This window comes from Arvicola amphibius, chromosome 3 (assembly GCF_903992535.2).
Source record: "Arvicola amphibius chromosome 3, mArvAmp1.2, whole genome shotgun sequence".
Classification (NCBI taxonomy): Eukaryota; Metazoa; Chordata; class Mammalia; order Rodentia; family Cricetidae; genus Arvicola; species Arvicola amphibius.
The window spans coordinates 130,734,604-131,022,374 of record NC_052049.1 but is presented as its reverse complement, the minus strand read 5'-3'; the positions used below and the strand labels follow the sequence as shown (position 1 = coordinate 131,022,374).

The 287,771-nt window shown below is 48.7% G+C and overlaps 4 protein-coding genes and 2 long non-coding RNA genes across 11 annotated transcripts in view; 5 read left to right on the top strand and 1 right to left on the bottom strand.

Moving 5' to 3' along the window:
* LOC119810110 (dual specificity protein kinase CLK2-like) overlaps window positions 1-1,115 on the top strand; it is a 1,464-nt gene extending 349 nt beyond the window's left edge. The window contains 2 exon segments of the mRNA XM_038323440.1: window positions 1-832; window positions 835-1,115. The exon segment at window positions 1-832 is cut by the window's left edge and continues 117 nt beyond it. Coding sequence (XP_038179368.1) covers window positions 1-832; window positions 835-1,115 — 1,113 coding nt within the window.
* A 91,960-nt stretch (window positions 1,116-93,075) lies between these two features.
* Coro2b (coronin 2B) lies at window positions 93,076-200,590 on the top strand. Its single transcript, XM_038322938.1, has 12 exons — window positions 93,076-93,150; window positions 142,044-142,244; window positions 178,823-178,939; window positions 189,405-189,554; window positions 190,551-190,715; window positions 191,598-191,714; window positions 192,754-192,858; window positions 193,717-193,813; window positions 195,044-195,156; window positions 195,439-195,529; window positions 195,724-195,863; window positions 198,709-200,590. The coding sequence occupies exons 1-12, from the start codon at window positions 93,136-93,138 to the stop codon at window positions 198,838-198,840; spliced, it is 1,443 nt and encodes a 480-aa protein (XP_038178866.1). The 5' UTR covers window positions 93,076-93,135; the 3' UTR covers window positions 198,841-200,590.
* A 33,285-nt stretch (window positions 200,591-233,875) lies between these two features.
* Window positions 233,876-235,315, top strand: LOC119808705. Its single transcript, XR_005284549.1, has 2 exons — window positions 233,876-234,766; window positions 235,044-235,315. It is a non-coding gene; the product is annotated as an uncharacterized LOC119808705 (long non-coding RNA).
* A 9,552-nt stretch (window positions 235,316-244,867) lies between these two features.
* On the bottom strand, window positions 244,868-282,904 carry Anp32a (acidic nuclear phosphoprotein 32 family member A). Of its 2 annotated transcripts, none has more exons than XM_038321426.2 (7): window positions 282,691-282,904; window positions 252,436-252,585; window positions 252,106-252,228; window positions 249,829-250,021; window positions 248,723-248,820; window positions 246,297-246,360; window positions 244,868-246,073 (listed from the first exon to the last, which is right to left on the bottom strand). In XM_038321426.2, the coding sequence occupies exons 1-7, from the start codon at window positions 282,742-282,744 to the stop codon at window positions 246,012-246,014; spliced, it is 744 nt and encodes a 247-aa protein (XP_038177354.1). In that variant the 5' UTR covers window positions 282,745-282,904; the 3' UTR covers window positions 244,868-246,011. The 2 variants fall into 2 exon arrangements, with proteins under 2 accessions (XP_038177354.1, XP_038177353.1); XM_038321425.2 differs by lacking the exon at window positions 282,691-282,904 and adding an exon at window positions 281,997-282,121.
* LOC119808894 lies at window positions 259,095-265,558 on the top strand. Of its 5 annotated transcripts, XR_005284577.1 has the most exons (7): window positions 259,095-259,377; window positions 259,490-259,568; window positions 260,073-260,304; window positions 261,736-261,922; window positions 262,699-263,975; window positions 265,094-265,181; window positions 265,330-265,558. It is a non-coding gene; the product is annotated as an uncharacterized LOC119808894 (long non-coding RNA). The 5 variants fall into 5 exon arrangements; XR_005284579.1 differs by having other exon boundaries at window positions 261,736-263,975; window positions 265,334-265,558; XR_005284576.1 differs by having other exon boundaries at window positions 261,736-263,975.
* On the top strand, window positions 279,646-283,211 carry LOC119808892 (circumsporozoite protein-like). The gene is given in 6 exon segments (XM_038321427.1): window positions 279,646-279,942; window positions 279,945-280,003; window positions 280,006-280,083; window positions 280,086-280,281; window positions 282,268-282,346; window positions 282,775-283,211. Coding segments are annotated over 5 exon segments (603 nt in total). The 5' UTR covers window positions 279,646-279,737; the 3' UTR covers window positions 282,333-282,346; window positions 282,775-283,211.
* The last annotated feature ends 4,560 nt before the right edge of the window (window positions 283,212-287,771 follow it).

Genomic DNA, 287,771 nt, shown 5'->3' with positions numbered 1-287,771 from the left:
AGCTGTTCATCTTCACACAGCAGCCGGAGAGCCAAGAGTGTAGAGGACGACGCTGAGGGCCACCTCATCTACCACGTCGGGGACTGGCTACAAGAGCAATATGAAATTGTAAGCACCTTAGGAGAAGGGACCTTTGGCCGCGTCGTGCAGTGTGTGGACCATCGCAGGGGCGGAGCAAGAGTTGCCCTGAAGATCATTAAGAATGTGGAGAAGTACAAGGAAGCAGCCCGACTAGAAATCAACGTGCTAGAGAAAATCAATGAGAAAGACCCCGACAACAAGAACCTCTGTGTCCAGATGTTTGACTGGTTTGACTACCATGGCCACATATGTATCTCCTTTGAGCTTCTGGGCCTTAGCACCTTCGATTTCCTCAAAGACAACAACTACCTGCCCTACCCCATCCACCAAGTGCGCCACATGGCCTTCCAGCTCTGCCAGGCCATCAAGTTCCTCCATGATAACAAGTTGACACACACGGACCTCAAACCTGAAAATATTCTGTTTGTGAATTCAGACTACGAACTCACCTACAACCTAGAGAAGAAGCGAGATGAGCGCAGTGTGAAGAGCACAGCTGTGCGGGTGGTAGACTTCGGCAGTGCCACCTTTGACCATGAGCACCATAGCACCATTGTCTCCACCCACCATTACCGGGCCCCAGAGGTCATCCTTGAGTTGGGCTGGGCACAGCCATGTGATGTGTGGAGCATAGGCTGTATCATCTTTGAGTACTACGTTGGCTTCACCCTCTTCCAGACCCATGACAACAGAGAACATCTAGCCATGATGGAAAGGATCTTGGGTCCTATCCCTTCTCAGATGATCCGAAAGACAGAAAACAGAAATATTTTTATCGGGGTCGCCTGGATTGGGATGAGAACACATCAGCTGGGCGCTACGTGCGTGAGAACTGCAAACCACTGCGGCGCTATTTGACCTCAGAGGCAGAGGAACACCACCAGCTCTTCGATCTGATTGAAAGCATGCTAGAGTATGAACCTGCTAAGTGGCTGACCTTAGGTGAAGCCCTCCAGCACCCTTTCTTCGCCTGCCTTCGGACTGAGCCACCCAACACCAAGTTGTGGGACTCCAGTCGGGATATCAGTCGGTGACAATATCCCTTTGTCTTTGGACCCTCCTGCTGTTTGTGTAGCAGTGGGTGTCCAGTCCAGGATACTGGTGCTTTTTTATACATGAAAACAGAGCCAGAACTCAGCCCTCTCCTGCCCTTGGCTCCTTTATACCTGTAAATATGTGAAATAGTGTATATAATGACAGAACTTGTACTTGTCACTTCAACTCCTGCCTTGTATAGACTGCTCTTTACACTTCCAACCGCATCTGCCTCTCATGTGGAGTTGATGTGGGCAGAGTGAGGTAACCAGGTGGTGTCTACCCCATGTTTTATAAGGGATTTTGTACAGTCTTTGTGAAATAAATGCTTCATCTGACCCCCCCCAAAAATAAAGTAAAATAAAAAATACTCAATAAAATACTAGCAAATTGAATCCAAGAAAACATCAGAACCATCATCCGCCACGATCAAGTCAGCTTCATTCCAGAGATGCAAGGATGGTTTAACATACGAAAACCTGTCAACGTAATCCACCATATAAACAAACTGAAAAATAGAAACCACATGATCATCTCATTAGATGCTGAAAAAGCCTTCGACAAAATATAACATCCCTTCATGATAAAGGTCTTAAAAGAGAGAGCAGAGATACAAGGAACATACCTAAACATAATAAAGGCAATATACAGTAAGCCAACAGCCAACATAAAACTAAATAGAGAGAAATTCACAGAGATCCCACTGAAATCAGGAACAAGACACGGTTGTCCACTCTCTCCATATCTATTCAGTAGAGTTTTTGAGGTCCTAGCTAGAGCAATAAAACACCAAAGAAAGATCAAGAGTATACAAATCAGAAAAGAAGAACTCAAACTCTCACTGTTTGCTGATGATATGATAGTTTACCTAAGTGACTACAAAATTCTACCAAGGAAATTCTACGACTCATAAACACTTTTAGTAATGTAGCAGGATACAAGATTATACCAAAAAAGTCAGTAGCCCTCCTGTACACAGATGATAAGTGGGCTGAGAAAGAAATCAGAGAAACATCACCCTTCACAACAGCCACGAATAGCACAAAATATCTCTGAGTAACTCTAACCAAACAAGTGGAAGATTTGTATGACAAGAGCTTTACATCTTTGAAGAAAGAAATTGAAGAGGACACCAGAAAGTGGAAAGATCTCCCAAGCTCTTGGTTAGGTAGAATTAACATAGTAAAAATGGCAATCTTACCAAAATTACAGATTCAATGCAATGCCCATCAAAATCTCATCAAAATTCTTCACAGAACTCAAAAGAACGGTACTCAGCTTCATAAGAAAAAGCAAAAAACCCAGTATAGCCAAAACAATCCTGGGCAATAAGGCAACTTCTGGAAGCATCACAGTCCCTGACTTCAAGCTCTGCTACGGAGCTACAGTACTGAAAACAGCCTGGTATTGGTATAAAAACCAACAGGAGGACCAATGGAACAGAATCGAGGACCCAGATATTAATCCACACACCTAAAAACACCTGATTTTTGACAAAGAAGCAAAAAAAAATCAAGTGGAAAAAAGAAAGTATATTTAACAATTGGTGCTAGCATAACTGGATATCAACATGTAGAAGAATGAAAATAGTTAGATCCATATCTATTACATGGCACAAAACTCAAGTCCAAATGAATCAAAGACCTCAGCATAAAGCCAGCCACACTGAACCTCATAGAAGAGAAAGTGGGAAGTATACTTGAGCGCATTGGCACAGGAAACCACTTCCTAAATATAACTGAGAGAAACAATTAATAAATGGGACCTCCTGAAACTGAAAAGCTTCTGTAAAGCAAAGGGCATGGTCAACAAGACAAAACAGCAGTATGGGAAAAGATCTTCACTAACCCCACATCAGACAGAGGACTGATCTCCAAAATATACAAAGAACTCAAGAAATTGGTCATCAAAAAAAGGATAATCCAATAAAAAAAATGGAGTACAGACCTAAATAGAGAACTCTCAACAGAGGAATCTAAAGTGGCTGAAAGACAGTTGAGGAAATGCTCAACATCCTTAGCCATCAGAGAAATGCAAATCAAAACAACTCTGAGATTCCATCTTACTCCTGTAACAATGGCCAAGATCAAAAACACTGATGACAACTTATGCTGGAGAGGTTGTGGGGAAAAGGGAACACTTCTGCATTGCTGGTGGGAATGCAAGCTGGTACAACCCCTTTGGATGTCAGTGTGGCGATTTCTCAGAAAATTAGGAAACAACCTTCCTCAAGACCCAGTAATACCACTTTTGGGTATATATCCAAAGGATGCTCAATCGTGCCACAAGGACATGTGCTCAACTATGTTCATAGCATCTTTGTTTGTTATAGCCAGAATGTGAAAAATGCCCTTCGACTAAAGAATGGATAAGGAAAACGTGGTACATTTACACAATGGAGTACTACACAGCACAAAAGAATAACGACATCTTGACATTTGCAGGCAAATGGATGTATCTAGAAAACATCATTTGATTGAGGTAATCCAGACCCAGAAAAATAATTATCATATTACTCACTCATAAGTGGTTTTTAAACATAAAGCAAAGAAAATCAACCTACAAATCACAATTCCAGAGAACCTAGACAACAATGAGGACTCTAAGAGAGACATACATGGATCTAATCTACATGGAAAGTAGAAAAAGACTAGATCTCTTGAGTAAATTGGGAACATGGGGACCTTGGGAGAGGGTTGCAGGGGAGGGGAGAGGCAGGAGGAGAGCAGAGAAAAATGTAGAGCTCAATATATACATATATGTGTATGTATGTATGTATGTGTGTGTATACACATATACATATGAAAACTAGGCATGGTGGCACATGCTTATAATCCCAGTACTAAGGAGACAGAGACAAGCAGATCCTGGGGCTTGATGGTCAGCTAGCCTAGCCTAATGGGCATTCCAAGCCAATAAGAAACCATATCTCAGAATACCAAGGTAGGTTATGTCCTGAGAAAACACATCCACAGTTATCATCTGGCTTACACATACACACTCATATGCTTGTACACACACACACATGCACACAATCATACACTCATACACATATACATTTATGTAATTATACATACAAATACACAGAACATACATACACACATACATACATATAAATTCACATGCATACATACACACATACATACATATAAATTCACATGCATACATACACACATACATACATATAAATACACATGCACACACATATACACATCCACATTCACATGTACACACACAGACGCACAGAGTAACACTGTAATTTGGAAGCTACTGGGAGAAGCAGTAACTTGACTATGTCAGAATTTCTGGATCCAACTAGCTCAAAAGTCAGCTTCTGTGGTGAATGTCCTTTTTAATTTAACTTAATTTGAATAAAGGTTCTTCCACTGGCACCTGAAAAATTAGTGATCTTTATTTCCTGTAACCCCACTGGGTCTGTTTTATGACCTCTATGATGGGTATTGGTAATGCCTTTGGTCATTGGTTGTGCATGGACAGATCACACATACAAATCTTTGTTACTTTTCCAATCTCTGCTGCTCATATATTCATGAGTCGACCTGTTGGGGACCACACCCTTAAGAAAACTTGATTCTCCCTCCTCAGAAGCCATCAACTATCAATATCTTTTTATCTCTTGAGTCTTTCCCTGCTTCACGCTGGGACATGGATTGGCTTGTTCTTGTGTAGGTCTAATAATACAGGCAGCCACAGCTGCTGAGAATCCACGAGGTCAGCTTCCTATCATGTCCAGAAAACACTGTTTCAACCTCGTCCTCCTGGACCCTGGCTCTTACAGTCTCCCGAGCCTGGGGGAGGGGTATGATAGATGCTCCACTCTGGCTGAGCACACCATAGGCTTCCTCTCCAGGCAGTGCTTCATGGGAAGCAGCGTGCATCCGAGCAGCTGGAGAAATGGGCAGGTGGATTGAAGCAGTTCTTCTCAGTGCCACAACCTGGGAATGGTCAAACCATCAACTCAAGGTGAGGATGAGGCACAGTGGCAAGGGATCCCTCAGTGCTTGCAGGGTCCCCTGAAGGGGGTACCAGGTTTGGTCATCTGTTCCTGGGAGGTTGTTCAGGAAAGGCAGCCAGTCTGAACTCCTGGGGATGGCTCATGTGGTGGGCTTCTCCTCACAGGTGCCCCAAATTCAGGTGCATTGAATTATTTAAGGGTGGGCTTCCCGGGCACTCTGCTGAGGGGACTGGGGAAGCAGAGCATGAGGGGTAAGAGGCCATCACAGGTGTCTGTGGATGAAGAGTGTACTCACCCACTGGGGAGCTCAGAAAGCAGGAGCACCTCGGAATTCCTCACACATCAGGCATTGCGTGTGTGGTTGAGGTGAGGGCTCCTCCCCTCTCGCCCCTGGCTCTCCCTGCCCTGAGATTAGTCCAGTATCCAAGGAGGGTGCCCTATAGGTCAAAGATGCTGGCCATTCGCAAAAAAGCTCCTTCCAAGTCAGAGGATAACATTCGGCCCTCGGAGCTGGAATTCAGGTGTCAATCACCACTGTGACCGGTACCTTTCTGAGGAAGGAGGAAGCGGCATGTCAGAGAGGTGGGTGACTGTGACCAGAGCTGACTCTCCTGGGCTCTTAGACTCCAGCAGAGCCCAGATAAACATCCAGAGCCTTTGGAATGTCATCCACCTTCCCACAGCCCTCCCTCCAGCGCACCACACACACGAAGATGGAGTATTTTTAGTCGTACTCATTTGCAGTCTGTTTCTCTAGACAGTTGCATAAGTGGCTTGGCGGGGACGGTAAGCCCTACCAGCGGATGGTAAAACCATTGACTCTGGGGGTGCGGCCAAGGCGGCTTGGTGGAGTTGGCAGGGTCCAGGCCCCTCCGCACATAGAGGGAAAACCTGACACATGCCAGGGAGCTGAGGTGACTTCATCCTGGCTGATTTACGGTGAGCAATAACACAGGAGCTCTCCAGCTGCTCCTGCCTTCTGAGGATTTTGAAATTAGAATCACAGAACAATAAGCTGCGAGAAGGACCCCTGAATGCAGATCCACCGACTGTGCTGGGCAATGTAGGAGTTCAGAACTAATCCTCAGAGTAGGCCAGGGCAGGGCAAGGGCAGAGACTCTGGGAAGCTGACTCCCTTCCATCATGCTGGTTTTTTCCCCTGAATGTGCCATGACAGCCTCCCAACAGCACTTTTGGCTGGAATTGCCAACACTGTTTTTATGAATAGGAATACAAGCCCAGCTCACAGAGCTAGCATGGCTTCACTGAAGTCAAACGGCAGAGCAAAGAGCTGAAAGCAGAACTCAGGTCCACCCACTACCTGGTCAGACTTTTGTTTTTTTCCTTCTTCTGGGAGAACTGGGAACAACTTCCTAATTGGCTACTAAAGGCCTTGCACTTTAACTGGCCAAAGTGCAGAGAAAGAATAACTACAGAGTGGTTATAAATGGGACATCAATATCATGCCCCCCCACTCCCCAGAGGCTCAGAGACCATGTTGAAAGAGAAGGTGGAAAGACAGTAAGTGCCAGAGTTAAGACAGTGTCTTCTGGACAGGATGGGCCATTGTACCCATGAGCTCACTACAGCTGTGCTTGAGTGTACAAGACCTGTTCAAGAATAAGCCAGTCAACATTCCAGCACTGATAGGGGAGGGCTCACAAGCCCCCCACCCCCAGCTGAGGAACCATTGACAGTTGGTGAAGGGAGAGAGGGTTTTCTTTAAGAGTATGTGGCCCCTGATAGGTTGACCATCCAATGGATGGTTCTGCACCCACATGTATATGGGCAACACTATAGGTTATCAAAAAAAAAAAAAATCAAAAAAGGACCTGAAGTTGGGAGGGAGCAAGAGGGATGAGGAGTGGTTCTAGGAGGAGTTGGGGGAAGAAGTGGGAAGTGGGAGAGGTGGCACAGACACATACATATGAATAAATAGTAAAATATGAAATTGCTAAGTAGTACAACCCATCCTTTGCCAACTTGACACACAAACCCATCACTTTAAACCATAACTTTCTGCCTTGTGTCCCCAAAACTCCTTCATTAATATCATGATACTTCAGTTGCCTTGTCAGATATTTTGGCCACAGCAACAAGAAAAAATAACTAATGCAGAATCCTAGGAAAAGAGAAAGAAAAACCACAAAATCAAATCTGTTCCTGTAATAAAAAAATATCCAATAGTTGAGATTTTTAGGAAAGAGGAAAAATGAAGAGTGGGTACATGAGTCACCCTGACTTCTTCCAATTACCAGTGCTTAAGCTCCACAAACAGCTTCCGACCAAGGAACCTTGGATGCCGCCCCTGGTAAGGATGCTGAGCGCCCAGCCTGCCAACTTCACGCCTGCCTCTTTCCTGTGGAAACAGCCACCCTCACTGCCCTGTGCCTCCGCTGGCCCTTGCAGCAAGGAGAATTAGAAAGCCATGCCCCCCCCCCCCAGTCTCTGTTTCCCTCTGCAGAATGGGGACCAGGGAAATGACCAAATGTTCTTGAGGTCCTGTCAGTGTTGACATAGCCTGTCATGCTTTGGTGTGAGGAAGCATCCGTGGTTGCTCTGGAAACCTCCTGGTGCTCAAGCTGTTCTCCGTGTGCCACCTGGAGAATACTGAAGTCTGGCAGACACAAAAGTTCAAAGATGGCATGGAGGTTCTGACTTAGGAAGAGCCAGAGATGGGATCTGAGGGCACAGCTCAGCTGAGGCTTTGTGAGTGTGTATGTGTGTGTGTGGGGGGGGGTGAGTTGTGTGTGTTTTCGAGTATGTGTGTGTATGTGTGCTAGTGTGTGCTGTTACTGTTCTATTGCTGTGAAGAACAATATTATAGAAGCTTATAAAAGAAAGCACTTAATAGGCAGAGGGTTTCTTACAGTTTCAGAGGGTTATGTAATCATGGCAACGAACATGGTACCCAGTAGGTAGGCATACCTTGGAGCAGTAGCTGATAGATTACATCTGATCCACAAGACGGAGGTAGGCAGAGGGACTGAGACTGGATCCGGAGTGGGCTTTTAACACACCTCCCCCCACAAGGCCACATGTCCTAATCCTTCCTAAAAAGTCTGCCAACTGGAAACCAGATAATCAAATATATGAACTTATGTAAACCATTCTTCTTCAAAGCACAACAGTGTGTGTGTGTGTGCATGTGTGTATGCTTTTGCATATATATGAAGGTGTGCATGTATGTGTATCTGTACGTACAGAGGCCAGAGGCTGTGTTGGTGTCCCCTCTACTGCTCTGTACTCCCCTACACTCCCCCTACACATACATTTTATTTTTTGTGAGGTGGCATGAGTGTGCCAGGAGACAACTTGAGGGAGCCAGTTCTCTCCTATGATGTAGGGTCTTGGAACTGAACTCTAGTCATGAGTCTGGACCACGAGGACCTTTGACTACCGAGTGACATAGCAGGCTCTTTATCTTACTTTTTGAGGCAGGATCTTAGTGAACTCAGAGCTCACCAACTGGCTACATTGGTTGATCAGTGAACCCTGGGAATTTGCTCGTCTTTGCTCCGCACACTCCCCCACTCAGGTTACAGATGTGCTCTGCTGTGCTGGGCTTTCACAGAGATGCTGGGGATCTGAACTCAGGCCCTCACGCTTGCACAACCGTCTGCCTCCTTATGGAGCCATTTCCTCATCCCTAGCGGAGGACTTCTTGGGGAAGTGGCTTCAAAGTTAGATACTAGGACAGATGACTACCTGCTTGGGTTGGTTCAGGAGAGGGAGTCCACATGCAGGGAGGTAGGCTAGATGCAGGGAGATGGACCACATGTGTAGGAAATAGACTAGATGATGTCTACAAAACTCTCCATTCATGGCACCACAATCACTTGCTAACAACTTTTCGTTTCTTGTGAGCCACTCGCACCATGCTCCATCAACACTGCCCTTTTGGTGTAGGAGGTTCTTCTGTTTGTGTGTTGCTTTCATTGGTTGAATAAAGAGACTGCCTTGGCCTTTTGATAGGGCAGCCCTTGGGTGGGCAGAGTAGACAGAACAGAATGCTCGGAAGAAGGCTGTGTGGCAGACACCATGGCTCTCCTGTCTGAGACAGATGCTGGTTAGACTCACGCCGGTAAGCCACAGTCACGTGGCGATACACGTTAATGGAGATGGGTTAAACTAATATATGAGAGTTAGCCAATAAGGGGCTGGAGATAATGGACCAGGCAATATTCCAATGAATACAGTTTCTGTGTAATTATTTCAGGTGTAAGCTAGCCCGGCAGCCGGGACAAAAAGTAGGCCCTCTCACACAACACCCTTTCTCCAAAAAACACTGGCTTTCCATATCCAGTGCTGGCACCCACTGTGGGAAGGGTGGCAGCAGTAGGGATGCAGCAGCAGCTGCTTCACTGAGAGCATTCAGTTGGCACAAAGGGCAGGATGAGGGCAGGAACATTCTGACCCCTCTTCCAGGCTCAGGCCTGCAGAATCACCCAGCAAGGCCACTGACTGAACCCAACACACCTGGTATGGAAGGTCACAAGTGCTACACGGATACCAACCTCAGGACCTGGCCCTGCAGGATTCTACTGTGCAGGGGGGATGGTGCACAGGGACCCTGCAGCGTGACACTTGCCAGGGTTTTCTGGCCTTTGTCAAGAAGAGGTGGTGTTATGACTGGCCAGAGCTACACAGCAGGCTGGCCTGCTTCTCTCTAGGTAGTGATAAGTCAGTCCTGAGAGAGACTGGCAAGCTTGCAGAAGGAGCTGTTCTGTAGAGGTGTGTGCAAGGGTAAGGGACCTATAAAGATGGGAAGCCCAGGGACTCTGCCGCAGGGAGAGGGATGGGAAGCTGGCTGGATCCCTGGGAAAAGTCCTAGAGCAGTGGTTCTCAACCTGTGGGTCGCGACCCCGTTCACAGGGATCTCCTAAGACCATCAGAGTACACAGATATTTACCTTAACATTAGCAAAATTGCAGTTATGAGGCAGCAACAAAAATAATTTTATGGTTGGGGGACACCACAACATGAGGAATCGTATTAAAGGGTTGCAGCATGAGGAAGGTTGAGAACCACTGTCCTAGAGGAAGACAGCAAGTTAAACCCAAGATGGCAGGAAGGGAGCTGGGCCAGGGCTGAGACACCCCCCCGCCATGGGCAGCCTTCCAGAGAGTATCCCATGGGCTGAATCCAAGAGGATGTCCAAGGAAGAGGGGACAAGTTAAGACCAAGTGGAGTGGTCAGCAGAGTGGACGAGAGTGGAGAAAGGCAAGGGCTTGTATTTTGGCCTCTGTGTCTCCCTGGTAGCAAAATGGTGATCCCAACAGGATCTTCCCCTGCCAGTAGGCACTCTGGAGGACCTACCCACTGGCACCTGAGGTGAGTGAGTGTCATGGAGAATGGCCGCAGGAGCTTCCTCTGCTGGGCACTCTCATTTTCATAGAAAATGCAGCATTCTAATTCATGTGACCCCAGGCTCTGCTTGTTGTTGAAGTCTCAAGCAAGACTGTCTCGTCATTACTAATATTACTAGTGGGGGAGATATACTGGGGAGCCCAGGCTTTCCACATTCCAGAATGGGCTCCTCAGTATACCCCCCTCAGAAAGCCTGGGCTCCCCAGTATATCTCCCCCCACCAGAAAGCCTGGGCTCCCCAGTATATCTCCCTCCACCAGAAAGCCTGGGCTCCCCAGTATATCGCCCCCCACCAGAAAGCCTGGGCTCCCCAGTATATCTCCCCCTAGAAAGCCTGGGCTCCCCAGTATATCTCTCCCTAGAAAGCCTGGGCTCCCTAGTATATCTCCCTCCAGAAAGCCTGGGCTCCCCAGTATATCTCCCCCCAAAAACCTGGGCTTCCCAGTATATCTCCCCCACTGGTTATATTAGTAATGACTGGAGAGTCACATGGAAACCTCTGACCCTCTGGAGGGGTGAAAGTTCCAGTCTTCAGCCAACTCTGAGGAAACCAGCCCACATTCTGAGCTTGTCTGAGGCTCCTGTGTGAGCCCCTCAGAGCTGGGCAAGGCACCTTCAGTGACCAGATAGGGAGGAATTCCAAAAGGGTTTCCCAGCCTACTTTACCCAACAGGCTGGCTGAGAGTTCAGTCCTCCATGTGACCTCCACCCTCCTCTCTGAAGTACGCACTCAATGGCCAGAGGCTTCCTGGGGCAGATGTCTGACTTCACCAATTGGCTCTGGAGGAGTGGGGCCTTTCAGCCAGAAGGGAGTATGTGACCCACAGCAAGACTGAGCAAGACTCTTCTGGGTGCTGAGGCATCTGCCTTCTTAGCAAAGCCCAGTGGACAAGACCCTGTGTGCTGGGCCACGTGGTCTTAGCAATGTCCTGGAACACGTGGCCTTGTTCCCACCTATGGAAGAGCCTCCAAGGGAAGCTTCAGTTGACCTCAGAATGACCTTCTCTCCACCCTGCAGCCGGAGCCCCTCTGGGCTATGGGTCATCTGCTCAGGACACATGTGAGCCGATTGTTTACACAGTGTTTGCTCGCAATAGCAACAAGAACCCGTCTTCCAAAGCCTGCCTCAGCGAGAAGCTGTCAGATAGGAGGGGCCACAAAGAATGGGCATCTAATAGCCTCCAAAAAGAAAGTTTAAGCTCACGAAAGTGTCTGCAAAGCAAATCCACACTCAAGAAAACATTTAAAAAAAACCTGCTGCCCAAGTTCTTGCCTGAACTAAACTAAACTAGGCCAGGCTCTGAGGCCTCAGGGTTAGTCCCTTAGTCCTCTCTGCCACACTGTGGCTTCATGAGCTTTTGTGACCCTTCTTACACCTTGTCCACCTGGGTGCCCTTGGATGCCCAGGCTGATTGGAAGAGGCAGCAAGGGTTCTAGAAACATAAACAAAAGCTCAGGCTATTTGAAGTTGAGGGTCTCAGAGTTTTGCAAGAATGTGTGGCTTTCTTGAGCTTTTTATCTGATTCCACAAGAGGCCTGGATTAGTCAGGATGGACCAGGCGGTGCTGTGGTAACAAATACTCCCACATTTTCAGTGTCTGAGGTTGATCGGGGACTCGTAGGCTCATAACAGCTGCCCTCAGTTCCCTGTGAGGGAAATCAGGAAACAGGACCTGGTAAAGGAAAGGGATTTACCTACAGTCTGGTCAGAACCAGAGAGAGAAAAGTCTCGATTCTGTCTTTTCTGTCGCTGTATTACAAACACACAGAAATAATGGAAGAAGAGCTGGGATATGTGCACATGGTGACCTGTCTGAGATGTGCGGTCAGAGCTGTATGAGAAACCTCTTCCTGAGGCAGCGTCCTCCTCCTCTGGCACAAGGACTTCAGCCTTTCCTCCACCAATGCCAGCCTTCTGGGGAAGCGTTAGTTCTCTTAGGGTCCACTGTTTTAGGGTCCCTGTTCGACTGCTAATAATGAATATCCAAGAGCCATTGGCTGCAGTCTGTCTCCAGGTCCCTGATCCTCTTCCCTAACAGCCTATAGACCCTTTATTAAAAAATAAGCAATCATCCAGCCAAGGAGTAGTGGCACATGCCTTTAATCCCAGCACTTGGGAGGCAGAGGCAGCTGGATCTCTGTGAGTTCGAGGCCAGCCTGGTCTACAGAGTGAGTTCCAGAACTGGCTCCAAAGCTATTGGAAAACCCTGTTTCCAAAAAGAAAACGAATCCAAAACAACAACAAAGGGGAAACTATCAAATTGCTTTATTAGATTACTTGTGTAGTGGGCACCTAAAACCAGTGTCACATGAATTACAGTTCCATGCACTCTCATGAAACAGAGGGGAAACAGGCCCCCAGGGGTGGCTTGTCTCAAGCTGTCCAACTTGCTGTCCAGTCAGAACTTGGGCTGGGATTTGAACCCATGCATACCTGGCTGGCTAGGAGGACTGAATGCAGCCACTCCTGACCCTCTGTGGGTGTCCTGTTTTAGTGTTTGGTTTGTGCTCTTCTATTTATGCCCTTCTGTTCACTTGGGAAATATTTATCGAGTACTCTCAATAGCCAAGCATTGTTCTAAATGACAGAGAAATTTGACACAGGCCACAGAAGTACACAGCCTGAGGCTGGCAGCAAGAGAGAATTATGGGACAGGGGAGGTGGCTCAGTTTTAAAGTGCTTGCTTACTATGCAAGCATGGAGTCTGACCTGGATTCCCAGAAGCCAAGCAAAAAAAAAAAAAAAAAAAGCTATTCTTGTCATCTCAGTGCTAGGGAAGTAAGAGGCAGGTGGCTCTCTAGGGCTTGTTGGCCCAGCCAGCCCAGCTCATTCAGCAGGTTATCAGTTAAAGATCCTGTCTCCGAAACCAACCAAACAGGTTCTCAGACAGTACCTGAGAAAGAACAGTCAAGTTTGTTCTCTGGCTGCCCCAAGTATGCATATGCTCATATACCCACAAGTACATTTGTACCCGCATGAACATACATGCAAAGTGGGGGTCTGGGGAAATGGGTCTGTGGATAAAGTGTCTGCTCTGCAGGCACAAGGATCAGAATTCAGCTCCCCAGAGCCCATTTCAAAATGGGGCAGGCATGCTAACTGACTGTACTCCCTAGCACTTGGGAGGTAGCCCCAGGGCAAACTGGGTAGCTAGGTTAGCAGGAATTAATAAATTCTGGATTTGGTGAGAGACCCTGCAGGAGACACCTGATGCCAATCTCTGCCTCCACATATACTGTCTCACACATGTATACATACATGCATGCAGAGAAAGATTGACAAACACACACACACACACACACACACCATTGGGCCTGCAACTGAAGAAACACAGTCTTAGCAAAGGGAACAGTGAAGGTCAGCACACAGCCCAGGGCAAGTTAGCTAGAGCTACTCCCAAGCCTTCCTCAGCAAACAAATGCCCTGACTCAGGGCAGCTTGCTGACAGGAATTCCGCAGATGTCACCACATTCTGAGCCTGAGCCACGGTTTTTCTTAAGTGACAAATGTGTGGGATCACAGTCATCACATTTTCTCCAACATGGCAGAATCTAACTCAGACAAGATGTCCCCTAACGTTTAGGAAATGAATAGGCTGAGAAGCGACTGAGCTGAATTGATGGTGGCCAACACCCTACCACTCTTTGGATTGTGGTAGCTTCTGCTCACCAAGATGCTACCTAAGGACCCCTTCCCCAGTACCTGCTGGCTAACATTAGAGTATCATCCTGTGTGACTGGAAACCCATCCTGGCATGTCTGACCAAAAAGGGCCATGTGCCAATCCCTGGGACTGACTTCTGCCTTGTCTGGGTGACTTCACCCTAGAGACAATTGTCACCATATTAGTATGTGTTCAAGGACATTGTGGCTGGCATTCTCGTCAGAGGCAGACCGGGGTGACTCCAGAAGCACACGACGGAAAATGGCTTTTTCCAGACACCTCTCCCCACAACTCGCTGAAATCGCAAGGTTTATGATTTATCCCTGTGACATCAGCTGCATCCCTTCCCCTTCCTCCCTCCCCCCTTGTGTGTGTGTGTGTGTGTGTGTGTGTATGTGTGTGTGTGTTGGGGAATTAGGTGCACTTGTGTGCGGGACCCTCCAGCTCTCTAACAATCTTAGAGGTTATTTTTCAGGTGTCATTCATTTTGTTTGGAGACGGGGGTCTTTCATTGGTCTCAAGCTCACCAATTAGGCTAGGCTGGCCAGCCAATGAAATTCGGGGATTTGCATCTTGTGAAAGCTGATGTCTAGTTGGGAGAAAGACAGGACAGCTGAACAAAGTGGAAGCTAAGTAAAGGCATGAGCAGTAATCCAGGGATGGGGGAGTGGGGCGGCGTGTACAATAACCCAGGAATGGAATGGGGTGGTGTGTACAATAACCCAGGGATGAAGGAATGGGGCGGCGTGTACAATAACCCAGGGATGGGGGGAATGGGGCAGTGTGCACATAAATGATCAGGAAGGGACGGCTGAGACGATTCCCCAGGACAGAATGGATAGAGACAAAGAATTTCAAACCCTGATGAGGACAGAGAACCTCAAGCTAGGATTGTTCCAGAAGATACCTTCATCATGTGGGTGGAGCAGGCAGGAAACAGAAGAGGTTAAAGTAGCGTGGGTTAGGGGCTCAGCTGTGTGGAGCCACTGAGGTTCCTGCAGAGAGAAAGCCCTTGGTGAGGTCTGCTTTAAATGTGTCCGGAGAGGGCTAAGGGGGCGTGGCAACTGCTGTGAAGAGGCATACTGGCCAGGGTAAAATGGTAAATTAGGGGAAAGCTAGGGGCACCTCGGTGGGTAGGTGGTTTCTAATGATGGGCAATGCTGGTTTGTTTCTTGACACAAATGCATCAAATCACATCAGCCACAATGGAAGTGGGGGAAGAGCATACGTGGAACTCTATACTGTCTTATGAAAATTTTCTATAACACTAACATTTCTCAAATAAAAAGCTCATTAAAGGTAGGAAGGATAAACTGGGTATAGGGACACACGCCTTTAATCCCAGCACTCAGGAGGCAGAGGCAGGCGGATCTCTGTGAGTTCAAGGTCAGTCTGGTCTACAAAGTGAGTTCCAGGACAGCCAGAGCTACATAGTGAAACCCTATCTTGGGGGGGGGGGGAGGATAGGAGGGAGGGAGGGAAGGAGGAAAGATTGATCTGGTGAGGAAGGTTGGGACATGGAAGGTGGAACTGCTGCCGTCTAGTGGTAAGAGCCAGGTTCTGCAGGAGCCAGAGGCATCTGAGGGGAGTTTGGGAAGAAGCCCGGCTGGCAGAAGGTGAAACAGAACCTGCAGCTGACCGGAGGTGAGGGACAAAGCTGAAGGTACTAACTAATCAGAAGTGACAGACTACCTTGCTGCAAGCACCCGGTGTGGAGGGAACTTCACCAAAGTGGGGTATTCACAAAGCAACTGCCGGCAGCTTGGGGAGAGACGTACACACAGGCCTGGCACCCTCTGAGCATCCCTGGGAACTGATACAACGTAGATGAATTCTTCCCAACGGTGCTTCCCAAACCATCCGTGGCAAAATGACTGATTTCTGGGGGGGGGGGGGGGGCGGGACTGGGGTGTTTGGTTGGTTGGTTTTAAAGTTCATTTCTAGTCCAGTGAAGATTAATATGTTGTCCGTCATCTATTTAATGCAACATGTCCACTGAGCATGCTCAGATTTTTGAGCGTTTTCAAAGACTCTAAAGGAGCTGAACCCTCATTATCCACACTGCTGTGGTCTCCTTGCTGGCCAGAAACCACTCATTTATGGACTGGCACTGCTCTGCCTTACCCCCCACAATTAGCCTTGTAGAGATTTGGAGTCTCAAGGTACACAGGACAAAACAGTGACATGTGGCTGGGGAGACAAACCTAGTCAATAAAGAGGAGGCATGAGGACTCCAGTTCAGTACTCAGAAACCACACAGAGATCCAGATGTGGTAGCACACGCTGCAGTTCCAGAGCTGGGAAGCTGAGATGGATGGGTTCCTGGAGCTCAGTGGCCAGCCTAACCAGCAAGCTCCAGGCGAACAGAGAGGTTGTCTCAAAAAAAAAAAAAAAAAAAAAATAAAGACATCCAAAGAACTACACCAGAGGCTGACCTCTGACCTCCACAGGCATATACACATTACCTGCACACATAAACACGCATGCATACACACAAACACAAAAGAACAGCAGCAAAAGAAAAAGTGACATGAAGAGGCTTGCAAGCCATCTGAGGTCACACGAAGCTGGAAACTGCAGGGAGCTGGGATTTCAGCTGTGGTTAGTCTGTCTGGAGCGGTGATCCACCCACTTCACGTGGCCCCACTATCTCTCAGGCAGAGTTCTCATCACCTGGCCTCCTTCCTCGGGCCCTTTGGATTGTTCTCGAAGCTCCTCTTCAGGTCTTTCCCCTGGAGGCTGAATCATATGTTGTGTTGGTTGGATGGGAGGAATGCTTGGGAAAGCCTTTGCCAGGCATGACATCACAGCCTGCAGCCTACGGGATCCACGGCTGGGGCAGACAGAGTGCTCGGGGCCGGAGGAGACCTCGACAGGAGGTCAGGACCACTGACCCTGACCCTGGCACCATCCCCAGTTCTCCCCTGCTGATGTACTAACGAGGGAAGAGTGGGGAACCACAAAGTAACACGTCCAAGGATGGCCCTTTGCTGAGCCCAGGCAGCCCCTAGCAACGGCTGCAATCAGCAGTGGAAGCTGGGCATCTGGTCACGGGCAGACACAGAGCAAAGTGGGAATCTTTGGGAATCCTGGAAGGCGCCAGGAGGAGGGGAGTCCTTGGTTGTCATTTTCCCTACCCAAATCTCTCCCACTCTGATGAAGGTGGGCTCTGGCGACCTTGCAGGTGTGGATGCAGGAATGCAAGGGATGACCTTGGAGCCCCCCTCCTTTCAGGCATCTTAGGAGACTCCTGCTTCCAACAGACACAGTGCCCGTAAAGGGGAGTCACGATGGTCAATGAGCGGGGTTCCCCAGTCCTCAAGTAAGGGTCAGAAGTCTGTGGATTTGTGAGACACGGGGAGGCTGAGGTCCACTGCTTGAAGGAAGTTCTCCTAGGGGAACTCCCAATGTCCTAGGAGATCCATCCATTCATTCATTAAGTTGTCATTATGGGTGTCACACAAGGAGACTTTCAGAAAATGACAGCTTATTTCTCACACACTCCATTCCTGGCTATGATCCTTGACCTTGCTCTATCCTCCTTCTTGCCTCTGCTCACCCTTTTCAGTCCCTAACTGAGAGGCAGTTCTTAAAACACAGTGACTCCCCCATGATAAAGTATGTGTGCTTTATCAGAATATGAAAGGCCACTAGAATGGAATAAGCTGTGATATTCCCCACTCATTCTCCATCTACTCCGTGTGTGTGTGTGTGTGTGTGTGTGTGTGTGTAATAATGCTCTTGTACACTGTAAAGATTTGTCGCTCATATTGGTTTAATAAAATGCTGATTGGCCAGTATCCAGGTAGCAAGGATAGGTGGGACAACCAGATTAAGAGAATTCTGGGAGGAGGAAAGGCAGAGACACAGTCGCCATCCAGACATGCTTACTGAGCAAAGGTACCAAGTCATGGGCTAAACATAGATAAGAATTGTGGGTTAATTTAAGTTGATTTTTGAGAACTCTGTGCATAGATTGTTATGATTAGAGGAATAACGAAGGACTTAGAAGTAGGTAAGAGATGAGTCAAGCTGTCTTTCCAGAATAACAGGTCCTGGCATACCTCTACAGTGGAGCAGTGGCAGGGTAGGGCTGTGGGAGAGCGAGCACTCTAGGCTGTTATGGTTCGGGGAAGGTTCTTGAGAATCTGCTCCAGTCTAGCTGCTGCGTCTGACAGTGGTTTGTTTTCATGACCAAAAGCCCAGGGTAGACGATCAAGCCTTGGGTTGGTCATGTTGTGTGGTAGCTGCATCCTAAGCACCAAGGGGAAGAATGCTTGGAAAATCTGAGAGAGAGAGAGAGAGAGAGAGAGAGAGAGAGAGAGAGAGAGAGAGAGAGAGAGAGAGAGAGAGAGAGAGAGAGAGCACGCTGGCTGTTTTTTCCTCTGAGACCCAGACACTCCCTGGTAACTATTGTTCCCAAGTGTGGATTTTCCATACCCTCTTTTCTGCACACTCCACGGGCAGCCCAGACTTAGTCTTCTGTCTAGGAATCTGAGGGGCTGAGAGCAGAGCTAAGGTTTTATAGGAAGCAGCCATCAAAGGCAGCAGACTCTGGCAGAATCCACCCAAGTCTCACATTTTCACACCTTTGGGCTCACACTTCATTAACGCTGCCCAGCCTCACCAAGTCGACTTTAACAAGCTGCCCCCCCCCCCACCGCCCCCGTGCTCTGGGTTTTTGTCAGTGTTTTCCAGGCACACAGCTGTTTGTCCTGTGGCTGGGATAAAATCCTCAGTCGCCCCAAAGCAAGATCCAACACCGTCCCCCACAATCGGAGGTGTCAACACATGTGATCATCCTTCATTTCTTTCCCCCTAGGAGGGGTCACACAGATTCCTCCAGATCAGTGGTTCCCAACCTGTGATTCTCTATCCCTGTGGGGGGTGGAACAACCCTTTCACAGGGGTCACCTAAGACCACTGGAAAACACCACTCTTTACCTTATAATTCTTAACAGTAGAAAATTGCAGTTATGAAGTAGCAATGAAAATAATTTTATGGCTGAGGGTCTCAGCATTAGGAAGGTTGAGAACCATCGCTCTTGTTCTAGAGGAATCTCTAGGCGAGAGCTTTGAAGATCAGAGCATCCTTCCATATGACCTATGTAGTACCAGGGGAGGATGGGAAACAACTGGGAAACTGAGGCTCAGAGGGGGTAAAGCTCTTGGGTACAGTCACACAGCCAGAAAGGGCAGAGTTGAGAATTGAACTTACGTTTTCCAAGTCCGGTTAAGACTTAAAACCTGAAAGTTGCAGTGACCAGCCCTGAGGCAGGAACCCACACACTCAAGCATGGCGGAGCCCCAGGCCAGCTTGCTGGTCTGCTCCTGAGACAGCCCAGGCCTTCATCTCCTGTCACCTTAGCCTCTCAAAAGAGTCTGTGTTTCAGCTGTGACTACCAATTGAACAGAGTCCGAAGTTAACTCACTCTAAGGGCAAACGAATGATACCTAGTCATTATAGGTCAGACAGAAAGATTTTATACCAGGCCCAAGCTCCCACTCTGGCTCCACGGCCCTGGCCTTAGGCACCCTGGGCCTCAATATCTTCTTTGAAGTGAGGACGGCAATTCGGGTCCCTATGGGGTCTCTTGGAAGCTGGGGATGTAGTTAAGTTGGCAGAGCTCCCGCCCAACATGCACAACCCTTTGCAGCGGCTAAATCAGGTATGGGGGTGCGTACCTGTAATTGTGGCTCTGGAGTAATGGAGGCAGGAAGGACAGGAGTTCAAGGTCATTGTTGGTTAAATCAAAAGGTCAAAACCAAAATATAATCTATTTATTTGTTTGTTTATGATAAGAACTTCAGTATGTAGCCCCAAAGAGGCTTTTGATTGATTGACTGATCGATGGTTATTCTTTTGGTCCCCCCCTTTCCACACCCACTCCCAGCGACCTCTGATCTCTCCTCATCATCCTGAATTCTCTCTCTTGCTCTCTTCTCTTCCTGGAGACCACGCATGCTCTCCGCTTCTCCCTTCTCCCTTCTCCCCTCTCCCCTCTCTCCTCTCCCCTCTCCCCTCTCCCCTCTCCCTTCTCCCTTCTCCCTTCTCCCTTCTCCTTCTCCTTCTTCTTCTTCTTCCCCTCTCTCTCTCTCTCTCTCTCTCTCTCTCTCTCTCTCCTTTAATAAAGCTTTATGTCTATTTTCTGTGTCTATATGTCTTTTACCCGCCGCCAGGTTACATTTGCCACTTGGCTTTCCCAGCGGGTGCCCACCTGCTGGTGGGAACCTGCTGCCGTTTGGCTGCCTGCTTGCTACATGGCATGGCGGGGCAGGGGATCTTGCACACCTCTCACTGTGGGAGGGAGGACCCCATTCCTTCTTGCCCTGCCCCACAGTTCCACCCCTTGCTTCCTTCCCTCCCTTCCTTCCCTCTTTCCCCTCCCTTCTCCTTGCCCTCCCCTCCTGTTCTGTACTCACTCTGCTGCTCTTCCTGATTCTTCTTCATGCAACCAGAATTCTCCAAATCTTTCTCCAACGCGCTGCTCTTTCCTGAGTTGACCACATCCTCCAGGCCCCGTTTCTTCTCTTAGACCTGCCTTGAATTTTTTCCCTGCCTTTCCTAGCTTGTAATGTCCACTTGAAATAAGGGTCTCTGGAGACCTTGCCCCTGAACCCCAAGCCCTGTATCTCATCATGGAAATGTCTGCCCCCAGCAGGACCTATGCAAGCGTGGAAGGGGGAGTTTAGGGGAAGGACAAAAGTGTCTCAAATCTTCCCAGACAGTAGGGGGTGGGGTGACTTGAGGTTTGTATTGGCAGCATCCGGAGATGGTGTGGGTCACCCGTCTCTCTCCCCATGTATGGGGAATTCCCAGGCAGCCAAGAACATGGGATAGACTACAGCCTCTGTCTGGATTCAGGCTGAATGGCCCCTGCTTTTTTGGTAAAGAGGGCAGGAGCAGCTGGAAGCTTCCAGAACCTTTCCAGTTGACCTGAATGGGTTTTGAAAGAAGGCCCCTGAACTCCCTCATGCCCTGTCATCAGCCCCAAGGGGATCTGGGAGCCCACAGGTGCCTTCTCTGCTCCAGAATGACAGGGGCACCTGGGCTTGGGAGGCAGAGACTACCCAGGCATACATAGGACCAGAGGCTGCCTCCACCCAGCTCAGCAGCCTGGCCTAGTGCTGTTATATTCTAGGTCCCTGTGGGTCCCCATCCTGGAGGATAGCTGTTTTCAGCTCAGTCTTGCTGCTCTCTAAAGGCTTCTCAATACCCAAAGTACAATGGCCCTGGCTTTCAGTTTTCAAGCTTCTTCCACTGTGGTTTAGGGGGCAAAATACCATCACCTGGACCCTCCCCGAATTCCATATGATCTCCCAACAGGACGAAAAGGGCTCTGCTCTCTGGGAATTCCTCTGTCCCCAGTCATCTGCAGGGGGAAACTGCCTGCACCAGTTCTGTAAATGCTGGCTTTGTTCAGGGAAAAGACCTAGGGAGGCTTCAGGGCTGAGGGTGTGACGGCTTTTCCTCTGGGCTATAAGGGGCAGGAGGCTAATAATGTTGTACCAAGCAGTACAGCCCACCCAGGCAGCGTGGAGAGCCTGTGACCTTGCAGCCTGGAGTACAAAGAGCTGTGGTGAGGGAGCATGCCTAGCTTAGGGCACGCTATTAATATTTACATCCTGCAGGTTGCCAGCCACTCCTTGGAGCTCCTTGCTCTCTGCCCGTGTTTCAGGTCCTTTTCTTTTCCATTGTCTCTTCCTCCTTCCACCTGTTTCTATGTGTTCTCTGGCCAAATGGACCCACATCCCTTACCTCCTTGCCCCTGCATAAAGTGTCTACACCCCATATACCCAAGATCCAAGCCAGAAGCTGCCTCTTCCTTGAAGCCTATCCTGAATTCCAGGCAGAACTGAGTGCTTTCCCCATGTGTCTCTGACAACGAATCTGTAAATTTTGTCAGAATGAATGGGCTGCCTGGCTCTGGAATTTACTGTATCTATTATGCTTGGGTGTCTCCCCTCCTTCCCATACCGCAGCAAAATCCAGGCACACTCAATGTCTTAGAAGTTTTATATCCATGTAACACTATTAACTAACTGAAAGCTAGCATTTATTGAGTGTTTACTATGTGCCTAGTCAAACCTAGAATTTGTTATTAACTTGTATAATCCCCCCAACTCCCCTCAGGTAAAACAGGGAAGGCCTGGAACTTTCCATACACTTCCCACCCTCCTCACTAAGACTTCAAGAGCTGTCTCTTTGACCCAGAAAACTAGACAGAAGGTCCTAGCCCAACCCTTGCCCTTGGCTGCCTCAGAATTCCAACATAATAAGAGACAGGATACCTCCCCACAACCCTATGTAGCAGGCACTAAGGAAACCAAGACACAGAGATGTTAGGTAACCTGCTTGGAGTCACAAAGCAAGTTGCAAAATATGAAGTCAGCCATAGACGGCTTGGGTCCTCCGTCTGTGCCTCCCCCCTCCCCCCATCTCAGTGTGCTTGTGAAGATAGGGGTCTGCCGTCTGGGATTAGGCTTTAATCCCTGACTGCATAGATTTGTTAGGGCCGCCCTAATGTTCAGTGCCTGAGGTTCCTCCTGTGTGAAACTGGTAACCATGGTTACACACACTTCAGCCTTGCAAGAGATTTCATTGATGGTGTGTGCAAAAGAAGTCATAGCTCAGAGAGCCAAATTGTGGAAGGAGATGGCCATACCTCAGTCTAACTGGGTGTCCTCCAAGGATACTTGGCCCACCGTAGCCTGGTGGGACACCGCTCTTTGAACTGCACGATGCCCCTTGCCACCTGGTTTTCCCAAACACATTTTGGTTCTGCGCCTTCCCAGCAGGGACTGTTTATTCTGCATGGATGCTAAGATCTGTGTGAAGCTCTGGGGTCTGTCCAGCCCTCAGCAGTGGCAGTCCCACACCACCTCCTTGCACACTCGCCTCTCCCCTCCCACTCGTCTCCTGCTACCCCACATCTGGCCTGCTTCTGCTGGAAATCTCATCCCCAGGGGAGCAGGGCAAATTCCTGAAGTGTGAGCAGGTTGGTTTGCATCAAAAGATTTGAAAGTTTGGAATGGCCAGACATTTCTCTTTAGGGTAATGACGTTTGCAGGCTCCAGAGCCTGGCTCCCAACTCCTGTGCCCTGTAGTCTTTGCCTTCGAAAGAAGCCCCGAATCCCTGAGCTAGGTAGGCTCCAGAAGACCTCCTCCCTCCCAGACTTTGCTTGGGATATGATCCCAATTCTTATATGCTAAGCATTCTAAGATGGGATGTATCTCCAATGGTCAATGTAGCTCTTCTCCATTGGTAGAGTGCTTGCCTAGCATGCACGAAGCCCTGGGTTCAGTCCCCAGTACTGCATAAACTGGGCGTGGTGAAACTCCCCTGTAGTGAAATTTCAATTGTATTTTAATAAATAAAGACTGCCTGGAAATCTGAGAGTAAAACAGTCCCACTGGTCAGCTTTACAGACAAGATTATGGTAACACACACCTTTAATCCCAGTAGCTACACTAGTTGCTATAGAAATCAGGTGGTGCACGCCTTTAATCCCAGCCCTGGAAAGTAATATAAGACGGGGGGAGACATCTCTCACACACAGTCTCATTCTGAGATTCCTGGAGGCAGGATCGCCATTTTGGGCTGAGGTCGAGGTAAGAGCCAGTGGCTGGCTGTTTTGCTTTTCAGATCTTCAGTTTGAACCCCAGTTTCTGATCCCGAGTTTTTATTTATCATGTGCCACTCACCTGTAATCTCAACACTTAGGGGATGGAAGCAGAAGGGTCAGAAATCCAAGGTCATAGTGGGCTACATATCAAGTTCAAGACCAGCCTGCAAGAGCCCCTGTTTGAAGCAATACCATTAAAAACAACTAACATCCTAACCAGGGGCTGTAGGGGACCCAACACTGCAGGTAATGCCAGCAACCCTCCAGCTGCTGGTCTCTATGACAATGCACCCACAGAGCCTCTCCTGCCAAGCTGCTTAGTGACTGTCAATCTGGCAGGATCTAGAATCACTTGGAGACAGGGCTTTGGGCGCATGGGTGAGGAAGCTTCCGGATCAAGTTAACGGAAGATTTACCCTGTGACAACCACCATTTCGCAGGCTGGAGTGCCAGACTGAATAAAAGGAGGAGGCGGGCTGAGCACCAGTGTGCTTCTCTGCTGGGGATGCAATGTGGCCCGTTGTCTGGAGCTCCTGCCTCCATGATGGACTGTAAGAAAACTCAGACACCTCCCCAGTGTGGCCAACATCTTCTATCCCAGGAGCAGAGGGGTAGAAGGCGGCCGGCTGTCTTGGTTAGGATTCTTTAGCTGTGATGAAACACCAGGACCAAAAGCAACTTGGGGAGGAAGGGGTTTAGCTGGCTTACGCTTCACAACACTGTTTGTCATTGCTCTAGAGGGTGTGGAACCTGGGAGAGTGGAGCAGATCAACGAGGTGGACTAAAGCCTCATGAAAGAGCCAATGTTATTCAGAGCACCAGATGGCTTACGCTCTGGGGTTAAGAAGACTCGCGTGAGTGAAGCATACAGTCCTTGCCCACGGTGGACAAACCACACACGGAAGGAACATGGTCTTCATAGAGGGATGTAAACAAGTAACAGTAACCAGCTGCACATGCTGAATAATCCGAAGTAAACTCTCTCCTACCCGCTACACCTGGGAGAAGCACAGAAGCACATTCCAAGAACACATAGGTGTTTTCAAAGGAACTGACGTCACAAGACTCTTGTCTTGGTTTCTTAAGATTTTTCTCACAAGCACTCAGAAATCTCCTCACGCGATTCCAGTCTTGGACTGTGTTCCAACAACTGTTCATCACTGAAGGAAACCAGGACAGACAAACAGGGCAGGAACCTGGAGGCTGGAACTGATGCAGAGATCATGGAGGGGTGCTCACTCCCCAGGGTTTGCTCAGCCTGCTTTCTTACAGAACCCAAGGACCAGCAACCCAGGGATGGTGCCATCCTCAATGGGCTTGGCCCTCCCTGCATTGATCACTAATTAAGAAAATACCTGTCAGGGCTACCTACAACCTGATCTTACAGAGACATTTTCTGAATTGAGGTTCCCTCCTCTCAGATGACTTTAGCCTGTGTCAAATTGACATAAAAGTGTCCAGCACAATTGACTCATTGTCAATTTGACGCACGAATCCATCACTGCTAAGCTACAACCTTTCCTTTCTCGTTCACCCCTAAGATCTCACTTTAAAACTACAAATTACTTTAACCACCCCACCCCAGTATTTAAAAATTCAAACACATTAAAAAATCTAGTCTCTTTAAATAGCCAATATTTTCTAAAATCCGAAAGTCTTTTAAATTCAAAATTCTCCCAACTGTGGACTCCTGTAAGAATCAAAATTAAATTAAACACTTTCTTGTTTCAAAAGGGAAGAGCCAGGACACAGTTACAATCAAATCAAATCAAAACAAAACCTCCAAAGTATAAATAACTCGATGTCCAGTGTCTAGGATTCACTCATGATATTTTGGGCTCCTCTAACGGGCTTGGGTCACTTCTCTGGCTCCACCCCGTGCAGCACACATGGCTTGTCCTCTAGGCTCTGGGTGGCTCCACCCCTCTACTGCTGCTGTGTTTGGTGGTCATCCCATAGTACTGGTGTCTCCAAAATGTTGGGGGCCCTTGTAACTGGGCTGCACTTGCACCAATAGCTTCTCCTGTGCTCTCTTCAGGGCCTCCTGTCCTGGCATACAGTGCCAAGCCTCAGCTGTTCTCCATGACCCCTTCATGAGTTTGAAACCAGTACCACCTGGGTGACTCTTACGCTACCAAGTTCAGCTGCTCACGCAAGGCACAACCATGGCCGCCTCTGAACCACGGCTTCTGTGTGCTGACTCTCAGGAGACACTTCCCAGAAGATTTCACCTCAGGGATGCTGGTCTCTTCTTAGTCACCGCTAACTTCTCAGCGCCAGCCAGCCAGCACCGAGGATCCCAGCAAAGCCAAGTGTCACTCCAGCAGTTCTGATGTCTTGCTAATCGCATCTGATTCTTCAGCCCCAGTTATCCAGAACCACAGACTCATAATTCAAAACAAATAGCACCGATAGGGTCTTTAAACTTCCCTCTGAACCGTCACAAGCCAGGCCTCCGTCATCTGTACCACCCTCAACATTCTTTTTTTTTCCCTTAAAAAGAGTTACTTATTTTGAATATTAAAGATATTAACAGTAGTCTCATTCTTCTTACATTCATACAAACAATGAACTACTGAGAAAGTTGCAAACCGATGCACCTAACTATCCCTAACTGTCACTAAGAGACTTACAGACTGGGAGCAGTGGCTCAGGCCATCGTCTCTGCACTTAGGAAGGTGATCCAGCAGGATTGCTGAGTTCCAGGCCAGCCTGGGCTACACAGTGAATCCTAGGCCAGCCTGGGCTACACAGTGAATCCCAGGCCAGCCTGGGCTACACAGTGGATTCCAGGTCAACCAAAGTAAAAAAAAAAAATCTCTTTATATATGACATAATAATACATGTTGTATGTATGTATAGAAAGGATCAGAAAATTCCAATCTAGATAGAAAGTAGCCTTTTCCCTGCCCTCTCCCCATTTTTCCCCAAGAGAAAGCCTCACTATGTAGTCCAAGTAGCTTTAAACTTATAATCCTCCTGCCTCAACCTCTCAGCTACTGGAATGCAGTACAGACCCTTGGGCTGGGAAACTCAGAAAAACCCAGACCTTGTGTATGGAAACCCATATTCTGGTATCCAAAAAAGTTCTGCTTCCATCCTGCTTGTCATGAAGACGTTGTCCACCCTGTGGCAGGCAGAACTGTCCCCGTAAGATGTCTGTGTGTTTGTCTTTTCGGAATGTCACCTCTCTTGCCTATGTGGTTGAGATTAGGATAGATTACCAGACCAATGCCATAGCCAGAGTCTGTTCAAGGGAGGCTGAGGAGACAGCTATCACACAAGCACAGGGCGTGAGTTTGATCCCCAGAATCCACACTAAAAATAAAACAAACAAAGAATCCTGGGCATAGTGACATGTGCTTGTACAGCATGAGGGAAGCAGGGACAGCCAGATCCCCGGACTCCCTGGCTGGCCAGCACAGCCTATCTGCAAGTTCCAGGCCAGTGAGAGACCTAATCTCAAACTACAATAAAGAGGCAGGCTGTGCCTGAGAAATAACACCTGATGTTTTCAGACCTCCAAATACTTGCACACATGAATGTACATGCACCCATGCAAACATAGGCACACACACATATACACATGCACAAAAACTAATTAATTAATTTAAATACATGCAAAGACTGTGCATTTGCTTGTTGCATTGCTGGCTTCAGTGGTGGAAGAATGTCAAGGAATGTTGGTAGCCTCTATAAGAAAAGACTCAGGCACGAAACAAAACCTTAGCTTTATCCCAGGGGGTTGATCTTGGTTCTGGCCTCCAGCACTAGAAATTAATAAAATTCTATTGCTTGAAGCTAGTAAGCTTGTAGAAGTTTATGAGATCAATTGCAAACCGATAGAGCCTCTCCAGTGTGTCTCATAGCTTGCTTTTGTCCTCCGAAGACTTTAGATCCCTTGTGTCCACATCAGGCTCTATTCTGATGACTGTATATGGTCATTGATATAATAATAATAGTTAATATCTCCAGACCTGTGTGTAGTGATGTTGGGAATCATCCTCAACCACTCTTATGCCTGTTATGTCCAGTCTGTGGGGATCCCAAAAGACTCATCACCAGGGAGACCAACTCATTGAAATGTAAAAATCAAGGTTTATTGGGTACCCAATTACAAGCCGGCAGGAACCTCGACAGTGCAGCAGCAAGAGGAGGTACTCCATCCTTCTAGAGGGCACTATTTAAAGTAAAAAAACCAGAAAAGCTACATTAGCAGGGTGTGGGGTGATGGGTTCAATACTGATTGGCTGACATTTGTCTAGGGGTGTCCTGGTGAAAAGTCATGGGTGTGTGCCGGCAGGTGATCCTATCTACAATGGTTGGAACGTTAGGAATTTCCTTTGGATGGTCTGTTCCCAGGTGGTGCCTGGGTGGTCTCAGTTTATGGTCTTTCTCGGAACCAGGTATTGCTTAGGGTAAACTGCTGAGACTCCAGCCTCTACTGAGCTTGTCATGACTGGGTCCTCCACTACCTTATCCATCATAGGCAGGGTCTCTCAGTCAAGCCCAGAGCTCACTGATATGGCTAGCCTTGCTACCATCATGCTCTGGGAATCATCTTTCTCTGTTTTTTTGAGGCTGGAATCACATGTGGGCTGCCACACCTACCCGCATTTACATGAGTGTCTGGGGATCTGAACTCTGGTCCTTATGCTTGTGCGGCAAGCTTGTTAACTGCTGAACCATCTCCCAGGCCCCTGGGCATATGACTTTAAGTTAATAAATATTATTACACTTTAACTCTCATGCTTGCTTTCTCTCAAAAGTGTTTTTTTAATCTACTACTATTGAATCTGTGTGATATACAAGACTCCACCTGCACATCAGCCACCCTTGAATTTAATAACTAAACTCTCTGTCTATAGCCTGTCACCACCAGCACTTCTGGGGTGAACATCCTCATCCAGTTACTTCAGGGATCTGTGAAAGAGTTTCTCTGGTTTGGGACCCATGGGTGAATCTGTGACCATTGAGCACAACACAAAAATTGCCAGGGTGGTGGTGGCGCACGCCTTTAATCCCAGCACTCAGGAGGCAGAAGCAGGCAGATCTCAGTAAATTCAAGGCCATCCTGGTCTGCAAAAGCTAGTTCCAGGACAGGCACCAAAGTTACAAAGAAACTCTGTCTCGAAAAGCAAAAAACAAAACTCACTCTCCAAGGACCAGCTCAGTAGGTAAAGGCACTTGCTGTCAAGCCTAAGCATTTGAGTTTAATTCTCAAGACCCACGTGACAGAAGGAGGAAACCAACCCCTACAAGCTGGCCTCTGACCTACACACACACACACACACACACACACACACACACACACACACACACGAACATACATACACACATACATACACACACACATGAACATACATACACACACATACACACACATACACACATACACACACATGAACATACACACACTTACACACATGAACATACACACACACATACACACATGAACACACACACATACATACACATACACACACACTTACACACATGAACATACACACATACACACATGCATACACATACACACATACACACACATGAACATACATACACACATACATACACACATACATACACACACTTACACAAATGAACATACATACACACATGCACACACATACATACACACACACTTACACACATGAGCGTACATACACACATACATACACATACACACATACACACATGAACATACATACACACATACATACACACACATACATACACACACCCTCTCCTCCACACATTTCATAAATGTGATTTTTTAAATATTTATTTATTTATTTACTTACTTATTTATTATGTATACAATATTCTGTCTGTGTGTATGCCTGCAGGCCAGAAGAGGGCACCAGACCCCATTACAGATGGTTGTGAGCCACCATGTGGTTGCTGGGAATTAAACTCAGGACCTTTGGAATAGGAGGGAATGCTCTTAACCTCTGAGCCATCTCTCCAGCCCCCATAAATGTGATTTTTAAATTTTTAAAAATGTATTCACAAGCCAATACCAGGTCAGTCTTCAGATTAAAGGCACCCCTCTTACAAACCCTCCAGCCACGCAGTGGCTCCCCACTTCTTCAACCATGTTTGCCACCTAACTACCCAGTGTTGGCGAGGAGGCACATGCTGCTTGCCGAGTTTGCCCCTTCTGGAGGTTCTTCTTAACCATTTGACACTTTTCCTCTGCCACCATGTATTCATCTCCTTTGCTGATGAGTTAACAGTCGTGGGTCTCAACTTGCTGAGTCAGGTGACTGCCATTTGTCTCTGTATCTGGTGTTTTAGTCGTAGAAACTATTTTCTTCAGAGGATACCGTTTAGCTCTGCACGTTGTGCTATTATTGAACAAACCTGTTAATTTCGACAGCCACAAGCCACCACTTTTCTCTTTTAAGGTTGACACCCGTGGAGACTCTGATATAAAGCCATTCCCTGCTCCCAGCCAGATAACCCTAGACTGACTGTCTTGCTAGACTTAGTCATCTTTTGTGAGGTTTCTAGAGCTGTGTTTGTGACCAGCTGGTGTTTATCATCATTACGAAGATTCACAACTTGATCCGTAAACACTTTATTAATTTAACACTTTCCTGGGTGATTTGTAAACATGTTGTTACTGTGAGTTGATGCTTATTTCCAGCTCTGTTTCTTGGGATATTACTTATTCTACATACATACTAATGAATTTTATTGATAGACTTTGCATCCCCCTTAAACTGTTTATTGTAGTTCTATTAGTTTGTATTTGTCGTATTTTCCACAATTTATATTTCCATCCTTTCCTTCGGTACTTAGAATCTTCATTTCTTATTCTTGTTTTATTACTTTGGCATGTCCTCTAGTACTAAGTTGAATGGCTGTGACAGTCAGTGTTCCACTGCTAAAACAAAATTCCAGAGGCCAGTAGCTATAAAGAAAAGAGATTTACTTAGCTCACAGCGTTAGGCACTGAAAGTTCAAGCAGCAAGGCCCTTACTCTTCAAGGGACCGCACCATGGTGATGTCAACATAAAGAGAGCACATGCGCAAGGGAAAGACTGTGGGGCAAGACAGGGGAGGAAGCATCAGGTTTGCTCCTTCATGGCAGTTTCCTCTCTAGAGAACTGACTCAGAGTCCCGAGAGAACCACCTTACTCCCTAATGCTATAACTCAATCTCATTAGACCCACCTCTTAAAGGTCCCAGCACCTCTCCATACTGCCATGCTGGGGATCAAGCTTCCAGTGCATAGGCCTTAGAAGTCACAGCAATCGAACTACACCCAAATCACACCACCCGTCAGGTTGTCTCCTAGCAGGCTGAAAATAGATCTAAAGCTTAAACCACTTGCTTGCTTGTCAAGAGTATTTGTTGTAGGCTTTTAGGATGGAGCCATTCTCAAATTGAAGATGCCTCCTTCCCGTTGGGTGTCTAAAGATCTTTATGGTAAAGAGATGTCAAACTTTCTAAATACGATTTTTTGTACCTATTGAGATACATGATTTTTCACGAAGCAGGAAATTTCAAAGACAGTTCCATCTATATTGTCCGTTTGTCAGTCACTTTCTTCCGTGTCCTGCAGAATGTCCGGCAGACTTTTTCATGAAGAAAGAACTCCGAAGGACCGTCTCACCTTTAGACAAGTTCAGCAGTCATTTCTCTGTGGGTCCTCTTCATATAGCATAAAATCAAGCAGCCCAGGAAAGAGCAGATTCTTGACCAAATGACTAATAAGCTCTGTAAGGAACCTCTTTGTTGCTCAGCATAGTCTTGAAGTAGATTGGTGCTGCGAGGAGCATATGTGTCTCATGTCATGAAAAGTCCTAAGTTCTTTTTTTCTTTTCTTTTTTCTTGATTCTTCCTGAGCTCTACATTTTTCTCTGCTCCCCTCACTGCCTCTCCCCTACCCCTTCAACCCTCCCCAAAGGTCCCCATGTTCCCAATTTACTCAGAAGATCTTGTCTTTTTCTATTTCCTATGTAGATTAGATCTATGTAAGTCTCTCTTAGTTATGTAAGTCCTCATTGTTATCTAAGTTCTCTAGGATTGTAGACTGTTTTTTTTGTTTGTTTGTTTGTTTTTTTGCTTTATGTTTAAAAACCACCTATGAGTGAGTACATGTGATAATTGTCTTTCTGTGTCTGGGTTACCTAATTGAAAATAATGTTTTCTAGCTCCATCCATTTTCCTGCAAAATTCAAGATGTCGCTATTTTTTTTCTGCTGTGTAGTACTCCATTGTGTAAATGTACCACATTTTCCTTATCCATTCTTTGGTGTAGGGGCATTTAGATTGTTTCCAGGTTCTGGCTATGACTAACAAAGCTGCTATGAACATAGTTGAGCACATGTCCTTGTGGCACTATTGAGTATCCTTTGGGTATATACCCAAAAGTAGTATTACTGGGTCTTGATGAAGGTTGTTTCCTAATTTTCTGAGAAATCGCCACACTGACATCCAAAGGGGCTGTACCAGCTTGTATTCCCACCAACAATGCAGAAGTGTTCCCTTTTCCCCACAACCTCTCCAGCATAAATTGACATCAGTGTTTTTGATCTTGGCCATTGTTACAGGTGTAAGATGGAATCTCAGAGTTGTTTTGATTTGCATTTCTCTGATGACTAAGGATGTTGAACATTTCCTTAAGTGTCTTTCAGCCACTTTAGATTCTTCTGTTGAAAGTTCTCTGTTTAGGTCTGTACTCCATTTTTAAAATTGGATTATGTGTTCTTTTGGTGACCAATTTCTTGAGTTCTTTGTATATTTTGGAGATCAGTCCTCTGTCTGATGTGGGATTAGTGACAGCCCATTCTGTAGGCTGTCATTTTGTCATTTTAAATGTCATATTCTGTAGGTCTTTGAAAGGTTTGATGATTATCTCTTTAGCTGAAATATATCTCTATACATCTAGAGAAACCTAACTAACATGACTACAAACTTGACTATTATAGATGATTGTTTATTAACCTGTATTTCTTAACTATACATTACATTTTTAAATGAGCTGCACAAACACAATACCTTAATCAAGAGCAGAAATATATAAGATTGACATAAATTTGTATCACTAGACCAAGATCCATACCAATGCAAATCTCTATAGTATATCCCCATTTAAATGTAAACAAACATTTATGAACAATATTTGGGAATTTGGATGTAGTTCTCTCCTAACTGCTTCCTGCTTTTTCTTGGGTGATGTATTTTGGGGGGTATTTATGGCAACCTTTCATTGGTCTTGGTCCATCAAACAACATTAGTCTGGAAGCAATCTATAGGTTCTCATCCTCTCTGAAAACAAAAGTAGAACCTCTTTTCCAAAGCAACATATTCTTAGACTCAAATTTTGAAATCAAGATACCTTTAAAGTATGTATGTTGGTTTATCTTAGCAGCCGATACAATGAAATGTTTCTCTGTACTTAGTTCCTTCACAGTCAAAAATTGAAAGAAAAAAAATCCAGATTCTCTATGTATTGTCCTTCTTTATATGGCTTATTTTTCTTACTCTGTTACTTTTTCTACAAGTTTACTGTCTCTTTAAAGACTTTGTTGTTTTATTTTTTTGATGATTTACTTTTTTATAACTCTCTATACTCTTTTTCTTCTCTCTCACAAGCCTCCATACATTTTTCCAACACTGTGACCTATTTAGAGGCCTTTTTAAAAATCTGAATCTGTCTTTATTGCATATTTGTAATTATTTTCTGACCAGAAGCAGCCCCCCTTTTTTAAATGCTAAGTGGGCATAGCTAGGGTTAAGGCTGCTTTGCCTTTCGGCTCTGCCCAGTCCAACATGGTAGAGGTCCATTCACTCACTGCCTCTGAGACTGCTGGGTGGGAGCCACACTACCCACCTTAATTCTGGTAACCAGTTGGTCCACGCTGCCACCAAGTAACTTGCAGCACACTGCCCACAAACCCCATTCAAGTGCTCGGCCTCCTGAAAGAGCCAGAGTTCATGCTGGCAGCACAAACCAGAAAGCCGCCATCTCAAAACCACATGGTTTTTTTCCTGCTACCACTAAATCAGGAACACCTCTTTTAAAGGAGCACGCCACCAGCAAACAGAGCAAGAAGCTGCATTAATCTCTCTCTCTCTCTCTCTCTCTCTCTCTCTCTCTCTCTCTGTGTGTGTGTGTGTGTGTGTGTGTGTGTGTGTGTGTGTGTGTGTGTGTAGAATTCCTTTCCGAACTCTTTCGGGTTTTAAGTGGATTTAGTTGGCCATGTTGGCCCCAATTTGCTTGTTCGTTCCTGACTGCCCAAACCACAAAATAGTCACTCAGAAACTATATTATTTAAATCACTGCTTGGCTAATCACTTAAGTGTATTGTTAGCTAGCTCTTATATCTTTAGTTAACCCATTTCTATTATTTTATATTTTACCACTAGGCTTGTGGCCTACTGGCAAGGTTCCAGTTGGCGGCTTGTATCTTTCTCCTCTGGTGACTCCATCACACCAGATCATCATAGAACATTGTCTATAATTTTTTTATTGTGTCATTTTTGCAGAGTTTCCTAAGGTGTCCAGCAGACCAGGCATAGTGGTGCATGCATGTCTTTAAACCCAACACTTGGGAGTTCAAGGCCAACCTTGGCTACATAACAAGACCATGTCTTAAAACAAACAGAAACAGGAATGTCTGGATCCTTCTGTGAGAATTTTTATCAGGTCAACACTGTGCTGCCCAACTTGGCATATCCCCTCTCTGGTGCATGGTGTCTAAAAGTCATGAAGACTGTTAAAGATGACTTGAGGTCCTTACTAGCTATGAGTTGTCACTAGTTAGACGGATTGGTCACTTGGGCAAAGACAGAAAGAGACAGCAAAGTTCAAAAGAAGCCTCTTTTAAATCATCATGATAAAATGTAGTGGCTAAATGTGGGCATCATTGACAGCATGCTTCCTGCAAAATCAGTGAGCATCCTACAGACCCACATGCCAGCCAGTCCTGTGACACACGCGTCGGTCAGAGTGCTTTCATCTATTCTGGGAGATGTGGTGATTTCTTCCACTTCACGGGCTTTGCTTAGCATGAGATAGACTAAGAGTCAATCACACAACTGGGTGACTGAGCGCCAGCCAGCCTGACAGCACACGGCATCATTTTTCCTGGATCTGTAAAGAATTTGTTCGTTACCGTAAAAAGAAAAGAGGGAAATGTGGTCATCCTTTCCCCCGTTGCCATCTGCTACCCTGTCGCCAGGCCACTATGTACCACCACCCCTTGGTTCCAGCACCAGATCACAATTGTTTTTGCTTGAAAAGATACTTTAGGAAGGTCAGGACTCTCTTAGAGAGGGTGTGTCTCAGCTGGCAGAGTGTTCAAAGCCCTGGATTCTATCCTCGACACAGAGGAAGCTGTGGGTGATGCATACATAGGTATTATAGAATCTCAACACTCAGGGAGGTGGAGGGTGGAGGGCTGGAATCTCAAGGTCATCTATGGGTACCTAGTGCATCTGAGGCTAGCCTGAGCTACATGCAATCCTGACTTAAAAAAAAAAAAAGCCAAACACTTTTGACAGTAACTAAGCTATTCTAATACACGTGTTGCTGACACTGCAGTTGATGTGACAATGGCAAAAACGTCCCGATCAGATCCTGAATGGAGAAGTCTCTAGGAGCCAGACAGAAATTCATGATGCTTCACTGATCTCAAGCACGTTCTGACTCAGAGACCTGATGAAGGAATGAAGAAGGTGCCAGTATTTCTAAGACAGGAATGGCATGCTGAACTGGGCTGGGAGGGCTACAGCTGTGTTACCAAGGCGACTCGGAGCCCCTCCCCACTCTTGAGCCTCCACGTCTCCTACCATGAAGAGGTACTGGGTGAACCACCTGTCCCCTGCTGTCTGAACAGCAGCACTTAGAGTCGGGATGGCTGGGGTGCAGCTCTGTCTCCAGACTGGGGGTGAAGGCCAGTCACAGCAGGAAGTTCCTGGCAGGCAGGGGCAGCCATTTGTTTGTTTGTTTGTTTGTTTTACTCTTTTCTCTTTTGGGGGCCCAGAACCCAGTTCCCAAATAGTCACATGGAGACTTATTCTCAATCTTAGCTTGGCTTATTTCCAGTCAGCTTTTCTAAAATTAAAATTTACCTTTTGCCTTTAAGCTCTTACCTTTCTCTATTTCTGTGTATCTTTTCTTTCCTTCTTATTCTGTGCCTGGCTGGGTGGCTGAGCAACTGACTCCCAGCATCCTCCTCTCCTCCTTTTCTTGCTCCTTCCTCTTCTTTTCTGTCTCATTTATTCTCTCTGCCCATCAGCCCTGCCTATCCCTCTCTCCTACCTTGCTATTAGCATTTCAGCTCTTTATTAAGCCAATCAGGTGTTTTAGTTGGGCACAATAGCTCTGCTTTACAGGGTCAAACAAATGCAACATAAAAAAATGCACAACATCTTTGCATCATTCAACAGATATTCCACAGCATAAGCAAACGTAACACATCTTAAACTAATATTCCACAACAGCAGCCACCAAGGCCTGGAGTCCATATTCAGGATGCTTCCTGCCCTTAGTCATTCTTCTATTGAATAAGAGCCTGTCTTAATCGCTGTTCCATTGCTGTGAAGAAGCGCCAGGGCCATGACAACTTTTATAAAAGAAAACACTTAATTGGAGGCTGTGTAAAGTTTCAGAGGTTTAGTCTATGGTCATCACAGCAGAGAGCATGGTGGCAGACAGGTGTGATGCTGGAGAAGAAATTGAGAGATACAACCTGGTCCATGAGAAGAGAGAGAGAGAGAGAGAGAGAGAGAGAGAGAGAGAGAGAGAGAGAGAGAGAGAGAGAGAGAGAGGGAGGGATGAAGGATTCTTTTTGGCACCCCAGGGCCATTACACAGCTCGATGCTGACTGTGTTGGAGCTCTGGGACATTTCACTACTTGGATCCAGCCCAGCAAGTAGCCCAGCCTGGGGTAATCACTGGCCACCTCCCTGGGGGAGAAGACAGGATTGTCTCTAGGCAAACATAGCTAAGCAGCAGGAGCTTTCTGGCAGCATGATATTAGCATGATAATAGCAGTGGCACTGCTATTTGGAGAGGAGGGCCCCGGGTTTAAGTTTGCTTCTTTCACCGTGAGTCAACAATCTCCACTAAATTATCTTGTTAATAAGCATTTCTGTGAGAAGGAAATAGAACAAAGTGTTTCCAATCACCATGGAAACCATAAAGGAATACTAAAATAGGTCCTAGCTGCTTTTCTGTTGCTGTTATAAAGCACCGTGACCCAAAGCAACTTATGGAAGGAAGCTTGTTTTGGATTATGATTCCAGAGGGATAAGAGTCCCTCGTGGTGGGGAAGTGTGGCGGCAAGCATCGGGCATGGTGGCAGGAACTGGAAGCTGAGAGATCAGCTAGATTTTCCCAAACAATGCCATAACTGAGGACCAAGTGTTCAAATGCCTGAGCCCATGGGGACATTCAAACCACCACAGGGAAGAGGAAGGGGAAGGCTGTTGATGAAGGGTGTGCTTATTACTTAGCCTTCAATCTTAGAAGTCCAGAAATGTAGCTCACTGCAAACAGAGGGGTAAAGGTATGGAGAGCTCAAGGGCTTGTCCCTACTGCAGAAGGCACTATTACCTCATGTAGCAGATGGAAATATGGAGGCTTGAAGACCTCAGAGCTTCATTGGGTCATGGGTGCCATGATACCTGTTGGGTTTGTGAGGGAAATTTCTGATGGTTCTTTCCTCCTTCCCTTCTCTAAAAACTCTCTGCTTTTGTACCCAGATCAGCATGGTGGAAAGAGAAGCAACTGGTGAGTGCTTGCTGTGGCCCATGGGCTTACTTCTTTAGCCACATAGTTTCCCTTCATCCTCAGGGCAACCATTCAAGATGGGGTGTATGTTGGCAGAAAGCTCTAGAAACTGTTACAGATGAAGAAACCACACTGAGTGTGGGGGATGGGTTGCCAGTAAGAAGCTGACCCAAGACTTATGTGTGTGTCCATATGTGCATGAGGATGTATATTCTTGTCCCGTGTGTGGGGGTGCACATGTGTGTGCATGCCTGTAAAGCTGTTCCTCGGTTGCTGTCTCCCTTGTTCTTTGAGTCAGGGTCTCTCTTGGGGACATGAGGCTCTCCCATTTGGCTAAGCTGGCTGGCCCACAAGCCTCAAGTATCTCCCTGTCTCCGCCTCCAGTGCTGGGATTACAAGCATGGGCCACCATTCTCAGCTATTTCATGGGTTTAGAGGATTAAATTCGGGTCCTCATGCTTCAATGGTAAGTACTTGATTATACCATCCCAGCTATCTCCCCAGCCAATGCTAGCTCCAAAGCTTACTCTCTTACCCTGGTGTCATCCAGAAACTAAAGCAGATGGAAGTCAGACCCTGGCCTCCGACCCTTGCCCAGCCTGCCTACATCTGAATATAACTTTGACCTTGCCTTAGCATGCTCATTCTTAGAAAAATGAGCTTACCCACTAACACTTAGCTCTTGGGGGCAACCAAAGATCGAGTGAATGGTTATTTAAAGGATCCATTTGTGGCATAAATGGAGGTGGTTTGTTTTTTTTTTTTTTTTTTTTTTTTTTTGGTTTTTCGAGACAGGGTTTCTCTGTAGCTTTGGAGCCTGTCCTGGAACTAGCTCTTGTAGACCAGGCTGGTCTCGAACTCACAGAGATCCGCCTGCCTCTGCCTCCCGAGTGCTGGGATTAAAGGCGTGCGCCACCACTGCCCGGCTGGAGGTGGTTTGTTATGTACTCTTAACTCTCTGCCTCTAATTTCCTTCTTCCCAGTTTCCTCATATATCAGAGTCTGTTCAAAAGTGACAGTTTTTCTGAGAGGCACAAGCAGAAGCTGACCTTCAGGAAGGCAGCCCCTCCCCGCCTCCTGGGAATGCCCCTCATTTTCAGGCTGCTGCAAGGCCCCAAGAAACCTCCCTTGGTTTCCAGCTATGGAAATAATCAGCACTGTTCTTCCTACTGGATATCAAGCCTCATTGGCCTCTGTGCTGGCTGGTTTTATGTCAGCTAGACACAGGCTAACGTCATTTGAGAGGAGAGAACCTTAATTGAGAAGCCTCCATAAGATGGGGCTGTGGGCAAGCCTATAGAGCACTTTCTTAATTAGTGATTGATGGCAGGGGGCTCAGCCCATTATGGGTGGTGCCATCCCTGGGCTGGTGGTCCTGGGTGCTCTAAGAAAGCAGGCTGAGCAAGTCATAAGGAACAAGCCCCTAAGCAGCATCTCCATGGTCTCTGCATCGACTCCCGCCTCCAGAATCCTGCCCTCAGTGCTTTGATGATGAACTGTTCTATGGAACCGTGAGAGAAATAATCCCTTTCCCCCCCTACCTTGCTTTTGTTTAAGCGCAGCAATAGAAACCCTAACTAACCATCTCTTAAATACCACCTTTCCTTGCTGTATTTCAAATCCTCACCTGTTCTATTTTTGCTTCCCTTGCTGGTTGAGCTCTGCAGCAGGTGATTCCGGCACAAAGGGTCCTAATTAATTTCCCCTGCCTTTAAATATATATTTTTCAATGTATGCCTTTGAAAAGGACATTTAAAAAAAAATCTCAAGACTCCCAAGGTGGATTCCAACATACCTCTTGCTGTTCTCCACTTGGAATGCAGCCTGCTTCTCAGAGCCTGCTGGGTGACCTGGCTCTGACCTGATGTTTGCAGCTGGGTAGAGCTCACGCCTCCTCCAGAATGGACAGCCTCCTCCATCCATCTCCTGGCCACACACTGCCCTGCATGAAAGAGTCTGAGGGCCCAGGGAGAAGAGGCCTGGCAGAGTGAGGAGGAAAGAGGGGGCTTTGAGAGCCACATCTTGAAAGCAGACCATGGGCCATTGGAAAAACCATTATGGTGGATTCCTTTGCCCTGAGTCTTTGCTGCAGAGTCAAACAAACCGTGTGTGGTGACTTATCCTCATTCTGGCTGGGTGACTTTGCAGTGATCTTCCTTGGAGTGCCTGTGTCCTTGCAAGGTCACCGGGAGTCTGAGTCAAGAACCTGGTTTAATGGCGATGCTTCTGTGATCTAGCATATGGGGTTGGTCTTTACCTGTGGGGACGATTCTGCCTTTGAGCTTCTAGCTGAAGAGAAGTGGTTCTGAATAGCAGATGTTTTTGGAAAAACACATACAAAAAAGTTCTTTTCTTTCCACTTTGCCCGGGCGCAGGCTCCAGTCCCTGGAATCTACCTACAGCGAAGTTGGGAAGGGTTCCAATACATGAAATCAGCCTCCTGGATACAGAGCCCCAGACCTGGAACCCCACCGTTAACTCTTGCCGCTGTAAGATGTGGATGCTACCCCGGTGAGAAGCAGGCCACTGTTAGTGAGGTTGCCGGTCGCAGTGACCAGGAGCCATCTCCTCTCTTCTTCTCTCTCCTATGCCTTCTCTACTTCCCTCTGCTCTTTCCTCCCCTGTCCTGCCTGGCTCCCTCCTCATCCCACACCTCAGCTGTTCTATCCCTCCTCAGGTCTCTCCTCTCCTCCCATCTTGTTCTCCCTGGCTTCCAGGAGCAGCACCCAGCCTCTTTCCTCAGGACAATGCTCCCAGCTGCACTGCAGGCCCGCTTGCTAGAATTTTCTGAACTGTCTGGGCATGCTCTTCAGCTGCGCCTAGAGAGCAAGTGTTATTTTGATCTCTGCCCTGGGACTGGGTGTCCTGCTCATCCTGGGAGGAGCCCTATTCTGGGCTGGCCTTGAATTTAGAGATCTGCCTGACTCTGTCTCCAGAGAGCTGGAATTAAAGGCGTGTGCCACCACACCAGGCTGTGTTTTCTTTTTATATAGGCAGACATTGAGGATGACAGAGGATGGCAGCTGTTTGGTCCTCCAGACCAGGGCCTCCAGAACCCTGCTTCAGCACCAAGTACACCAGTTACTTTATAGTTCTTGTTACCATAGCAGAACACCGGACTCAAGGAAAGACAGGTTTGTTTCCAGAGGGCTTCAGTCCATTAGGTCAGGGAAGGCAGGGAAGGCAGGGAAGGCAGGGAAGGCAGGGAAGGCAGGGAAGGCAGGGAAGGCAGGGAAGGCAGGGAAGGCAGGGAAGGCAGCTTCATTCATGGTGGCCAGAGCAAGTGGCTGAGAGTGCTCATGTCACGGTAGACCAGGAAGCAGAGGGAAGGAGTAACAGAGAGAGAACATCCAGGGGACATGCGTAACATTTAAAGACTCATCTCCAGGCAATCACCTCACTAACTAGGCCACCCCAAAGTTTCCAGAACATCCCAAACTGTCCCCAAGCAGTCGGAGACCAAGCACTCAAGATGTGAACCTACGGGGGACATTTCAGATTCAGATCACAGCACCTGAAATGACCTCCAGTCTAGGAGAGTGGGCTAGAGATGAGAAGAAGAAGAAGAAAGACAGAAGAGATGAGGAGAGAGTAGAGGAGAGGCAGAGGAGGGGTGGGGAGAGCAGAGAGGAGGCAGAGGAGGGGAGAGAGGAGCAGGAGGGAGGCAGGGGAGAGGTAGGGAAAGCAGAAGGAAGACAGAGGAGGGGAGAGAGGAACAGGAGGGAGGCAGGGGAGGGTCATGAAGAGTAAGAGAGAAACAGGAGGGGAGAAAGGAGAGAGAAACAGGAAGAGGGAGGCTGTTCCTGGTCACTGCCCCTGTACCCTCACAAGCTGGCTAACAATGATTCACATTTGGCCAGGGCTAGCACCTACGTAGGAGAGGTTAAAGTCAGCTTGCAGATCACATACCCTAATGCCCCAGCTCCAGGCTCTATGTTCAAAGCTGCATATCTAGAAAGGAAGGCAGAGAAGGGGGGCGTAGGGGAGCGGGGTGGTGGTGGTGAGGGGTTGGACAGCTCCTCACACTGGAGGGCACTTGTGAGCTGCACCCCAGAACAGAAGTGTCCTACAGGGCATTTCAGGGGCACCCAACCCCAGTAGCCTGCAGAGAGGACAGCCCAGATGGGTAAGGGGCAAGGAGACAAGCGCATCTCAGAGCGCGTGCAGGTGCATAGCAATGCATCCATGCATGTGCACTGTTGCAGCTCAGAAGCAGCAAAACCAGCAAAGACTCTCTGAAAAGAAGGTGGCCAAGAATTTACCCAAAACTTAAGGTAATTTGATTCTTGTTAATTCTGCATTAAACCCAGAATGTAGGCAGTATGACACATTTATTAAAATACATTTATCTTTTCATTAATAATATTGATATTTACCTTTTCTAGAGGTTCATAAATTTCATCCATCTTTCTTTTTTAATTTAAAAAATTCCATTTTCTAGTGTGTTTGTCTGTGTTTACATTCATGTATGTGTATGGTTGCATAATATCTGTATGCATGTGAGACAGATTTTATATATATATATATATATATATATATATATATATATATATATATATAGAGAGAGAGAGAGAGAGAGAGAGAACAAATTTCAAGAATCCTCTCATTTATCATGTGGGTTCAGGATTTAATTCGATTTTTCATGCTTGGTTGCAAACACCTTTATCAGCTGAACCACCTTGCTGGTGCATTTTCATTAATCTTTTAACATTTATTTATTTAATGTATATGAGTGACCTGTCTTCACACACACCAGAAGAGGGCACGAGACCTCATTACAAATGATTGTGAGCCACCATGTGGTTGCTGGGAATTGAACTCAGGACCTCTGGAAGAGCAGCCAGTGCCCTTAACTACTGAGCCATTTCTTCAGCCCTCATTAATCTTTTAAACAACCAAGTTTTGATATTAAATTTTCTTTATTATTTATATGTGTCTGCTCTTATTTCTATTATTTCTTTCCTCTATTTTTTAAGGATTAAAATTTGCTGGGTTTTTTTAGTTTCTTGAGATGAATATAACTGAGATTTTTTTTATTTTTTCTAATATACAAATTTAAGGTTGCATGCATGTCTCTAAATAAGGCTTTAGTTTTCTCTGGAGATGCACATTAGATAGATGACTTTGGACTTGTCTTGTCTTGTCTTGTATAATGCTTGACCAGGACCTTCTGGCTTTCATAGTTTCCATTAAGAAGTCAGGTATAAGTCTGATAGGTCTGCCTTTATATGTTACTTGGCCTTTTTCCTTTGCAGGTCTTAATATTCTTTATTTTATATGTTTAGTGTTTTGATTATTATGTGGCAAGGGGACTTTTTTTTTATCCAGTCTATTTGGTGTTCTTTAAGCTTCTTGTATCTTCATAGAAATATCTTTCTTTAGGTTGGAAAATTTTTGTTAAATATATTTTTTATGCTTTTGAGTTGAACTTCTCCTTCTTCTATACCTATCATTCTTAGGTTTGGTCTTTTCATGGTGTCCCATATTTCCTGGATATTTTGTATTAAGCTTTTGTTAGATTTAAGGTATTTTTTGACTCGTGAGTCTATTTCCTCTATTGTATCTTAAGTGCTTGAGATTCTCTCTTCCATCTCTTGTATTCTGCTGCTTATGCTTGCATTTGTGGGATGCTGATCATTTTTTCATGATTTCTGTTTCTATAATTCCCTTGGCTTGTGTTTTCTTTATTGTCTCTATTTCAGTTTTCAAGTCTTGAATGATTTCTTTCATATGTTTGATTGCTTTTTTCTTTGTTTTCTTTAAGGGCTTTGTTGATTTCTTCCAATTTTTTGTTTGTCTTTTCCTCCATTTCTCTGAGGGAAATTTTCATTTCCTCATTAAGGGCCTCACACATTCTCTTAAAGTTATTTTTAGGTCATTTTTGTCTGCTTCATCTATATTTGGTTGTTCAAGTCTTGCTGTTGTAGGACCACTAGTTTTTACTGGTGTCATGTTGGTCTTTGTAGTATTCCGTCTGTTCTTACCTTGTCTACCCATCTTTTCCTCTGATTGGTGTAGTTGGGGCTGTCTGTGACTCTGGTGATCAATCTTCCAGGTGCCAGTGGATCCAAAGCTCAGACGATTGCTCCTCGTGGTGCAGTCAGGGCCACAGTTTCAGTCACCCTGTTTGTCACTCTGTGTTCCTGGAGGTCTCTGGGTGCTTCTGGGGTTTGCTCTGCAATACCAGGGGTCATTTGAACCTGGTCCACAGAGATTGCTTACTTGGAGCTCTTTCTGTTGAGGTTGCTACCTTGGGCCTGCTCTGGCAGAGGTTGCTGGCTCAGGCCTGTTTCCATAGATGTCTCCAGACTGCACCCACTCCTCCCACAGAGGTTCCTAGCTTGGACCCAGTCCTGTAAAGGTCTCTGTCTCTGGCCTACTCCCTCACGGTTGTTCCCTTGTATCTGCTCCTGTGTAGTTCACTGCCTCTTAATGGCTTTTTTTGTATTTTATGTTCATTGGTGTTTTACCTGCTTGTATGTCTATATGAGGGTATCAGATCCCCTGGAAGTGGAGTTATAGACAGTTTTGAGCTAGCATGTGGGTACTTGGAATTGAACCCTGGTCTTTTGGAAGAGCAGCCTATATCACAATTAATAAAAACCCAGAGACACATAAAGGTCAGAAAACAAAAAAATCAACCACTGGCTCTTACCTCTATCTCATTCCAAAATTGTGATCCTGCCTCTAGAAATCTCAGAATGAAACTGTGCCTGAGAGCTGTTTCCTCCCGTTTTGTATTCCTCTCTAGGGCTGGGATTAAAGGCGTGCACCACTACCGCACGGTTTGTGTGTCACCACTGCCTGGTCTGTAAGGCCGACCAGTGGGGCTGTTTTACTCTCTGATCTTCAGGCAAGCTTTGTTTATTAAAATACAAATGAAATGCCACTATAGCAGCCAGTGCTCCTAACCAACACCCCTGCTTCAAACTCCCAAGTGGGTTACAGACACACATAACCACACCCTGTTTACTGTTGGAACTTTGTTGGGATGCGCCTTGCGAGTTGGCCTGTGGTCAGTGCTGATGTGGAGCGTGCCTTTCCCATCCCTTTACATGGAGATCCTCTGGGCCCTGGCTTTAGGCTGGCTCATCCAAAGCTGTGATTTTTATAAGTTAAAAAAAAAAAAAGATTGTAGTCTAGAAAGACGGCTCAGCAGCTAAGAACATTCACTGTTCTTGCAGAGAACCTGAGTCGGTTCCCAGCGGGTGGCTCACAACTCTCAGGACTGGAATTCCAGGCATATGATATCCTCTTCTGGCCTCCATGGACACCTGCCCACCTGTACACACACACACACACACTCACACACACACATGCATACATGCACACACACACACACATGCACACATGCACACACACACATACACCCCTAATTAAAAATTAAACGAATATTTAAAAAGGTTGAGTATTGGCATTTTCTTTTTTTGTGTGTGTTTTATTGAAAACAGCTTCTCTCATACAGTGCATCTTGATGACAGTTTCCCCTCCCTCCACTCCACCCAGCTCCCCCACCCCTCCCCTCTCCCAGGTACACTCCCCATTCCATCTCCCTTCAGAAAGGAGCAGACCTCCAAGAGACAACGCCCAAACACAACAAAACAAACATACTAAGACAAGGCAAAAGCCTCCTCGTATGGAGTCTGGACAAGGCAACCCAACAGGAGGAAGCACATCCAAGATCAGGCCAGAGAGCCAGAGAAACACCCGCTCCCACAGTTAGGAGTCCCACAAAAACACCAAGCTGGCAGCTACAACATGTACTCGAGGCCCTGGTGCAGACCCTTGTAGGCCTGTGCTTGCCATTCTAGTCTCCGTGAGCCTATATGCATCCTGCGTATAGTCATAAAGTCATGGGCTATGTGTTCCCGGTGCCCTCCATCCCCTCTGACTCCTACAATTTCTCTTTCTTGGACTCCCTAAGCTCCAAGGGGAGGGACCAATGGAGACCTCCCACTTAGATTCTTTCTGAATAATGTCTGACTGTGGGTCTCTGCATCTGCCCCCATCTGTCGCCATAGGAAGCCTCTCAGATGCCAACTGGACGAAGCACTGATCTACGAGTACAGCAGAATGTCTTTAGCAATCACTTCATTGATTTGTTTTTTTAGACCAGTATTGTTGGGTTCTACCCTAGGTCTCTGAGCTATCTATTCATTCTCCAGTTCCTGGTCTTCCGAACAGAGTCTGGACACGGGCTCTCTCTCCAGGTGAGGGCCTAGAGTTAAATCAGAAATGGGTCGGCCACTTCCACAAGTTCTGTTCCACCGCATCCAGCACATCTTGCAGGCAGGACAGATTGGAGGTCAAAGGTTTTGTGACTAGGTTGGTGTCCCTATTTTTCTTTTAATAGCCTCTAGAGCACCTCCTGCACCAAAGAGACTAGAGCCTAGGGCTGAAGGCTCCATGCAGGAACCAGCTCAACCTCTCTATATCCAATGAGTTGTGTGGATGGCACTGTCCTCAACGATGGGGCCCCAATGTGCTGGCATTTCCATACCAGTTCAATTTAACATTTAAAGTCAGTCCTTACCAGCAACATAGTTGTAAAATCATCTATTTTGAAAACCCTTATCTTTTAAATTGAATATTTGACTCACCTACACCTAGAGTATTTCTCTGACTTGTTTGGTCTTATATTTATTATTTTTACTAATCTTTTTTTTTACTTTTCCCACATATTTTATTGCCCTTCTTTTTGCCTTTTTAAAAAATTAATATTTGTTTTCATTATTCCATCTCCTCCCTTAGCATATCAGGCTTTTAAAAATCTTTTATTGCTTGACAATCTCACACATTTCTATAATGAATCATAGCAGATTCCTGCCTCTCTTGGGACCACCCTAGATTACATGTTGTAAGTTCTTAGACAATACAGATATTGTGGAACTTTTTTGCTCCAATTATTCCTCATCCTCTTGTGTTATTAGTACCATCCAGTTTAGTCTTACATATATTTTCAGCTTTACATTACATTAATGACTTATAAAGCTGATATATTTGTTTATACTTACACATTTAACCCTCTGATGTTCATTTCTACCTACATTTCCTTCTTTCTCCATCTCATATAATTTTACTTTTACTAAAGAACTCATTTTAGTGTTTGTACAAAGGCAGATTTGCAGTTGTAGAATTCTCTTGGTTCTTTTCTGTCTGAAAGTGATTTCATTTTAGTCAAATTCTCAGATGTTTTTGCTTGCTATAGAATTCTACTTGTCAAGAATTTTTGTTTCAGAAGCTTGCAGATGCTATCTTATTGTTTTCTAGCTTTCTTTTTTCCTTGTGCTTCTGAAGAAATATATATTTCAACACCAGAGTCTAGAATATTCACTTTGTCTTTGGTTACACAGATTTACTGTGGTGTTTCTGGGTGGAACTCACTTTCTGTTAAACACACTTGGACTTTATAACATCTTTAGCTTGATGCAGTGTAGTTGGTGGGAAATTCTTATTCATTATTTTTGTATCTCTGAAGATATCACTTCCCCATTTTTTTTCTTGTTCCAAGATTCCAATTTCATGCATATTTGGACTTTTCACCATTGCCATATGTTTCTCATTCTTTTTAAAAAAGTACAATGTAACGAGCCTTATTCAGTTGTACCAACCTGCTGTTGAGTTGTTTGTTAATTTTGTGAATGACAATTTCAGCTATTTGAGGTCTATTTGTTTTTTATAGAGTGAGTTCTTATGTAAAACCATATGCTTTGCTTTATCTATGAGAATATTAATTGCAATGACTTTAAAGTCATTATCCCATGACCCTAACATCTAAGTCACCTGTGTCTTTGGTCCTCCTGCAGTTTTTCCAGGAACCTGTAACTTGATATGCCTAGCCCTTTTTGTTTTATTTTGTTTTTTAATTGAATCATGAAGAGCACATATTAAATTTGGGAGAGGTCTTGGAAGATGTCATTGTCTTCATAAGATCCACCCTGCTTGCCGGAAGTAAATAGTGTAATTCTGCCCATTTCCCCACCCACTGACAGGAAGCTGATTCCAAACTCTTCTGAGACCCTCCTTGCTCTCTGAGCAATCACCCCTCCCACAGGGTAGCCCTCCTGAGGTTCCAATTGTAGGGAGTATCTCCTGGATCCATCATGCTTTGAAAATTCTAAATTAAAATTGTGTCTCTCAAGGGCCACGGGCAATTTGGGAGATACCTTTATTTAGCTTCTTAGCCTCTCACCCACATGGCTAAGAACTGGAAATGTCTCCAGGAGAAGATGGCCATGGGTCACACTCCCTTCTCCCTTCTGTCATTCTGTTGACTCTTGCCCCCTCCAACTGCCTTAGAAGCCTAAAACTGTCTGTCTTTACTCTGTGTGGCAGCCTCTGGCTCCTCCGCATCTTTGTGGTGACCTATGCCTGCATCCTGCACAAAGTGTCTCGGAGGAAAGTGATGGCCAAGATTAGGGACCTTTCAAAGAGCTTTTCTCCCCTTCCCTAATCTTGGCCCTTTGAACAGTGGCTACCTTGGCAACCCTACAAGTCATGAGTGAGAACGTTAAAAATAAGTTGGGCATTGTGCTGCACGTCCTTAATCCCAGCACTCAGGGGGCAGAGGCAGGCAGATCTCTGTGAGTTTGAGGCCAGCCTGGTCTACAGAACAAGTTCCTGGACAACCAGAACTACACAGGGAAATTCTGTATTAAAAAATAAAAAAGGAAACTAAAATTCACCATGCAGCCTTTGAAGCAGATCTCTCAGGTCTGACATCCGCCACCTCCTCTTAGCCTCATGCAGAATCATAACTCTTGCCCATTTAAGATGGTATTTTAAGAATTTTTAAAGTAATATAACCTATTATTTCCCCTAATCCCTTTAGTGGGTCTGTGAAGGATGAATAGTTAAATCCCAAATGGTTTTGTGCTTTTTGCTGAGCGGTCTTGAGCCTGTATCCCAATGGTTATTTAACAAACGAGCAAAATCTATATGTGCATCTCCTTCTCTTCCTATGTGTTCGCATGTATGTGCATATGTGGGTGAGCACGTTTGTTTTGGTTTATAGAGACAGGGTCCCACTGTGTAGACCAGGCTGGCCGAGAACTCACGGAGAGCTACTTGCCTCTGCCTCCCGAGTCAGTATTAAAGGCGTGCGCCACCACACCCGGTTCACAGTGGTAATTTTTAAAACAGCAGTTCTAAGCATTATCTTTTCTGAATCGCATCCAATAGGGATTAGTTTTTCTCTTTTACATATTAAAATTTACTCAACCAAGAAATGAAATAGATTGTTCTTTACTTGCTAACTAGTGACATTTTAATTCTTCTAGCTTGAATTCTAATCACCGTGAATGCTTCTTCTTTTCTTATTTGTGTGTTCATGTGTGTGCATCTGTGGGTTGATATGTACATGTGTGCACATGTAAGGTGGCAGAGTTGATATTAGGTGCTTCGATTGCCTTAGACTGTACCTGTACGTGGGTTGCTGTTGTTTGTTTTCTTGCTTGCTTTTTGAAAAATTATTAAGCTAGAGTGACCAAGCAAACTCCAGGAATCCTGCCATCTCTGCCTTCCTGGCTCTGAGGTCACAAATGCCCATCATCACAGCCAGCTACTTTTACATGGGTGCTGGGAATCTGAACTCAGGTCCCAGGCTTGCCTAGCAAGCTCTTTGCTGGTAGACTGAGCCATTACCCCAACCCCACATACTCCTTTTTTTTTTTTAAATCATTATCTTTCAAAGCCAGAGTTTCTTCCTGAATTTTCCACAGGACTCCCCTAAGGTCTGCATATGCGGTGGGTACTCTAAGGCAGCCTGCTGAGTTGATTTATGTCACGTTACAGTTGTTCATAGGCAGGGGCTCCCAGCCTGACCCTGGCTCTCAACTGTTGCATCAGACTTTATTTTAAAAAGGAAATGAAAATAATAAATCAAATTCTAGTGCCAAAAGGAACCCACTGGAATGGACGAGGAATGCAACAGGAATTCAGCAAAACTCTTACTCAGTATTTATTCAGCTCTGTCTTATAGTTAGACCCATTTGGGTGTCAGTAAGATCAGATAAATAACTACCCATTGTTATCCCACTAACCACGCCCCCAAACAGAACTAAAGCAGAGTGGCATCCTGTGACAGCTGATGTTCTGAAATGACAGGCGTGTAAACCGAAGTCATAGAAGAAACTGATGAGGATTCCAGAGGTGGTGGCGGGGAACTCCGCTTGCACTCTTGGTCATAGAGCCAACCTTAAAATATCTCTAAGCCAGGCAGGAAGAATTACAGATGTTTTGGAGCAAATTACTGGTGAGCTTGTCAAAATCCAGAGAAGGATGGCTTCCTCCTGCATCACGGGAGGCCACAACACCAAGCAGAGCGCAGTGCAGCCCTCGCCTGGGAACACCCAGCAGAACCCCATGCATCTCTTGCCTGGGCCTTTCAGAGTTTGGAGACTGTAATTTTAAGTCATTTAAAAGGTCTAACTACAACTTCTGATACTTGTCGACTCAGTAAAGATCGCCAAGCTTCTGTTTCAAGTGCACGTCTGTTCCCAACTCGGAACTGGGAATCCAGGGTGGGGTCAAAGTTGTCAACGCTGTTTACAGAATAGGTTGCTAAGGAGATACTCAGATGGTAAAATGCTTGCGTTGCACAAGGGCCTGGACTAGAACCCATGCATAAGCAGTCAGGTATGATGATGTATGTCTGTGATTCCAGCACTGGGGAGGCAGAGACAAGGTAAATCCCTGGGCCTCACTGGCCAGTTAGCCAAACCAGGCAGCGAGGGACCCTGTCTCATGCATTTGCACACTCAAAGTTTAACTTAATTTTATCTTTCCTGAGATTTGTGTGTACATGAATACATACATATAGCAAAATGCATTCCTCTAAACTGACCGTGCAGGAGTTTTAACAAATACACACTTACAAAAAATATGAACAATTCTTTTTTAAATGTAAACTTTTCTTTATCTTTTACTTGTATGGTAGGGAGCAGGCATGCATGCAGCAGAACCCAGGTGCAGAGGCCAGAGCAGGATGTCGGATGTCTTCCTCTATTACACTCCCCCTCAGGGCCTTCAGGAAGGGTCCGCCACTGTTTAGCTCGGCTGGGTGGCCTGAACTCTGGGGACCTGTCTGCCTCTGTTCTCCAATGTTTGATTACAGGCACACACAACCACACTTGGCTTTTTACATGGCTGCTTGGGATTCAAACCCAGGTCCTTAGGCTTGCAGAGCAGGAGCGCTTACCCACTGACCCAGAGCAGTTCTTTACCGTCCTTGCTTACGCTGAGCTCTGACCTGTCAGTCCTGAAGCCCACCGTGGCCTGCATGGCCTGCGTGTGGAGGTCAGAAGATAATTCTCAGGAGTCAGTTCTTTGCTCTTACTGTGTGGGTTCTGGGGGTTGGATTGAGGTTGCAGGACTTCACAGCAGTGCCTTTACCCACTGCCCCCCTCACCAGTCCAAGATCATTGTTTAATTGTCATGTATCTTTCGTGAATACCGTTTGGAATCCACTAGTGATTTTTTTGGTGGAAACTTAAATCATGAATCCACTTTTTAAATATGAACGTGTTATATTTGAGTTTCTAATTTCGGTTTCAATTTCTATTTTGCTCAAATTTCACAAAACTCTCAAGAGAAAGAACAAAATAACAGAACCATGGATGACATTATTCCTTCATAAACTCATGCAATTACATCCTTTAAAAGCTAAGTAGCTAGGTGTGGTAGGGCACGCTTGCAATCCCAGCACTTGGGTAGTGAAGAAGGAGTTCAAGGTTAGCCCTGGCTACATACTGAGAGTTCTAGGCTAGCCTGGTTACAGGAGACACCATCACAAATCCAACAAAGCCCGTGGCCAGGGCCCACGCGGTGGCTCAGCAGAAAAACGCACTTTCTGTGAAAGCCTGGAAATCTGAGTTAATCCCTGGAGCCCACAGTGGAAAGAGATACATGGGTCCCAAAGGTTGTGCTTTGACCTCCACATAAACTCTGTAACTGGAGGTTTCTCTCCTGCCCATCAATTCCCAAATAACTACTCTGAGACTTAATATTAATTACAAATTGTTTGGTGATGGCTCGGGCTTCTTCTGGCTAGCTTTGCATATAAATAACCCATTTCTAATCATCTGTGTATAGCCACGTGCCCCGTGGCTTACCAGTAATGCTCTGGCATCTCACGCCTCCAGCGGCTGCTGGTGTCTCCTGACTCTGCCTTCTTTCCCCATCTCTCTGCTTGGATTTCCTGCCTAGCTACATCCTCTCTGGCTATTGGCCAGATCGGCTTCTTTATTAACCAATGATAACAAGACATATTCACAGCATACAGAGGGCATCCCACATCAGGCTCCCACTGATCTCCACCCTTAGCAGCTGACTGTTGAATATAACACAACACTGCATTCTCGGGATAAACTCTGCTTTTATCTGGTGTCTTAGCCCTTAAAACATTGTTAGTTATGCTTTTTATATTTTGCAAGGATTGTTGAGTATGCATTCTCATTCATACATGTCCTACAACACAATATAATAATAATAATAATACATTCTTAAAACTTTTAAAAGCTACTATCTAAAGCAAACTTAAAAAGCAGAATCAGTGTAGATTGCCTGAAACCCCAAGCTCATCCGTTGTTTTTCTCTGTCTTAGCCCCTCTGAGATACTCTCTGACCTCTGGAATTTTAATCTTTTATGATTTATTCTTTGAGTCAAGCATTGTTTTAAAGAGTATTATTTCATTTCCATATATTGTAGGGGACTATGTTTCTGTTGTTGATTTGTGGCTTAATTTTGTTTTGATCAGAAAAAAGGTACTTTGGGTTCAATTCTTTACAATATATTCTCTCTCTCTCTCTCTCTCTCTCTCTCTCTCTCTCTCTGTGTGTGTGTGTGTGTGTGTGTGTGTGTGTGTGTGTAAATAGTGTGCTCTTGCTGAGAAAGGAAGCTTAACAAATGTCAATAAACCGAAGTGGCCACACGGGGTCAGTCAGTCTTTATTCTTACTGAGGTATTGATTCCTTACTCCAGCCATAGTTGAGAGGATTATTGGAATCTCAGAAGTAACTGTGGACCTGTTTGTATCCTTGGAGCTTTACCATTTTCCTTTGTGACTCTTGAAGCTATTGTTAGGAATAATATATATTTAGAAAAAATATTTTGAAACAGGATCTCATTTATAGCCCTGGCTAGCCTAGAACTCTCTATGCAGACCAGGCTGCCCTCAGACTCACAGAGCCCCACCTGCCTCTGCCTCTGCCTCCTGAGTGCTGAGATTGAAAGTGTTTGCCCCTAAGCCTGGCCCATATTTAGAACTTTAACATTTTCTTGATGAACCATATGCTTAATTATCATTAAACATTCATTTTTATTTCCTCTTTCTCTAGATCTTTTTCATACTTATACTATCTCACCAATTCTCTTATGGTTATTTTTACATTTCTTACCTACTTCCACCTTCGTGTTTGCAAACTGCATGTGTCTTGTCTTTATAGGTTTCTTGTGAGCAGTAGGCAGTTGGGTCTGCCTTTTCATTTCATCTGACAATCTCTGGTTTTTAAGTTGGTAATTAGGCCATTCATAATTAATGTAATCAGAGTCATGACTCTTCTATCTTGCTGTTGGTTTCCTGTCTGCACTGTCTACTTGTTGAACCTGCCATTGTCACTGTTTCAGTGCTGGGTGATCATAAACACTGAGCTTTTGTTCCCCTTGCCATTCTGGAGCATTGCTGGATACTGATCCAATTATTTTCTAAGTATCTGACAAAATTTAAAAATAGGTTTTCTGACATATTTACCATTTTTCAGTGCTCTTTATTCTTTTTGAAAGGTCCAAGTTTTCATCTAGTGTTATTTTATTTCTGCCAGGATCATTTCCTTTACTTTTTCTTATAGTGTAGCTCTGCCAAGATTGAATTCTGTCAGCTGTGTTTGTCTGCAAGAGTCTTTATTTTGCCTTTGTTTGTGGTGGACATTCCACTGAATATAGAATTCTAGTTTGACAGGATTTTTTTTCCTTTTACCATTCTGAAAAAGTTTTTCATTCATTCCTAATATACACGACTATGACCAAAGTCTATGGTTTTATTATTTTTTCCTCTTTTTTTTCATAACATTAGAATAGAATGCCTATCTAAATTTATTGTTTTCTTCTTGGGGTTCATTGAAGTTCTTGGATCTGTGGGTTTATTTTTCATTAGCTTTGGAGATGTTCTCCTACACATTTTTCTCTACACATATAATATTTCTCTACACATTTGTCTGCTCTCCTCTGAAACAGTAGCTTCATGTGTGTCAGTCAGCAAAATGCTATCCCATAAGTTAAAGTGGCTGTGTTTACTTGTTGTTCAGGCTTCCCATGCATTTCAGTTCAGAAAGGGCCTACTGCTGTATCTTCAAGATTGCTGCGTTCTCTCAACTTTCTGCTAACTCCATCAGGATTTTTAAGTGTCACATACTGCATTTTTACGTGTAGAAATCCATGTGACTTTCTAAAAATGTTTTGCATCTTCTCCGTGTTCACATTTCCCTTTAAGTCCTTGAACATATTAAACGTATTTATAAAAGTCATCTAATTTTATTTTAAAATATGTCTTTATTCTTCTGTATGTATTTATATGATGTGTTGTGTAAATGATGTGATGTGTCTGTGTACATGGTTTTGTGTGAGGTAGCACATGGGCCATGACATGCCCTCTCATGAACTCTATGCCCTCATGTACACAACCCTCCACACATACATGTCAGGGACCATTTTCCTAAGGATAGATTTGACAGGGACCATCATCCTTACAGGGATAGCAGAGGTCATTGCCCTAAGGATGTTTACGGAGATTCCACCCCTCATCCCAAACTATCTTGAGAGCTATCCGCTAACGGAACTCACCCCTTACTCCAATGCTAATGGATCACATCTGTTAATGGAACCCACCCCTTACTCCAATGTTAATGAATCACATGCTTCGGCTTATACCAGGTGCTGGCTGATGACCTTCAGTTACCCCGGCAGAGTTCCTGCCTACCCCTACCTCCACCCCATTCAAGGGTATATAAGCTGTAATGTTCACCCCAATAAATGGAGACCTTGACAATAGAATCTTGCTTGGTCTCCATTCCTCTTCTTCAGCCCATGTCTTGCAGGTTAGCGCCCCTTCAGAGGACCCTGAATAGCTGACCCTGCCGGCGGGGTTACACATACACATGCATGTATATAAGTAAAACTTTTTTAAATATTAAAGAATGCAACACTATTGTTTGCCTTGTATTGTGATGTTTTAGCCTGCACATATGTACTGATTGATCTCACTGCTGACTTAGCTAGATTTAGAATCATCATGAAAACATGCCAATGGGTGTGTCTATGAGGGTGTTTCCAGAAAGTTCTAGAGACAAGGGAAGACTCAGCCCAAGTGTGAGCAGCACTGTGCTGTGGGCTGCAGCTCTAGACTCAGCCTGAGTGTGAGCAGCACCGGGCCATGGGCTACAGTTCTAGACTAAATAAGGAAAGAGGACCCGGGAAAAGCACCAAGATCTTCTTTTTATGTTTTGTGACAGTGTGTGCAATTTGATAGATACCTCCTGCTTCCACTGCCTTGCCTTGCTCACCATGGTGGACTGTATCCCCATAAACTGTGAGCAAAGAGAAACTTTTTTTAAAAGGCATTTCATCAGAGGAATGAGAAAAGTAACTAATACAATATGGATTGTGTCTCAGCTAAGGTGTCTATACTATGATAAAACACCATGACCAGAGCAACCTGCAGAATGTCTTAGTTACTCTTCTGCTGCTGTGAACACCATGAACAAAGTGGTTTGTAGAAGAAAGCATTTAATTGTGGGCTTGCTTACACTTTCAGAGAGTTGGTCCATGACCGTTGTGGTGGCCAACTGGTCAGGGGCAGACCTGATCCACAGACAAGAGGCAGGGAGAAAGACTGGGCCTAACATGGGCTTTTAAAACCTCAAAGCCCACCTGCAATGACACACTTCTTCCACAAGGCCACTCCTCCTAATCCTTTCCAAACAGCCCACCAACTAGGAACATAACATTCAAATAAACATATGAGTCTATGGGGGTTATTCTCATTCAAACCACCGCAAGGAGGAAAGAGTTTATTTCACCTCACAACTCATGGTCCATCACTGAGGCAAGCCAGGACAGGAACTAGAGCAGAAGCCATGGAGCAACGCTGCTTACTGACTGACTCACTCCTGGCTTGCTCCGCCTGCTTTTTTATAGCACCCAGGACCACCATCCCGGGAGCCTCCCACGCCAATCATCAATCAAGGAAACACACCACAGGCTTGCCCACAGGCCAATCTGCTGGGGGCATTTTCTCAGTTGAGGGTCCCTCTTCGAAAAGGACTCCAGCTTGCTCAGGTTGACATAAATCTAGCCAACATACATGACTTCTAATTCAGCACAAATCCGAACGGTATCTTATCTTGATTCGCATCTTTTCAAATTCCCTTCATTTGTCACATTTGGCACATGGCTAGGAGCAGCCATTTCCACAGCTGACTTCTCAGGTTAGTTCCAAACAGATTACCTTTCCTGTGTCTGCCCCACTGCTGGGGCATCTCCCCAGAACCCTGAAGTCAACAACCAGGTGTATTTCTGAGGCTGGATTTTCCAACTGTAAAATGAAATTTTCTATAGTAATTATTAATGTTATTAATTAAAGTGATAACCTAACCATAAATTTGCTGGGAAATTAAATGTCAATACATTAATAGGAAGCACACTGTGGGCAGCTAAAATGCTCCAAATATTTATATGTATTATTAATATTTCACACACTAAAAAACTGCTCTCTCTGTTCTTGCCATTCACAAATGTGTGAACACTTGTGGATGTGTTAGCAGGTAAGGGAGGGAGGGTCTGCTTTGGCATTAGAGGGGTATTTTTAAAATTTAATTTAATTTTTATGGTGTAGAAGTTTTGCCTATATGTATGTTTGTGCATCACATGCATGCCAAGTGCCCAGGGAGACCAGAAATGAACATTGGATTCCTTAGGATTAGAGTTACAAACCACTGTGAGCCTTCGTGCGGGTGCTGGGAATCAAAGCTAGGGCCTCTGGAAGAGCAGCCATTGCTTTCAGCTGCTGAGAAATCCTTCCAGCCCAGAGGATGATGGAAATGCTTTGCATGTTATGCACAGTTAATTTCCACTGCCAGCCCAGCTGCAGGACATGGGAACTAGAGGCCAGGAGTGTCACCTCCGGAGTTCAGAGCTCAGGTAGCGAGGCTGCTGCAGGAGTCTGAAACCTGTCCCCAACACTGGGCTCTAAGAACACTGGTGAGCCCAGGGTCAATGTTTTGAAAGGATTTTGGAAGATTCTGGAGCACTGGCCTGTAAAGTTCTGTGACATTTGATTTGGGGTTTAGCAATCCTGTACCATTTTATACCCACTGTATTCTGAGAGCTGGACTTGTCATGTGTGATACTGAAAACCCAGCCCCAAAGAAATCCATCTGGTTGCAGTCCTTTGGCTGCCAGGACGAGGCTCTAGTGACATTGCATAATTTCAGAAATTTGTTCTAGAAGAATTTTGTATGAGTCTGAAAGCTAATTATGTGAAATGTGTATTGTAATTCTCTGTACACCTTGACCTCTAGACTCTTGTATGCAAGAGTCTCAGAGATCATTCTTTATAGTCTTATGTATTTCTGATCGTTTGATCAAAAGAATATGTGCTGAAGAAGGTTGGATTTTATGCTTCCACATCTTGGCTGAGAAGACTCTTATGTGATCTGGAACGTGGCAGGAGGACTGTTATCTAAGTCCAGAATGCTGGCCCATGAGCCTCTTGTGTGACTCAGATCCCTTGACCTACATGAACTCAGGGCTTAGCCCTGTAGCCAGCATGACCATGACCCAGGTCTGGAACACTGCCCGCAACAACGTGGGGTGCTTTCCATCCAGACTGCCAGCCAGCCTCAGCACACCAGTGGCCAAGGGGTGACTTTTCACGCCTGCTCTTTCTTGAACTCTTGATTACAGATTACTTGTTGGTGGCTGTGCCCTCAACGGCCAGAAATAAAAACCAAATTTCTCAACCATTTCTTTCAACCGTGTCTGTGCTTGTTGGAAAGTCCTGGCCACACACCAGGTTATCGGGCAGCGGAACGTTCGTGGCATAATCTTGTTTGCTGTTTGGTTTTGTTTTCTAAGTAGCCAGGCTGGGTAGCCTGGAATGCTCTCAAACTCCCAGTTTTCCTTCCTCACCCTCCCGAGTGCTGCAGTTACAGGCACGTGCCACCCGTCACTCCTGGCTCTCACTGTATTCTTATTGGCCCAATGTCTGAATGTTGGGAATTTCGCAACACAAGATTCTCTTTAGCAAGGCTCTAGCGTTAGATAATGTTCCTCCAGGCCAAGATTCATAAATGATTTTCACAAGACAGGATTCCAAACTATAAACACCAATAAACCAAGGGCATGTAAGCAAAGGTGACGGGTCATCTTCCATAAAATATCCACCTAGAGCAGTGGTTCTTGGCCCTCCTCATGCGGCGACCCTTTCCTAGAGTTCCTCATGCTGTGGTGACCCCCAACCATAAAGTTACCTCCGCTGCTATTCCATAACTGTAATCTTGCTTCTGTTGTGAATTATAATGTCAATATCTGAGTTTTCTGATGTTTACCAATGGTCTTAGGTAACCCCTGTAAAAGGATTGCTCAACCCCTAAGGGGGTCATGACCCATAGGTTGAGAACCACTTATCTAGAGGAATTGTATCTTTCTGTCCATTTTCCTTGTGTGGTGATCTAAATAAGAATGGCCCCCATAAGCTCATATATTTTAATGCTTAGTCACCAGAGAATAGCACTATTTGAAAGAATTAGGATTAAGATGTGTGGCCTTGTTAAAGAAAATGTGTCACTAGGGGTGGGCTTTGAAGTTTCAAAAGCCCAATCAAGTCTACAGTAGCTCTCTCTCTCTCTCTCTCTCTCTCTCTCTCTCCTCTCTCTCTCTCTCTCTCTCTCTCTCTCTCTCTGTGTGTGTGTGTGTGTGTGTGTGCTATTCACCAGGATGTAGCTCTCAGCTACTGTTCCAGCACCTTCCTGCATGCTGTCCCCTGCCATGATGATAGTGCACTAAACCTCTGAAACTGTAAGCCAGGCCCCAGTTACACACTTTCTCTTACAATAATTCCCTTGGTCATGGTGTCTCTTCACAGCAACAGAATGGTAACTAAGACACCTTGTTGCCCGTAATGTGTAGTCACTGAACCAGCACATGGCATAAGCAGAGAAGACATGGATGGAGGAAGATCAAAAATAAGAAGTCTGAGCTTCTGACTCTGTGAAATGTCAACCCCTAATCCACGCGATATGAGAAACTTGAGTAGCCTCAGTCAAGGTCTTTCAGGGTGGACCTCAGTGCATGTTGCTCACAGGCAAACCTAATCTATTTTTTAAATCCAAGAACAGAGAACAGTTCTGAAGACTTGGCCCCAGCTATCCGGGCATCATAGCTGATGAATCTTAGGTGATCCACATGTGTTAGTGCACAAGAGTATATGGAGTCAACCTAGGACAGCTTCTCCCTGCAAAGAGAAGAAACCAAGAACTACATTTCCCATAATTCTCTCAGTGTAGCTCTAAATTCACTTTGCGCAGAAGGGACACTACATGCGAGGTTGAGGGTGCTGTGGGTTCCCTTATCCTTAAGCAACACAGCAGACACTGACTATTATGCCTTTGACATAGGTTGATCAATTCTAGCCTACAGACATACCACTTGTCTGTACAAATCAAGTTTTATTGGAACACAGCTAAGTTTATATAATACCCCATACCTTTTAAACATTAACAGTGAAGTTAAGTAGCTGCTAGTGATCCTATGTAGGTTGCAAAGCCTAAAATATTTATACTATCCTTTTTTCCTGAAAGAAAAGTCTGCTGGCCCCAGCAGTTTGGGCCCTGCTGTAGAGCAGACATTTGGAACTTAGTATTGGGTATCTGCTGTCTGGTGTGGGGAGAAGAGAGTCTGGTACATAGGGTAGGTGCCATGTGGCAGGACAAGGAAGTTTATCTAAGTAGGAAGTCACACACTTGCTTACACTGCCCTCGTATAGCCGGAGAAATGCTTAAGTTTACTTTTTTCTCTAGTATTAATTTGATCTCTTCAAACACTATGCAGTGGCTAACAAAAGCAAGAAATCACAGTTTAATCTCTCTGTGTCCTGACTTTCTGCCTGTCTCTGTCTGTCTGTCTCTCTGTCTCTCTCTCCTCTTTGCATTTTAACTGTATAAAATAGCTTATCTTCTTGTGGGCCCAACATCACTCAGCTGTGAAAGGGTGAGGGCTCATGGCCTGACTCCTCATGGAAGATCTATCAGTAGTTCGTGGTGACTGAGCAGGGAAAGGCATTTTCTCCAGCAGTGTAGCCACTGGTAAGTTGTCCGTGCTCCTGAAAACAAACAAAAAAAAAATCCAATTAACTCTCTGGGTCAAGGAGAGAGATGGAGAGATGAGAGGAGAGAGGGGGGGACAGCTGGGAACACAGAGGTCATCAGGATGGAGGGGGACAATAAAGAATAATGGGGATGAAAGGATCAAAATACATTATCTGCGTGTATGAAAATGTCACAATGAAGCCCATTATTATGTATAAGTAACACTGCCAGTTTTTGTAGTTTGCAATAAATAAGTCATAATTTATTTTCTTCAAGCTATGTTTGATTTCGTTAGATAAAAATATGTAGGCATATGTAGCAGGGCAGGGAGTGTGAAGGCTCCCTCGACAGGTGACTAGCGGAAGTCCTGGGTATTCTCTTGGAGTCCACTAACATCTGGGGCTCTTCCTTTTCATTTGCAAAGGCTCCACGTTGTCCCAACTGATTTGCCCAGCCCAGGATCCTTGATGAAGCCTAGCCTTTGGCCTCCTTTAGATGATGGAGAGAAAACTCTTGGGTTCATGAATATCCTAGAAAGTCAGCTCTTTCTTCATGCTCTGGACAGGGCTCCAAGTCCCCTCATGAGGGATGAGCTATCATTCCAAGGGCCTGAAGGCTCTCCCAGACTGGGTCTTGCTTTCTTGGGCGAAGAAGGAAGAGCAGCCAGGGCTCCTCGTTACTCCTAGGGCAACAGGCTTACAGCTTGATGAGGCTGGCAACGTTATCTCACGCAAAGGCTGAATATATGGAACGTCTCCAGTCATTTACTGTATCCAGAAATTGCCAGCAACTGTTGAGTGTGGGGGCTTCCCTGTTTGCCCACAACTGACTGGGGGCTGTAGAGAGCTGCTGCTGGCCAGCAGGACACAAGAGCCTCACACTGGACATCCCTAGCCCAAGGGAAGACCAAAATTCAAAGCTTGAAGCAGTTTCTACTGTGCCACATTCAGTTAAACTATCAAATCCAGTTCACCATGAGTAGATGACGCACTGTAACTTACTGTTAGTGATTATTATTTTATGTGCATGAATGTTTCACCTGCATGTACCTATGTGTGCATATGTGTACCATGTGTGTGTGTAGAACCCACAGAGTAAAGAAGAGGATGTCAGATCTCTGAAACTGAAATTATAGGCTGGGAATCTGTGGTAGTTTGAACGTACTAACCCCCACCATCCCATAGAGAGTGACGCTATTAGGAGGTGTGACTTTGCTGAAGTGGCCATGGCCTTGTTGGAGGAAGGGTGTCACCGAGGGGGCGGGCTTTGAGGTTTCCTATGTTCAGAAAACTGCCCAGTGTCTCGGTTGACTTCCTGTTGCTTGCAAGACGTAGGACTCTCAACTATTTGTTCAGCACCACGTCTACCCGCACACGGCCATGCTACCCACCTGATGATAAAGGAATGGACTTCCGAAACTGTAAGTGAGCCACCACAATTCGATGTTTCCACTTATGAGTTGCTGAGGTCACGGTGTTCCTTCATAGCAATAAAAACCCTAGCTAAGACAGAACTGAACCTGGGTCCTCGGAATGAGAAGCCAGGGCCCTTAACTGTTGCGCCATCTCTCAGTAACATTTTTTTTTATAAGAACAATTGAGTTTACCAAAAGAACTAAAGTTGTTGAAAATACTACCAGTCTTTTGTAGTTTTGGAAACTATTTGAAATGTGTCTTTTAATAGTAGAGAACTAAACCCTCCTGCCTGCTTTGGAAGTTAATCTATTGTGAAGTGCTGGTTGTATTATATTGAGAAACTCGGGCTTCCATAGATAGTAATCAGGAAGGGGGAGTTTTGTTGAGCTTTTTGCTTTTAGGAAGCTGGTGATTGGACCCAGGGCAATGTGTACATCAAACACATATTCTTCCACTAAGCTCCATTCCTGACCCCAGGAAGATTATTTTAGAGGTTGTTTTGTTTTATTTTGAGATAGCATTTTTCTATGTAGCCCTGGCTGTCCTGGAACTCACTCTGTAAACCAAGCTTTCCTGGAACTCACTCTGTAAACCAAGCTTTCCTGGAACTCACAGAGATCCGCCTATCTCTGCCTCCCAAGTGCTGGGATTAAAGGTGTGTGCCATCACTGACCATTGTGAAGATTTTATTTTTTTTTAATTAGCGTGTGTGTGTGCATGCATGCTCGTGTGGTGCACACATGTGGGTGCAGATGCGTTTACCCATGCGTGTGTGCATTTGCCCACATGAAGAGGACAGAAGTCAATGTTGAGTGGTTTTGTTTTGCTTTGTTTTGTTTTAACGATTTCTCTTAATCTCTATTTTGTTGAGATAGGCTCTCTCACTGAACCTGGAGCTCACCATTTTCACTTGGCCAGCCTAATCTATCCACTTGTCTCCATCACCCAACATAGAAGTTCCATAGGGACTAGAGATTTGAACTTGGGTCCTCATGATTGCATGGTAAGCACTTTCCCCATTGAGCCATGTCTCCGGCCCTGCTCTAGAAGTCTTTAAAGATGACTGTGGATACTCTGTGTGTGCCAAAGCTCAATAGTGACTGGATCTTAGACATTAGCTGTAACATAAAGTCTGGGAGGATGTGCTTTCCAAACAGCTACAGTAAGATCTGTTTGTCAACCTCACACTTTACATGGATCTCTGCCTGCTTGTGATTTCTAAACTTCACATATTGATCATTTAGAAAATATTGGTTCACTGAGTCTTGTAGACCTTCCAAATGTTGACATGCTTCATTACAGAATTTTTTTTAAATTCCTTGACATCACAACCCATCACAAAGTATTGGGAAGCTGTTGGTCTCATAGCAGCAAATATAAAGTTTTTCCAGATCCTAATTTGCCCTTGAAATACTGCATTTTGTAGTTGGCAAAAATGTTGTCAGTTATTTTCTTTGGAGTGTGGGCTCATTGAATTTATTTTCAAGACAGTATCTGCCAAAATACCCAACTCAGAATAACTATACTTTGCCTTCCCAGTAAAACATTGATTCCATAAAAGAACAGAATGTCTAACTTGTCTCCCCAATCAAACAGTCCATATGAGGCCCTCCTTCTCCAGAAGACAACTCTGGTAGTTTTGCATGCAGCAGAACATAGCTTTGCGTGTGGGTCGGGGACATAACTTGGCTGGCAGAACACAGTCCGCCAGGCATGAAGCCCTGGGTTTGTTTCTCAGCGTTTCATAAACCAGGTGTTAGGTTTTCCACAGCTGTTGACAAAGCACCATGACCAAGATCCCTTATAAATGAAGGCATTTAATCGGGTTTACAATTTCAGAGGGCAGGTGTCTGTGATGACAGAGTAAAGGCAACAGGAACAGCTGAGAGCTCACATCTGGTCAGTAAATAAGAACTAGAGGAAGCGTTGGGGAATGGTATGGGCTTTCAAACTCCAAAGCCCACCCTCGTGACACACCCTCCAGCAAAGGCCACACCTCCAAATCCTTCCCCCACAGTTCCACCAACAGGGGACCAAGTAGTCAAACATATAAATTTATGGGGGGTGATTCTCATTCAAACCATTCCACAGAGCATGTAATCTCAGCACTCAAGAGGTGGAGGCAGGAGGATGAAAAGTTCCAGGTCATCCTTGGTTAATAGGAAGTCTGAAGACAGCCTGGACTACTTGATATTCTCTCTCTCTCTCTCTCTCTCTCTCTCTCTCTCACACACACACACACACACACACACACACCACTACACCATACACACATACCACACACACGTAAAATGAATTGTTGATGTGTTTCTGCCAGGTTGTCACAATGGGTCAAAATATTTAACAACCATTTAATTGATGGTCAATTTTGGGGGGTTGGGAGGATTTGAGACAGAGTCTCTCTACACAGCCCTGGCTGTCCTGAAACTCACTCTGTTATCAGGCTGGCCTGAAACTAACAGAGATCCTCCTACCTCTGGCTCTTGAGTGCTGGGATTAAAGGCATGCTTCATTCTGCCCAGCGATGGTCAATTTTTTAATTAAGTTATTTTTACTGCTTCTGTGGGGCATTTTTAAGTAAAACTGGGTGGTTGCATGTGACAGCAGTAGAAACCCTATCAATACTGCCAGCCAGCACTTCTGGTGGCACTGCCCTTTTCACGCTAAGTCTCCAGCTGTGTTCCTGACCTTTGCATCTTCACATAGTAAAAGGGGGAGAATAATGTCTTTGGTGTTTTACAAAAATACCCATGACTTTTTAGGTACCCTGGAAAACCTCGGTAACCCCCAACATTCAGTAGCCAGCTGTTTGAAAATCATTGATATGTTTACACTTTTAAACTAAGTCCCATTTCATGATTTAGGGTTCCCTTTCTACCTTCAACAAAGGATCTTGCCTTGTCAATATGGGTATGCATTTATTTTTTTAAATTGCATTCATTTGTTTATTTTATGTGTGTGTGTGTTTGGGCACACATGTGCTATATATCACATGTGTGGAGGTCAGAGGACAACTTGTGGGAAGTAAGTTCTCTCCTTCCACTGTGTGGGTCCAAAGGGTTGAACTTTGCTTGTCAGACATGGCAGCAAGTGACCTTTATCCACAGAGCCCTTTCCCTGGCCCATGAGGTCACTTCCTGGCACTGAGTAGAAGATCTCAGATGATAAAATCTCACCCTCCCACATCAAGCTGACCTACCTTTGGCCCCTTCATTTCCAAGCTCCAGCGGCCCCCACTGCCTCTGAACTGCCTTCAGATCCCTTCACTACCCTCTGCACCAAGGAATTCTGGAGGATCATTGTTATGTGTGCATCTCCACTCCACTCCCGATCATCATTCCAGTCTCAGCTTTCTCACAGACATCATGGACCCTCCAAGGGGAAGCCACATCTTTCAAGACTTCTGTAACATTCAGAGTCCCATGCCAGAGAGCATTTAGGCCAAGCTGTGCTACCAGCTCCACACTGCTAGACTCCTTCTGTCCCGCACCGCCCGTCCACTCCATCCACAGGGACAGACGCTTGTTTGACCCCCAGCCATTTGAGGCTCCCTCTCAGTAGCAGGCTTCACAGATGCAAACTGGATAGCCATAGAAACTGGTCATTGCCTCTTAAAGCTGCTGTCCCAAAGGGTCAATGGCCACCTCTGGTCACATTTCGTAGGTCAATACAGATCCTATGAGCAGAGATGTGCTTTGCTACCAAGGGCCAAAGAGGAAGAAAAGGTTTTTTCAGGGCATTATGGTGTGTGTTGGGGTTGGAGGCATTTGCAGAGTGTGGCCTGCATGTGGTCAGAGGACAATTTAAAGGAGTCAGTTCTTCCTTCCACCATGCGGGTTCTGGGGCTTAAAGCCGGGTCATCAAGCTTGGCAGCAAGCACTTCCAGCTGATGAGCCATCCCTGAAGCCCAATTACTACTGGGACAAAGTACACGGCAAAAGCAGCTTCAGGAAGGAAGGGCTTATTTTGGCTCACAGTTCCCAGGAACGTAGTCCATCATGGCGAGGACAGGATTCAAGGCTGCTGGTCACACACTTGGAAAACAGGATAATGAATATGGGTGCTCGGTTCACTCTCTCCTCTATATTCAGCCCACGAAATGATACTGCCCACATTTGGGATGGGTTTCCCTCCTTGATTAGACCAATTTAGATAATCCGTCTCACGTATGCCCAGAGACTTGTTTCTGTGGCTATTCTAAATGTCATCAAGTTGACGATCAAGACGAACCGTGACAAGCAGGACCTTATTTAGCTCAGGCTGTGTTGAACTCACTCTGGAGGTGTCTGTATTTGCTTTCTATTGCTGTGATAAAACACCATGACCTAAAGCAACCTGAGGAGGAAAGGGATTATTTCTCCTTACAACTCTCACCTCACACTCCACCACAGGGGGAAGTCTGGGCAGGAGGTGGAGGCGGGAACTGAAGCCAAAGCCTTGGAGGAATGACATTTACTGACTTGTTCTCCAAGACTCACTCAGCTTGCTTTCTCATAGAACCCAGGACCACCTCCCCAGAGGTGGCACTGCAAGAAGAAAATGCCCCACAGACATGCCCACCAGCCAACCCGATGGAGGCCATTCCTCACATGTCAAATCGACAAAACAACAACAACAACAAAAGAAACAAAAACAAACAAACAAACAAAACACCTAACCAGCACAGTGGCCAAGGATGACTGTCTTAGTTGGGGTTTCTATTACAACAATAAACCACTGTGAACAAAGCAACCTGGGGAGGAAAGGGTTCAGCTTACACTCCCACAGCACTGTGCATCGTCAAAGGAAGTCAGGACAGGAACTCAAACAGGGCAGGAACCCAGAGGCGGGAGCTGATGCAGAGGTCATAGAGGGGTGCTGCTTGCTGGCTTGCTCCTCATGTCTTGCTCAGTCTGTTTTCTTATAGAACCCAGCACCACCAGCTCAGGGATAGATCCAAACAATGAGCTGGGCCCTCTCACATCAATCACTCATAAAGAAAGTGCCTTACAATCTTGCCTACAGCCTGATTTTACAAAAGCATTTCTTTCTTTTTTTTCTTTTTTTCTTTTTTTCTTTTTTTTCCAAAATAGGGTTTCTCTCTGTAGCCTTGGCTGTCCTGGAACTCACTCTCTAGACCAGGCTGGCCTTGAACTCACAGAGATCCTCCTGCCTCTACCTCCTGAGTGCAGGGATTAAAGGCATGAGCCACCATCACCTGGCTGGCATTTCTCAATTAAGTTTCCCTCCTCTCAGATGGCTTTGGCTTGTGTCAAATTGGCACAAAACTGTCCAGCACAATGACCTTGATTTTCTTATTCTCCTGCCTCCACCTTGGAGTGCTGGGAGTATGAATGTGGAGCATCATATCTGGGCTTCATGTATGCTAGGTCAAACATACTATCAACTGTATCAAGCAAACCAATCAGTCAGACACAGATACTAGCACACACGCATGCACAAACACAACTCAGCTTACATACTCTGCTCCTGCTCCCCAAGCAGGAATCTTTTCTACTGATTCTAACACCCTTCCAAAGGCTTTGAATATTTTCTTCATTATCTCTGCTCCCTTGTGATAGTCACTGACAACATGTGACCATTGAGTGGTGCTCAGCAAACGAGGCATTAAATAAGATTCTCCTGGGCCAGCTCTCTGCTGGGGAGTCAGAGTCCATGGCAGACAAGTAAACACTGACTGTCAAAGTGATTCAGATACATACAGTGTGAGGAAGGTCAGTGGAGACAGCCCCAAAAGATTCCAGAAGCCAAAAATCCCCCACGCAGCAGCACCCAGCCAGCTTCGTCAGGCGCTGTGCACTCCCAACACTGAATCCCACTCATTGGCTCTGTGACCTTGGACAAGTCCTGTCCCCAGCGTGGCCTTCAGCATGTTCACTTGCAAAGATGGATGATGTGAGTGGAAATTTCCCGAACAGTGGTTGGCTGGGCAGTGTCTTTGGGCAGTGTCTCTGCATCCTGGACCAGAGCCTGGGGCTGACTCACAGCATCCTTCTTGACTGCACAGGGTCAAAGCATTGTTTGTCTTAGTGTCTGAGCTCATTCCTGACATCGCAGACACAGACTGCCATGGGCCAAGGGCTGGTGCTTCCCCTGCCCTATATTTCCTGTCCTTCCTCCCCTCACCCCAGGGGCTTGTGGGAATGACTTTAAAACACAAGTTGAAGGCCAGTGAGGGCAATTTCCCAAGGCAGAGTCCAGGGTTCCCATGAAGCCCCTCCTGCTCCCTTCCCAGGGACCATCTCATGTCATGGCTCAAACTAAGCACTCCCTTGTGGACCCCGGGAGCTCCATCAGAGGAAGGCAGACATTTCCCACCTGCTCTTCTTGCCCTGGTCTCTCTCTGCACTTCTTACCCATCTGACATCTGGTGTTTCACCCATCCTGTCCCAGCTTACTCTAACCTATTCTTACCACAGAATGCTCTCCCCTGAGTGTGCTCTCCTGTGCGAAATATTCTCCTCTCTTCCTCTGTCTGTCTAAGGGCATCTCAGGCACCACCAGGCCACCTCACGCCTTTCCTCAGGCACTGCAGCCACACAATCAGAATACACACAGTGGTAAGAAGGAGTGCTGATCACCCCTGTGGAATTCACATCCCCTGTTCCCAAAAGTCTCTCTCTCTCTCTCTCTCTCTCTCTCTCTCTCTCTCTCTCTCTCTCTCTCTCTCTCTCTCTCTCTCTCTCTCTCTCTCCCCCGCCTGTGTGTATGTGTGTGAGTGTGTGTGTGTGTCTGTGTGAGTAAGCACATGTACGCCATGCATGCCTGTGGAGGCCAGCAGATAACCTTGGGTGTCAATCCTCAGTTCTACTTTGCTTGATACAGACAGTCTTGTTCACTGCCGGGTACATCAGGTAAGCTAGCTGGCCAATGACTTCTTCTTTCTGGGAATTCTCCTGTCTCCACCTCCCATCTTGCAGTGCTGGGATCTAAAAGGTATTTTTTTTTTCACCATGCCCGGATGTATATGGGCCCTTGGGTGCTCACACTTCAAGCGACAAGAACTTTGCTCACTGAGCCATCTCCAGAGCCCACACATGGCTTTGGTCACAGTGACTTGATTTCCCCATCTGTGGGAGAATGCTGACAATCACTGAGCGGAGTGACTGAGAGATAAGATACAACAATACACAGCATGTGTGTGTGTGTGGGGGGGGTGTATGTGTGGGTGTGTGGGTGTGTGTGCGAGAGAGAGAGAGAGAGGGAGAGAGAGAGAGAGAGAGAGAGATATTTGGGGAATTTCTCCACTGAATCCTCTATGGACCCCTCCAGCAGGTGTGAATGTACTGAGCCTCCCGGGCTCTGAGGGAACAATGAAACACAGAGCCTAGAACTCCATCCGTGCCTCAAGGAGCCCTCTTTCAGTAAAGGAGAGAAAAGGACAAGGCGATGTTTAGACGCTATGGGACGTGAACACACAGAGCTGTGTCTACGTAGCATGAACGAGGGCACCACACAAACCCAGTCCTAAACTCTGGGAGGATAGGGACCTCCCTGGATGGTGGCACCAGCTGAGGACCAGTTGCTCAAACACTCAAGATTCAGGGGGATTTAACATTCAAACCATAACAGTGCCATACCTGGGCCTGCTACGGGATCTTCTCCATCCTGGGTCTTGCTCCATGCTGTCTTCTCAGCTACCCAGGGTGTGGGAGGGGCCGTGAGCCTGGCTGTGAACTATGCTGCCTCCAGGGTGCCCAGAGGCCTCCTAAGGTCTAGCTTCCTGCGCAGGACACTGTGCCAGGGGCAGCAGCCTGTCTTTTATTTTGGAGGGGATATCTCAGCACACCTCCTCAGTGCCAAACCTTCCAGGCTTCACTGAGTGTCTGGTCCCTGAACTTGGTAGTTCCCAGGATGCGCACGACTCACTGAAGCCTCTGGTCCTCCTGCCTCTGACCTCCCCTGCCCAATCAGCCTGGTGCTGCCCATGGACTGGAGCCACATGCAATGACTGCCGCATGGTCACCTGCTGGCTGCATGATGGTGGCGGAAGAGAGCGTTGCAGTCCTGGGCAGCATCGCGATACATTCTGTCTGGCCACCTCTATAGGAGTTATTGGTCCACAGCTTCATCTTCATGTGACTGAGATAGAAAAAGAACTCATTCACTAATTAGTGTCTGGTACTTGAACCTGAGTTTTATTAGTCTTCTCTAACAGTGACCCTGAAAGGCTTGTGGGATCGGGGAAGTGGTGATTTGAGAATGATAATGAGATACATCACTGGGGAGTGGTGAACTTATTAGAAAAGTTACTAACACTGTAGACAGACAGACAGACAGACAGACAGACAGACAGACAGAGAGTTCAGGCCCCGGTACTAGAGCCAGGCATTGCGATGGGATCTCTGAAGAGATGAATAGGAGCCCCTGTGGCAGGATGGGGGATGTTCCACAGAAATATCCAGACCCTCTGATTTCCAGGCCAGAGGCAGGGAAGTGGGTGGGGAGCAGGATGTGTGGCCAATCTGTCCTTTGATGCAAGCTCACTTCCCAGGTGAGAGATGAGGACCCTAGGATGCTGTTTACTGGGCACTGCTCAGTAGGGTGCCTCTGTGTTCTATGAAAAGGAGGCTACTTTCTGGACTGGGACATTGCTTTCTTACAGACGGCACACTGGGTCCATACTTTGGTGGGTTACTACTCTGTCCTTGGAAGTTTGCAAGGCCCAGTCTCCTGCCCCAAGGTAGGACCCAGGGCCCTCAGGCTCACACTCTGTGACTGGAGTTGTTAGGGTCAGAGCCCTGGTAACAATTAAGGCTCAGCCATCGGACCCCAACACGGTTCAAGAGCTAAGTACTAGAAACGGGCAGAAAAGGAGATTAACTCCACCTGCCTGTGGTGGTTTGGATAGGTATGGTCCCCAAAGACTTATGTGTTTGAATGCTTGGCCCAGAGGGAGTGGCACTATTAGGATGGTGGCCTTGTTGGAGTGGGTGTGGCTTTGTTGGAGGAAATATGTCATTGTGGGGGTGGGCTTTGAGGTGATATATGCTCAAGCTATACCCAGTGGGACACAGTCTCCTTCTGTTGCCTGCGGATCAAGATATACAACTCTCAGCTCCTTCTCCAGCATCATGTCTACCTGCGTGCGTGCGTGCGTGCGTGCCACCCTGTGTGTATGCGTGTGTGCATGTATGCCACCCTGTGTATGTGCGTGTGTGCCACTATGTCCCACCATGAGGACAGTGGACTAAACCTCTGAATCTGTAAGCCAGCCCCAATTAAATGTTTCCCTTATAAGAGTTGCTGTGGTTGTTATGATTTATGGCATGGGTGACTCTGGAAGTTCCCGCAGCAGGAGGGAGAGGGACAGATACGCCATGCAGAGAGAGCCTGGGTATGGAGAGTTTATCTAGTGGGTATTGGGAGGGTATAAGGGTAGGGGGCATGGGGGGAAAGAGAAAGAGAAAGAGAGACAGAGACAGAGGGGGGAAGAAGAGGGGGAAGGGAGGCAGAGGCTGCCTCTTCAGAACAAGAGAGAGGGGGGGGGGACAGGCTTGCCTGGGTGCGAAGGGGGAGATTGGGAGTAGGCAGAGCTTGTCTCTTAAAGGGACAGGGTATCCAGGTGACAGGGCAGGCCATCATAATTATAATTATAACAGTGGTCATGGTGTCTCTTCACAGCATATGTTACATTGTAACAACCATCTTACTCCTAGGCGGTCTGGAGCTTCTCCTGCTAAAGGATGTCATACCCAGAAAGGCCAGCGGGTGGTGCTGTCTCAGAACAAATCTTTCCACTTGTTTCTCTGCACAGGTTTTCCTAGGGGTGGATTTGTGGTGAATTTGGGAGGAAGGGAAGCACAGCGGGCAGACAGAAGTTCTAGGGAGCATAGGCCCCCTCCTTTTTCAGAGGGAGTTACTGAGATCAAGAAGTGCACACTTCTTCCTACCAGCAGTGACAGCCAGGGCTCAAACCCAGCAAAATGCTCCTTCCAGATGCTGTCCATACTCCTAGTCTTCCTTCAGGCTTCCCAGGTGTGGAAAGGTGTGGAATACACAGATGAACAGGGCTGCCCATTTGGAATAATCTGCTTCCCAGAGCAACCGAACTGGGCCTGGATGGAGAATCAATTTTCAGACTCCCGTGTAGAGGGGCTCAGACTGCCTGCCCCTTGGTGACTATTTTAGTCAGGGTTACTATTGCTCTGATGAAACACCACGATCAGAAGCAATCTGGGGAGGAAAGGGTTTATTTTGCCCACAGTTCTCTGTAACAGTTCATCATCAAAAGCAGTGAGGGCAGGAGCTCAAACAGGGCAGGAACCTGGAGACAGGAGCTGATGCAGAGACCATGAAGGGGTGCTGCTTACTGGCTTGTTCCCCATGGCTTGCTCAGCCTGCTTTCTTACAGAGCTCAGGACCACCAGCCAAGGACGGCACCACTCAGTGGGCTGAGCCCTCCCACATTGATCACTAATTAAGTAAATGCCTTACGGGCATGCCTGCTGCCCGGTCTTAGGGAGGTTGGCTAAAGTCCAAAGGGACCTTAGTCATCAGCTTGACCTAGCTCTCTTCTCACAGATGGGGTCCTGGGGTCTCAGGGACGTCATTTGATCAACCACTGCAGAAACCAGAGGCTGCTCCAGCGATGGGCCAAGGTCTTCTGCCTCCTAGATTAATGTCCTCCCAGCTTCTTTTGGTTCAAATGGGAAAGATAAAAGTACCCAGGAGCCGGGCAGTGGCAGCACACACCTTTGATCCCAGCATTTGGGAGGCAGAGGCAGGTAGATCTCTATGTTAGAGGCCAGCCTGATCTACAGAGCAAGTTCCAGGACAGCCAGGGCTACATAGAAAAACCCTGTCTCAAAAAAAAAAAAAATTTTTTTTTAAAAAGTACCCAGGAAAAAGTTTGGCCCAGATGTCTTCCTGCTCTGTTCTCCCCACCTAGGCCACCCTTGCTCTCTTTTGTTCTGATGCTTAACCCATGACCCTGACCACAACAGTCACACAAAACAAACTTTTCATCTCCTGCTGTTGGAATTTGGACAGAAGACATCCATTTGCGTTAAACATGGACACAATCTAGAAAGGGTACAGAGCTCTCAGGACAGAAATGGCCATAGGAGGGATGGGGGGCAGGGCACTGTTGCTGAGCAACCAACTTCTTCTGTTGCCTCAGTGACAGCCACATGCAAAGTGTGCCTATGAGCTCCAGTCTTGGCAGCACCAGCTGGCTGGGTCCCCCTCCCCCATTTCACATGGCCTCTTACACATATGGGAAGCCCCCAAGCAAGGCTAAGACCCTTTCCCACCTCACCTCCTGCCTTCTGCACGGAATCACTCGCTTTGGCTGTCCAGGTGGTCAGCTTGCCTCCAGACTCCTGTTCAAGCACTCACTCACTCAACAAACATGCAGCCTATGGTGCTTCCACGGTGAGCACTCTGCCAGGCCCCAGGACACAGGACAAGCAAGTAGGGCCACACAGTCCCAAGCAGTGAGGAACAGGGGAGTCAGACATGTAACCGGATCACGAATATGTCTGATCAGTAGTAATGCCAGAGAACCATGGAGACACAGAACGGTACCGCCTCCATATCTGAGGGCGGAAAGGGGGAAGGGGTGGGCTGAGTAATGAACTCCCAAGATGCCATGCTCTCCTCTCCAGAACTTGAGCAGTACCCGTGAAGGCAAAGGAACAGTACAGCTATGACTACGTTAGGGACCGTATGACGGGGAGTTATCAGAGCCTCTTGGTGGCCCTGAATGTAACCATGGGTCTTCTAAGAAAGAGAGAGAAGAAAGAGGGGGGGGGGTCGATGGCAGAAGCCAGAGGTAGGGGACCTGTGAGGCGGGCCACAAAGCGAGGCGTGGGTGCGGTCCCCGCTCCATACCATTCATTTTGGACTTCTGACCTCCACAGCTGTGAAGGAACACATTGGTCTCGTTTCAAACAATCAAATTTGTGGTCAGAGTGGCCACAGGAGCCTAATGGGGGTTGGGAGGTTTCCTGGAGGAGGCGATGTCCAGCAGAACTCTAACGAATTAAGAATGAGTCCCTCAAAGGACAGAGGAACCCACTCGGACAAAGGCGAGAGTGCCCTGGTCCGGGTCCCGCTGTGCTTTAGCGAGTGGTGAGGGAGAGGCAGCGAGGGGAGGGAGAAGCTGATGACGATGAGGAAGGAGTCAGCGGCCTCATCACACCTGGGATCCCCGGGAAGTAACAGGGAGCCACTGAAGCTCATAGGGAGGAGGCCGAGTCACACTGCACTACCTGGGAGGTCACGGGCTTCGGCAGAAAGGAGTGTGGAAGCAGTATAGTCCAGGTGGGAGATGAATGAGAGCAGCAGTGACGGGAAGGAGGGGTGGAGGAGCTCAGGGGTGGGCAAGTCTGGGGTGAACTCAGGTTTAGCACCATCCTACTGTGAGAAAGACAAAGAGCAGGAAATTGGTGGGTTGCTCTTGCCAGTAGATGGCGCCATTGGTCTATGTGGGGAGCTGAGGGGGCGGTAGGGCGCCGGAAATCTGAGACAACTGTAGGAAGGAACCCAGTGTTCTGAGTAAAACCTCCTAGGAGGTGAGAAATAGTTACCCGGAGATAAAGGATGCTCCCCCAGAGAGCCTGGGGCTGCCAGGGTCCGGCTTAGTGTCCTCAGGAACACACCAGCCCAGTCCCCCATTCCTGCAGTCCCAGCCAGAAGAAGGAAGCAGATACCCACAGAAGCCTCATCTCTGAAGCTTGGGCACTGGGCCAGGCCCTAGCAACAGCTGTGTTCTTAATTCCTCAATTCCATTTTTTAAAAACATAGGCAGGATCCACTCTGCCCTGGGGGCAAGGAAGCTGTAGATCTGTTGTCTCTCCCATCTTCCAGTTGCCCCAGTATCCAGAAGAGCTGGCAGCGACTGTGCGGCCCGAAAACAACCAAAATACAGGTGGAGAAAAAGTCAAAGAAAGAAATGACAATTACCTGCAAGCACCCCCACATCCAACTATGGGGGTACACTTGTGAAATGCTGGGGTGTGGACTGGCAAACGGGAGAGTAACTTTAATATCACCCTAAAAAAATACTCCTCTCGGGTATGGAGGCACACACACCTGTAAGTCTAGCACAGTGGGAGGCAGGGGCCAGCCTGGTCTACGAAGTGAATTCTAGGCTATCCAGAGTATATAGTAAGACCCTGTCCCAAATATATTAAGTAAATAAATAAAATGTACTCCTTTTACTCGGCCATTTCAGTTTTTAAGACATAACCTAAAGAAATAGCGGAAGTGTGAACTGAGGTGTCAGTGTGAACTGAGGTATCAGTGTGAACTGAGGTGTCAGCGTGGGGAGATGTGTTTGGTGGCAGAGTTCGTAGTCGCCCACACGGAAACAACCTATTTAATAACAGGGTGATAATGGGGGTGATTATAGCTGCTTAGAGAAAAGACTATCAAGAGCCCCAGAAAGAGATGTTTAGGTGGGCATGGCGGTGCCCAGCTGGAATCCCAGCACTTAGGAAGCAGAGGCAGGAGGATTGAGTGTTGGAAGTTATCCTTACCTAAAGAGCGAATGTGAAAGCAGCCGAGACTATATGTGACCTTATTTCAACAAACGGGATATATCTGGGGAACCCCTCGTATATACACGAGGATATAGTCACAATCTTACATGCTTACATCCCACAAAGTTGTTTGTGAGGTGCAATTCAACTCTGATAAATGTAACAAAAACAAGAGAAACAAATGGGGTGTCTAGATGGTTCCCCAGATAAGTGCACTTCCAGGCCGGCCTGAGGACCTGAGCTCTGGGTAAGGAGAACGCCCACTAAAGCACGTTGACCTTTGACCTCCAAAATGTGTGATGTGAGCCAGGACCCCAATAAATAAATATAAAACATTACAAAGAAACAAAGTCAAGACACAAAAAGAAAGCTCAGTTGGCTACCATTTCAGGGCTTTGGTGTCCTTGGTTTTGGTTTTTTTTTATTGTTGTTGTTCTTGTTGCTGCTTTTGTTCCTTTATAGTTTTCTGAATTTTACCACATTTTGTACACCAAGCAGACACTACTTCAACATATAGTAAAAAAAATTTGGCTAACCAAAATATCCATTTTGAAGTCAGACACCGCCCAGTAAAAGGCAGCACTAGGACCTGACGCCAGGCCTAACTCCAAAATGCAGCACGCAGCCCGAGAGAGGACCCCCCAGTGACAGGACTGGGTTGTCCAATGGGGACCTCCCAGGACCTCCCTGGTGGTGGACAGAGACCTGAGGGGTGGGCAGCATTCTCCACACTGTCTCCACACTGTCCAGTCTAGAGCAGACGCAGCTCTTTCCCTTTTGCTGCGAGGGAGTCTGACCTCTCCACGGGCTTGAGGCCCAGTCTCACCATCTCTGAAGACCGTCTCCAGAGGGTCTCCAATGACACCGTGTTGAGGGCACCAGGGCAGAGAGGCGCAGCTGTGCCAGGGGAGCTCAGGGGCCCTCCTTTGGGGGGTTACAGGCCATGCCCCTTGGCCAATCACCCTGGGCCATCTGCCTGATTCTCAAGCCTTGGTCCATGTCAGTGACAGAGAGGTCTGTGGCCACCCAGCTTAGTCGTCAGAACACCCTGAGAACGCTGTGGGGCAGAAAGTTACCTTCAGAACAGACCCTCAGCCCTGCGGGTGGGACCTGTCTCTCAGACACAGGTAGACTCCATCAGGTGACTCTCACACTGGTCACTTCAGCCCTGCCATCTCCTCCCCTGGACTCCGGGGGAGGGGATGTGATCAAACTCTCTGCCCCACACAGCTGAGCAGTAGGACTGCTGATGGGGGCAGCCTGTCCCTGGACCTCTGTCCCTGAGATGATCCGTGAGGACACGGCCCCTGCTGCCACTTACTTCCTCTCCCCTTATCTCTCGCCTTCAGTTTTGCTAGATAAACACCACCTCAGCACGGGTTTTGTCCAGAGGGTCCCCTCAAGGAAAAAAATCTCCCTGCAGCAGATTTGCCCAGGGCAGGAAGAGCCGCAGCCTGGTTCCAGAATTAGAAACCAACCCTGAAGGCTTTTGCTTTGAAAATCCTAGAGATTTCTCGCAGTGCCATTAGAGACCCCGGCAGCGTCTGGGTGATTTGGAGTGCATCAGCAGATTCCAAGACCAGCCCCTGGCCTACCATATACCCACATACTCCTGTGGGTAAAGACACGGGGGTCAGGATCTGCAACACCAGCCAAGACACACTAGAGGAGCTGAAGGGACATAAGAGAAATCCTTGGTTACAAGCGGTAGGATGCTCCCAAGGTCATTTATGTCTAATTCCTTTCCTCAGTTTCCAGTTCCTGCAGTGACCTTTCAGGGTCTCATAGGGAACAGCAATTTGGGGACAGCTCTCCACCCGCTTCACAAGACCTGCGACTCTGGAGTTGCAATTCCAAGAAGAGGCCACCAGAGGGCGCGCCGACCATATTCTTCTAGATTCGGCGTCATCTGTCCAGCACTAGAACCCACACATGCCCAGGGGACTGTGGATTTCCCGTCTGGAAGTGAGGGTACCAACTGAGATGCTGAGTCAGGGTTTGGAATGCAAAAGGCTTATGATCGGCCCCACTCAGAAAACTGAAGCCTCAGCTATTTGCCAGCCTTCCAAACCACCTGGAGACTCCGGAGTCGGGGTGTGAAAGGCAAGAGATAGGGGCCCCTATAGGCCTCTGTAACAACCCCAAGTCCTCTTTAGATGGGAGATAGCAAGGTGTGGAAGAAAGATCCTCTGCAAGATCATTGTCCTCCTCTCTTGCTGGCTTATTGTAACCTCTCGGAGGATCAGTTCAAGACCTGCAGGGCAGGGTGGCCCTGGGAATCCTGTGGGGGAGCTCAGGAGCCACTTAGTAAGAAGATATGGGATCTTCTGGTTCCCAGTGGCACCATGGGGCATAACTCCTCACCAGCCCTCAGGAATGGTGTCCATGACAGGACCACAGAGGAGCATTTACCGAAGGGAACCCCGAAGTCCTGTGGTTTAGTTCCTCTCACAGCCCTCAGCAGAGACCTTCCTCTCAGTGCTAGCTGGGTCTCAGGAAAGGCAACTGGAGAGCCCTACTTCAGAGCTACCATCTGAGAGAATCCTGGGAGATAAGGCGGGGTAGGCGGGGCAGAACTTGGAAGTGAAAGGGAGCAGGGTGAGAGCCACGTATGCCACATGCTCGGTCCTCTCTCCCCATTCTTCTCAGGCACCGTGATGCCCATCTGCCGTTCTGGAATACACGGGCAGTGCCTACAGTCTCCCAAGCCCAGATGGCCGCCTTCTGTAGGCATGTGCGAGGGGCCATGTGTCTGAGTGGAGCGTTCTTCTGTGGGTTTGAGGGCGTGAAACAGGCCCTAGCCACCAGTGCATTGGATGGGCCTGTTTGTACCTGGGAATGTCTGTCTAGAAAGATGTGCAGGCGTGAACATATGTGTGTGCATGTGCACATGAATGTGGGTGGCTGGGGAGCTTGTGGTTGTATTGCCTCACAGGCCTGTGCCCCCTCCTCAACCACAAAGGCAGCACTAACTAACTAGGTGCCCAGGCTCAGGGCCCAGGAGAAAGGCCCAACTGTTTCTCCTGCCTACCCTTTTCCATGCCCCGCGTCTATCAGGACGATCTGAGAAAAACTGGCAAGTTGATACCCAGGACTATGCAAAGGGGGGGGGGCTTCAGATGTTGGGCACTAAGTGGATTATGGAGTGGGGGTGGGGGCACAGGCACCTAATGGACCCAGAAAGGAAAAGGAGCCCAGGGTGCAAAGGCTGACTAGCTCCATTAACTTCTACGACAAGGCTGATCTGCCCTTTCCCGACCCTTCTGCAGAGTCTGGGGTTCCCAGGGCAAGGATTTGAACCCCTTGAATGAGTTTCTATCCCCTTAAAGAATGCAGTGCCAGCCGGGCAGTGGTGGCGCACGCCTTTAATCCCAGCACTTGGGAGGCAGAGGCAGGTGGATCTCAGTGAGTTCCCAGGGCAGCTAGGAGAACTGTTACACAGAGAAACGCTGTGTGGAAAAAACAAAAACAGAACAAAACAAACAACAAACAAACAAAGAGAATGCAGTGCCTAGAGAAAGAAGGCTCAGACTGAGAGCACTCTCCTCTCTTCCTAAGAACCCGAGTTTGGGTCCCAGAACCCATGCCGGGTTGCTCACAACCACGTCTCACTAGCGCCAATGGATTCCAGCGCCCTCTTCTGGCCTCTGAGTATACTGCATGTCTATAGTAAAGGCATTCACACACACACACTAAACATAAAAATAAATAAATTGACTCGATATTTTTATGGGTATAGGTTCCCAGATAAAAAAATTTGGATTTCGGATTGTAAGAATTCTAACATAAATGAACGCCATGTGTTTTACAGAAAGTACTTGTATGAAGTATTTTGTCACTGTTCCTTGAAAGTCAAGTATAACTAAGCAGACTACATTTTTTATTTGCTAAATCTGGTAAGCGTCTACTGAAGCCCGCCACAAACACAAATAGGATAACACGAAAAGATAGGGAAAATATTCCTCAGGCTAGAGAGATGGCTCAGCGGTTAAAAGCACTGGCTACTCTCCCAAGATCCTGAGTTCAATTCCCAGCAACCACATGGTGGCTCACAACCATCTATAATGAGAGCTGGTGCCCTCTTCCCGCCTACAGGTACACATGTAGGCAGAACACTGTATACATAATAAATAAATAAATCTTAAGAAATACGTATTCCTCTTAAATAACAACCAATATTTTAAAGACATTGAATTAACAATTGTTACAGAGACAAAAAGAGTATTATGTATTGATAAAAAGGTCAATATATCCAGATATAATAACTGTGAATATACAAATGCCTAATAACAGAGCCCCCAAAATATATAAAGCAAATATTGACAAAGCCTAAGGCAATTCCACAATAGTTAGAAATATTGATGTCTCGTCTTCAATACTGCAAAGACTAGCTAGATGGAAGGTCAGAACAGAGATAGGGGACCCAAACAACACCCACAAAACAAGCAGACTGGCTGTGGTATGAGCATTCCAATCCGTGTTCACTGAAACTTAATCTCCATTGTGAGATACCAATTAAGAGGGGAGAGCCCCAATTCCTCTGTGATTTTTGGAGGTGAGACCTGTAGGGATGATAAGGATGATAATGGAGCCCTACAGCAAGAGCATCTGTCCAAGGGGAACATGGCCATATAAAAAAGGACATTCAGCTCCTCTCAGTGGGTGGCATCCCACAGTGCTTTGTGACTGGCAGGGCCCTCACCAGATACCGCCGTTCTAAGGCATGAACCCGATAAGCCTCTTCTGTTCATAAACTGCCCAGTTTGTAGTATTCAGTTACAGCAATAGCAAACAGACTGTTACAGACACGGGTAGAAAGCACCACCCAGCACCAGCAGAATCCAGCTTTCCTCCACTACACATGAGCAGTCTCCAGAGTCATTAGACAACAAGACAAAGCTTGGTACATTTTAAAGACTGAAATCATAGCCGGGTGGTGGGGGTGCACGCCTTTAATACCAGCACTCAGGAGGCAGATGCAGGTGGATCTCTGTGAGTTCAAGGCCAACCTGGTCCTCAGAGCAAGTTCCAGAACAGGCTCCAGAACTACAGAGAAACTCTGCCTTGAATAAAAAGAAAATTGAAATCACCCCAAAGCACATTCTCTCTACAGTAGACTACAACTAGGAACAACAATAGAAAAAAAAAACTGGATAATTCACAAATATGTGGAAATTTTAAAAACGCATTCCCCAATGTGTTAATGAAAAAAAATCACCAGAAAAATGGGAGGGGGGTTAAAATGCTTGGAGAGAAAGCAAAACCACAGCATATTAAAATTTCTAGGATCCGACAGGAACTGTCTCCTTAGAGGGGCATTGGTAACGTCCCAAGCCAGCACTGGGTGAGACTCACGCCTCTCTCTACTCCCTACGGTACTGAAAAGTGAGGCACAGACTGACCTCAGAGCAAGAGGGCAGGAAGGACACAAATTAGAACGGAGGTGAACAAAACAGACAGAAAAAAGCAGCAGAGAAAGCCAAGAAGCCCAAAGACTGGTTCTTTGAGAGCCACAGAACTGGCAAACGCGTAGCGAGATTGACCAAAAATAAAACCTACGCACACACGTGCTCTCCCTGAACACAGGGCTGAGGGTGCAGCTTGCTCCTGTCTCCGGCTCCAGCGCACTAGAAACAGAGGCCATTCAGCTCCCACTCAGCTCTTACACCGGTGCTGGGGAACCGAACTCTGGCCAGTGCTTCACCCCCTGGCCCTATCCCCAGCCCTCTTTCTGAACTCTTACGTTTAAATTTTATAGTTTGTTTTGGGCTTATTTGTTTGTTTGGTTGTTGTTGTTTGGGACAGGGTCTCTTTATTTAGTCCTAGCATCTCTGGAACTTGCTTGACATATAAACCAGGCCGTCCTCGACCTCAGAGATCCTCTCACCTAGTGTTGGGATTAAAGACGCGCATGCCTCGCCGCTGTTTCTGTCAGCCAGGGCCATGAGTGATTGCGTTAGCAGTGTGGGGGACCAGGAACCATACTCCAGAATACTTTGTGTGGACGGGGCTCAACTCAGTATCGGATGGATGCCGTCTTCAGACCACTGATTCAGAAAGCAGCTTAGGAGCCCCGAGAAACCCGACCCGGCAGATGCCATGTGTCTATTCTCACTTTCTGGATCCTTCTAGCCATGTTAGCAGCAAATGCTTGGACCCTGCTGGGACACAGCCTCGGCTGCCGTTCCCCAGGTCCTGTCTCCTCTGGGTCCAGCCCAACCCCCCAACACCCCCTATCCCCCCACCTTCCACCCCCCCATCCCCCCACGCCCGCCAGCAGGGAGTCAGCTGGAGGGATGAGCGGGGAGGAAGCCTCCCTGTGTTAATTGGTGCTAACGAATTCTTGCAGTCCTTTCTACATCTTCCTCCGCGGCTGCGGGAAGCTGCTGACGACAGCAACAGCGCCTTGGCACTGAGCTCTGCACACTAAGACCAAGCAGTGCTCTTAGCCACCTGAGGTGCCCTGCTGGGTGAGAAGAGGGGGAGATCTAGGATGTGAGTGGGGTTTAAAACAGAGTCAGCGCCCCCTGAAGTGCCTTCAAAATGTCTTACTCGTGTCTCCATCAGTACATGGGAAGTACAATTAAAATGCCTATTGTATGTATTTATGTATCCATGTATTTTCATGTGTGTGTGTGTGTTAGCCAAAGGCCAAACTCAGTGTCATCCTTCAGACTCCAGCCAACTCCGGGTTTTTTTGAGATAGGGTCTCTCACTGGCCTAGAGCTCACCAGGTAGGCCGGGCTCTCTGCCTGGCAAGCCCCAAGGATCCACTGGTCTCTGTCCCCTCAGAACTGGAATTAGAGGCATGCGCTACTAGTCTTAGTTAGGGTTTCGTTGCTGTGTAGAGACATGACCATGGCAACTCTTATAAAGGAAAATTTTTAATTGGGGCTGGCTCACAGTTTCAGAGCCTCAGTCCACCATCATCCTAGTGGGAAACATAGCGGCATGCAGACAGACCCGGTGCTGGAGAAGGAGCTGAGAGCTCTGTGTCTTCATCCATAGGCAGCAGGAGATACTGTGTGCCACAGTGGGCAGCTTGAGCATATGAGACCTCAAAGCCTGCCCCCACAGTGACACACTTCCTCCAACAAGGCCACACCTCCTAATAGTGCCGCTCCCTATGGGCCAAGCATTAAAACATTTGAGTCTATGGGGACCATTGCTATTCAAACTGCCACAACTACCATGCCAGCTTTTTAAAAACCTGGGTTCTGGGCATCTAACGCAGGTCCTCACTTGCACTCACCAAGCAGTTTACTGGTGGCTGTTTCCTTGGTCCTAGAACCCTCACCTCACATGTGAGACACAGCTACTATATTGTGAACCCTTGCTCTGGACGTCCCTGCACCAGGCTATGGACAGACTTATACCCACGAGGTGGATGCTGTCATTATCCACTTCTGACCCCAGGACGTCATGCATTCAAGGCAAGCACCCTGTCATTGAGCCAAACCCCCAGTCTTTCTTAGTTGCCACCCAAAATCTCTTCTCTGGGGAGATCCTTTGTTAATTTCAGGTCATTTGAGCCTTCTGGGCACTGAAGGGGAGGGGTCTACAGGCACCCCAGACTCCAGTTCCCTCTGCAACCTCCACACCCTGCGGTCCCAGATGCTCTTGCAGTGGGACCCTCTCCTCTGACAGCATAGGCCTCCTCTGTGTCAACTGGGATGGGGCAGGTGCCCTGGGTGTACTTAACATGAGGCATGCAGGCAAAATCCCAGCACACATAAAATAACAAGAGGAGGGATGGAGGGATGGGTCAGTGGTTTAAGAGCACTGGCTGCTCTTCTAGAGGTCCTGAGTTCAATTCCCAGCAACCACATGGTGGCTCACAGCCATCTGTAATGAGATCTGGTGCCCTCTTCTGGCCTGCAGATGTACATGCAGGCAGAACACTGTATACATAATAAATAAATAAATAAATCTTAAAAATAATAACAAGAGGAAAGAGCAGGAAAAAAAAGGAAGGTGCCTGGGGAACAATGCCTAATGTTACCCTCCAGCATACGTACACATGTGAGATCTCTCTCCCCCCCCCCCTCTCTCTGTCCCCACACACACCCTCGTTGACGTTGTTTTGGTTTTTTGAAACAGGATCTCACTATTTGGCCCAGGTTGATATAGAATTCATCATGTAGTCCAGGTGAGTCTTGAACTTGTGATCTTCAAACCCAAATGCTGGGATTAAAAGTGTGAGCGATCATACCTGGCCCTTGAATTCCAAAAACCGAGAGAAAAGCTCCTCTATGTGATTAAGATGCTAACTATGCTAAATCATCTTTACAAAACCCAGAACATCTGGTGACCTTCACTTACCATTGAAATCCTTGTTCTTTAATCATGAGCATCAACTAACACATTTATATCACTTGAAGGTAAGCGATACATCTGCTGAAAGGGAACAGAGGAGCTAACCCCAGCGCTCAAGGCTGATTACAGTAGTTCAGCTAGAGAGAAAGGGAGGCACATGTTTGAGGCTATGAATTAAATTGACATGAGATAGATGAACGGGAGCAAAGCCATATTTAATTATGTTGGTGTGTTGGGGAGTCCCACGGGAGACCCAAAGCTGGGTCAGATAATTGTCGCTTACACAGTGTCCTGAAATACAGAATGGAATCGTGGGGACTTGGGGCTTCTGAGAGCGTTAGAGGCTAGTCATTGGGAGGTGTTAGGGGTAATGATAGGCTTGTTACGGATAACATCTCCTAGCTGATAGAGGCTGCTGGGAGCAGCCATCATTCTGATATAATTTACCAATGTGGATGTCAATTTCCCCCATAGAAGTACAGCTTTTCAGCATCCCTGTGCCTTGGGTTCCTCAGAATAGCTGCCTCAAAATACACCAAGGAAGTGTATTTTGAGGTGGCATATTCTGGTCTCCTAAAGTCATATTTTTGGGTGGTATGATGAGTCCCAAAAAGTAAAAGCAGAGGCAAGGAGGATCATCTGGCTTCAGCACAATCAGGTCCCCCGAGTGCGGTGCTGTGAATAACAATGGCATCTTTACCTTCTCTTTGCGGTGGGGATAAGAAATTAATCAGGAAGGGCGTATTGACAATAAAGAACACAGAGACGTGGTGTCTGGATCTGAACAAAAGATGGTTCTTGGACTTGCAAAAATCCGTATTTGAAAAAGTCCCCTGTGTTATTTATTTACCGTGTGTGTGTGTGTGTGTGTGTGTGTGTGTGTGTGTGTGTGTGTGTGTGTGGGTGTGTGTGGAAGTGTGCACATGCCACGGTACACACCTGGAAGTCAGAGGACTCATGAGAGCCCATTCTCTCTTTCTGCCGTGTGGGCTCTGGGGATGAAAGCCAGGTCGCCAAGCTTGAGGCTTCACCTTGAGGAGGTGCCAAGTCTGAGGAGTTCAGGGGTGAGAGAGGGCAGCGCTGCTGGGGTGGGGGGAGGAGGTTCCTTCTAATGCGAGCACCCTCCACTGAGACAGGGAGCCAGGTGCAGAGGGGCAGAAGTGAGCGGACCTGGAGTCACTGTTCTAGAAGAGGAGACATCTGCGAAGAGGCTTCCGGCCTACACATTGAACTCGGGGTTCTTCCTCCCTGTCTCTGAGGCCACATTCTTGTTACCAAATAGAGGAGGCCTCTCCTATGAGGCAATTTGGGATACTTGCTCTTATATAGAAAGGTGCCTGGAGCTTCCACGGCTGCACACAAGAACCGTCAAAGCTCGGGTCTCTCAGCCTCCTGACCCTCACGTTACCTCTGCTCTCGTCATCCTCCTGCGCCTCTCATCTTCAGTACAGGCTGTGAAAAGCCTCTGACTCAGGTATTGAAGTTGAGGCTGAAGTTCACCTGTGTGACTGAGGAGGCAGAGATAAAGTGGCTTCTGCGTGCTTTGTCTAACAGGGCACCTCACAAAAATGAATAGTTGTTTGCAGCCAGAGGTGGATGCGGGAAGGCTCTGGAGTCCACGCCACTCCCCAGGCGGTGGATGAGGGAAGGACCTGGAGCCCACGCCACTTCCCCAGGAGTTTCTAATCTGGTGCAGTGGAGAATCTGTGTTTCTAACAAGTTCCAGGGGGGCACTCATACTCTGAGAATATTCCAGGTGGTGCAAAGTTTTGGTCCCAAAGGTGCCACAGGCTAGGAATTTGCTTTTCAACCGAGTTTACACTGGGCTTCACTGGTGCCCTCAGTTGGCGACTGGCAGGGCTGCAGGCTTTTCTCTCCAATGAGCTAATAGAATAGTGGGAAGGATCCACCCTAAAGGGAGCCCCCTGCTGATCCCCCTAGGACAGCACTCTGGGAAGAGGGAATGTTGCAGAGGCTGAAGAGTGGGCAGGATCAAGAGCCTAGATAGAGGAGCTGGAGAGATGGATGGCTCAGTGTTTAAGAGCACTGGCTGCTCTTCCAAAGGACTGGGGTTCAATTCCCAGTACCCACATGGCAGCACTGTCTGTAACTCCAGTTCCAGGATCCAGCATCTTCATACAGACATGTGTGCAGGCAAAACACCAACACACATAAAATAAATTAATAAAATGAAAGAATTTTTTTAAAAAAAGTAAAATTAAAAAAAAAAAGGCCAGGTAGTAGTGGCAAACACCTTTGATCCCAGCACTTGGGAGGCAGAGACAGAGGCAGGTGGATCTACTTCAAGGCCAGCATGGTCTACAGTGTGAGTTCCTGGACATCCAAGATTACTTAGAGAAACTGTCTCGAAAAAACTAAAAGAGAAGAAAGGAAGGAAGGAAGGAAGGAAGGAAGGAAGGAAGGAAGGAAGGAAGGAAAAGAAACTAGACAGACTAGACCACCCTGAATGCTTTCCTTGGGAATGTTTTCTAATGGTCATTTAGGGACATTGCAGAACACCAGAATGACTCAGAAAAGCTGTCCTTCTGTAAAAAGAAATCTAGAGATGGGGGTGGGATCAGGCGGTGATGCGCTTGCTGAATAAGCCTGAGGACCCGAGTTCCTATCCTGAGCACTCGCGTGAAAAGCTGAATGTAGCGTGCCCATCATGTGTGTCCCCCCATGGGGACAGCCGAGTCGCCATGGCTTTGCTGGCCAGCCAGTCTAGACAAACCCAGGAGCTCTGGGTTGGAGAGACTGTGTCTCAAAAGATAACAGCACAGACAGCTCTTCCTGCAGGGGTAGCGCTCGCTCCACGGGAGCCACCTCCCTCTGTCACCGGGCCTTCAGGTTCACAGACACCTCGTGTGTGGTGATGAATCTGTCGCTGTCTTCTGTTAGTTTTCCGTTGACTTCATAGCCCTGTTATGGAGCCGGGACAGCTCTCTTCTCCCTGGAGTAGTTAAGATGGGTGTGGGCTTCTGATGCCAGCCCGTGGACAGAAGCTGAGGCTGGGTGGACTGTGGGGGTTCTGTAAGCACCACGCTCATAGACCTGGGACTGGGGCCCTTGAGTCTTTCCCCTTTGCCCTTGGTTCTAGTTCTGTGTCTGCAGGAAGCAAAGCGTGGGGGAAATGGGAGTCTCAACAGCAGGATACCTGCTTAGACTGCATGTCCTTGGCTCCGAGTCTGCTGCTGGTGCCGTGGGCCGAGGCACGCCCACAGGTGGCCTCAGTGCCTCCATGGTATTTGCGACAGTAGCTGTCTCTTTGGCCCTCACTTCCAGATGGCCTAGCAGGAGCTTCCTGAGGCCGTGCAGTGTGCAGCAGCAGTCGGGGTGGTTCCAGAGCCCCCAGCTTTCTCTCGTGGGGTAGCCAAGAGTCTTTTTATGTTTATCTCTTTGTTTCCCGGTGGGGCATGTGTGTGCTACAGCATACATGTAGAGGTCGGAGGACAGCTTACTGGAGTCGTGTCTCTCCTTCTGTCACGTGGGTTCTGGGGACTGAACTCTGGCCATCATTCTTGGTGGCAGACACCTTTACCTGCTGATCCCCAGCAGTAGATCTCCAAGACCAATCCTATAGCCATTGTTCGGTGTGCTGGAGAGGAGCCTGACGTGCAGGAGGTCAAACATGTGACTCCCCACACTGTGCAGCTGAGATGCGGGAGAGGAGGCAGAATTCGAACTCGAGCCTCTGGAGCCAGGCTTCTAACCGCTGGAATGTATGAATACGGAGCAGGATTTTGGATGCCATCGGCTCCTGGCTGCCCATACAGTGCTAGGAGGAGCCCTCTGGGGCCAGCCATCTGTTTTCCCACGCTGACCATGCGTGTTTACTATTGGGGCCCCCGGGAACAGCTTGGGAGAACAAAGCTCTGGGAGGAACTAGCCACAGAGGACCTTTAATGACCCTGGTTCTGTTGCTCCTCCTTCCCCCAACTACCCAGCACCACACACCACACACATATGCATGTATACACACACACACACACACAGAGAGAGAGAGAGAGAGAGAGAGAGAGAGAGAGAGAGAGAGAGAGAGAGAGAGAGAGAGAGAGAGAGAGAGAGAGAGAGAGAAGTAGCCCTGGTCTAGGATGCTGCCCTAAGGACCCAGGACTGCCTGCTCTCAGGTAGCCCAGCATGTTCACCCTGCAGATATGGAGTGGAAGAAAGGTTCCCAGCATCCCTATCACTAAAGTCAGTACCGTGAGCAGCCACAGAGGGACTCTGAGAGGAGTGAGGGAGATGAGGCCCAAGGGGCTAGAGAGATGGCTCAGTGGGTAAGCACCTGCACTGCTCCTTCAAGGGTCCCAGTTCCATTCCCAGCTCCCTCACTGGGTGACTCACAGTTGCCTGTAGCTTCAACTCCAGAAGGACAGGTCACCTCTGGCCTCTGCAGGCCCCTGCTCCCATGTGCACACACCTCTCCACTACAACCATGTAATTAAAACAATAAAAACAAATCTAAAAAACAAAACAAACAAAGAACAAAATTTGAGGAACATGGAGATCATCACAAGGTGACAGAGGCAGGTGCAGGGGCAAGAGGAACAAGGTATCATAAGCTGAGACGGCAGGGCACAGTGCTGGAGATGGGACAGGAAGGAGAGCAAGAGGGGAGGTCCAGGTGGAGAGTGGGGAGCCCATGGCGGCAGGTGAACCCCAGGTGGGATGCTCAGTGGGAAAGGCTCGGTGCTGGGAGATCAAAATCGCAGGAAGGGGAGTGTGGCCGAGCTGCAGGGCCGGGCAGGAGCAGTGGAGGGAGAGGCTGCAAGACAAAGAGATGGGGAAGGAAAATGCAGCCCTGAGAATCACAGACAGGAGGCGGGGCAGCAGCTGACAGAGCAGAGCAGCTGGCCATGTCCAGGCCTTGCCAGGCAGAAGAGCCAACCCCTGTCAGCCTACCACAGGCTCATTTGTTCTCCCAGGAAGTGAGACACAACACACACACACACACACACACACACAAGACATACACACACACAATACATACACATACACACATACAAGACATACACACACATATACACACAAGACACACACGAGAGAGAGAGAGAGAGAGAGAGAGAGAGAGAGAGAGAGAGAGAGAGAGAGAGAGAGAAAGAGAGAATGAAATCCTGATCAAGCACACAGAGTGGGTTCAAAGTAGCATTGAGGCTAGGGATTTGAAACCTCCTTGGATATATCCAGGAGGGCTTCCTGGAGGAGGCAGAGCTGAAGGAAAAGATGAAGAAGTAGAAGCAGCTAGAACTTCAGTCCAGGGAAAGGCAAGCATTAGGCAAGACCACAGACCTCAAGGGACAAGGGGCAGAGGCAAGTCCCATGTCCAGAGGGCTCTGTTCAGGCCTCACACTGAGGATGACTGGGAGCCTCTGAAAGGTTTTCCAAACAGACCCATGTGTGTGAGCAGAAGTGCAGGAACTTCTAGCTGGAGGACAGATGGTGAGTGCAGGAGGCAGGAAGCCAAGGCCAAGTGAAGCAAAAGAAAATGCTGAGCTCCAGGGAAGATGGGGAGGAGGGGGGAGCTGGGCTGCTGCCATGGGGCCAGCAAGACCGGCAGAGTCGGGAGGCTGTGTAGCCAAGGGAGGCTAGAACGTGGCATGATAGGGGGTAGGGGAACTCCTCCCTCTCTCTAGCTTCTTCACTGGGGGGGGGGTCTCTCCCTCTCCATCTCTCTCTCTGCACCCCCACCGGCTCCTTGCTATTGGACAACTCCCGTCTTTAGTACCCAGAGGGTATCCATTTCTGTGGGTTTTCCTGGGAAACTGGAGCCTCCTTCAGGCCAGGAACAAACCTCCCTCCCTTTGTTTGGAGGCAGCCAATACAGGGCTGGGCCAAGGCAAGTGAGTATCTAAGGCCAGAGAAGCCCAAGGTCTACAGAATGATGCCTTACTGTGTGGAGCAGGGTCCTGAGTTGGATGGCTACTGAAGTAGGTGCTAATGATGCCCACTGAAGCCTTCTTGGGTGGCTAGGAGCCACCCAGAACCTCCTCGGTGTCTCTGTGGGAAAGAGAAAGGAAAGCAGAGAAGGGGCCAGCAGCCACAGGTCATAAAGAGGGACAAGTAAACAGGTTCCAATAGAAGCTGTGCAGTGTGAATCAGGTGCACCAGGAGATCCGCACAGAGACGCCATCTGAGCTGGGCTTTGGGGGACGAATATATGAGTTTTGTTGTGCTAAAAACAAGGCATAAAGGTGCTGGAGGGTGAGGGAAGAGTGTGGGAAAGCACTGGGGCATGAATGCCTCTAAACGACTGGAGCTGATGCTGCTGGGAACTCTCTCTACCCTATGATCTGTGACATACAACATGGGCTAGCCTGTGCTTGATTTGACATACAGCTCAATACATGATCCCAGGAGCTCAGACTGGAGCCATGTGGATACCACATAAGTGGGAGCTAGGGACTCCCCCAATTCTGACTAGGGAATGCCCCAAAATGGAGGGCCCTGGACTCCCAGTTGGACTCTCAGCACAGTGCTGAGGAAGAGTGTGGCTGAGCACTGCATCCTCCCTGACTGACAGCAGCCAGGTTACTCCATAGGCACCCTCCTCTGACAGGATCCAACAAGTTCCCTTGGAAACACATTTAACCAACCTCAGGGGCCTCTGGATCTCCTCCTCCACTCCTGGGTTCTCCTTCCAGTTGAACCCTGAATCCATCTGTGTTCTCAAGCTTGGTTCCAAGTGGACCAAACCAAGACGGGCACTGTGACTGGGGACAGGCCTGGTGGTGCAGGCAGCACATGGTAAGAATACTCGCAGCTCTGGGTCCTTCAGACTGGTCCTATGCCTGGCGCCAGGGGACTGGACTTCTTGGTGGGGTATTCTGTCTATCCAGACCCGTTCTCTTTCTAAGGAGATAGACCTATGACAGAAGGGGTGAGTCAGCAGCGTGTGAGGGTCCAGACTGTCTCCTCTCTGCCTTCAGAGCCTGTCACGTGGGTCCTGGGGAATTGCAGATTGATGCTCCTAATTACTTTTGGCTCAGGATGACATTAAGCATTTGTCTTATTCCCAGAGCCCACAACAGCAGACAGCGGAGAAAGTGCCAAGAGGCACGCTGGGTAGCTGAGGATGACAATCTGGGATCGGAAGTGAGACAGTGACGGGTGTTGGTTGCTGGTGTTCTTGGCTTGTCCATCAATGGTTCCTAGTACCTGGAGTACCTGGCAAGGATGAATCCATCTTCCTGCCTTAAGGCTTGCCTACTCAAGACTACCTGTCCCAACATGGAATCTGAATCCTTCTGATAGTGGCCAGCTGGCTGCTGGAAAATGTTTTCATGGGTCTAGTTTACATTTCTTCCACTGGTAGAACATTTATTTTGTTCGAATTGTGTGTGTGTGTGTGTGTGTGTGTGTGTGTGTATGCATGTGTTGCTAGTAATGAAACCTGGAGCCCTAGGTGAGTATTCTATCACTGAGATGCACCCTGTCTTTGTGTATGTATGTATGTATGCATGTGTTCGGGATAGCCCGAAGTCAACACTGGGTGTCTTTCTCACTCATTCTCTGCCTTTATTAGTGTTGGTACTGAGACAGGTCTCTCATTGAGCCCAGGGCTCATTGGCTAGCTAGACTGGCTGGGCTGCAAGCTCTTGGGATCCTCTTATTTTCAACTGCCCCACACAGGGGTTACAGGTGTGCACTGCCATTCCCAGCTGGGGATTTGAACTCAGATCCTCATGCTCACATGGCAAGCACTTTACCAACCAAGGCACTCTCCCCAGCTCCTATACAACAACATCCATGATTTGTACCTGGTGACATTAAATATCCTGGCGCTTTATGCATACTCAGCAAGCATTCTATCATTGAGATACACCTCTCTCTCTCTCTCCCCTCTCTCTCTCTCTCTCTCTCTCTCTCTCTCTCTCTCTCTCTCTCTCTCTCTCTCTCTTGTGTATGTGTGTGTGTGCATGTGTGTGCATGTTTGTGATGGCCAGAACTCAACATTGTGTAACTTTCTGTTATGTTTCTTTGTTTGTTTCTTTTCTTTTCTTTTGTTTTTCAAGACAGTGTTTCTTTGTGTAGCTTTGCCTATCTTGGAACTAGCTCTGTAGACCAGGCTTGTCTTGAACTCACAGAGATACGTAGACCAGGCTTGTCTTGAACTCACAGAGATACGTCTGCCTTTACCTCCCAAGTCCTGGGATTAAAGGAATGCTCCACCACTACCCAGTTAATATTTGGGCACTTTTATTTTTGTTATTGTTGAGACAGGGTCTCTACTGTGTGCCCCAGCACACACAGGAAGAGAAGGTACAGCCACAACACATGGAAGAAACTCAGACTCTCTGAACTAAGTGTATTAGCGCACAGATCTACGGTTGGAGCGTCAGGTAAGGGGGGGGCAGAGATGGGATGCAGTCGGACAGGCATAGAGGATGAGGTGGGCATTCCTGGGGCAGGGGTGAGGCAGAAAAGACTTGAGGTCTCACATGACCACACCTAGGAGTGGTCTGGCCCAGAGCCAATGCCTGAGGCTGGAGGCTGTGTCTACTTTCCCTAGAGACCTAGGAAGTAGCTGCAAGAGCCCTGGAGACTGGACGGGAGTTCATATCCCTCCCAAGACACATAAGAGGTTTGAAGATGGCAACAGCTATGGAGCCTGTCATTCACAGGCCCAAGTCCTTCTGTCACTGTGTGATCCCGGGTAAGTTGCTCCCAAATCGGTGTAGCCTTTAACAAAACGGTTGGGTTTAGGCTGAGAGAGAGAAAGAGAGAGAGAGAGAGAGAGAGAGGGAGAGGGAGAGGGAGAGGGAGAGGGAGAGGGAGGGAGGGAGGGAGGGAGGGAGGGAGGGAGGGAGGGAGGGAGGGAGGGAGGGAGGGAGAGAAATGCCAACAAAACAAAAAACCCTAAAGCTGTAAATAAAAACATCAGGATCTATGGCAAAACACTTCACTGATGTTGGTCACTATGTAACTATAGTACTGGTCTAGAAGCGCAGCTGGGGGCTGGGGGCAAGCATCCCACTTCCCTGTTCTTGTACCTCCAGGGCAGGTGGTGGCTCACAGGTGGCCTGAGTCAGGTTGTTCCGGTGCAGAGAAAAAACTCTGGGAGCAGGTGGCACACTTCAGAACGCCGAGAGAAGTGCCCCCAAAACTTGCTTCCTCCTCCCTCTTCTATGGTTGCAGCACCTTCTTATCTGTTTAAACCGGTTCTGCCTAGCTAGTTGCGTGGCCATATTGAGGCAACTGTACTTCGAATTCCTGCAGCGCTCGCAGAGTGCAGGTGACCGGGCCCGGATTCGCGCAGCACAGCGGCACCTGTCGTCTCCCCAAACAGTGTTGTGGACACTTCTGAGGAGGGTCGGCCCTGTCCCTCCTGTAGAGGGCTCCCTGGGTGTCCCTAACTGTAGAACACAGGGTCTGCAAAGGGGGCTTCTAAGAAGCTTGCCAGCAAGTGGAGAGCCGCAGGCGAGTCTGGTGGACCAGCCTGGCCCAGCGCCCCTGTCCAAGTCACTTTCCACTCAGGTCCTGTCTCTTCCTATGTAACGTGGACCACGTTGGCCTTGGGGCGAGCTCATCCCTGAGGACTTAGATCCAAAGGAGTGCTTCCACGAACCATCCTAGCAACCCTGAACTGGTGTGGCAGCGGGTGGACTTTCGGAACCTCCAGGGGGCGACCCGACCTGGGAAGGCATCTCAGCCGTGCGCCTCTCCCGTCCAGCGTGTGACTTCACCCAGCGTCCGGAGCCAACGCGGCACAGAGGGCCGGGTTGCCGCCCACGCCCACCCGGCTGCAGGTGCCAGGAGTCCAAGGAGGCCGCGCCTGGACGCACGGAGCTGGGGACCGCCAGGCGTCCGGACTGCACTCCCGCCTCTGCCTCCGCCTTCTCTTTGTAGCGAGTCCCCGGTCGGTCCTCCCCGCCCCCCGCGCGGCCCGCCGCCCGCCTTTCTTCCTGCCTCGCCTTCCTGCGGCGCGGCGGCCTCATCTATTATAGATGCTCGGCCGCGGCTGACATCAGCCAGCGGCCTCCCGAGCCCGCGGTCCCCAGCTCGGCCCAGCCGCCCGCCACCGCCCGCGCCCGGCCCCGCCGCCCGCTTTCTGCATGACTGTCACAAAGGTAAGCAGCGCAGATCGTCGCCGCTCTGTGGACCCGCGGACGCTGCAGCCCCCGTGGCCCGGGCTGAGGGGCGCAGGAAGGGATCCCGCGCACGCTCTGGCTCCCAGGAGTCGCTCGGTCCCCGGGGGACTGCAGGATGCTGGGAGGGGATGCTCCTTCGCCGATGCCCTGGGCGGTGTGGACCACATCCCTGCGAGCCCAGGGACTGCATTTTTAACCCTTGTGGAAGATGCTGCAGTTTTAACCCCTGGAGAACTGCTTCGGGCTGGCGGGCGCACTGGATGTCTGTCCCTCAGTGTCACGCGTGAGGACTGAGGGCCAGCATGCTGATGATGTAGAGATAGGCTGGCCATCCTGGCCAGGCTTGCAAGGGGAGCTGCACCCCACCTGCCCTCATCTGCTGTGTACCCCAGGAGCCCGTGCCCCACTCCAAAGCTACCCCGTGGAGGCGCTGCAAGATCCCAGGGTAGCTGCCAGAGATAGGGAACGTTTTGCTGCATCTGGGCGGGAGGGCAGGAGTGTATCAGGGAAGAGAAGGTAGGCATTCTGGCCGGCCCCATATTGAAGGAAGTTCTGGAGCTCGTCACGGGAAGTAGGGTTTGTTAAAGAACTTTGTGGAATAAGTCTTCCCTGTCATAGGAAGGATAGAGTTAAGAGGAAAGGCGGTTGGGTCAGTGGGATGAGCCCAGAGTCTAAGCAGACTTGACCTCATCTCTACAGAAGAGGGTTAGGCCTTTTCTGGGCTTCGGTTTCCTCTTGTGCGAACGGAGAGTGGTAAGATGGGCCTTGGTGATGGACAAACTAGTGAAGACAATGAACTGTACTCTTCCCAGGCTCCGTCCGTCCAAGTCCAGACCTCACATCCTGGCGGTGGGCTTGCCCTTGGCTTTGGCCTTGCACTTAACCATCCATACACCTCAGGCCATACTCCACCTTCTGTCCAGCTGGAGAGGAGGAAGCCAAGCAAGACCGGCTGCCTGCTATGGTCAGAGTCAGATGTGGGGTGTCCATTCTAGATCCTTCTAAGAAGCCCCATGCCCTAGTGACACGTTCACCCCGGCTCGGACCCTACATCAGATCTAGTCACCCCCCTCAGTGCTGGGACTTGGGAGCATTATGAGAGCATGAGTCTGAGGACTGGGGGTGCCTCTGTCAAGCTTCTGTATCAAGTGGTAGGATGCTTGACATTTAAAAATTAATACAATTGCCGTGAGGCCAAGGGGTTGTTATTGAGGTTGTGGATGCCAAAGTGGCAGGCAGGTGGGGGCTGAAGAGTAATACACGGGCCTGGGTTGGGGCATAAGCGCTGGGCTGGTAGCTATAGCACCGAGGATTGACTCAGCAGCCTCTCCTGTCTATGTACACAGTTCAGACAACTTTACCCCCTTGTGTCTAAAACTCTACTTAACCAAGGAAGAAGCAGAGGCTCAGAGAGGTGAGGTGGCTCACCTAAGGTCACAGAGCAAATATATTGCCCTCAAGTCTGTCTGAGTCTCCAAGTTGGAGAGCTTCCTATTGCTCTGTACTATTGAGCCTCTTGGGACTACTAGACTTTCATGGCAGAGGGACACTGTCAGGGTGCCTGCACCCTGGGCAGGAACAGAACAGGGAGATGATAACGTGGGGACCTCTCAGCCCACTGTCAGATCTTGCCTTTAGGTGCACAAGGATTATTATTCTCTAATACTCGACACCTCCCTGCCCAGCCCCCAGCAAGTCCTTCTGTGTGTCTCTTGTCTCCTGCTCAAACCAGTGTGGCTTTGGCTTAAGCCAGATCAGAGGATTAAATAAAATCCCCACTTTAACCCCATCTTCTCTCTGCCCCAGCCCTGCACAGCTCAGCAAGGCCTGCTGGACATGGCCCTGAGAGTTAGAAGGCACAGCCTCTAGTCCTAGGTTGGCCACTCACTGATGATGTGACCTTGCAGTCCTTTCTCTTCTCAGGCCTCTGGCAAGAGCTGGTTCCAGTGAGCCACATCTTCTCTGCTGGAAAGGAACTCTTGGGATTCTGTCATCTGGGGGTGGTCCAGTTACTCACAGACTGAAGAGAATCCAGCAGGGAATGTGGGAGATGGGATCACTGTAGGGAGAGAGCGACTAGAGACGATCCCTGGTTATCCTGATCCAGGTAGAGTCACAGTGTTCCTCTATGTCCCTGTCAGAGTCCTCTGGGCCAGTGCTTGGTGGAGGTCACATGTTCTGAGCTCTCAGAAGGACTTGGCAAGTAGAGAGGACAAAAGCAGGCAGTAAGCCGCTAGACTGTCAGTGGTACTTCCTGACTGGAGCTGAGCCTCAGTTTCCCACTTACTACTCTGTCTTTCCAATGTTTCCCAACCCCTTCCTCGTGGGGAGCCACTGTATCAGAAGCCTGGGGAGCTGTGGCGGGATACCTGCCATAATTGACACCTGTGCCAACAGTGACACAGCCATGCTGTGACCTTCTAGGCTGGTGGCATGTTAGAACATCTTTGTTAAGATGTTCGGCTCTACTGAGTGTGTTTTAGCAAACTACCCTGATTTCTTTATGGAATGGGAGGGGGGCAAAGAAGAAATGTAGTAGAGGGAAGGACCAGGTGCAGCTTCCCAGCCTGTAAACACCTGGTCAAGGCCCCGCCTCTGCTTGTGCCTCTAAAACACCAAGCCCTTGGGGGACAGCGCAGAGGCCGTTTCCTGGTGACTGGAGCTCCAGTCCACAATCACGCTCAGGTTTTCATGCCTGCCCTTCCCAGTGTTCTATCTCCATCCAGTCCTTCACACGTGCTCTGCCGGTATTGCTCCCCCACCTTGCAACATCTGAACTGCTGACAGAGGGAAGATCAGAGCATAGGAAGCAGAACCGTGTGCAAAGTACAAGTTCCTGGGCTGGTAGAAAAGTCTGTGCACTGCATGTAGGCGTTTCACTGATCAGTCCCTCTGGCCTGATCCCTTACCTGGCTCTTGACTGAAGTAAGACGGGAGGTGGGTTTGTAGGTCTATGAAGGGTCCCTTCCACCGGCTGGTCTTGTCTATTCTCCTGTATGCCGTGTGGAGTTAGAGGCTTGTGAGCTTGTGAGCTAACTTGGAGATCACAATGTACCTCATGTGGCAGGAACCAGCTGTCCATGAGCAGGACCTAGAGGTGAGCGTGTGAGCAGAGGTGACCCTCTGCGACATCCACCTCCCATCTGAACGGGGATTCCAGGAAAGGGGGTGGTGTTGTCACCCCATCCGTGCCCTTCTTTGTGGGCCGGCCTTCTCCCTCCTGCCTGAATCGCCTCAGCCTGTTTACAGGAGCCCCCGGCTTCTGCTGAAAGTGAAGGGGCCAAGGATGGCGTGGCCCTGCCCAGGAAACAGAGTTTGGCAAACATCAGATGCCTCCTGCACATCTGTGGAATCACCAGAGGAGAACAAAATGTTGGAGACGTCAAACATCCTACGCTTTTCCTTGAAAAATTAGGGGCCCAAGATCCTGGGAGCACAGGTCATGACCTGCTCCAGCCATGGGCAGCCCAGGGCTAGAGGGCTGAAAGCTGGTCTTTCAGATCCTGAACGGCCTCTCTCCTTGTGGAGTTACCCTGCAAAGGAGACCGCAGGCAGCCTGAATGGAAGTGTTGAGCTGGATTCTAGGCGCCCTCCACACTCAGCATTCCATGTTTGTGCTGCTGGGATCTGGATCTCTCTCTGCTGGACCACCTCCTCTTCCTACAGTGTGTGGGAGTGCATGCATGCATGTGTGATAAGGTGGTGATGGAGTCTCACTGTCAGGATGGGTCCCAACAACCCATCCCTACTTCCTGTCTTTTGCCCACTTCTAACTAGGACAGCGGTGTGAGCTGCAGGTCACAAGCCTAGTCCAATGGCCCTGAAGTGCTAGGGAAGACCCAGCTCCTCACCCTACAGGCCCTCCTGCCTTCTCTTGCCTCCTGTCCTGATTCCAGGTATCTGGTACTCCGGTCCAGGAAGGTGTGTGGCTCAACCATTCAGCATGCACTCAGCCCTCATGCTCAGAATACCTGCCTGGACCGACCAGGCCATGGCTAGTTACCAGGGACACAGAAAACACCCGTCATAGCCCCTACCCTCAGAAGAACAGAGTTGGAAGAAGGGATGTAACAGAGTCTCAAGTTAGATCTGGAGCCTGCGTGGGTAGCAGTCAGGAGCAGTCAATCCTGCCTGCATGCTATAAGCACTCAATAAATGCAGGCTCCTTCCTTCTCTCTCTCTCTCTCTCTCTCTCTCTCTCTCTCTCTCTCTCTCTCTCCTTCCCTCCCTCCCTCCCTCTCTCCCTCCCTCCCTCCCTCTCTCCTTCCTTCCTTTCTTCTACCTTCCCATCTCTGCCTCAGGGTGGTAAATCCCATTCTCTAAAAAACCCGTTGTTTTCTTTGTTCACACTAGGTCCAGAGGCCCTGTGTTCTCGAATGGGAGACCTCACCCTTAGCACCTGTGGTCACTCTTAGAGACAGAGACGTTAGGGAAGGGCTGTGAAGTCAGTGCAGACCTGAGCTTTGCCAGTTAGGAGCATGGCTGCTGGCAGGGCCCCTGGCCTGGCAGCGTCAGGACTGGAGTCTCAGGGATGGAGTGAGTTTTTCCACTGCTCTTGGGCAGTTCAGCAAACCCGAGCAGACACAGCCCCAGCCAGCACCGCTGCAGCCACCTCTGCCAGCAGCAGAGTCTCGGCTCCTGGCACCAGGGCAGCTAGTGACGGATTTGCATCTGCCTGGCCCACAGAGCTCGTTGGGCTGTCCAGAAGATGAGGGAATGTACAGGCTCCTGTGTGTCCAGCCCTGCTCCTTCCCCCTTCTGAGAGTAGCTATACTGACTGCCCTGAGCTTACTAGGTGGCCTCTGGGGACCCAGGCCCCAGCTCCAGAGCAGCCTGGAGCCAGGGCAGCTGGGAGCGGCTGGCACAGGACAGGCAGGCCTTGCCAGGACAGGACAGATGCAAAGCCAGTGGCTGCCACATGAGAAGGAGCTGTTTAGAATGAGCCTCCTTTTGTGGATCTGGAGTGGCACCAGCTGCTGGGGGGGGGGGGGCAAGAGTGGGGGAGGGGGAGCTGCCACTAGCCCTTCCCTCTTTCTCTCACCCCTGTAGAGGCCCCTGGAGGGACTTGGTAATCAGTTTTTGGCCTGATCCTTCGTTCTAATTAATTAAGGAAGCTGTGGGGTTTGCTGGGGACTCAGTTTACAGAGTGTTCGCATGAGCTACAGCCCTGAATCTTTAGGCCTTCTGCACTGGAGAGTCGCCTGGGTTTAAGGATGAGTAAACAGAGCCTTGAGGGTGGAGAGGTCACCACACCCTAGTTGCAGAGCTGATGTGGGTCAGAGGCAACCACAAGCCCAGACCTGGCTTGCAAGCTCAGCCTTTCCAATCTCATCTTCATAGTTATCATCCTTCAACATTAACCATCATCCTGGTGGTACCAAGTGTGTGGCCTGGGCACATGTGAACGTATAGACCGTGTGGACCTGGGAGGTGAGTGTACTGTCTGTTCTAAGGACAGAGGGCATCTCGTCAGCACATGGTGTCTGACTCGAAGCTACTTGGACTCTGCTGCCTGCCTGTCATAACAGCCAGTGTCATCTGCACATTCATCTCCCTTCCCCTGACACTGAGACTGAAGACTTTGGTCCAGGCCTGAGCCCCATCCAGAGGTGGCCTGCCCTTCCAGACGGTTCTTGCAGATGAGGGGTGCCGGTGGCATGGAGGAGAATGCAGGCTCTGAGGCCAGAGAGATGGTCTGTTTCCTTTCCTTGCTCTGTGTTCTTGGGCAAGCTACCTTAGCTCTTGGAACATGCTTCCCCTCTAGTAGTCGAGACTGGTAACAGGAACGATTATTACTAACCTGAGGAAGCCTGTCCTTGTGAAGTACTTACCACACACCTGGCAGTGAGCGTTAGTACAGCAGGAAGGAAGAAAATTTACTACCGTCCCAGGGGCTGTGAAATCAGCAGCTTCGGGGGACCCTGGAGCAGCCTCCATTCTGCCCTGCTCCCTCTAGGAGGGGTCAGGAAGTGGCATGAGCTGTGTTAAGAATGAAGAGAAGGTAGCAGGTGAAATGAGGGTCACCTAGGGGTGGGCGAGAGGCACAAGGGTCAGGATGGGCAGATGTCTGGATCTGGACTCTTAATATCGCTGGTGACTTTGACCGTGCACGGTAGGGAGGAGTATGGAATATGGAAGCCATGCAGCAAGATGCTTTTCTTCTCCCCACTTTCCAGATGACAAATCCGGCCCTCAAAGTGGTCTGCAGTCAGGCAGAGTGGAGGATGGCCCAGATGTGGGCCTTCTATCCATGGCTTCCTTCCCTTCCTGGCCCAAGAGTCGACACTGGGAGCATGGCCCCAGGCTGACCAGGGGATGTGGACCATGGCATGGTCAGTCACACTGGCTCTGTCCCTAGAGCCTTCCTGGACTCCAAGGAGGGCAGTGGTCACGCTGGCCCCAGGCTGCAAAGTGAGATCATCTGTTTCCAGATGAGTTCTGGAAAAAGGCGAGTTGGCTTTGGCAGAGAACTCCCTGCCTTCCATCTCCAGGGAGCTCAGTCATGACAGTTTGTGTCCGTTCAGCTTTTCTTATTATCCAGATCGGGCCTTGGACTTTCAAGTGGGCCTATAGGGAAACGTCTGCAGGTGTTTGAAGGCCACCGCTCTGCAGCTAAGCATTCCCACAGCTGGAGAATCAGGAAGGTAGGAGTTAAACACAGAACACACACCACAGGCTTAACCGCACTGGGACCTGTGAGGACGAGGGCTCACACCCAGGGGGGCTCTGGCCACACAGAGACAAAGGCAAAAGAAAATTCCCACTGAGGAAGGTTCCAAGAGACCCCAGGTTCAGAGTTAACTCCCCGGAAGCCTATAGTCATAGGATCATGCTCCCTGAACCTGTGGACCCCACAGAAACGTTGGAGCTTTAGGAACGGTCCTGTCTGTCCCTTCCATTTGCTCGTGAGTGCTGCTGTGTTAGGAAGCAGCTCTCAGCTTTTCTCTGGGTGTAGATTCTGGTTTTCAAGTGACTCACAGATGGAGCAACAGTAAGAGAGGTAGCTAACACTCTCAAAGTGCCTAGGAAATGTCTAGTGCATGTATGTGTGTGTGTGTGTGTGTGTGTGTGAGAGAGAGAGAGAGAGAGAGAGAGAGAGAGAGAGAGAGAGAGAGAGAGAGAGAAAGAACATGCACATGGTGTACTGGCCTGGAGCTCACTGATTTGCATGTAGCTGGCCAGCAAGGCCCAGTGACCCTTCCATCTCTGCCTTCCTAGCAGAGGGATTAAATTAAAACAGTGTGCCACCACACTGGGATCCAACCCAAGCCTTCATGTTTGCAAGGCAAGCTTCTTACAGACTGAGTTGTCACCCTCGCCCACACTAAAAGTATTTTAAGAGGGGCCAAGGGTATAGCTCACTGATGGAGCACTTGCCCAGCAATGACAGGAACTGATATCAGTTTTCATTCTTAGTTTATTAATCTTTATGGAAACCTTTGAGATCTGTGCTGTTATTAATCCTCTTCTTAGAGTTGTGGAAACTGAGGCCAGTGAAGAGAGAGCCATAGCTAAGGACACACAGCAGGTCCTTGGCTCAGCCCGACTCCAGGGCATTTAGTCTCACTACTGTCGAGAAGAGAGCGCGAGACAGAAGACCCAGGTCTTGTCTTTGTTTCTGTTCTTTACTGTGAGGTGTTGGGCTAAGTCCTCCATCTCTGAGTACCCATTCTCTTTGAGTATCCACTCTCTCTGTAACACGTAAGTTACATGCTCTGCAGATGTCATAGAAGGAGATGATCTATCATGTTGTTTTCTTTGTGCCCCCTCCCTGCATGCCAGTATCTCACAGTCTGCAGAGCTAAGCACTCTCATGCCACAGCTAACTCTCTGCTCCCCTACTGCAGTCCTGACCAGAATTGATTCATAATCTGTGGGCGGAAAGGAAGCTCTTCCAAACAATCCCTGTTCCTGCTCCATGCAGACGAGAAGTTGCTGTTCTTTCTCCCTGTTTGGTGGATTCAATATGCTTCAATATGCTTGGGGCATGCAGAATGCCTGTAAGACAACTGTGTTATGGGTCTGTGAAGAGATGGCTTGGTCAGTGGAGTGTTTGCATAAGCGTGAGGACCTGAGTTGGGATCCCCAGCACGCACATAAAAAGCCAGGCATGGCTACATGTGCTGTAACTCCAGGGCTGGGCAGACAGAGTGAGAAAGCAAGATCGGGGGCGTGTTGGCCAGCCAGTCTAGCCTAATTGGTGCTTCAGGTTTGGTTGACACACACACCACACACACACACACACACACACACACGCTCGCACACATGCACACACAATGGTATGCTGCTTTAATTTAAAAAAAAAAAAACTTAACCAGATAAAGCATTGAGACCCTGATGCAGCATCTCACTTCCAGGAACTTGAGCTCCCCACAGAAGGGGAAGGTCCCAGATGGTCCCAGTGCCTGATCCTGCCCATCCCTGCAGGTCACCATAGATGAACAGGGTCCTTGCTGCAGATCCACCCTAACTGCTGGAGGGCTGGGCTGCTTCGCCTTAAGGTTCCTGAGAAGGAAAATGCTTGCTAGCTTGAGACCACAGCACCAAGGCACTGAAATGCCTGGCTTTCATTTCTGAACTCACGGCTTTGGGATCTGGAAGCTGCTGGGATTGCTGGGACATGGGAAAGCTACTGGGAAGGAAGGGGACAGAAGGACCTTGCTCCTGAGTCTTCTGCTTGTGTTGCTCTGCTGACCACATGAAAGTCCCCTTTGCAGACTCCCTGGTGAAAGTCAGGCTTGTGGAGAAGGGACTTTATTGTCGTCTTCCAAAGATCCTGTCTTCCTTCCTGTTATAACAGTCTCAGGGAACAAACCCAAGTTAGTATGGGTTGAGATTACTTTGGGGCCTGAGCTAGCCCTTTCTTTCAGAATCCTGGAGTACATGAATTTCTCAGCCCTTGGAGCTCTAAGATGCCTAGAGTCCAGTATCCCAGCCAGGAGGTAGAGCCCCACACATGGTGTGTGCTGCTAATTTCCCCTTTTCTTTTCTTTCTTTCTTTAATTTTTTAAGACATGATTTCAGGGTTAGCCTCAAACTCACTGTGTAGCTAGGGATGACTTTGAACTCTTGATTCCACCTCTGCCTCTTGACTGTTAGGATTAATGGCATCCACTCCCACACCTGGTTTACACAGTGCTAGGAATTGAAACCAAATCTTCGTGAATGCTAGGCAAGTACCCTACACATTGGACTATACCCCCAGCAGCATGCTGACTCCTGAGCATTCGCTCTGGCTCCCTGTCTTAACTGTGAGCCTGCTGAGGTTCCAGGCTTGTCCCTCTCGGCACCTCTTACAGCATCTGTCCAAGGGTCATGCACTTTAGCAAGGGTGTGTGACGTCCCTGGAACAAGACCCGAGCAAACCCAAGACACTGACCAACTGCTGCTGTCAGGGCTCAGCTCTCATGGCTGGAGAGCCAGGGTCTGCTGGAGCACTGAAGATGGATGGATAGGGATGTTCCCCACCCCTACCACCCAGAAGCTTTGCTTGAGGGGCCCTGGGGGAAAATATAGCTCTGGGGATGAGGGTCCCTGTCCTCCGATTAGTAAGCTTCAGTTAAGCAGGAGTTTCTCAGCTTCTTGTGCTTGCCTGATGCTAACAGTTCAAGGACTGATTGAGTGTGGAAAGTTCCAGAATCTTGAGACTTAGAGAACTCGGCCTGAATTGGAAGGGGCCCCCTGAGTGGAGAGGCTTGATTCCCCAGGGGACTAGTCAAGAGTGCTCTGTCGTGAGGCCTGGTTCTGGCGGTGGCAGAGCTAGGAGGAGCTCTTCTCTACCAACAACCTGGAATTATGGAGGCCTGGTAGCTGCCAGCTCTACATGCCAGGCTGTCCCTGTGGCCTCTGCTGTCCCTGTTGGAAGCCTCTTCCTGGTGCACTGAGCTCTGGCCAGCTCTCTCTCCTTTTATCATTGAGGCCCTGGGTTGGGAGCCTGGGTTGCTAAGAGCTTTCTTCTGGCCAGCCCCTATCACCAGCCTGAGGAGATTCTCAGCCAAGTTATAGCTGAAACTCTGCTTTGAGCGAGAGAAAGAGAAGATGGGGGAGGGGAAGGAATGGGTACTCAAGAGCAGGGAACAAAGCTACCCCTGTGGGGCCAAGGAGGACCATCTTGCTGGAGCTGCCTGGAACTGGGACTGTGTGGGGTTTGGTTTAGGTAAAAGAGTGGGAAGAAGTGGTCCCCCAGGCCTGCCCCTTTGCTGTGCACTTTGGGGCCACTACCTCATGCACCCCACAACTCTGCACAGTTTTCAGTTGGGGCAGCTGAGTCTCCAGGAAGGGGCATAAAACTGTGAACACCTTGGCTCACTTGGTAGGGACGGGTAGAAGGAATGACGCTGCAATGCTGGCTGCATAGCCTCAGGCATCTACAGAAGCATCAAGGACCACGGCCTGGCTGTGGATGGTAGATAATGGATGGTACTCTGGCCTTTCTTTTCTGGATGTGCCTTCTCCAGCCTCCAACTTTAGAGTTCAGTCCGTTTGGGACTTTTAGTTTTTGTTGTTGATTTAAGACAGGGTTTCATGAAGCCCAAGTTAGCCTTGAATTTACTATACATCCCTAGGATAACCTTGAACTCCTAACCCTCCTGTCTTCACCTCCCCAGCACTGGGATTATAGGTATGCACCACCATGCTGTGCTTTTATTTTTTTTTAATTTTATTTATTTATTATGTACACAGTACTCTGCCTGCCTGTATCCCTGCAGGCCAGAAGAGGGCACCAGATCTCATTACAGATGGTTGTGAGCCACCATGTGGTTGCTGGGAATTGAACTCAGGACCTTTGGAAGAGCAGGCAATGCTCTTAACTGCTGAGCCGTCTCTCCAGCCCTGTGCTTTTATCTTGTTGTTGTTATTTAAATGCATCTTTGGGGATCAAGCCCAGAGCCTTGCTCATGCCAGGCAGGCACTCTGTCAACTGAGCTACATCTCTGGACCCCTTTGGGCCTTTAGATGTTGTAAGTCCCTTGGAAGGTAACTTTTCAACCGCTGTCATTTTCTAGGCCTGGCCTTCAGAACAGGGGCCTGAAGTATGGAAAAGTCAGCAGAGATCCTTGAGGGAAGAGCTAGGCAGGGTAAGCACCAGTGTCCATGAATGAGCCAGTTCTGAAGGGAAGGGGAGGGGAGGAGAGGGCAAAAGCACAGCCAGCTTCTCCAGCCAGCTTTGACCTGGTCATCTTCCTATCCCCTGCAAACACAGAGAGGCCCTGGGGTCACTTAGAACACATTTGCAAAGATTTGCAAACTAGGCTGCCCTGGAAATACCTACAGGGTTGAAACTAAGCTCTGTGTCTCTGTAGGGAGACCAGGCCACTCAGAAGAACGCATGGCTTCAGGGGTGCTGGGAAGAGGATGTCAGGCAAGGCATAGAGAACAGAGATAGAGAGATCTGCCCAGAATTACGGTGCTCTTAGGAGCGGGCTGGAAAGGTGGAACAGTGTCTGGAAGAGGAAGCCTGGCTCTGCCTTCAAGGATGCTCAAGGCGAAGACAGGTGAGGGGCAAGAAGACATTCCAGAGGGAGGTGTGAGCAGCAGTGTGGGAGGGGAACAAACTTAGTTCACTGTGGGTCAGACCAGAGCTGGGAGCTACTGGGTGGGAGGATGAGCAGAGAGGTTGAACCATGGCAGGGAGGCAAGGAGGAGCTGGGGCCGTGGGACTCTGGATTCCCAGTCTTACAGTAGACCGTGACCCTGGTTGCACTTCTGGAGGGCGTGCCTCTTCCTGTGTTACCCTGGAGACAGAAAATAAGCAGACACTCCCAGCACCTGCCCCCTTTCCTGAGGATAGCTCTGAGCAGGCCACTCTGTGACACTGTCCTCCATCCTAGACCTTAGGATGGTAGATGCAGAGGAAGCCGGGTAAGGCCCGTCTCCTTCCAGGAAGACATAGCCAGAGCCACCATGACAAGGCCATGTGGGGTACAGGGGCTCCTTCCTGAATCCTGCCCTCACTCCCTGCGTGACCTTGGGCTGGCTCCTCCTGCCAAGACTCAGTTTCTTCAGCTGTCCCAGGGTAGTGTCACCCAGTGAGGCTGGGTTCAGGAGTGACTTGACACACAGTGTCCCACTGTGGTTCTCGCCTACCCTCCTCTCCTCCCCAAGCTCCCAGACCCTGAAGGCTGCCTCTCTTTCTGAGCATGTCCTCCAACAGGCACATGCCTTATCCTTCCTCATTCTGGGAGGACTGCAGGAGGCTTCAGGCAGAGAGGCAAAGTTCAAGTCCTGCCACCCACTGCCCTGTGCCTGAGAAAAGGTATTCCTCTCTTGAGTACCGGGCTTACTGCTGTATGGTAGGTACCCATGTTCCTATGACACACGGGGAGGGGTCTTCCCAGCCAGGGCCTTGCCTGGGTGGGCTCCTCTGCCTCCGTCATTCGGCAACAGGGCTTTTCTCTGATGCGATTCTAACCCACTTTCGATGGTGCCCGGGAGTGTGAGGTCATACACAGAATCTTCTGGATCGATAGTGGTGACATGAGTGTACATGTGTACAAAACTGTTCCATCCCTCTGTACATCTAGGGTTTGTGCGCTAGGGCATGCTACATATATGTTACTTATAAAATGTGGAAAAGCATAGGCAGAAGAAACCAACCCACTCTAGGACACTGCTTTGTGTTCCAGAGAACCCAAATCTGGGGTGTGGGGGAGCAGGTCTGGGGTCTGCACTGAGACCTTAGAAGTGCAGGACCAGCAGTGACTCCCTGTCATCACTGGCAGTGATTTCAGCCCCAGCTGGTGCTCACTTGGCTGGGTCTGACCCCTGCCTCTGGGGCTGCCTTGTGGGCCTGCTCCCGGATGCTGCTTGATTCTCTCTTGGTTCTCCGGTGACCAGCTCGAAGTTGTTTAGAGTTTTGCAAACTGTTTAGTCATTGATCCTTCCTGTCCCCTGGCATCTCAGGGATCTCAGGGAGGTGACCTGGGTGGCAGTGTGCTTCCTAGAGATGCCTTCCAGGCCTAGCGGTGGCCCTTAGACAGCTGGTGACACAGGAGCTGCAGATGGCTCTCTAGGGACAATGTGATGAAGGAGAATGCCATAGGAGAAGTTCCTGGATGGTGTGGCTGAGAGCTACAAGGAGGAGAGGAACAAGGCACTGCTGGTGATCAAGTAAGGTTTGCTGGAGGTGACAGTGGCACAGGTCAGTGGACATAGAAAACATACACACATACACACACACACATACACAAACACACATACACACACACACACACACACACACACACACACACACGCACAAAGGTTCTTCCAGAAGTCTGTTGGAATGGAAAGGACTGGTTTGAATGAGGGGGAAGCTATGGAAGGAGGATACTGGCTTCCAGGGAGAGTGGAGCAGACAGCCCTGATCTTGGGATGCAGGGTGGGGCTGCATAGGAGCACAGGAAATAACCATCTGAAAATCAGAATCGCATTGGCAACAGGAGTCGCCGAGTATTCCAGATCCAAGAATAATGTGCCCCACAAAAGCTGGGATAAATAAACAAAAGGAGCTGGTGCAGGGTACCCTTGGAGAGTTTGAGCTTCTGCATAGTTCTCCTGTGGGTGGTGCCTTTCTGTGGGGGAATCTGGCATCCCTGCAGGGGTGACTGAAGTGTCCCCAAGAACAGCAGACATGGCAGACTCTGTCCTCCTGTCGTACCGTGGGGAGGGGTGCTTCTGACAGGGATTGAACTCTGGACTCCAGCACACTGTGGATCACACCCCCACGAGCAGGTTCAGCAGGAAGGGCCCGTTTCCTGCCGTCCCCTGTCCCACAGGACCCTGGGGGCTCTGCAGTGCTGGGGGTGGGGACTCCTGCATGGGAGAGACACACTGTTTCTGAGTTAGCCGCAGTAGATCAAAAGCAGGTCTGTTTGTTTGTGTTGCCTGAATGTTTACAGGAAGATGAGAAAGTAGCTATGTTTATTGAACATATCCTCCAGGGCAGAAGCCACAGGGAAAGGCGGCTTCCGGTGTCTTGGCAAGCAATGGTATGATTGGTCTGGGTTTCAAGCCAAGCAGAGGCTGAGATTTTGGAGGAAGGAGTTAGAATTCTGAAGAGGCCATAGCATCCTCTCGTCCTTCTAGGCTCCAGAAAGCCTTTCCTGGTGACTTCAAACAGTAACTGGAATCTCAGCCTGACTTCTATTCTGAACTCTACCTCTATTATGTTGAGTGACCATGGGCAATTTACTTAACCTCTCTGGGCCTTTGTTTCCAATTTTGAAAGGGGGGAGTTCCCAATTCAGTTCTCTCTGCTCCTTATGAGTGTTTGTAGGGTCAGAAGGATTCTGGTGTGGCCAGGCACACGGAAGATTTATTGCACTGTGACAAGTACCATTTATGTAAGGTTTAAAGCTAGGGAAAGACTGAAGGAAGTCCAGAGCCCAGGTGAGCCCATGGGGTCAGGGCAGAGGGTGTGCCCCCTTGACACAGGCACTACCCTGCCTCAGCGGCTGTGACAAAGGGCCTCTTCCTTCTTTAGCTAGACTTCCACATCCCTTGTCCCTGAGAATGCTGGCAGGATTTCCTCCCAGGAAGGGGATCTGTTGTCCGGTTTACATCCCCCAGGGAGTTGCAGAAACCAAGGAGTAAGGTAGCAATTCCTCCTGACAGTGGGCTGGGCTGGTCCTCAGATGGGAAATCCTGGGGCTCCAGGCCAGGCTGTGTGACAGAGTCAACTCAGCTGCCACTCACAAGAGGGGCCCAGAGCTATCTGTCTGCCTTGGGGTGCTGCATCAGGTGTCTCTGGGACACTCCCGGGCTGAAGCTCAGTCTCATGAGCAGCCTGCCGCCCCTGCTCCCGGGGTGGGTTGTGTACCCAGTATAGTTCATCACAGCTGCCTTCCTCAGAGCAATCAAGGCTACACACAAACCTGCACCCAGTGAGCACCTGCTGTGTGCCAGCCTTCGCTCTGCCTCAGAGGGGACAGAGGGGACAGGCCCATCCAGCTTTTAAGGAAACAGAACTCTTGTTCGGGAAGTGGGCAGGCAAACAGACATGAGGATATATGTGAGCGGTCACTGAGTGGGAGCCCTGAGGACTGAGGGGACCCGAAGAGCCTGCTCAGGCCCTGGGAGAGGGGAGGCACCGAGGAGCCCTGGGGGCCAGGAAGATGGAAGGCTGATGGTGGCTGGGTGGGCGGTAGTGGAGGCCTGTCTAGAAAAGGAAACGACGCGATCAAGCTTGGAGCCGGCAGCGTTCCTCACTAAGGGTGTGTTGGACTAGCAAATGTTCTAGAAAATGAGACGCGTCTGTCTACCCTGTGATCAAAACAGAAAAGGTCCCTGCCCTCAAGGACAGGCTCAGGAGGGTGGGAAGGCTGTACTGAGCACAAATAACATCCCATTCGTTGGAAGTAAATGATATTAAGAAAAATGTGGCCAGGCAAGGGCCAGAGTGACAGAGCAGCCTTGGTGAGAGTGGAAGAAAGAGAGAAGGGTGGAGCATGGGAAATCTGAAGACTCTCCGACTGAGAGTGGCCAGCTGGAAGGCTGGGAAGGGCCTGCCTGCCTGCCACAGACGGAACACGGCCCCTGGGGGTAATACCAGAAGCCTGGGTCAGAAAAGAGGCTGAGGAGGAAGTGCTCTCTCCTCTGGCTACTGATTAAGAGCTGTGGGAGGACTGGTGTGGGGTGGGGGAGATGAGGCTGCAGCTCACCATGTTTACCCAGCAGCCATGGTGAGCCATGAGGGTACAAGTCAGGCCACAGCTGTGGAAAGAGATGCAATCAGGAGATAACATGCATGCTGGGGACTAAGTGGGACTAAGAACACTGCCAGGTGACATCCAGGGTATCCCCAAACATTGGGGATCCTGCCATCACTTGCCCAGACTTGCTGACCTGTGACCCATGGATCCAGTCAGTAGCTTTGCCTGTCACCTCTCCTGTCCTGAGCATTCTTCAAACTGGGCCATGTGTTCCTGCTGGGCCAGATGTGCTCAAGATGTCCTCAGGGTCGCCTTCTCTTGTCTCCCAGCCTCTGCTCATTAGTATTTTTGGACAGAAGCAGCTCTCTCTCTCTCTCTTTCTTCCCTGTGGGGAATTGGCGCTCTGGTTGGTTCAAATTGAGTAACGCAAAGAGCAATTAAGTCACAAACTTCTCGGTCAAGGAGATGAGACAGGAAGAAAGAGTTTGTTGCTTGCTAGGCCTCTGGGCACAGCCTTTCTGGGCTGGCCTGGTTTGGGGACTCAGGTGGTGGAGATACTGTGCAATTTAAATCTGTCAGGAGAGCCGGGAGTGGGGGTAGGTGGAGCGAGAAGCAAGAGGTTTCCCCATTTTTCCCCCTGCCACAGCCTGCGTGGAGCCCTCCGCCTGAGTCCCCTAGCATCCTGCCCACAGCCTGTAAACACAACCTATCGTGTGAAGGGGCACACTGAGGCTCAGGCTAGGTAAAACAGCCGAGGTCACATAGCAGACAGAGATGGCTCCAGATTCTGTCACACGTCTTATGACATTTGCCTTTAGCCAATAACATCTCCAGATTGCTGCTTCCCTCCCATCTCCGAAGGAAAGAAAAGGAAAAGCCCTCACAAACAAACCATCCTGTTGCCATGGAGCTAAGCAGTGTCACCAGAGTGGCTGTGGTAAAGCTGGGCAGAGAGAAAATGGCTCAGGAAAACCTCCAGCGATGCTTCTGTTCCCATCCCTGCTCCCCATTCCCAGTCAGCACGGCGTGTCCACGGCTCTTGGAGGCAGCTGGCCAGTTTCAGAGCCATTGTGGTAGGCCCCACACCAGGTGCAAGCCGGCCAGGTGGGAGGCGTGAGGGCTGGAAGTCTGCCGGATTGGCACACGGGCCTACCCCTCTGCACGATCCAGAGGCTGTGCTCTGGAAAGTTCCACCTTCCAGAAGCTAACCGGTTAGTTCCCTAGAGAGGTGGGCACCTGGTGACTCGCACACTTCCTGTTCTGGAGCCTCCCACCCCTCCCCCCCCCCCCCCCCGGTCCTCCCATTTGACAAGGGCTGACATTTCTGTTCTTTCTCCCCTCTCTGTGGGCTCATTGTTGGGTGCTCCTGAGGGGACACGCAGGTCTGTGTAGAGACGAGTGAGGCCCAAGAGGAGCTTTTGCCGAAGGAAGCGAGTTCCGAGGAGGGTTGCTGGGACCTGAAGGGAGGATTTCCTTCTAGGGAAGCTGGTGGGGACTGAAGTTAGGGTAGCCATGTCATGGGTCCACCAGGGAGGGCCTGACTGGATTAGAGGAGCAGGAAGAAGAGCAGGGATGTGCCACCAGCATCCTTCTCCACAAACCACTCCCCTGGACATTGGATACCTTCTGTCTCTGGCCATGCCACTCCTTAACTTCTGTTCCTGCTGGCCTCAAACTCAGTCTGGACCGGCTCTGCTCCCTTTCTCCTGGAGATTCTGCCTAATCTCGTCTTTTATGACCTGCTCCAAAGGAGCCTTCTGCTTGCTTCTTCTCTGAACTCTGGCCTCACGCCACTGTCGGGGTGAGATAGTTGTATTAGAATGTGTCTCACCTTTACTGTTATAGCGTGAGCCCTGAGGCCTGCAGCAGAGAGTAAGGGATGCACAGGCTGTGCTCTCTCTATGCCTGGCCGTGCGATGTCCAATTAGAGCAGCGGTTCTCAGCCTTCCTGTGCTGCGACCCTTTAGGACAGGCCTCACGCTGTGATGACTCTCGACTTAAGGTTATTTTCATTGCTATTTCATAACTGTAATTTTGCTACTGTTATGAATCGTAATGTAAATATCTGCTATACAAGGTATCTTATATGCACCTCCTGTGAAGGAGTTGCACAACGCCCCCAGAGGGGTCACCACCGGTTGAGAACCACTGCTCTAGAGGGCACAGAATACAGCCCCTACCCAGGAAAGGAAGCATCTAGGATCAATAGGGGCCTTATTCTTTACTCTCCTCTTGCCCAGACTGAGGCAGGGCTGCTCTGGAACAATTCTGAAGGAGAAGTGTTTCCCGGGGCAGCTCAGTTCTCTGGTCCTAGAGAGGCAGGCCCTGGTAACCCTGTGACAACAGTATGCACTCTTAGGCTCTGCCCTCCCATGGGAGACTGCCGTATGCCTTCCGGACATCCGGGTCTCATTATGCCACAACTCAAAAATCCATCTTGTCTAATTGTGCTCCAGGCCTGAGTGAATTCAGAGACTATTAGCCAGGCTCTGGGGGGCCCCAGGTCTCCATGGCAACAGAGGATGCGTCCTAATGAACTAGGTCCTTGGAGACTAGCTGGGGGTTGGGGGTCCCTTGCCTGTCTCTTTGTGTGAATTGCTTTTGCTGTCTCTGCTTCCGAGACAGACCCCCATGAGAAGGAACACAGGGCTAGGGCGAGGACACCGAGACAAACCACGAATGGCCCACAACAGTATGTCCCTGTACCGCACAGAAGGAAGAATCTTCTAGCTGATCCCATGGCTGCTGCCAAAGATTTCTTCAACCTACAAACAGTCCTTCATCTAAAGTGCAAATGCACATGTATATACAGACACACAACACACATGCACAAATGTATGCATACACATTTGCACACATATGTAATGTATCCCCATACATATACATGTGCATACCCATATGCATGCTTGCATGTACATACACATGCATGTGTCCATATGCATACATACACACACACAACACTCCAAACTCTAAGAGCTTACGTACCACTTTTTCTGCAGCTCCTTTCCTAACATGAGTGTTGTTCCTTGACTCTAGGCTACTTCCGCCAGGTAGCTCCCGTGGAGTGACTGTCTCTCCTACTTCTAGGATGACCCTTGGCTAACTCATGCCCCAGGGCCCCCTTGCAGCCCAGTTCCAGGCCTGCACCTCAGAAAGGACACACTGTTTCTTTGCCATGGGGTGACAGCTCCTCCAATATGGGTCTTTCTCTCTCCCTGAGGGCTCGTTCAGCTGGTAAAAGGGTTTGTCAGTGTCCCCCTTCTCCTGAGCCTGGAGCGTGACTGTTGACACAGTTCCTAGGGACTCTACAGACACTGCTGTCTCTCATGGCAGTCATGACAGTCCCCAGAGGAAGAAGGTGACCTAAAATCAGGACCCTGGAGAAGGAGGGGACATTAAAGGGAGCCCCAATGACCTCCATTTTGCAGGGTTCTCAGGCCCATAGCCCTTGAGCTCCCCAGCCTGGTGGCAGCAGGGTGTATGGGAGGAGGGCGGGAGAGAGAGATGCAGATCCAGCAATTTCTCCACTGCCCCACCCCCTCCCTCTCAGGGCCCTGCTGATCGTGGGTTTTTAGAAAGAGAGAGAGAGGAATGAGTAGGGAGAGTGCAGGCTGGCTGATTTTTAATTAAAAGGGACTGGACACCTCCCAGCTACCCTTTGGGGCAGTAGCATTCCTGGAGTGTATGTCAACATCAGGAGGAACAAGGTGGCATGCAGGTGTGGGGGAGAACAGAGGTTTTTCCGGATCTGCACCCCCACTGCCCTAGGGCTCGAGCACTCCTGAGCATCCACCCTCCACCTGCCCTGAGCCTTCATCATCCCTGGCTGCGTTGAAGGAGATGCTGCTGCCCGGGCCTTAGGGCTGTGGGAAAGTGGGCTGACGTGTGGTGGGGGCTCACAGATCGCCTGTCCCGAACCCCATCCTTCCAGTATTACCCCCAAACATTGTCTTTTGTAAGTCACTGGAATTAAAACATAAATGTGGTCAACAAGGTCACAGTCAAGGGCAGTATGGGAGTGAGGCTGCTGGGATGACCAGGCAACTGCCAGACACCAGACACCAGACACCGCAATGAGGAATGCTGGGAGGAAGGGGAGGTAAACAGAGCAGGGCAGGGGCAGAAACAGAGAGGAAGTCGGCTCCAGGTAGTGATGCTGACGGGAAGATGAGTGACCAGTTGATAGAGGAGACAGCACCATGTGCATAGGCCCTGGGGAGAGGAGAAGGTTCCCAAGCAAACAGAAAAGCTGAGAACAGCCAGCGCCTTGCTGTGTTTTGTCGGGGCTCAGGCCTGGAGGACCCTTATAATCCCATTTGTAGGGACCGTGCACTTAACCCTAGGGACAGGGACTGGGGGACTGCTTAGTAGCCCTATGCAGGGAGTCCTGCCAGATTTGGCAGCTGGCTTTTGTTTGTTTTTTTAAGACAGAGTCTCACTAATATAGCGCAACTGATCTGGAACTCGCAATCCCCCTGCCTCAGCCTACCAGGTGCTAGAACTACAGGGGTGTGTGTATGTGTGTGTGTGTGTGTGTGTGTGTGTGTGTGTGTGTGCGCGCGCGTGCCATGCCTGACTCCAGATTTAGGTTTCAAAAGATCCTCCCTAAACTGTAACTATTTTCATGAAAACATAGAATCAACCTGACATGGTGTGGCAGGCCTGTAGTCCCAGCATTTGGGAGCCTGAGGCAGGAAGGTCTCGAGTTGTAGGCTAGCCTGAACCGTGTAACGTGACTCTGATAAAACAAAACAAACAAAACAAAAAAGCATGTCTAAGCTTTCTTGTCTACTCTGCGCTGTGGGAGGAATGCAGGATAATGCAGGATATTGTGTTCCTAGACAGTATAGGTGGTCCCAGAGCTAGGATCTGCTTGGCTGATGGGAGCCCCTTTGGCTCTCCCTGCTGTGGGGTCACCCCTTCTTTCCTGACTCCCTTAAGATAGGCATGGTAGGTAGAGGGTATGACCAGGCAGGGTAGGGGCCTCCATGAACTGAATGACGTCTATACCATAGGTCCCCTGCGATAGAACACGGAGAGGCACTGTCTGTCTGTTACCTACTGGCCACATGTCCCAGAAGCATGCCTGTTTCTTAGGCTCTGGGGACCATCTGTGCTGAGTGTCACCAGCACACACTAAGTGTGTCTCTTCTTGGCACCTGTGTGCTTTTATCTTCTGGGTGATTTGTATCCTTTGCCTAAAAACAGTGGCCCCTTGAATCTACAATTCTGCCCCCACTCTGAGCAAGAAAGTGTCTGAGAGCCCAGGGTTGGGGAGTGAGGGATTGGGGGAGACAACCCTGAGTGGTCAGGGAGTGTCTGAGGTGGGCGGGCTTGGGGGAGCACCCTGCAGGGCTGAGAGGGAAGGTGTTCACTAGACAGCTGCTGGGCTGACCAAACGAATGGGTAAAGGGTGAGCATGCGTAAAAGTGGCTTGGAACAGTGATCTAGTGAGAAAGAAAGGCATGTTTGTGGACAGCACTGAGGCGAGCCCCATGGTAGGACAGCCTTTAAAATAATGGTGTGGGGTGTGTATCCGTGTGTGAATGGGGGTGCGCGGGAGGTGGCATATGCTCACCTGTGTGTGCGTTCATGTGGAGGCCAGAGGACGATCTCAGGTCTCGTCCTTGGGAACAGAACCTCCCATGGGCCTGGCGTTCAGGTAAGGCCGACTGTCCAGCAAGCCCCAGGGGTATCTCTGCCTCCCTCCTGCTGGCATTATAGCCTTCTGTCATCATACATGGCATTTTTATGTGCGTCCTAGAGATTTGACTCAGGTTCTTGTGCTTGTAAGGCAGGCACTCTGCAGACTGAGCCATTCTCACAGCCTGTGTCGGTGTGAGGTCACGTGACGATGGCAGGGTGGGTAGGTTTGTAGGAGACAGAGTTAGGGTACTGTTGACCAAACGGGACAGAATAAGTGGGTCGGTGTGTTCCTGGGCTCTGATATTGAAGCTCTAACCCCCGTTGCATTTGGAGATGGTGTGTCTGATGAAGTAATGAAGGCTGAAAGATGGAGGAGGAGGGGACCCAACCCATAAAGTGCAGACCTGGCCCAACGGAACTGGTGTCCTCCCACCCGGTACCAATAAGGCCTGCCCCTGGTCGCTTCTGAGATCAGATGAGGTTGAGAGCATTCAGGGAGTTAAGGCTTTAGGCAGGACCGGTGTCATAAGTAGGGTGCAGGGGTCACAGAAGAGAGGAAAGGTCACGTGAGGATGTAACAAGAAAGTGACAGTCTGCGAGCCAGGATGAGAAGCATCACCAGAAACCATCCTTCCTGGGCCTTGTTCTTGAAATTCTGGCCTCCAGAATTCTGAGAAAAGACACGTCTGTTGCTTAAGCCGTCAAGCCTATGGTATCCAGTTGCACAGCTTCTGTAGACGGAGATGTGTGGATGCTATCCTGGGGAGGGAGGTCAAGGCAGAAAGAATAATGAGGCAGCAGGCCTGCTGTACCAGAATTCAGGGTAGCTGGTCTTACCCAAGATTCAGAGTGAGAGCCAGGCTGTAGGGTTCCAATCCTGAGGTTCTGAACGAGCTTTGAACCCCCAGTTTCCACATCAGGACGGGGGGAGAACATAAGCAGAAGTGTGTGAACGCTCAGTGTGTTTTACGTGTGCAAAGCACCTGGTACAGAGTGTGTCAGGTGAATACTCTGCAGACCCGAGCCGTCCCTTCTCACCCTTACTATGTCTGCTCAAGGCTGTCACTGAGGACCCCCAGCATTGCTCAGAATGTCTTGGTATCTCTGTTCAGCACTAGCCTCTAAGGTTAGGAAATAGGCCTGGCTCTTCATGGCCTGCCCAGTCCCAAACCATCTCTCCATTGTGAATGGACCAAGCATGTGTCTGAGTCTGCATCATGCTGGTGAAGGCAAAGATGTCTGCTCAGAAGATATCCCTGCCAGAGTCTTGCCAATCCTCAATGGGATTTCATACTATTAAAGGAAGGAGATGTGGAATCCACGTGGCTAGACTGTGCAGGCCTTCCCAGGGACACTGGCAGGATCAGGTCCTCCCTGTGTGTAAGCTGTGATTAAAACCGACCTTCTTACTTCCTGGTAAGTTCAGTCCCAAATTTCAGCCTAGCATTCCAACACCGGAAATCTCCCCCTTCTAAGACTCCAAGGAGAGAAAGAAGGGCCCACGGTGCTTTTGTTCTGTCTGGCTACTGCCGCTCTGACCACCATTCTCTACCATGCATGTATTATCTTGATAGTCAGGAGACTACTAAGCAACTTTAAAGACGTTTCTCAAAAGAGAGAAAAAGTCCAAAGTCCCAGCTGCCCAGTATCATTCTGGGTCCTGGGGCAACGTGGTCCAAAACTGTATAAACCATTATCAAAGACGCACAAACTAAAGAGGTGTCTGCCTTTTGGAGAACAATTTGGCAACATGTATCACAAGCCATAAAAATGTCCACATCCTGTGACCTAGTAATCCCACTTCTGGGAATGTGTCCAAAGGAAGTAATCCAACACAGAGAAAGGCTCTGAGCATCAAGATGCTCAACACAGACCTATTTATACAGCCCCAAAGTGGAAGCAGAAAAGGGGCCTAACAGTAGGAGGCTGGCTAAGTGCATTAAGTAGTATATATCCGTGGAACATTCTGCAGCTGTTAAAACTTATAATACCAAGGGCTGAGGAGACGGCTTAGCTGGTAAAGTTTATGCCACACAACCACCAGGGCCTGAGTTCTGATTCTCACATCCATTCTCTCGCCAGACACGCATGCATGCACGCATGCACACCAGACACGATGGTGCTTTGTAGTCAAAGGCCTGGGAAAAAGAAACAGAAGGATCCCTGAGGTTCCTTGGCCAGCCTGGCCTACTTGGCAAGGTCCATGTGAGAGGCCCAATCTCAAAAAAACAAAGTGGACAGTGTCTGAGGAATGGCAGCTCTGGCCTCCACAGACGCATACACACATATATGCACACATGCCTGTGCACACACATGCACGCGTGCGCGCGCACGCACACACACACACACACTGATGACTGTTATGACAGTGTGGGAAATGGTCATGCTAAGCAGAAGCAATGGTAGGGACCGGTGAAACGGTTCAGCGGGTAAAGGCACCTGCCATGTGCCTACCTAAATGAGACAACTGTGCCTCATGTGAAGGTGAAAGGAGAGAACCAACCCTGCTGTCCTCTGATCTCCATATGTGTGCTGTGGTGTGTGTGCCCACACATACGCCATGCATACACACAACCATAAACAATGTTTAAGTCTAAATGTTAAGTGAACACGGTGGGGTATGGGGTTTACATGGGTCAGGAGGACAGCCATGTCTTCAGGATCACAGGCACACTGAAGCTGAAATGCAAAGGGACAGTGGACTGGATCTAGAGGTGGGTAGAAGGTGACTTCCCATGTCCCGGGGGGTCTCAGTGACAGGTCAAGTAGATTGAGGGCTCCATAATTCTGGTTCAGGATGTTAGATTAAAATACCTGCAAGAAGCTGGGAGTGGTGGCACACACCTTTAAATCTAGCACTCAGAAGGCAGACAGGCAAATCTCTGCGGCTTTGAGGTCAACCTGGTCTAGGTATATAGTTTCAGCTCAGCCAAGACTAAGATATGTCTCCCATATATATGTACACACACACACACACACACACACACACACACACCCCACCCCACATGGTTCAATGAGAGACCCCAACTCAAAAAAACAAGGTGAGGTGATAGAAGATACCAAGAGTCAACTTCTGGCCTCCACATATGCACACACACACCCCACGAATGTGTGCACACACATAAAACATTTCCCAAAAGGGGGTGGGGTGGAAAGGCAATTAGCAATGGTGTTTAAGGCAGAACCTATGGAAGTAGTCAGGATTGGTTGCCGTCATTAGAGCGGAGCTCCTGAGGTGCTCTCCAGCACAAAGTTCAGTGTTAGATGAATCCCCGACTGTGGGCTTCCAAACCTCCTTTCTTTATAAAAATTGCCAACCTGAGGTATTATATCATAACAATGAAAAACCGATGAACGTACCAGTCCTATGTCTGCTTCCTAGTCCTGAGTTGCTGTTATTTCCCGGTCTCTCAGGGAGTTAACATGTTTATTTCACTTATCAAAATGACTTGTCACCTTGCCGAGTAAAATACTCTGAGGACCCGCTGAGGAATTTTAGATTCGGTGAGGTGTAGGCTTGGGGGATGGGTCAACACAGCATGGGGGCAAACAATGTCAGAGTAGAAAAGAAGCAGAGGCCCCGCCTGCTCTTAGCCCTGACTTCAGGAGACACTAACAGCCAGTGGTGACAGGTGGCACCTTCCCTTTCACACCCCAGAAAAGAACCCAAGGGGGAAGAAAAGAAGCACTTGGGACAATGCTGTGTTTGTCTTCACAAGAGACTGGGAAACGGTCCATATTCTGGACGACTCAGCTGTGCAGGCACTGGGCCCTGCCACTGAGCATGGCGTGTGGGAACAGCTCTCAGCACACATGCATCTATGATAATGGGGACAAATCTTTACAGTATACATGAGCATTATCCAACAGCATTTCCCATTTTTTTTTTTTTATTTTCAAAGCAAGAACTCTGAATCTAATCTCTTTTGTTTAGGTTTTTTTCCTGGCCATTATCATCAACTTGTAACCAACACTCTAAATAAAGACAAACATCCATAATCCACTTTGGGGGGATATGGGTATAGTTTTTTACGCTACTCCCTGCTGATCAGGGCACTGATAATCTTATGCGGACCTAAAGAAAATTTAGGATTATGGTCAAGTCCTGACTGGGGTATTCTGTGAGGCTGGATTATCTCAGTCAGCAGTTTTGACGCTGTTCAAACTCTGTAGAACTCAGAGGAAACTGCAACAGAGGTGTTCTGAAATATTGGATCACCTGCGCCATCTTTTCCCATGGGAGATTTTTCAGTGGTCTTCCTTGATCAAACCCTATTTTTCTTAGTCCAGAATGAATCCACAGCTTCTCATTTACTGTGGAAACAAAAGCAAAACCTCTTCTCCAAAGTAACATATCTTTTGACTTAAGTTTTGAAGTCGAGGCATTTTCAAAATATATAGGTTTATAATCAAATGCCTTTTAACAGCTATTGCTCCTTCCTCAGCAGTCAAACAATTCAAAGACAACACAATAACATACAGTGTCCAGACTCTCTGTGTATTTGCCTTCTTTTTGCACACTATTTCTTTTATTTTTATTTTTAATTTATTTTTATTTATTTTTTTTGAGGCAAGGTTTCTCTGTTTATCTTTGGCTGTCCCAGAACTCACTCTGTAGACCAGGCTGGCCTCAAACAAATAGAGATCCACATGCCTCTGCCTCTCAAGTGCTGAAATTAAAGGCTTGCACCACCACACCTGGCTACTCTATTTCTTTTTAAGAACTTTTTAAAAGGACTTTTTCTATCCTTTTTCTTTTCTCTCCCAAGTCTATACATATTTTTAAACACACTGTAAACTGTTTGGAGGTTTTTTTCATCTAAATCTGTCTTTAGTGTATATCTCTATTTTTTTCTGACCACGTGCATCTTTAATCTGCTAAATGGCGTGTCTAGGATTAAAGCTCTGGCTTTGGTGCCTGGCTCCACCCAATTCCTTAGCTTCCTGTGAGTCTAACCTCATGACAGAGGAACTGGTGGAAGCCAGATTTATTGTCACAACTCCAGTTTCTGGTCCATGCCACCACGAAGCAGCCTGATTTTGACTGCTTATAAACACCATTTGAGTGTTTGGTGGCAGAACCTCTTAAAATAGCTGTGAGGTTTCTGCTGCTAATGCTGAGTCAGGAAGCCTCTCTTAAAGAGCCACGCCTCTGCTGACGTCAGCAAACCTAGCCTACAGGAATAAAGATGGTTACCAAGAATCTGTGTTTGACTCTGTTCTTGTCTGTCTAGAATCCTTTCTTAAAAATAAAAATCTCAGGTTCATGTGGAAATTCTTGCCAAACATTTGGGTGCCATTTGTAAACCATTGGATTACATGAGGCTCAAACCCACAGCCCTGAGATTAAGAGTTTCATGCTCTACCAGGCATGCTCTAGAAAGGAATATAAGGCAGGAGGAGACAGCTCTTAATCTCAGTCTCATTCTGAGATTCATGGAGGCAGGATCACTGCTTTGAACTGAGGCAGAGGTAAGAGCCAGTGGCAGACTGTTTTACTTTTCTAACCTTCAGGATGAACCCCAATGTCATCTGTCTCTGGGTTGTTATTAATTGTGCTACATTGGATGATGTCTGCCTCCTTCCAGCTCTGCACTTGGCATTCCCAACATGGCTTCTAACTGACCCCAGCCGATCTGCTTTGTTGTTCATTTGTTTCTCTCTGCCTGAATCCCTTACCCTGCTCCAGAATGTCAGGGCCACTCCCAGGGTTGTAGATGGAAGTTTCTGTCCTGTCTGGTCCCTCAGTAGTTCAGTACCCAAGTAACACACAGAGGCTTATATAAATTATAAACTGTTGGGCCTATTAGCTCAGGCGTATTATTAACTAGCTCTTGCAACTTAAATTAACCTATAATTCTTACCTATGTTTAGCCACATGGCTTGGCACCTTACTCGGTGCAGCGTTCTCATCTTGATTCCTCTGCATCTGGATGTCAGCTGCAGACTGAGCCTTTCCTCTTCCCAGAATTTTCCTAGTCTGGTCGCCCTACCTATACTTCCTGCCTGGCTGCTGGCCAATCAGCATTTTTATTGAACCAATACGAGTGAAAAATCTTTACTAGCTAAAAGAGCATTATCTCACAGCACTGGACTGAAGAGAGAAAGCTACAGTGAGGTCCCCCAGAGATTCCTGCAGCTAGGTAGGAGAGAGCAAGAGGTGGAGGCCTTGAGTTGCAGCTGTATGCTTTCTACCTAAGCTGGCACTCTCAAAACCAGGTCATCCACACCATGCACCCATGCAGTGTCATGAAAGTTTGGAGGAGTTAGACACAATGCTTAGGGCAAAGGCATGATTCGGGATGCTCTAATAGAGACTCAAAGTAACATGACCAAAACAGAAGTCTGGTTACCTGTCATATCACAATCTAGAAATAAGTGTGCTGGCCATTCAGATGACTCCCCTTTTCTAAGCTGTAGGGGCCCAGGTTCCTTCTCTCTCATTGCTCAGTCATCTAAAATGACTCCCTTTCTCCATGTGAAGTGAAGATAGCAGAAGTAACTTACTCCCCTTCCTCCACATATTACCAGGTGCTGTTAGTGGTAATTACCAAATTGACCAGACTTTGTCATGAGACCACATGCTAAATTGCAAAGGTTCTTGGGAAATGTAGTCCTTTCATCCCCAGTTAAAAACTAAAGCTGTAATTAGGTGAGACCAGGACAGATATTGAAGGGAAATGAGCCATCTCAGCAAAAAAAAAAAATAAATAAATAAACAAACAAACAAAAACACTGCAAACTCGGTGCTTCTGGGCTTCAAACATCTGTGTGGTGATAGCAGTCGCTCATTAGCATGACATGTGTCAGAATAAATCAAACATGAGACCTCCCCCCTCCCATCTTAGACCTCTCAGCTGTCTTTCATAACCTTGAAGGACCGATCTTTCATCCACTGGCAGATAGCAAGGCTCTTTATTTGTTTATTTGTCTTCTCTTTAGTGGCAGGTTCTCCCGTAGCCCAGGCTGGTCTCTTAACTCTCTGTGTAGCCTAAGATGCCCTGGGCCTTTTGATCTTCCTGCCTTCACCTCCTGTGAGTGATTTGATTACAGACACGTGCCATCATGCCTGGTTCTGTGGTACCTAGAACCCAGAGCTTTGTACATGCTAGGCAAACGTCCTACAAAATCCCACCCCTAACTTCGTTGGCTTCTTCAAGACTGACAACACATTTCATACATTTCTGCTTTATTGTGCAACTAAAGCTTACTTTCAGACGTGTTCCTGACTTCAACAGGGGTTATCAGACCATGCATTTAGAAACCTAGATTAGAAGCCGGGTAGTGGTGGTATACGCCTTTAATCCCAGCACGCAGGAGGCAGAAGCAGGCAGATCTCTGAGTTTGAGGCCAGCCTGGTCTACAACAGCTTGTTCCAGGACAGGCTCCAAAGCTACAGAGAAACCTTGTCTTGAAAAACCAAAAAAAAAAAAAAAAAAAAAAAGGAAGGAAGGAAGAAAGAAAGAAATAAACCTAGATTAGAATAATCCTAGAGGTTATTGGGTCTGAGACCTGACATCTACTAAGATGCCTGCCTCGGTCCTACCCCCGGCCAAGATCCTGTGTATATGCCTGTGTTGATGGCTATAGCTGCAGAGGGTCTCAGTGAAGACTCTTTGCCCCAGTACCATCTTAAGGTGGCCCCAGAGTCTAATTACCACTATTCCTGCTTTTCAACCCCAGGGTGCTGTGTGTTTAGCTTCATCTTTCTAGATTTGGTTCTGGTAGCTTGTTTAGTTACCCTCCAATGGATGGTCCCTGTTTGAAACCTGCGTCATTTCCTTATTAACGTCTGTGTCCTAAATGTGTGGTCCTAAACTACGTGGATTGGGTTCTTTTGGGTGCTTGTTAAAGTGTGGATCTCAGGCTCTTGTCCTGACCTCCTGAGTCACAGACTCTAGCTAGTTGGCCCTGGAGTAAGGGTCTGCACCTGGGAGAACCCTTGAGCTCATCTTTAATGTATTGGCAGAAGGATTCGAAAGCAAGTGCCAAAAGACCCCTCCTGCTAACAGCAGCTGAGTGTGCAACACCCACGCCACCCGTGGAGGGACAGACTGTGTGCAGCTTCATGCTACTCAAATATCTGTCGACAGAAAGGCTGTCACCATGCAAAACTGTGAACAGCTTCTTAAAAATTTTTTGGAAGCATGTAGCGGCTGATTCGTGACATTGTTCTTGTTTCTTGTCCCTGTATGGTTTCCCCACGCATGTGTGGGCACAGGTAGAGGAGAGGAGCCTGAGGAACCTGTGAGCCAAACAAGATCAGGAACCATGACGTAAGACTGAAAGGAGCATCCCAGAGCCTCATGAGACAGGAAGAGTGCCTATCACCCCCACAGGCAGTGAGAGCAGCTAAGCCTGGAGGTCAAGGATGTAGACAGAGGGTCACTGGGGAGATTTCAGGACTCTGCAGAGTCCTTGGGAGAATGGCCATTTTTCCATTTCTATCCTGTGCCCTGGGGGAGGGGCCCTTTGTCCAGTCTTCAGCCGTGACTAGAAATCATTGTGTCCTGACTATGCCCCTCACAGCCTCTTAGTGACAGGCCTGTTGTCCGAGATGCGCCCGAGGCTGGTCCAGGCCTGCGCCCATGTATTACACAGTAATAACTGGAACAAAGCTGCAGTGTGTGGGAGCTGGCTGGGGTGGAGGCAGTTTCCCCCAAGCAGACCTGTTTACTAGGCACTGGGAGGCAAGAGGGGGGCATGGAGTACTGAGTGTTAAAAACAGGCTTCTCAGAGGGGGTCCCTGAGAGGAGAGGGGCGTGGATGTAGATCTTGCTGGTTGACCAAATAGGAAAGAAATTGTCCCTCTGCTTCCTGGAACACCCACACTTTCTCGGCCATTGACAGGGCCTCTGCTACTGACTGACCCTAGCCAGCCAGTCATTCCCTGGGATGCCTACAGTGTGTCCTGAGGGTCTTGGACACCCAAGAGAGAAGATTTGAGGTGATCCCCTGATCAGAGCAAACCTAATCATTCCCCAAGGTCAAGGAACTTCTTGAGTGGATAGTCAGGTCTTGCTTCTCTCTAAACACCCTAATCCAGAGCCTGGTACGGGGCGTCTCCATGGTGAGTGTGGAATGCGAAAGAGTTACTGTTCCACTGCTGTTTGCCTGCAGCTTGGACAAGCAGATGCGATGCTCTCTGGGCGTTTACATCCTCCCCGGACCATTACTGCTGCTGTTGCAGTGTAGTACTGGGAACTGAACTCGGAGTCTTGTGCATGCTGAGAAAATGCTCTGCCACTTGAGCTCCTTCTCCAGTCCTTTTTCTGAAATGGGATCATTGTAAGTTACCCAGGCTGCCCCTGAACTCACAGATAGCCCAGGCCGGACTTAAACTTGCAGTCCTCCTCCCTCAGTTTTTTTAAGTAGCTGTGATGACAGGTTTATTCTGCCGCGCCTGTCTCCCTAAATTTCTTATGATGAGGTTTTCATTCCCCAAGTGGTGATATTAGGAGGTGGGGATTTTAGGCGGTGATTTTTACATCACAAGGGCAGAACCTTTCATGAATGGTTGGCTGAGTGCTTGTCTAGCATGCATGAGGCCCTGGGTTCAATATCCAGCACTAAATAAGTAATGTAGGGAGGTACACACATGTAATCCCAGCAGTTAGGAAGTAGAATCAGGAAGATCAAAAGTTCAAGGCCACCCTTGACCACATATAGAGTTTAAGGGCAACTGGAGACATATTAGAGTCTCAAATTTTAATTAAATAAAGACTGCAAGGCCTTTACCCCTTCCACCGTGTGAGAACACAACTAGAAGTTTCCATCCTTGTGCCAGAGAGTGGGCATTCACCAGATACCGAAACTGTTGGCACCTGGGCCTGAGAGTTCCCATTGTGTATAAGCCACTCAGTCTAGAACAATCAGGATGGGCTGAGCCAAGAGAGACTCTGCAGCCCCACTGCCTGATGTCGACTGCTGATGAGCGATGCAATGATTCTCCAAACAGGAGAGCGGAGAGAGTAGTCATGGGAGAGAGCCGGCCCTGGGAGATGGGATGCAGGACAGTTTGGAATGGGATGCAGGACAGTTTGGAATGGGATGCAGGACAGTTTGGAATGGGATGCAGGACAGTTTGGGATGGGATGAAGGGCAGTTTGGAATGGGATGCAGGACAGTTTGGCATGGGATGCAGGGCAGTTTGTTAACAATGGCTCCTCCCTCCTCAAGTGGCCCTGTCTACTTGAGGTCTCCTGTCCTTGGAAAAAAACCTGCCCTGATAGAGAAATCCTTGCTTAGTTTGGTTAGATGAATTCCCAAGGCCTGGTCTATAGCTGTGCTAAGAACAGCATAATGAGAGGCATAAGTAGGTCACAGCTGGGGACCTCTGATCAAACGACCTCAGATTCCTGTGTAAACCAGGGCCTTTGCCCCTTCTCTACCTACAAGTTACCATATTTAATGCGGCAGGGAGAGTTAAGCATCTCAGGGGCTGGGTATCACTGTGTAAAGGAAGTATCTTGCAAGTGGGGGGTCCTGGGTTCAACTGTCAGCACACACACACAAAAAAACCTCAGGCAGGATGAGCATTGCTTGAAAAAGCTCCCCTTGCCCTAGTTTTCTTTTCAGAGAGAGAGTTAGCTTTTTAAAAGTCATATTTATAGACTTCAGAATTTTACCGTGACTCCCGCCGAAGAGAAAGGCCTCAGTCAAGGTCATCCAGCCCGTCCCTCGATGCCTGGCCTGCCTGTCTTGGTCTTATAACGTTCCCTCAGTTGTCTAACGGACCTAGATTTAAAAATTCTCCTTGATACTGTGGGCCATTTTAAGAATCTTCTAGGTGGGCTGGAGAGATGGCTCAGTGGTTAAGAGCATTGCCTGCTCTTCCAAAGGTCCCAAGTTCAATTCCTGGCAACCACATGGTGGCTCACAACCATCTGTAAAAGAGGTCTGGTGCCCTCTTCTGGCCTGGAGACATGCACACAGACAGAATATTGTATACAAAATAAATAAATAAATAAATAAATAAATAAATAAATATTTAAAAAAAAAAGAAAAGAAAAGAATCTTCTAGGTAAGGTCCTCCATTTGATAGGCAATGAGTGTGTCATGCCAGCTTGTGGAACACAACATGCTTGGCCGATTCTGGCCAAAGCCTTCCACAGCGCATGCACATGAAGGTCTGGTTTACTGAGAGCTGAGAGCTGGCTCTTGTGTGTGGAGCACAGGTCTGTGGGGAGACAGGCAAGAACTGGTATGCTGTGTACAGAACTCACACAGCCAGACACTTCCAACTGTGCAGAGCTGGGAGCGGATTTGGAGCTGGGGGTTTACAAGGAGGATGTGTGGAAGCCATGGCTGAAGAGAGAGCATGAATGTTCATATGTGTCCATACACACATGCCCTCAGTCAACTGGAATCTGAGGGGACAGGGACTTAGATGGACAAAAAGCTTACTGAAAAGAATATCATCCAACTTACAAAAACTTGGGGGAGTTTGGACACTGAGAAGAAGATATGGACCGAGGGGTTCTATTTTTTAATCTGGGAGAAATCGCTGAGGTGGAAGGAAAGGATTTGTGGGAAGGTGGAGGAGAGAAGGAAGGGCACACATCATGAGCACTTCCTAGGTGTTCATCTTGCCTCATTCAGTCCTCCCAGTCAAAGGCAAGAAGAGGGATGTTATAATTAGCTGCCAAAAGGGCCACCAGAGTCGGAGAGGTTCAAAATCATCGAGGGATTGTCAGGGCACAGATGCAGCCGAGGCCTGCCAGTCTCTCAGTCCTCACCTGCCATTGCATGGCGGGACTGGAGAGTTGCAGCTAGGGACCCTGGAACCCAGAGATAGAACAAGGTATAGGTGTGCTGGCCACTGCCCTCCCCTGCATATCTGCAAACCCTGGAGCTGGCCACTGGCTCCAGTCTCCTCCTCAGAGGGTCTGACCTGCTTCCAGACAGTCTCTGTTTATGATCTATCTCAGCTTACTCAGAAAGTCTGTTCCAGGCCTCAGTTCCATGCTGGGCCTCTGCATTCCCACCAGGAGATGAGAAATGGGCCGGCATGTAAGCACAAGTGTGTGTCAAGAGAACGTGTGAGTGTGTGGGTTTACTGTCAGCAAACTCAGTGAGGAGAGCTGCATCAGATGGACACTGGCTCTTCTCCTCACTCTTCCCCACCCCGTCGCTCCCCCTTTTTAAGCTTCACAGTGAGCCTTAGGCAAGCAGGGACTAAGGTACTTTCTCTTGTTCACATCTAGTAGCCTCAATCTCAAGGCTCCATTGAAGGCTTGCCATCCCGCTATGTCTAGAGGGTCCCTGGGAAGTTGTGGTAGAATGCAAGGTTGACCTCTGAGCAGGCACCCACACTTTGCTCATGAGCATTGTCCTCTGATTTCCAAACTTCTTGGCTCACTTGAAGAAGCACTAATTGAGCAGCTAATGTGTCAAGATCTGCATTAAACAGTGGCGACAGAGGTGACCCAGGGTAAGTCCTCACCCTCCAGGAACCCAGGCTGAGTGCTGTGGCATTCAGACTTGTAGGGCTACAAGACCCAGGAAGAAAATTACTTCATAGACTGGGTGTGGAGGTCAGTTGGTACAGCAATTTCCTAGCACAGTCTAGGCTGTGGGCTCGATAGTGGCATCACACAAAAAAGAAAGAAGGAAGGAAAGCAGAAGGGATGAAGGGTAAATATACTGTATGTTATATATACAAAAACTAAATCAAAAGTGGTGTCATGCACACCATGCACACTATGCTTCTACTCTGCTTCACTAAAGAAGAAAAAAGAAAACCACCCTGGGGTGTCAAGATGGCCCATCAAGTAAAGGTACTGGCCTCTAAACCCGACAGCTCACGTGAGTCCTGGGCATCAGATCTGAGAGAACCGATTTTCACAAGTTGTTCTCTGACCTCCATAAGCACACCATGGTAGATGCAAAACACCAGCTCATGTGTGTGTGTGTGTGTGTGTGTGTGTGTACATGCGTGCACATAAAATAAATAAAATTGTAATTAAAAATTTCTAGATGTGCTTTTAGAAAAATTACTGATCAAAAAGCATCTTTCTAACTGGATAAGCTTCTAGTAGGAGGCAGGCCTCCAGCGTGAGACACCAGCCATTATTTCCTGTGTTGGTGGACTGTATCGTATTTAATTCTATGCTGTGGGAAAAGAGAGCAAGGAATGGGTTGTTTTGATTGAGAAATCAGAGGCTATCCCCAGTTCAAGTGGCCCTTGAACCTGATCCAGAAGTGTGCTGGGAATTCAGTAGACAGAAAGGGAGGCTGCGGCCAGCCGGAAGCTCCCGCAGGAACATAGGCTGCAGGATCAAGGAGGCGCCAGATGCGCCTCACGCGGGCACCAGCTTCTAGTCATTAGACTCGGTGCGCTGTCATCCTGGGCATGGACACGAGGCCTCTTTGCGTCTTTATGAAATGAAATAAGGCTGTGGAGACTCAGAGCGGCTGCGTGTCCTGCCCAGGGGCATGGTAGGAGAGCCGAATTTGGATTCGGGCATTTACTTTTGGGCTTAATTCAAAGAAGTGCTGGAACGCAAGCTGCGATTTTTTTCAATATCATTCTGTAGGTAAGAGGAGGACATCCTATTTTTTTGAGAAAGAGAAATAACCTGATGAATTTTTTTTCAGGAGAATCACAAATGTACAGTAGGAGATGGGCTTTCTTCGGGGGAGTCACATATGTATAATAGAGATGGGCTTTCTTCGGGGGAGTCACATATGTATAATAGAGACGGGCTTTCTTTTGGGGAGTCACATATGTATAATAGAGATGGGCTTTCTTTTGGGGAGTCACATATGTATAATAGAGACGGGCTTTCTTCGGGGGAGTCACATATGTATAGGTGATGGAGACCAGGGCAGCTATCATTTTGCTGCCAGGTCAGCAGCCTCCGAGACCGACAACCATCTTTACTTTGCGGTGGTTCTCAACCTTCCTAAGGCTGCGACCCTTTAATACAGTCCCTCATGTGGTGGGGACGACCCCCCTCAACCATAAAATTATTTCATCACTACTTTTATAACTGTAATTCTGCTACAGTTACAAATTGTAATGTAAATATCTGATATACAGGATAGCTTATACGTGAACACACACACCCACCCCAAAAAAGAAAGGGATGGCAGCCTACTGGCTGAGCCCTGCTGCTTTAGGGACATGGGTGACGACATTGCTCCACGTCACGTGCTGGTGAGGACAAAAGGAAAGTAATCCATGTTTCCTTTTGTGCTTTGACTGCTGGGAGGCTCGGAACCCCGGCTATGGCACTGCTGGTTCCAGGGAGCCCTGGAGAGCTGTAGCCCCTCTGTGGACTCATTTTGCTTTGCCTTGGTTCTCATCGTCCTTTCGCCTCAATTTCACCATCTCCCTTCCCGTGCTCTGTAAGATGTCATTTTAGTGCAATGTCTTAAGAGTAGACTTTACCTAAACCTGGCGATGGTGGTGGTGCACACCTTTAATCCCAGCACTCGGGAGGCACAGTAGGTAGATCTCTGTGAGTTCAAGGCCAGCCTGCCTACAGAGCGAGTTCCAGGACAGCCAGGGCTACACAGAGAAATCCTGCCTCAACCTCCCCTACACACAAGAAGAGTGAGCTTTATCTAAACCACATGGAAGTAACAGGAGTTTGTTTCTTCTCAGGAGAAATTAGGAGGAGGGCGGGCTTCTGGGCATCCATCCAAGTGCCAGGTGATTGACAGATGTGGTCCTTATCTTGAAGGGTCCTCCTTCTCCTTGCTTCTTGAGGAATGACCAGGGACCGCCAGCACATCCCAGCATTGCAGAAAAACAAACAAAAAGCCGAAACAAACATGACTTGGGGGCTGGGACAGTAGCCAGACAGGCACTTACCATGCAAACATGGTTCAAGACCAGAACCCAAGATGTTGTGGCACGCTCTTGTAATCCCAGCACTGGAGAGTTGGAAACAGGAGGATCCCTGGGACTCACTGGTCCAGCCAAACTTCATTAGAGACTAAAGTAGCTCACCCAGGGAGCTTCAGGAGAGCCACCCCACGTCCGTTCACTCGTGGGCATGTTGGGGGTGCCTCCATAGGCAAGCTGCCCAAAGTCTAGGGTGCTACAGAGGAAAGAGCAGGCACGAGCTCTATCCTTGAGGAGTTTCATTTATATGCTGCCATACCTGGTTTTTACGTGGGTGCTGGGGGTCTGAACTCAGATATGTGCATACAAGTACATTGCCAATGGCACCATCACCATCTCCTCAGCTCCGCCACTTTATTAACTCAGTTTGTGCAGTCTTACTGTGTGGCCTAGGCCGACCACACACGCACTATTCTCCTGCCTTAGCTTCCCCATATCTGGGATTGTAGGAATAGGCCACTGTGTCCAGTTTTCACTGTCTGTTTTTCAGATGAAGAAGGAGGCTCAAAGTGGCACCTGCTTGGGGCAGCACTGCAAGGAAGCAGCCCCCATCTCTTACACATCCCTCCCTATACTCAGGAAACCTAGACTCGCTAAGGCAGCCAAGCAGAAGCCAAGCCTGCTACCAGTGCAGGTCCTGTGTCCTTTCTCACCCTTTCCTCCCCAGCAGAGGTCATGCTGGAATCCTAACAGCGGGCACATGTGAGAAAACTTGACATGTGTGACCTCCAGTCCACCCCGCCCACAGCCGTGCTCCATCCACCTCCTGACCCCACCCAACACATCCCAGGGAGAGCAGTGAGTGAGGTCAGCCCTCCCACCCACCATGTGAGCTAAGGCCAATCATGAAGACTGGGAAGCAGCTCGGGCCAGTGGTGTGGATTCTTGGGAGAAGCCCAGGGAAGTCTTCTGTCTGTCCAGAAACCCTACTGGGAGCTTCATCGTGGTGTCCTGGGCCTGTTCGCCTGGGAATGACGGTGGTGAGAAAGCTGACTGTGGGCTTGGGGGCAGGGCACACTGCATGCTAAATCCCAGGTCCCAGAAAGCCTGTGTGATAGTTACTACTGTCAACTTGACAGGGTCCAGAAACACCCAGGAGACACATCTCTGGGCACATCTATGAGGGAGTTTCTAGATTGGGTTCACTGAGGTGAGGAGACCACACTGATGCTGTAGACCTTGAACTAAATAAAAAGGAGAAAGCAAGCTGAACTCCAGCCTGCACCTCCCTCTGCTTCCTGGCAGGGTGGGTTTACCAGCTGCCTCATGTTCCTGCTACTGTGACTTCCCCGTGAACCTATGCTGGCTGGTTTTGTGTGTCAGCTTGACACAAGCTAGAGGCGTCAGAGAGGAAGGAGCCTCAGGTGAGGCGATGCCCCTGTGAGATCCAGCTGTAAGGCGCTTTCTCAACTAGTGACTGTGGTGGTGTGAAAGAAAATGGCCCCCAAAGGGAGTGGCACTATTAGGAAGTGTGGCCTCGTTGGAGGAAGTGTGTCACTGTGGAGGCGAGCTTGGAGGTCTTATATATGCTCAAGCTACACCCAGTAAGACAGACTACTTCCTGTTGCCTGTGAGTCAACTGTCATCTGCTTCTCCAGCCCATGTCTGCCTGTATGCTGCCATGTCCCACCATGATGATAATGGACTGAACTGTAAGGGAGCCACCCCATTAAATGTATTTCTTTATGAGTTGCCATGGTCATCGTGTCTCTTCTCAACAAGAGAAACCCTAACTAAGACAGTGACCAATGGGGAGGGTTCAGCCCATAGTGGGCGGTGCTATCCCTAGGCTGGTGGTCCTGGACTATATAAGAAAGCAGGCTGAGTAAGCCCATAAGCAGACCCCTCCATGGCCTCTGCATCAGCCCCCACCTCCAGGTTCCTGCCTGCTTATGTTCCTTCTTGTTCTGACTTCCTTAAGTGATGAACAACAAGGTGGAAGCATAAGCCAAAGAAGCCTTTGCCTCCCCACCTTGCTTTTTGGTTATGGTGTTTTGTTGCAGCTATAGAAACCCTAAGACAGAACCCAAATATCCCTTGTGTGCCTTAGGTTGATTTTTGTCAGGTATTTTGTTATAGCAACAAGAAAAGTCAGGATGAGGTGGGAGGTGGGCGTGTTTGAGCCCCTACAGTCCTAGGTATTCAACCCAGGGCTTTGCACATGCAAGGCCAGTCCTCTCCTACTGTCCACATGCATAACTCAGGAAGTTTTTTTTAAAGTCATCTTTACTGGGATCTAATTTGCATGAAATTAAAACTATCCCATTTTGGGGTCCCCATCTTCTCGGGATCCTATACTATGCATGTCACAAATACATGAAAGTATGAAACCGTCTTTCTTGGGATAAGAAGCGTCCCCTATTGAATTATTAGGAGAGGTGCCCACCTGTCCTATGGTCAGCTGTCCTCCATCCTAGACCTGACACAGCTCACCTGTGCTGTCTTTATATCCAGGCTTTGCCAGAATAACCCAGAAATGGAATTGTTCAGCTTGTAACTCTTGGTTCTGCTTACCTGCTTCAGCCAAGTGTGGTTGAGACTCACCCAGGAGCAGGTGGGGATTGGCGACTTGGGCCTTGTATTTCCCAGCCATGCTTCAGCGTAAGCCCCAGATTATCTTTCCAAGGTCAGCTTTCATCCAAACAACACCTTGTAGCCAGACATACGGTTTGTTTGACTCGCACATAGATTCTTCCACATTGGCTTCTTCAAAAGCCAAAAGGCAGGTCTGGGGAGATTGCTCAGTGGTTAAAAGCACTGGCTGCTCTTGCAGAGGACCTGGGTTTGATTCCCAGCAACCAAGTGGCAGCTCATAACTATCTGTAACTCCAGCTCCAGGGACAATGACACCCTCAAACAGACAGACATACAGGCAAAACACCAATGCATGTTTAAAAAAAGAAGAAGAAAAGGGAAGAAGAAAAGAAAAAAGACAAAAGGCTCAATCTTCAACAATTTAAAAAACAAACAAAAAATAAAAGCAAGAGCTGGAGAGATGGCGTGGCAGTAGAGCACTGACTCCTCTTCCAGAGGTCCTGAGTTCAATTCCCAGCAACCACATGGTGGCTCACAACCATCTATAATGGGATCTAATGCCCTCTTCTGGCCTGCAGGCATGCAGCAGATAGAGCACTCATACACATAAAATTAATAATATATAGTAATAAAAAAGCAAAATGATATAAAAACCCCAAACCAGGGATTGCTCTTGGGTTCACAGGCTTGGCAACAGCACCGTCCTCTACTGAGCCATGTCACGAGCTCCCCATGAAACTTCTGCAGGGGGTGAAGTCCCTCTTAGCAGCACCAATAACCTATAGATCAATGCTAGAGGAAGGAGAGAGAGAAAGGCAGGCTTCGTTCTCTGTAGGGTGATCTGGTGTATATGGACATTTGTAGTAACACCCACACACCCAAGGGCCCTTTCTGCAGAGCACCCAGCCCATCAGTGGAGCAAGTGCTTTCATGCCAATAGCTAGTAAGTGACAGACAGGGTTGTCTCCCTGGCCTGTGTCCACTGCCATGGATGGCACTTCTCCACTCTTGGGATCTCTCTGCCATTCCTGTCTTGTCTGGAGGTTATTGCTCCCAGGAAGACCCTGTTTCCTGTGGGGTGTGGAGATGGGACTTCAGAAACGGCAGAGCAGAAGAGGGAGGGGGAGGAGCATCATGCTACACAGAGCACGGAGGAATGGTGAGGATTGGTCAGGGTCAGTGGAGAAGCCCCTGGGTGATGAGGCCACTGAGAAGATGCCAGGGAGCTCCAGAGTGCATGCAGGAGCTGGGTAGGGCAGCCCTGAGCTGGTCACAGAGCTCCACAACGGGCACTCTTAATGCCTGAGAATGGCAATAAGGTTGGGAGCTCAAGGAGGGGTTGGGAAGCTCCTCATTGGTCTACCCTGTACAACTGTGGGCTCTACCCAGCAGCAAAGCACCTGGCAGGAACTCCAACCCAGACTCCAGACTGTGGGCTGTAAACTGTCACCACCACTGTCACAGGGAGACACACACTTCCTTGTTCCCTGGGAGTTGGGGTCCCAGTGCATGTACCCGGTCAGTACAGATTTTAGTGGCAGAAGCCAGTCTGTAGAGTGTCAACAGCGTGGCTCTCAAGTGACCACACCTTGGATTTGAGATTATCAGAGAGAATAGCCTGGGGCCAGGACAGGGAGGAGAAGGCAGGTGTCTTTGGGGAGGGAGGTATAGAGTTTATTTAGTGAGTATAGGAAATGATATAAGAGTAAGGGGTTATGGGGGGAGGGGAGAAGAGGAGAGAGAGAAGGGGGAACAGAGAAAGGAGAGAGAAGAAAGATGAGGGTAAGGGAAGGAGGAAGAGAGGCAGTAGTTACCTCTTCAGAAGAGGGATGGGCAGAGATAGAGCGAAGGCATGTGTCTTAACTGCCTTTGTTTTTGTCTGGGCTCTCAGTTCCAGAGGGTTAGAGTCCATGACCATCATGGGGGGATCATGACAGGGGGCAGGCAGGCATGGCACTGGAGCAGTGCTGAACATTCTCATCATGATCCACAAACAGAAGGCAGAGAGAGAGAGAGAGAGAGAGAGAGAGAGAGAGAGAGAGAGAGAGAGAAACTGGCAATGGGAATGACATGGGCTTCTGAAATCTCAAAGCCTGCCCCATCCTCCAACACATCTCCTCCAACAAGGCCACACCTCCTAATCCTTCCCAAACTGCTCCAACAACTGTGGACCAAGCATTCAAATATATTAGCCTATGGGGACCGTTCTCATTCAAAACAACACAAAGTATGTAGAATGATCCCTGGGGATTCCTAGTGCTTACAGAAGGGTCGAGGAGCCCAGGATAGGGTCAGGTCAGGAGTGTCTGGAAGAAGCAAACTGAGAATTCTAACCCCATAAACATGACCCCACCTCACATAGGAAAGATATTGGGCATGCTCATAGGTGGTAGCACTGCGTCTGGCCTGTGTGTCTAACCTGCAGGTCACAGATCTCATGAGACCCAGAGCAGCCACGAATGCAACCCAATACAAATCCTAAGCTTGCCTAAAACATCATGAGCTATTCTATGATTTTTTTTCTTTTTTTTAACTTTGTAAATGGCAGTCTCTCAGGGCAGTGACGGAAAGTCAGACAGACCCGGAGGGAAAAGAGGAGATATCAAAAAGCCTGGAGGAGCCAATGCAGAGGCAGCAGCCCCATCAGGGTTAGAAGTGCCCGTGGGCAGGCATGCCGGTCTTCAGTTTTGCTCTTAGGTGTCAGCTTTCACTGTGTTCCGTCTTGCCTTTCCTCCTCCAGGCTTCCGTAGTTAGTGTCAGGAGGAAGAAGAAGAGAGGGCAATTGCTTTGCAAGGCTCAGCATGGACACTGGTCCAAGCGGAGGCTCTGTGGGCAAGGAGGAGGAAGGGGAAGGTCATCTATTGTTTTCCCCACCATCCTGGTTCTGACCCCTTTGCTATGTAACGTGTGTGCCAGGCACAGGCTGTTGCATTAGCTCAGAGGGCCTCTTCAGAGGGGTGGGAGGAACGTGGGGAAGCCCTTGGTTTCCTGTGCCCCTAGCAGGGGAAGCACCTGTTGGCTTGGGTGAGGCTTTTTTTTTTAAAATCCTTTTGGTCTGCCTTATCCTTGTGCTTGCTTTTTTGGGATTATGCTTATTACCTCCTGGCCTCAAGATGGCTGCTCTGTCTCCAGACTTTACATTGTCAGATGCAAACAAAGACAGGAAGCCGTGCCTTAGATAACGTGCTGAGAAAACTTTCCTTGTTTGTCTCTTTTCTATTGTTAATTAAAAAAATAAGATCTTTCCCACCCTCTCCCCAGCAGATTTCCTGTGTGCATGTGTGTGTGTGTTCATGTGTTCATGCATATATGCATATATGAGCTATGTGTGTGCAAGTGTGTGTGCATGAGTATATGTACATGTATACATGTGTGTGCAAGTATGTGCAGATGTGTATGCATGTGTGTACATGTGTATGCGCAAGTGTGTGTATGCAGGTGAGTGCATGCAGTGCACTCAGGTGTTACCCAGCAGGAGCTGTCTGCCTTGTCATTTGAGACAAGCTCTCTCGCTAGAACTTGGGGATCACCAATCAGGCTGGCCTCCAAACCCCATAAATCCGCTTGTCTCCACTCACTAGCACTAGAATTAGAAGCACATACCACCGCACCCACAGTTGGGTCATGCATTTTGTTTTGTTTTGTTTTTGTTTTTTACAATGGTCCTAGAGGTTGAACATAGAGCCTCATACTTGTCCGGCAAGCATTTCCACAGATGAGAACACAACCCCACAAGCAAATGAACAAGGGCAAGGTTTACAGGCAGTGCTGGGGTTTGGAGCAGCTTTGTCTGGCTTTAGCATCCCTGTGTACCCTCAATGCTAACAGGTGACAACTGACGGTTTATAGAGAAGTTAAGTTCTACCAACCTCAGAGCATTGCTAAACCTCATGACATATACGGAGTGCCAGACAGGTGGCGGTCCAGATGCCCTGCAGGTGCTGGGTGGCAAAGCCCCAGTGGGACCAGTTTACAAAGCTCTAACCTTAAGAAATCCCAACATCCCTGGGAGGGAGAGGTCTCCCAGGAGTTTCCAGGAATGAGCTGCCTCTTTTGGCCTAATGAGGGCAGGCCGCTGGACCGGTTGGGTGTGACCAGGGTTACAGTGGCCATCCCTCAGGATCTCTACAGTCTGCTGGGAACACACTGTGCCCATCTTCAGTTAGGAGTAATGAGAGTAGCTGGCAGCCACCCTCCTGCCCCTGAGAGCTGGGCCCTCTGCTGCAGAGCCAACAGTTGCTGAGAACTTCCCAGAAGTCTTATCTGCTAAGCTGAACCTCTGGGGTAACCATGCTGGCCCCGCCCTGGCCTCCAGTGCCTGGGGCCTCTTTTGCATGACCATTCACACTGTCCCTTTAGCAGGGTGCAGCCTTCATGCCCCATATGATCCCTCCCAATTCCAGTGTGCAGAGATACAGATGAGCTCCGCCTGCAGATGCCCAGGATAAATGCGTTTGTCTTGTGTGGAGCCAGCCTGAGTCCACATCGTCATGTGAAGACTCCGGGCTCTTTGGGGTGATTTGACTTTCGCCTGAAAAGGGCAGGGGAACAATGGCACCTGGCTATCCCATCCTTAGCATGTCCTGGCAGGCGGCCACTGAAGTAACCATTCTGTCCTATCCTGGGTGTTCTTGGGCAGCTGCAGTTGGCTAACTCCTGTTTCATTTTCCTCCTGGTTCTGTTAGCAAGAGTCATTTCTCGACAAACCCGTTGCTGGCCTTGCTGAGCCCTAGTCTCAATGACCCTCTTGCCCAGGCCCAGGCTGGCTCTTCACGCCCTCTGATGCTAGTGACTTGTCCCCTCACTTGGCATCTTCCTGGAGGCCTGTGACTCTCAGACCTCCACACCCATCAGAGGTATAGAGTGAGGGGTACATGCTAGGCTGCCCTGGCTGTGTCCCGCCCCCAGCCATCCTGATCCACCTAAGTCATCTTTTACTCAGCCAGCTGTTCCCAAGTGTTCTCTTTCCTTCCAGATCCCAACCCAGAAGTCCCGAGTCTCCTGTGCCCTCCCACCACCTCCAACCCACACAGCACAATAAGCTGTGAGACAGTGGCCCAGTGTGCCAGCAATCACACATGCGCCCAGCCCGTATTCCTTCTTACCCATGAGACTGAAGGCATCTAGAGATGGCTTCACTCCTCTGGGTGTATCAGGACGCATCTAGGTTAGGGTGGCTTCCCTGTTGCCCTCATGAAGAGGCCAAGCTAGCCAGGCCCTCTTGCACTAAAATCTTGTTGCCTCTGGGCTGTTGCATTGCTGCACACCCCCAGTTGGGGCGTCAGAGCTGGAAGTGCTTGAACATTGTTTTAACAGCCCTGCCCTTCCCAGGGTAAGGGGTGACTAGTTCTCAGAAGGGCGGTGCTCCAGTTCCATTCTGTTGCATGACAAGCACTGTGACTAGAAGCAGCTTAGAGGAGAGAAGGGTTTCCCTCAGCTTCTGGGTTACAGTCCATTGGGAAGGAAGGCAGGCAGAGCAGGAGCCTGAAGCCAGGCCTGCTTGCTATTCCACATACATTACCCCCGACAAAGGAACTTGATTCACACAGAGAAGTACGGCAGAAGGAGGACACCGCTCTCTGGCCCATTCCACTCACTCTTGCTTAGTTAGCTTTCGTACACAGCCCAGGTCCACTTGCTCAGGGAACAGTGCAGCCATCAGTGCGAATGTGTGCAGGCCAGAGTTTGCATTCCTGGCACCTATGTAAATACCAGGTGGATGGGGGGGGGGCTCCTGTAATTCTAGATTTGGAAGGCAGAAACAGAGGATCCCCAGAGGAAGCTGGCTAGGGAAGCAAGCCATATTGGTGTGAGCTATGAGTTTGGATATAGAGATCCTGTCTCATTAAATAAGGTGAAAGAGCCATGAAGGATGATTTTACCTTGGGCCTCTACAGGTGTGTATATATATATATATATATATATATATATGTATATATGTATATATGTATATATGTATATATATATATACACACACACCATGAAAATGGGAATATAAATATATGTATTTATATTATGTGTGTGTGTATTAAAGCAAGGTGAATGACTCCTGAGCAATGATACCAGAGGCTAACACACCCATATATGCACTCACACAAACAAGAAAGCATGAAGACACAAAGTTCCCCTTCATAGTCCCTTCCCCTCTCTCCTCCACCCTCTTCCCTCAGCTGCATCTCCTGCCTTTGCTGCCAGCCCTGACTCAATGTGCCCTTCAAGGGGAGCTGCTGACCAGCCTGCTATTCCCAGAGTAAGTCACTCTTTCCAAGTAGCACTCTGAACTGAATGGCTGTCTGGATCACACCACAGTCACCTAGGATGAGGCTGTGCCCCTTGTGAGTTGGGAGAGCAGAGGCTCTTACCCAGAAATTGCTGGCCAAGGATCATAAAGATGGCCCCCTTCCTTGCTAACTCAGAGTCTCCCTGCAAGGCAGTGAGTGCCAAGCAGGGAACACCGAGGGTTACCAGAGGGGTGTTCACACAAAGCCCTTTTCTTTTCTCAGCAACTTGAAGTTCAATCAGAAAGTTGCTGCTCCAGTTTCAAAGCCTTCAGCTGGGGAGGCCCCTTGAAGGATTTCTAAGGCTCAGGAGGAGATGTGACTCACATGAGCATGTGCACATGCACACACACACACACACAAACACACACAGAGACAGGCACACACTGCGTGTGCGCGCATGCATGCATATGCATGCAGGAACATGCTCTGGGCACGTGGCTTGGCGCCTGTTTCTCTGTGGGCAGGGTGATGCAATGCCTACTTTCCTCCTTATGATTGACAGTACTAAAGCGTTCTCATTATCTAGAGTGCTGAGGTATGCTTCCTCTCTCTTTCTGCAGAGATGTCACAGCTCCCACCAGCAAGCCTCCCCACCCCCTCTTAGTGGTGATCCAAAGAGGTCATCTCCTGGGGAGGGGAAGGGGCAGCGAAGCCCTGTCAGTCATTTCCCCAGGGACACCTTATCAGCTCCCCTCCTTTTCTTTCTACTACCAAGTGACAGGGAGCCAAGCCCTTCATTGTTGGGGCAGCAGCTTGAAGCCCCACTGGCCCTAGGGCCCAAAGGATAGACTGTAGTGTGAGACCATAAGGCCAGAGAGAGATAACATTGTTCCCTCTGTCCCCTGGGCAGCACAGATGTCCCTCCCCTGCATGCACATATGGCACCGCCCTGCCTAGGTCTGCATGACATAACCAGATAGCCTCGCTGTGCCCCCTGACTCGGAGACTCCCAGAGATTATCAGCCTTCAAGAGGAAGGACCCCCTACCCTGGAGGATGTCTGAACACAGAAGTCCCAAACCCTGCAGAGAGCAAGAACCACATTTTAGATCTGCCTAGCTCAGCTTTAAGCCTCAGCTGTGAACTAGCCTTGTTTATAAAGTGACTCTGGCCAAACATGGAGAATTCAAGACCAGCCAAAGCTACATAGAGAGTCCATATCAGAAAATGAAGAAATGCAAAGGTAGAGGTTCGGATTGTAGCTCAGGTGGTAGAGTGCTTGCCTAGCATGCATGAAGCTTGAGATTTGATCCCCAGCACTGCAGAAATTGGGGGTGGTATCCCACACTTGAAATCCCAGCACTTAGGAGATATAGGCAGGAGGACCAGACATTCAATGTCATCTTGAGGTACATATCAAATTGAGGCCAGCCTGGGCTACATGTTCTAGAAAGAAGAGAAAGAGGCAGCATGGTAGCATGCCTATCAAGAATCAGTCACATAGACTTCTTATCTATCACTGCACCTGAGAGCTGGGAGCTGGAGCAGTAGAGAGAGGGAAAGGACAGAGAGTGGGAGAGAACGGGGGAGGGGGAATGAGAGGAAGTGGGGAGGCGTCCGGTGGAGGTGATGTCAGCTGAGATGATGCTGCTGAGGGCTCCCCTGGAGTCGCTGGGGTAAATTTAGATGTGGGAGACTCAGGAGAGTCTGAGGTGCGCATGCCCTGTGTTGGGCATGAGCTGTGCAGCTCTGCGCTGACTGCCTATGTCCTTGGAGGTGAAGGACTATTAGCCTCCCTTCTGTAAGAGCAAATGGGGGGGGGGCACAGAAATTCAGAGTCTTGTTCAAGTCACAGCTGATCTGCAGAAGGATGGGACTGGAACCTAGGTCTGTGTAGCTTCCAGCCCAGGCTTGTAGCCCTTCCCTTGAAGCCCTAGGTGGTCCTCACTGGAAATGAACAGGTCTCAGGACCCAGCCACAGGAGGCACTGGAGATGGAGGTTTTCTGAGTTCTCTCACTTGTTCTGGGTTGGGTGCCCTTGAGGATGTGGAAGGGGCTGGGCCTCCATCATCCCAGAAACCTGACAGGGCTTCCTGAGTGTGGAACCCTGCTGGGCGGGCCAGGAAGAACTGTTGGAACTCAGCTCTGATCAGAAGGCCCTGGTCCCTCTTCCTGCTATTCCCCAAGAGGAATCTGGCCCCCTGGGCTGAGGGCTATATCAGCAGCAAGAAGAGGTCTGAGGTCAGCTATGAGGCTGGCCCTGAGGTTGAACTGTGGCTGGGCAGAAAAAAAGAGCATGCCCAACCAGAATGGCACTGGAAGAAGCTAGACTAGGCAAACACAGCACCTCCCTATGGAACTGTGGAACCTAGAATGTTCTACCTGGCAGAGACAGTGTGACTTCTATAATTTCCCACTCAGGTAGCTAAGCAGGTGACAGACCCATAGTATATTTTTCACACCATGTTTATTTTTTAACTGATCTTTCTTTTCTTCTTTCAGCCTCATTAGCACTCATTCACAAAAGTATCAGTGACATCAAGAGTCTGGAATATATGTTATATTTTTTCTAATGTAAATTAAAATAAACATACAACAGTTAAATTTAAAAACTTAATCTCCTAGTCGAGTGTGGTGGCACACACTTAATCCCAGCATTCGGGAGGCAGAGGCAGGCAGATCTCTGTGAGTTCAAGGACTACAGACTGAGTTCCAGGACAGCGAGAGGTACACGTTAAGATCCTGTCCAATAAACAACCTTTTGTCTCCTAACTGGGTGTGTTGTAGTGCTTACCTGTAATCACAACACTCAAGAGGGGGAGGCAGGAAATCAAGAGTTTAAGGTTATCCTAGACTACAGGCTAACCTGGGCTATATGAGACCCTGTTTAAAAAAAAGTATAAAGATTCTTTCTTGACATTTTGGCTAAGGTAAAGTACAGAGTTTGTGAGCCAGGTCTGTGGTCACTGCACAGGACCATTGCTGAGTGCTTGCCGTGTGTGCCCTGGCTGGGCTCTTGCCTACATTGGTAGGGCTTCCCTGCAAGTGGCACCATCCCATAGATGCCATGGTTCCTCCACTCACCCTCAACAGTAGAGTCTGCTGACTAATCAAAGGCTAGAACGTGGACAGTGGTCAGGGTGGGCTGAGGAGAGCCTACTAGAACAAGACTCTCAAGCTTCAGGGAGCTTCTGTGTCGTTTACGGGTGGGCAGGGAAACTGGGTCAGTATACTGAGTGTTGTACCCAACTCATAAAATACTGCACTGGATTGCTAGACCCAGCCTGGGACCCGATAACTGCATCTTCAGGAAATGATGCAGGAATTCAGAGGCCGCCCCCACCTTCAGTGATTCCAATATAGGTGATCTTTGGGTCACACGTTGAGGACTTCATTCCGGGCTCAAAAGGCTCAGTGTTCAGTGCCTTCCCATATACATACTCGGTTGTGTGGCCTTGTGCCAGTCATTTAACCTCTCTGTGGATGGTAACAATGCTGGTGGTGATGGTGGTGATGAGGAAATGTAGTGACTTCCTTCCTTGAGCATAAGGTGGCGCCCCCACCCCTGCCACTGGCATTGTCCTCTGTCTTTGTGGACACCCAGTCTACTTGACATCCAGGGCTGAGTGAAATGAGTTTGGCCAGTCAGGACACCATCACATGTGCGTGGCTGGCTCACTGTGTCACATGTCATTGTCACTGGTAGTGAGAGGTCCCAGTACTCTTTCCAGAATAGTGTTGGGCACGTGGACAATAAACAGGAAAGTTGTGAACATCCTCCTGCTGGGCTCTGTGTCAGAGAGACCCTCTCAGCAAGCAGCCAGCACACTGTAGGCCCCACGCTCCTGGCGGCTCCATCACCTCTCATGCCCTGTGAAGGTGAGCCTGAGGGACCACTTGCTCACTGCATCTCTGACTCTCCAGTGCCCTGCCCAGCTGCTTCATGAATAGTCAGCCTAAACTTGCCTCTGTCGGTCCCTTGCAGATGTCCTGGCGACCGCAGTACCGCAGTTCCAAGTTCCGGAACGTGTACGGGAAGGTGGCCAACCGGGAGCACTGCTTTGATGGGATCCCCATCACCAAGAATGTACATGACAACCACTTCTGCGCAGTCAATGCCCGCTTCCTGGCCATAGTCACCGAGAGTGCAGGAGGTGGCTCCTTTCTTGTCATCCCCCTGGAGCAGGTAGGTGGCCCTGGTTTCCCTGAGACTCTGAAGGGGGGCAGGCCTGGACCTGGGAGTCCTGAGATCGGCATCTAGATGGGCCTGGAGGACTGGAACACACCTGTCTCTAGGACCAGCCTGACTTCTGCTGTTCAGTCTCAGTGTCCTTTTGGTATAGATCGGGAGGAAAGCTGAAACAGCTATGGGTACTTTGGGATTTGCAACAAAATATTGTACACTTAGGAACCACCCTCTGCTGGGAGGCTGGCCGCCATCTGCTGGGTCCTGATGCCCACTCCCTGCCTGGAGGCTTTCACCACGGGGGCTGCTTATGTGACTGCAGCAGGTTAAAACCCACAAAGCTTACTGCTGAGATTTTGACGCTGTAGCCATTCAGGCACAGTCCCAGGAGGCCTGTGGGAGGTCACGCGCCCCAGGCAAAGTGCTTGCTGTCAGTTTCACTTGTTTATGCCTGAGCTCCCTTTCCCGGCCTGACTCATCCCGGCCCCAGGAGGAGGTGCTCATAGAAGCAGCACTGGTTCGAGAAATGCAGTCGGCTGTTAGGGGGGACAATTTCCAGGCCTTCCTCCCACAGAAGGGGCACAGCTTTGGGGACTGCATAGGACACATCCTCTTTCCCACCATAGGGTCAGCTACAGTGGTTCTGAGGACAGCGCTAGACCTCAGAAGGGTCTAAGGAGCCGTGATGTAGAGGCTGGAGGTGCGGGCTTTCACATCTGCCAGCCAGGAGGCCTTCCTTACTTGTGTCTCTCTTGCTTCCCTGCATTGCTAAAGCAGGGTTGTAACTCCTCCCCCTGCACTGGCCACATGGGCCTCAAGTGGCAACAGACTTGAGTGCTGCCCAGGAACTGCCCTGCAGGGGTGTCTTGGTGACAGTCATTGGTGAGCCACGCATTAGGGATGGGTTGTTGTTTCCTTGGTGAAGTTGGCAGCTTTGCTTATGGACCTCTGAAACACAGCTTGCCTTTCTTTCCAAACCAGATGGCCTCAGTTCTCTGCCACGGGAGCTAGCTCAGCTCCGGGCAGCTGTGCAGGCTTTTGGGCCCCTGGGACGGGTGGAACAAGCCCATTGATGTGCCACGTCATGTTCTACTTCATGACTTACAAAAGTCAATACTTGCTGCCTTCTTGTACAGCAGAAGTTCTAGATGGGATCAAGATATAAATGTTTAAATGGGGCAGAGGCAAGGAGAAAGCAGAGAGGGAGAGAGAGGGGAGAGAGCCTGGTAGGAGGTGCACATCCTTAATCCCAGCTCTCGGGAGATGGGAGCAGGTACAGGAGTGAGATTTTTATCAAAGGAAGGAAAAAAGAGACGGAGTGAAAGAAGTGTGCCGGGTAGCAGGAAAGAATGGAAGGCATTTTAAAAGGTTTTTATAGTAATTTTAAAATTATATTTATTTATTTTTTGTGTGTGCATGTATGTGTAATATATATGTATATGTGTGTGCTCTATGTGTAGTGTGTGTATATGTGTAAGTGGTATATATAGGTATATGTGTGAGTGGTGTGTGTATGTGTTACATGTGTTGTGTGTGTGTGGTGCATGTGTATGTATGTATTGTGATGTGCTAGTTTTGTATGTATAGGTGTGCGTGTGGTGTGTATGTGTGTGATGTGTGCATGTGTGTGTGGTGTGTGTGTAGTGTTTGGTTGTGTATGTGGTATATGCATATGTGTGTTGTATATGTGTGTGTGGTGTGTGTAGTGGTTGGTGTGTGTATGTATGTATGCATGTGGTCTGTGGTATGTGTGTATGTGTTGTGTGTATGGTGTGTGTATGTTGTATATATATATGTGTGTGTGTGTGTGTGTGTGTGTGTGTGTGTGTGTGTGTGATGGGGCTGGAGAGATGGCTCAGAGGTTAAGAGCATTGCCTGCTCTTCCAAAGGTCCTGAGTTCAATTCCCAGCAACCACATGGTGGCTCACAACCATCTGTAATGGGGTCTGGTGCCCTCTTCTGGCCTGCAGGCATACACACAGACAGAATATTGTATACATAATAAATAAATAAATATTAAAATATATATGTGTGTGTGAGAGAGATGTGTGAGTGGTGTTAAGGGTGTGTGTGTGGTGTGTGTATATGATGTATATGTGATGTATGTCGTGTGTGTAGAGTTTGGCATGTGTATATATGTGGTATATGTGTATTGTGTGGTTTTGTGTATATGTGTGTGTGGTGAATATGTATAAGTGTATATGGTGTATGTGTATGTGTGTGCGAATGGTGTGTATATGTATGAGTGTATGTGTTATGTGTATATGTGTGTGGTTTATGTGTATGTGTGTGTGTTGTATTGTGTGGTGTGTGTATGTGTGTGGGGTATGTATGTAGTGTTTGGTGTGTGTGTATGTGTGTGGTATATGAGTGTGTGGTAAATGAGTATGTGGTGTGAGTATGTGTGTTTGTAGTATGTGAGTAATGTTTGGTGTGTGTAGTATGTGTATGTATGTGGTGTGTATGTAAGTATGATGTGTGTGTAGTGTGTGTGGTATGTGTGTATGTATGTGGTATATGTAGTGTGTTTGTGTATGTAAATGGTATATGTGTATATGTGTATTCATGTGGTATGTGTATGCAGTGTGTATGTAGTATGTGTAGTATTTGGTGTGTTGTGGTGTGTGTGTAGTGTTTGGTGTATGGTGTATGTGTGTATGTATGTGGTGTATGTGGTATATGAATGTGATGTGTACACTGTGTGCATGTGGTATATGCAGTATGTGTGTATACATGTGTATGTATGTGTTGTGCATGTATATGTGTAATGTGTGTATGGTATGTTTATATGCGTGTGTTTGTATGCGTACATATGTGTATGGTGGGGGGGTAGGATATTGCCGTGGTGCATACAGAGGGTTAAAAGACAGCTTTCAGAAGTCAGTCCCTTCCCTCTGCCATTTGGGTCCCAGGAATGGAACTCGGGTTGTCCCAGCACCTTTATCCACTGCGCCATCTTGCTGGCACCAGGAGAACACCGTGCTGTGTGGAAAGGCATGATATGTCAAAGCGTCTCCCAAACCAACCAGGAAATGATTGCTACAATAGAATATATTTCCAAACAACTAAACTCCTGAACTGCAATGAGATGCCTGAACAAAATAAAAAGGAGACCACGTGTTTGAGCAGAACATTTCAGTACATAACAAATGAGAGGTGTGTGCTCTGGAACATAGGAATCCCAGAAAGCACAGTACAGAAGAAAAGTGTACAAAAGACGTGCACAAGCAATTCACAGGGGATACACGTTTAACAGAGATTGCCTGGGACTGCGGGATGTGGGGAACGGGTGTGCAGGGCTCTTGGCGAGATAGAGTGAGTGAGGTAGCTGGGAGATGCCTGTTCACCTCTGAGGACAGCTGCCAGCGTTCCACCTCAGGATGCTGTTCGGCCAAATTGTCTTCAGGTGTATTTAAAATGTTAGCAGATGGTATGGTGGCAGAAGCCTATGATCTCAGCTCTGAGGAAGCAGAGTTATCCCATGATTGCCTTTGGGTTATGTATCAAGTTCCAGCCAGCCAGGACTATGACAAGACCCTGTCTTTTAAAAAAAAAGAAAGAAAGAAAGAAAATATCAGATATGGTGGCACATATCTGGAATCCAAGTACTAGGTGGTAGAGGCATGAGGATCACGTGTCCAAGGCCTACCTGAGCTACACCAGGACCCTGTCTCTCGCAGATGCACACACTCAAATGTTTGCAGCTTTAAAAAAAAATTTTTTTTTGAAAGAGGTCTCACTACATATAGCTATGGCTGGGCAGGACCGTGCTACGGGGACCAGGCTGACCTTGAATTCACATTGATCCGCCTGTCTCTGCCTTCTGAGCACTGGGATTAAAGGGGTACGCCCCTGTTCCCAGCCTGTCTGCAGCATTTTTAACCTCCAGTTTATTGTTGTTTCTATTTTCATCAGTAGAAAAAAAATTTTCTCTGGAAAGTTGTGTCTTAGTCGCTGTCCTATTGCCGTGAACACAGGCCAACCCCTATAAACGAAAGTATGATTGGGGCCTTGCTGATCGTTCCAGAGGCTTAGTTCGTGGTCATCATGGCAGGGAGCGTGACTGGTAGACAGCATGGTGCTGGAGCAGAGCGGAGAGCTCCATCCTGATCCACAAGTGAAGTGAGAGAACTGGACTTAGTATGAGCTTTTGAAACCTCAAAAAACACCTCCACTGACACACTTCCTCCAGTCTGGCTACACCTAATCCTTCTAATCCTACCAGAGAGTTCCACCCCAATATATGAGTTTATGGTGGTCATTCTTATTCCAGTGATCGCAAATTGCTTAAAAGCTTCTAAATTCTGTGCTCTATTTAGAGAAGTAGCCCTCCCTGGAAGCAGTGGCACGTGCACACACGCGCGCGCACACACACACGCACACACACACACACGCACACCCTCGCAACCTCATTTGTTCATATTCCTGAGGCTCCACCATGCAGTGGGTACCCTGATTCACAGGTGTGCTGTAATAGTGAAAATGTGCCTAAGCCCTGCAGGCCCGTCATGGAGGAAGCAGGTGGCACCGCTACCTTCTCGTGGGTTCTGTGGTCATGCAGACAGGCCCTGTTCCGCAGTCTCCATGTCGTTTTCCACACCTCTCGGTGGTGAGGAATCCTGAAGGGTTTTCGTTTACTTGGGTTACATCCATCATCACGGTGTGTACATCACAAACATGACGTCATCTTGAACTGGGGACGCAGCTCACTTGGTAGGGTGCTTGCCTAGCATGCACGAAGCCTTGGTCTCAAGATCCAGTGCTGCGTAGACCAAACATGGTAGCTCAGGCTAGTAATTCTCCCAGTTCTCAGGAAGAGGAGGAGGAGGCAGGAGGCAGGAGGATCAGAAGAGCAAGGTTATTATTCCCTGCTACATAGTGAGTTTGAGGCTATCCTGGGCTATAGGAGACCCTGTCTTTAAAAATAAAATCTTTAAAATATGTATCAGTGAGCTAAAGTAATAGGAAACTCATTTCACATACCCCTGGAAAACATAGGTATTTTTATTAAAAGTAATATTTTAGTGAAAAATAGTATTTTCTAGAGCCCCAAAAGTTAATGAGGGTTTAAGGACAGGTCTGGGTGGTAGAGTGTCCACCTAGCATGGGTGGCTCTTGGTTAGGTTCACAGCACTGAAAAAAAATGAATGAGAAAGGGGCTGGAGAGATGGCTCAGCGGTTAAGAGCATTGCCTGCTCTCCAAAGGTCCTGAGTTCAATTCCCAGCAACCACATGGTGGCTCACAACCATCTGTAATGAGGTCTGGTGCCCTCTTCTGGCCTTCAGGCATACACGCAGACAGAATATTGTATACATAATAAATAAATTTTAAAAAATGAATGAAACAGCACTGTTTTCTACTTTTCAAAATCCCTTTTAATATTCCTCTGGCCTGACGGAGGGGCTAGATTTTCACATCTGCTTCTGTATTCAGCCTGTGGCAGTATCGCAAGAGAAGTTTCTTTAAAAATCCTATATACAAGTAGAAAAAAGACAAGATCTCCTGAGTAAATTGGGAGCATGGGGACCATTGGAGAGGGTTGAAGGGGAGGGGAGAGGAAGATAGGGGAGCAGAGAAAAATGTAGAGCTCAATAAAATCAATTTAAAAATTACTAATATCTTCCAAAAAATAAAAATAAAATCCCATATACTCATGAGACTGGACAAGCAGGATGGAATGTAGGTGCTGTGCCCAAAGTGGTTTTGACTTGACCCCGTGGGTTCCCCGAAAAGGTCTTGTGTTTTACTTAACGTTTTATTTATTTATGGAAGGTGTCTTAGGTAGGATTTCTATTGCTGTGAAGAGACATTACGACATCACGACCACAGCAACTTTTATAAAAGAAAAACCTTTAATTGGTCTAGTATCGTCATGGTGGGACATGGCAGCATGCAGGCAGCCGTGATGCTGGAGAAGGAGCTGAGAGTTCTATATATTAATCCACAGCAGAAGGAGACTGCCACATTGAACATGACTTGAGCCTATATGAGACCTCAAAGCCCACTTCCACAGTGACACACTTCCTTACACAAGGACACACCTACCCCAACAAGGCCACACATCCTAATAGTGCCACTCCCTATGAACCAAGCATTCACACACATGAGTCCATGAGGGCCATGCCTATTCAGACGACCATAAGAGGTGCCAGCAAGTGCCATGGCATGCATGTGGAGGTCAGAGGACAACCTACCACAGTTGGTTCTCTCCTGACACCATGTGGGCACAGGTATCAAACTGGGGATATCAGGTTTGACAGCCAGTGCCCTAACCAGCTCAGACATCTGATTGGTCCCTGGAAAGGTCTTGAAGAGCCCCCAAAGACCCCAGGTCACGTTTTAGAAATCACGCATGCAGAAGAACATTAATGAGAGAAAACTATGTGTAATGAGCTATTTTGAAAGGAAATGCATACTTGGTCTCATTTACAACCCTTATGTATCTAGAAAAGGCCAAAGGAACATTAGTCAGTGTTAAAGGTGATTAGTTCTACATTTTAAATTTCTTCTTTCTCCGTGATTTTGTTTTATAATGAGGACTAAAGCATTCTGTGTAGAAAAAGCATGGGGGGGGGGGGGGAACAACATGGAGGGTGGAGAATACAAATCAGCTGGGAGAGTGTTTGCTTACAAGAGAGTGTTTGTTTACAAGAGGCCCTGGTCCATCCCTGGGTGTGCATGTCTCTAATCCTAGCACTTGGGAGGTGGAGAAGTTCAAGGTCATCCTTGGCTACGGCAGGTTTGAGGCCAACGTGGATTACAGGAGACCTTAACAGAGAACAAAGATAGGCCCTGCACAAAATCTGCAGACAGCTGTAATGGCAGGACTGAACTCAATCTTACTTAATAGTTCGAGATTCGGGGAGTCACCTCCATCTTCCATGTGGGGAAACTGAGGCTGCAGAGACCACAGGAGGTAGGCCTGAGGTCAGCTTCCAGGCCAGGGCAGAAGTTGACTAAAGCCAGCTCTCCCAGTTCTGTATCCACGCCCGGCAGTGCTGTGATACTGATGTCCAGGTCCTTTTGGCTCTGGGTGGGTTTGGAGGAGTGGCCAGTCTTCCTGGGTTCTTGTTCAGCCTCTGCTGTGGTGGCCAGCGCCTGATGTTTTCCTAGTTAACATGCAGCTACCAGCTCCCGCCTCTCAGGAGCGGAATGTTAAGTTGCACATGGGCAAGCAGTCAGCGCCCTGATTGCCTGGCACAGCTGGCGTGGCCTTATGAATATTGCAGAACCTAGGCACTGTGCCCAGAACCTCATTAGCCATCCGGCCACCCAGTGCCCTTCCCCTTTCTTGCTGCACTCCCCAGGGCTGAACCAAACTCAGAGAAGACCAGGGCTGGAAGCACAGGTCCTTGCCAGCCACTACGTGGTTCCTATCCCGGATGTCAAGTGTCTAGCTCCTTCCCATGGCCAAGAGGGAACTGTGCAGTCATCACCTGGGAACTTTTTGAGAGTGTAACACCCTGGGAAAATGCAATTGTTTCCCCATTTTACAGAGAAAGAGACAGAAGTACAAAGGGATCCGTTTCCCTGAGGCTGCAGCTCACAAGTAGCACAGCTAGAAGCTAAAGCCCTAGCTCTCCCGAGTGCATGGCTGGGTACTTCACAGAGGGTCAGAAAGGGACACTTCTGCAGGCGCATCTGTTCCTGTGATTGGAATACAGAGCTCACGCTGCCTAACTCTACAGAAACCACTGATCAGAAACAGGAAGTGACTCTTTAAACTGCGCCGCTGTCTATCCTGAGAGCCAGCAGTTGGGGAAGCCAGATGACTCTGGTTCCCAAATCTCAATACACCTTTCCATGACATCGCCAGTTTGTATATTCTACACCAGAACAGAGGCCACTGAGTCGCATTTCTCCTGAGCTTTCACAATGTGTGTGTGCAGGTTCCTTCTCGCAATATGATGTACAGATGTGATTTGTAATACAGAATATAAATGTCCCTGTCACTCTTACTCTGGGGAGACATTTACCATGTCCTGGCCAGAGGTGAGGAGACCAGGTGGAGGCATGACGCGATGGTGCCACTTGTCAAAGAGAGATAGGGAAGGGGTCCTGGAGAGGAAGCCAGACAAGTTAACTTCATTCCTTTAGCCATAGTGCAAGGCCCGGGACCTCAATACCATGCTGGGGATCTTGGATCCAAGTGCCACCAGGTCTGATCTTCGAAAGGCCCCATGGGTATCCCACAGGTGGATCTAGGGGGTAGGTATTACCGTGTGGGTCATGCATCTGGCTCAGCATCACCTCTTATCAGGTGGATGAGCATTTGAGTTCAAGTATCTAGTGCTCCCACTAGTGGGTGAAAACGATGAGGTGTGATTGCACCCTCCGTACACTGGCGCCTCCGGCTGCTGTATTCTCAGCTGCTATTCATCCCTGGGTGGGGTCAGACTCACAGCTTCCCTGCCTCCTGCCCATGGTGCCACGGCTCAGCCTGCAGAGAAGCTGCTTCCTCTGGTCTTGGGTATCAGGGAAACACATCCCACGACCTGTGACCTGGGTCTCACTAGCCAGAGTTGGGTTAGAGCCAGCTTCTGTAACCTGATACTCCTATCTCTCTCTACCTCCCAAGTGCTGAGATTACAGACATAGCACACTGTGCCTGGCTCCATGGCCACCTCTTGCCTTTTGCTTGTCTCTGATCTCTGAAGGAAGCACAAATCTACCAGGCAGTCTGAGAACAGCAGAGCTCTGGAGAAGTTGTTTGGGATGGTGACTGGGACCATCTCGGACATGCTATTCAGTTGCTGTGTGATCTCTGGAGTCACTTACCTTTCTGACGCCCTGGGTTTTCTATCCACAAACGGATCAGGATGGACTCCATGGTCTATAGAATTCTCTGTAGCTCTCACCTTCTGTCCCCTGCTAACAAACACCGTTCTATTCAAACTTGTCCTCACCAGTGTTCCAAGTCAGTGCTGGACAGCAGACAAAGACAGCTGCTCCCTTTTAAGACCCATCTCAAATGCCAACTCTTGCGAGACCTTTGCCAGCCCAAAACCTAGCTACAGATAGTCTATGTCTCCCCTCCTAGAGCACTTGCCTGCTTCTCCATTCGTCATATGGTTATACCATCTATCCATTCACCCACCCACCCATCCATCCACCCATCTATCCACCTACCAAACCATCAATCCACCCATCTATCCACCCACCCATCCATCCACCCATCTACCCAGCCACCCATCCATCCACCCACCCACCCATCCATCCACCCACCCATCTATCGACACGCTCATTCATCCCTCCATCTAAAAGCCACCAACAAATGCTGATGCGGCATCCACTATCTTTCTGTCACAGCTCCTGCCCAGGGCATGGCAGTGCAGGATTTTAATCCCAGCACTTAAGGCAGGCAGATCTCTGTAAGTCTGGGGCCAACCTGGTCTACAAAGTGAGCTCCAGACCAGCCAAGTCTACATAGTAAGACCCTGCCAAAAACAAAGAAAAAACTAATTCCTACACCAGGGATGGAAGTAAACAAGACCAAGCCCTTACCCTCATGAGTTCACAGTCTAGTTGGCTGCCTTGGTGGTGAGGGTATGTCTAGTTTGCACAGTGGCAAGAGACCAGCTCTGGATGGGTTCACACCTGGCACCTTGGGCTGACCTGAGACTTGTCCTAGAGGCATGGTCCCTCTCTCCCCTTACAGAGAAGCCTGCTGACCTAACAGCAGCCTTTACTATGGCGTTCGGTCCAAAAGTTACTGAGCCAGGCAGCTTCACGGCTCACAGCATTCTGGGACGGCCAGCCTAGAGGACTACAGTGAGATCAGCCTTCCTGCTGCTCCCCTGAAATCAGCGCTGAACTCCTTCCCAATTAGACATCTCTCTTCTCCCCCCCCCCTCCTCCTCCTTCTCCTAGGGAATTCAGAGAGCTTTTCCAAATCTATTTTTCCCGTCTTTCCTCAGTCATCTTTGTTCTGCAAACCGCCTTCCACTTGGTGCAATTTGCATCTCAAAGCCTGTGACAGACTGAGTACAGTAGATGACTTTGGGAAAGGGGAGTCTTGGGGAGAGAGAGAGAGAGAGAGAGAGAGAGAGAGAGAGAGAGAGAGAGAGAGAGAGAGAGAGAGAGAGAGAGAACATGCACCAGAAGTCCCAACTTCATTCCATTTGTCTGAGACCTGAGATTGACAGTCTTGCTTTGTGGTTTTTCCTTTTTTGGAAGAATATATGCTTATTTTTGAAAAAAAAAAAAAGGTGAAGAAGATAAGCCCTTGCTCAGAAATGGAAATGTCTCCAATTCATTTTCTTTCAAAGTTATGAAATGTGGTACTCTCTGGATTTGGGGGTCTCTAAGCCAGGGATGCAACACAGCTGGTGGATTTTCAGGGGAGTCCAAGAATTCATCTACAGAGCTGGCCCCTGGTCCAATAGGGGCTTCCGTTCCCCCACAAAGCCAGCATCTAGAAATGATAGCACTGGGTTTCCTGGGCCGTGAACCTGCTGTACCAAATCAGGCTGTGAATGGGTGTGCTCCCTCTGCCCAGGCCTCAGGTCTGCACTCTTTGTTAGTCTGATCTGCTCCCCGCTTTCTGGGGCATTTGGGGATCATAGTCCCAACCTCTAGTTGTACAACCCTAGCCATTTTACCTCAGTTTCCCTGTGTGTGAAACTCTAATGGTCCTTGTCTCTCAGGGTGTTGTAATGACTGAATAAGGTGCTACATAAAATGCCTGGCACATAGTCTTCCACACAGCATGCACTCAATGGCCAGGAGCTACAGCTATATAAAGGGCTTCTGCTGACTGCCCCCCACCCCACCTCAGCAATGGCCACTAAAGCCTGCAGCCAGCAAAGGGGAGGCCTGTCTTCCTGAGACAGTTCCCTAAGACCCCTGTCTGAGCACTCACTTGTCCAGAGGAGAAGCACACACACAAGTCTAAAGGGGAATTGCAGGGAGGGTCTGACGGCCTCAAGGTCATGGCTGCTGTGGCTGGGTGCCGAAGATGGAGGCTCTGGGGGGCCTGGTGGTACCCCTGCCTGCAGGGTGAGCCTGCCAACTGCCTGGATACGTGGGATAAGGCACAGAAGTGCTAGCTTTAATTTTACCACAGCCTCTGGATGCGCAGTTGTCAGGCCAGAGCTTCAGTTGTATTGTAAGATAAACCCCAGGTGGGTGGGAGAAAAAGGATGGGGCCAGGGCCCCTCAGAGCCTAGCTGGTGCAGATGGAGACCAACCCTTCCTGAAACTGACCTGAGTTGGAGATTCTGGGTTCTGAGCTGGCCTGATACCACAGGGTCCTCCCCGTGCACCTCAGAGTCTCAATCCTAGGTTGAGACAGATATAAAAGTCAGAGGGGTACCTGATGGTCATCTGTCTAGGGCCCTCACAACTGGGAAAAATTCTGATCCCTAAGAGATGGGTTGTGACCAAATGTTCATGGTGTGCCTGGACACCCTCTGGCCCCTTTCCAGGAATTCTGCCCTTGGTCACTTCTCAAGAGATCTTAGAACGAAGGCGTCAGAGATGACAACAGCTTCTTCCCCTGGGAACTGTGCACTGGGTCAAGGTCAAGAGCCCCAAAGGAGCTGCTGATGAAATTCCTGATGGCAGTGAAATGTGCCATGTGGGGTAGCCATTCCAAGCCCCCTGGGAGAGGAAGCCCAAGAACCTGAATGCACACACAGTTCCCTCCACCTGAGCCTCTGCATTTTCAGTTCCGCCTCCCAGAAGGGAACAAAAGCGACTTAGGATGTGTAAGAGTAGGGAGGGGAGGGGACTAAACATCTTCTCAGGGTCCAGTGGGATCCAGAGGCCTCAGCAAGACACTGTTCCTTCTCTGTCAGTGAACAATGGCTGCCTGTATGCCTCTCCTGAGAATCCCTGGGGCCTGAGCTAGCCCTGGGGCACTTTCCATTTCTGGATGTCCCTCCTCATCCCTGCGCCCATTTCCATCCCAAGGCTTTTAAAGTTATCTTGACTTGTAGGGGAGAAGAATGGGTCACTGCGTCCACAGTCTCAGAATAAATGCTGGCTCTTGCGGCGGCATCAGCTCCCAGAGGGTTCCTGCTTCTTCTCCCACCCCCCAACTCCCACCCAAGTTGTACATATCAAGACCTTGATTTTAGTTGCTAAGCAACCTGTGCCTAAATTTCCAAGTAGGTCTTCAGGTGAACACAGGAAGAGAAAGATGGGAGCACAGGGGAGGAGGGTGTGTTTAAAACTGCAGTCTATGTGTGGAAACACCAAGGGGCCTGAGAGGGTGAGAGACTTGGTAGAGGTTGTGCATGTGCACACGTGTGTACATACACACACGTGTACATGTATGTCAGAGGTTGATATCTGGTATTTTACTCAACTATTTTACATCCATTTTTTTGAGACAGAATCTTACTTTGATGCTCAGGCTCAGCTGTCTATGTCGCAAGACACAGGGAGTCTCCTATTTCTGCCTCTCCAGCCCTGGGATCATAGAATCACAGCACCACACCTAGTGGTCATGTGGGGTCATGTGGGCAATGGGGCTTGAACTCAAGTCCTAATGCTTTATGAACTCATTCATGTCCCCAGCCCCTGACCTTTACTAAGAGAGGCACCAAGGTGACATGAGCATTCCAGGGATCTGCCGTATGAGGTGCCATCCTCTTCCTGTGGGAATCAGGCATAGACCCTCGGGCGTTCTCAGAAAGTTACAGATCCCTCCAGAGAGCAAAGTTGACAAGGGCATAAACCAGATAAAGAGAAGAAATGGGTTCCGTTACAGCAGCCGTTACATGTGCACCCGCCCTGGGAACAGGCAGGGTGCAGCTTTAACTGTACTGCCTCAAACTGGGGGCTGAAGAGATGGCCCAGAGGTTAAGAGCACTCAGTACCTTCTTTTCCAGAGGTCCTAAGTTCAATTCCCAGCATCCACATTTGGCTCACAACCATCTATAGTGAGATCTGGTGCCCTCTTCTGGAGTGCAGGCAAACATGCAGGCAGAACATAATAAATAAATCTTTAAAAAAAAAGAGGCAGGGGCATAGCTCAGTGGTAAAGTGTTTGCCTAGTGTTTGTGAGTCCAATCCCTACTGCTGCTAGCAAGAGGGAGGAAGGAAGGAAGGAAGGAAGGAAGGAAGGAAGGAAGGAAGGAAGGAAGGAAGGAAGGAAGAAAGGAAGGAAGAAAGGAAGGATAACAGCAGGTAGCATAAACAGTATTTTGAGGCCGTAGCACAATATGACCTGGATATCTCATGCTGTCTACTAAAGGAAGCATTACTGGCTCTGCCAATCCCATGGGGGCTTGTTCCTTATATTTATAAACAAAGAATTGTGAGATTTAAGGTCCAGGTTTAAGAAAATATAGCTTCAGTTTTCCTCAGAAATCTCAAGGGCTTCCGTGAGGAGTGTGTGGACCCACCTGGGTTAAAGGCCCCCGAAACAGAATCTCAGATAGGACATCATTCAATAACCCAAGGATGAGCAGAACTGCCCTAGATGAAGTCTTGTGGAAGGGCAGCGTGGCGGGCAAGGGCCCCACACCCTGGCAGTGTCCCAAGATCCAGAGCTTGAGTGGCAATCAGGAAGCTTGCCTCCTCTGTCAGGTTCTTTGGAGCCTTGGTCAAGTCCTTTGTCCCTTCTGGGCTTCAGGACCCCTCATCTGTAGAGTGAGCTGTTGAGTGGTTGTCCTCCAAGGTCTTGTAGTCTCTGACATCCAGGAATCTGTGTTCCTCCTCCTGAGAGAGACAAAGCCCCAGAAGTATGGGTGTGTGGGCACCCTGGACCGCTGAGTAAGAACAGCTGGGGCCAGGCTGGCTGGTTCCCAATTGTTCAAGGGAGTGGAGGAGGGTTGGATAGGGGCCTCTCCAAAGCGACAGCTGGTTAAGTCTGGCTAGGGGCCTGGGCCACGCCTGCCATCTGGGCCTCCTTCCTGCCTTCCCTCAGGGCAGTGGGGGTGTGGACCAAGCCAGGGCTAGACTCCAGCCTGGAGGAGGGGAGTGCCAGTCTGCTGGCTCCTGCGCGTTAGTTAGCTCTATCCCCTGCCCTTTCTCATCCAGGTCTCATACAAGAGAGGAAGGGACCCACAGTCCCGGGTCCAGTTAGCCCACTTGGTCAGAGGGCAACTTGCAGGAATTGGTTCTCTCCTTCCATTGCGTGGGTACCAGGAACCTAACTCAAATCTGCAGGCTCAGCTGCAGGCACTTCTTGTGCCCGCTCTGGATCTTCCCTCTCTTTGCACTGTCTTCCCCATGAGGATCCACCTTCAGGAGTTCCACCACCCAGATCCCTGTCTGCTCACATACAAGCCCTGGTCTCCAAACACTGATCCTTCTTGCAGCTGAACCCCAAAAGCAAAGCTACTCAAGTCTTCCATGGGGCAACTGGCATGATCAGTGTCTTCCCCAAGATTCACACACACACACACACACACACACACACACACACAAGAAAGAGAGTCACATAGAAGGACACAGACACGTGCAGAGTTTTCTACTTATAGAAACTCAACTCAAGTTTGTTCATGTATGGGCTGGCAAGGTGGCTCAGCAGGTAAAGGGGTTTTTCTCCCAAACCTGAAAACTTGAATTCAACCCCTGGAACCCAGATGGTAGAAGGAGAGAAATGTGATTCCTGGGAGCTGTCCTTTGCCCTCACACCATGGCATGGATGCCCATACCACTCCAAGTAAACAAATAAAAAAGTTGGGGGGGTGAGGTTTTTTTTTAACTTCATGTGTTCAATGTGAATTCTAGTTCATGTCTGGAATTTTGTTCACAGTTGCACACAGAACTCCCTGGTGAAGCAGGTCAACAGCTGTAGCAGCCTGCACCATGTGACCACCAAGGAGACGGAAGTGTAGCATGCAGCAGAGCATATTACATGTACTGCTTATGTTGGGTTTATTAGGATATGCGGCTGCCTGGTGTGAAGGAGCTCCTGCACGTGGATGCCCTCTTTACATAGACATCTTGTCCTCTCTGCATCTTGCCTACTTTCTAGATTGTATACCTTGGACATCACCAAATAGCAATAGCTTCCCTTCTGTTTCCTCCTGAGTGGGAGACTCCCTTGCCTACATGTATGTCATGTGCCAGCCACACTGGCATACTGATGGGTGATTAGACTACTTGCCAGTCTTTGCCATCATGGTGTGGCAGAGAATTGTTGTGGGCATGCTCCTTTTGCAGGTATAGAGGAGATGGATGTGGAAACTAGATCTTTTTCCTCTTTTTAGATTTATTTATTGCATGTGTGTCTGTGCACCACGGATGTGCGTGGTGCCTGCAGAGGTCAAAAGAAGGCTCTGGATACTTTGGGACTTGAGACAGTTGTAAGCTGCCATGTGAGTGCTGGGAACTGAACCCAGGTCCTCTGTAAGTGCAAGGACTCTTAACAGCTGAGACATCTCTCCAGCCAGAGACTAAATCTTTAATGCTGTATTGATAATGCCAGGAATATGTGCTTTCTCCCAGGAAACACACAGAGAACAATGTGTTTCTAACACTGTAGTAAGCAAAGAAAGATTATATATATATAAATCAGGCAGGGTCTCTCTATGTAGTCCTCGCTGTCCTGAAGCAGGTTGGCCTGGAACTCATAGGGATCCACCTGCCTCTGCCTCCCAAGTGCTGGGATTAAAGACGTGTGCCACCACTACCTGGCTCCTTTTATTCTCTTGAGATAGGGTCTCTCAGTAAATATGGAACTTGCATGTGGCCATATCTGGCTTTTTTCATGGGTTCTGGGGATTTGAGCCATCCCCAGCCCCATGTAAGTCTTACATATTCCTTGTAGCCTGCATTTGCCATGTTGCTGTCTTTCATTAGCATATCTACTCACTGATGACTGCGTCCTCGAAAGCCACGGGTAGAAATACACTAACGTTATCATGTCACCGGATTTACCAATTGTTTATAATGATTTTCTGTGGTTTCCTTTGAGTTTTCAGGGGATACAGGCATTTGCAGGTAGGGACAGCTCTGCTTCTCATAATTTTTATTATGTTCTTCTTTTCTAATTGCACTGGCCAGCACCTCCAGAAAAAATCTTGCACTATGGGTGATGACCTGTTCTCAACTTTGATCGCAATACTTTATCTACCCTTTAGGCAGTTGGGTGAGAAAAATTGATTTGCATCCCAACATTCTACCACTGACATTTCAAGCACACTGCAGTATCTGAGTGGTTTTATAGTAAGCACCACCTATATTCGACCATGAACAACTTTCTGTGCTTGACAGTGCTAAACAGCCATGTGTTCAAAGTGAGGCAGAGTCTTTTTGCAATTATTATTATTACAGGTGTTTATTTACTTGCATGAGTTTGTGTGACTGTGTGTGTGTGTGTCACTGTATGCATGAAGAGGTCAGAGGACAGCGCGTGGGAGCCAGTTCTCTCCATCCCCTACATGGATGAACCTTGATCCATGTCATCTCACCTTCCCAGAGGGAGGGTCTTCAAGACAGAATGTCTCCTTGAGGACATTTCCTATGGTTGCCACGAGACCTGGCCCACTGTGAGTCATCAGGCTATGGTGTCAGAAGTAGAGGAGAGCCTCCATTTAGGACAAGATGGGGTGACAGGAGATGAAGGAGCTATCCCACTCCCTGAAGTTTTCTAAGCTTCTGCACAGCTTGAGGGGGAGGGGAGGGGAGGAGGCAGGAGGATATTCCAGAAGATCAGCTCTCTCCTGGCAACTGGTGGGAACTTCCTTTGCTTCGTTCGCATCCCTTCCTCAGTCCCTCCCCAGTGGATTCTCTTGGCAGAATTCCAAAGGCAGGGAGTGGCCTGAGAAAGTCCGTCTAGCTTCCCTGAGTGAACTCCTGACAGCTTGTGAGGAAAGGAGGAGGTGCAGGAATGGAGGGAGGGTGCAGGCATGGAGGGGTGTGCAGGCATGGAGGGAGGGTGCAGGCCTGGAGGGAGGGTGCTGGTGCTGGAGGATGAGGGAGGGTGCAGGCATGGAGGGAGGGTGCTGGTGCTGGAGGATGAGGGAGGGTGCAGGCATGGAGGGAGGGTGCAGGCATGGAGGGAGGGTGCAGGCATGGAGGGAGGGTGCTAGTGCTGGAGGATGAGGGAGGGTGCAGGCATGGAGGAAGGGTGCTGGTGTTAGAGGATGAGGGGGACACAGACAAGCTCTGTGCCTCTCCCAGCCCTGTGATGGACAAGGGCCTCACAGTTGTTCCCACCTCTTGACACTGAGACTCAATTTGGTCATCTAAAAAAGTGCACGTTTAAGTGTTGCTCAGTTGAGTTGCATAAAAATTAAATCACGAAGGATACCTTCATAATGTTTTGTCTGCATTCAAAGTCATTCTTGGCTTCCTGGAGCTCCAGTTTGGACATACCTGATAGACCACTGCAATCATCCTGAGTAAAATTACTCAGAACAGTTAGTAAAGAAAGCACAGTGCTGGGGAGATGGCTCTGTGGGTAAAAGGTTTGGGGTGCAAGCATTGGGACCTGGGTTTGAATCACCAGCACCTGCATAAAAAAGCCAGGTATAGCCATCGTCACCTATAACCCTGGTACTTGCACTTTGAGGGCTGGAGACAGGATTGCTAGGACTTGCTGCCTGCCAACCTAGATCCAAGTTCAGTGAGAGACCCTGACTCATGGGGATAAATGGAGAGTGATAGAGGAGGATACCCAACATCCCCTTCTGGCCTCCATGTGTGCATCATCACATGCGTGTGCACATGTAACACACACATCCACTAAATACACTCACATACACACATGCACACAATATACGTAGGTAGATGGATGGATGAATGGATAAGAACACACATGGATTTTAGTCAGGATGTGGGTTTGGTGACCATGCTGCTAGAAACTACAGCATCACTATGGCTAAACTGATGACTCTCAGCCCTTGCTCCCCAGAGGAAAATGATGGGTCTCTGGTAGGGCAAACACTGCCCTTGCTGGGGGAGTCTTGCTTGGCTCCCTGTCCCCAGCATAGCCTACACTTCAAGGCTCCCTACTTCTAGACCAAGCCCCTCTTGGCTTCAACTCCTGCCTCTCCTGTCCTGGGCTCCAGCCCAGAGACTGAGCTCTCCTGGGCTTCCCCACTTCCATGTCCTCCCCTGCCTTTTCCAGGCCAACTTGCTGTTAGGTATAATCTTAAAAGGAGCCTCTCTGCCGACGCAAAATAACTTTAATCAGACCAGATCAGACCAAATCAAAGATGCCCATGTTTAATAAATACAGCACTCCCAGGTGATTGGGAGCATGGCGGGGGATGGGGGAGGAGGACAGAGAGGGAGAGACCACATAAAACCTGCGACCACACGACCAGTTCCTTTTTCCTGCCTGAGCCTAAATAGCCTAAATAGCCTGTAGGAGTGGTCCTGACCCTCCCTGGGGAGGGGTTAGCATTTGATGGCCTTGCCCAGAGGTGGAGTCTGGAACAAGGCAACTCCCAGAGGAGGGGGCTTGAAATGGAGTGGTCAGCTCCATTGACGCTCCATTGGCCCGGGAACTGGGGTGATGCTTCCAATCATCCCAGACTCCTTAGATATAGGGGTGTTAGAGGGCTGGGGTCTCACTTTTGATGAAACCTCCAGGAAAGACCGCCAAACACTGGCCCCTCCCACAGGCTATTTAGGCTCTCTACAGAAAAAGAAACACGTGGTCGTGGGTTTTACGTGGTCTCTCCCTCGCCATGCTCCCAACCACCTGGGAGCACTGCGTTTATTAAATGTGGGCATCTTTGATTTGGTCTAATCTGGTCTGACTGAAATTATTCGCATAGGTGGAGAAGCTTCTCTTAAGAATTATTTCTAACACTTGCTTCTTCTCATTGTGTCCCCTTCACGTCAGGAATGTCGAGCTCCACCTACCCCCACCCTTGTCCTGCTATGCTCAGTCCCACTGAGCCGGAGGTTCTAATTCTTTGAGGCTGGCACAACACCAAGCCATCCTTCCTCCCCACTAGCCAGGCTGGGCTGGGATCCCAGGCAGAGTCCTGTGGAAGGAGACCTTTAGAGGCTTAGTGTGCTGAGGACTCCTGGCTGTGGTCTAGGTCTGCCTGGTGGTAGGGGTTTAGACTTCAGACCCCAGGTCAGTGAGGAGATCAGCAAGCTTTGGGAGCGGGGTGGAGTTTCCTGCAGATCCCATTCCACACACAAGGACTCCTCATAGACAAACAGCCTCTTTGGGGGTCGGCAACTTGAAGTCTGGAAGCCGGGTTTGCACTGGGCTTGCCTCCTTGCTCCCTCTCAGCCTCATTGTGCCTCATCTGTGGCATGGGAACATGCACTGGAGATGGTTGGTAAAAACACAGGAGCTGGTTTGGGGCTGTGCAGAAAGATGAAGCTGTCAGAATGGGAGCGAGGGACGACAGAGCAGTAAATAGCATGTGTGGCCATAAAGGACATTAGTGGAGGATCTTAGAATGCTGACTCAGCCACTTCCTAGCCCAGTTAGAACCAAAGCCTTAGCTTCCCTTGTATGTGTGTACATGTATACATATGTACATGTGTGTGTGCAAGTGTATATATGTCTATGTGTATGTGCATGTGTGCATGCATGTGTGTCTAAGTGTGTGTGTGCCATAAATTGACATCTAGCATGTCCCCCTTTATTTACTAAATGAATATGGGGCTCCCCAGTTCAGGTAAACTGGCTAGACATTAGACTCTGGGGATCCACCTGTCTCCACCTCCAAGAGCTAGGATTACAGACAGGTAGGTTCTGCCTGGATTTTTTGTGGGTTTTGGGGGCATTGAATTCAGGTCATAATGCTTGGATAGCAAGCACATTACTGACTGAGCCCTCTCTTCAATCCCGTCTCTCCTCTTCTGTCTGTCTGTGTAGCTACTGCCTGACTTTAAGTGTACTGGTTTTCCTGCCTCTGCCTCCGAGTGCCAGGGTACAGACATACACCACCAGGAGTGGCTAGCTTGTCTTCTTATTTACAAGCCAGAAGCCACTAAATCCTTCCTTGCAGCGCTTTGGGGGATGACCAGCATGCACCTGTTGAGGATTCTCATGGGCTTGGGGCTGTGAAGTCTGGATGACTCTTCCCCAGATATCCACAGTGACCCTAACAAGGGCTCCTATTTCACAGGTGAGAAAACCCAGACACTGAGACTTGGGCCACTTATCCAAAGTCCCCCAGCCAGAAAGTGACAAGACCAGAATAGAATGGGAAACGTGAGCCAGCTAGCGTACATAGTACCTGGCACTCAGTGTGCTCCCATCTGAGAGATGGCCTGGGCCATCTGCCACTTCCAGTGTCCATCTGCAGACACGGGTCTGGCGGTGGGGAGAGGCCAGGGAACTCTAAGAGATCAGAACCTTCTGGATCTTAGCAAGTCAGTCAAGAGATAAACAAGGAAGAAAACATATGCTATGACTGTTTCCAACTATAATGAGATGGTAGAAACTGGGGGAGGTAGGGGAGGGGCTAGGAGGCGAGTGGATCAGGGAGGCCTCCAGATACTTGCGATGCAAAGGTGCTGGGCATGCAGCAGAACGAGCAAGAGTGTCTTAGGAAGAGAGACAAGAACCGAGGCAGGAACTGGGCAAGTGCCTTAGAATTGGAGCCCCAAGGGTGAGCATACGCAGTGCACGGGGCAGGCAGCAGCTAAAGAGTTGCAAAGGCTTTGGGTTTTCTTTTAGGAGCTATGAGAAGTCACTGGAGGGTTTCAAGTTCAAGTCGGCTTCTTTTTTTTTTTTTTAAATTTATTTATTAATTATGTATACAGTTTTCCCTGCATGTATGCTGCAGGCCAGAAGAGGGCACCAGATATCATTACAGATGGTTGTGAGCCACCATATGGTTGCTGGGAATTGAACTCAGGACCTCTGGAAGAACAGTCAGTGCTCTTAACCTCTGAGCCATCTCTCCAGCCCCTCAAGTCGGCTTCTTATTTGAGCTAAACAATTAAAACCATGTAATAAATAAAACATCTCTCGGGTCTTGAGGTGGGACTGCCTGTTCCTTCATGGACCCTCAGCTGAGGTGATAGTCCAAGGCCTTTGTCTCCCGGGTCTTACCTGCATAGGGTTTTGTTGTTGAAAATGAGTCTCATATAGTCCAGCCTGGCCTTGAACTCCTATACAGCCAAGGATGACCTTAAACATCTAATCCTCTTGCCTCGACCTCCCTAGTGCTGGGATTATAAGCATGTATCACTACACCCAGGGCTTCACGAGTGCAAAAGAGTTATGCCACACCTTAGTGTTTAAATCGACAGGGGCCTCTTTGCTTCCCTGAAAACGGTCAAGTTCCTAATGAGGAACCACATGCACCCCCTCTGGCCCAGGCAGGTTCAGAAATAGGTAGGAGGCTGGAGTGTGGTGGATCTGTTGAAGCGGTCAGACACAGGGCTATCCCCTCTGAGAGAAATGCAGTACTTTGCATAAACACACACTAGGCTACAGTCACCAACAAGAGGATTCCATCTCTGTGGCTGACTTGACCCTGGCCCTAGTTTCTTGAAGAGCAGTGTGCTGCCTCTGGGTTAGCTGTGATGTGTGCCTCTGAACCTGAAGAAACCTGAGTTTCCTGGAGAGAGCATTCTTAGGGCAGGTTTGGGCTCATCTAGTTCAGCAGGTAAAGGCTGCCTCCCTGCCACCAAGCCTGACAAGCTTGAGTTTGATCCCTGGGACTCACAAAGTAGAAGGAAAGACCCCACTCTGAAAAATTTCTTTAGAGCCTCTATCTTGGAAAGGGTTGAGTGGCCGGCCCGCCTGTCTGAAACTTAGAGCCATGCAGCTGTCGCCCTCTGCTGGTGAAGTTGCAATAGTACAGCAGCATCCTTGTTAGAACTGTGCCCCTCCCTGGTAAGGACCCCTATGTGTCACCTGTAATGGGCGAATAACACCAGTACTTGCCTCTAGGTATTGAATGGGTGCCCTCTGTCAATCAGGGGGCTACCTTGCCCCTCCTGTGACCAGCTGCTGCAGGCTATCGGTCCTGCTAGTACCCACCTGGGAAGTAATAGCAGCATGTAGAAGGCAGAGACAGGAGAATCTCATATTCAAGACCAGCCTGGGAGAGAGGGACTGAGGAGATAGTTCAGGAGATGAATTATTTGCTGTACAACTACAAGGATCTGAGTTTGGTTCCACAGCATTCATGTGTAAAACTAGAGGTGACAACATATCTGTAATCCCAGTGCCCCTACAGCAGGCAGGAGAATCCCTAGACACCTGCAGGGTGGGCTAGCCTGGACACCTGCAGGTGAGTTAGCCTGAACACCTGCAGATGGGCTAGCCTGGACACCTGCAGGTGAGCTAGCCTGGACACCTGGAGGGGGCTAGCCTGGACACCTGCAGGTGGGCTAGCCTGACTTTCACACTGAAGAAGAAGAAGGGGCTAGAAAGATGCCTCAGCGGGAAAGATGGACAGTTGGCCCCAATGGTTGAGAGCACCTGCTGCTTCTGTGAAGGACCTAATTTTGGTTCCTGACACCCAGGTCAGGCAAACCACAACCACTCTTATCTCCAACTCCTGGGCATCTCACACCCTCTTCTGGCCTCCACAAGCACACACAGACGCATACATAAAAATAAATCTTAACAAAAGCACTAGGTATTGTGGCATGCACTCTTAAAGCAAGCATGTCTGCATGAGTTCCAGGCCAGCCCAAGTTATGTAGCGTCGTGGTTTGAATAAGATGACCCTAAAAAGTCTTGAGCATTTAAACCATTTGGTCTCCAGTTGGTGGTTGTTTCGGGAGGATTAGGAGGATTTACTAGAGGAAGGATGTCACAGAGGGCAGGCATTGAAGTTTTAAAGGACTCTTGGCCTTTGCCATTCCGTGTTCGTTCTCTCTGAACCCTGCTTTCAGAAGATGTGGGCTCTCTCAACTGTTCCAGCCACCAGGCTTGGCTCCACCCCCATGGAATCTAATTCTGAAGTTATAAGCCCAATTAAATGCTTTGTTTTTTAAGTTGCCTTGGTCATGGTGCTTTATCACAGCAATAGAAACGAACCTAATGTACATAAACAGTAAGACTTTGTCTCAAAAACAACAACAAACAACCAAAAAAAAAGATCCCCTGCACCTCACCCCAACTCCTCCCACACCCATCCCAAATAACAAGGAAGGTGAAGACCTCTGACCTCCACACGAGCACTCTGGCACGTAGGCGCTGTCACTCAAGATGGCTCCTCCCATTGTGCCGCCTTAGCAACCACTAAGTGTGGAGCAGCAAGACCGAGCACTAAAGAATGCGCTAAAAGAAATGAATCTGCTCTCGGCCGACTGGAGTCCCTTTTACAAAGCAGAGGGGTTAGGAACAGAGGCGATCTCGCCCCTCCCATTTATTCTAGCCTGCCCCGGGGTGGAGTGCAGCGACTCTCAGCTCTCTGAGCCGTGCGGTAATTGGGAAATAGAGCAGAAGGTTCTGTAGAGAAGGCAGCCATCCTGGCGGAATGCTGCTAATCCAGCAGGGCCTGAGGAATTTGTAGCCCTCCCCGTGCAGTGTACTCTGAAGACCCCTTCTAGTCACTCCTCCTAGATTGTCAGCCAATCTTGGACCTTTGTGACTTGAACAAACCTGTGCCCCCTCCCCCTTCCTTGGGTAGGTCACCAGATCTCCTTCACTTCCTCAAGCTCCTCCCCGACAGCACTGGGTATCCTGAGATCAGAAAGTACTGGGGACTAAGAGGAAGTGAAGTCGTCATGGGTTCTAGTTTTAGCTCTGTCATTTACTTACAGGGTGGCCTTGAGCAGGTCCCCTCACCCTTTGGAGCCTCAGGTCCCCTATCCCTAAAGTTAGGGAGATGACTCCTCGCCCAAGGGTATGAGACGTCAATAAGATGTGTTTACACAAGCTTGTCTGTAAATCTTAAATGCAAGATGGCTAGTGTACATACAGAATTCTAACCCCCAACATCTGGACTTTGAGTTCTGCCTCTCTCCTGTCACCTTGGACCAGTCGCATATAAAACAGATAAGAGGCTAGAGAAACAGCTTGGCACCTCACAGTGCGGAGCTGCTGCAGGGGATGGAGTTTACTTTCCAGCACCCACATCAGGTGACTCCCAGTGGCCTGTGACTCCAGCTCCAGGGAATCTGATGCCCTCTTCTGGCCTCTGTGGGCACCTGCACTAATGACACTGATCTCTCTCTCTCTGTCTGTCTGTCTCTGTCTCTCTCTCTGTCTCTGTCTGTCTGTCACACACACACACAAATAGAAATAAAATAAAGTTAAATAAATAAAATAGGGATAGTAACGGATTAAGGCTTGGAGAGCCCTAACATATATTAGATGCTCTGGGAATACCGGCTGGTATGGCTTATCCTGGAAGAGAGAACTTCCTCCAGTATGCGCCCTGCTGTGTACGGGGCTCCATGCGAAGTGCTGGGGACCCTGCAGTGACAAAAATAGGGTGGAGGGAAGAAAGAAAGAAAGGAAGAAAGGAAGGAAGGAAGGAAGGAAGGAAGAAAGAAACAAAGAAAGGAACAAAGAAAGAAAAGAGAAGAAAATTTCTGGGGCCTACATCTGAACAAGTTGCGGGGGAGGGGACATATAATAAAGTAAGGCACTCACAGAGCCTAAGAGAAGAGAAATAAGGCTAGGAGGAGAAATAATTAGGGACCAGCACAAGGGTGTGGGAGGGGATTAAAACTTTGAATAGGATGAAGGGAACCTGATTGGCTCAGTTTAAATTAAATATTCATCCTGATCCAGTCAGCTGTGTGCATGGGTGAGAGAGTAGGAGACAAGAGATCAAGAAATATGATTGGCTCAGCTTTAATTAGATGCTCTCTCTGGTCCAATTTGCTTGGTGCGTACGTGTGTGAGCATGCTGAGGGTGGTCCAGACTTACAGGCTGAGCACAGCTGCTGGTCTCAGCATCTAGCATGGGGAGCAAAGCTGGGGCTGAACCAGTGCTCTCCCCCGCCCACCCCTCCCTCCTCCTCCTCTGCTCCCTTTCCACCTTCACCTGCAGTCCCCAGGGCACAGACTAAAGGCAGCTCTGAGGTAGGAGAGTAAGGGCTAGCTCCAGTAGCTGGGATAGCCTTCATCCAGGACCTGCAGTGCGGCTGCCTCCAGTCTGCCCAATTCTAGCTGACTCCGCTGTTACTGGCTGTTACCCATCAGAGACAGGGCTGGAATCTATCACCCCAGTGCCTGCGGCTGGCTCTGAGTAGGTCAATACATAGGAACCCTGGAGATGGGTTTCAGTTGCTCCTGCCCTGAGACCCACAGTCAGTAGGCATGGAGGTGGCCCAGGATGCTTTATATATCTGTATCGGCAGGACCATGACTTGGCAGGCCTTCTGTCTGTCATCACATCCTCTCTCCCTGGACTGGTATTGCATATCTTACCTTCCTTACCTTTTCTGAAGGCACAGCTCCCCTCACTCCCAGGAGCCCCTCAAGGTGCCCTCAACCCTGTGAGCCTGAACAGAGATCATAGCTGAGAATGACAACCTCAGAAGTCACCCAGCACCCAGCCTTTCTTCAGACAGTGCAGAGGCAGTTCAGGCCTCAGCAGGAGCAGAGGCCCCGGGGCGCCAGGAAAGCTGCAAAGGCCAGATTCCAGAGCTCCAGGGATTTGCCTGGAGAGCCAAAACTTGTTTGGGAGATAGAGACATAGCTCAGCCGATAGAAAAACTGCTTTGCAAGCACAAAGCCCTGGGATCAATGCCCAGCACCACATAAACACTGGGTGTGGTGGTGCACACCTGTATAGAACCCCCAAGGTGGCCACTGGCGCTTGGGGCAGGGGTTAATGCAGCTGAAGAATGAAAGTATCCTCTAAATCAGGAAGTGGGGGATTCCTGACTCCCCACGTGTCATAAAGGTGGCCATGTAGTCCACAGATGTTGCTGGGTACAGTGCATGGGGAAAGTCATAATTACAGCAGGACCCACATAGGGTCCATGCAGACTAGTTTAGAAGCCAGCGGGAATGCTGAAGAGGGTGAGTGAGAGCTTGCTGCCAAGTCTGAAGACCTGAGTTCGAGCCCTGGAACAAACTTGATGGAAGGAAAAAACCGACTCCTGAAAGTTGTCTTTTGATGTCTACATGTGCACCCTATCTGTGCTCACTACATAAAATATTTATATGTGTATATGTTATATGCATATTAATAAAATATTTATATGCATACACACACATATATGTCAACTAAAGTTCTCTTGAGGGTGGGGTAGCCCTGGAAGGAAGGAAGGAAAGAAGGAAGGAAGGAAGGAAGGAAGGAAGGAAGGAAGGAAGGAAGGGAAAGACTGATGTTCAGCCTTGGTGGGGATTAACTCAACAAGGCTCTGGGGAGGAATAGGCCTCTATGTGACTTAGTGATTGCTCAGAAGCTAACGGCTGTCAGAGCTCTATGGACCCCATGTTGCCAGGCTGACTGAAACTCCATCTCATATACCCACTTAGGTCTCCTGCCCATGACTCTCTGAATATTAGGTTTGGACAGGACTTCATGAATGGCTAGGAATGCCTGCCAGGGAGGCAGGAGGACCAGGGTGGCAATTTCACCCAGTCCAACTGCCCTTTCTCAGAACTTTCACTGTTTACTCTGAGACCAAAAAGGCAAAAATTCAAGCAGTGATAACAGCCATGGAGTCGCAGGGGTGAGATGAAGGGTCCTTGTCACCTACTGCTGTTGTCCAAACTGTGACTGTGGCTTGGTAATGCTCGTGAGTGTCAAGGGGGTTACCCAACAACTCCACTAGAAGAGCCGATGGGTGTGACAGGAAGGGCTTCCGGCCACCAATGCCTCTTCTCTGCTTTTCCTGGCTCTGATGAGCTGTGGAAGAAGAGATCTCTAGTCAGGCAATAACACAGGCCTGGTAGGCCCTCTAAGATGCGATCTGAGATGCCTCTGATACCTAGATACCAGACCTCACCTAAGACTGATCTAGGGTGTGGCCCTCTGGTTCTCCTGTGTGGGGCCATCTGTGCGGCATCTCTGTCTAGGCCTCTCCCGGGGAAGGCTTCCTCTGGAGCAGGCATGGTGTCCAGGCAAAAGCTGGATGACTAAGGCCTGTGCCTCTTTGTGAGCTTCTGTTGGTGTGATAGAAACACCATGACCAAGAGCAGCCTGGAAAGGAAAGGGTTATTTCATCTTACAACCCTCAAGTAATGTCACTGAGGGAAGGCAGGGCAGGAACTGAAGCAGAGGCCATGGAGGAATGCTGCTCTTGGCCTGCTTCCCCTAACTTACTCAGTCTGCATTCTTATTCACCCAGAACCACCTGCCCGAGAGTGGCACCACCCCCAGTTCTGGGCCCTCCCACATCCGTCACTAATTAAGAAAATGCCCCATAGGCCAGTCTGGAGAAGGCATTTTCTCAGTTGAGGTTCCCTTTTCCCAGATGACAGTCTGTGCAGGGCAAGAATCAAGAAGTCGCTGAGCTCATACCACGGTGGTCTGGGCCCTGTCTCCAGCTTCCATGCCTTCCTGTGGAGCACGGGTCTGCAGGTCTACGGCTGGTGATGACAGCCCAGGGCTGGGGCCCCGGTAACCTTCTCTGTCTCTTGCCTAAACCAGAAAGTACCTTTCTCCTCACTGCAGCTCAAGCAATACAAAGGCTTCGCCACCAGGCCTGCGAGCTTCCAGATGTTTGCAGCTACTTCTTAAATATTCCCAACAGCTAGAGTGTTCTGAGTGCCACAGTCCACTCCATGTTAGAGACTTGGTGCTGCGGTTAGAATGTTGGCGTCTTGCCTTCCTCCCCTGGCTTCCCACCCCCATCACACATAAGGCATTGAATGCCAGAAGAGTATGGTTTCATCAGCTCAGGGCACAAGGCTCTTCACAGACAGCTTATTCCCCTGAGAGCAAGTCCCAGGCGGGGTCTGACAGTGCTGCCCCGCTCTGTGGTATTGTATAACCTTGAATAAGGTGCTTGGTTGTTGGCTCTGAGCCTCTGGTTTCTCTCATCTGTTACACTGAGAGGTGTGCCCACACGCCTCAGCTGCCCACGTATCCTGCTGGAGAACCAGGTACAGAGGACCCTTCCTGGAGATTAGCTCAGCTCCGCCAGGTGCATGGAGGGGCCTCCAGGTAGGCTGGCTGTTGCAGACCTTAGCTGCCTGTCTGCCTACTCCTGGAGAAGAACATCTTGGAAATGGCTAGCTGAAGGGGTGGAGAGGGAACCTCAATGGCAAAGGATGTGAAGGTGTTGATGTCAGGCAAGGCCTGCTCATGGGGTTAATGTCTGCTGCCCTCCCTTAGATCCCTGGGCTCTCCAAGAATACTGGTAACATAGAATGCTTCTGGGCCCTCCACCAGGGCATTCCTCCTGCATAGGATGACCTATGGCACCCGCTGCTTGTAAAGCCCAGACTGCTTCACAGGGCCGAAGTCCCTCAGCCGTCTGAGCCAGGCCTTCCTCTCTGGTCTGGTCCTTCTCAAAATTTTCAGCTCTTCAAAGCAGATCCAGACATCTGCAGGTATGGGGCCTCCTGCAGCTTAGGTATCCCCCTGCCTCCCTCTTTAGATCTCGCTGTCCTCAGACTCCCTGCTCCCCGCCCTATACACAAACCCTTCTCTCAGCAACACAGTCCCCTGTGCCACACTCTGGCTCTTTTGCCTTCCTCACCTGAGAGGCAGAAAACAGCCAGGGGAAGGGACTCAGACCCCTTGCCAGGTTGTCCCCAAAAGCATGCTCTCCTCTTCTCCACAGGTCTGCCAGGCTCGGCGGTGAAGGGAGATCCTATGTCTTTGGGTTTTAGCACAGGGTTCATGAAAAGGGCCGGTAACCAGAACACAGCAAAGACAAGCACGGGCTCTGAGACTTGCAAAGGCAGGAATCCCCAGCCCTGAGAGCCAGCCTCCTCCCCATACACACTCATATACACACTGCTACTCGGCACCTTCCAGTCTCGGGGACCTGCGTGCCCACTCCAAAGACTATGACCAGTCACTTCCCAGAACCAAGGACAGAGAGGTCCCCAGTACCTCTCCTCTCTGGAGCCAGGAGAAGAGGATATGTCCTCGGGAGCTAATGCTGGGCCAACTGGGAAGGGCCTGTAACAGGCTCCTTGGATGAAGGGTCCCTGTGTGAGGGAACATGACGTGCCCTCCCACTCCACAGTGTTGTTTACTGCCCTTAACCTGTACAAACCTGTCACTGTCAGGTGGCCTAGGGACGAGTGTCCTCACCTCTCAAATCACCTTGTCTAGGTGAAATTCATAGAAATGAGTGTGTGGAGGATGTAGGAACCCAAATTGGGGCAAAGATGCCAAAGAGCTCAGGGCCTAAGGCCCAGGGCACCTGACCTTTCCTGCAGGCTTTAGGGAAAGGGATGGCAGCCCACAGGTGATAACAGCCTCGTTAATACTAGCTTCCCTCCAGAGGAGAAGGAAGAATACGAACAGTTCATCCAAGGCCCTGGGAAAGGCCTTGCTTACAGCCATCACTCAAAATGAGCCTTAGGACTCACAGGGGACAGCCCTTCCTTATGTGGCCCATCACCAACATGGGCTTGGTCTGTCCATGTGTGGTATTGAATTTCAGGTATGCTGATGTTCCAATCATGCTTTCGGGTTGCATGCCACCACCTCCTACCTCCTCCCTCACCCCGCTCCTCCCCCATGGAGAAGGCTGTCTGCAGTATCCTCCCTGTCTATCTGTAGGAAAGTCTCAGACGAATCCAGGGCATCACAGTAGTGGTTTCCAAACATGGCCACCCATGGGAATAACGGGAATCTTTGGAAAGACACACCGAAGTCCAGCCTCCCTCTTGGACATAGGGATAGCACATGCTAAGCTCTGGAGCTGGGGTATGAGGATCTTGGAAATTTCCAGGTGATTCTAAAGTGTAGAAAGGGTTCAGAAGCACAAGGTGGGGGGCACAAGGTAAGAAGGGGAAAGGATGGAAGTTCTACTGTTCGTCTGTTCGGTACCTTTTGCTGATGCCGCACCTCCAGCCATAGCAGCAGGGGTGCCTATGAGCGAACAGCCAGGTGCAAGCTGCGCTCCTGCCTCCCATCTGCCTCACCTGGGCAAGGCTTTCTAGAGTTCAATTCTCATCCATAGAACAGGCTGTGGGGCTGGTGAGATGGCTCAGCCGTTAAAAGCAAGCACCTGCTATTATGCAGGCCTGACGACCTTGACCTGAGTTCAATCCCCGGGGTCCGCATAACAGTGGAAGGCGAGAACTGGCTCCAGAGGTGTCCTCTGACCACCACACATTTACATTATATACTACTACTATTAGTGATGATGATGATGATGATGATGATGATGATGATGATTAAACCAGGGGTCTGGCGAAATGGTTGAGCAGGTAACAGCACCTACAACCAAGCCCAATGACCTAAGTTCCATCTCCAGGCCCCACATGGTAGAAGGAGACAACTGACTTCTCCTGCAAGTTGTCATGTGACCTCTACCTGTGAGCCATGAGACATAAGGAGTCCCCCACGCAAATAAATTAAGAAAGGAAGGAAGCAAGCAAGCATCTGATTCTCTGGAACCAGAGCTACAGGTTGTTGTGAGCTGCCATATGGGTGCTGGAAATCAAACAAGTGTCCTCTGGAAGAACCTCTGAGTTACCTACCTTTCAGCCCTAGCTGTTTATTTTTTAGTACAATATCTATGGAGCTAGGGATGTGCTTTAGCTTGCTTGGCATACACCAGGTCCTGGATTCAATCCCTGATACCACATAAAAAAATGTTTTAAAATTGAAAGGTCTATCTTTATCATTTGAATTTAAATGTTAAATATTAGAGTCAAGGGTGTACCTCATCTCAACAAGATAGCACTTGCCTAGCATACCCATATCTTTGACCAAAATGAAAAACAATATTTTTTAAGATTTTAATTTTAAGGTAGGAGCTAGAAAAATGGCTCAGTGGCTAAAAGAGATTACTTCTCTTCCCAAGGATCCACCCAGTTTGGCTCCTAGAGCCCAGCTAGGTGGCTCACAATCTATTACTTCTGCTCCAGAGGATCCAAGACCCTCTTCTGGCCTTTGCAAGTGAGCACACACATGTGGCAGACACACGGACAGCCAGAGGCACATAAATAAAAATAATTGTTTTGTTTTTTGAGACAGGATTTATCTGTGTATCCTTGGCTGTCCTGTAACTCAATCTGTAGACAAGCTGGCCTTGAACTCACAGAGATCTGCCTACCTCTGTCTTACAAGTGCTGGGATTAAAGACATGCACTGCCACCACCCGGCTTAAAAATAAATCTTTTTAAAGAGTTTTAAAATTAAATGTTTGTTATTGTCTTATTTGGGGTTATTATTGCTGTTGTGAAGCACCATGACCAAAACCAACTTGGGGAGAAAAGCGTTTATTTCACTCACAGTCCCATATAACAACCCATCATCAAAAGCAGTGAGGGCAGAAACTCAAGCAGGGCAGGAACCTGAAGGCAGGAGCTGAGCATGCAGAAGCCACAGAGGGGTGCTGCTTACTGGCTTGCTTCCTATGGCTTATTAGGCCTGTTTCCTTATAGAATCACCAGACTGGGGTAGCACCACCAGCATCAGTCGCTAATTAAGAAAATGCCCTACAGGCTTGCCTACAGCCCCATCTTATGGAGGCATCTTCTCATTTGAGGCTCCCTCCTCTCAGATGACTCTGGCTTGTATCAAGTTGGAAAAAAAACCCACCTAGCTAGCACAATTAGAAAAGAATCAGAAGTCATTATTAATATTCAACTAGCTAGGAATACTCACAATGAATGTTATAGTATGTTTTCTTACAGATTGTGTGGTTTCTAGTAATGATGATCATTTCGTGTATAGAACATAATTCTGATTTACTAAATATTAGATCTTTAGCTATTTGTGTTGATAAGCGTTCCTCAAATACGGTGCTGTTAAACTGACATGCTTCAACTCCTCTCTGCAGGGCTTCTGCAGGGGGGCACTAACTCAGCCAGGATGTCTGGGTGTGCTCCCCTGGAGTAAATTCTCAAAGTGGACCTGTTACCAAAGGCCACGAGCCTGTTAAAAGTGCGGCAGAGAGTTTGGGACACTGTGGTCCAGTGTTGTCCTACATGCACAAAACCCCTGTCTCCAGCCCTAGAAACTAGGTGTAGTGGCTCGTGCCTGGAGTCCCAGAACTCAGGATTTGGAGGCAGGAAGATAAGTTCAGGGTTGGCTACAAAATGAGTTAGAGGCTGACCTGGTAGGTTGCATGAGGTGCAGTCTGGAAAATAAATACAGAACCGGTGAGATGGTTGGGTCAGTGGGAAGAGGCACTTGCCACCAAGCCTGGGCTCCTGAGATGATCCAGGACCCATGTAATGGAAGGAGAGAACTGGCCGTCAAACGTTTTCCCATGACCTCCACATGGACACCACAACGTGCTTACTCTCGTGCATGTGTGCATATGTGTGCCCTTCCTCACACACCAAATAAATAAATAAAAGTACTTTTAAAATTTAGCAAAATAAAAGTATTGGAATGATATTGCCCAGGGGCCTCCAGGAAAGCCACTGCCCAATCTTGGAATATTGACAGGTAGAATGGATTCCCATGTAACTTAATCCTCATCTATATTCCTTCCTTACCATGATCCCCTCCATCCATCCTACGCTAAGTCCCTGCCTGGCTCTGTGGAAGGTAAAGCCCTCAGAGGCTCAGGGACCAGATGGCATCTTACACTCCAACCCCCAAGGAACCTACCATAGGAACAGCACGGACCGTCTGTCAAGGCTGTCCAACCTTTTGACACTACAATATAACATTGTATCTACAAATACGTTGGGACCCATTCATAGCTCTTCTGGGATACTGGCAGCCCACAGGCCACAGCAAATACAAACCTGCAAGTAATTCCGATGTATCACACTGGAAGGCCCTGAGCACACTCCGAAGGAATCCAAACTTGTTTTCTCGGCTGTAAAATGGAACTGTCATGAGGTCTGAATCTGACCGTATTTGGTAAGATATATTAATAACAGCAGTCTGTGTTAGAGTCAGCAGCAATATTGGTGGGAAGCGTGTATTAAGTATGAGAAGATGGCATTGGCCAGCAGCCTGGAGCTGCTTTGAAAACTGACAGGTGAGGGGGCGCTCTGTTCACAGACCTTACAGAGACTGGGCTAGTCACTCTTTCCTTTGAGTGTGTGTGTGTGTGTGTGTGTGTGTGTGTCTGTCTGTCTGTCTGTCTGTCTGTCTATGTGTCTGTGTGTGTGTGTATGTGTCTGTGTGGTGTGTGTGTCTGTGTGTCTGTCTGTCTGTGAGTCTGTGTATGCATGTGTCTGTGTGTCTGTGTTTGTGTGTATGTGTCTGTGTGGTGTGTGTGTATGTCTGTGTGTCTGTGTTTGTGTGTATGTGTTAGTGTGGTGTGCGTGTCTGTGTGCATACGTGTGTGTTGTGTGTCTGTGTTGTGTGTGTATATTATATGTGTGTGTGGTGTGTGTGTGTGTAGAGGCCAGAGGTCAGTATTGAAGGTCTTCCTCAGCCCTTCTTCACCTTCAGTTTTTGAGAGGAGACCCCTCACTGAACTTGGAACTTGCCAATTCAGGAGGACTAGCTGTCCAGCAAACCCCAGGGATCTGCCTGTCTCTGTACCCCAATATAGATGAATGCCACTGTAGCTAGCTTTTACCCAGTGCCACAGATCCAGGCTCAGGTCCTCAGGTCTACAAGCACTGTACCAGCTAAGCTATCTCTCTAACCCCAGATTTGATTTTACTAATATATATTAATAGTATCTGTCCACACTGGTGTCAGAGTGAGCGTTAGTGGGGGCTGGCATTAAGTATTGGAAGCCAGGATCAGATAGCAGCTTGCAGCCAGGCTTGGAGACAGACGGATGAAGGTCTACTTTATTCACAGCCCCTAAGGGGAATGGATTAGCTACTTTATTTATTTGTTTGTGATTTCATTTATTTATTTATGAGGCAGTCTGTCTAGCCCAGTCTAGTTTTAAATTCAGATCCTCCTGTTGCTGATATACATACAGAGTATCATATATATGTATATGTATATAGATGTGTATCTATATGGATATATATGTAATTTTGGAATGTCTGGCAAGGCATTTGACTTGTTATTTCATCTTTATGTCAACGTAGCAACCGTGCAGAAATCCTAGCAGGAGGAGGAGTGTTGTGTTGTGTCAGTGTCTGTCATCTTGCCAGGGCCTACGGCTAAGTTTCTAGAAATTTTTTAAAGCCGATTGTTAAGTATGGCCTTTATTAAACATTAAATTACATTAACTTACAATTAAGTAAATTATAATAAAAGCCGAAGCACAGAGTATTAAAAATTCATCACATCTTAACTGTTTCACTGTGTTCACGAGGCTTTTCGCGGCTATTACATCGGCCCAAAGAGTCTTTGGGCCTGAGGATGTGGTTCAGTTGGTAGGGCGTTTGCCTAGTCCCGGCACAAAGCCCCAGGTGCTGGTCCTGTCTTCAGCACGGCCGAAATCTGCAAGTGGTGGTGCACACCTGCAATCCTGGCACTCAGGAGCTGGAAGCACAAGGAACAGAAGCTCAAGGTTAACCATGGGTATCGAGTTCAAAGCCAGCCTGGGCTTTAAGACAAATAAGTCTTTAAAAAAAGGAAAAATGTCTCAGGTAAAGGTGCTTGCACACAGCACAAGTCTGATGGCCTGACATCTAGTCCCAGAATTCATGTAAAGGTAAAAATCCACATAGCTGTCCTCTGACCTCCACACGCCTTCTGGGGTGCACACCCAAACACACACACACACACACACACACATTTGAAAAATAAGTAAAGTTGTTCCATTCCTAGAGCATGGCTCCCGTCTGTCTCTTCTCGCAGGGTCCGGGAACGTGGCAGACCTGTCTCTCCACTGCCAGCGCATCCCCATGGCTCCTAGATCAGTGCTCCTGTTGGCCAGCTATTGACTGACTGACGGCCCTGGTGCCTCTCAGAGTGGCCTGGGCTGGGCTGGGTGCCAGGAGCTTGCTGCAAACAGCTTTGCTCAGCAGACCCTCAAGTGCAGCTGTGAGATGAGCCAAAGGCGTGGCTGTGGGAGAGAGTGGGGCCCTAGCAAGACTGGCTGCCACGCTGAGGGCACTGGGAGGGGGCACTGGCTAAGAGCGACAAGGTTCAAAGGGCGTGCCCTGCGGAATCATACTGTTTGGAAATCCCAGCCTCAGTTTCAGCTGCTTGATCTGGGGGCCTTAATTAGCCTTTCTGGGCCTTCATTTCCTCACCTCTAATTCACAGGTTTGCTGCTAGAGTTAAAGACAACGCCTTAGTAGACCCTGGAGTCACATATGGCTCAGCCTCAGCTTAAGTCTTGTCACACAAAAAAAAATATAGTCTAGGGCTGAGGGTGTGGATTGGTTGGTAGAGTGTTTGTCAGGGTTGGATAAAGCACTGGGGTCCCAACCTCACCTAACAAGCCGGATATGGTGGTGTATGCCTGTAACCCCAGCCCTTGAAAGGCTGTTAGAAGGAGAGCCAGGAATTCTGGCCAGCTGGGACTACAGACTGAGTTCTGTCAAGTTAAGAGCGAGAACTTGCCTCAATAAAACAAGAAATGTCGTTGGAGGGATGGCTCAGTGGTTAAGAGCACTGGCTGCTCTTCCAAAGGACTCGGGTTTGACTCCCAGAACCTATATGGTGGTTCACTGCTGTCTCTAAACCTAGTTCTCGGGAATCTGGCACACTCTTCTGGCCTCTGAGGGTTCACATGTGGTACACAGACATCCATATAAAACAAAAGATGACATTAATGGGACCACTGAGATGGCTCAATTCGCTAAAAAAGTGTTCCTTGTGCTAGCATGGGAATCTGAGTTTAATCCCCAGAGCCCACATCAAAGATGGGGGTCCAGTAGCACGTGCTGACAACCCCAGTGATTGGGGAAACCGATATCACAGGATCCCTGGCGCTGGCTGGCCGGCAGTCTAGTTCATTTGTGAGCTCCATGTCACAGTGAGAGACCCTGTCTCTAAAAATCAGGTGGATGGCTTCTGAGGAACCCCAGAGGTTGGCCTCTGACCTCCAGCCTACACACATACTCTCTCTCTCTCTCTCTCTCTCTCTCTCTCTCTGTCTCTCGCACACACACAAACACACACACACACAGACATACAGACACACACACACACTGAGAGACACTCGTACACACACACACACACATGCACGCAATACATACTCTGAAAAAATAGCTTAATTCTCACAAGAGAGCATCCCCAAGGTTTCCCCCAGACACCCAAGATTCTAAGGAAGAAACACTGCAAATGGCAGGGTTCAGGTTGACTTCCTGAGGGCTGTAGCTGGCCTTGAAGTGCCCCCTCCCCGCCCCCACCAGTGAAGGGGCTGGATGGAGTTTATGTGAGGGTTTAAGGAATTTGGGCTCCAGAATGGAGGAGGCAGGGTTTCTTACCCCCCTATTTTGGGAAATAGCCTTGACACCTTTATCAGAGCCTAGGAATGTTCAAGGCCCTGGCTGAGGCTCTAGCCTGCTGCAAGAAACCAGCAGCTGGCTGGGTCACAGAGGTCAAAGCAGCCTATGATTTTCCACCAGGACACCGAGAGTAAAGGGGCTGAGGAGCCCTCCCCAGTGAAGGAACCCACCCCACTAAGGGGGCCACCCCAGCAGAGGAGCCCACCCCAGCAAGGAGCCCACCCCAGCAGAGGAACCCACCCCAGCAAGGATCCCAGCCCAGCAGGGGAGCCCACCCCAGAGCCCAGGCAAAGATCTTTCCTTTCTGAGCCACTTTGAATAGGGGCACAAAACTAATGCTTTCTCTCTCCCTTGCAGACAGGCAGAATCGAGCCAAACTACCCCAAGGTGTGCGGGCATCAAGGCAATGTGCTGGACATTAAATGGAACCCCTTTATTGACAACATCATCGCCTCCTGCTCCGAGGACACTTCGGTGAGCTGAGCAGTGGACGGTCCCCAGGAATGACCTTGAGCTCACACCTCCCTGCCCCCCCCAGAACCTCTGTCCATACATAACCCGCTTTCTCCTCCTAGCCCTGTCCCTCCTTCAGCCAGTCCCAGGATAGGGAGGATAGGGGTCAGGGAGGGGCCGAGGGAGAGGATCTTTGCTGGGCACACCCGTGCTTCAGTGGCTGACTGCGTGTGGAAGTGCTGCTTTGTAGGTGAGAATTAGAACCCAAAAATGAGGTGCGATTCAGCCTCTCCCTGTGCTCTATGATGCAGGGCAGGAGGGAGAGGGAAGTGCAGAGGAGAAGGGAGGGGTGAGGCAAAGGGAAGAGGGCTCCTGAGCTTTGCAGGCTCACGTGGGTTAAACGTCCCACAGTTTGTCCTCCGGAGCTGTGGCTTCAAGGACAGTGCTGGTGGAGGATCGTCCTAAGGGCATAGTATTCCAGCTTTCTACACCCTACCCCTTGAGGAAAGATAAATAGGAGAGCAGAGGAGGCAGGATGGGTAGAGATAGGATGGGTGGAGAAAGGAGGAGAGGGATGGGTGGAGAGCAGATGGAGACAGGATGGGTGGAGAGCAGGTGGCCATACCAAGGGGAGGGAAGAAGAGGAGCTGGAGACACTGCTCCAGGTGGTCAAGTGCTTGTTGTGCAAGCATGAGTTCGGTCCCCGGACATGGAGGTGGGAAGGGGGCTGGGAAATCCAGGGACGCTGGCATCAACACAGCTTTGTACCCTCTCCATCTCAGGTGTGGGCTGTCTCAGAGGGGCAGTGGAACAGAAAAGGATTCAAAGTGTTAGCCAAGCTGGTACAGGGGTCCCTTTGTTCCCAAGTGAAGGTGATTGACTCTACTTTTCAGCCAGGCTGCTGGGGCTACCTAGTGTGCGCTGGCATAGTCTGAGGACAGGCCATGGGCCCAGGATACTGAAACTGGAAATAGTTTCAGAGCTATGTCCCTATCTTCCCAGGCTGGACTATGAACTCCAGAGGGAAGAGAATATGACCTATTTGGCTCTGCATCCCTGGCGTCTAACACAGGACCTCATATCTACAAAAATACCTGCCATGGATTGAATGAACAGTTAAATGCACCAATGGAAGAACTTGTACATAGATGTATGCATGGATAGATGTACATAGGATACACACATGGATGGATGGTTGGAAGTCTGTGTGCATGGACTGGCAGAGATGGTAGGATGGATGGATATATGGTTGGATGATAGATAGATAGATAGATAGATAGATAGATAGATAGATAGATAGATGGATGGATGGATGGATGGATGCTGCTCAGCCTTCTCTTCCATCTGCTGCAGCTTCATCCTGAATGCAGCCAATGCATAAGACATCCACCATGTGTGGCCAGATCAGCTCAGGGCTCATCCCTGAGCTGGGAACCAAAAAGTTGGTACCCACTGATTGACAAACTGGACCTGATGGGCTCCTGAGGTCCAAAGAGAACTCAACAGCAGAATCTGGAGGCCTCAGGAGGAGACCTCAGGGCCACTGCTTAGCAGGGTGCCTAAGGGCATATGGCTTCACCTCTCTGGGCCCTGGCTGGGCTCGCTCCTGTCAGAGGCAATAATCACAGTACTCTTGTCAGCATCGGTGAAGGGGTGTGAGGAAACCCATGCCTAGTCCTGTGCCTGGCACCTCACAGACGCCTACCGTTTCAGTCCAGCTCTGCAAACAGCCTCAGCAAGGAGGCAGGCCCACCAGCTATATAGAAGACACAGTGCAGATGAGTCAGAGCTACTCTGGAGTCACACAAACTGAGGGCACAAAGAAGAGAGAGGGACTCATGATGACCCAGATACAGAAAGAGAGGACTTGGGAGGGCTGGACCTGGAAGACTCAGGATTTGTTTGTTAGGGCCAGAGCCTGGGCCACCCATCCACAATAGGCCAATTCAACAAAGTAATAGTGAAACACAGAGAAATGAGATTTATTTGGTCAATTATTTATTCAGTAAGCACTCCTGGTGAGGTACGGTCTTGCCCGTCACTGACCCATCAGTGATGGGCTCCAGTCTCTTCAAAATGGCCAACAAGCTTTTCAGACTGTATGAAATCTCTTTTCCTTGTGATAAGTTTTGCCTCTGGCTGGTAGCAGGATTCAGTCTTTTGTCTCTCCCAGCATGAGATTCCTGTGGAAATTCCAATTTATTGGAGGCCATTGTCTCAACAATCTAATAAGAAAGAGGAGGGTATAAGTTTCTTTAGGGTATCTTCATTCCTGCCAGTATGATTACACTTTGACCTGAAGAGAAAGGGTTAAAGGGGCCCCAAGAAGAGCCCTGGCCCAGGCCAAAGCCTGGAGGAAGAGCATATATGTCTAAGGAAAGGTAAGTCCTCTGGCATGGCTGCAACTGTGGGCGATGTCACTAGGGGAGTGAGCACGAGAGAAGGCTGCAAAGGGACGATTAGGATAGACAAGGCATGAAGGCAGGGTGAGAAGCTGAGACCCCTGAGCTTCCCAAGACATCTGAGCATCCTCTGGGATCCAGGCGGGTGGGGGTGAGAAACCTGAAGGGGTCATAGCCACGTTTTTGGAGGATATGAGACTCCAGCCAGCACACAGCATGGATGAGCAGGGAGAAGGGACAGGCAGACAGACAGACAGACAGACAGACACACACACACACACACACACACACAGAGAGAGAGAGAGAGAGAGATACACACAGAGACAGAGAGAGAGAGAGAGAGAGAGAGAGAGAGAGAGAGAGAGAGAGAGAGAGAAGCCCTGAGGTAGAAGGAGGGGAGGGAAAAGGCAAGCTAGGCACTGCAGAGAATGGGAACAGCCTCCTGTGGCCCTACACCCACTCCCCACCCCTACCCCAGGCTGCTGATCTAGACAGGTGATTAAGGCTGACATCAGGGAGGAGCTAAGCTTTTGGCAGCTGCCAGGCCAGCTGCTCCAGAAGCCAGGCTCAGAGCTCCACCTTAGCCCTCAGGTTTCTGCCCACACCTGTCCAGTGCTTAGGACCTTAGCCTTCGTGCCCACGGACCCTAGGGTGAAGCTCACCTGCTCCGGGAGAACTGAACCCTGAAGCCAAGGTTTCATGGGGAGTCTGAGCTCGAGCAGCTCCCCCAGACTCCTGCCCTGCTACCTTGCCAAGGTTCTGTTTCCACTGGAGAGGAAACTGAGCTCAGAACCATGCCAGGCTGACAGTCTGGAGCCATTGCACACGCCATCTTTGTGTCCTCTCTCTGTGTCCCAAGCTGGGTGTTGAACACTCATACGAGAGAACCCTCTCCCCCTGGGCCTGAAACCAGATGTTGAGGAGTCTCTGACAGGCCTTCCTGCTCTCAGATCTCCTGGACTTCCTCCGACAACCCATTCCAGCCTGACGGGCATCTTAATGTGCATCATACTGCAGAGGTGGGTCTGGGAGGACCACAGGCATGCCAGACACAGAAGCCCCTAGCAGGACTCGGAGCACCATCCTGAAGGACCCCACAAAGAAGCCTTTGCTGCAGTCTGGCTGGCCCTTTTCCCTGGAAGTATGCGCCCATCCCTCACCGAGCCCATTGTTCTCTGGTCCCAAAACATTCAGAGGATGCTGAAGGGAGACAGGGAGACTCCAGCAGCTCCTCCCCATCCCTTGCCCTAGGGACATCTTCAGCACAGGCAAGATTGCTGTGTCCCTAGGGATCAATTCCCCTCCTCCAAGGCTTGAGAGTCTTTTGTAGTCTATCCGCCTACATCCCTGCAGGATTCAGAGAGCCTGCCCAAGCTTCTTCCCCAGAGGCCTCATCCTGGGGGAGGGAAGGGACCATAACTCTGCCTGGCATCTGGCAGAGAATCCAGTTTTTTTTTTCACCAGCCTGCTGGGTGATGTCACCTATTGTTGAAGGGCTGTGCTTTTTATAGCTTCTGCTGCAGCTAGGGAGGGCAGCTGGCTGGCAGGCAGGGAAGGGCAGCTTTCTTTCTAAGGCTCAAGCTCCCAGACCTTCACAGGGTAGCCCCCTACTCAGAGGGAGATGGTAGAGTATGAGAGAGAGAGAGAGAGAGAGAGAAAGAGAGAGAGAGAGAGAGAGAGAGATTGTGTTCAAGGAGTGGGGAGAAGAAGATTGCCAAGGGAAAAGAGGGACAGTGAGCGAGGTCCCTCTTGCTGGTGGGCCAAGCTCAGCATCTTTTCTTTTACCTTCTATTCAAGCTCCTCCATTGCATCTGCTGTCTGCAACCCAAAGCTAATGCCCTATCTGAGGGGCTCAGTGGTAGATTCAGTTCCCTGCATACAAGGAAGGAAGGAAGGAAAATATATCCTGGGTGCCCATTCTGTGCCAGGCAGTGATCCCCCTCCTGGGGAGGCAGGGAGAGTGGCCTGCACAATGGAGCTGGCTGTAAGTGGGTGGTCTCCGTACCCCCAAAAAAGGAGAGTACATAGTGGCATATCCATTAAGCATGGACAATGCAGCTTACGTGCCCACAGGAACTTGCTGTGGCCTGGTGGCTCTGTAACTGCCATAATGCCACAGGACAGTGCATGTTGATGCTGATGTCGACAGACTTGCTATACTGCCTTTCCTGTGAAGAAGAGCAAGTACAAAACCCAGCATGGCCTTTAAGCCCAACACTTGGGAGGCAGAGGCAGGCAGATCTCTATGAGTTTGAGGCCAGCCTGGTCTACAAAGTAAGTTCCAGGACAGCCACGACTGTTACACAGAGAAATTCTATCTCAAAAAACAAGATGGATGGATGGATGGATGGATGGATGGATGGATGGATGGATGGATGGACAGATGGATGGACAGACAGACAGATAGATGAGGGTAACCAGGAGATGTGTCACTGGGCAGTAACGCTAACTGTGCAAGCATGAGGACCTGAGTGCCAATCCTTAGGGTCCACTAAAAACCGCACACACACACACACACATGTACACAGACATACATGAAACAAAATCAACTTTAAAAATGAAAACACAGCACATAATGACATCAGCACGTGACACTTGGCAGTGACAGTAAACCACCTTGTTCCTGATCTGTGTGCTTGTGCATAATTTTAGTTGTTATTTTAGAGTGTACCCCTACTTTTAAAAATCAAAGTTAACTGTGGAACAGCCTCAGGCAGGCTTTCAGGAGAGAGGCGCTATCGTGATAGGAAGCCATGGCTGCATGTGTTACTTTTCTCAAGACCTAGACACTGCAGGGACAAAAGATGCAGAGGCCAAAGACAGAGGTAACGATAATCCTGACCCTGTAGGCATAGGCTTGTGTGGGAATTGTGCCTTAGTTTTGACAATAAAATAAAAAGACAGGAATAGCAGATCATACCTATAATCCCAGCATTGAGAAGTAAAAGGAGAACAGGGTTCAGGGTCATCCCCAGGAACATGGTGAGTTCAAGGGAAGCCTGGGCCATATGAGACCCTGTCTCAAAACACCAATTCAAAATGAGAGAGAGAGAGAGGGAGAGGGAGAGGGAGAGGGAGAGGGAGAGGGAGAGGGAGAAGCATTGGAGAGATGGCCCAATGACTAAGATTGCTGTTGCTCTTGCACCCTGCACCCTTGTCAGGTGACTCACAATTGCCTGTAAGTCCAGTTCCAGGGATCCAACACTCTCTTCTGCCTCTACATGCATCTGTATCCACAGACACACACGTACAGATACAATCGCGCATACACACACACACACACACACACATAATGTAATTATTTAAAAAAATAAAAAGGAGGGCTGGAGAGATGGCTCAGCATTTAAGAGCACTGACTATTCTTCCAAAGGTCCTGAGTTCAATTCCTACCAACCACATGGTGGCTCACAACCATCCTTAATGAAATCTGATACCCTCTTCTGACCTGTAGGCATATATGCAGGCAGAACATTGTATACATAATTAATGAATAAATAAAGCTTAAAAAATAAAAGAAAGAAAAAAAAGAGTCACATCTAAAGTTTGATCTATAGAGAAGTTGTCTATAGGGGACTGGAGAGATGACTCAGGGGTTAGGAGCACTGGCTATTCTTCCAGAGGTCGCAGGTTCAACTCTCAGCACCTACATAGCAGCTCACACCTGTCTGTAACTCCAGTTCCAGGGAGTCTACACCCTCATACAGACATCTATGCAAGCAAACACACCAATGCACATAAAATAAAAATAAATCATTAGAATAGTTGTCTATGATTTTTAATTTTACATAAGCATTACTTAAGTATGCATTATAAACCCATGGTCATTGGCTTAGTTAGGGTTTTTCTTGCTGTAATAAAACACTGTTACTGAAAGAAGTTTGGAGAAGAAAGGATTTATTTCTATTACACTTCACGCCACAGCCCATCATCCACGGCAGTCAGGACAGGAACTCAGGGCAGGACCCTGGAGGCAGGGACTGGCTCAGATGCCGTGGAGAAGTGCTGTTTTTCCCCAAGGCATGCCCAGCCTGCCTTCCTATAGCACCCAAGACCACCAGCCCAGAGGAGGTACCACCCACAGCGGGCCCTCTCACATCAAACATCAATCAAGAAAATGCACCATGGGCCGATCAGATGGAGGCGCTTTCTCAGCAGCAGTGCCCTCTTCCAAAATGAGCCTGGCTTGTGTCAAGCTGACATAAAATTAGCCTGTAGTCATCTTCCTGGGGGAGGGGTACATATAGAGTTTTTCTTCAGTTTTCGTGGCCATTGTGTGGATGAGAAACGTAGATGAGAAGCAGGTAGAGCTACCCTTTAGCTGGGAAAAGGTGCTCAGAAGATCTAAGAAACCTGGCCACAGGCACCATGGCTGAGGTCAGAGCCTGAATTTGCAGGGAGCTTTGCGAGCTCACGGCCCAGCTTTGTTAGCTAGCTGTCCTGTCCATCCATGCACACACTCGTTTTGAGGCTTTCTCTACTGTCCGTAGTGCACCATCTTGCACTCACTTGTCTGCGCGTGTCTGTGCTCCTGGAAGCCGCCCCCTACACCTTAGCTAATGGATTAAGTGTGACTGAGTGTGGCTAGGTTCTGGCTCTGGACTGGAAGGGGACTGTCGGGACAGCTGGCTTGCTGGAGAAGCCACTCTCCACACTTCTCTCCACCCCTTCCTTCCCCAAATCCTGTTTGGCAGACTCTTGTTTCCTGTTTTATTGAAGTAAGCTCTCAGCACACCCTCTCCGCAGAACCACAGTGTTCCTCCTGTGTCCCAGATACACTTTGTTTCCAGCAAATTCCATGCATTCTAAGGGACTAGAGTCCCCTTCTGGGTGTTTTAAGCCCACCGTGTACAGCAGCTCCTCTTCAGCTTTTTAAAGTATCTGGCGCCAACTTTTTGCTGTGGGTCAAGCTGAGTGGTTCCTTCCCTCAGGCATTCACTCAGCGATATCAGATACACCTAGGAGATCAACTAACTCAGCTTAATGTGTAGAAGTGTGTGCACAGATTCCCAGGCCTGTCTCCCCATAGACGAGAAAACTGGGCTCAGGGAGAAAATTGCCAGGTATCAAATAAAATTTGACACCTCTCATTGGGGTATTGATTCTCCCTGGTCCCAAAACCCTGCTTGGGATCCTACATTTAACAATCACTGGCATCCACCTATAGCTCTGTCTGTCTGTCTGTGTCTGTCTGTCCCTCTCCCTCTCCCTCTCCCTCTCCTTTTCCCTCTCTCTCAGAGGCTTAAATCCTTCCCAAGGGGCTGGAGCTGGGGTCCCACCTCCCTTACATTACCTGGGCACAGCCCAGCTGCCACGCTAACAGATCAGTTCACATGACTCTGAACCCACAAGCCCCTGCAAGGCACCTGACTTTATTTTCTAGACTAAGTGTCAGAACCTCTGAGGGGTTAATGGCTCATCCAGTGTCACTCAGCTAGTAAGCGGGGTTGGACCCTAGCTAGAGGCCATGGGTCAACTTTCTGCCTCATTACACATGAACATACACAAAAGAACATGTATATACATATGTATTCACATTACACACACAAACATATAAATATATATGATATATATGCTGATACATGTACATGTATAATCTGTGTGTACAAAAATACTACCTGAAGTCACATGAAAAAAATAAGTTGATGAATATGTAGTATGAATATAGTATGAATAATAGTAGCCTTTGGGGACTAAAGAAGAGTGTGTGTGTGTGTGTGTGTGTGTGTGTGTATGTGTGTGTGTGTGTGTGTGTGTGTATTACACATGTCTTCCAAGCATTAGTCTTCTCAACTCCAGAATCGCCTTCTTGTAATACATTTTGGGGAGCAAAGGAATGTGTGCCTTCCTGGTCATCACCCTGACTCCACTGTCCCCATTATTTCTAAACTAGCCCCTATTCCAAAGTCTTTACACAGACCTGTTGGAAGAGAGTCAGTCATGATGCCAAGTTTCTTTTCAGCCACTCCTGCACACTGGCAGGTGGTGGTGGGCACTGGGCTTTAGGAAGAGCCACCAAGGGGTGCCCATGGGGAACCTTGTTCTCAGAACTGAGGACGGTGTTCTCAAGTCCTCCCTGGGAAAGCTTGCTTTCTTACCAACTTGATAGATAGGTGCTTTAAGGAAAGGGCCTTGTTTCCATAGTCTGAAGAAGCTCAGGAAACTTGACAAAGGAGTTCCCGTCAAGAGCCTCAATTCCAGCCTTGCTCCTGGAACTGGGGTCTGCCTGCGGTTCCCTTTAAGATGCTTTCTGTGGTTGACATGACATATTGACATCACATTGCCCCACCAATGTTAGTCACTGTGTTCTGTCTAGGAGACGTCACAGGGAATATCTGCATGCCTTCCTAGGTCTACTAGTTACTTTTCTGTCACCACAACTAAAACAACTTAGAGAAGAGTTTATTTGGGCTTAGGAGTCCAGAGGACCCAGAGTCCATCATAGTGAGGAGGCATAGCCGTGGCAGCAGGAAGCTGAGGGCTCATGTCCTTTACCACAAGCATGAAGCAGAGAGTCAGCTGAAAAAAAAAGAGTCTTTAGACACTCAAAACCCTCTTCTAATAACATACGTCCCCCAATAAGGCCACACCTCCTAAAATTCCCCAAATGGCATCACCAGCTGGAGATGGAGTGTTCACAGAGCCTATGGGGGACATTCTCATTCAAACCAACTCACTAGATTACAGAGTATCACAAGGGACTGGAGAAATGACTCAATGGTTAATTAAGTGTGCCTACTTCTCTTCCAGAGGATCCAAGTTTGGTTCCTAGTACCCATATCAGGTGCTGCAAGTTCAGCTCCAGGTGATCCAACACCCTCTTTTGGCCTTCTTGAGCACTGCACTCAAGTGTACCTACCTACACTGACACAGATATACATACACAGACACACATTCACAGACAGACAGGCAGACAATTTAAAATAAAATAAATATATTTTTAAAATAAAATATTTATTCTCATACTGGGTGGACTTGTCCAGCCTTAATACATGGGGAGGTGCTTAGTCTTACTGCAACTTGATATGCCATGTTTTGTTTATACTCATGGGAGACCTGCCCTTTCCTAAACAGAAATGGAGGAGGAGTAGATTGGGGATGGGAACAGTGGATGGTGTGGGGAAGGGACTGGGAGGAGAGGAGGAAGGGGAAACTGCAGCTGGAATATAAAAATAATAGCAAAAATTGAGAAGCATGCTTGGACGAAGCCACCGAAGTCCCTTGGAGTGAATATCAGCAACCAAGGTCTGTCTATAGCCCCTCTCTGGAACTGTGTGTGCTCTTCTCTGTAGCTCTCCACCTGGACCATTCTTGGCCCATCCTTCTCTCCACAGACCATCCTTTTCAGCCTCTTCGCATCCACAAGACACAAATAGCAGCTCCACCATCCAGGCTCAGGCCGCACCTCTAGACAGATACTCTGCCCTTGATTGTCTCCTAGCACAGACCAGAGCCTCCCTCTGCACAGATGTCCATCCAGGGTCAGGGACAGAGTAGGGGACCCACCATGGAGATGCTGGGGCAGAAGATTTTCTTAAGAGGTTGCTAGAGTGGGGAGGAACAAAGGCAGATTTTTTAACTTGGTATTTGCTAAAAGCTGCTGTGACATTCTGAGCTTGGCAGGAAGAGAACAGCATGCTGTCCGGGACTGGAGATGTGGCTCGATTGCTAGAGTATTTGTCTGGCATACATGAAACCTTGAGTTCAATCCCCAGCAGCCCATAAAATAGATGTGGTAAAAGTAGGCATGGTAGCATGTTCCTGTAATCTCAGTACTCTGGAGGTAGTGGCAGGATCCGAAGTTTCAGGTCATTTTGAGTTACATAGTGAGACCAGCCTGAGCTACATTAGATCCGAAAAGAGGGAAAAAAAATGAAGACAAGGTTTATTGTCTGAGAACCCCTGAGGTCAAAGATGAGGTCAACCAGGGATGCTCTTCACTGTCTCTAGTGCTATGGCCTCCCTCAAGGTCTCTGTCTACCACTCTAAGCCGGCAGGTACTTCTCTCAGCGTGACCTAGGAACAGGGCCCTCTGTGGCACTCCTTGTCTCTGCTCATTCAACCAATGCCCAGACTCTCTTCTGCAGGTTCGGATCTGGGAGATCCCTGAGGGCGGGCTGAAACGGAACATGACTGAGGCGCTCTTGGAGCTCCATGGACACAGCCGGCGTGTGGGGCTGGTTGAGTGGCACCCCACGACCAACAACATTCTCTTCAGCGCTGGCTATGACTACAAGGTGTGGGGCCCGGGTGTGGGGCAGCCCGGCTAGCTCTGGCTCAGTGAGGAGGGATGTGGTGGGGGTGGGGGGGGAGGATGATAGCCTAAGCTTGTTGACTGGCGTGGTCCATTTGCTCAGTCATTCATCCAATCGCTCGTTCACTCTGCATGAGACTGAGCATCTCCTGTGCACACTTCTCCCCCCCCCCCCCCCCCGGGGACCTGGGGCCTTAAGGCATCTTTCCTATCTTCTCTGGAGTTTTGCGGACTAGAAGAGAATGCTCATATCCTTTGCCTGGTAACTTCCTAACCAAGAGATAGCCACACATCCTGGTAGGAAAAGTAAGCAACCCAAGCTGCAGGGGTACAGGGCAAGTTGCAGCCCCAAACCCTATCATGCCCACCATCTGGGTCCAGTCCTGGGATGTCTCTCTCTGTTTCTTGAAGGAACCAAGTCAAGAATGGTCCTGGGACCTGTTGGGGAAGCTCAGTGGATATATGCTGGTTACTTTTCTGTCTGTTCTGACCAAATACCCAACAAGAAACAATTTCAGGAAGGCATTGTTTTGGCTCACAGTTGGAGGGTATATCCTTCCATGATGGCAGGAGCATGAGGTAGCTGGTCACACCGCGTCTGCTAGGAAGCAGAGAGGCATGCTGGTGCTTAGCGGGCTTTCTTCTTTTCATTCAACTGCAGCCCACGGAGCAGAACTGTCGACACAAGGTAGATCTTCCCACCTCAGCTAACCCGGTCCGAAAACTACCTCACAGATATGCTCAGAGCATTGTCTTCTAGGCAGTCTTCAGATCCTGTCAGGGTGATGATCATAAACATTGGAGTGTAGTTGAGATGCATCTGCCTCTCTATACAGAACCCTCGGCAGTATGCCTGTATCCCACCACAGCCCAGGCCTTGTGCGGGCAGCTCCTGCCAGGTCTGTTGGTGTGGATGGAGGGCAGGCACCCAGGGCCACGGCAGCTGCTAACGTTACCTCCTGCATATCTGCCTTCACAGGTCCTCATCTGGAACCTGGACATAGGCGAGCCAGTGAAGATGATTGACTGCCACACAGACGTGATCCTCTGCATGTCCTTCAACACAGATGGCAGCCTGCTCACCACCACGTGCAAGGACAAGAAGCTTCGAGTGATTGAACCCCGCTCAGGCCGTGTGCTGCAGGTGGAGCATTTTGTTGACGGGGAGGAGGTGTTAAGAGGCTGTAGAGGAGAAGGGGGTTGTGCCCGGCCCCATTTGCGCTCCTCTCCCACACCTGCTGCTCAGCCTGTTGGCTTAGGGCCGTTCTCAGCCTGTAGGAATGCTGACTTGTTCTGAGCAGGAAGGAACCAGAGGACTAGAAGACTCTTTCCTGTCATAGTGACATCTCCTCTAAATGGGGTTCTTCAGCCTCTGGCAGTAGACCTGAGTCCCTGGCAGTAGACCTGAGTCCCAAGGGTTAACCAAGTCCCATCACCGGTAAAGAGGGAGGGGACTTTGAATTCACCACCCAGCCACCTGCACAGGATGATCCTGGGGCAAATGATACGTGACTCCAGCTCCACAGATGGCTCCACACGGGGAGCCTGGTGGTGAGGTTATTCCCTGAGTCTCAGATTAAGAGGTCTGAGTGCTATTTGGGAATTACCAAGGATGGTTTCTTGAGTTCTTACCACATGGCAACCATACAGCTCCAGAGGATGTAAAATATGGATGGGCAGGACAGGGGATGGGGAGTGCTTGGTTAAGAAGAAGAGGTTGATAGGTTTGTGCCTACCATGCACAAAGCCCTGGCTTTGATCCCAACACTGTCTGAAACTGTATGTGTGGTCCATGCCTGGGATCCCAGCACTTGAAGACAGAGGCAGGAAGATGGGGAATAATTCTTTCCAGGAAATGTGTGGATTAATAAATTAAACTCACCTTCCCTATTTCTGCTGCTCTGGGTAATGCAGGGCTCTTGCTTCCTGATTCCAGGGGGTTCTTGGGGAACTGCCATTCCTTTCAACTCTGTACAGAACCACATGTTGAGGGTCCTGGCTCACCTATAGTCTCTGTCCCCACCAGGAGGCAAACTGCAAAAACCACAGAGTGAATCGGGTAGTGTTCCTGGGCAACATGAAGCGGCTCCTCACGACAGGGGTCTCCAGGTGGAACACGAGACAGATCGCCCTCTGGGACCAGGTCAGCCACAGGGATGCCAGCAGGAGGGCAAGGAGAGGCAGGCAGCCTAGATCTGAGCAGAGCGAGGTCTGTGGTCTGGGTGCCTGGGGCCTCCATGCTGGTGGAGGAAAAACACACCAGAAAAGAAAAGGGCTGGAATGAGGCCTGTGTGGAAGAGGGACCAAGAAGCGGTGCTTCCAAAGGTCTTATCATCAGTCCATCCTGTGCGGAGAGTGGCCAGGACAGGGCTGCCTCAGGTGGAGCTTAGATGGTACTCACAAACCCACCTGGACATGGGCGTACATCTGGGGCCCCCAGGGGCCCCAAGCCACTGAGTCGTTTTTACATTACCAACAGGAGCTCGGCTTGGCTTCACTGCCCCAGCTCCATGCCCATTGGCATTTCTGTGCCACCCTCCAGCAGGCCTGGCTGGTCTCCTGGGTTTGTAGGGTGGTGGCCACCCTTCTGCCGTCTTCTTCCCTGTCCTCTCACCCACCTCCCCTCCCCCAACCAGAGCGGTATAATGGGCTAGTGACCAGGCCTGGAGGTCAGCAGTGATGGCCAAGTGAATGCCAAACCCCTTGTGTGGCTTGAAGACAGGCCCATTTTCTGTTCTCAGCTAACACAGAGGACAAAAAGCCTTTCCTCAGGTCCATCCGGTTTCATGCTGGCTGTGTTCTGAAGAGAGCTCCCCATGGCCCAGACAGGTAGAACTGGGAGTGGGCTAGAAGGCCATGTGGTGAGAAGCAGGAGTGGCCATCTGGGTTTGGGTTAAAGGAGGCACTTCCTGGGAAAGCCAGGTCCCTGCTGGCACAGCCTCTGATGGCATCACCAGCAAGGACCAGACAGAGACCTCAGGAGATGGATCCTGGGACCAGAAAGGCTTCCAGACCATGCCTAGCCCACCTGCGAGATGCTTGCAGCCTTTCTTCCAACCCATGTCATTCCAGCATCCTGGGGAGTCTTCAGAGAAGGGGCCAGTAGCTCTGGTGGCTGTGCTGGGAAGTGGGAGGGGGCGTGCTCTCCTAAATGCGAACTGACCCACACCCCTTCCCTACAGGAGGATCTGTCCATGCCAATGATTGAGGAAGAAATTGATGGACTCTCAGGCCTCCTGTTCCCATTCTATGATGCGGACACCCACATGCTCTACCTGGCTGGAAAGGTAGTGGGGTGAGGGAAGACAATCAATTAATGGGAGACTTCAGTCCCATTAGATCTTCATTCTTGCCTTGCCCCTCAGAAAACCAACCTAATCTTTGTGGCTACCCACAAGAGTCCAGCCCCTGGCTGTCACCACTTCCAGCTACACCTCTCTCGTTTAGCGTCAGTCACTGAGAACTCCTTACAGGACAAGCTGGGGCGGAGGAATAAAGATCTAACCCTGACGTGTAGACAGTGACGAATGGCAGAAGAGGAAACACCCGACAAGAGATCTTTGAATATGGACACTTCAGAAAGTCTCTGCCTACATGATAAAAACCAACTACACCACATATAACACAATGCACACCACACTGCACATATACATTCCATACAGACTGACTGCACTATACATACATACCACAATATATGCTACGCAGCATGTCACACAGACTATACATACATACATGTCACATAATGCACACAAGCCACACACCACACCATACATATACACACACCAAACCATACATACTTGCCGTATCACACGCATCCCATACATCACACCATATACATCACAGCATATACACACCATACAAATATACCATGTTACACACAGGTCACATACAAACACACAGCACACATATCATCCAGATATCACACATCATACAGATACATACTGTGAGCACACATACATACATATCACATGTATACCATCCTATCTCCACCCCTGCCTCCAGTAGAGCTACCAAGGTCTAAACTACAGGTCTCCTTGGTCTCCTGGCCACTTCCGAAGCCCAAAAGCAGCTCTCTTCTATAGCCCCCTGGGGCTGGGTTTGCTGGACCCTGCCCTCCATCCTCACTGCCTTTCTGCTACCCTCAGGGGGATGGCAACATCCGGTACTATGAGATCAGCACAGAGAAGCCCTACCTGAGCTACCTCATGGAGTTCCGCTCTCCAGCCCCACAGAAAGGCCTAGGTAAGGACCTGGCGATCCCTGGGATCTCAGCATTCTGCGAATGAGATGGCGTTGGCATATACCTCACTCCCCTTGACACAGTAGTCAGACTCCAAGGCCACACTCAATGGGCTGGTGGGAATGGGACCCACAGGTGCTATTTTAGCCAGCAGCTGCCCCTAGAACCAGGGCATCACTCATGGCACTGCTTGGCCATCTCTGTCCAGCAGCAGCCTGCAGGGCATGGCCTCTGTGTCTTCTTCTCCATCTCTGTAGATGGGGACACTCACTCCAGAGTGGGTCTTACATGGTATGAGGTTGCTTAGTGGCTCTGAAGTCAGGACTCCAGCCCCAAACTGCAGCCCTGGCCTGTCCAACAGAGCAGGCAGAAGTTCCACCATTATCCTAAGAGTCCAGCTTCCAAAGAGGGAAACAGAAGATTGTGAGTTCAAGATCAGACCGGGGGCTGTGAAGTGAGACCCTGTGGCAGTGAAGAAAAAGAGAGGAGGAGAGCTAGTTGGAAGAGAGGGCATTCTAGAATTCTGTTTGGAAGAGCAGCGTCCATTCTGGTGGGAAACATCAAGAGCCCTCACTCACACCCACATTAAGAGAGAGACCTGCCTGCACTTGCTGCCAGTCAGGTGTCTTTGTGCTTCATTCTCCAGTGGCCTCACCACACGGGGCCATTTCTGCCCAAACAACCAAAAGTTCAGAGTTAGTGATTCCCCCGAGGACTTCTGTGTGGAAAAAGACAGAGTCCCAGTTCCAACTCAGTTTGTGGAACCGCAGGCTGAGCTCTGAGTACCCTGCCTCCTTGGAGAAGCCATTCTACTAGGGGCATCATGGCTAATGAAACACAGACAAGACACACATGTACTGTTGGTTCTAGAAGATAAACAATGGAAGCCCTCTCTTGGGCTGTATTGAAGCCGCTGAATGAGTGGGGGATGGGCTTTGCCCTCCAATTTCTTCAGACTGAGATTCAGAGCTTAGAGAAGGACAGTCATCCCAGAAGGTGCTGGGCCCTGCAGCCTTGCTATAACTTTACATGTTGCCTTTGAGGCCAGCCTGAAATATGTAACCTTGCCTCTGCCCTCCCCACTCAAGGAAGTGACCATCTAGAGTCAGAGACTGACTCAAGACATCATGGTCACCCTCAGTCCTCTGGATGGATTGCTGCCCCCAGATAAGAACATTAGGCAGTGAGCAGGAACAGAGAGATTCCCCATAAAGCCATGCCTCTCTTCGTAGGTGTCATGCCCAAGCATGGGTTGGATGTGTCTGCCTGTGAAGTGTTCCGCTTCTACAAGCTGGTGACACTCAAGGGCCTGATTGAACCTATCTCCATGATTGTGCCCCGGAGGGTGAGTGGGGCTGGGCTGCAAAGGGTCCCATGCTGAACTGTACAAACCAGAAGCCAAGAAAGAGCCAGATAAAAGGTGTCATGGACTAGAATATTCAGGCTCTACCTGGGGCAGAGGGTGGAGGACACTCTCGGGTGCCGGATGGTTGATTTGCATAAAAGGGGAAAGTTCTAGAAGGGAGGCACGGGGAGGGCAATGACAATGCAGGAATGTGCCTGGCTGGATGGCCAAGGCTGTCTCCGCAGTCCCCAGAGATCCTTCTCTTCTCCCTCCTTCATGCAGTCAGATTCCTACCAAGAAGACATTTATCCCATGACACCAGGCACGGAGCCGGCTCTAACCCCAGATGAATGGCTGGGAGGCATCAACCGAGGTACCTCAGCAGGCAGGCTCCACAGAACGGCCCAAGAGGCTACAGGCTCTGCCTGTCCCTAGTTCACCCTGCTTCCTCTGCATGATCCCCTGTCCAGATGTCGCTTCCTTCCCACACAGCCAGCTCGGTGCAATGAGGCCCCCTCACTCTACGGTCCTCCCTGTTAGATGACACTGTTTCCTTTGCCTTTTTAGATCCTGTGCTGATGTCTTTGAAGGAAGGCTATAAGAAGTCTTCAAAAGTGGTGTTTAAAGCCCCCATCCGAGAAAAGAAGACCGTTGTCGTGAACGGCATAGATCTGTTAGAAAATGTCCCACCCAGGACAGAGAACGAGGTAAGGTGCAGGGTCTCTCCCACGGCTCGGGAAGAGCCAGACCTTTATGTAGCTACTATGAGCTTCGGGCTTAGAGGCCAGCTCTATTCTGGGACATTTTTCTTTCAGTGACAAATTCTGGAAGTAGCATGTGGTTGGCTTCCTTTGCCTCTGACCTCAATGACTAGAAGCTGGGAAGTCAGAAAGATCTGCCCCCTCCAACCTCAGATTCACTGACACAGTGAATTCATTGAGCATCTCCTCATGAATCCACCACGGAATGTTACTGTCAGGTGTTGCCATGGGGATTATAAATTACCAATGAACAGGATCCAGCCAAGCCTCATCATCAGAGCCCACTAGCCTTCCTGTCTGTCACGTTTGCTGCCTCGGTGCAAGAGGATGAATGTCTTTGAAAGGCTTTTTGTACCACCTAGAAGGGGTGCAAGCCCATTGTGGGAGAGCTAGAGCGGAGCCATTCTTGACCATGCCCTCTGAAGTCATCTCCATTCAGTTTGTACAGCCAGGCCCACATGCCAACACAGCTCAGCTCAGCTCAGCTGGCGGCTTCAGATTGCCTACTCTGTGCCAGGCCCTTGGCCTGATGCAGCTGGAAGAGTGATTGGCTGAATGAGCCCATCTGTGTGTGGATACTGGCTCTGCCATTTCCTGGCTGGGACAGAGTGAGTTTCCTGACTTTTCCAACTGCTGTGACATTTAAGAGACAGGGCATGAATACCCAGTAGTCTTTGCAGCTCATGCTAAGTGCTCAGAGAGGCCAGCTGTGCTAGCTCTGTATTGCTGTGTGATAAAGTCCCCCAGAGAATATTAACTTCACTCCAAGTATTAGCCACTTGTCTCATTGTTGTGACCAAAATACCTGAAGGAGCCAGCAGAGAGTGTTTATTTGGGCTTACAGTTCGAGGGGATATGGTCCATTATGGTAGGGAAATCATGTCAGCATTAGTAGGAGACATCTGGTCACATCACCTCCCCAGTCAGGAAGCAGAGAGTGAACAGGAAATGCAGCAGTTATAAAACTTCTGCTGTCACCCTAGTGACCTACTTCATCTGGGGCGACATTGCCTCCTAAAGACTCCACAACTTCCCTAAATAGCACCACCCATTGGAAACCAAGTATGAAACACATGAGCCTCTGGGGTGCATTCAACACTCACTTAAAGCACAATACCTCACAAAGGTTCGTCAGCTCATGGAGTCTATGGGTGCCTGTGGTTCAAGTCTCTCATGAAGCTGCAGTTATGTTAGCTAGGGCTGCAATAACATCCCAGACCCTAGGTAAGGAAGGACCCGCTTGGATACTCATTCACATGGCTGCTGTCACATTGAGGGCCTCAGTCCTCACTGTCCTTGCCATATGGATTTCACTACATGCTAGCTTTAACCTTGGTAGCCAGCTTCCAATAGAGCAAGAGAGGAGCCCAAGGTGGAGCCAAAGTAGTTCTGTAATCTAATCTGGGGAAGACACATCATTGTTCCTGTCATACCCGATTAGTAAACACAAGCTCTTAGGTCCAGTTCAATCTCAAAGGGGGAGAATAACACAGTGCCATCTTAGACTAGGCTGCTGGTCCACAAATGTAGGCTCTCGCCATCATTAATAAAAACCAGACTGCATTCGACCTCAGGGATCGCCTTAAAAGAGAACTTCACAGGCAACTTGATCACTGGCATGAAATGTGTGTATGTGGGCTGAGGATGTGGCTCAGTGGGTAAAATCCTTGTCTAGCATGCTCAAGGACCTGGGTTCAATACCCAGTACCATATAAACCGGGCATGGTGATAGACACCTGTAATCCCAGCTCTTTTGAGATAGAATAGCCTGAGTTAGAGACCTGGGAGAAGGAGGGGGAGAGGAAGAGAAAGAGATGTGGGGTTATGTAGATGTAGAATATTTCTAGAATGGATGAAGTCTTGTGATAAACAGGATTCTTTTCAAAATAGCCAGGAGGAGGGTAGCACAGGGTAGTGGTGGAAGAATCGGAGTAGGGGTGAATGCAGGCACTATGGAGTTTCTGGTACTGTTTCCTAGTTTTGTTTATACTTAATATTCAGTCTTTAACACATTTTAAAGTACTCTGCCTTTTGAATGTAGAAATGTGGGTTGTTGAGATTGCCCAGGTGAGAAATAGCAAGGGTTGGAACTCTGTCTCAGTCCTGAGGGTGGAGAGGAAGGGCTGGAGGGGATTAAGTGGAGTGACATCTGGCTACTGAGATGTCCATCTGGATGGACCTATGGATGGGAACATTCACAGGTTCTGTCTTGAAGAGCAAAACAAGCAAAAGTTATTAGGAGCTGGGCAGGGTGGTATATACCTCTCTGTACCCCAGCACTCACACTCGGGAGACAGAAGCAGGAGCAGATGACATTCAAGCTATCCTCTACCTCATAACTTGAACCATAAGAAAGAAGAAAGCGAAGGCAAGGAGGGAGAGAGGGAAAAGAGAGAAGAAAGAAAAGAAGTAGAGGCAGGAGAATCATGGGTTCAAAGCCAGACTCAGCTATATGACAGAGTGGGCTATGCAGTGAGATCCTATCTCAAACAAAGGCTGTAGGTTCAGACCTAAGAAGGGGAAAGCTTGAGATGCTAGAACCTGGGCTCTCTCGGGCAGGTCAGCTTGGCCAGAAGGCTTTCTGTTCTCTCCTCAAGGGTAGCTGGGAGCCCTGGAGGGATGAGCCTGGAGAATAATTGCAGGGAGCTCTGGGTTGGCTGTCCCAGGGTGGCAGGAGGCATGGGAAGGTAAAGAGGCAGGGCAGGCCTGGGTGGGGTGGGATGTCTGAGAGCCCTGGTCCTCCAGAGTCCTCCTCACCAGCTTTCTCCCTGCACCCCTTGCTGCACCCCAGCTCCTCAGGATGTTCTTCAGGCAGCAGGATGAGATCCGGAGGCTGAAAGAGGAGCTGACACAGAAGGACATACGGCTCCGTCAGCTCCAGCTGGAACTGAAAAACCTGCGCAACAACCCCAAGAACTGTTAGCCCCTCCGCGGGCTGTTTTCCAAGCCAATCTCTCCGTTGTTTCTACTGGTCCCTAAACTGCCCCTTATCTATGGAGCCCAGAGACAGGGCCTGAACTGGAGCTGGGGACCAGCCGGTAGACCCCGTCTACCACCTCAAGAACTGGAAGCTGACCTTTGACCTCCTGACTTCATGCTAATACCAGTCCCCTTGCCTCTCCTGGAGAGCCCACCCCTGACTGGCAGCCCCTTTCCCTGCAACCCCATGAGCCAGGTTTCCCCTTGGCTCCCTGCAGGATGCCCTCCAAGGGATGGAGAGAGCAGGATTACATCCCGATTTAGAACTTGAATCTGTCCCCTGCAGAGGGGCTCCCAGGACCTGTCTACACAGGGATTAGTTGCTCCCGGTTCCCAGCGTCACATCTGAAGCACAGTGAGGTCTGGGTTGAGGGTGGAGTGCTCTGCCCACCTCCCGCCTCATTCTGCTCCCAGCTGCCCTGCAAGCTCAGTTTGTCTCAGCCAGTGGCGAGCACCTGGCAGCCTGCCCTTTTCTTTCTGAACTCTCCCCCACCCGCTTGTCTTCAGGGAACGAAGAGGACACTCTCCAAGGCCATAATGACCCCTTGCCTTTCCCCCGTGATTCTCTTCAAAGCTCTTACGCCCCTTTTCCATTGACTTTGTGATCCAGGCAGGGTAGGGATTAGTGGCCCCATTTGTCAAATGACAGAACTGAGGGTTGCAATCAGGTTTCAACTTAGGAAATCATCCAAAGGGGCAGCAGCAGACAAAGTACCCTTGGCATCCAGGCCCCCTGGCCAGGGCCTTTCCCAGTGTATTGAGATGCCAATCCCTTTGTGGACTTCCCTAGAATGAGGCCTGGAAGCCGCTTCTATCTACTGTCTGCCCAACACCAGTAGTGCCAACATGCCATACTGCCCGGTTGAGGCCCCTCACACTCAGTGCCCCTGGGTTCTCCTGACCTGTTCTCTTTGCCCTCATCGCCCCCCAGGGGGCTCCATCTGAGATGAGGCCTCTTCCTGGAAGCTGAGGCTGAGAAGGGCAGAGCTTGGCCCTAGGGCAGGCAGAGCAAGGGTCTGGTAGCTTCCAGGGATGTTCTGCCTGTGTCTCCGCTGCCTTCCCCTTCCCACTTTCAGCCTTACACACGCAGGATGACCACAGCCACTCCATCCGCACTGCACTTTGAAGTCTCCCAGATTTGTGACACATAGATCTCACTGACTCTCACATCTGCCCTACTTTACAGTGACGGAAACAGGGACATGGCCCTCGGGTGCACAGCTCTGAGATGCTACGTCTCCTTTGGTCTGCTACAGGCTTGCTTTATTCCCTTTTCCCATTCCCCGCCTACCACACGGAACTCAAAAGCACGATGGCAGTCACCGCCATCTGGGCAGAGGAGATGTGGGTATCTCTATTATTGCCTGGGATCTGCTACACACAGACGCTCCTTGCCTGCCCTTCCTGAGGCCACCCTGCAAAACTTCCCAACCACAGTGGCCCTGCTGGGGAGCTGGGAAATGAGATTCCCCAGTCTTGGGGGCTCTCCTCTTCAACCAATGATGTTTCTGGCTCCCAGCCTGCTGAAGTAGCTTCTCCTCCGGCACCACCACAGCTAGACTTCCCGCTTTCATCGCCTCCTCCACACTTCTGGAACTTTCTTTCTTTCCATCGACCTTTGTGGTCTTCTGTGATTATTTATGCTGCCTCCCAAGGATAGAATTGAAATAAAATGTTTTCACTTATTAAGCTAAGGCATGGCCATGTCATTTAGCCCCAGGGAGATCCTACTTTGGTCACCACACTATCCCTATGGTTAGCCTCACACTCACGGCTTCTTCGTCTTTCTGAAATGACAGCTACCGGACAGCTCTCCCGTCACATCTGTACAGCTCTCCCGCCACATCTGTACAGCTCTCCCATCACATCTGTACAGCTCTCCCATCACATCCTGTACAGCTCTCCCATCACATCCTGTACAGCTCTCCCACCATATCTGTACAGCTCTCCCACCATATCTGTACAGCTCTCCCACCACATCTGTACAGCTCTCCCATCTTATCTGTACAGCTCTCCCACCATATCTGTACAGCTCTCCCATCACATCCTGTACAGCTCTCCCATCACATCCTGTACAGCTCTCCCACCATATCTGTACAGCTCTCCCACCACATCTGTACAGCTCTCCCACCATATCTGTACAGCTCTCCCACCATATCTGTACAGCTCTCCCACCACATCTGTACAGCTCTCCCACCACATCTGTACAGCTCTCCCATCATATCTGTATAGCTCTCCCATCATATCTGTACAGCTCTCCCACCATATCTGTACAGCTCTCCCATCATATCTGTATAGCTCTCTCACCACATCTGTACAGCTCTCCCACCACATCTGTACAGCTCTCCACCACATTCTGTTCATCTGGCACACTTGTTATCGTGGGACCAACAGTGCTTTGCTGTGGGGCCTGCCCTGTACACTGTATGAGTGCTGGTCAGTGTCCCTGACCTAATACATTAGATGTCATAGCAATCTCACATAGTACCTCTGTGGATATCAGAATCACCCCAATTCAAAACTACTGTTCTGGGGTTGGTGAGATGGCACAACAGGAAAAGGGACCTGCCACCAAACCTGACAACCTGAGTTGTAGGAGGAGAGAACTGGCTCCCTATAATTGTCTTCTGACCACCACACTTTTGACACGGCACTCTTGTGCACTTGTGCACAAATGAATACACACACACACAAATATTACAATTTTTAATGGGCTACTTCCTACAGTTACTCAAAAGGTATTTTCTATATAGGGACTCATACCTATGATTCTACCACTCAGAGGCTGAGGCAAGAGGATTATCAAGAGTTCCAGTCCAAACTGAGATACACAGCAAGATCCTATCTGAGAAGAGGTCTACTCTAGGGAGTAGTTAGGTTGGTAGGGTGTTTACCCAAAATACATGAAGCCCTGGATGTGGTCATACTACATAAACTGGGGACGGTAGCACATATGTGTAATAATAGCCCTTGGGAGGTGGAAGAAGATCAGAAGTTCAAAGGTAACCTTGGCTACAAAGGGAATTCAAGGCCAGTTTGGGCTATATAAGACCATGTCTGCTCAGCTTCAAATCCTGTATTGGGGGCTGGGAAAACTAGTGTCTTACATTGGAATGACACTTCACAGTGCAAGATACTAGTCCATGTGTTTGACTCTCTAGGTTCTCTACTGTGCTGGTGGCACAGTGATGTGCCCAAGGTCACTGAGCCAGTGTTGTAGGAAAACCGAAAGGTGGGGATTTTCTGGATCTATGGACAGGGGAGCTGAGTGGAGTCTGCTCTAGGAGGATGCTGGGGTCCATCATGACATCAGAGATGGTGGACATCAGTACTCCCTCACCAAGCCTGTCTCTCTGAGATGAGGGGTGTCAGTTTGCCAAGGGGATGCCACAGGTAACTCAGGGAGCCAGAGGAACTAACACAGCAGGGAACATCGGAGGAATGTAGGGGAACTGTGCACAGGACACTGAGCAGATGAGGGTTTAGATCCCATTCTGAGCCCATGGTGGGAAATCCTGCACACCACTTTTCTGCACTGGGCCATATTTTCCTTATCAGTACAATAAAGAGTGGGAGCAATTCCCAGGGTCACCTCCTGATGGAACACCTGGAGGTTTCCATGATGCCAGAGAGGGTGGACAAATTCCCAAGACCACCCAATGCCTGGCACAAGTGATAGAAACAAGCTCGCCGGGGAAAGGGGAAGCAGTAGGGGCTCCTGGAAGGGCCGAAGGCAGCATTGCAAAACATGAGTTTGAGCAAAGATACACCTGGAGTTTCTGCTTCTAGATCAATTCTCCAAGCCTAGGTTTTAAGAAACCCTGAGTCCATTCAGAGTATGGGCCTCATAATCTCCTCATCCGATGTCAGGAAAGGAAGACAGAGCTGTCACCCGGTTGGGCCCTGCTCGGTAAGTGAGTGAAAGGGTGGTCTGTTTGTTCCTCCGGCTCACCCATTCTGAGCACAGCAGAACTCTTTAATCACTGCTTATAATGGTAAATTAGCTAAGGTCAGTATCACCTGTGCCTCCTCCGCCTCAGCGGCCCATTTTCCTAACTCTGTTTGTTGTATAATTAGCTTTCCATTCATTCCCATGCATCCTTTAATTCTTCATGTGCTGTGCCAGGGCTGTAGCTCAGCAGAGTACTTGCTTAGAATGCCGAAAACCCTGAGTTTGGTCCCCATCACTGCATAAATCAGGCACGATAGCATATCCCTGTAATCTCAGCACTTGGGAGGTAGAGGCATGAGGTCCAAAACAAAAAGTTTGAAAACATTTTATACTATATAGTGAGTTTGAGGCCAGCCTGAGTTACATGAGACCTTGTCTAAAAAAAAAAAAAAAAAAAAAAAAAAAAAAAAAAAAAAAAAAAAAAAAAAAAAAAAAAAAAAAAATCTGTAATGGTATCTTCTACACCTAGTCTGTATTGCTGGTCTCTCTGCCAATGATGACTCAACCCATCACACAGCTTTAATTACTTAAAGATGGGGAGGGGAGGGGGCCCTTCATGGCTCTTTGCACCATCTCCATCGACATGCTTCTCACCAGATGCTACTCCTGTTTTTCCCCCAGGTAAGGATGTGCTGGGCTAAATTCCAGGTCCTTCTCGTCTTTGAATAGGACTTTATGTCTCTACAGGTGAGATAGCTCTCTTAGGCATGACTAGAACCCTTGCCCTTCCCTGAAACCTGACTGGATTTCCAACTCGGTTTAGCACACACCAACGGAGCTGGATAACTGGGTACTGGGCACTGAGCCTCAGGGATGCCTGCCATATCTGTCTATGGCATCTAACCACCAACGGGACACAGCACTGGACATGGAGGGCATCCCTCTGGGGTGGGTTCAAGATGGCATGGTCATCAGTCTGGGGTGGTGGCTGGCTTCTACGCTGCCTTCCAGCCAGTCTCCTGAGACCTCAAGATGGGTTCAGGCATTTTTAGACTCCTAGCACTGGGCAGCCATCCAAGACTGTCAGAGGACCCGTGCAGAACCTGACTGCTTCTTCACTGTGGGAAACGATTTCATACTGAAAACATCCCCAAGCCCTGCCCTGCCTAGATGCCATAACAGGGGCTGCACACAGCAATGGCAGACACTTAACCTTGGCCACAGGAAGAATTACTAGAAGCCCTGGAGCCTGTGGGCCTGTGGTGAAGAGAGAGGAAGGAAGACACACACACACACACACACACACACACACACACACACACACACACCACTGGCGAGGGAGGGAGGGAGAGAGGGAGGGAGGGAGGGAGGGAGGGAGGGAGGGAGGGAGGGAGAGAGGAAGAGAGGGAGGAAGGGGGAGGGAGGGAGAATCCAGGCTCCTGCTGGGACAACAGAAGCTCCCAATTCTGAGGAATGTTTTTTATTTTGAAATAAACTTCAGGTTATTTCAACCTGAAGTTTTCTATTTCAATTCAGTAACAAGGACGGTGTTAGCTTTATTCTGACCCCCTCCCTGACACCTGAGTCCCTAGGGGTTCACTGTCCGGCAGTTCCATCCCTTAAGGTTAGCCATTGACTTCCTAGAGCACAGCACCCACACACACACATACACACACCCTACCATACTACACACGCTGGTATGAACAGGTTAAACGATGGGACCTAAATGAGGAAGAAAAGGGGACTAAGAACTGAGGGTACAGATCTTAGGTTTCAAGGTCATAGTGCTCACCCAGCAAGAGTCAAAGACCAGGAAGAACTTGCTAGAAACTTGAACCTAGACAGCAGGTGGCAGATTACAGCTTTTCTATGAGTCTGTTCTGAACTGGGTGCCTTCTGTCATCTCTCTCATCCCACTTCCGAATGAATGACCCAAGCATAGACCACCGGTCCTCCTGGCGAAGCAGGTATTCAGATCTGAACCAACCACGCGTGAGGAAGGGAGGCTTTCTAGGGATCCGCAGGCTCCTAAACCCAGGAAGACGGCGTAAAGAAAGCGGCCAGAGGAGGGCGCTCGCTTCCCCTTCCGCAGATTCCGCTGTCACAGCGCGCTGGGCGCCTACTTGCCTGGGAGCTGGAAGGAGGCTTCCAGTCCCAGCGCGGGTCTGACCTGTTCGGTGACCTTGAGCAAGGTTCCCACAGTGACAATAACTGGGAGGGGCCCTTTCTGCCCAGAGACTCCGCTGCTGTTTACGAGAGGTTTAGGGCAGAACGGGGAAAATAGAAAAGGAGGGCTGAAAGGAGCTTGGGGGAGGAGACAGCGGTCCAGGGCAGACCCTGGCAGCCGAGGGTCACTACCCAGCCCAGTCCTGAGGCAGGCCAGTTCCAACGTACACAATCTCCAGGAAGCTGCTGGTGAGAGAAACAGAAGCTGTTCTCCCCAGCTCTTGCCTTCCGCCCTGGAAAACAAAAAATGTCCGGGACCAGAGATGAGGTGGAGCCAGCCAGATATCTGGCTGCACCCCTCTCTCGGGTGAGAAGCAGAGGAAGGGCCCGGAGTGAGATGATACTAGTCCTGCTGCTTCGACCGGAAGGGATTAAAGGGCAACAGTGAAGCAGCAGCGACAGCAGGTGGGGGGGGAGAGGGGGAGGGCTAGTGGCCTGGGTAAGGGTGAAAGCTATGGCACTGACCTTGATTGAGGGAGACAAGAGGGCACAGGGACACATTAGGAGAATGCTTGGGAGTGGAACTAGAGATGAAATGAGGATGACCCCTGCTATGAAAGGGGACACAGCATGGAGCTTAGCAAATGTCCCTAGTGATACACAAAGGAGAAAGAGAGAGTCTTAGAAAATATGCAGACTGCTTCTCTCTCTGCTTTTTAGATCAGATGTAAAATATTTGCCAAGTACTTTTTTTTCTTGAGAGACGGGGGCTGGGTCTTGGAGGGTCAGAGTGCCCTTGAACTCAAAAGGTAGCTGAAGATCACTTAGATGACTTCGAACTACTGATCCCTCGACTTCCACCTTCCTAGTGCTGAGATCATTGGCTTGAGCAACCGCACCTGACCTATGGAGCAGGAGAGCTACCCCAGGGTTTCTTGTATTCTAGACAAGCACCCTACCAACCAAGCTACATTCTAACCCTGCTGGCAACTTTTATCACTGAATGACTGGGGCTACCCTCTGGGGCTTCCTAGCGATAAGATTAGAAAGTCCCCTCATACCTCATGGGTCTCCTTCCCTAACATCATCTCCCATCGACTTCTTGCCTGAAATTCACATTTCCCCACAAATCATTTGCAAAAAAAGTTCTCCCCCCCCCTTTTGTGCCCTCTGGATTTTGGATAATTCTCATTAAAAATAATTTTTTTTAGTCAGATGCTTCCTCCTCGAATGTCCCTCTGTACCCTAAACTCTCCTGGATGCTGAAACTAAGGAATTAGGAAGACTCCATTGTTGGTCTCAGAGAGAGTGCACTGAAGTGTGTAATTCAGACAGAGATGCCGTCTGGCAGATAACTTAAGTGCATATGCAGAACATGTGTGCAAGGACTAAGATAGCAGGGGATATCTCAACACGAGGGCGAACAGATTGAGCCCAGAAGGCTGAAGAGATGGCTCAGAGGCTAATGTTCTTGGGAAGGATTCCAGTTCCCTTGTAGCATCCCTGTCCCCTGGCTATAACTCCAGCACCAAGGAATCTGATGCTCTCTTCTGGACCCAGAGGGCACATGCACACACATACACACATACTTTTTTTAAACAAAAATCTACATTTTTCTACAGCTCACAACTGTTTTCCAGAGGAGATGGGTTTTGATTGGTTTTGCTGTTGAGACAGTGTCTCGTGTAGCCCAGATTGACCTTGAATTTGCAGTATAGCCTGGGCTCTTCTTGATCCTCCTGCCACCACCTGCCAGGCCTAACTCTCAGTCCTTGGATTTTTGAGACAAGATCTTACTAAGTAGCCCAGGCTAGTCCCAAACTCATGGTCCTCCATCCTCAGCCTCCTTTGTCAGACCCCAAGTGTTGGATTCACAGGTATGTGCCACCACATCTGGGGTTACCTGGATTGTTTTTTAATGAGTGTTTGCCTGGATGCAAGCCTATGCACCACAAGCCTACAGTGCCTAAGGAGGCCAGAAGATAGTGTCAGACCCTCTGGAACTGGGGTTACAGATAGTTGTGAGCCATCCAGTGTGATGTGGGAGTCCCCTCTGTGTGCTGTCATTACCATTAGTGAGTAAAGAAACTGCAGTGGCCTGTTGATAGAGCAGAACTTAGGTAGGCAGGGGTGGGGGTGGGGGAAGGAACTGGACTGAATGCTGGGAGGAAGAGGGGCAGAGTCATAGAGATGCCATGGATCCGCCAGAGACAGACGCTGGGAATTTTACCTGGTAAGCCACTGCTACGTGGAAATACACAGATTAATAGAAATGGGTTAAATTAACATGTAAGAATTAGCCAATAAGAAACTAGAGCTAATGGGCCAAGCAGTGATTTAATTAATACAGTTTCTGTGTGGTTATTTTGGAGCTAAGCTAGCCAGGCATCCGGGATGAACAAGCGGGCCCTCCTGCAACACAAGTGGATACTGGGAACTAAACCCAAGTCCTCTGAAAGAGCAGGCATTCTCCAACCCCTCCCTGGGTCTTCTTAGTGTATATTTGCTTGATGGTCTCAGCCTGTTCTGCCCACTGTTCCTTTCTCCCTCTTGCCTTTAGAGGATGGAGCACTGACTGCATCCACCCACTCCCTAGCCTACTGTGTGTGGCATAAAACCCTATGACCTCCTTTCCCTGGCAATGGGCCCTTTTCTTCAAGTCAATGGCCTTGTCTTCCAGTCTGTTGCATAATGTCCCAGCCGTGACCTTTGCTTTTGTTTTCTCTTTGGAGAGTATCTCCAGCTAGCCTCAAATTCACTGCAGAGCCAAAGATGAAACTCCTGGCCCTTTTGCCTCCACCTTTTTATAGGTTTGTTTTGTTTTTAAAGACAGGGTTTCTCTGTGTAGCCCTGGAACTCATTCTATAGACCAGTCTGGCCTTGAACTCAGAGATCTGCCTGCCTTGGCCCCCGGAGTGCTGGTAGTAAAGGCAAAGGAAATGCTACCACCAACAACTGCCTCTCCCTTTTGAGTGAGTGCTAAGGCCAAGCTTGTTCCCATCCCCAACTGTCAGCCATGAACTTCTGAAATCTGTTCAGAAACTAAAGGTTGAATATTGTCTATGCCTTCCAACTACCAAAAATGTGATTATCAGGCTTGGTGGGGTGTAGTTCAGCAGGTAGAGTGCTTTCTGTTATTCTTTTGGTCCATGCCCCTTTCCACGCCCACTCCCAGTGACCTCTGGTCTCTCGGAGTCATCCTGAATCTTTTCTCTTCCCTCTCTCTCTTCTCACTGTCCTCTTTTGCGTGTGCACACACGCCTCCGTCTCTCCCCCTTCTCTGTTTCTCTCTCTCTCTCTCCCCTCCCTCCCTCCCTCTCTCTCTCCCTCTCCCTCTCCTCTTTAATAAAGCTTTATGCCTATTTTCTGTGTCTGTGCCGTTAAGCTAACCTGCTGCCGTTTGCTGCTACCTGTTCACGTGTGCTCACCCGCCGCCTTGGTCACATGTGTTCTGTGAGTCTCTGCGAGCAGCTACGCCAACCCGCTGGGCTGGCAGCTGCATCAGCTAACAGTTTTTAAGAACAAAACTTCCCCAGGAGCATAAGGGCCTGGGTTCGATCCCCAGCACTGCATAAGCTGGACAGTAATGCTCGCCTGTCTTTAAAAAAGAAAAGAAAGAAGAGGGACAGGGGGAGGTGGGAAGGCTTGCTGACTTCACTGAGAGGAGGGTGCCTCAGGAACATAGAATCAACAGTTGTGATCATTTCCAAAGCTACCTTTAGAAATAATTCACTACCTCCTCCCACCATACATATACAACTGGATCATTAAAATGGCCAAAGAGATTACAATCATATAAAATGCAGGGGGTTGTTGTTAATTAATAATGTGGCGGTTTGAATAAAATGGCTCCCATAGGCTTATGGGGAGTAGCATTATTTGAAAGGATTAGGACATAAGGTCTTGCTGGAAAAGGTGCAGCCTTATTGGAGGAAGTGTGTCCCTGAGGGTGGGTTTTGAGGTTTCAGAAACCCAAGCCAGGCCCGGTGACTTGCTCTCTCTTCCCACTGTCTGATGGTCTGGATGCGCATGCCACCATGCTTCCCACGGTGACATCAATGGACTAAACCTCTGAACGGTAAGACAGTCCCAGCTAAATGTTTTCCTATATAAGATTTGCTGTGATCAAACTGGGCAGTGGTGGCGCATGCCTTTAATCCCAGCACTCAAGAGGCAGAGGCAGGGGGGATCTCTGTGAGTGCGAGGTCAGCCCTGCACAGCTAGAGCTAATCAGTAAAACCCTGTCTCAAAAAAAAAAAACCAACAAAACAAACAAACAAACAAAAAGATTTGCTCTGGTCGTGGTGTCTCTTCACAACAATAGAAGAAACCCAAAGTAAAACAAATGATAAATACAAAACTAGAGAGCGTTTTTTTTTTTTTTTTTTTTTTTTCTGTTCTGGGGTAGGTACCCATGAGGGAGATCAGACTGAAAAGCCAGGCTTAGTGCGGCAGGCATGTATGCGTCAACAGATTAAGGCTGCCCTCAGCTACTTAGTGGCTTTGAGACCAACCTGGGATACATGAGATCCTATCCCAAGTGGGGAACAGAAGACACTGAGACACATCACTTGTTTAGTGAGAGATGCAGGTATGGGTTTCAGGAAGTACATTTGGTTCATTGAGTAGGCACCAGAGCAGCCACATTGCAGAGGGCAGAGGAAAGCGATGCCCCAGAGAGAGAGAGGCCTTGGAGAAACGGGAAGGATAGCCGCTGGCACCAAGTGAGCCTGGGATGGTCAAAGACAAGGGGAAGTCTGGCAAGCGCTTAGAAGCTAGTCTTCAGGCCTGGAGAACCTTCAGTAGTTTTGCTCCAGGCTTGCTGTCTGGAAAGCTTCCAGGATTCTCCTGTTCAGGCCCAACCCAGCCAAAGTCCTGTAGGGATTACAGACACTTGCCACTGTGACCAGTTCTTTTTCTTTTTAAGATTTATTTATTTATTATTATGAATACAATACTCTGCCTGCATGTGTACCTGCACCCCTGAAGAGGGCACCAGATCTCATTATAGATGGTTGTGAGCCACCATGTGGTTGCTGGGAATTGAACTCAGGACCTCTGGAAGAAGAGTTAGTCCTCTTAACCGCTGAGCCATCTCTCCAGCCCTGTGACCAGTTCTTACATGGCTTCCATGGATCCAGACTCAGGTCCTCAGGCTCAACCCACCCACAAGCACTTCCACTCACTGAACCATCCTTCGGGTCCACCCCTGGGAGGTTTCCAGGCGTCCACATGAGCAAATGAGATCAGAACACTTTATAGTGTGTATCTTCAGATAGAGCGGGAGGAAAGTGAAGATGCATTTCACAAGCTCACCTAGAAGAGGCTAGTAGTGCCGAGCAGGGAGGAATGGCCATCAAGGTTCCCAGGAGAATGCCACCATGCCCAACATCAGGGATGACTTCTGAGGGAATAGTTGCTAATAGGAACTAAGCCTTGAAGAGGCTCAGCTGTGGATGGAGCTCATTGAGAAGCAAGACAGGGAAGGAAATCTGAAAAGAAGTCTTGGGAGCCACTGGCGCTGGTTCCAGGACTGGGGTGTCCAGGGTCCCTCTCCAGCCAGTGTAGTTAGATTTTCCTTCGGGCCCCCAGCTCACAAATAACACAGAGACATATTATTAATTATGAAAGCTTGGCCTTAGCTTGTTCCTAACTAGTTCTTATAACTTAAATTAACCCATATCCCTTAACCTATGTTCTTTTACGGGGCTCAGTTACCTTTACTCTGCACTGCCCATCCTGCTTCCTCAGTGCCCAGATGGCAGCTCTGCCTTTCTTCTTCCCAGAGTCCTCTCCTCCGCCCAAAAGTCCTGCCTATCTCTCCTGTCTAGATATTGGCTGTTTGGCTTTTTATTACACCAATCCCAGCAATGCATCCTCACACAGTATGCAAATACCCCACAACAAACCATCCCTTCCTCGCAGCCCAAGATGGCTAATTTAGGGAAATGACATTCCAAACTTTGTGACAAAAAGAAGCAGGCTCTGCTGACAGCCCTGTCTTTTCCTTGTGCGTTTCCCTACCACCTGTCTACCAAATAGCTCCTCTTTTCCTGGACCTTCCTCACAGGAACAGATGGCAAGTTTACCCTCAAAAGCTACTCGCTTGACTAGCAAGGAATACTTTCCATTTTCCTAGAAACTCTCCAAGTGAACCAACTGAATAGGTTTAGGCTCTAGCTCTTCCTTCATAAAATGGGCTACAGTGTTGCATAACTAGACTTGGTGGCTCAGCACTCTGGTCCCAGCACTTGGGAGGCAGAGGTGGGAAGATTAGGAATTCAAGGTCAGTCTCAGCAACAGATTGAGTTTGAAGCTTATTTGAGCTACTTGAGATCCTATCTCAAAAACAAAAGAAAAGAAGAAAGAAAGGAAGGGATGAAGGGAAATAGAGAAGGGAGGGGAAGGAAAGAAGAGAAACGAAAGTAAAAAGGAAAGGAAGGAAGGAGGAGTGAGGGAGGGAAGGAAGGAAGGACAGACAACAACAACAACAACAACAACAAGAGTGATGGGTCCTGAAATTGCAGCATTGAGGAGGCCAAGGCAAGTGTATTACCATGAATGCAAGTCCAGCCAGGAGACTAAAAAATAAATGATAAAACAAAATGTGTTAACTGGAGCTACCCAGCCTTCTCAGATAGGAGAGGTCCACTGAGATGGTGGCTTTTGAACAAAGCCACCAGGAGTGTCGTACTAACCATTGGCCAGAAGTCCCAGGAAAGCCAGAGGCCAAAGAGTAATTACATCAATTACAACTTGGCAATCTTGTAGCAGATGGGAGAGATTAGTTACTACTTTATCAGCTGACACCAGAGCTCCTTTAAGGGAAGGAAGTCTCTTTGTTTAGGAAAAATGCCGTGATGGGTAAGGATGAGGACGGGTTGGGAGGAAAAACAGCAAAGAGCCGAAGACTCTCCTGTCTGTGGAGTGAGCAGGAATCTGGGATGAGGAAGAACAAAGGAGAAGGAGCCTGAAGCTAAAGTCCACTAAGGCAGACACTATGGCTTCAGCGCTGAGAGGCTGGGGCAGGAGGATTGGCAGTTAGGGGCCAGTCTGGGCTATACAGTAAGTGAAAAGTTTCTGCACCCCATAAGCCTCTCCACCAACACAATAATCTGAATCAGACCAGATCAAACCAAATTAGAAAAATCAGGTTTAATGGATACCAACGCTCCGGGATGACTTTCCAGCTCCCCAGAGTGGAGACAGAAAAGGAAGACCAGAAAAATAATGTGTTTGTTCTCTGGAGGGGCAGTTTAAATACCCTGTGGGAGTGGTCTTGAGCATCTCTGGAAAGGGTTCATCACTTAGTGGGCTTTCTTGGGGGTAGAGTCTGGACTGAAGCAACTCCCAAGGGAGGGGGCTTGGGATGGAACATTCCAGACTCTTTGGGTATATGGATACCCGGGGCTGGGGTGAGGCTTCCACCCAAACAGTAAGAATTAAATTCAAAAAACAAAACAACAACAGCAAACTCACTGGGCGCTGGAGGGGTGGCTCAGTGGTTTAGGTCCTTGCAGCTCTTACAGAGGACCCAGCACCCACACAGTAGCTCAGAACCACTTGTGACTTTAAATCCAGGGAGTCTGAGGCCCCTCTTCTGACTTCCTGAACACTACACACATGAAGTACACATAAGTTTGTGTAAGCAAATACACATGCATATAAACTGATAAGTTAAAAAATACTAGTTAAAAAAGCCTTGTGGAAGCTTTCTACATTGTGGAAGCTCTTTTTTATTTGTTTAAGAATTGTTTATTTTGGGGGCTGGAGAGATGGCTCAGAGGTTAAGAGCACTGGCTGCTCTTCCAGAGGTCCTGAGTTCAATTCCCAGCAACCACATGGGGGCTCACAACCATCTGTACTGAGATCTGGTGCCCTTCTCTGGTGTGCGGGCATACATCGAGGCAGAATGTTGTATACATAATAAGTAAATAAGTCTTTTTAAAAAAAGATTTGTTTATTTCATGTGTATGAGTATTTTGCCTGGATGTATGTACCGTATGTGTACCTGGCTCCCACAGAGGCCAGAAGAGGGCTTTGCATCACCTGGAACTGTAGTTAAGCCATGGTGGTAAACCACCTTGTATATGCTAGGACCCCCACCCAGGCCTCTGGAAGAGCAACAAGTGCTCTTAACCACTGAACCACCTCTCCAGCCAGGGACACTCTTTAAGAACAGTAGTAAGAGTTAATCTAACCTTTTTCTCCAATATTAATACACATCTTCAAATTGCCAATAAATGCTATGCCAACACTCCCACCCCAGCAGCAAATGAGTGGGGATTAAGAGGTCTGTGTTCACTGTGGGGGCAATTCTGGGGTACAGATGAATGTGTGCCCATAGGACAGCTAAGAAGAAACTTTAGAAACCTGAGCTGGGGAATTCTCAGAGCTGGTGGGAGTATGTGACACTTTGCCTAGTTTGTGGCTTGGAACTTGCATGGTCCCCTGTAGTCACTGTGTTAAGATCAGCCCAGGAGACGGCTGGAGAAAGTGTCGGGGCCACAGTTCTTGTCTGCTGTCAGGGTAAACATTTTCTCTAGGCTTCACTGGGCTGAGGTCAGTTCTGTTGACTGTTCTGGCTGAACTTCAGCCCTGTCTTTGGAATCAACCAGATAAGAGACAACATTAGCTTCTGGCTTCCCTTTTCTGACTGCCTGGGGCTGCTATAGGCTCTGGGCAAAGCTTATCTGATGCAGCTGCACCAAGAGCCTTAGTGATAACAATCTACCGTACCTGTTAGCGGGTGAAGCCTCCTTACCTCTTATCTAGCTGAATCCTGGACAGTCAGAAGCCCGGAAGAGCAGAAAGGCAATGAGGAGAGCGGATTGCAAAGGCTCCAAACTCCACTGTGGATTAGGCCTGAGATGCAAACTCTGAAGAGACAAAACAAAAAGGCTCTTACCATTAAAGAAATACAAAAATATGTAGCTAGGCTTGGAGGCACGTGTCCATAATCCCAGAAATCTAGATGTAGCTGTGGAGGATCATGAGTTCAAGGCCATTCTCAGACACCTAGTGAATTTGGAAGTCAACCTGGGCTACCTGAAACCCTGTCTTTAAAAAAAAAATTCCAAGGCCTGTGAAATGGTTTAAGTGGGTCAGACGCTTGCTGGATAAACCCTGGTAATCTGAGTATGAACCTTGGAGCCCACAGTGGAAGGAAAACTGATTGCTTTGGTGGGGGGTAGTTAGAGATAGGGTTTCACTGTGTCACCCCAACTGGCCTGGAACTCACTCTGTAGACCAGGCTGGCCTCAAATTCACAGAGATCCTCCTGCCTCTGCCTTTTGAAGGCTGGAATTAAAAGTGTGCGCCACCACTGCTGATTCTTGTTTTAAAAAATATTTTATTTATTTATTATGGATACAATATTCTGTGTGTATATATGCCTGCAGGCCAGAAGAGGGCACCAGACCTCATTACAGATGGTTGTGAGCCACCATGTGGTTGCTGGGAATTGAACTCAGGACCTTTAGGAAGAGCAGGCAATGCTCTTAACCTCTGAGCCATCTCTCCAGCCCAGTCACTGCTGATTCTTGAAAGTTGTCCTCAGACTTCCACAGGTGACTATGGCATAGGTACACCTGCTTCCCCTTACCCATGTGTGTGTGTGTGTGTGTGTGTGTAACATACCAAACATACAATTATGTAAATAAAAAGCAAATAAGACATTGTTAAGTCTGGGGATATAACGAAGTCAGCAGAGTGCTCACTTACATGAACAAAGCCCTGGGTTCAACCTGTAGCACTGTATAAAGCCAGAATGGTAGTTTCTGTAACTGGTTTCTCAGGGATGAGTAAGGGGAAGTCAGAGGTTTGAGCATGGGTGGGGTTCAGCTCACTGCTCTGGCATAGATGAGGGCATGAAAAGGTGAGAAAGAAGTAGAGAGGCTAAGAACAAAGACAAAGAATGCCAAGATTGGCAGTCTGCGGACACCCAAGCCGCCAAATTCTGCTAGCACCCCAAGGGAGTTTGTGAGTGGGTTCTCCCCAAGAGCCTCTGGACAAGAGCCCAGAGCTGCTGAACTTTTGATTCCAGCCTCCTAAGGACCCAGTTGAAACTGGTTTTCTCCTCCACAGGACTGTAAGATGAGAAGCTTAGCAGGGTGACATGCACCCACAATCCCAGCACTGGGCGGGGGGGGGGGGGGGGGATGGGGGAAGAAGCAGGAAGGTCTCTGCAAGTTGGGGGCCAGCCTGAGCTTACTAGTTCCAGGCCAGCCAGGAAAACATGGCAAGACTCTGTTTCAGCAGGAAAAAAATAATTTTTAAAAATGTGTGTTGTAGGGGTTGGTGAGATAGCTCAGCATTTAAAAACACTGGATGTTCTTCCAGAGGGCCCAGGTTCAGCTCCCAGCACCCACACGGCTGCTCACAACTGTCTGTAACTCCAGTTCCAGGGGATCTGACACCCTTACACAGACAAACATGCAGGCAAAGAACACCAATGTATATAGAATAAAAATAAAATAATTTTTTAAAAATGTGTGTTGGGCTGAAGAGATGGTTCAATGGCTCTTCTTCCAGAGGACCTGGGTTTGATTCCTAGTACCCACAAGGCAGCTCACAACCATCTACAACTTTAGTTCCAAAGGAACTGATGCCTTCTACAGGCATGCATGGTGCATAAATACACAGACAGACAAAATACCCATGCACATAAAATAGATAAATTATTCTTTAATGTATGTTGCCTAGCATGCCCTGGGTTCAACCCCAGCATAAATAAGTAAGTAAATAAATAAATAAATATTTTTTAATGGGTAGGCATAAGAGGCTGGGAATGTAGCCCAGCTGATGGAATGCTTGCTTAACATGCAGAAAGCCCTGGGTTCAGTCTTCAGCATTGTACAAACTTAGCATGGTGGTATATCCCTTTCATGCCAGCCTGGCCTACAGAGTGAGTTTCAGGAGAACCAAGGCTACACAGAGAAACCCTACCTTAAAAAGCCAGAGCGAGAAAGTGAGGAGAGAGAGAGAGAGAGAGAGAGAGAGAGAGAGAGAATGCTTGGGTGCTATTGGCAGAGCACCTGCCTAGCATTCAACCCCCAGCATCCATCCCATAACCCTACCAGGGAAGTATACCCTCAGAAACTCGAGCCCCAGAAGATAGAGACAGGGGGATCAGAAGCTTAAGGTCGTCCTTGGCTACATAGCAAGTTTGAAGCTAGCCTGGCACACGTGAGACTGTCTCTAAAACAAAAGAGCAGAGCCTCTCCCAGAAGAAAGCCCTATCCCACAGTGTGGTGTGAGGACCCATGTGGATCAGGAAACAGGCCGGGTGTCCAGCGTTGGTGGAGGGCACACAGAGAACACGAAGTGCCTTACGGGAGGGCCTTATGGCTGGTGTCTCTAGACCTACAGGAGGACCAGTAAGGGATGGAGAGCCTCAGCTTCCTGCGGTTCTGTGGGAGAGGACGAGCCACAGAAACATACGTTTATTCAGTGATGTAATCATATCCAGCCCCATTAGGGTGGCTGGAGAAACAGGCCCCCAGGCTGTTACTCTGGGGCAGCTTAGAAGGTTTCAAAGGGTCAGGAAAGAGGAACTGGTACGGCGGCGAGAAGGGAAACAGAAAGAGATGGCACTGTGCCTGCCACAGCAGGATGTCAGTCCTTCCCCCTCAGTGGGTTGCACAAGTTACTTTACTCTTCTGAGCCTTCGTTTCCAGACTGAAAGAGAGAAGAAGAAAATTCGATCTGTATTGCAAAGAGCTACAGGGATGCAGTGAGCTACGTCACAGCACACGGGCGAAAAAAATGTGTCTGATACTCGCACTGATCCCAGGAGCTTCATTTCTTCAGTTTTTCCCCCGTGAGGGCAGGGGTGCAGTTTCATGTATCCAAAGCTGGCCTCAAACTCATTATGTAGCTGAAGATAACCTTGACCTTCTGATTCTCCTGCCTGCACCTCTTCAGTGCTGGGATTACATGTGTGTCCCCTACACCCGGTTAGCACAGTACTGGAGATGGGATCCAGGGCTTCCTCCATGTTAGACGAACCTCATGTAATTGTGTCCCAACCCTCATGTCCTTTCTTTGACACCACCCTCGCAGCTAGGCAGCACCTTTGAGGGCATTCACTTCAGTGCCAGCCAAGAGTTACAAGTGACCTTGTAAGGATGATGCTCCCCCAGCTTCTTGTTGACAGAGCACAGCTCCGTGTCCAGAAACATGGCTGCTACTGATGTGGAACCACATCAACACGGAAGAAGAACCAGACTGCAAGACGGGGAAGTCTTGGGGATGCTATCACCAACCAATTTGGCTAATATTTTTCTTTTTGAGAGAGGTGTATGGTAAAAGAAAAACAGTCTATGTAAATCAGTTTGAAAGAGCTTTCAATCAACACAAAACTGAGAGAAAGTTCTAAGTGTGGGAAAGATACCAAGAGACTGGGGAGACGGCTCAGTTGGCAAAGAGCTTGTTAAGTAGGCATGAGAAAGACCTGAGTTACATTCCAAGAACCCTTGTTAAAACAAAAATAAAAGCCAAGCCATGGTGGCCCATGCCTTTAATCCCAGCACTTCAGGAGGCAGGAGTAGGGGATCTCTGTGAGGCTGAGGCCAGCCTGGTCTACAAGAGCTAGTTCCAGGACAGCTACGGCTATTACACAGAGAAACCCTGTCTTGAAAAACCAAAAAGAAACAAAACAAAACCAGGCATGGAAGCATGCATGTACTTGTAACCCCAGACCTGAGGAGGCAAACAGAAAAATTCCTTTGGCTGTCCAGTCTGGCCAAATCTGCAAACTGCACTACAAAGAGAAACTTTGTGTCAAAACCCAAGATGGTGGGGCTAGAGGGAGCATTGAGTGGCTATCACTTTAGGCAGCTCACCACCGCCTTCAACTCCTGCTCCTGGGATCCAGCACCACTTCGGACCTCCCAGAGGATCACACACACAATTTAAAAAATAAAGTAAGTCTAAAAAAAAAAAAAAAAAAAAACCAACAACAAAAACAGCAAGGTAGCAAGGTGGATATTTCCTGAGGAATAACACCTGAAGTAGTCCTCTGGCCTTCACATGCAAACACAGAGTGTATACATATGAACACACATACAAAGGTACTAACAAATTCATGAGTTACCAGGTGTGATTCCCTCAGGAAGCAGACACATTAAGATCACCCATAAATTTCAGGCCAGCAAGAGCTGCATAGTAAGACCTTGTCCCAAACAAAAGCAAAAACAAAATACAGGAGTTTGGGATTTTGGTTATGCCCAAATAATTACAGGAGGCCCTTGTAAATGGAGACTGCTCGTTAGTTTCCCAGTGGCCCAGACCTGAATAATCACACAGAAACTATACTAATTACAACACTGGCCTATTAGCTCAAGCTTCTTATTAACTAACTCTTACATCTTAAATTAACCCATTTCTATTATTTTGTATAGTGCCACAGACTGTAGCTTACCGGATAAAGTTCCAGCATGTCCTCCTTTGGCAGCTACATGGTGTCTGTCTGACTTCGTCTACTCTCTCTCTTTCTCTCTCTGTTCTGATTTCCTACTTGGCTTTACTCTGCTAAGCCATTGGCCCAAATAGCTTTATTTATCAACCAATAAAAGCAACACATATACAGAAGGACACTCCCCATCAGGCCCTATCACAAAATAAAAAGAAAGAAAGTTAAAATACAGAGAACAACTGATCATGGAGTGCCCAGACGCAGCTGATACATCTACAACACAATGTCAGCACCTAAGGCTCAGGGAACATCTTGGAAGAGGAGGCAGAAAGACTGTAAGACTGCCAGGCGGCGGTGGCGCACGCCTTTAATCCCAGCACTCGGGAGGCAGAGGCAGGCGGATCTCTGAGTTCGAGGCCAGCCTGGTCTACAAGAGCTAGTTCCAGGACAGGCTCTAGAAACTACAGGGAAACCCTGTCTCAAAAAACCAAAACAAACAAACAAACAAACAAAAAGACTGTAAGACTATATGTATACAAAATATATGGAGGGGGTAGGGACACAGGAGGAGTTGGAGAAAGGAAAGGAAAGAAGGAAATGATGTAATTACATTTTAATTTTAAAAATTTGTTTCATTTTTTTTAAGACAGAGTTTTGCTGTGTAGTCCTGGCTGTCCTAGAACTAGCTCTGTAGACCAGGTTGGCCTTGATAAGAAATATTTTATTTCACAGCCAGGTAGTGGTGGCACATGCTTATAATCCCAACACCTGGAAGGGAAGAACAGGAGGATCTCTGTGAATTTGAGGCCAGCCTGATCTACAGAGCTTTTTCCAGGTCAGCCATGGAAGTCCTATGTAAACAGACATTTCTTATCCTGACTGCTTGTTCCTAAATACTCAGCAGCCCCCCAAATTACCATAAAGAGGTTTATTTAATTTTAAATGCTCAGTTGATAGCTCAGTCTTATTACTAATTAGCTCTTACATTTTTAAAGTTAACCCATATTCCTTATTTATGTTCTGCCATGTGGTGGTATCTTTATTAGCATGGCATGTTCCTCTCCTGCTCTGTCTGTGTCTGGCTGGTGCCTCCTGACTACACCCTTCTCCTTTCCATCATCCTTAGTTTGGTGGCCTGCCTATACTTCTTGCCTGGCTACTGGTCAACCAGTGTTTTATTAAACCAATCTGAGTGGCAAATTTTTATAGTGTACAAGAGAATTATCCCACAGCAAAACCTTGTCTTGAAAACAAACAAACAAAAATTTAAATCCCATGTATAATATGCCATGACTAAGCAAACTTTATTTCTAGATTTCAAGGCTAATTTGGCAGGATAAAAGATGAAATCCCTACAGCCATTTCAACATGTAGTGAAAAGGCAGTTCATAAAATATAACAAACTGCTTTAAAGATTATTTTTAGTATTTTAAATGTGTATAGGTCTGCATTTGGGTAAATGCACAAGAGTTCACGAGCCAATGGAGGCCAAAGGTGGAGTTAGAGGCCTGTGTGAGAAGATGGATATGGTATGGTGGTGCTAGCAACCAAACTCAGATGGTCTGGAAGAGCAGCAAATCCTCCTAGCCACTGAGCCATCTCTTCCACCCACAGTCTAAAAACTCTTATTAAACTACAGAGGAAGGGACACTCTTACTCTAGTAAAGGGTTTGTAAACCAAGTGTTCTGGGACACTCTTGTTATCCCAGTCCTTGGGAGGTTGAGAGTAAGATCTCAAATTAAAAGCTTGTTGTGGATAGAAATTTCTATCCCACCTGGTCCTGCAGCCATCCAGTCCCAAAGAAACATGCAGAGGCTTATATTAATTATAAACTGGTTGGTTTATTAGCTCAGGCTTATTATTAACTAGCTCTTACAACTTAAATTAACCCATAATTCTTGTCTATGTTTAGCCATGTGACTTGGTACCTTTTCTCAGTAAGGCATTCTCATCTTGCTTCCTCTGTGTCTGGTGACTGTGTCTCTGTCTTCCTCTCACAATTCTCTTAGTCTGGTCACCCTGCCTATACTTCCTGCCTGGTTACTAGCCAATCAGTGTTTTATTAAACCAATATGAATGAAAAATCTTTACAGTGTACAAAAGCATTATTCCACAGCATTTCCCCTTTTTTTATTTTCAAAACAAAAACTGAATCTAATCTGTTTTGTTTAGCTATTTTTCCTGACCATTATCCACAACAACTTGTAACCAACACTCTAAATAAAGACAAACATCCATAATCCATTTTTTGGGAATATGGGCATAGTTTTCTAGGCTACTTCCTGCTGATCGGGGTGCTGATAATCTTATGGGGACCTAAAGAAATTTAGAATTATAGTCAAGTCCTGACTAGAGTAGTCTGTGAGGCTGGATCATCTCAGCCAGCAGTCTTGAAGCAATTCTGAATGCAAAACTCAGAGGAAACTGCAACAGAGGTGCTCTGAGAAGTTAGATAATCAGGGCCATCTCTCCCCGTTGGAGATTTTTCAGGGGGTCTTCTTTGATCAAACTTTATTTTCCTTAACCCAGAATGAATCCACAGCCTCTCATTTCCCATAGAAACAAAAGTAAAATCTCTTCTTCAAAATAACATTATCTTTTGACTTAAATTTTGAAGTCAAGGCATTTTCAAAATATATAGGTTGTATTAATCCAGCAACATTTATAATCAAACGTCTTTTAGTGACTGTTGCTCCTTCCTCAGCAGTCAAACAATTCAATAATAAACACAATAATATACAGTATTCAGATTCTCTGTGTGTTTTCTATCTTTATGTAGGGTTTTAAACTCTATTTCTTTTATTTTTATTTTTAATTGTTGTGTTTTTTGAGACAGGGTTTCTCTGTGTATCTTTTGCTGTCCTGTATCTCACTCTGTAGACCAGGGTGGCCTCGAACTCACAGAGATCCACATGCCTCTGCCTCCCATGTGCTGGGTTTAAAAGTGTGTTCCCCCACACCCAGCTACTCTATTTCTTTTTTTGTTTTAAGGACTTTATTCTTTTTTCTGTTCTCTCCCAATGCTATGTATATTTTTAAACATACTGTAAACTGTTTAGAGGTTTCTTTTTTTTGCCATCTGAATCTGTCTTTACTGTATAAATCTATCTTTTTCTGAGCACATGAGTGTTTAATCTGCTAAATGGCATGGCTAGGGTTGAAGCTGTGGCTTTGGCGGCTGTCTTCACCCCATTCCTTAGCTTTCTGAGAGTCTAGCTTCATGACTGAGATAAAGGCGAGAGCCACATTTATTGCCACAATTCTGTGGAGTTTCTAGGTCCATGAAACCACCAAGAAGCACCAAAAGCAGCCCTGGATGCTCATAAACACCATTTAAGTGTTTGGTGGCAAGGCCTCTTAAAAGAGCTGCAAGGTTTTTGCCACTAAGACTGAATCAGGAAGTCTCTCTGAAAGGAGCCCCACCTCTGCTTGCCTCTGGCAAACAGAGCCTAGTGGAGTAAAAACAGTTACCAAGAAGCTGCACTTGACTCTGTTCTCATCTGTGTAGAATCCTTTTTTTTAAGCTTTCTCAAGCTTTATGTGGAAATTCTTGCTAAACATTTAAGAACCATTTGTTGATGGAAATTTCTGTCCTACCTACCTGGTCCCACAGCCATTCAGTCCCAAAGAAATATACAAAGGCTTATATTAATTATAAACTGGTTTATTAGCTCAGGCTTATTATTAACTAGCTCTTACAACTTAAATCAACCCATAATTTTTATTTATGTTTAGTCACAAGGCTTGGTACCTTTTCTCTGTGAGGCATTCTCATCTTGCTTCCTCTGCATTTGGCTGGTGACTGACTCTCTGCCTTTCCTCCTCCCAGAATTGTCTTATCTGGTTGCTTCGCCTATACTTTCTGCCTGTCTCCTGGCCAATCAGTGTTTTATTGAACCAATCCAAGTGACAAATCTTTATAGTGTACAAGAACATTATCCCACAGCTGCTTATCCGGGTTTTGTAACCAGTCCTAGGCAGCCTGGGTGATGAGACTCTGTGTCAAACAAACAACAGAAAAGGGGTTCAACAAAGAAAAATATCGGGCCTGGAGAGATGGCTCAGAGGTTAAGAGCATTGCCTGCTCTTCCTAAAGGTCCTGAGTTCAATTCCCAGCAACCACATGGTGGCTCACAACCATCTGTAATGAAATCTGGTGCCCTCTTCTGGCCTGCAGACATACACACAGACAAAATATTGTATACATAATAAATAAATATTTTAAAAAAAACAAAGAAAAATATCAATAGCTATTTTACTGGTGTGAGGCAATTCTACCAGAGACCCCAAGGACAATCTTTTTTTTTTTCTCAAGGACACTCTTAAAGTGGAATAGAAGGTCTGTGTTGCTGGCCAGATGCTTCAGGGGAACTTGCCCAAATCATGCAGCCCAAGCCAATCTTTGACTTCCTTTTATGCAGAAAACCACATCCTGGTTGTCACACTTTTGTCAGCAAGAACAGCTGTGGCCTGTTATAGTATCCACAGCTTTTTAAGAGGGCTCCCTGAGTCAGTAAACTCCTTTTCTGTCAGAAGCTGTGGCATAACGTTGTATTGAGCACTTAGTTGAGCACTGAGCTTTGCCCTGTGTCTAGAGCTTCACAGCCAAAAAGTGCCTCTTCCTCCCAAGACTGGCTGAGATGGGAGGGAGGGGTCAAGGAGGAGAGTATTCAAGCTGCCCTGCAACTTCCTTTCACGCTGATGTTTAGAAGTCAGACCTGGTGATCCACCCCTTTAAAGCCAGCACTTGGGAGGTGGTCCTGGTAGTCAGTTGCAGCCAAAGCTGCAAAGTGAGACTCTGTCTTAAAAAAAAAAAGTTATTTATGTAGCTTTTGTGGTTCTAAGTATCAAATCTTAGAACTGAGAAAGCTGAAGCAAGAAGATTGCAAACTCAGAGTTAAGCTGGGTTATAGAGCTCGGCTTCATAACTACAACCCATATTTTAAAAAAAAAAACTAAGGAAAAAAGAGAGAAGGAGTGGGAGGAAAGAAGGAAAGACGGAAGGAAGGAAGGAAGGAAGGAAGGGAGGGAGGGAGGGAGGGAGGAAGGAAGGAAGGAGATAAGGAAAGTGCCTGTTTCCAGCTTCCACTGCCACCGGCAGTATCTGAGATGTCCCTCTGCCATATACTTGCTCTTTTTCCATTATGTCCAGCCTTTTAAATACTTCTTTTTAAACATTCACGGGCTGGGGATGTGGCTCAGTTGGTAGAGTGCTTGTCTGGTATGCACAAAGCCTTGAGTTCAGTCCCCAACAATGCATAAACAAGCCACGGTGGCTCAGCTGTAATGCCGTCACTGGTAAGTGGAGAAAGAAAGGTCATATGTTCAAGGGCATCCTTGACTATACGGTAAGTTTGAGGTTAGCCTGGACTGCATTTAAACATCCTTGATCCACAGTTAGAAGCAACCTTGGATTTTAAAATTTGGGTTTAACAGAGATGCAAAAGTTTCAAGTTCATGTGCTTGTTGACCTCAAGGTGACAAATCTGGAAACGAGTCCTCCAGACATCCTAGCTGATGTCACTGATCCAGTGATGGCAAGACAATATGGCTACAGAGGACTCATCATGGCTTCTTTTGTAACAGTGACAGCCTGGAAAACAACAGGGGACTGGTTAAATAATTCACTGCTTACGCACACAGTGGATTACTAGATAGCCATTTAAGATAGAAAGGAAAACAATACTCAAGATGTAATTTTCAATGAAAACTCAAGAGTGGAATCACCAGCACCCAAATCCCTCCCTTCACTGAGCCAGAGACACGCACTTCTTTACTCCGTAATATAGTTGAAATGAAGATAGATTATCATCAAAGGCCTGCCATAATTCAATTGGAATGGGTTTCACTCTTAGTATATAAAATAATGCCATGTTTTACAATCTATAGCATCTGGAAATTTATGAAAGTCAATAGCATTTACCAAGTTCAAGGCATTGTCAAGCAATGTGCAGATATTACATATAGATTTTTTCTTTTTATTACATTTATTTCATTAGTACGCGAGTAATTGTGTGCTGTGTGTGCGCACTGGAGCGAGTACAAGAGAGTGCTTATCTGCTCAGGCACACAAGCCCATGTGTGTAGATGAGAGGACAGGGAGCCAACAGGACTTGGTTCTCTCCTTCTACCGTCTAAGTCTTAGAATCAAATTCAGTCATTGGATCTGGCAGCAAGATTTTTACTAAGTTATCTCTCAGCCCTCCCCCCCCCATCACAACACTCATGACAGTGGGCTGTCTACATCCTATAGGTCAGGAAATAAGATTGACTTTAGGTACTATCTGGATTTCCAGAAGGGATGCTCTTAGGCTCAGGAGCCAAAGCTACTGATAATGGCAATGTCACATATAGATGTAGAAGGAGACTGCTCTTTCATTTCCCGGCTACCCAGACCCAAGTAATCACACAGAAACTATAGTAATCACAACACTGTTTGGCCTATTAGCTCAGGCTTCTTATTAACTAACTCTTACATTTTAAATTAATCCATTTCTATTAATTCATGTATCACACGAGGCTGTGGCTTACCAGGTAAGGTTTCCTTCTGGCATCTTTATCCTTCAGCAACTACGTGATGTCTCCTTGACTCTGCCTACTCTCTCTATATATCTCTGTTCTGATTTCCTACCTGGCTTTACTCTGCTAATCCATTGGCTGAAATAACTTTATTCATCAACCAATAAAAGCAACACATATACAGAGGGACATCCCACATCACATAGAGAGATCTCTGGGTGCCAGGCCTGTCGTAGATGCTTCCTTGCTTCCTGTATTAGTTCACTTAGTTCTTAATTAACATATAATGAGGGTAACAAGGACATCTCTTATGTATGTGAGGATGAAGAAACAAAGCATTGAGAGGTTAGGACACCGCCCACAGATCAGGCGAGTACCTACTCTAGACAACCGCTCACAAACATGCCCAGAAATTTGTCTTCAAGCCGCTGCTATATTGTATCGAATTAATAATCAATATAAGCCATCACACCGGGCACGTAGGAAGACCCTGGGTTCTGTCCCCAGCTCTGCATCACCACATAAACAGGGAATGAAGGTGAATTGTAGTGGGATAGTCGATCACACTGTGAACCCTGAGTAAGCGTTTACCTTGACTCAGAGAGGCTGAGCTAGTGACTAGTTGACAAGAAGTAAGCATAGAACAGCCAAGGGCATCTGGTAGAGCTAGAAAGATGCCCAGTAAGTAGCATGGAGGGACTGAGGCTTATTTTTTTGTTTGTTTGTTTGTTTGAGGTTGGTTCAGAGCAGAAGGACATTGTCTTTCAAGGACTCTGGCAAGGAGAGAAAGTTAGCTAGTTGCTACTCAAACTCTCTGAGCTTGAAGGTTTTCCCCTAGCCTTTAAATCTTGAGTCTCACTTATAAATTGAATAATAGAGATTTAGTTAAAGCTATCTTAGGTGGCAGCAACAGAGACATTGCCAGGAAATGGAGGTCAGGGGCTGGGGGCCGGGGGCCAGAGCCACAATTCCCACCAGGCTGAGGCCTCAGTGACCAGGCTGTTAGAGAAGCAGGCCTGGTTCTTCGGAGATACAGTTGCTGGCTGGAACAGCAGTAGCTTAAGGCACAGCCACTGTGCCAATGGTAAAGCGCAACAGTGAACGCCCGTAACCAAAGCACTAGCAAAGCGGAGGCAAGAAAGATGAGTTCAAAGTCATCCTCAGGCACATAGCAAGTTTGAGCCCAGCCTGGGCTACATGAGACCTCGTTTCAAACTAATAATAATGATAATGATGATAATTTGTATTTATAAAATTGAATTTTAAAATAAATTTAGAAGGATATAAACAAACCAATACTCGTGTATTGCTTGAAGGGTAGTGTGGGACTAGGAATAGAGTGGATAGGGTGTATAATGGGAATGGAAAACTTTATTCTGCACCATTTTTATGGCATTTGATTTGGGGTCCGTGTGAATACATTACCAGTTTGAAACTAAATCAAATAAGTATTTTAACTTTGCTTCAAATGAGCAAACCACTGTTGTAAGAGAAGCCTTCCAAGAGTCAATAAGGCTCCCAGAGCCATTTGCTGTTTTGTTATTCTGATATTTATCTTGTAAGCCTCTGACAGGTTTCATCTTGTTATTTTGAAGTATCAAGGGGCAACAGATGAATGCTTCCCTTAAGCCTGACCACACATGCCATGATTTCAAGGCTTCAGTCCCATGGCATCACCTCACACGTGGGTCCCCCAGATCAAGCCAACAGAAGGGCAGCACCATGGCTAAGCAGCAAGGAAATCCGCTCCCCTCTGAGAGTGGCAGTGTGGACGCCAGCTGTGTTGGCATGGGGATTTGCCTTTTAAGTCCTTTGTCTCCCAACAGGTTCAGAGCGGTTGACTCTTTGGCATTCTCCTCTTTATGAGTCACGGGGTCTGAATTACTTAAATATTGAGATTCAAAACAATATCTTTCCTCCCCAATTTTTAAAGATGTGTCTGTGTGTGTTTGTGTGTGTGTGTTGTGTGTTGTACAAACATGGGCACAAGGTCAGAGGATAACTATGCACACTGTATTCTGCTCTTTCATCTTTATGTGGCTCCAGGGATCAAACTTGGGTTTATTATTTGGAGTATCAAGCTCCCTGCCCACTGAGCCATCCCACCAGGCTTTTGATGGTGGTGGGGGGACACTACATCTCAAGTAGCCCAGATTGCCTCCAGCTCCCAAATGCTGGGATTATAAGCATGCACCACCACACCCAGCTTATTCTTTTCCGAGGATGAAACCCACAGCTCCTGAGTGCCAGGAAAGCAAGCACTCTGCCGTTTGAACTCTAGCTCTACCCCCACCCCCTCCAACTGCCATCTGAAAGAGTTGGAGTTTGGGCTGTATCTACTCTATTCCAGCTATGACACTGAGTAAATTTAGGACTGCCAAATCTCTTTTAGTTTCCAGAAAAAAAAATATAAAATGTCCACTTTCAATAAGCGTTTGGCTTGCAAAGATCCTTTGCTATCACTTCCCACAAAGGGCATGATGTGTTCAATGTTACAAGAGCTGGGAGATCAGCATGCCAGCCTGATGCATCATGGGAGTGTGTGTGTGCGTGTGCGTGTGTGCGTGCGTGTGCGTGTGCGTGTGTGTGTGTGTGTGTGACCAGCCTCTGATAAAGATGCTCTGGGGAGCTGCTCCAGTACAAGCGGCAGATGTCTGGAGTCTATCTCTGTCTAAAGACATTTAAAGGCCTGCACCATCAGCAGCTATCAGAGACCTGAGTTCACTGTACTCCCAGGACTCAGGACTAGCAGCGAATGGATCCCAGAGCCATTAGGAGATCCATGCTAGGGCTGAGGATAGAGTATCACACACGCAGGAAGCCTTGGGGTCCAACCCTAAACTAGGCATGGTAGGTGGTACACTCTTGTAATCCTAGCCCTTGGGTGGGAGAAGGAGGATCAGAATTTCAAAGTCATTCTTGTTGATATAATGAATTCAAGATCAGCCTAGGCAACACAAGATCCTGTCTCAAAAAAGAAAGGAAGGAAGGAAGGAAGGAAGGAAGGACAAAAGGAGGGAGGGAGGGAGGGAGGGAGGGAGGGAGGAAGGAAGGAAAGAAAGAAAGAAAGAAAGAAAGAAAGAAAGAAAGAAAGCAAGCAAGCAAAGAGGCTCATACTAATGTCAAGTATGTTTTGTTGTTGTTTGGTTGTTTTAAGATTTACTTATTTTAGCTGGGTGGTAGTGGATTAAAGGCGCACACCTTTAATCCCAGCACTCAGGAGGCAGGTGGATCTTTGTGAATTAGAGTCATCCTGGTCTGCAGAGCAAGTTCCAGGACAGCCAGGACTGTTACACAGAGAAACCCAGTCTCAAAAAGCACCTCTCATTTTTATTAACTTATTTTGGGCCAGGGTTGGTGATACATTCTTTTCATTTCATCACTTGGCAGGCGAGGCAGATGATCTATGCGAGTTCAAGGCCAGCCTGGTCTACATTGAGAGTTCCAAGGCAGCTAGGACTACATAGTGAGACCCTGTCTCAAACAAAACAAAAGGCCAACTTATTTTTATTTTATATGTACGAATGTTTTGCTTGCATGTACGTAAGGCCACTGCTTGTCTTCCTGGTACCCTGAAAGCCAGAAGAGGGCACAAGAGTTGCAAATGGCTATAAGCTGTCATGTGGGTGCTAGAATCTGACCCAGGGTCCTCTGCAAGAGCTGCAAGTGCTCTTAACCACTGAGACATCTCTCGAGTCCCACTAAAGTCACATTTTAAGTACCTGATAAGCCATATAATGAAGAGATACCCAAGGAGGCTCACAAAAAGTAGTATATTTCAAATATCTGCATTTTAATTGAATTTTATTTTATTTCACTTAATTTTTTTATTTTATAGAAAAATCTCATATATCCAAGTCTGTATGAAACTACAGATGACTAAAATAGGCCCTTTTAATACAAAAATGAAATTAAAAATAGTTTATTTTGAGGCTGCAGGTGCCACTACACTGAACAAATATGTTATGGAGCCAGGCGGTGGTAGCGCACACCTTTAAGCCTGGCACTCAGGAGGCAGAGGCAGGTGGATCTCTGTAAATTCAAGGCCAACCTGATCTACAAAGTGATCAGTACAACCAAGGCTACACAGAGAAACTCCATCTCGAAGGAACAAACACATGTGATGGAGAGGTGGTTAAAATAGAGAAGCGGAAGGTATGTGGGCTGTGGAGAGAGGCAGAAGGGAGAGGGCTGAGGTCTACAGTGGAGCGTGTCCTTGCTCAGGAGGGCTGGCGGGGTAGTATACCACAGCCTGGAGCTTACCTAGACACAGAGTTAGGCCCCCAACATGCTGCCCACTCTGGCTCAAGGCAGCCATATTGGTGTCTGTGGTCCATGCTGTGACCCCAGGCCATGATAAAGCCAGAGACCCAAGACCACAGTCTGTGCTGCTGACTGAAGCTATGTTGATGTCCCGGGGCCATATTGATGTGGAAGGTCGTAACTGCCACCTGGGGCCATCTGCATTGTCTTGAGGAACTTGCCTAGGTCCTACTACAGCTGGGGGCCAGGTCATGGTCTGTGTTGTCGCCAGAAACCACATGGAAGCCCACGATCCGAGCTCCCTCTGACTGTAAAGAGCAAGGAAGCCACTTTTGCAGTGATACTGATGACCACAGACGCAGAGTTGAAAAAGAGGCCCATGGACAACCCCACCCCCGAAGTCACAGCCCAAACAGGAAGCCATTGAAGAGAACTCTTAAAAAGTGTGGTATGGATGCTGAAGTGTAGATCTCCACAACTGACGGCTTCCGGCAGGGCCGAGGTAGGGGAAGGACTCAGTCCTATTCAAGGGACCAAGCTCCAGAGAGTATTTAAGTAACACAAATTGGACTTTTTTTCCTTTATTTTTCTATTTTTTAAAAATTATCTGGGCGGGGGGGTCACCACAAGGGTGGAGGGTGACATGGGAGCACTGGGCAGTGAAGGATGGGGTACACGGTGTGAAATCCCCAAAGAATCAGTAAAAAAACATTATATTAAATATAAATAAATAAATAAATAAAGCAAATTCGTTCACTTTGTTTTTGTTAACCAGGAGATAACTACAGAATTCGTAAACCCACAGTGCAATAGTTATTCATTCTTCTCATGAAAATGACATTATCTACAATTACTTCGAAATCAAAATGAATTTAAAGGTAAACAATGAACTGAGAAAAACAAATGTAACCAACACATGAGGATTGATAGTTACCTCACAAAGAGCTCCCACAAGCTTCACAAAAACTCTAAAAAACCCCTCCCAAGTGAAGAAAGGGACAGGGAGATGATTTAAAGAGAAATATGAGTTTTTATCATATGGATCAGTATATTTAAGGTCCTAGGTTTAACTCCCAGCTTCACACACAAACAAAAACATCACTAATAATAACTCAAAACATTTTTTTTTAACTTGTAGGGGACCAGGAGAGATGGCTCAGTGACTAAGAGCACTTGCTGCTTTTGCAGAAGACCTGGGTTCAGTTCCCAGCACCCACATCAGGGGGCTCAAAACCAAGTAACTCTAATTCTGAGGGATGTAGCAGGTTTGATCTCCTTGGGCCTTGAACACACATGGGACGGACACACACACACACACACACACACACACACACACACACAAAGGAAGGGATAATGGATTACTTTACCAGTTATTTTCAAGTAAAATCCATACACAGTTATCACAAAACAGAAAGAAGAATCCTAACTAAGTCACCAGCTGCTATGCTGCCACTGCTGCTCCTGCTTCCTCGTTCCAAAAAGGATGTGCTTTCTCAGCTCCATCTTTTTCATTCAGTCATGCCCATCCCCATGAAAACTCCACCCCTTGGACCAAAACACTGTTCTCTGTTGGCTAGCAGAACAGTGACAGAAATTCCGTAATATTTCCCCCTTTTGTCTAATTAAGAAGAAAAGGTTCAGCCGGGCGGTGGTGGCACACGCCTTTAATCCCAGCACTCGGGAGGCAGAGGCAGGCAGATCTCTGTGAGTTCGAGACCAGCCTGGTCTACAAGAGCTAGTTCCAGGACAGGCTCTAAAGCTGCAGAGAAACCCTGTCTCGAAAAACCAAAAAGAAAAAAAAAAAGAAGAAGAAAAGGTTCTAACCCTAACATAATAAAACTATATACAATAAGAATTATGATCAAATATTATCCAGACACAAAAGAAAAGTAATAACCTTGGCAAAAAGTGGAACTACATACAAGGACAATTATTAGTAAGAAATGCATTCTAAATGTCCAGTTCATAGGCAACTGGCAAAATTATAAAGTTTACTGGAATAGCTGTCCTCTTCTGGAGTCCAAAGTTTTGTACCTAATATGTCTTTTGCCAAGATTTGGGAGAACTGTCACTGTAATTGCCTAGTCTTCAACCTCATCAAAGACCTGAGAAGGAAAATAATATTACCTGAGTAAGTAGGAAGTGCAAGCAAGTGGCTTCCAAAAGTGTAAGAAATGACAGAAACAGCTGACTGCCTGGACAGTTTCTAGGTATAGACGTTTGTGAGTGTGTGCATTGCATGTGTGTATGTGTGTGCATTGCGTGTGTGTGTGTGTGTGTGTGTGTACGCACTTGTGCCACAGTGCATGTATAGAGGTCAGAGGACAACTTGAAGAGATCAGTTTTCTCTTTCCACCTTGGGTTCAGGTTCCTGGGACCAAACTCAGGTGGTCAAGCTTGGCAGCCAGCACCTTTAGTGACCGAGCCATCTCATAACCATTTTAACTGTGGTAATATAAAAAAAATCATGTTGGATTATCCTAGTTGAATGTAAAAACATGTTAACCTTCTAGGTGATTACAAATTGGCTATGGTTGTCAATTTATAATTTTGGCTTCGCATATAATCTTCACTCTGTTGTTTCTTGATAACATTTTTCATGCACACAGAAAAGCGGATAATATATTTATCACCTCCATTCTATAATTAACCTTTTTCTACATTAACTTTATCACATGTACATTGGTACATCTAATTTTTATGCATTACTAAACAAATTCCAGAAATCAGAGCCACTTCATCGCTGAATGCTTCAGCACACACGTCATTAGCTGTGGCTCACTGTTTATTCACAGTGGTGTGGCTTCTCAGTTTACACACAGTGAAATGCATAAATCTTACAAGGTTGATGAATTTTGATAAATGCATACACATGTCTAATCCACATCCTAATTAAGATGTAGCCTAATTCCATCATTTTAGGTCCATCATTAGAATCCCCATGGTCCTGCTGACAACCAGTATCGGACATCATCTATCACGGTATTCTACTTTTGCTTGTTACTATATTTCATATGAGGGCTTGGGGACGTAGCTCAGTGGTAGAGCATGTGTGTTTAGTGTGTACAGGGCTCTGGGTTTCACTTCCAACAACATCACACACACGCGCACACACACATGCACACACACACACACACACACACACACTATAGATGGGCCAAGAGATATTGCTTAGTGGGTAGCATTTGCTGTGTGAGCCTGAGGACCTAAAATCAGATCCCTAGAACCTACATGAAAGCCAGGTGTAGTGGAATTCCCCTGTGACCCCAGTACTGAGTAAGGTAAAGACAGAGAATCTTAGGGTTTTACTGATAAACAAGTCACACACACTCAGGAGATCTCTGTGAGTTTGAGGCCAGCCTGGTACGTCTGACTGCCAATTCTGCCCTTCTTCTTCCCAGCCTTCTTCCAGTCTGGCTCTCCTGCCTAACCTCTTTCTGCTGAGCTATTGGTCAGTTGGCTCTTTATTAAACCAACGAGAACAACACATCTTTATGGTGTACAAAAGGATTATCCCACAACAGCCAGGGTTTCATTGAGAAACTACCAAAAAGCAAACGGGTGCTCTGATTCTTTAGTGGATTTAGGAAGCATCAAGAGGAAAGCATTGGGTGGGATGCAGCTCAGCCAGAAGAGCTCTTGCCTAGCACACATGAAGCCCTGGGTTCAAATCCCAGCACCACGTTAACAGAGCATGTCTGTAGTCCCAGCACTAGGGAAGTGGAGTCAGGGGATCAGAAGGTCAATCTTCCTTGGCTATATAGTAAGTTGAAGGCCTGCCTTGGAATAATGAGACCCTGCCTCAGACAAAGAAACAGAAAGCAAGCACACCATCAGATTCCTCTGGAATGGGGCCTTGATGGTTCTGTCAATCAAGGTTGGAGCCTCCTGGCTGGACAACTGGGACAGTGATTGGTGCCTGGTATAATATAGATATGACTGGCCCCCAAAAGCTTGTATGGAGAAATTTGATCCCCAGCTGGTAGATGCTGCCATTAGGATATGATTGTGTCATGAGCATGTCAGCTGTTGATAGATCCATAATTGACAGCATTGTAGCACGGTGGCAGAGACATCAAGAAGTAAGGTCAGCCTGGAGGAAGTAGATCACGGGAGATAGGCCTTTGAAGGGTGACATATACTGTCTCCTTCCCTTTCTCATAGCTCTTCTCTGCTTCCTGTCCACCATGAGGTGAGCAGCTCTGTTCCACCCTGCCTTTCCGCCGTAACATGCTACCTCACAGGCCTAGACACAAGGGAGCCAACTGGACAGGCCACCTGTGAAACTGTGAGCCGGAGTAACTATGCCTTCCTTTTATTTCCATTCTTTCAAGTGTCTGTCACAGCAACAGAAACTAAAATACCGTCTGTCAGGTCCTGAAGAAACCTGGGACCAGTCACACTTGGTACCTGTGGCTCCTGCCAGCACTTCTCACCCTGCCCCCACCCTTAACCTCTCCAGCCCAGTGCTCTCTTGCCTCTTCGTCTGCTTCGTCTGGACTCTTCCAGATACCTCTGGCTGTTCTCTCCTTCATATCTACAATAAAATCCTTCTCCTCATCCACACCTTGGATCAATCATGTCCTCATTTTCATTTATTGTGGGAAGCAGAAACTGCCTGATCAGAGGGCAAGGTTCCCTGTTGCAGATGGTAACTGGCTCAAAAAGCTTGTCTTGGCTGGGACATGCAGAGAACAGCAGAGCTCACTAATGCCCAAGGTCCTGGGGCAGCCATGTGATGGAGCGACGGAAGGGCATTCGTGGCAAGTCTCTCGGAATGCCTGTTACATTCTCTCGTCACAGTTGGGCTGCTGCGGGTGCCTCCTGATTTTCTCCTTGACAATCTGACTGCCAGCAATGAGATCTGGAGTGCTGGCCAAAGGAATGTCAGTAGAGAGATCTCCTGAAGTGTGTGTGGTTAAGTGGGTGTGTACCAGGGGACTCCTTCGCAGAACTTTCTGCTGGAACTGGTCTAGGAAAGTGGATGGACTCCAGGTAACAGGAGAAGACTCTAATACCCAGCAATAATCGAGACTCGGGAGGTGTGAGGGCACAGAAAATTGAAAGGCCCCTAAACCAGGGGCTGGCAAGCTCCAGGGACTCAGAAAAGACAAACAAAACAACCAGCAACTCTGTGAACACCTTTACTGCCAGAACAGGGCAGGGCATGGTGGTTTCCTTGCCCCCAACTCTGTCCATCACCTATTTGAAATGCATCGGAGTTGTAGACAGAAGAAATGCGATTTTCTTTCTTATTACATGTATGTATTTGTTTAGTATATGTGTGATGTGTTTGGGTGCAAACATGACACGGTGCGTGTGTGGAGGTCAGAAAACAGTTTGCTGAGGTTGGTTCTCCCCATGCCAGTCTTGGGGATGGAACTTGGGTCTTCAGTGTTAACAGTGAGCCCAGAAGGGTTATTTTCTACCCCTCACACTCAATGGAAGAACCAAGTGTGATGGTTAATTTTGATTATCAATTTGGAAGAATTTAGAATCACCATCCAAATAATCTTCTGCTTGCCATGACCTGCCCAGCTTTGGAAATGACCTGACTGGAGCCCCGAGGTGTGAAGAAACAACAGACGTGTGTACAGAGGAACTGGGATCACGTGAGTTATGGGCTCTGGTGGAGACGCAGCAGTAGACCAGAAACTCAGAGAGTCTTAATATATACCGCAATGAGGAGGAGAGCTAGGAGGTCTCTGTAGGGGAGCAGGTTCAGATTCTAGTCATCAAGGAGGAGGACGCTGCAACTGACAGATTTTACATTCAATGCCAACCTCCAAACTCAACTCAAGGGAAGACTTCGCGGTTCCTATGGGTCTGAGGCACTGGGGTCTTGGACATGGTTATTTATGCTCATGTCAAAAATATCCATTTATTCAGGACATCATCCTCTCCCCACATCTGAGTGTGTCTATGAGGGACTTTCTAGATGGAGCTAATGAAGTTGAGAAGATCTACCCCAAATGTGGGCGGCACCATTCCCTGGACTAGAGCCTTGGACTGAATGAAAAGAAGAAAGTGAGCTGTGCCCCAGCATTCCTCTCTCTCTGCTCCCTGACTGTGGGTACCATGTGACCTTATGCTCCTGCCGCCATGACTACCTCCCAAACTGTACCCTCAAACTGTGAGTTAAGCAAACCCTTCCTCTCTTAGTCGTTTTTGTTGGTTGTTTTGTTAGAGCATTGGGGAAAGTAACTAAGAACCTGGGTGTAGCTCATTGGTTAGCAGATGTCAGGCCTCCTCCCTTGCACACTGCCTGATGACACTCTTTCCTGGTGGCCTCTGGCTCTACTGAGTGACACTGTGCCCTTGCAGTCTTTGAGTAAAGCAGCCACAGGGAAGCTGTCCTTTTTCCATGTGCCCCTGAGCAAGGGCTTGGGGAATTCTTTCTATTCTCCATTACTGCCTCATTGCTCCACCCTCCTCCTCTAAAGAGTTTCCCACTTTGGAGACTACCATATTTTTTTGTCCCTGTAGTAAGCAGTTTGAAAGAAAATGACCCCCAAAGGGAGTGGCACTATTAAGAGGTGTGGCCTTGTTGGAGGAACTGTATCACTGTGGGGGTGGGCTTCGAGGTCTCATATATGCTCAAGCCACACTCAGTGTCTCAACTTGCAAAATTCTCAGCTGCCTCTCTAGCACTATGTCTGTCTGCATGCTGCCGCGTCTACCATGGTGATAGTGGATGGAAACTCTGAAATTGCAAGCCAGCCCAATTAAATGTTTTCCTTTATAAGAGTTGCCAGGGTCACAGTGTCAGTTCTTAGCACTAGGAACCCTAACTAAGACAGTCACCGTTATAAATATCTGAGGCAAATGATTGAAAAGGACAAAATATTCCCTTTGGTTCATAGCTTCGGAGGTTTTGGTCCACAGTGAAGTGAGTCCATGGCTTCTGGGCTTGTGCTGAGGCAGGAAGTTACTGTGGTAGCATGGTTGAACAAAGTTGTTTACCTCAGAGGGAAACACACTCTGATGTGCGGGAGGCTCAGAGGGAGGAGTGGGAAAGGGCTAGAACACTTCTTGAGAAAAGACCTCACAGAGTCCGGTTGGCTGGTAGCTGACTGAGGCTGAGAAGGCTGAGAAGGCCCCTGAACTCCTGCGGTCTCTGCTTCTCCCTCTGAAGTGCCAGGAAAACACTGCTCACTTCCAATGAGGCGCCCTTCTCTGTCCCCCCTCTTCCCCCGTCATACACTCACTTCCCAACAGTCGCGGCTTTGCTGACCTTACGAGTGCCATTCCACCTCGGGGACATCTCCACCTCTGGCCTTCAGCACCTGCACTGGCCTTATTCCACTTCCTTCCGGTCAATCCTGACTCACCTCCTTAACCAGCTTAGAGCTCAACCTGAATCTTCATAGCTTTCTAAACACACTACCTGAGAGGGCTGCTGTTTGCTTGCTTTGAGACCGGTTCTCATGCATCCCAGACTGGCACTGAACACAGTATGAAGCTGGAGGCGACATGGACTTCTGATCCCTTCACCTGTACTCCCCGCCCCCAGTTGCCAAGATTGCAGGTGTGCACCACCATGTCCAGTGTCTGAAGTGCCAGGGAAGGAACCCAGACTGTGCACATCCTAGATAGGAACACTACCCATTGAGCTATAGCCCCCGTTCCTAAACATCCCTCTTTAAGGCCGCATTCAATGGTGTTACTCCCCACTAAATGAGCAGCCCACCCTCTGTTGCCCTGGGGTTGCTTTCGCATCACCCAGAAAAACCTCCTCATGCCTTCTTTCTCCACTTCAAGACCCTACTCCCATCCCACCCTTCCCTGCGGGATGTGTCTTATTGACGATCCCAGACTACATTGTCTTCAAAAGCTAACAGGTTCCCTCCTCCCAATTTCCCAGCAGTGAATCTACCCACTTAGGTGATCTATGACCTTTCTCTCCCTCTCCTGTTACAAAGGATGAAGTGTCCTGTCTTTATGGAAGACTCTATTAGTGAGGGTTCTCTAGAGCAACAGAACTTACAGAATGAATCTCTCTCTATATAAAGGTGATTTATTGGAATGAATTATAGGTGCAGTCTAGCTGACCCAACAATTGTTAGCTGTGAATGGAAAGTTCAAGAATCTAGTAGTTGCTCTGTTCATGAGACTGGATGCCTCGGCTTGTCTTCAGTACAGGTTGGAATTCTGAAGAAATGGGTTCTAATGTCAGTAAAGGAATGGATTTACTAGCAAGGTGAGGGCAAGCAGGAAGAGCAAAAGCTTCCTTCTTCCACGTCCTTAAATAGGCTTCCAGCGGAAGATGTGCCCCAGATTAGAGGTGTATCTTCCTGCCTCAAGATCCAGATTAAAGGTGTGTGTCTTCCTCCCTTCAAGATCTGGGTTAGAAGTGGATCTTCCTACTTTAGATTAAGCAAAAATCCCTTACTGGTGTGCCCTCCATTTTTTGGATTTTAGTTAATTCCAGATGTAGTCAAGCTGACAACCAAGAATAGCCATTACAACTCAGACTTATATTTAAGTCTGAGATCCCATGCTTCCCTTCTCCCCAGGTCACCCACAACTCTTCCTCCTGCGCAGTCCCAGCAGAATGCCTGCGCTGACCTCCTAAGCCCTCTAGAGATGGCCAGTGAGAGGCGGCTGTCCGAGGCCACATAAACCTCCCAGGATAGCCCCAGCAGAGTGTGGCCCCTCCAGCCTTGCAGCCTCAGCTGATTTTCAAGCACCAGAAGCTACCGGTGTTGGAAACAACCAGCACCTGACTGCTAGCGGAGGCCCATTCTTCTCGTACCTGAGTTTCAGAACACATTTGTTGCGAGGCCTCTGTCCCCAGGGATGACGGGAACACTTTGTCACTGTCTTGGAAGCAGAGAGGGTTACAGAGGTGGGAGGGAGGACTCGGCTGGGTCCGAGAGCTAGACTCTTGAGAAAATGTGGGAAATTAGTCAAGACGAATCCTCTATAGATAATTGTGAACCGAGCCGAGCCGGCCCTGAGAACGAAGGAGACTTGTCTGTACCACAGAGCAGAAGGCTGTGGGCTCTAATGCTACCGATGCCTGTCTGCTTGGGTGGCCTTTGGATAATGACTATCTTGAAGAAAGTTTTGGGCAACAAACCATGAACTAATATTGCCTAAGTGACTCTGTCTGTCTGTGCTGGCTAGTTTCTTGGTTTTGTTTTGTTTGGTTGTTGGTTTTTTGTTTGTCTGTTTTTTGTTTGTTTGTTTGGTTTTGGTTTTTTGAGACAGGGTTTCTTTGTGTAGCCCTGTGCTGTCCTGGAGCTAGCTCTGTAGACCCAGCTGACCTACTGAGTGCTAGGATTAAAGGTGTGTCCCACTACTGCCCAGATCTAGCTGTTCAACTTGACACAAGCTAAAGTTATCTGAAAGGAGGGAACCTCAACTGAGAAAAGCTTGCATAAGATCAGGCTGTAGGGCACTTTCTTTATGAGTGATTGAGGGAGAGGGCTCAGCCCATTGTGGGTGGTGCCATCCCTGGGTTGGTGATTCTTGGTTCTATAAGAAAGCAGGCTGAGCAAGCCATGAGGCCCAAGCCATTAAGCAGTGTCCCCCGCCCCCACCTCTCAAGACTTCTGCATCAGCTCCTGCTTCTAGGTTCCTGCCTTGTTTGAGTTCCTTGTTTAAGTATTTTAAATCCCTGATACCAAGCATGAGTCCAGCCAAACGAGTTAGGGTCAGGCGAGCCAGGGCTGCATAGCAAAGTGCTATCTCAAAACAAAAAGAAGACTCGAGGGCTGGGGAGGCAGCTCTGTTAGCAGAATGCTTACCCTGCCTTTAATTCTCAGAGCCACGTAAGTGGGGTGTTGTGTCACGCCTGTAATCCCAACACTTGGGAGTAGAGGCAGGAGCAACAGAATTTCAAGGTCATCTACTGTTGGTTACATATAGAGAGTGAAATCATTCTGTAATGCATGAGATCCTGTCTGGGAAAAAGTAAGCCTGTGAACTTCATCACTATACCTAACTAATGTACCAACTTTGCTGTATGTACATTTTGAAAGGGAGAGAAAGACGTTTTCCATGTTGTTGGCTTTGTTTTGTTTTAAATGTTGAATGTCCTGTTGAACCCAGAGCCCCAGGTGTGGCTTTGTCCCCAGCCCTTCTATTTTGTGTTAGGGATGAGTGTTGTGGTGTAGCAGTAAATGGTTCCTTGTTACCATGTAAGTCCCGTGCTCAGACCCAGGCTGGCAGTCTTGATAGCACACACCATTTTCCCACTCAGCCATCTTGCTGGCTCAAGAGTATTTTAATTACCAGGCAGCACTGAGAACTTCATTCTCCGCTCGTCACAGAACTATTTGAATTGCTTGAATTCTTTACCGTGAAACCACCACCATTTTGTTTAAAAATGTTGAGGATTCAACCCGGGGTTTTACACATGCCAGGCACACACTCAATTACTGAGCTATTGATGGAGGAGGGTCATCTGTTTATGTTTTACTTTCATTGGTTAATAAAGAAACTGCCTTTGCCCTTTAATAGGACAGAAAATTAAGTAGGCAGAGTAGATAGAACAGAATTGTGGGAGGAAGAAAGCAGAGTCAGGCAGACGCCTCAGGCAGACGCCATAGCTCTCCTCTTGGAGATGGACGCAGGCTAAGATCCTTTCTGGTAAGCCACCACCTCGTGTGATTACTAAACATGGGTTAAAGCAAGATATGAGAATTAGCCAATAAGAGGCTGAAACTAATGGGCCAGGCAGTGTTTAAAAGAATACAGTTTCCGTGTAATTATTTCGGGTAAAGCTAGCCAGGTGGCGGGAAGCAGCCCACGGCTCCCATCACTACAAGCTATATTTCCAGCCAGCCATCTTTTCCTTTTCTTTCTTCCTTTCTTCCTTTCTTTCTTCCTTCCTTCCTTCCTTCCTTCCTTCCTTCCTTCCTTCCTTTCTTAAGTTACATTTACTTACTGGGTGCAGTGGTGCACTCCTTTGATCCCAGCACTTGAGATGCAGAGGTAGACAGATCTCTGTGACTTGGAGGCCAGCCTGGTCTACGAAGAAAGTTCCAGGACAGACAGCTAGTGCTGCTACACCGAGAAACCCTGTCACACACACACACACACACACACACACACACACACACACTACACTTAGGTGTTGGTTCTCTCCTTTGACCATGCAGATTCCAGGTTTGGTAACAAGCGCATTTACACACTGAGCCATCTTGTCTGCCCATCATGTTAAAAGGATAGCTTTCACTCTCCATTTCCCTTGCCTCCTCCCACAGTCTCCCGCCTTTGAGACATGCAGGTAGGTAGCTGTTATCACACACTTTCTACAGGAGCTTTGAAAGCCATGTAGACCCGGATTTGAAGCTTAGCTCTGCTACTTCCCTAATCAAACCTTCCTCTCCACGTCCCTCGGTGTGTTCACTTTAATACGCCTGTCTTAGCTAGGCTTTCTATTGCTGTGAAGAGACACAATGACCACAGCAACTCTTATAAAGGAAAACATTTGATTGAGGTGGAAGTTCAGAGGTTCAGTCCATCATCATCGTGGCAGGGAGCATGCGGTGAGCAGGCAGACATGGTGCTGGCTATGTCTTAATCAGAAGGCAACAGGAAGTGGATTGAGTTACTGGGTGGTAACTTGAGCATATATGAGACCTCAAAGCCTGTCTCCATAGTGACACACTTCCTCCAACAAGGCCACACCTACTCCAACAAGTCCATACTTCTTAGTGCCACTTCCTGTAGATTGTGGGGGCTAATTACATTCAAACTACCACAACACCCAAACTTTCCTCATGGCAAGATCACTTTGGGGATTGTTAAAACCCTGAGTCCTGGTTTTCCAGATTTCAATCTGGAAAAACTACTGACCCAGAATTCCCATGGGGCAAGGCCTGGTGGTCTGACAAGCCCTGGGGACTCTTAACAAAGAATTTTGGGGAGCACCGGGTTGAGTTCTGTGAATCGTTCTTTCTCTGCTGTTTCCAGGATGAGGCATCTAGTATTTATTGAGCACGTTGGTGTGTGCAGTCTTCGTAGTGGGGATGAGTGTGAGCCACAGTGCTCGTGAGTGGAAAGCAAAGCAGAGACTTGTTCAGGACCACTGGGAGCTGCCTGCTTTGCACTGGCCGGACTGAGGCCGAATGGAGCCCTGACAAACTGGCTACCCTGATTTCCTGCCTCTGGTTGCAGGATGAGGCCTTCCCTGGAAGATGCACCTCCACAACCAGGCTCCTCCCAGTTCTGTGCTCAGGCAGCAAGCTCTGTCTGTTTCTCTTTTGGTCGTTGTTGGGTTTTGTTTTTGTTTGTTTGTTTTTTGAGACTTGGTCTCTCTTTGTAACCCTGACAGACCTAGAACTGTGTACACGGTGGTAGCTTCGAACTCTCAGAGATCCGTCTTCCTGCTGAGTGCTGAGATTAAAGGTATTTGCCACCACACCTGGCTTGAGCGTTCTTTTAATAAACTGTCTCTATGGAACAGGAAGGGAGGCTGTGGTTAAGAGCGCGTACTGCTGCGTTTGCAGAGGACCCGAGTTTGACTCCTAGCGTCTATGCTGGGTGGCTCACAGCTAACTGCCTGTAACTCCAGCTCCAGAGTATCCGACTTCCTATTCTGGTCTCCTTGGGTGCCTGCGCTCTTGTACATATACCCACATACCGACACACACGTACACATAATTTCAAATAATAAGTCTTTCAAACAACAACAAAACTGTCTTTATTCTACCACTATTCACACACGTCTCTGGTCACCAGGCAGACTGCAGAAACACCCTCTACCCTTGAGAGTGAGCAGTGGGCCATCTTCCCACGGAACTTCGGGAATGGGGAGTGTTCCCACTCACATTCCAATGGTTCCCCGCTAGGAGGAACTGTTATGTCTCCTGCATCTGCTGCTGGAGTTCCAATGACAATGTCTTACTGGGTTTGGCTTTCTTCAGTTTCTGGAGGGTCTGCCAGGTCACTCAGCTTCAGATGTGTCCCCATCTCTGGCCTTCTCCAGCCTGCCACAGGGACCGCTTGTTAGGCACCCAGTGTGGGAATCCTTCCAAATGTGAACAATGAATTTCCTAACCAGCATATAAATAGTCTTTGCAAGTCAGCAAATGAGACAGGCTGAATTGGTCACCTCTGGCCTGTGTCTGCTAGCACTTCTAACACAGGAAAAGAGCAGTGTCTCTGGTGCAGAGACCTGGGGTTTTAAGGCGCTTGCTAGTTGGATTGTCGTCTTGCCTTTGAAACTCAGTTTCTATCTTTGTGCAATCTAGGAGACTGAAGGAAGGGAGCGATGGACTCAAAATTCATGGCCTGGAGGCCACACCCCAGAGCATCTCCCCATACACAGCCCCGCCAATCTCTCTCTCTCTCTGGGCAATGGCTGCACCAGGGGACGCAGAACTTCCTTTTGGTAGTCAGCATCAGGAATTGGAGAACTCCTGATGAGTTCTATTGCTACATGAAACCTGCGGTTTGGGTTCCGTTCCTCCTGGAAAACACTGTACTTCATCCCTTCCATTCTCACTACGGAGCCATCCCTCAGTCACACAGCTTAGTAGAGGCATGTACCAAAGACCAGAGAGGTGCCATTCCAGTCCCTTGTGGTGTGACCTTGGGTCCACCACTTGCCCTCCCCAACTCCAGCTTCCATGTTCTGGGATTAGGTGAATGACACTGTGGACAGCTGGGGTTGGGTGACTTTGTGTGGTTTATCTGCATAGCACTTGCTAGCACATTGGTGACTTGAAATATGATGGTGTGAGCTGAGAGCCAACTCATGATGTGACCCAGCAGGTCACAGAGGCAGGAGGCTAGGGACTTAGTATAAAGACCAGTTAGGTTCTAGGACCACCCCAGTTCCTTGGTGCTCCTCTGTGTGATCTTCTCAGAGGCTAAGGAAACCTACTGATCGGCTGCATTTCAAGTACTAGAAGGTTCACCTTTTCCTTCCCCTTCAGTGAAACAAGTATCATAGGGAATCAGTTTGACAAGCCTGGGCTTCACCCTTTATTCCCAAACTACTCAGCCTTTCTCACTTATGGAGAAGTGGGTTCTAGGAAGACCAAGCATGTACTCCTATGTGCAAACATGTGGAGGTCAGAGGTCAAGGTCAGTGGTTGCTTCTAGCTGTTCACTTTGATCCTTGACAGGGTCTCTCAGCAGGATCTGGGGTTGGCCGACCAGTGAGCCCCAGGGTTCTGCCTGTCTGCTGGATTACAAGCACGTGCCACCACATCCAGCTTTCTACAATGGATGCTGAGGCTGGCACTCAGGTCTCCACGCTTAGTTTACTGAGCCATCTCCCCAGCACCTTCATATTTAAAATGGCACAGCAATCTTAAAGGCTGATGGACACACAGGGCTTGACACAGCAAGGGTGTCCCCTAGAGGCTGTCTGTGGAGCTTGTTCTTCACTACCCACAATGCCAATTAACGCCACCACAGAGGGAGTCAGTAGCAGCATTCTGATGCATCACTTCCATGTCCATACCTTCTGGAAGACACGGGGCACGCCTGCCTGCCCGCCCCCCTCCCCATGACCACAGAGCTTAGCCTATAGGATGGTCTGACCTTACTTCCAGTCGGAGTCAGAGTAGCCAGCCTAAAAGAGCAGGTGTCAGGGTGAGGTGAGCCCCTGGTCCTCTCGGAAGCTTTTAAGTCACTGGAATCCAACCATGTCTGTAAGATGCTGAGGGCTTGCTATGGACGCAAAGCTGTATTGTTGCGAAGAGGTGTGCACACTACCTGTGCACCCACAGGTTGCCATCGCTATTCATACACGACCTTTACAAAAATACTAGGGGAGTCTCAGACCAATGACCACTCATCCTGTCTATTAAGTCTACTATGAAGAATGTGTGATAGGCAGAGACAGGCAGATCTCTTTGAGATTGTGAGTTCCAGGACAGTCAGGGATACTTAATAAAACCTTGCCATAAAAAAATAAATAAATAAATAAATAAAGTGTAAGTACTCGGGTTGGTAAGATGTAAGACGGAGGCAGCCCATCAGATAAGCCTTTGCCCTGGTCCGATGCCCCAAGTTCAATATGAGATGCACATACCATGGAGAAAACAGATTTCCAAAAATTGTCCTGACGTCCATCCTTACATTTAGACACATACACACATACCAAATGCTTGCATGAAATGTAAACAGATTTTAAAAATTTTAAGTGTAAGTAGTTCTCAGAGTGTCTGCTGCAGGGGAAACTAGAAATAACCCAAAGAGCTACATCTATGGTTACACTAAGTCAGTCAGAACCCAGCCACGGGATTCCCAGGGAGCCACCTGCCTGCTTGGGAAAACCACAAGAACAGAGATGCCCAGACCATAAGTAAAAAAGTAACACAATAAACACCAGCTGTAAATCTAGGGTTTGTTAAATAATGTTTTATACGTTCCTGAGTTTTCAAAGCATACATTCTTTTACAATATGAAAAAAACATGAAAGATATTCGAAGATATTAAAAAACAAATGCTATTGTTGGCCTGCCTTTTGGGTGTTTTTATGTTTTTATTATAAATAGGTAGGTCTTGCATCCCCCCCTTCCCTCCTTTTTTTTTTCTTTTTTTTTTAAATGCAGCCCTCAAGTAGTACACATCCCACCCAGCCTGCTTCGCAAACAAAAAGTCTCCAACCTTGGTGTAAGGCTACATACTCTGTAAGAAAAGCTGTTTCAGCAGGTGGCATTAACAAGACTTCCCTCTGGGCCAGCGGTTGCTCCCAGGATGATCAGTGGCTTGTAAGGACTCAAAAGAAGCCATCCCCCAAAAAATTGTATAAAAAAGATTTATTGAAATTTATCAATGACAAACAGACATAAAACTCAAAGTTTGGCTCTTCTCAAGGGTGGGAGAAAAATGGGTTGCAGATGTTCTTTGTACAGAGAGACACAGAGCAGGGAACAGCGCGTCGTCACTTCTAAAGCAATCCGGAAGGGGACGGTGAAAGCAAACAGCATTCGCTAGGAGGAACCTGCAGTCAATTCAGAGTCCCACTAGGTAAGAAAATACAATTTTGCATTCCTTTTCCGTGCTCCAATGTATGCAAGAAGGAAAACAAAATAAAACAAAAACCCGGTGGACATGCAGTGGGCCCCCAGAGCTTAGATTTGTAAAAAGGTTCTAAGCTGGAGTTCCCGAAATGAGTCCTCCTGTTATTTCTGCAAAACAAACTGCTCTAATATTTTACAGAACAAGATAGGACAGGTTGCTTTTTTTTTTTTTTAAAGAAGTTGAAATATGAAGGTTCGCCGATTTTCATGATTACCAAGCCCATTTTGCTCGTATCTCCTAAGTCTGCCTTTTTTTGGCTCTCGGGATCATGGCTTCAGAGTAACGCAAGTTCTCTTTGCAAAAGCAAAGCCCACTACCATCTGCGATGGGGGAAAAGGGGTGAGAGAGGGGGAATGTCCCCAAACCAGTGCCAAAATACACCTTTAGGTAGCTATTTACAAACCCGGGGTGCTGGGTGCCTCCAGCAGAGACCGCGTGAACCAGATCAGAGTTACTGAAGACAAGGGCTGTGAGTCACCTGGTGGAGGCCAGCCACAGCCTCCCAACAACTCTGGGGATGTGGGACATACCAAAAAATGTTAAGAGACCTCAAAGCCACCTTCTCCAGAGAGTAAGAACAAACACTTGCTTGGTGCGTACTAAGCTATTGCATTTACGGGGACAAAACCAGACACAAGGAAAAAGGAGGGGGGAAAATAAAGAGTGGCAGTAAAAATAGTACTTTATTCCTCCCCCATCCCCCCACCCCCCCGTGACCCCCAGTACACTTTTCCCCTCTCATTCCCACATCAACGCTACAATCAGAAAAAAATACGTTTCGGGGGGCAGGAATAGGAGGGGGAGGGGATATGGGTAAAAACAGTCAAATCACAACAGGAATCTCCCCAAATAGGTTAATTCCCCTTAGTCATCCTCTTCGCCCTCATCTTCGGGTTCTCGTTTTCGCTTCTGACTCCTTTCTTCTTCTGGAAAAGCAAGGAAAGGAGACAGTTAGCAGGCAGCCACCTTTCAGTCAGCCCTGCTCCAACTGGGGACCCAGCAGCTGCACACCTAGGAAGCAGGGCCATCTAGGAAACAAGGCACGAAAGTGTACCCCTTTCTATCGCCAGGTCCTTAAAGCCTTAAAGCAAGTCAGCGCTAGTGTCAAAGGCTACCGCCAGGAGGAGACAGCAAGACAGACTGACATACCACCAGCATCTTCTTCGTCTTCCTCATCATCCACTTCCCCATCATTGTAGCCTTCTTCATCCTCCTAGGGGCAAAGACAGAAGCAGGATATCAGCCATGCCCCCACTGGGTGGGGGGAGGTGCTCAGGGGGAGCAAGTCTGAGGACCACGCTCAATCGTAAAAGCCAGGCCCAGCAGCACACCTGTGCAGCCCCACCCTGGAGACAGACAGGTGGACCCCTGTGGTTCACTGGCATACAGTTTAGCCAAATCAATGAGTACCGGGTTCAGTGAGAGACCCTGGTTCAAAATAAGGTGGAGAGTAGGTAAGAAAGACACCTGGCATTAACTTCTGGCCTCCACACACTGTGTACACACACACGGACATATGCCATACCTGAACATGTACACGAGTTTTAAAAAAAAAGGAATGGGGGATAAATGCCCCTGCCTAAGAAGGCCTTATCTCCTACCTCAGAGCTCACAATAATGCCTGTAGCTCAGAGCAAACACACAGTAGGGCTTCTTACTGTTGTGTATCAAGGAACCATTTGAGGCAGAAGGCTTCCAACATGTACCCAGAGATGTAAGATGCTGGCAAACTACCTTGGGGCTTTGCAGAGTAGCTGTGGACTGCCCCACGTTAGGGACTCCGGATGTGAAGTCCCCAGAACTCAGGCAGCTTGCCAATGTACAGGCTCATAGGAGAACAGCCTCCCCAGGCAGTGGCCTGTCACTGAAACTAGGCTGTCCTTTCTTGCATCTGTCCTCAATATGGTTTTGGCTTCAAAGGAAGACTCTGGTTTCAGCAAAGCCAGAATCAAGTGGGCAAGCCCAGCTCTCCTGGCCACTCCCCTCTGTCAAGTCCAGGCAGCTAGGGGTGGGGGAAGACAAGGCCCCTAGAGGACTTCATTTCCAATTAGCTTTGGACTCAGTCAAGCTTTGTGACTTCATCCTCCCCACCAGGGCCCTGGCTCTGGGTACTTCCCATGGTTCCATAGCAGCCTCTCTGCCTCTCTGTACCTCAAGCCCCAGGTTCTGACAGGTGGCTGCCCACTGTTTCTTTTCTTTTTTTTTTTTTTTTTTTTTTTTTTTGGTTTTTCCCTGTAGTTTCTAGAGCCTGTCCTGGAACTAGCTCTTGTAGACCAGGCTGGCCTTGAACTCAGAGATCCGCCTGCCCCTGCCTCCCAAGTGTTGGGATTAAAGGCGTGCGCCAACACTGCCCGCTGCCCACTGTTTCTAAGAACTGTTGAAGTAAATTTGCTTTTGAATAGATCTCGGCCTGGTCTGTTTGCTAAGACTGTGTGTATGTATTTAAGTGTTTCTTCATTGGCAACTGGAAATGGGCAGAGGGTCAACGAGATTTACAGAAAAACAAAACAAGATCCACACACGGGGCTCTTACGACAGGCAAGAACAGTACAACCGATAATCCAGCCAGTATGTCTAACTACCCTGTCCTCAGGGAAAGACATTCCCTGCCCCAAATATTCCTTAAAGGCCGGCCTGGCAACCTGGACCTAGAAGAAAGAGAAACTGTACAACAGTTGGGAGCACGCTTTCCCGCTGCCATGCACCATCCTGAGGCCTGGGGTGGGCAGGCCGGGAAACCTGCTCAGGCGGTATGTGTGGCAGGTGGACTATCAAGCAAGGAGGCAGGAAGCTAGGGGAGGATGAGGGACTGTGGTGCGTGTACTGCGTGTGTGCGTGCGTGCGCGCGCGCGCGCGCGCATACACACACACATACACACACACACACACACACACACACATGCCCGGAGCCACCTAGCCATGTGCTCTCCTTCCCAGTATACCAGTCTTAAGCGGCAAGAACAGATTTAGCAAAGAACTCATGAAAAATGATTCGGCCATCGGAAGACCCTGAACATCCAAGCTCAAAACCTAGCACACCGAAAATGAGGAGGGCAGTGCACACAGCGAGGACTCAGCGGCCACACACTCCTCGGGCACCTCCTGCCAATATGGTACTCTACTCTCAATAACCTGGTGAGAAAGGTGAGGGATTCCTACTTCACGGACGCTAGGGGACTCAGAAACGTCAAGCGACCTGTTCAAAGACACACAGCCAGCACAGGGCGGGGCTGGGACCCGTTAAGCAGGGACTGGCAAGATGGAGCAGCAAAGGAAGGGTGCTTGCCGCCAAGCCTGACGACCTGAGTTTAACTCCTAGAAGTCACACTGGGAAAGAAGAGAACTGACTCCCAAATGTTGCTTTCAGCCTCCCCAAAGCATGCTGGGCCCTTGATTCCAGCACTCATCCCTACTCTGAAACCAGCTTCCTACTTTGGATGTCTGTGCACTCAAATTCTATACAGGAAAAATTGTGGAAAGGGACCCCTTCCCTTCCCTGGGCTGTCGCGACCGATAACAGAGGTGCCTGGCAGGGCTCAGGTGGATTACACAGGTGCCCACCCCTGTCTCCTTACCTCCTCTTCTCCACTCACGTCCTCTTCTTCCCCTTCTTCCTCCTCATCCTCTTCCTCTTCATCTTCCACTAGCTGGGCATACTCATCGTATTCCTCCTCTGTGGGGGATGGGTCACAAGAACATAACAGGAACTGAGGTGACAGGTGGCCCCATGTCTACCCAGAGCCCAACAGCTCGCCCACACAGAAGTGGTGATCACATGATCAAACACACCAAAACATGCTATGAGCCTTTCTCCAAATCACATGTGTGGAAGAGCCTATGTGTGGATAAGGCCAGAGACACTGGGGACTGAGCAAGAAGCGCTGGGCCCAGGGAAGTAGAGAGGCCAAGTCACCATAACTCATCCCTCTGAAGAGGCCACACATGACCCGTGTAGTGGGGGAACAGGGCAGAGGCTGGACCCGACACTGTAGCACAGGCCCCTGACACACACCACAGCACCATACCATGCCCCCAACAGGGAGACACTTATAACCTTTGGGAAAAGAACCTTCACCAAGGCCAAGAGAATATCTGAAGATCTCACAGAAGACCCCAGACCAACAAGAAAAACCAAATCTTATGTTTGCATTGACTGGGCACTATCTTGCCTCTTAGCTTTGTTTAAGCTGTAAAGACATGCAGGAAAGCTGCAGGAAACCTGCAGAGGACCATGAGAAGGAACTAGGAGGAGGGGCCCTTAGCCTCTCCTTCCTTCCCAAGGGGTCTGAATTGCCTATAGCCCCCAACTTCCCAGCCTGGGGCCCCTGAGCAGTCCAATGTTGGCCTGCGTTCCTGCACGCTGCAACCACCAGGGGGCGCCACAACCTCTCCAGCAGAAAACTGGTCTACCAGATGAGCAAAGTCCTCAGGCCACCCTCTATTGGCCTCTTTTCCTCCTAAGTCGGGTGAAACACTGGAGAGATACATATAGTGACCTTCCCTGGGGGACTTGAGAAAATACCAGATTTGAAAGGGTGACCCTGAACATCTAAGATGTCTTTCAGGAGACAACCAATAAGACCAATTAGGGTGGGGAGATGAGGTTCAAGGGCTTCGAAAAGAGGAGGCAGGTGGCCGGTCATCTGAGCCACTGTTGCCCTGGGTTCCCACTGTCACCCACCATCCTCATCTTCCTCGTCGTCATCCTCCACGTAGCCCTCAACATCAGAGTCAGGGGCCTCCTTGTTGTCTCTGTCGTAGCCATCGAGGTACGTGACCTGGGGCAGGAGCTTGAACACGTTTTCTCGGTAGTCATTCAGGTTGGTCACCTCACAGTTAAACAGGTCTAGGCTCTTGAGATTCTCTAACTTCTTCTGCAAGTGGAGAAAGGGGGTCAACGGTGAGGGTAATTGTGGCCAGTGGGTGGGGAGGGGGAAATACCTTAGGAAGAGGCAGCAAGGACAGGCCGGAATTACAGCGAGAAGGAAGCCAGGTATGCTCGTGCATGTGCGTGCGTGCATACGTACGTGTGTGCATTGAGAGTGTGTGCCAGCGCGAGTTCACCTTAGCTCTGCACTAGCCTAGACCTCAGTGAACAAAATGGGCTGGGCTTGAGGGTTTGAACAGCCTCACCCAAAGTTAACTATTCAGCTTTTGCCCAATTGTGACTGCCTTGAAGTCAACCCTGGACCCGTCTGGTACATGAGCTGAGAGCTTTGATGCACCCACCCCCACGACAGGAAGTCCAAAGGGAATGAAAACGACAACATGAACTAGCTCTTGCATCTAATCATCACGGGCACACAGCTCTCCATGCATTAGGTTAATTTATCCTCCAACCCCTGTAAGGCAGAGCTAATTATCAGTGTGCAGGGCAGCTGAAGAATGAGAGGCCTGGCCTGCACTCAGTCTGCTAACCATACTGTCAATGAGGACAGGAATAGAAGCCATGGAGGACCAGTCTGTCTAGAGCACTCAGTATGATACTTTGTATCAGGTCAGACCAGTCCTGCCCATGTTATCCGGTTGGCTAGTTGGGAAAACTGAGGCCCAGGAAATAAAGAGACACACAGTTAGGAAGCCAGGCAGCTGAATCCTGACCCCCACACCTCATTCATCAAGGACTCCTTCCCCAGTAAGTTCTTGTTGCCATGGAGACCAGGTCAAACTAGAGAATGCAGACCCTTCAGGGTCACTTGATTCTCTACCACTTTTGTATGTAGACCCAGGCGATTCTTAGTGGAGGGGCTCAAGGAAGGTGAGGACATCTGAGTTCCAGTCTGTGTGAGGGGGCCCAGCACCCCCCACCCCAAAACAGGTTCCAGTCCTGGGAGGACAGAGGACATCTTATCAATAACCAGCGTGGGAAGCAATCTGCATGCAGGGACGTGGGAACAAGTGTGGATGTGTGCTCTCCAGGGGTGACTGCTTCAGGAAGAGTTTAGACTCGGCCCTATACACACCCCCAGCACAGCTGATTCAGAACTTCCAAGATGCTCCTTTTCATAACAAAATGATGACTTCCTGGCAGATGAAAATAGTCCTGCCCTTTCCTGGGAGGGTTAGTGGGAGACCAGGAAAGAACTTTCTGCGGTCAGTGAGTGTGTTTTATTAGCTGACCCAAAGACATGGATAGAAAGGTAAAGTCCAAGCCTGAAAAAGCAATGCCAGTTTGCTGTCATTGCCATCAGATGGTCAGTGTGACCTTATGGACAAGAACCCTGAAACACGAACCCAAAGGGAGGCCATTGCTATTGGACCAGTCACTTTTGCAGTGTCCTGGGGCCTTCCTCAAGTCCACAGTGCCTGGCGCTGTGCTTATTCAACAGGCAAGCTTGCTGTCTGGGCTACTTTTTTCTATTTCCAAAGGATTCTTTGTGTCACACCTTCAGGTGGCTTCTTGGGGGGGGGGGGTATTAAAGAATGCTGCACTTTAGGCCTTGGTCATAGAGAATTGTCATTCTGCCGAAAAGTTCTCACTTCTAACTGGAAAAATGAATAAAGGAAGAACAAGAAGTGTCACCCGTCATGTCTCTGAGGTCTTGGTCACCAACAGAGACGCTCTCCTCCACATCTGCACAGGAAGGCCTGCACCAGGCTCCCACCCAGCCCAGCCTCAAGCTCCGGGAATCCTGCACCATTAGATCTGGATGGCTCCCCTCTCCTCAAAGGGTGGCAAGCCAGCGAGGACTGTGAACCCAGGCTGAAGGGTACAGCCCAGACCAGGGTCCATTCTCTGCCCCACACTGGGTGCCCATTATGGCCAGATGACCTGGGTCAAAGCCCCGAAGTCTCCATGGACTCAGCAGAAACAGTCGTTCCCACCTTAGCTCCCAGTTCAGAATGAGAGCCAAAGAAATGGAGATAAGGGGGTAAGTAAGCTCAAAAGACAAACACGAAAGCTGCCCACACCAAGCCCTACTGCCCCAAGGAAAAAGGAGGACCCCAAGGGACTTACCAGCGGCTCTATTGTGCTGAGGTCTTTTATTTTGTTGCCACTTAAATTTAGATGCTTAAGGTTCGGACATTTTTCTGCCAATACCTCCAGGTCCCCTGAGATTCTGTTATCGCTTAGTTCAAGCTGTACGAGGTGGAAGGGGGAAGAAGCTTTTAACACGAAGGCTTGGGGCCCCAAGCCTCCTAACTCCCCAGACGGCAGGAAGGGAACATCTCCAGGGGCTGTGCTGGCGAGTTGGAGCACGCACCTGGCCTTGCCCTTAATTATGCTCCCCAGCACAGAGTACCCCCCCACCCCAAGTCTCCTGGCTCCCAGGCCCTAGCTGTTTACCTTCTTGAGTTTGTTTAACTTTGGTAAGTTCGCAATGGAAGTGAGGCCTACGTTGATTGTACTTAAGAATTCCAGTTCTTCAAACTCATCTGTGAGGCCTTTGATTTTGCCTTCAATTGACCGACAGTTGTCCAGGACGAGTTCTTTCACCTGGAAAGGGAAGGAGGGTTTGAGTGGAGATGGGGAAAGGTCAGAGAAGCCGCTCCCGACCCCCACCTCGGTGTCACATCTTCCGGCTCGCGCCCGGATCAGAGCTGCCTCGGAGCAAAGAATGAGCAGCCTGGTCTTTCTGCCATTAGCAGGACCTGGACAGAAGGATGCTGAATAAGGAAGTGCATCTCTAGCACAGGGAATCACTTCAGAGAGGACAATCAGTAGGCCATGTCGTCACTGAGGCTGGTGTGTGTGTGTGTGTGTGTGTGTGTGTGTGTGTGTGTGTGTGTGTGTAAAACAACATCCTGCTACACGCTCTTTAATCCCAGCATACAATGAAAATGAGTCACCACTCCCTACAGGCACCAGCCACAGTGCTAGGGGCAGTGTAGGGGGCAGTGCAGGTGGCATCTAGCATCCCTGTCTACAAATGCCCAGGCCGGATCACCCACTGGAGGCAGGCTGCTCACTTCCCATGCTCAGCCCCCACTGTCCTCTCCCCGTTAAATGCTCACGTCTTGCACGGAACACACACTTGCTTTCACTCCTTCCTTCAGTCTGAGCCTGTGCGCCGAGGCCTGGCACTTATCACTGCGATCAGGCCCCCACCCCCCCCCCCCCCCCGCCATGGGGGCAGCAAAGAAGAGAACCCTGTTCTAAGTTCTCATGCCTAGACAACACTGTCCTGGAGAAATTTCCACCAGAAGAAAATGTTGGTGCTGTCCAGGAGCAGGACCATGAGCCTCATGGTTATGGTCCCAAGGCCAACTAAAGGAGGTGTCCTTGTGAGCCCGTAGGTCCTCATCTACTCCCTGTCCAAATGGGAACACTCACTGGTTAGAGTACCTAAGGGTAAAGCCAGGTGGCCCTCCACTCTAGGGCAAGAAAACTGCAGAGAGAGGAAGCCAGGCTGCCGGAAGCAAACATTGGGGAGGGTGGCTATGGGCAGAGGGACGCGAGTAATAAATGCTGGAGTCTGGAGGCCCTGTCTTCTTCCTTAACTGATTTTCCTGGAAATCCCTGCTTCCAGAGGTAGATCCCAGGCAAAGATTGCAGACATGAAGTGGTTTACCTAGAGCGGTCAAAGACCTCTCTTCTTCATGCCATTAGCCAAGCCTAAGATGGCCTGGGATGGAGAGGTGATGCCGCACAGTCAAGGGAATTCTTCAGGAAGCTGCCTCTATCCTGGGGAGGCACAATGCCTCCCTGACTCCTGATGTCAGGGCAGGCTGCCTAGTACTTCTACAAACAGACGACCAGGCCAATCCCCACCTCCCAGCATCACACCCAAACTGGGGGCCCCCCTTTCAGGGACACTATGCAAGTCATCACAGCTACTGTTTAAAAAAAAAAAAAACCTCCACCCTTCCCCACAACAGACACATTTTAAGCATTTCACACAATTTCATTTCAACATTCCAGTTACGCCCCGGAGGGGGATTCTCTCTACTGATAGCCGCATCAAGAACACCTGTCTTAGGTTGGTGGTGTGGCTCAGTTGGCAGCGCCTGCCTAGCATGTATGAAACCTTGGATTTGATCCCTAGCACCCCACAAACCAGGTGCATTCAAAGTCTTCATCAGCTACACAGTCAAATCTGAAGCCAGCCTGGACTGCACGAGATGCCGTCTCAAAATAGAAAAAAAAGAAAAAGAAACCCTTCTCCCGAAATTCAGGACAGTCACGGCAGGTGTCTGTCAAACCAACACGGTCAACACTGACCGCTCAATGTAGTGCTCCCCTGAAGCATCTCTAACATTCCAAGGTTTAGGGCACATGGCTGCCCAGATACACTCCACAGGCTCCCATGGCTAATGGCTTCCTTTCAGCCCTTTCCTGTCTCACCAGCTGGGTGGGCACCACTTTTACCCCCTCAGCCCCCAAGGTGCAGAGCTCAACCTGGCCATGGCTGTGTACTCCTCCCCCCTGCTCACCCCATGGGGTGTGGGGTCCCCAAGGAGTATGGCTGCTTCCACTCCATCTGGGAAACTCTCAGGTAGCCTTTCTGAGGCACCTCCTTTCTGACAGGGAGGGAGGGGTGCCCTGCACAGTTCAGGAGGTAAGATGGGGTTTCAGTATTCTGTAGAAAGCCCCGGCCACACAGGCTCACAGTGAGATAGGCAGGTGAGCTGTCTGAGAGGTGGCTCAAATGGGACAAAAGAAAGTGCAGCCACAGTCCCCTGTGTGAGTCATCTAGCTGTCCCCCTGCTCTCTCTAAGGCCTGCGAACGAGGGGACCCACCCTGCAGCTGCTATCATTTCCAACCCACTTCCTCCATACTTGGCAGCCTCTTCTCTAGCCCTTCCACATGAGGAGAAAATCCCTTTTGTATTCAGGGTGTGCTGCGCCTCTAAATAAATAAATAAATAAATAAATAAATAAATAAATAAATAAAAATAAAGGCCCGCTTCCCTTGCCAAGTCCCGAGTGTGCATGAGCTACAAGTTAAAATTAAACTGGAAATCTGTACTTCGGGTTTAGATGCTCTCCCAGTCCCACCAGCCGTTTTTTAAAGCATCCCGAAGAAGTGGGTTGCTCTCGGTCCGCTTACACAGGGACTTCCAGACCCAGGCAGGAGGCAGTCTCCATTCCCCCAGAGGTCACACCCAGGAGGAGACTGGCACTCACATCCTGCTGGCAGCAGGGAGGCACCAGATTCTCCAGAAGTCAGCCTGCCCTTGCTCCCTTGCTCTTAAAAAAACAAAATAAAACAAAACAAAACACAACTTGTTGTGCCCCCCCTCCCAAAGCTTGGGTTTGCCATCATTTCTCACCAGTGGGAGCCAAATTTCAGGATAAACACTAACACTTACTCGGCTCAAGAACGTGTTTGTTTCAAAACCACCGAATCTGTCTTTACACATTTATTTCTCAGATGTGACCTTTCTTCTACATCTCCAACACTGTGGCCCCGGTCACTGCCACCACACTACTTCACATTAGAAGGCTGTGACCTCGGGAGGATGTGGTTAGGCAATAACCTGGTCTACTGGTAACAGACCTCACCCTGGATACGAGACCCCTAATCTGGGCTCAATGATACCATCTCTGTTCTGTGGAGTCTAAGCGCCGACTGCCTTAGTAAAGGGACGGTGACATCTGTTTAACCTATAAAGTGCACACTCCAGCCTCAATAACGCTCCCAGCTCGTTAACGTCTGGGAAAATGTTCAAGTTTCTAAATGTGACCTAGAAGCCTCCCCCCATCACCTGCCCTTGCACCCAAATCTAGTTCAAGTCCCCCCCCCTCCCAGGAAGCCATCCTAGTAACTGGCACTGAGCACCCGGGCTAGGCTCTGAGCTCAGAGGCAGTTGCTGCATGAATCATTTAATCGTGTATTAAGCATCTGATCCTCCTAGAGGTCAGAGACTGTCCTTCCCCATAATCAGCCTAGCGGGAATGCACACCACAGCACCGCTTAGCAAAGCCCCCCCCCCATTGGGCCAGGCACAATATAAATAATGGGAATAGCAAAAGAGAGGGGGCCAAACAGCCCCGACACACAGAGCATAATGGTGTGGAAAACCAAGGCTCTGTCTTACATTCAGCAGGTCTGGCTGCCTATCTATGCCAGTCCGGCCCCAGCCCTGGGAGCACATCCGCCGCTTCCCTACCAAACTGGTCCAGCACTCACTCACATACAGGCCTCTGGTTCTCCCTCGACTCCTGCCACATTGTTGGCTGAAGGGACACAGAAGCCATGGTGAACCCAGATGGGGGTAGGGGAGGAGTCTGCCAGAAAGAGCAGTGGCTGGTGGCATGCTGGGAGATGACAGACCTATCCCAGAGTTCTAAGAAGGAGGATGAGTTAGGGACTCAGTATTCTTCAGTATTAGTAGATAAGACAGGCCACTGAGGGCAGACAGGTGACACCCAGAAAGGCAAGGGAAGATGCTGTCTCAGTCAGGAATGGTACTGTCAGTACAGCCCAGTGCAAAATGAAAAGGTGAGTCCCTCGTCGCAAACTCACCAAGACGGCCAAGCTGATAGAGCACTTGCCTAGCATGTGCTAAATCCTGCATTTGGGCCCCAGTGCTACATAAACTGGGCGGAGACAGGTGGATTACGGGGTTCAACATCATCCTCAGCCACACAGCGAGTCTGAGACCAGCCTAGGTTATGTGAAATTCTGTCTCTATACAAAACCTCATAAAACTCAAAGATAGCCAAGTCTGTGTGTGGCTCTGATTGGAAAACTTGGATCTGCAACAGCCTTCTAAAAAATAAAGACCCAGGTAGAAGGATACTTTGAGAGCTGCTCTAAAGAATAAACTTCAGAATTTCTGTGGCAACTGGGAGAGGGTGGGCAGAAGGCGGGCTCTGTAGCCAGACAGACCTGGCTCTAGTTCAAATTCTTCAATCTAGCCCAGTGGTTCTCAATCTCTGGGTCAAGACCCGTTAAGGAATGAACGACCCTTTCACAAGGGTCTCCTAAGACCATTGGAAAACATAGATATTTACATTACAATTCACAATAGTAGCAAAACTAAAATTATGAAGTAGCAACAAAATAACTTTATGGTTGGGGGTCACCACAACATGAGGAAATGTGTTAAGGAGTCATAGAGTTAGGAAGGCTGAGAACGGCTGATCTGGCCTATCTCACCTCCCTGGCCTTCTAGTTCCCTCTCACAACTCTAGTCCCAACCACCTAGGGCTGGATTAAACAATAAATGTCCTAGCCCAGAACTTTACCACTCCCTATCCCTTTTACCCATAGCTGGCAGCTGGTTCTGCTACGGTATCCATGTATAGTATCCACATTGAAGCCACCAGCATGGAAACAAAGGCACCCAACCTGTTCCTGTCCTCCAAGCCGCCTGCCATGGGGACTCTTAGCTCAACATCCCAAGCCTTCCATACTAATCCAGAGAGGCACAGAGTGCCCCAAACACACCCTGTATGCTCAATCTCTACATCTTGTTTTGCCTGTTTTTCTATGCCAACCTCTAGTTATGCTTTTCCTTTCCTTTACTGAGAAATAATTGGGTAAATATATGTTGTTTTCGTTTCAACTTTATCAGTCCCTGACCAATTTAGGTTCCAAGTTCCAGGCTTCGAACAGAAGAGAAGACTCAAATCAAATTGACCCTGTGTTTTGTGGTGCTCCTGAGTTTTAACTAGGTCAGCTTTTAAATGGGCCATCCCCTGTTGCAGATCCCGTTTCTAGCTAGAAGGCCAGATCGCATGAGTCAGCGAGGTTTAGACAGAGATAATAGAAGTATGCTTGCGTTTGTTTTAACGGTAAACTCTGTTTACCAAGCAGCACGGTAAAACCTACAAAACTCAGTCGGGTTCCACAAGGGAAGGGACACCGCTCTGGAGAAGTCGGATAATTTTGATAGCTACGGGGATCGTAGGGCCCAGAGGCCACTGGCTTTCTGCTCACAACCACTGCAAGGTATACATTTTGGGGGGCTAGAGAGATGGTTCAGAAGCACTTGCTGCTCTTGTAGAAGGCCTGCGTTTGGTTGGTACCCAGCACACAGGGTCAGAGCCTGTAACTCAGCTGGGGAGGAGGGTGGATTAGATGACCTATTCTCTCTAGTCTACCCAGGCACCTGTATGTGTACACACACACACACACACACACACACACACACACACACACACACACTTCATACAAATAAATCTAAAGAGCAAAACAAAACACACTTCACTCAGTGTGCTCTTGTGGGTGTATAGGCACACACACTGAAAACAAACACCACACTTAGGATTTCATCTATTAATTTTTTGAACCTTATTTCTTATTTATATGTTTCTGGGTGTGAATACCGCAGGTGTAGCGGAGCCTGCGGAGGGCAAACGGTCTCCTGGAGGAGCTACAGGGTACCATGAGTGCTGAGAACAGAATCCAGGCCCTCCATAGAAGCTGCAAGTGCTCTCAACTGCTGAGCCACCTCTTCAGCCCTCTTATTATGGGCCCACGGTCGGGTGAGAGAGATCGATTGTTGAGCGGTTTAAAGAGCCCTTGTTTTAGCGGAGGACCCAGGTGCAGAGCTGGGCAGAGAACGCAAGGAACTCTGGGCTGGGCAATTTTTTTCTTTTCTGCCACACCATGCATGGACACCTGACCTAGGTCAGAATCACAGCCCCTGGCACAAAGTAAAGGCATCCACGGCCCATCCACCAAGCTCCCGAGGCTGGAGTTCCCTGCAGTCTCGGTGGCAGCCGGGGCTTGGGGTCTCCACGCCAGTCAAGATCGTGCGTAGTCGTGGCTAGGGCAAAGGTCCTTTCCCCGCTTTAAAAACAAACAAAACCTCCCTAAGAATTGAACGCCTCTCAGGGCCTTGGATTTTTGCTGCGGCGTACAAAGCAGCTCGGCAGGCAGCGGGTGAGCACGTGGCGCGGGCAGCGGTGACGCCATCCTCATTACTGGGAGGTGGGAGGGCGGGCCGAGGGAGATCGGGCTGGCTCATAGGTTCAGCAGGCTGGGCGGGCCCGACAGCACCAGCCCGCCAGCCCCGTGACTTGCTCCCTCCTCACCCCCCCCCCCCCCCCCCCGGCGCTCAGTCGGGTGACTTGGGCCTCCACTTCCCGCCGGAGTCGGTGCTGGGGACGCTTCTTCTCAGTGGAAAGGGCTTGGTGGTGGTCCCTGGAGGCCCCGGTGCAAGGCCACGCTTGTTCAAGAGGATGTCTACCTTCTGCCCCTGCCCGGATAATGCGCCTTTGCATTCCTCTTATCTTTGTTTAAGATTTAAAAAAAAAAATGTGTTTTGCTTGCAAACTGTGTGTGTGCCCCGTGCCCGCTGGGGCCAGAAGAGGTCGTTGGATATTCTGAAACTGGTGAGGCACTTGTGGGTTCTGGGAACCGAACCCTGGGAGTCTACAAGAGCGGCAAGCCAAGCGCTCTTAAGTGTTGATCCATCTCCAGCCCCTTTTATTTTTTCTCTTAAAGCCTCGTTCCTGCTTTCCATCTCAACCAAACCTTCCTTCCCTGGCTGCCTGGCCCTGCCCTTGTTGTGACTGACTTTCAGGTAACAGAAAGTTACCAGAGAAACCTGAAAGAGCCTAGAGGGCTGCTGTGGGTTCTGAAGGGAAGGAGGAATTGCCGGTCTGACTTTGGTTTGGGGGAGGGTACCGCGGTGAAAGAAAGATGGGGTGGAGAGAGGTACGGAAAGTCGGAGGTCATGACCAAACCTAGCAGGCTTCATTCTCTGAATTACTTTGCTGTCTTTCTGTGTGGTCTGGAATATAGGAAGAGAGCACTAGTCCAGGCGGCCAGAAAAAGAAGGGCTGGTCAAGAAGCACTCAACGAGAATGCAGGGAAGCTACAGGCAGCCTCTTGACTTGGCTTCTGCCCCTGCCGTGTCTCTGAATTTGCTGTGTGCCCTGGTAGAAGTTGCTGCCCACTCTGAGCTTCTGCCCCATCCTTCAGACTACACACTGGGTAGTGGGGCATGAATAGAGAAAGATGAAGCCCTTCTGGTCCGAACTTTGAACGCCTGGTATTCATTCCCTCTACTTCTAAATTCTGACAGGACATCCTAAAGGAGGCATGAGACCTCAGGGATGGAAGAGCTCAGGATTCAGCATGCAAAGGTGCAAGACTGTTCATTATTCTAGATTAAAAACTAAGACGGAGAAACACATCAGCTAGACTCTTTCAACACATCAAGATTACAAAAACAGTGCCCAGAGTGTGGGGTTCTAAGTGTGGGAGCCTGTCAGTCATCTCACAGAGGACCCGGTGGCACCTGTGCCCCTCTTAAGGTAAGGGGAATGGGCACAAACCACTTCCACTCACCAACACTTGGATTCCTGATAAAAAGTCATGATGGATGATAAGTTCTTATTAAAGAGTCACAGCACTGTTCCCCATGCAATAGAAAAGCTGGGTTCAGGAGGGTTGGATTGGGGCAGATACAGTGAAGTTACATCGCGTCTCATTATTCCCCCCAAAGTCTTTAATGGCCATGGAGATCAAGTTCAAACCCAGAGCAGGATTCCCAGGCCCCCAACCTCACCTCTCTTTCCAAGACAGCAGTGTCTACCTCCCCCCACTGCTAGCCCACCTCCTCTACAGCAAAACATGGTGACACCACATGGCATTGCATATCACAGGAATTCTACCTTCCCTACCCTTCCCAGGAGCCTGTCCCTGTCCACCAGGACCCTCTGAGAGCTACTGCACAGGTCTAAGATTCAGTGTCCCCCCCAGGCGTCCTACACAGAGGGCCTGGCCAGTTCATGCTCACTGAGCGCTCACATGGGAACAAACCACTCAGGCCAGAAGAAAGGTTTAAGCGCAGGTGGGCAATCATTCTTGAGACGTTTCTAGATGACTACTCCCTTCCCCGATGTCTGAGACAAAACATCCCACTAGAACCACTCATGGGCAGACCAACTGTACCAGCTAAAGGATGCCAGTGACTAGCTGCTGAAGTCAGTGATGCTGGGACCTCTAGTGGACTCAGGGGTGGGTACTGAGGAAGGCCCTCGGCATCCTCCTTAGGGCTTCTACCTGGAGATGCTGACCGCACAGCACAAATGAGGCCATTTCCCCAGTTTCCCTGGCAATTCAGTGATTCTGCCCATCATGATCCTGTCCTGACTCATCTCAAAAGGCAGGAAGCCATTCAGACTCAGAGGCCAGGGCACTGAAGCCTTGGCGTGGAGATCTACCCCATTTCCAGTTGACCTTTAAACAAAACAAACAAATGTTTCAGGGATGGACTTGTAGCTCAGGCGGTAGCATTGCATAAAACTTGGGTTTGATCCCCAGCACCAAATAAGCCATACCGGGTGAAATGCCTCTAGCCCTCGCACTGGCAGGAGATCTGGAGATCAAAGAGGTCAAGGCGATCACTGTCCTCAGCTGCCTAATGAGTTCGAAACCACCCTGTGGTATATGTGAAGATCAGTGTTAGCCAGTGACGAAAACCTTGGATTTCTCTTCTCTCAGCCTGAGGCTCAGAGGCAAAGACAGTTCCGTCCAGGGGGACCTCCTTGAAGCAAGAGGAAATGGGAGGCAAATAAGAGGGATGAAGAGGGAAGTACCCACAGATCCAACCTAGCCCTCCTCTAGGCAGGGAGGCCTCCAGCCAGGCCTTACATACCTTAGCTGGCATGGAAATGCATGAGATGCCAAACAGCCTAAGAGGAGAAACCTTGCCCTGACTTCCTTCCTGTCACCTCTTTCAGACCTTGCAGCCTCCTCAATTACAGGAGCGGAGCAGGGCCCTAGTGCTAAAGCCCTGGCATTTAGGCTCCGTGGAGACCAACCACGCAGAAGAACCTCACCAGTTAATAAGGAGGGAACCAATCAGCTGTTTCTCCTTCCTAACAGGATGCACTCAACTCGCCTAAGTGGACAAATCAAATACTTATGGTAAAAACTCTGGCAGAGAAGAGGGGGAGCGAGCAGAAAAGAGGAGGGAGAGAAGTGGGGACAAAGGGGGAGGGAAGGGGAGGATAAGGAAGAGAGGGAGTGGGAGGGAGGTGGAGGAAGGGGCAGCTAAGCCAAACCAGGCAATGCAGGTTTGGTTTAGCATCAAGAGTACCATTCTCTTCCCCTGGTCTTGCTGGTGGAACATGACCTATACTTAATTATTTTAATAGAACACAGAGCCAGGGCAGTGGTGGTGCACACATTCAATCCCAGCACTTGGGAGGCAGAGGCAGGCGGACATCTATAAATTCGTGGACAGCCTGATCTACAGAATGAGTTCTAGGATAGCCAGAGCTATACAAAGAAACCCTGTTTTCAAAAACTAACCAGACAAACAAAAAACCAACACAGACAGAGTTAACTTGTTCACAGATCTACAGTTGCTTTAATCTTAAAATTCAAAAAAACCAAAATAACTTAAAATGCTACAACTCAGGACTCTGAGTCAAGGAGGGGCTAGAGATAGGTGGATAAGATAGATAGGCAGGAGGTCAGCTCCTGAGGGAGCACCAGCCCCACCACCCACCCGGCACAGCAGCCCACACTGACAAAGTTATTCGGGCGCAGGAATGAGCATGGGCGGGACGCGTGGCTCACTAGTGCAGCGCTTGCCTAGCATGTACTAGCACGCCTTATGTTCAAGCTCTAGTAGCAAGGATTTGGGGGGAGGAGGACCTCAGCCACCAAGTCTGATGACCTGAGTTTGATATTTGAAGCCCACAGGCGGAAAGAACCAACACTTGCAAGTCGTCCTCTGATCACCACGTGCATACTATGACGCCCATGTTTTAGCACAAAAAAAAAAAAAAAAAATCTAAGAAAACCTAAAAAAAAAAAAAAAAAAAAAAAGGACAGGCAGGAAAAAAAAAAAATCAAGGTTCATTGGTGGTAATGTCCCAAACTTCAGCTGCACCAAAAGACCAAACCTTAAATTCCAGAACCTCAGAGGTAAGCTGGAAGAAGGTGATTAGGATAGGAAGGCATCTGAAAACCAGGGCGCTGAGGCTGGAAGGCTGGAGACCCACAACAATCAAAGGACGCTAAGCAGCCATCTGCGAAGAGCTCCGCACACAAACTGCCGAACACCTAGAACACCTATCAGATGGACGAGCGAGGTATCCTGCAGCTCTGCGAAGCAAGTGCCAAGGGCCTTTTCACTTCTAAAACCACTGCTTTGCTTCTTTCCTCTGAAGGAGGGGCTACCTGCGTAGACTACAGGCCCAGTCACTCGTTCAGTAGTCTTTAATGAGTGGCTACAATATGCCAGGCAACGTGTGAGGTGGTAAGGTATGGCATGGCAGAAAACCTTAGGGGTGAGGTGATGACCAGGTACTAAGCCAGTGATTGCATACACCTGTATTTACAAGGGAAGCTCAAAGGAAAAGAGAGGAAAGTAAAGTGGGAAGGGACGGTACTGAAAGAAAGGCTAAAGAAATCTATCCAAGGTGTGTTTTCTGTACAGACTCGAACCCCACATAGTATGTGATCAGGGCCCTTAACAGCAGAAGGAGCAGCCACGGCCAGGACTCGCAGTGGGAAGCGTGCTTGTGAAGGGAAGGCCTGATGAGATAGCTCAGTGGGTAAAAGGTACTTAACTTGATGAACTGAGTTCATTCCGGGGATCCCCACATGGTAAAGGAGGAAACTGACCCAGACAAGCTGTCCTTTGACCTCCACGGTTGCTCCAAGGCACATGAGCAAAGGGACTTTGCTGTGAGCCGTGAATGGTCATGTTTTCTGGTATTAATGGGCCTATGCTACACAATGGGAGACAGCCTATGGAATGTCGCTTTGATTATTACCATAGGGACAATGTGACGTAGTCTGGTTTGGCTCCAGGCTTTTCCACTTAAGAACTAAGACTTTTTTTGTTTGCTGTTTTTGAGACAGGGTCATAAACCTGAGACCAGGTGGTCATAAACTCTATGGCAATTGAAGATGATCTCCAACTTCCGATCCTCCTGCCTCCACCATCCAAGTTCTAGGAACTCAGGTGTATACCCGTTTTAAGTTGTGCTGGAGACTGACTCCAAGGTTTCATCCAGGCTAGGCAAACTCTACAAACTACATCCCCAGGCCAGAACTATGGCTTGGGGCAGGACTTCATGAACTCAGTGTGTTCACTACGACAATGGGAAGAAGAATCCATACCTCACAGGAATCCACAGAACTAGGCCAGACGCTAGGTGGGAAGGCACCCGGGAAGCCATGCTGTGCTTGGCATTACTACAATCCATTTCACAAGAATTTCCTTACCAAGCAAAATGCTGCACCCTAGAAGAGAGGAGGCGCTCTACACCCGAGTCTCCTACTCCTCCTTGTGATTAGCCCCCAGCAAATGTTTTCTGATCAGAAAGACATTAAAAATTACCTGGGAAAGCATCCTGTGGTTTTACCTTCCCACTATATGGCAGCTAGAATGCTCTGGAACAGCCTTCACTGTATCTTCACATCACTCAGTTGGGAGAAGAACCAACTGAGTTGCACCATGGTAGTGTGTTGGGGGATAAACACAGGGACAGAGACAAGGAACACTCTGAGGAAGCTCCTTGCTATGCGCCATGGCAGCCTTGCTCAAACTTCGTGAGAGTCATGGAAGGATCAGCCAAGGTGTTCCCATCCGGACATAAGAAGCTATATGATGAGCCAGGTGGTGTTGCACACCTTTAATCCCAGCATTCAGGAGGAAGAGGCAGGCAGATTTCTGTGAGTTCCTGAGCCTGGTCTACAAGAGCTAGTTCCAGGACAGGCACCAAAGCTACACAGAGAAAACCTGTCTCAAAAAAACAAAACCCAAAACCAAAAAGAAGCTATATGAACTAAAATAGAATATCTGGCCCCCAAACCACTCTTTGTAGTTGCCCGTTTTCCAGGTGTTCATCATCGTCACCATCATCTAGTAATACATTAATCCTCCTGGTTTCAGAATCAGATAATATAAAATAATCCAGTGACCCCTCCCATCACCACCCTCTGTGAGCCCAGTAACTACTCCACCTATCTATATCCAGGGTGTGTCTAGATTTAATGGGTAAATTTTGGAATCATTTTTCTCTCCTTTACCCCCAAACTAGCCTATAACACTGACTTTTGTCTTGCTTTTTCTCACAGAGCTCACCATCTGCCTTGACTGGGCACGGTAACACATTCCTGTCACCTGAGCATTTGGGAGCCTGAGGTGGAGAATCAAGAGGCCAGGGTGAGCTCGACTGTGTTTCAGTAACAAAACCCCACCCAGCAGCCTCCCTGGCAGCGCCGTAGCTTGAACCAGAGGCCTCATGCATGCCAAGCAAATGCTCTACCACTGAGCTACCGTCCTAACCACCAACAAACCTTTTTCTTTGTAGCCAGATGGCTCCCTGTCCTGTGGATGGCCACTGTTCTTCCCCAGGCCCTCCTTTGTGGATATTTGAGTGGCTTCCAATCATAGCTGTAATAAATAATCATGGACGCCGGGCGGCGGTGGCGCACGCCTTTAATCCCAGCACTCGGGAGGCAGAGGCAGGCGGATATCTGTGAGTTCGAGACCAGCCTGGTCTACAAGAGCTAGTTCCAGGACAGGCTCCAAAGCCACAGAGAAACCCTGTCTTGAAAAACCAAAAAATAAAAAAATAAAAATAAATAATCATGGAATACAAATAAGCTGGTACCTGTCATTTTGCATCCACCTGTCTTAGTGATAAGTGCCTAAATCAGAGCCCACCCTGATTACAGGGTCACAGTCCAAAGTCCTACAGATCTAAGGGCCTCATCACCGCACACCTGTCTGGATAGGTTACTTAACCTCAGTCCATCCCACAAATGCCAAAACTCACTCAGTGGAGACTACAACGTGAGTATGGGGCTACAGTGACAATGGTGTCCTTGTCCCCTGACCCAAGGGTGTCTAGTCTGGGAGAGGTATGCAATGAGGCCATTGAAACATAAAAGTGAGGCCCAGTCTGCCAACCTGACCGCTCTGGGCCAGTCTCCCTATCTCAAAAACAAGTGGCCCAACCTACACCTTGGGGTGTGCTAACAGATCCAGAAGGTAATGTTTACTGAGTACCTAGCAACGAGCACCACCCAAAACTCACCCTAGATGCTCAGTAAGGGTCAAGTAAGCCTCTGCTTATCCCAGGAGAGGGCTTAGCACAACAGGGTAGGGAGGTGCTCTGTGCACACAGCTGCCGTGCCCATTCACAAGGGTGTTAGGCTGCTCTTGCTGAAGAGGATGCCAGTCCCTGCTCCTGTTGGCAGAGGCAGGCCCTGGGCCCCTAATTACATTTTAACCTACTTTTATTGGAAAGCGATGTATCTCTTCCTACTTTCCAGGCTGTAGGAACAATCTCTGGGTATTGTATCTCAGTTGTGGGCATAAACTAACTGTATAAAGTATGTCAGGGCCACAAAGGGAAAGAACCTTCCCTAAAACCCTGGGCACAGCCGGAGGCATGCCTGCAGTCTCAGCACTCGGGAGGCTGGGAGGAGGACTGGGAGCTCCAGAACCCAAGCTCTCAGTGAGACAAGAGGGGAGGAAAGTGGGGGTTGGGGGAGGGTAAATAGGTCAGAGGACTTGCAGGTTATCACCTGAATGACTGGAAGGTGCAGGTTAAAGTTAAAGTTCTAGGTTGCTTGCACAGCTCCGACGTTGGCCAGGCTGTGCACCCAGGACAGCTCCTCGGTAGCCTTGACCTTGATCAAGTAATTTTTGCAAGCTTTTTAACCACATCCCCTCACTTGTTACATGGGAACAACCTTAACTACTTTGTAGCACTTCTGAAGTTTAAATAATGCACCTGGCACACAGGCATAGAACAGCAACAAGCAAAGAAAACACGATTTAAAAGACATTGCTTTCCCTCACTGTGGTACCAAGTGGCTTCCTCTTAAAAGCTCAAAACAGGACAGCAGCACAATATTACGAAAACACCACTAACACCAAGAAGCCCCGCTAGAGCCAGAAGCCCCTTTCAAGCTCTCTGAAAGTCCAGTGGTCCAGGGGGATTCATCTTGTCCCTTGGGCTAAGCTGGTCAAGTTCTTTCCCCCACCAACACCCGTGCAAGGGGCATTAGGAACCTGCATCAACGTGTGTACTAATGGCAGTGGAAAGTACTACCCAGTTGACTCCAAAGCACCTGGGCCTCCACCCATGGGTGTAAAGGCAGGACAGGTGTAGACAGAATCCAGACAGCAGGGATGGGTGTCCTCAAGATCCACTGTAACCCAGGGTAGATGCGAGTCTGGTGGCGCACATCTTTAATCCCAGCACTCAGTAGGCAGAGGCAGGCAACTATCTCTGAGTTCAAGATCAGGCTAGTCTACGGGACAGCCAAGGCTACACAGAGAAACCTGGTCTTAAAAGAAAGGAAGGAAGAAAGGAAAGAAGGAAAGAAGGCAGGCAGGCAGGCATGCAGGCATGCAGGCAGGCAGGCAGGCAGGCAGACCAGGGTAGACTAGTGGTTACCAAAATGGGTGAAAATTCCATCCAGACAGAGAAAGACTAATTTAAAAGTAGTTAGTCTTGCCTGGAAGGATGACTGCTAGATACAGATGTGGTCACAGTCCACTTCCCCCAACACACAGCCGACAAGGTTAATTAACAAAGGTATTTCAGGGCTGGAGAGATGGCTCAGTGGTTAGGAGCATTGCCTGCTATTCCAAAGGTCCTGAGTTCAATTCCCAGCAACCACGTGGTGGCTCACAACCATCTGTAATGAGGTCGGGTGCCCTCTTCTGGCCTGAAGGCATATATTGTATACTAAATAAATAAATATTTTTTTTTTTAAAAAAGTCTTCTAGTTACCTTCTCATGCCCCCACCTTTAAAAAAAAAAAAAGGTATTTCAAAGTTCAGATCATTCAAGGTATAAGCCCTAAAAGGATAACAAGACATTCTGGGTTGGCAAGGTCCTGCCTAGGGCTGGTGTGAACAGAATACTGGCCAGCTTGCCTGGCGGTGGCGGCCACTTGGGAGGCAGAGGCAGGCGGACCTCTGTGAGTTTGAGGCCAGCCTGGTCTACAACAGCTAGTTCTAGGACAGGCTCCAATGCTACAGAGAAACCTTGTCTCAAAAAGCCAAAAAACAAAACAACAACAACAAAAATACTGTCCAGCTGGGATGTCAATGTCATTTCCCACTTTTCTATCAGTTCACGCAGATCACCTCGATTGTGTGCATCTGTCCTACCCCCGCTCTCCTCCTTCTGCCTCCTTGAACTCCTGCCTCAGCCTCCCAAGTGCTGGAACTACAGGCGCACCTGGTCTTGCATAGTACTATGAATTGATGCCAGGGTTCTGTGCATGAGAGGCAAGAACTGCCATTGAGCTACATCTGGGCTCCTTTTACCTTCTAATTAACCTACGAATCACTGATGGAACTCACTCTGTGATCCATTCAGGTCTTACTCTTGCCATCCTCTTGCCCCAGCCCCCCCATGCTCTGTATTACAGGTCCTGACATCTTATTCTCCTGGGGTCACAGGTGTCCTTTGGGAGATGAGAGTTAAGACATTTCTGACCAGCTGGGTTTTAAGCTACAAATCCAGCAGAGGTTATTATACTGTCCCCAGACCTGCACTACTGTTTGCCATATGGGAAATGCCAGGCAAGCTGCATAAAACTGGTTAATGACATCACATACCAGCCAGGAGCTGCTCGCCACTGGGACATCCATACCCACAACCTCATGGTGCTAATGCAGTTAGGAAATACAGGTTTGTGAGCTGGTGCAGAGTCCCGCCTCCCGCCCCGTCCAAGATCTAACCTGATCAGGGTCTAAGGGTTACTGGTCAAGCTCTGGGACACATGGGAACTTGTCCTGTGCCACTCCTAAAAGTGGCCACTGGAGTAGAAAGTTACTGGATACTCCCAGGAAAAAAACATATACCCTGAACCCAGTATCCTTGTGGCTTAAGAGGACAGCCTGGAGCTGGAGAGATAGCTTAGAGGTTAAGAACACTGGCTTTTCTTCCAGAAGTTCTGAGTTCAATTCCCAGCAACCACATAGTAGCTCACAACCATCTATAATGAGATCTGGTGCCCTCTTCTGGCGTGCAGGCATATGTGCAGGCAGAACACTGAATATATGATCAATAAATCTTTTTTTTAAAAAAAAAAAAAACTTAAAACAACAACAACAACAACAAAAAACCATGGGCTGGAGAGATGGCTCAGCGGTTAAGAGCATTGCCTGTTCTTCCAAAGGTCCTGAGTTCAATTCCCAGCAACCACATGGTGGCTCACAACCATCTGTAATGGGGTCTGGTGCCCTCTTCTGGACTACAGGCATACATACAGACAGAATATTGTATACATAATAAAATAAATAAATACTAAAAAAAAAAAAAAAACAAAAACAAAAACAAAAAAAAACAGCCTGCATTCCAATCGGACTCCTGCCACCCCATCCCAAACAGCAACCCAGAGTGTTGCTCTAGAAACCTCCCCAGACTCATGGATGCACCCCGAAGAACAGATACACCAGCATTCACAAGACATGTCTGCAACAGAGCCACAAACTAGACGGTGTTCAGAGTGAAGCTGTTTGCCATGGCTGCAGGCCAGCCGCTGCAGAAGCTTCTCCAGCCTCCCAGAGCCAGCTGGGAAAGCCGGTACACTGACAGCCCCTTATCCTAGGCAATGCCCAATCCTCATGGCAAGGGAAGACCTCCAGTAGAGAAATGCCAGTTCCTGGTCCTGCATGTGGATGGGGCCCCTTCCCACAGGCAGTTGGGCAGGCGGCTGAGAAGCACCTCTGCACCAGCGAACCTCCTTGGTCCAGCTGTGGAGGAAATCACCCTGGACCCCGCACACCCTCAGTATGCTCCCTTGGCAAATGCACAACAAAGAACTGACCACACACTCCCATTAGGTACCACGGAAGTCCACTGGGGAGACATCCTGGATGCCACCTCGGCAGCGGCAGAGGGATCCCTCTCTCCAGTGGGTCCAGCAGGATCTCCTGGGAAAGGGGCCTCTGGGGAGCTGCATGAAAGATAAAGGATGAGAAGCCCACAACTCTGGAGAAGCAGAAGGGTTGGCACCCTGGGACAGCTGCTGTAGAAAGGCCAGCCAGGCAGTCTCATCCCCTAGAGTCCCAGACCGAGCAGAGCAGCCTGAAGCTCTGTGTCCGTATAGTCCCACCTCAACACAAGCCAGAGGCTCTTCCTTTTTCTCAGGTCTCCCATCTGCTTTTGGGCTAAGTGTGAGGTCCCTTCTGAGTAGTAGGGCTTCCACCTACCACACAGCAGACAATCAGCACAGCTCTCTTCGGTGTGGCTGGCTCCCTGAACAGTGCCTTCGCCCCTCGGGGAGAATCTAACCCTCGGGCTCTACCTTATCCACCTGGTGCAAACCATCATCATTCTTCTGGACGCAGACCCTAGAAAAAGGGTGTCATTGCCACTTTATGGCACTGGTAACTGAGGTGCAGAAGGGACCTGCCGACATCCTGAAGACACTGCCTCCTCCTTCATCTGATTGCTTGCACCCAGTGGCCCTGCTTTCCTACCGAAGACCTAATGACCCATTCATTCCTCTGGAACTAAGGAACGACCCCCAGTGCTGTGTGCACATTCATGTGGCTCAACATCTGATGTCTGAGGTCTTTCTTCCTCAATTGCACTCCATCTAGTTTTCTGAACAGGGTCTCTCGCTGAATCTGGAGCTCTCTCTCAGTGACTGGGCTAGGCCGGCCAGCCAATGAGCTCAGGGATTCTCCTGTTTCCACCAACCCCCAGCACTAGTATCATAGATAGGTACTACTATGCCCAGCTTTTTTATGGGTGCTGAGGATCTGACCCTTCTGCTTGCATGGCAGGCATTTCACCAACTGAGCCCAGGCCCCAGGTCCACCCTGGGTCATACTCTAGTAGCATCAGCCTTGTGGGACACAAGTACATAAATCCCATAAGAATGGTAGGCAGAATGTGAGCATGTTTAAATGTGGCATGAATGCACGGTGGGGGAGGGAGAGAGACACAGGCCAAGGAATAGGCCCTTGTATCTCAGCACATTAAAGCCTGGACCATTCTTTAGTTCTATTTTCCTCTTTGACTTCCATTAAACATGCATCTGCCCATCTGCTGGAAAGTTCTGCACCCTGCTTCAATGTGGCCACACCCAACTGTGCCTTCAAGTACCCCTTATCCCCTCGAGCTTTCTAAAAATACATGGACTTGAGTACCACCCAGAGACAGATTCAGCAGTTGGGGTAGAGCCTGGGAAGTTCCTCAGATACTCCCCTGGTAGTTCTGATACCCAGATGAGGCTACAATCTGAGTCACTAACCATATTCTTTCCTCCTGTCTGTCACTCAAGCTCCACCACAAGACACAGGCATCAGCACCCTCTGCAATCGAGTCCTCCCACACCTCTGCCCCACCCAAGACACCCAGGACATAGGGACAGAATGCAATTCAATAAGCTTGCTGTGCAAATGGCTTAGGAGAAGCCAGCCTTATTCTGGATGCCAGTGCTTTGGACATGGCTGACGGACAGGGAACATGACTGTGGGGGTCTTCTTTTCTTCAGAGCCACACCATGTTGGCCTTCTGCAAGGTCAAGGTGAGCTGGTTACAGAGTGTCCCTCCCCCAGATGTCTGATCCCTCTAAATTTATTAGAACAGACTCTTGCCTCTACCCTGCCAGTCCTCTTCCCCTTCACAATCCTGACTTTTGCAGAGAGGCAGCTGAATGGAGAAATCCGGGCCTGGACCCTGTGGCTGGCTGTAGAGTCAGAACGCGCGCGCACACACACACAAACACACACACACACACACACCAGCCATCTGAGCCTCATTCTTCCCTTCCATTGCCGACCTACCAGCCTGATGCAGATCCATCCTTTGTGATATTCTCAGACAAAGAAAAACAAGAGGAAATCACCCAGGTACCCACGGGCCCCAAGTTTTCGGTCCATGGGAATGAGATCTTCTCACCATGCCCACTCCTGGCTTCCCAGGCTATGTGCGGGGAAAACCCAGGGTACATCTCTTTATCTTCAGGGGTAGCAGAGTGCATCTGCACACAGACCTGATCGATGAAGCTGCCACACAGCAGTGGCCATTGGTGAGCTTGGTTGGTACCTTAGGCAGGCTGGCTTACTAGTGGAACTGTGACTGTCCCCCCCCATGCCCCCCCATGCCAGGGCTAGGAAAAGCATCACATAAACAGTGTTTGGCATGGTATGGGCACTTCTTTTATAGCCTGGACTTTTATAACCAAGTTAAAAATAAAGGAAGCAAGCCAGATGTGGTGGCACAAACCTTTAATCACAGCACTGAGATGGCAAAGGAAGGCAAATCTCTGAGAGTTCCAGGCCAGCCAGGACTACATAGTGAGACCCTGTCTTAAGAAAAAGAGAGAGAGAGAGAGAGAGAGAGAGAGAGAGGAGAGAGAGAGAGGGAGGGAGGGAGGGAGGGAGGGAGGGAGCATGCTGGAGAGATGGCTCAGTGGTTAAGAGGTTCCAGAAGACCGGGGTTCAATTCCCAGCACTGACGTGGCAGCTCACAGCTGTCTGTAACTCCAGTTCCAGGCAACCTGACACCATTACATCAATGCACATAAAATAACTTTAAAAAAGAAAAAAAAAAAGGGAAGGAAGGAAGAATATTTTGATGCTGATTCTTAACTGTCCAAGATAATCCACTTGGTTCAGGGAAGAAATATTACTACTTTGAATGTTTTTTAAGTATCTCCTTCATTTCTGTTCTCTGAGGTATTTAGTGCATGCTTCTAAGTAAACAGTCCATAATTAAAATACAGAAAAGTAGTTGGGTGCAGTGGCACACACCTAGGCTGAGGCAGGAGCATGATGAGTCTCTGAATTCAAGGCCTGCCATGGCAATGTAGCAAGGTCACCATGTCTCTGAAAAGGGGGAGGAGCGGGGTGCATGGTGGCATACATCTGTAACCCTAGCATTTCCAAAGCTGAGGCAGAAGAACCACAAACTGAGGGCTATCTTGGGCTACCACAGTGACAGCCTATCTCAAAAAATTAAAAATAAAAACAATGACTAGGTATGGTATCTATAATCTCATTACTTGGGAAGCTGAGGCAGGACAACTACCTCAAGTTCAAGGTTGGCTTGGGTTATATAGGAACCTGGAAGTTTCAGTACAAAGTCAGATAACCAAACAGCATCAGATGGTGAGAAACAAAAAAAACAAAACAGGAAGATAGGGATTCTAACATTTGGATTCTATCTTTTTAACTCCTAAAAGAAATCGAAGAACAAAAAAAAAAAAAAAAAAAAAAAAAAAAAAAAAAAACAACAACAACAAAAAAAAAAACTGGAAGCCCCACGCTGGGCTGAGAGATTGCACATCACCCGCCCTGAGACACCTCCATCAGAAACTCCCACAATCATCCGGGCTGCTAGCTCCAGTCTGCCAGACAGCTGGTGTTAAGAAGAAACCAGTCCATGTAAGTAGCATAGGGCCTTCACTCCAACACAAGGAGAATGCTTGCTTGCCAAGTGTGGGTACACTGCTGAGTTCTGGGAATACCCCAGGGTGAAGGAAACCCAGGTCCCTTAAAGCACACAGCACACTGGCTTTTCCCCAAGGGAAAGAGATGCTAATTAACGGGGCTAGGAATGTGCAATTACAAGGGAACATTCTTTGAAAGTTTTACAACAAAAGCATCCAACCTAGACCCTCCCCGGAAGGAAAGGGAGGAGAGAATCAGCAACTCTGTAGGGAGTGGTTTGGATTCGGACGGATGGGGAAAGGTGCTATTGAGGCCCAAGTGAGAGCAAAGAGCAGCTAGAAGACCAGCAGGGCTGAGCCACGTGGACCTTGCTGATCTTACTGAAGACTTTTTACAGTTTATCCGAATGGTGAATTTTACACGCCGGATGGCAAAAACTAAAACAAAACCCCCCTAAAACAAACAAACAAAAACAAGTAAAAAAAATAAAAAAAAAAACACCACACGGCGTCACCTGTGCTTTGATGAGATCGTTTTGGCTAAAATTGGAAGCCTAGCTTCAAAGAGACCAGAATTGTGTCGTGGGGAGGCCAAGGATAGAATAAGAAGACAGTTGCAAATAGGACATGTGGTGGGTGGAAAGAAGGGGTGGGCAATCGGGGTACAGAGGTTCCCTTTGGACTTGAGTGCAGGGTGCTGCTGGGACACCCAGGTGGCCTGTGGCTGTATCTGCAGGTATCAATCTGTGAGAAGATGTCTTAGGGAAGGAGCACAGACTAAAGGGGGCCCAGGTCCCACATTCAACTGAGTTAAACATGTTAGGAACTTGAGAAGTGGCCAAAAAACCATAGAGGGCATGTCCAGAAAGACATAATGATAAATCTCACAAAAGCCTAGGACTCCAAACACTGCAAGAGTCATGGGAGAAACAGAATGAGTGTTGACAGATTCCTCGGAGCTCTATCCCGGAAGCAGCTACTTAGAGAGGAGACAGGGATGGTAAATGCAGTTATAGTCATCTAGGAGACAGGGGACAGCAGCTGCGGAGGGGCGCAGCTCGGTAAGGGGTCTGCCTTTTTGTTTTGTTTGAGTCAAGTTCGACTGTGTAACCCAGGCTGACTGTGATCCTCCCGTCTCAGCCTCCAGATTGCTAGCGCTGTCCAGGCTCAGCTCTAAGACCAACCACAGAAACATCCTCAGCTAGAAAAGAATCTAGAGAGAGAGAGAAACCGAGAAAGATTGCGAGATGGCTCAGCGGCAAAATAAAGGTGACTGCTACCAACCCTGACGGGACAAGTTTACTTCCCAGGACCCACATGGCCGGAGGATAGAAGCAACTCCCCCAATTGTCCTTTGATCTCCCAAAGCATCACACACACACACACACACACACACACAGAGGGGGGGGGAGGGTTGAAGATACACATCACCCTCTACAGACACGATGGTGGGAAGGCAGTGAAGGGCTGAGGGCTGGGCTGCGGCTCTGCAATGCTGCAGCTGCTTCTGAACCTACAGTGGGTCCTAAGGTCTTCAGTGGCGCAGAACTGCTCCCTCTGGCAAGCTGGCACCTCCAAATTCTAACCGCTTTTTTTACACAAACATATACTACTTACTTTAATATAAGTCACTCCTCTCTCTCTCTCTCTCTCTCTCTCTCTCTCTCTCTCTCTCTCTTTCTCTCTCTCTCTCTCTCTCTCTCTCTCTCTCTCTCTCTCTGTGTGTGTGTGTGCAATGTGTCCAAGTGTGTGTACTCAGGGGACAATGACAGGTGACAGGTGCTGGTCCTTGAATTCCACCTGGTTTGAGCCAGGGTCTCTTGTTTTTCTGTTGCATAGAGCAAGCTTCCAGACAGTCTTGTCTGTTTCCAGCTCTCTAGAGCCCTGGATTACGGATACTCATGCCACACCTCCACACCCCCAGCTTTTGTGGGTCACAAGGACTTGAACTTAGGTCAAGGCAATGTGGCAATTGCGTTAGCACAGAGCCATCTTCCTACCCTCATTTTTCTTTTTTTCTTTTATTTATTTTTTTTTTGAAAAGTGACTGCCAGCTACCACATTCTAGCAAAGCAGCAGCAGTGTTTATGGTGTTTGAGACTGTTAGGTACTATGACAGCCTCAGTTTCGAGACTGCTAGACACTGAGGGGAGGGAAGGGACTTGCCCAAGCACTGGAAGTGACAGAGACAGGCACACACCAGGTACTCTTCTCTGAAACTTTCTGACCCAGTGGAAGCAAGTATGGGTGTCCTTCATAGCGTACAGCATAAAGAAGGTCTAACAACGCAGTAGCAAAGAGCACCGGCATAGCAAAGAACTCTGGCAGGCACCCATCTAGGGTAGGCACTTAGGCTAATGACTACTTTTACCATGAGGTTGTCTGTGGGGGTAGACAAGAGTAACCTGAGCAGTTGGGGACTAGTGGATCCGGCAGTGGGCTGCTATGACATTGAGAAAAAGCATAGTTGCCTCATTGCAGAGAAAATACATGGCTCTGACAGGCAGCTCTAGTGTCAAACCAAACCATAAAACAGTTAAAGGAATTTTAATATACAACTTTTAATTTTAAGCTAGCATATTTTCTTTCCAACGAATCAAAAGTGTTCGTGTTTTAAAAATATGTATATATGTATATACATACATATGTGCTGGGCAACAGTATGGATCATGTTACTCGTGGGTTCAAAAAGTCTGAATATCACTGAGCTAATTCAGCCTCCCCATGTTATTTATTTGGACAGGGTTTTATATATTATGTAGCACAGGCTAACCTTGAACTCGGTATGTAGTTAAGGATGGCCTTCAATTTCTGATTTTCCTACCTCCACCCCTGAAGTGCAGGAATGACATCTGGTTTATCCGGAAAATGGAACCTAGAGATCTGTCTATTCTAGCCAAGCACTCTAGCGAGTTACACACCCCCAGCCCTAAACAACACCCCTTCATTTTAGAAGGTGAGAAGACAAAAGTCAAACAACTTGTCCAACTCAAGTTAATGACAAAGCTGAGCAGAGCATTCGAGTCTAAGGGTTTTCAATAATCTCCTCACTAAACCAGACTCTCAAAATGCAAATCCCTCTGGGAGAGGGGCAGGGACTATAATCCACACCAGAGTAAGTAATCACTAGAGTGGAGTTATCTTTTAAACCCGCTGCCTGGAGCCAGTTTGGTTAAAAAAAAAAATGGTAGTGTGTGTGTGGGGGAGAGGGAGCATGGAGCTAAAACATAATCAGTTTGAATCCCCCCAGCACTTTCCCCTCCCCCACCGTGCTGTGGGGTATGACAGAGGACAGGACAGAATGAAGACACTACTATCATCCGGGCAATTGCCTCCATACAAGAAGGCTGTTTCTATGTCTGGGAAGGTAGATGAAGGCCACACTGCTTTGCTCATGTAGCTTCAACCAATTTTATTACATGAGATGTTCTGAATAATTACCTCTGCTCCAGTCAGAAGCCCTTTCTCTCACCCAAACACACTGGCTGTTCAGTACTTGTTGTATAACTACACTCCACTGTAATATAAGACTCATGTCAAGTTCGTGGCTCTCTGCCTGTCTATAGGAAGCAAGTGCTGGGCAGTGGTGGAGAGCAGGTCCTAGGAGATAAACAGTCCCGAAGTGAATGTCTCCAAGTCAGAATTCAGGCCGGAATGCTGGACCAAGTTCATTCCACCAGACCCCAATCACAGACACACAGCAAAGAGCTCTGGGCTCCGAAGGAAGAGGGGTGCGCAGTTGATGTAAACACCTCCCAGCTCTGCAGTGTGGCGAGTCAGCACTGAGTCAGGGGCCTTTCCCATACTCTAAGTAGGAAGAAGGGTGGCTATCTGTACAAGTCCCAAGTAAGTCACCTTGAGAGGCTGTCCCTAGTCAAGGGAGGGGACAGGGTCTGAAAGGACTGTGGGGGAACTTCAGTCCACTTTCCAGGTAGTAAACTTCACCAAGAAAGAAAATTGAGAATACAACACAGGTGCTTTTATGACAAAAGGATACAGATATCCCTGTAATTCTTTTATTGATCAAGTTCAAAACATAATGGGTACATTTTTTTTCTCCTGGTAATACAGGTCTGTTAAAGTGACAAGAGTAATCTGTAGGGACGAGGACTCAAAGGCTAGTGTCCCAAATAAAACCCCTCAGTGTTTATACATACAAATTGTCTGCAACTCATGTGGCAGAAAGACACAAGCCACTTAGCTGCAGTAAACTTATACCCAGGGGGAGGAGCCCAGGAATCTGCATTTTATCAGCTTCCCTGGTGATCTGGTAATATAGGTCACATTTGGGCAGAACCACACAAACCTCTGTTCTCTACTGTCCACACAGATGGCCTCGGAGGTTGACTTCGAGCCCTAGGTGATCCATCCTCACAGCAGGGAGCTTGTCTCTTCTGCTTTGCCCATCCCCAAGGAACTGCAGGCAGGGTTAGGTGCCAAGTTCTAGGCAGTATTATCAGCAACTACACCCCAACACTAAGGACCTGCCTATTCTGCCCAGTTTTGTTCTTTCTGTAGAAAAGACCAATAAAAACAGGAAATGTCTTATACCTAAGACCCCAAATAACCACTGGCTAAGAACGGCTCCTGCTTGTTTTCTCATTACCCCATAAGTTCAACCTGACATCTAAGAGGCCAGCTTCATGTGGCTCTAAAACAATGTATGTTCATTAATATGCGAAACCAAGGTAAGGCTTCCCCTTAAAATGCCTACTCACCCACCCTGCCTGCGTCTGTCCCACCTAAAGCTAACAGGAAGCCATGCTTTGTTTCAGTGTCCAACAAACCCCAAGCCACCCTCTTGCTAATAAGGTGGCATAACTCCAAGCCCTTCCCTATGGTGCTTTACATACAACTAGTAATGGGGCTTCAACGCAATACAGAAGCTGAATACAGCCAATGAGTTAGAATCCTGGTTCTGCACTGTCTGTGACCTGGAGCTCTGCCTCGACTTCCTTACATTTAATATAGGAATAACGACAGTACCTAACATAGTGCCCTTGTGAGGATAAATGAACAGATGTGTGTAATCCACTTAGCAACATGCCAGACACAGTAAGAGGCTATGTAAGCATCCGCTATTATTGTTGGAGTTGTTAGTTATTCTAAAGCTCCAGGACGCCACCAGTTATCCCTCACCACTCCCCTGCATCAGAGACTACGAAACACCTGCTCAGGGTCAAATCAAGCCCATTTTGTTACTTACTGAGAAAGCAGCACTGACTGCGTCTTACAGGACACATGTGCAAAGCTTTGGAGGTAAACTGAGGTAATCTGTCCCAGACCACAGATTAGCACCCAACCTCCATGTAGCTGGTGAACTCGAAGCCAGGTCTGTGTGGTTTCAGGAGCCGGCCTCACCATGGCTTCAGAGTCAAAACAAGCAGCAGCGGCTGCCAGTCACAGGCTCAACTGATCACCACCACACCAAGGTCTCACTCAGTTCTCTGCCCCTGAATCCCTGCTTGGCTTGCATAAATTGGAACAAATACCGGGCCACTTGAACCCAATTAGGCAGTAAGTCAGCCTGGAAAAAAAAAAAAAAAAAAAAGCATGCAATACATTCCAGAGGTCAAAGTAGACGCTGGCTCGGATGGCAGCCTATGCCGGACACTTCCACGGAAGTTAGTCTCTGCATGCAGACACCAGCCTACAGTCAGGGAGGTGCCTACCACACGCTTGAGTCCCATATCCAGACCAGCATTGGGAACAAATTGCCTGAGTCTTAAGTCAACACAAAAAGACAGTTTACTTTTTTTTTTTTTTAAAGGAAAGTCCTATTTCTCTTTCGGTTTAGGGTAACGGTTACTACGTAGTTAGCTACCTTCCCCGCCAAAACAAAAAGGCGGGTGGGAGAGGGCCAAGGATAAATAGCGAGAGCTCCCCCAGCCTGCAGGGTGCTGCGACACCCACCTGAAACTCGACCAACCTTTCTAGAGCCCGGCCCCGGAGGGCGTTTCCCCAGCGCATCCCGACAACTCGTTCCTCACGGGTAGGAGGCCGACGCCCTCAACTTCGGTTAGGGACACTAGACTGACAAGCCAGAGCCCCTCCCGTCCTCCAGTTTCACCCTCACCCCCCATCACCACCCTATCATTTCCGCCGAAGGCGCAAACACCAGGGCGACCGCTCCGTCTTCAAGGCCACCTTTCACTACGTGCAGATCGCGATCGCAGCGGGAGCCACGGCGGAAAACCGAGCTGGGGGGGGGGGGGGGAGAAGGCAGGGAGTCGAGGTGGGAGGGCGGGGGCGCTTGCTAAGGAGACAGTCACCTTCTCAGGGCTTGCAATAGCTTTGGGATCCTCAGATCCCGGGCGTGGGGCCGGAGCCCCCATAAGACCTAATGCAAAAGTGGGGTGGGGTGTCCCTGGGGCCAGCTCCCCCAGAAGCCACCTCGCTGGAGGACAGCCGTCGGGACGATGGCGCAAGCCTCTCACCCCCCCCCCCCCCAGCGACAACAGCCACGGTGACAAAATGGCAGCTCGGCGCCCGACAGGCGAGCCACCGGCACAGCGCCGGGGACGGCTGCCCCTGCACCCCGAGAATGGCAGGCACCCTGGGGCTGGGTCTCACGCCGGCCTAGCACTGCAAATGGCGAGGACAGACAGTGGCCCGCAGGTCCGAGAGGGTCGAGGGCCCCCGGCCCGCCGCGCCCTCTCCAGACCGGATCCCCAGGCCCGCGCCGCCGCGCCGCCGGGCTTCTGCTGCGCCTGTGCGCGCCCGGGTCCCCTCCAGTGGGCACCAGGGTCCCCGCCGAGCCGGGTTCGTGGCCTCCGTGGGGGAGGGGCGGGCCGCCGGCGCCCCGGGAAACATGGCTGCTCGTCCTAGTTCGGCGGCGTCGCGGCCACCAGTCCCCGAGATGCGACTTGGGAGAGAGGTTGCAGAAGGTGGGTGCGTGGGGGGGGGGGGAGGGGGACTCTGGGGAGGGAGGCTCCCAAGTACGATCTGTTTTCCAAAAACGTTTATTTGAGAAAGCAAAAAAACCAGAAAAACAACAACAAAAAAGCCAGTTCCTCCTCCCCCACCCCTTTTGTCCCTCTTTCGAGAGCTTTCTGCCCTCCCCTCCCCCATGCGCAGCAAGTGCCCCCTCCCCCGCCACCCGCGCGCCCCACCCCGCCAGGAGCCCCGGGGCCGGCGAGTGGGCCACGGACTCGCGACGAGGGGGCGAAGCGTGAGAAATCGCGCCCTGCCCAGAGCGCCCGCCCCTCCCCCAGCGCACACACTCGGGGAAGTTTAAAGAGCCGGTTCGACCCGCTTTCCGTTTCACTCCAGGTTGGCTAGTACTGTGGATCGCTCGGTCCGGCCCAGCGCTTATGCGCACCTACTCGCCGCGACCCCGAAGCCCCCCAACTATGTACAGGGGTCTTCCGGAAAGTACGCGGGAAGCCCGTGTCCGGCCCCTTCCCCCCAGCACCACACCCAGCCCCCTCCACCCTGGGGATCGGGCACCGGGACTGGGTCAGGACGCCACCGGCCAAGCCCAGCAGCCCCGCTGCAAGTCCTGCTGCTAGCGGCGCCCCCTTCTCCCCGCCCTGCGCGCCATAAGGCTGTAGCACGTCTCCAGTGCACAGCTGCGTGAGGATGGGCGGACGGCAGAAAGGAGCTTGTTTTCAAAAGTCTTACTCAGGTTTGGAGGGAGGAACTAGGAGAAAAGAGGAAGCGAGGCCTGCCTTTGTCAGGATTCGAGGGGCCAAGTGGCTGGGGGACGACAGGTCAGTGCAACGTGCTGCGCGAGCCCCCAACTCGCCCGACCCCTCGGACGCCCAGGCTGAACCTGGGATTTTCCAGCCCGCGAGCCCCTTCTCCCCACGATCGGGCTTTGAGGAGAAGCCGGCCAGGATTTCCACCCCAGACCCTAGGGTCTCTCGGATGGGCCAACTCGCAGACAACACGAGTGTGTGAAAGCGAGAGGGAGACAAAAATAAACAGTAGCGTTCGAGTCACCCACCCACCTTCACTTCCCCTAGCAGTGGGCTCGCGCCCAGCCTGCTTGTTCCCACCGGTGTAAGTTTCCTCCTGCCATACTCCCGCCGCTGCCCAATCCATAACGGCGACGGCCAGACGAACTGCCCATCCCAGAGCTGCGTGCCAGTCGTGCCTGCAAGAATGTAGACCCGACCGGTCCCCACAGCAGCACCAGCTCTGGGCACCTCGGGTCCTGATAAAGTTTCCCGTGCTCATTTATTAGCCAGGCGCCGAATGGCTGCCAGGGAGCCCACCCCGGGAGAAGCAGGGACCCGGAGGTGGGGTAGCTAGTGCCGATAGGGCATCAGGGTGCCAAGGTTGGCATCTGGGGAGAGAACCGGGGGGTCGGGGGCTCACCGGGACGCAGACTACGGGCAACTTACACTAGCGATCGCTCGTGGTTGGGGAGGCGTGAGGATTATCTGAGTATTTGCACACTCCACAATCCCTCCCCCTCTTTCTAAGGTACCCCCCTCCCATCTTCCGCGAGGAAGAAGGGAGAAAAGACAGCATCTGGCCCAAAGGTGGGGTGGAAAGAGTGAGAGAGAAAGGAGAAGGAAGGCAGGCAGAGAAAGGGAGGGAGGGAGAGAAAGGGCGCGTTCACGAACACGACAAAGTTACAAATATGGCTCCCCACCTCTCGCCTCATCCCCGCAGAGAAACGAAGACGCGCTTTAAACTCGAGCCATCTCCCAACTCCGCAGCAGCCGGGTCCCCACGCGCTCTCCCCGGGGGCCTCGGGCCACATTGATCAGAAACTAAACCGGACTCGCGAATCCCAAAACTTATTGTGTGCGAGAAGGAGCGAGCGAAAGAGAGACGGCAAAGGGAGGGGGCAGGCGCGGGAGGGGGCGGAAAGGGGGGTACGTTTCTAAAATATAACACCCCCTTTTTGTTGTTTAATCCAGGAGGCAGCCCATCTTCTCCTCCCCTCGATCATCTTTTCCATCCAGACGCGAGTCGTGGGAGCTGAGAGCTCGGACGAGGGTGAGATCGCAGCGTTCCCTCCGACCCGAACGCGTGCGCCCCGCCGGCCCCCCGTTGGGTGCACACTCGCACGCACACCCTCGCACCCATAGCCGCACACGCGGGAGCACACGCACAGGTAGTCAGTCACACACCAAGGGCAGCGGCGGCTGTGGCCGGAATATGCTCCGATAGCATTGCAAACCCCCCCATCCAACCTTGCAATTCATTTGCAGTTCGACCCCAAACCCTACACCTCCCCGGAGCACCCCTCCATAAAAAAGTGCCTTCCCCCCAAACACACACGCACACATAACACAAAGTAGGAGAATGGACCGACAGAGATATTTTTGGCAAATGCTCACATCAGAGGGCGTCCTGTTCCGCAGCTCTAAATGAATCCGTTTGTCCATATCCATCTCTCGCGCTCTCTCTCTCTCTCTCTGCAGAGGATCCTGCGCCAGCGGAATTCAATCAATAAACCCCGAACCCACGGCCGCGCGTTTTAGGACTTTGAAGGCTCAACCAGCTCCGCTCGGTGCTCGAGCCCCCAGCACCCGCGGCGCACACTAACCTGATCACTGTGGAGGCGGGATTTGCAGCTCCAGCGTGGAGCGGCGGCAGCACGAGCCAATCGAGTGGCGAGGCTTCGGATGCCAGCCAATGGTGGTGGTGGCGGCGGGGGGCAGGGTCCAATGGGCGGCCTGTGCAGCGGGCCAGGGAGGCTCAGCCATTTGGCTGTGGTGCTGGAGACGGACCCCTTTAGATACCCGGGCGACCGAGGAGAAGCGCGGCTGCAGCTTGGTGGCTGCGCGCGGGGGGCGGGAGGGAAGGCAGGGCAGGTGCGTGGACCTGAAGGTTCGTGGCCGGGGGCGGGGCCGCAGGTGCGTGGACGCGGGAGGGGCGGGGTCCTTGCGGGGACATCCTCTGGGTACTTGGCGGGAGGACGAGGCCTGGGGCGCGCGGGCGCAGGGCAGGCCCAGAGAGGGCGCGCATTCTGGGGGCGCCCGAAGGACAGATCACACCCCGGGCTGCCCACTTGGTGCATCCCTTCGGACTGGGTCTACTCCCATTCCCGCAATTAAATAAGCAAATCTAAGCGCATGATGTTCCCATCTACCGAGGAGCGAGGGCGGAATCTCGACCCAGAGGCTTGGCATTCTGATGCCCTGCCAGGGCAGCCTTAACAGAAGCGATTCCCCGAGAGCCACCGGAGATCTTGTGTAGGGCAATAAATGAATGAAAAGGCCGCGGGTGCAGAACTGTATAGAATATTAAAAAATGCAAAAGGAAGGTGCTAGTAATTGCCGATTCTCAAAGCCGAGCATAATTTACGGGCTTTATAGGTTTTGTTGAGAGAGTGTTTGCTCATTTCAGTCTAATTGTCCACTAAAGTCGTTTGGTTAGATCTGAGTTGCCAAGGAGTCGCTAACTGGAGCACTTTTCCAGGTCTTTCGGTTGCTTTGGGTTTTGCTTTTGTTCGACCACGTTACGTTTTTAAGAGACCTTAAAAGCCCTGGTTCTCTCTGGGTTACCGCTTCTTATGGGCAACCCTGGGACCTCAGGCACTGTGTGGATATCTGTGGCTGTGGACAAATGACGGGGATGACTGTCAACAGGGACCCATGTTTAACTTCATCCACACAACTGTATCGCGGTGTCCGTTTCCCTTCGTCTACACTCTTCCGCAAACAGCCCAAGGTAGTTTTGTGTTTTTGGATACATTGGAACTGAGCATTTTGTTCAGTAAGTTCTTTTAGATCAAATAATGATTTTGAAGGCCGATAAATGTTCATTTTGAGTAACTGAGAGTACAATTAAAAACCTGTCATCTAGGTGAATACGGCATGATTTCTTTGTTCATTTAACATTTCTTATCCTTAGATTCGGTTAATTTTTACGAGGCTGTGTAACTGGGATTTTTCAGTTGTTATCGGTTCCTTTTTAAAACACGGGATTCAGATTACCTCTTTGCCATTGAATCAGTTGGTATTTCTGGATATGATAGTTAATGTTTCTAAAGCAATAGCTTTTCATCACAAATATATTAAGAGGTTGTGTTTGGCAGAATCTGTATAGCCAGGAGTCTTGAAGTTCCTGTTCTTTGGGGTAGTGAATGCTCGTTTGCTACTTAGACACTGAACCTTAGTTGAGGTCTCTGCTAACAGTGGTATTGTGGGAGAGTCCTTTCCTCAGGACTAACTCCTTCAAAAGTGCCCCCATTCTACCTCTGCTAAGCAAAAGCAACTAACTCGCGTTACAGGGACAGAAGAGAACTACCGTGGGATCCTACCCTCACCCCCACATACATACCCTTAATGGAGAATATCCAGAAACAAAATTATGAAAAGGCAGGCGTTTCATGTGATCCGAGGAGAAACCGGACTACTACAGACTAAATGAGAGTAGAAAAGAAAATGGTGACCTCATCACTGAAAGTATTAAATATAACTTATTTTTGGAGCACCTTGCCTTTCCAAATTTTGAATAACAGCTTTTGTATATAGTGTCACAAAACTGAAAGATGACTTTTGCTGGATGTCAGTCAGTATAGAAGCTCAAATATCAAAAGCACTTTGAGTATTGCCCTCTTGCTACTATATGTTGAAGGAAGTAAGTTCCTCTTGCTTGTAGTTTATCTAAGAAGGTTTTAATAGGACTTTAGTGGTTTCATTAGGAAGCAGGAAGACAACTCAGCCATTTGCCCTGTAAGACTTGGGTATATATACACACATGTGAATGTATGTAATTATTATTTACAGGGTTATTATAGTTTTATTGTGCATTATAGTAGTAGCAGTACTCCAGATCCATCTGCATTTCAGGAAGGTGGAAAGGAAGCCCCACCTTGAGGAATTTTGGAGGAACTTTTCTGTGGACAGGGAACAGGTGCCATTCCTCCTTAGAGACTGAGCCTATAGCAGGCGTTAGGTGATTAGGCACAGGCAGTCTGTGACAGGGTTTGATTCCTGCTGAGAATCTAAAGAGAGGCAAATCAAGTTTTGAGCCCTTACAGAAAGGGGTGGCCTTCAAATAAGAAGGGCACCTTCCTCCAAGGAAGTCACCAAGGACTCCAAGCAGCCTCTTCTCAGAGATAAGAGCAATGGGTGTCCCTGACCCCCTGCTTTTTGAAATGTTTTTTGTTTTTGTTTGTTTTGGTTTCTGAGACAGGGTTTCACTGTGTAGCCCTGGCTATCCTTTGGAACTCACTCTGAGCCCAGACTAGCTTCGAAACCAGAGATCTGCCTGCCTCTGCCTCCTGCATGCGCCACCCCAGCCCAACTGACAGTTTTATTTTGACTTGTGTGCATCTGTATGTGTGACTATGTGTGCACATGAGTGCAGTCTCCCAAGAAGGCTGGAAGAGCACATTGGATCCCCCTGGAGTTGGAGTTACAGGTGCCTGTGAACTGACATTAGGTGCTGGGCCATGTACTTAGATCCTCCTCAAGAGCAACAAGTGCTCTTACCTGCTGAGCCACTTCTCCAGCCTCCTTAGCACTTCTGCCATGTTGAGAAGCCGTGTTTTGGAAATACCCACACCGTTGCTGCTGATGTTCTTAGCTCATTAGTCCTTGTTCAGTCTCTGAAGGAGATCCTTTGGTTTTTATGAGCCAATTGTGTATGTGCGCAGCTAAACGTCTTCAGCCTGAAGCATCTAGACTGGAACCTGGCCCTAGAGCTCCTCTGCTTACACCAAGCTCTGCTGCTTGGAATGCAGACAATGACATGGAAAGGCCCCAGCTTCTCTGCGTGCTCTTCTGTCCTTACACATAAACAGCTTTTAGAAACATAGACTGTTCTTTGGAAACCCATGGTAACAATGTGAAGATGTCTGCATTTTGATCTGAATAGCAACAAAATGTTGAGGTTCAAGATCTCAAAAGTCACTCATAATTCTCCATTGCTTAATGAAGTATTGGGTTTTAAAAGTGTTTATTAAGTTTATTTTTGTGCCTTGAGGGGGTCATGTGCTGCTTCACGTGCCTGGAGAACAAAGGGAGACTTTTAGGAGTCTGCTCTACCTTGTCGGACTAAGGAATCGAAGTCAGGTCATCAGACTTGGCACCTTTACCCAATGAGCCACCTGGCTAACCTGGGTGACTTATTAAAAAAAAAAATGCCTTAATGATTGAATAGTTACCTTGTTAATGAGTTGGTCATAAAGAAAAAAACAGTGTTAACCAAAAGTAACAAACTAGCTATGGTGACTCATACCTGCCTTTAATAGTGGCAGAACTCTGGAAGCAAATCACCATGAGTTTGAACCCTGTTCCAATAAGTCAGGCATGATAGCCTATGCCTGTAGTCCCAGCACGGAAATAAGAGGTTCAGGAGTTCAAGGTCATCCTCTGCTGCTTAGCAAGTTTGACGCCAGCCTGGGGTACCTGATCCTATATTACAAATTAAGTAGGACTTGAGAGATGGCTCAGCAATTTAGAGCACTGGCTGCTCTTCCAGGGGACTTGGATTCAGTTCCCAGCAGCCATGTGGCAGTTCACAACTGTCTAAAATACCAGTTCCAGGGGATCTGATGCCTTCTGGCCTCCAAGGGCATCAGGCACACACATGGTGCACAAACATATATCCATGCAAAACACCCATACGTATAAAAAGTTTTAAATAAAATAAAATATGATTTTTTTTTTTTAAAAAAAGTAAGACTGAAGAGATGACTCAACATTTAGAGCAGCTGGTGCTCTTGCAGAGAACCTGGGTTAGATTCCCAGCATCTATGTGGTGGCTCACAACCATTTGTGACTCCAGTTCCAGGGGATCCATTCTCATCTCTGTTCACACCAGGCACATATATACATGCAGACAAAACACCTACATGTATAAATAGAAAAAAAGTGAGTGGGTTTGGTGATGCACACCTATAATCCCAGTACTCCGGAGATATGACCAGGAGTTCAGGGTCCTCTTTGCCTCCCTAATGGGCTTGAGGCTAGTCTGGACTACATGAAACTCGCAGGAAAACAATAGTAAGAAAGACAATGGAGGGGCTGGAGAGATGGCCGGGTGGCTAAGAGCACTTGTTGCTCTTACAAAGGACTGGATTTGGTTCCCAGCACCCACTTGGTGATCCACAACCATCTATATATAATTCTTAAGCACTCACGTGGTACACGCTCCTACATGTAAAACCTGGGGAAAAAAAAGACAATGGAATGTGACGTCACTGAACAATACTGTGACTAAAGGCAATTCAGATGAAGAATATAGAAAAATCAATGTTGAATGCATAAATTGAGTTTTAGCCAATATAGGACTGAAACTCACCTCTAATGCAAAAAAAAAAAGTATTAAAATACATTATGAGCTGACTATGGTGGTGCACACCTTTAATCCCAGCACTTAGGCTGAGGCAAGCAAATTTCTGAGTTCGAGGCCAGCCTAGTCCACATAGTGAATTCCAGACCTTGTCTCAGTAATAAAAAGAAAT

What these genes read in the sequence shown, in the direction of transcription:
- Anp32a (XM_038321425.2), bottom strand. Translation starts at nt 282,107, where the DNA reads ATGTGGCCCGAGGCCCCCGGGGAGAGCGCGTGGGGACCCGGCTGCTGC. An exon ending in TCAGCACAATAGAGCCGCTG is followed by an intron (nt 250,022 to 252,105) that starts GTAAGTCCCTTG and finishes CTCCACTTGCAG; the next exon opens with AAGAAGTTAGAGAATCTCAA. An exon ending in ACGTGAGTGGAGAAGAGGAG is followed by an intron (nt 246,361 to 248,722) that starts GTAAGGAGACAG and finishes CTTTGCCCCTAG; the next exon opens with GAGGATGAAGAAGGCTACAA.
- Coro2b (XM_038322938.1), top strand. An exon ending in GCGCTGGCTATGACTACAAG is followed by an intron (nt 189,555 to 190,550) that starts GTGTGGGGCCCG and finishes CTGCCTTCACAG; the next exon opens with GTCCTCATCTGGAACCTGGA. An exon ending in AGATCGCCCTCTGGGACCAG is followed by an intron (nt 191,715 to 192,753) that starts GTCAGCCACAGG and finishes CCTTCCCTACAG; the next exon opens with GAGGATCTGTCCATGCCAAT.